The sequence below is a fragment of the Populus trichocarpa genome, chromosome 19 (assembly GCF_000002775.5).
Source record: "Populus trichocarpa isolate Nisqually-1 chromosome 19, P.trichocarpa_v4.1, whole genome shotgun sequence".
NCBI lineage: Eukaryota > Viridiplantae > Streptophyta > Magnoliopsida > Malpighiales > Salicaceae > Populus > Populus trichocarpa.
This window is the reverse complement of record NC_037303.2, coordinates 2,984,268-3,221,074: the sequence shown is the minus strand read 5'-3', so window position 1 is coordinate 3,221,074 and position 236,807 is coordinate 2,984,268. Positions and strand designations below refer to the sequence as shown.

At 32.8% G+C, this 236,807-nt stretch overlaps 19 protein-coding genes and 1 non-coding gene across 48 annotated transcripts; 7 read left to right on the top strand and 13 right to left on the bottom strand.

The window, feature by feature from the left end:
- Positions 1–10,533: 10,533 nt before the first annotated feature.
- LOC18108179 (probable disease resistance protein At4g27220) lies at positions 10,534–14,691 on the bottom strand. The gene is made up of 2 exons (XM_024591313.2): positions 10,993–14,691; positions 10,534–10,832 (listed from the first exon to the last, which is right to left on the bottom strand). The coding sequence occupies exon 1, from the start codon at positions 14,689–14,691 to the stop codon at positions 11,032–11,034; it is 3,660 nt and encodes a 1,219-aa protein (XP_024447081.2). The 3' UTR covers positions 10,534–10,832; positions 10,993–11,031.
- Positions 14,692–18,693: 4,002 nt separating this feature from the next.
- LOC7465945 (uncharacterized) lies at positions 18,694–23,111 on the bottom strand. Its single transcript, XM_024591087.2, has 4 exons — positions 21,914–23,111; positions 21,522–21,650; positions 19,884–20,966; positions 18,694–19,750 (listed from the first exon to the last, which is right to left on the bottom strand). Exons 1-4 carry the CDS (start codon positions 23,036–23,038, stop codon positions 19,577–19,579), a joined length of 2,511 nt encoding a protein of 836 aa, XP_024446855.1. The 5' UTR covers positions 23,039–23,111; the 3' UTR covers positions 18,694–19,576.
- A 3,067-nt stretch (positions 23,112–26,178) lies between these two features.
- On the top strand, positions 26,179–31,201 carry LOC7465944 (peroxisome biogenesis protein 12). Of its 4 annotated transcripts, none has more exons than XM_024591024.2 (10): positions 26,180–26,404; positions 26,733–26,838; positions 27,647–27,795; positions 27,998–28,232; positions 28,855–28,964; positions 29,151–29,225; positions 29,369–29,455; positions 30,029–30,154; positions 30,529–30,666; positions 30,798–31,201. In XM_024591024.2, exons 1-10 carry the CDS (start codon positions 26,297–26,299, stop codon positions 30,867–30,869), a joined length of 1,206 nt encoding a protein of 401 aa, XP_024446792.2. In that variant the 5' UTR covers positions 26,180–26,296; the 3' UTR covers positions 30,870–31,201. The 4 variants fall into 4 exon arrangements, with proteins under 4 accessions (XP_052305482.1, XP_024446792.2, XP_052305483.1 ...); XM_002325738.4 differs by having other exon boundaries at positions 26,182–26,404; positions 30,029–30,115; XM_052449522.1 differs by lacking the exon at positions 29,369–29,455 and having other exon boundaries at positions 26,179–26,404.
- Positions 31,202–36,991: 5,790 nt separating this feature from the next.
- LOC18109149 (uncharacterized) lies at positions 36,992–42,148 on the top strand. Of its 5 annotated transcripts, XM_024590991.2 has the most exons (10): positions 36,992–37,403; positions 37,505–37,564; positions 37,837–38,397; positions 39,030–39,427; positions 39,842–40,091; positions 40,367–40,532; positions 40,623–40,725; positions 41,158–41,286; positions 41,398–41,610; positions 41,721–42,148. In XM_024590991.2, the coding sequence occupies exons 3-10, from the start codon at positions 38,157–38,159 to the stop codon at positions 41,997–41,999; spliced, it is 1,779 nt and encodes a 592-aa protein (XP_024446759.2). In that variant the 5' UTR covers positions 36,992–37,403; positions 37,505–37,564; positions 37,837–38,156; the 3' UTR covers positions 42,000–42,148. The 5 variants fall into 5 exon arrangements, with proteins under 5 accessions (XP_024446759.2, XP_024446764.2, XP_024446762.2 ...); XM_024590996.2 differs by lacking the exon at positions 37,505–37,564 and having other exon boundaries at positions 36,992–37,256; XM_024590994.2 differs by lacking the exon at positions 37,505–37,564 and having other exon boundaries at positions 36,992–37,282.
- Positions 42,149–47,077: 4,929 nt separating this feature from the next.
- Positions 47,078–52,154, bottom strand: LOC7487188 (uncharacterized). Its single transcript, XM_002325305.4, has 3 exons — positions 51,671–52,154; positions 49,365–51,270; positions 47,078–47,870 (listed from the first exon to the last, which is right to left on the bottom strand). The coding sequence occupies exons 2-3, from the start codon at positions 50,955–50,957 to the stop codon at positions 47,469–47,471; spliced, it is 1,995 nt and encodes a 664-aa protein (XP_002325341.4). The 5' UTR covers positions 50,958–51,270; positions 51,671–52,154; the 3' UTR covers positions 47,078–47,468.
- A 7,902-nt stretch (positions 52,155–60,056) lies between these two features.
- On the bottom strand, positions 60,057–66,038 carry LOC7487187 (diphthine--ammonia ligase). 2 transcript variants are annotated; one of them, XM_024590882.2, is made up of 12 exons: positions 65,780–66,038; positions 65,578–65,649; positions 65,167–65,246; positions 64,625–64,850; positions 64,504–64,536; positions 64,338–64,420; positions 64,161–64,233; positions 63,248–63,593; positions 62,780–63,111; positions 61,905–62,242; positions 60,728–61,085; positions 60,057–60,418 (listed from the first exon to the last, which is right to left on the bottom strand). In XM_024590882.2, exons 1-12 carry the CDS (start codon positions 65,855–65,857, stop codon positions 60,203–60,205), a joined length of 2,235 nt encoding a protein of 744 aa, XP_024446650.1. In that variant the 5' UTR covers positions 65,858–66,038; the 3' UTR covers positions 60,057–60,202. The 2 variants fall into 2 exon arrangements, with proteins under 2 accessions (XP_024446650.1, XP_052305325.1); XM_052449365.1 differs by having other exon boundaries at positions 65,139–65,246; positions 65,780–65,856.
- Positions 66,039–68,957: 2,919 nt separating this feature from the next.
- Positions 68,958–77,436, bottom strand: LOC7487186 (serine/threonine protein phosphatase 2A regulatory subunit B''beta). Of its 2 annotated transcripts, XM_002325303.4 has the most exons (13): positions 77,009–77,436; positions 75,830–76,072; positions 75,473–75,578; positions 75,298–75,397; positions 73,328–73,433; positions 73,105–73,195; positions 71,708–71,849; positions 71,361–71,508; positions 71,125–71,234; positions 70,359–70,515; positions 69,966–70,091; positions 69,719–69,869; positions 68,958–69,510 (listed from the first exon to the last, which is right to left on the bottom strand). In XM_002325303.4, exons 1-12 carry the CDS (start codon positions 77,153–77,155, stop codon positions 69,729–69,731), a joined length of 1,617 nt encoding a protein of 538 aa, XP_002325339.1. In that variant the 5' UTR covers positions 77,156–77,436; the 3' UTR covers positions 68,958–69,510; positions 69,719–69,728. The 2 variants fall into 2 exon arrangements, with proteins under 2 accessions (XP_002325339.1, XP_024446651.1); XM_024590883.2 differs by lacking the exons at positions 68,958–69,510; positions 69,719–69,869 and having other exon boundaries at positions 70,328–70,515.
- Positions 77,437–81,747: 4,311 nt separating this feature from the next.
- Positions 81,748–84,414, top strand: LOC18108177 (pentatricopeptide repeat-containing protein At3g04760, chloroplastic). The gene has a single exon (XM_006371032.3). The coding sequence runs from the start codon at positions 82,072–82,074 to the stop codon at positions 83,830–83,832; it is 1,761 nt and encodes a 586-aa protein (XP_006371094.1). The 5' UTR covers positions 81,748–82,071; the 3' UTR covers positions 83,833–84,414.
- A 736-nt stretch (positions 84,415–85,150) lies between these two features.
- LOC7465943 (pentatricopeptide repeat-containing protein At1g08610) lies at positions 85,151–88,351 on the bottom strand. Its single transcript, XM_002325302.4, has 2 exons — positions 88,217–88,351; positions 85,151–87,522 (listed from the first exon to the last, which is right to left on the bottom strand). Exon 2 carries the CDS (start codon positions 87,330–87,332, stop codon positions 85,551–85,553), a length of 1,782 nt encoding a protein of 593 aa, XP_002325338.4. The 5' UTR covers positions 87,333–87,522; positions 88,217–88,351; the 3' UTR covers positions 85,151–85,550.
- Positions 88,352–88,714: 363 nt separating this feature from the next.
- On the top strand, positions 88,715–106,477 carry LOC7487185 (uncharacterized). 3 transcript variants are annotated; one of them, XM_052449421.1, is made up of 32 exons: positions 88,715–89,009; positions 89,361–89,448; positions 89,588–89,696; positions 89,950–90,048; positions 91,384–91,426; positions 92,231–92,302; positions 92,417–92,512; positions 92,669–92,902; positions 93,076–93,259; positions 94,177–94,288; positions 94,369–94,455; positions 94,616–94,754; positions 95,012–95,102; positions 95,205–95,273; positions 95,415–95,524; positions 96,015–96,119; positions 96,770–96,843; positions 97,098–97,173; positions 99,617–99,838; positions 100,710–100,781; positions 101,127–101,198; positions 101,277–101,341; positions 101,435–101,537; positions 101,613–101,744; positions 102,095–102,238; positions 103,342–103,449; positions 103,532–103,582; positions 103,649–103,726; positions 103,803–103,916; positions 104,672–104,868; positions 105,039–105,108; positions 106,091–106,477. In XM_052449421.1, exons 1-32 carry the CDS (start codon positions 88,911–88,913, stop codon positions 106,277–106,279), a joined length of 3,504 nt encoding a protein of 1,167 aa, XP_052305381.1. In that variant the 5' UTR covers positions 88,715–88,910; the 3' UTR covers positions 106,280–106,477. The 3 variants fall into 3 exon arrangements, with proteins under 3 accessions (XP_052305381.1, XP_024447422.2, XP_024447421.2); XM_024591654.2 differs by lacking the exons at positions 88,715–89,009; positions 89,361–89,448; positions 89,588–89,696; positions 89,950–90,048 and adding an exon at positions 90,451–90,482; XM_024591653.2 differs by lacking the exons at positions 88,715–89,009; positions 89,361–89,448; positions 89,588–89,696; positions 89,950–90,048 and adding an exon at positions 91,264–91,283.
- Positions 106,478–107,730: 1,253 nt separating this feature from the next.
- On the bottom strand, positions 107,731–111,409 carry LOC7487184 (uncharacterized). Of its 2 annotated transcripts, none has more exons than XM_002325301.4 (6): positions 111,016–111,409; positions 110,149–110,326; positions 109,897–109,994; positions 108,900–108,996; positions 108,258–108,343; positions 107,731–108,173 (listed from the first exon to the last, which is right to left on the bottom strand). In XM_002325301.4, the coding sequence occupies exons 1-6, from the start codon at positions 111,232–111,234 to the stop codon at positions 108,120–108,122; spliced, it is 732 nt and encodes a 243-aa protein (XP_002325337.4). In that variant the 5' UTR covers positions 111,235–111,409; the 3' UTR covers positions 107,731–108,119. The 2 variants fall into 2 exon arrangements, 1 of the variants encoding a protein (XP_002325337.4); XR_002979384.2 differs by lacking the exon at positions 107,731–108,173 and adding an exon at positions 109,763–109,807 and having other exon boundaries at positions 108,291–108,343.
- A 1,811-nt stretch (positions 111,410–113,220) lies between these two features.
- On the bottom strand, positions 113,221–118,468 carry LOC18108173 (disease resistance protein RUN1). Of its 4 annotated transcripts, none has more exons than XM_024590814.2 (6): positions 118,308–118,468; positions 117,330–117,873; positions 115,396–116,500; positions 114,995–115,285; positions 114,042–114,911; positions 113,221–113,793 (listed from the first exon to the last, which is right to left on the bottom strand). In XM_024590814.2, exons 2-6 carry the CDS (start codon positions 117,818–117,820, stop codon positions 113,338–113,340), a joined length of 3,213 nt encoding a protein of 1,070 aa, XP_024446582.2. In that variant the 5' UTR covers positions 117,821–117,873; positions 118,308–118,468; the 3' UTR covers positions 113,221–113,337. The 4 variants fall into 4 exon arrangements, with proteins under 4 accessions (XP_024446582.2, XP_024446581.2, XP_024446580.2 ...); XM_024590813.2 differs by having other exon boundaries at positions 118,304–118,462; XM_024590812.2 differs by having other exon boundaries at positions 117,330–118,054; positions 118,304–118,448.
- A 19,939-nt stretch (positions 118,469–138,407) lies between these two features.
- Positions 138,408–150,004, top strand: LOC7487182 (putative lysine-specific demethylase JMJ16). Of its 7 annotated transcripts, none has more exons than XM_024591012.2 (13): positions 138,409–138,563; positions 139,102–139,166; positions 139,766–140,076; positions 140,221–140,292; positions 140,664–140,741; positions 140,881–141,408; positions 141,571–141,795; positions 142,316–142,477; positions 144,024–144,392; positions 144,968–146,393; positions 146,500–146,603; positions 147,471–147,668; positions 148,956–150,004. In XM_024591012.2, exons 3-13 carry the CDS (start codon positions 139,768–139,770, stop codon positions 149,286–149,288), a joined length of 3,804 nt encoding a protein of 1,267 aa, XP_024446780.2. In that variant the 5' UTR covers positions 138,409–138,563; positions 139,102–139,166; positions 139,766–139,767; the 3' UTR covers positions 149,289–150,004. The 7 variants fall into 7 exon arrangements, with proteins under 7 accessions (XP_006371089.3, XP_024446780.2, XP_024446779.2 ...); XM_024591011.2 differs by lacking the exon at positions 138,409–138,563 and adding an exon at positions 138,590–138,849; XM_024591013.2 differs by lacking the exon at positions 138,409–138,563 and adding an exon at positions 138,590–138,862.
- A 9,750-nt stretch (positions 150,005–159,754) lies between these two features.
- Positions 159,755–161,526, bottom strand: LOC7487181 (protein LIGHT-DEPENDENT SHORT HYPOCOTYLS 1). Its single transcript, XM_002325299.4, has one exon. The coding sequence runs from the start codon at positions 160,750–160,752 to the stop codon at positions 160,159–160,161; it is 594 nt and encodes a 197-aa protein (XP_002325335.2). The 5' UTR covers positions 160,753–161,526; the 3' UTR covers positions 159,755–160,158.
- Positions 161,527–172,611: 11,085 nt separating this feature from the next.
- Positions 172,612–177,230, bottom strand: LOC7487180 (low-specificity L-threonine aldolase 1). Of its 7 annotated transcripts, none has more exons than XM_002325298.4 (11): positions 177,067–177,230; positions 176,274–176,379; positions 175,316–175,763; positions 174,400–174,511; positions 174,163–174,213; positions 173,991–174,062; positions 173,770–173,902; positions 173,583–173,641; positions 173,215–173,315; positions 172,870–172,936; positions 172,612–172,771 (listed from the first exon to the last, which is right to left on the bottom strand). In XM_002325298.4, the coding sequence occupies exons 3-11, from the start codon at positions 175,756–175,758 to the stop codon at positions 172,730–172,732; spliced, it is 1,080 nt and encodes a 359-aa protein (XP_002325334.2). In that variant the 5' UTR covers positions 175,759–175,763; positions 176,274–176,379; positions 177,067–177,230; the 3' UTR covers positions 172,612–172,729. The 7 variants fall into 7 exon arrangements, with proteins under 7 accessions (XP_002325334.2, XP_024446679.1, XP_024446678.1 ...); XM_024590911.2 differs by having other exon boundaries at positions 177,058–177,208; XM_024590910.2 differs by lacking the exon at positions 177,067–177,230 and adding an exon at positions 176,861–177,027.
- A 5,738-nt stretch (positions 177,231–182,968) lies between these two features.
- On the bottom strand, positions 182,969–190,155 carry LOC7469837 (cell division cycle 5-like protein). Its single transcript, XM_002325770.4, has 4 exons — positions 189,827–190,155; positions 187,751–189,469; positions 185,692–185,973; positions 182,969–184,280 (listed from the first exon to the last, which is right to left on the bottom strand). Exons 1-4 carry the CDS (start codon positions 190,001–190,003, stop codon positions 183,399–183,401), a joined length of 3,060 nt encoding a protein of 1,019 aa, XP_002325806.2. The 5' UTR covers positions 190,004–190,155; the 3' UTR covers positions 182,969–183,398.
- A 1,397-nt stretch (positions 190,156–191,552) lies between these two features.
- LOC7487178 (protein CHLOROPLAST J-LIKE DOMAIN 1, chloroplastic) lies at positions 191,553–197,071 on the bottom strand. Of its 2 annotated transcripts, XR_002979274.2 has the most exons (11): positions 196,791–197,071; positions 196,334–196,430; positions 196,116–196,220; positions 195,882–195,959; positions 195,230–195,285; positions 194,702–194,759; positions 193,637–193,762; positions 193,408–193,503; positions 192,569–192,640; positions 191,944–192,023; positions 191,553–191,865 (listed from the first exon to the last, which is right to left on the bottom strand). XR_002979274.2 is itself a non-coding variant. In XM_002325297.4 (10 exons), the coding sequence occupies exons 1-10, from the start codon at positions 196,895–196,897 to the stop codon at positions 191,803–191,805; spliced, it is 858 nt and encodes a 285-aa protein (XP_002325333.1). In that variant the 5' UTR covers positions 196,898–197,070; the 3' UTR covers positions 191,553–191,802. The 2 variants fall into 2 exon arrangements, 1 of the variants encoding a protein (XP_002325333.1); XM_002325297.4 differs by lacking the exon at positions 191,944–192,023 and having other exon boundaries at positions 196,791–197,070.
- Positions 197,072–199,686: 2,615 nt separating this feature from the next.
- LOC7465941 (transcription factor MYB4) lies at positions 199,687–201,558 on the bottom strand. Its single transcript, XM_024591345.2, has 3 exons — positions 201,290–201,558; positions 200,771–200,900; positions 199,687–200,216 (listed from the first exon to the last, which is right to left on the bottom strand). Exons 1-3 carry the CDS (start codon positions 201,420–201,422, stop codon positions 199,820–199,822), a joined length of 660 nt encoding a protein of 219 aa, XP_024447113.1. The 5' UTR covers positions 201,423–201,558; the 3' UTR covers positions 199,687–199,819.
- A 14,471-nt stretch (positions 201,559–216,029) lies between these two features.
- On the top strand, positions 216,030–216,101 carry TRNAK-CUU (transfer RNA lysine (anticodon CUU)). Its single transcript has one exon. It is a non-coding gene; the product is annotated as a tRNA-Lys (tRNA).
- A 10,390-nt stretch (positions 216,102–226,491) lies between these two features.
- On the top strand, positions 226,492–228,387 carry LOC7487177 (phosphoenolpyruvate carboxylase kinase 2). The gene is made up of 2 exons (XM_002325735.4): positions 226,492–227,331; positions 227,862–228,387. Exons 1-2 carry the CDS (start codon positions 226,548–226,550, stop codon positions 227,906–227,908), a joined length of 831 nt encoding a protein of 276 aa, XP_002325771.2. The 5' UTR covers positions 226,492–226,547; the 3' UTR covers positions 227,909–228,387.
- Positions 228,388–236,807: the final 8,420 nt, after the last annotated feature.

Here is a 236,807-nt window from a genome sequence, read left to right as displayed (position 1 = left end):
ACCTCTGATATGCATGTTATCGGGTCCAAATGGGTACTTAAGACAAAGCTTAAACCTGATGGTTCCCTAGATCGTTTAAAAGCCAGGGTTGTTGCCAAAGGATTTCATCAAATTGATGGCATTGACTTCACCGAAACCTTCTCCCCTGTGGTAAAACCAAGCACCATTCACATGGTCATAACAGTAGCACTTGTTCAACAGTGGTCCATTCGACAACTTGATGTCAAAAATGCATTCCTATATGGCTTCCTCTCCGAAGATTTATTTATGGAACAACCGCCTGAAATGTCAGATTCCCAATATCCAACGCATGTCTGCAAGCTCCAACGAGCTCTATATGGCCTTAAACAAGCACCCCGTGCCTGGTTTGATCGGTTCAGCACCTTTTTACTTAAATATGGTTTCTTTTGTAGTTTAGCAGATCCTTCATTATTTATCTCTGATGCAGATCATGGCTCATTAATTCTTCTTCTCTATGTTGATGACATACTACTCACAGGTTCAAATGCAACCCTTGTTACAGAATTTATACAACTCCTCAGTGGTGAATTTGCAATGAAAGACCTCGGCCATGTTCATCACTTTCTTGGGATTGAAATATCTCACACATCAGATGGTCTTTACCTCTCTCAATCTCATTATGCCCTTGTTGTAACCCAATTTTGGATTCACCAAGATTTTCTCGAATGTTATTTTATTTCTATTATTATTTATAAAAATCCAAAAAAATTAAGAAAAAGTTTAAAATTCAAAAATATATTTTTCTCGAGTCAACCGCATCTTTCCATCAAAACCGAGTCCACCGGGTCAATACGAGTCAAACCATGTCGACCAGGGTAAAAAATGAGTTTCGGGCCGTTTCGGGTCAAAACCGTCATTTTCAACCAAAACCGAGTCCACCGGGTCAATACGGGTCAAACCATGTCGACCAGGATAAAAAATGAGTTTCATGCCGTTTCGGGTCAAAACCATCATTTTCGACCAAAACCGAGTTCACTAGGTCAATACGGGTCAAACCATGCCGACCAGGGTAAAAAATGAGTTTCATGCCGTTTCGGGTCAAAACCGTCATTTTCGGCCAGAACCGAGTCCACCGGGTCAATACGGGTCTAACCATGTCGACTGGGATGAAAAATGAGTTTCAGGCCAGTTTTTGGTCAAAACTGTTATTTTTTGTCAAAACTCAGTCCACCGGGTTGATACCCATTGAAAGTTTTTTTTTTTAGTGTCTCAACATAATTTTCGGTCATTAAAATTGATTTTTAGCGGTTGATCGGGCTTTTTTAATACTAATTTGAGTTTTTAATTTTACCTATATAAATATTTATTATTATATATAATAAAACAAAATTAATAATACAAAATTTGTCATATTAGGCGAGGCAGTTGCGCCGATAGTAGGCGGAGTAGCTGTGACCATGAAATTTTTCTTTAAAGCAGATTCATGCCAACTGTATTAGATTTATTTCCCCTATCATTGGCTATAAATAGCCAGTTACATATCATTGGTTGGGGAGAGCCAGTGACAATTCGTCAGAGGAAAAAAAAAAAGAGAGAAAAGAAAAGAGAGAGTAGAGGTTGATACTATTCAGGTTTTTTTTAGTTTTTCTTCGCGAGATTAAGATATTGATTTTTATTAAAAATAATTTGAAAAATATCAAAAATATCCTAACCGTTAGATCTAATAGTATTTAGTTCTGGATCTTTGATTTAATAGGATACAATAGAGCTTACCACACTAGATTAAAACTCAAATTCATCTCAGTCTTTAAAACAATTTTCTCTTAGATCCTGTTACGCCACGTCACCCGGTGTACCAAGCTCTCGGTACACCGCGCCACACCCGATCAAAACTCAGCCCATCCGGACCGTCCGATCAGCTTGCAGGTCCAGCCAATCACAGCCGCAGGAGCAGTTCGACCTCAATCCAACGGTTCACAGCCTTCAGCTGCACAGGTATACCATGCGCTCGTTCACACCGTAGCAAATCTCAGAGTCTCTCTCTCCTCTCGCCGGCGATTCTCTCTCTCTCATCCGATCTCCCATTTCCGGTCGTGTGAAGCTTCCGAACCACCACAGAAAGCTTGCTAGCCTCCTATAAAGCAAAACCCCGGCCGTTGTCAGCGTTTTTGCCTCCCCATCTGGCCGGAAAAAGGGCGCGATTTTCGTCGGCCACCAAAGCTTCAGACCGACGATTCTCCCTCGTCAACCATCAACGGCCGTCGAGACCACCTCCATCAGAATCCTCGCCCTCATATCTACCAGAATCAACCATTTTTTGCCCGGAAATCTCGCCAGAAAATTTCACCGCTCCAACAGTAACCGCGCGTGGGCCACACGCGCCGCCAGTGGCATTTTCGTAAATTTCGGAGAAATTCGAGGGTATTTCAGTATTTTGCCTATACAGTGGCACTCAGGTAATTTTTTGGGGTTCCTGATGGTATTTTTGATATTTTTGTATATATAAATGCTTGTAAATTTTCTCGCATGCTAAAAAACTACAAAAAATAAAAAAAAATAAATATAAACGGAATAACGACGCGGGTCCAACACCCATCTTATCATGTCATTATTTGTGGGTCCAAAGCCCGATTCTCAAGTATGGTTATACCTATTTCTCAACAATATCAAAATAATTTTATTTTATAAATAAATATTGTTTGTCGACACGTCTATTTTTTAGAAAAGGACCGATGTCAAAAATTTAAAATACCAAATATGGATTATGTCCATTATTATTTCTTTTAGTAACTCAGACGTAACTCTCCTTTTTTGGGACAAACGTCAATATTTTAGACGAGTCTTCTAATTTTTAGGGACTGATGTCATTTTTAACGTGTCTCCTATTTTTAGGGACCGACGTTAACCATTTTTAAAGAAAAACATATTGCAAATAAGCCCAAAATATAATAGCATTTGAATCAAATAAAAAACACACAAGTAAGGGTAACTTTTCTCTTGAAAGGATGTTTTAAGGGTGATGTCTACCTTCCCTTAATCATAACTAACCCCGTACCCGAATCTCTGGGACCAGTGTCTAATTTGGGATTTCTAGTTCCCTCAAATTACTAGATGGCGACTCCAATAAAATCTTTATTTCCCCCAATCGAGAAAAAACCCTTTTTGTTAAATAAACAAAAAAGTAGGAGCCGTCGCCCGACGTCGTGTATCGATAGCCCTCACCATCCTTGAACGTGCGAACATGATAGATTGCAAACCGATGAGTACACCACTTGAAGCAAAGACAAAGACCTCCTCCGCTGACACCCCTTTGGATGACCCGAGTTATTTTCGGGGTCTTGTTGGCTCTTTACAATACCTTACTCTCACACGTCCTGACCTTTCATATAGTGTTAATTTTGTGTCCCAATTCATGCATGCCCCAAATACTACACATTTAAAAATGGTCAATCGTATCCTACGTTTTGTGAAAGGAACTCTCCATACCAGGTTATTTTTAACTTCACAAACTACACTTGATCTCTCTGCTTTTTCAGATGCAGATTGGGCAGGATGTTCTATTACAAGACGCTCTACTACTGGCTACTGCATCTTTCTCGAAAAAAATATAATCTCTTGGTGTTCAAAGAAACAACATACAATCTCCCGCTCAAGCACTGAAGCTGAGTAACGGTCCATGGCTAACACTACAGCCGAAATTACTTGGCTGACCTTTCTTCTCAAAGATCTGAACATCCCACTCAAATCTACTCCAGTACTTTATTGTGACAACCTCAGTGCACTTCACTTGACAATTAATCCAGTATTCCATGCCCGCAGTAAACATATTGAGTTGGACTATCATTTTGTACGAGAACGAGTTGCACTTGGACATCTTATCACCCGACATATAAACTCCAGTAATCAGATTGCTGATATATTTACCAAACCCGTGTCAAAAGCTGCCCTCATTTACTTCCAAACCAAACTTTGCCTCCAGCCCCGGCCAAGTTTGCGGGAGGGTGTTAGCACAACACAATCTGACAACAAGCTTTGTGAGAGTTCAGTGGAGAGATAAGGGTGTCCATGCTAGTGGAGTAATAAGGCAGAATTCTCTCACAATGCCCCCTACGATGCTGCCCACATTGTTCTACAAAACTGCCGAGTTTAATGGAGAAAAGTCAGGAGATAAAGATGCCTTCAAGGGTAACAAATTCAAGTCAGAATGATAGTCTAACAAGATAAGGAGACTGCTGTGATTCATCCGAAAGTAAAAGGGACTCTGTGATTCCAAGTCAGAACTGACAATGCATGGAAGCCGCCTCATGTCCTTGTTCATGCTTATCAAGATAAACACTCAAGATAATCCTTAGTTGGCTAGCTCTTTCAATCCTTGTATATGTCATCTTCAGTAAACTTTAAATACTCTGCTTATGGTAATGTAATGTATTGAACAACATTGTATGTTCACGTTTCAGTAAACAAACCATTAGAACACATTGTTCTACTCACGTCTTCAGTTTTTCTTTAAGGACGAGTCTCGCATGAAGTTCAGAGCATTATATGTCTGATTAAGAGATAGAAAGGCAAATCAAAGTTGCATGGTTTAGGGTTTAGGGTTTAGGGTTTATGATAGTAGTTGAAAATTAGACAATAATGCAAACATGGTTTTCACTTTTTTCCTCCATGAGGGCTTAAATTTGGCCTGACCTCCAACATCAGGCGTTCAATATGAGCGAGATATGGATTGCGATCAGGGCATTGATCACAGTAGTAAACAGGATACGTTGGATCCCTTTCTTTCTCACAAAGCTCACAGTAATACTGGCCCGAGTCGTCTTCAACAAAGCAATCCTTCAGGGTGAGGAAATGGGAATGGTCGCGGGAGTGGCAATCATTCTCAACTACACGCGGTAAAGGAATGCAGTCCCTTTTATAAATTAGATTTTATAATTTCGATCTTTCCCAAGCATGTTTCACTTTTATTCTGTTTGTTCCATTTTATAAATAATATTAATTTTTGTAATTTTATCTTTTAATATTTATTTTTTTGAGATTGCATTTTATAAGTTTTTGTTGTTTGTTTTTTTGTATTGTCTCAATTTTATTAACTATATCACATGTTTGACGTACGGGTTAATTTAATTGATTTAATTTTTTTAATTTTTATTTTATTTTTAGTTTTATCATTCAATATCTTTAATATTCAATTGATTATAAATTAGATATTGTCATTTATTTTAATTTATTTCCTATAAAGTTATCTCAGTCTCATGTCATTAACTGGTTTTGTGAATTCATTAGGGTAGAATTAAGTTGTTTTATTGTGTTTTTTTATATTGAATTTTTTTCAATTTCATCATTAACAATGAGTTTATTAAGATTTAAGTTTTATAATTTGTTTTAATTTTATTTGTTTAAAATTATAATAATCTCATAATCTAAATCACAGATTTAAAAAATTAATCCAGTCAACCTAAATCAACCCAATTCTCACCTCAGTATACATAAATCTATGAACACCATACAGAAACTTATTATACGGTTTTTTTTATAAAAAAAAACAGAGAGCACAGGTCAGAGAAGTTGAGGAGGAAAAGGAAAATAGGGAATGGTATAATGAGATGAGACGAGGAAGAAAATGTTAAAGTATTACGTCTAATTGCTATTTAAAAAATTTTGAAATATTTTTAGTTTTAAATTAATATTTTTAAATTATTTTTATATATTAATATTAAAAATTAATTTTACAAAAATATTATATTATTTTAATAAAATTCTAAACAAAATATACTTTAAAAAATAATATCTACCGCATTTCTAAAATTACCGTAATATTAATCATCTAGGTGGTGGCCCAGTGGTAAGAACTTGGGATCAAGAGGTTTGCTCCCTCTGTGGTCTCAAGTTCGAGCCATGTGATTGCTCATATGATGGCAACTAGAGGCTTACATGGTCGTTAACTTTAGGGCCCGTGGGATTAGTCGAGGTGCATGCAAGCTGGCCCGGACACCCACGTTAAACTAAAAAAAAAAAACTACCGTAATATCACTAATGGTCAGCTCAATCATAACAATTAATTAATGTATTGTTTGAGAAGAAACAAGTTGCTAGGAAGTAACCAATTGCTTTTACCTACCATATTATTAACAACTTTAACAAAAATAAATAAATTCAGAAACTACAAGAATTTGAAAGTGAATAGTATAATTTTGTTTGTTTTAAGTAAAATATTTTATATTTTTTTGTGTTTATTTCCCTAAAGTATTTTTTTAAAAAATATTTTTTTGTATTTATTTCTTGTAAAATATTTTATAGAAAAACTAGCAAATAAAATATATTTTATAGTTAACCTTCAAACTTAATTTATTTGCTAGAAAATATTTTCAGCTCTTAAAATTCAATAAATTATTTTATAAATAATAATTTGCTTACAATATTATCCAACTATATATCTCAATAATTACTTTTATCTAACTACCATCACCACCATTTCTTCCACAAATATCATTTTCTCATCATCATCATCACTATTATTATTATTTTAAAAAAAATTAATTAAAAGAAATTACATTTTGCACAAAATAAATAGACTCTACTCACCTATCTTGCTAGCCTATCCTAAGTTCCTAGGATTGCCTTCTCAACAACGATTCTAAAAATCATAGATTTCAAACCTAGTCGTACCCATAAGGGTGATTTGGTAATCAGTCAACCTGAAACATGGCTGGATTTAAATTTGATAAATATTAATTTAAAATAAAAAAATAAAAATATTATAATTTTTTTTAAATGTAAAAACAAATAAAACTCTAGTCACCAGCCCCTGAAGACATGTTTGGAGTCAAGTTTGATTTTGAATTAATTATTTGGAGACTCTTCATCTCAGTGGATAGCTGTTGTGAGACGTCTATACCGAGAAGAAAGAAAATTTCCTTTTCTCATGAATACAATTAAAATTAAAAAGAAGAAGTGCATCTTGTATATTTGTCTTGCTATACTTCTTTAAAAAATGTTTTTTAATTAAAAATATATATATAAAACAATGTTTTTTATATTTTTTTAATTTTTAATATCAACAAATCAATCATAATTTAATTACCTATTTAGGGGACTTAATTATGATTTATCCCACTTAACTTGTTTCGGAAATTAAAATAGGAAACTTGTTCTGAAAATATATAATCATTTTAGAGCCAAAAAACAAAGAAACTGCTTCGTTATTGACGTCGGAAAATTCCAAAGGCAATGCAGAAAAGTCCTATATATATATATATATATATATATATATATATATAAAGGAGTTTTTGTTATTGTTTCTATAAGACTGAAAACTAGCATCTAGTCGTAATAGAAAGTCCAGCACATGAGGTGGGATTTATCATACACAGAGACTTCATCACGAACACTCCGATAGTTTAATTTCTGAACTCCGAAACGGCTCTATATAGCTAACTAATATTTGTTGCCCATGCTTCTTCGCCGCCGGCCGGGAAAAAAAATATTAGAATAAAAAAATTTAAGACCCGTCGTAGGTTTAATTGGTAATTCAACAATATAAACAAAAAAATCAACAATATTAACAATTAAGCTGACAAAAATATAAAAATGAAAAAAATATAAAAACAGCGTATCCATATTGTTAAACAATCTAATATTAAAAAGTGAAACTGTAAAAAAAAATTAATTAAAAAAACACAACGAAAAAAGCCCTGTTAAACTGGGTGAAATCATAAACTTCATAACCATGGATATAAGATTAGGATAATCTCATAGAAAGAAAAACAAGAAAAAAAATTGAAAGATGAAATTGAAATAAATAAATAAAAGATTAAAAAAAACCTTTGAAATTTATGATTATAGTCATGAACCTGAGATTAACTACATAAAAGGCAAACCGTAAAAAATAATAAAGCAAAACTCTAAAAAAAGAATAAGAAATAAGAAAACATCAACTTAAAAAAAAGAGAAAAAAAAACAAGCAAACTTGTGCGAACTTCCTAAACCTTATTTAATCTCTAAAACTCATAACCCATAAAATCTTGCACTCATGTTCAATTAAGAAGCTTAATTTTCAACCAATTTAGTTTTGGATGATTAAATCATGAAAAAAATATTAATAAAAAAAATTGCCAAAGCAAAAAAGGCAACAACAAAAAGAATGAGAGTAAAATTTGGTAGAAAAAAAAACTAAGAGAAGATGAAATTGTAGAAAAAAAACAATTTAACAAATGATCCTAAATAAAACAAATAGCAATAAAAAAAAAGAGGATTAAATTTGAAAGACTAAAAAATAGTAAGGGTGAAATAAAAACAATATTTGTAATTTGATAGATTATTTATAGATTAAAAAATGATATGGTGAAATTGCAAAACATTTATAATTTTATAACTTATTAAAAATAAAAAAATAGTAATAAAAAGGATAAGGATCAAATGTGAAGGCAAAATAAATTGAAGGGGTGGTCTTAATTTTTGAAGGGATTGACACTGAGTTCGTTCGAGGAGGGAAGAGAGAGAGAGAGAAGAAGAAAAGGAGGGGATATGGTTGCTCATACCAAACCAAAGATGTGTCTGGTCAACATGCCACCACATCATGTAGGGGGTTAGACCTTCTAAACACTGCCCTAAAAGGCAGTTTTTGGTGGTTGAACAACCTCGCATACGCCGCCTTTACAAAACGAGGGCTATCCACATGTCGATGCATGCACGGATTTTTCTTAATAATATTTAATTGATGTCAAATATAGTATTGCCCCCAAGTAACCTTTAAATTTATAATAAAACCAATGTGAAATGACAAAAAAAAAGCTATGTGAGAGAGTTATGTTGATTTTGTTTTTAAGAATATCAAAGTAATTACAATATTTTGAAAAAGTTGAAAAGACCAACTTTTGATATTTTAAAGAAAATTTATTATAATAATAAGTGTCCATTAAAGGCTTTTCTAGAGGTGCTCATAAATATAGTTGGGTCCAGTTTGGATCCATAATTATATTTAACTCAACTTTTGATATTTTACAAAATTATAGACTTGACTCATTCAAAAATTTTAGACCTGAGTGGGTTTGTTATATCAAGTTGGAATAATTTTTTCATGGTTATTGCAAATATCCACAAGTTGGACTATTAGAAATAAGATTTGGACTTTATAAACTAGCCTAAAGCATATTATAAGTTTTAACAAATAATTTAGGCTTAATACACCTGAATAAGTTGACTAAAATGGAGTAATTAATTGTCAAAGGAGGACCAAGCATATAAAAAAAAATTATGTTTGCTATTATAGGACATGCGGGTTGGGTCAGGTTGTCCGGATTTTAAAAATTATGACCCATCACCTAACCCATGATATCAATTTGTTAAGTTTTTTTATTTACTGTCATTTATGATATCTATATTATCTGACTTTGATGAATTGAGTCAGGTCAAATAATATCAATATTATAGATTAGTCAATTTTTTTCAACATCACTTTCTAATTGAAAATATATTAAAATATTATTTTTTATATTTTATATTTTTGATATTATCACATCAAAACTATAAAAACAAACACTTGAAATATATCATGTTTTTTCATACAAAAAGTAGTTTAAAAGGCACTGCAATATTGGTATCATGAAATGCATAAAGCTTCTGTGGCGAAGATATGTTTCTCGAGAACCCATTTGGAAAAGCAGTAGTTTTTTATTTTAGATATTTTTTAAGAGTATTTTTATTTTAAAAAATATTAAATTTAAAATTTTTTTAATTTTTTCAATGATTCTAATAAGTTGATGTTAAAAATAAAAAATTATTTTAATATATTTTGAAACAAAAAATATTATACATCATAATACTAAACATGCACTTGATAATTAAAATAAATAGGAAATTGTTGTTCTTGTAAAGAATTGGTTTTCAAGTGTGGTAGCAATTGATTTATAAGGTGTTTTTTGTTTGAAAATATATTAAAATAATATTTTTTTATTTAAAAAAATTATTTTTAATATTAGCATATTAAAATGATTGAAATTATTTTTTTCTTCACACATTTGACCATCTTTTTATTATTCTAATTCCTTTGATCTTCTGAATTTGTTCAACGAATACATGGCGTTCTGATCACTTTTTTTCCTTGCCTCGGCAGATTAATTCTCTCTGACGTCTGGTGTCAGATTGTTCTTCTTCAATGCAAGTATTTGTAGCGAATCATCATATATCTCCCTGAAAAATTAAAATTACATCTTATATGATAAAAATATATATACTGCTATCAGATTAATATTTCTCTATATCGTGTAATTGAAGACAGACATTTTGAATAAATCTCAATCTCACCTCCTTGAGAACACGTCCACCATGAGCAATGAAGGGGCACTCATATATTGAGCCCAGGATGGGCAAATTGCATGCCCTGCACAGGTCTGTGTTAACTCATGGTATCAATTCTGAACAGACACTCACCGCATTCATAACCACTCTGACACCATTCGAAATATTCAAAAATCTCAATTTGAAGATTCCATTTTCAAACCTCACTTTCACTCACAACCCTACGAAGATCAAAGGGTATTCAGAGAACTTAGCTTAATCAAAGAACAAAGAACCAGGAGCAGAACAAGAACTTGGAGGTTACTGCCATCCCTCCAATTTTATTTATAGATAAAATCAAAGATTACAAGATCTTTATCATAAAGAAAAATAATCATAATAGCTTAATCCTGACAGGGCTATAAATCCTGATCTCAGAAGAATGAGAAGCAACCAAGCTCTTTGCAGAAAAACATTGCTCGACAGTAAAATGAAGAACTATGGATCAATATTTGATGGCAGCGAATCCGGAAGAGGCAACACGCCTTCTTTTCAATCCTTGTTGAATAAGAGGCTTGCCTTCCTTCACCATTTGCCTATAAAAAAGATCACCAAATATTTAAAAGCCATGAAAAGATGAAGAGCCATCCCATTCCACATTAAATAAATAATAAATGAACAGAGGAATCAGTGAGAAAAACAAGTTTTAAGATTAAGAGAGGGAGGGAGAGAGAGGAATTAAAACACGATGGTTACCTGTAATTCAATGTTATATTTATATTAAGAGAAGAATCGTCATACAGCTCGAAAACGTACAAAAGGTAGAAGGACGTCCTTGGCGTTAGGATGCTCCCACTCCACTACTGTCTCCCACCATTCTTCTGGATATGCAACGATATTTTGAAGAGAAGCGGGAGGAGATGGCTGGCCATTTTCAAGCAACGGAAGACAAATTGGAATCCTCTTCAGCTTCTCACATGTGTCTACTTCAATATATTCAAGAGAATCGCAAATCACCTTTACACCACATATGCTTTTCAATTCTGGTAAATATTTCAATCTCAGAATTCTTAACTTTGGGAGTATGGATTTTGTGATCGGATTGGAGCTGCTGCTGCTGATTTCTTCATCTGTTGTTCCTATTATCTCCTCCATTTTCTCACATTCTTGAACTACAAGCTTTTCCAGGTTTGGCAGCAAGACAAGAGGCAGCAGCTTCTTCATACTCTTACAATTACGGCAATAAAACTCTTTAAGACCAGAAAATATACTGTTAGAAGATGGCAATGGAGGAGGAGCAGAGCAGAACCAAGAAGATAAAACCAAGCTCTCCATGTTTTTGCACTCCCAAATGTTGAGGATCTCTAGTTTAGTTGCATACTTTATCAAGGATGAAATGTCGCATAAAGTTGTTCCATCATTACAATTAAAAATTTCCAGTTTTTGAGTATCATTTGGGAACATGACCTGAAAAACTCCATCTCCGTTGATGCTCAAGTTACACAAAACAATTGTTTTCCTTCTGCTGGGAGTTCCCAAAAACATTCCATAATAATCTTCATCATCCAAAGGCCCTACAAAAATTCTGTATGTGCTTAGTGATTTGGTTTGATTTTGTGGAGACCTGAGAAACTCCACAAAATCAGAGTGACCTTCAAAATGGCATTTCAAAGTTTCCAACTTCCTTAAGCATCCTAGTTCCTTTCCTTTAACATTTAACACACCACTAGATACAAAGAATTGCAAGTGAGAGAGTTGAGGTAATATCCCACTGGGAAACACCTTTTTTCCAATTGAACCGAGTCTAAGATACCAGAGGTTGGATAGACATTCCATTCCTTGAGGCATCTTTCTAAGTTCAGTTTTAAAGAGATCTAACCTCTTTAGTGCCCTGAGCTTTCTTAATGATGGTACACCCCTTAAGTACTTACACTCACAGAGCAATAATACAGTGAGACTCACCAAATCAGAGATACCATCAGGCAATATTTTAATACTTGTGGTAGATAGATTGAGTACCTTGAGCCCATGTAATTGCATGAAAAATGAATCTGAAATAAATCGCAACCTTGTATTCTCACAAAGAAATAGAGTTGACAGATTGGGACACCTTGGTGAATGGCTTGAGGGAATTTTTTTAATTTGAGTACACATTAGCGAAACTGTCACAAGATTCTCTGTCCACTCCTCTGCATCCGGCAATTCTTTTAATTGCTCACCTGCTTTAACCATGATTTGAGAGTTCTCTTGCTGTATTTGGATGGCCATGTCCCTAACCAAATCATGCATCTTGAAAAATTTACCGCCACCAAGGTGCCTTTCCAATAGGCAGACATTTTCAAGTTTATTAAGCATTGTGTGGCCCTCGTCAAATGCTGCTTGACTGCTCCTCATTCCTTTCATTATTCCCTCATCGATCAAATAATTTATGAGGACATCCCTTTCAATTATATAATCTTCAGGAAATAATGCACAGTATAAGAGACAATGTTGTAGTGCTAAATCATCTAACTGATCATAACTAAACCTCAATAACCGGAATACCTCATTTTCCATGTCCTTAAATTTTGATTCTCTCAATTTCTTCAATGTATTCCTCCACTCATGTAGGTCATCCACTCCCCTTAAACTTCTTGCAACTGTAATAATTCCCAATGGCAAACCAGCACATTCCCTTGCAACATCTACTGCAATTTGCTCCACTTCTAGAGAAAGTGCTTTGTCATCTCCAAGTTTTTCCATGAACAAAGTCCAAGCTTCCCTCTCACAAAGTGGCTTCAATTTGATTTTGTGTTGGCTATCCATCCGTTTACAAACCTCTTCTGATCGAGTTGTTATAATTAACTTGCATCCTTTCAAATTGACAGGAATTCCCACTACGTGTAGTTCAAAAGAGTTCCACAAATCATCTAAGAAGAGAATCCATTTTTGTTTCTTCACTAGTTCTTTTGACAATTTGACAGCTCTATGCAAATCATCATCTTCGCTTGAAAGATCTAAATCAAGACGTTTAGCAATAAGATTTTGCAATCTATTAATGTTGAAATCTCGAGACACAGTCACCCAGTATACACGATGAGAAATGTCTCTTCTTTTTAGAAGCTTATTATAGATATGTTGTATCATTGCCGTTTTACCAACTCCCCCCATTCCATAAATGCCAATGGTTGAGAATTTACCATCCATTAGCAGAGACCATATCACATTCTTATTCTCTTCAAATGCTCGACCCACTAACTTTGTAGAGCTAGAAGGAATTGGATCTCCTCTAGTCTCACTTGTGTTGTATTTAAGGCCTCTAGAAGAGCTAGTTCCTGCGCCAGGCTGCACTAACCTTCCTCTATTGTCCTCCGCATCCTCCTCCTCCTCCTCCATTGAAAAACCAGCTGATTGATTCACTAGATCAATTCTTTGTGTTGCTTCTCCTCTATTCTCATGTGCATCAACTGGGCGTCTCCCAAGAGAGAAACTTCTGTCAACATGCTGAATAGATCCTTCACAAGTGTTTCCCATGCCATTTTCCGCTTCTAAATGTGAACAATTTCCGTCTTCCCCCGCTCCTTGTTCCGTGCCCTGAACTCCCACTAGTATCCTTCCAGCATCCCCTGCCAAACAGTGATGTACTGCATTGCTTTGTTCCAACAGTTGTAACACTGGTGCTGTCCTCACAGTAACCATGTTCTGCACTTCATTCATCATGACATCATTGCTTACTGTTGAACAGAGTTGATCATAACATCTTCCAAGGCCAAGACACAATACATCTGTTGGTTCGGATGAATCTCCTTGAGACTCATCAGGCTGATTAATTGATGGCACTTCATGCATCATGCCATCATTGTTTACTGGTGGAGAACAGAGTTGATCATAACATCTTCCAAGGCCACGACACAATAGATCCGATGGTTCGGATGAATCTCCTTGATGCTTATCAGCTTGATTAATTGATGTCCTCTCATGAGAGCTACCTCTCTCCAGATGCTGCACCATTTCTGTTCTCGGTACAGTCTCCAATGCATCATGCAGAAGCTCTTCAGGAGAACTACGTCCCAACATAGACTCGATCTCTTGATCAGTGATGCTATCCATCCAACGTTCGAGCGCTCCAGGGGAAAAGGCTTCTTCTTGTTGTGCCATGTCTAAATGCATCACTTCATTGTTCTGTTCTTTTGCAGGAGCTGAAATTGCATTAGTGACGACATTATTGCTCGATCCAGCTTCATTTTTATTTCTTTTTTCTGGAGGGCCATCAATAGCTGCAAGGGCTGCATCTTTAACTTCTTCAGGAACGTTCTCACATATTTTTACACCATGCCTTGGCACTCCTGACAAATGCCATTTGATCCTCGAAATGGAAGTATTCTGGGAAAATAAATGCCCACAAAATTTACACTTCATGCGACCATTACTCATATCTTCAACATCATTCCAAAATGGATCGTTTGATCGAACCATTTTTTCCTATAGAAAAAAAAAGTCACAGTATTGAATAAAAATTAATGGAAGTTACATTAATTGGAAAAAAAAGGTTAAAACAGAAAATAATTACATATATATTTATATATATAAAAAGCTCAAGGTTAAGGGTCAATTTAGTGTGAACTCCGTAAGACATGTACTATAAAAACCGAGAAAGATCAATTGATTTATTTTTGGAAACTACTGGTGATACTTGTCCTTTACTTAAAAAGATTCAAACAATAGTTGCATGTGAAAAACAAAAACACCGACAAGATGAAGTATAAATACTTTACGTGGATTCAAGATGTTCTGCAAGAGCTGCTTTGCCTGAGCAGTATTCAGACAAAAGAGAGGAGAAATTAAGCACAGGCAAGAGAAGAGTATATGGTTTTAAGAAATGATTTACTGGGAGCAGAGAATGGTGTAAAGAGATTGTTACAGTAATTGCGCAGAGAGAAGAGTATAAGGATCAAGCAACTCCAAATAAATTTGACAGACCTCAATAATGTTAAAGCTAGCTAGCATTCATGAGTCTGGTTTGGTATTAAGGTATAATTGCTTTTTAAAAAAAATTGAAATTTTTTTAGTTTTAAATTAATTTTTTAATTTTTTTAAATTGTTTTGATATATTAATATTAAAAATTAGTTTTTTAAAAAATAAATATATTATTTTAATAAATTTTTAAATAAAATATACTTTAAAAAATAACACCTACTTTATTTGAAAAACAGTACCGTAGTATTAATAATGGTCAGGTCAATCATACTTATGAACTCACTCCAGTTTTGAAACTTCCAAAAAAGCGCATAAATATTTTTAACTCATAAAATTCAATAAATTATTTTACAAATAATAATTTATTTATAATACGATCCAATTATCTCTATCATTATTTCTATTTCACCATCATTGTTGTTATTATCTCCTTAATCATTATCATTTTATTATTTTTATCACCATCACAATCACAACTATCACTATCATTATTAAAAAATATTTTTCAATCATATACTAAAAAAATATAAAATATTTTATATTTTATATTCATGGCTAGAATGACTTTTTATTGACCTGCTTATATTCATGGCTAGCATGACTCTTCAGCAGTGTTTGATATTGTATTTTAAAAATGTTTTTGAAAAAAAATTTAAAAATTTTTATTTTATTTTTTACTTCAAATCATTATTTTGGTGTGCTTACGGAGTAGTTACTCTTAAAAGAGATCCCCAAAGACGTCCAATGAGCATGTACACTTTCTCCAGGGCAAAATAATCAGTTGTTTTATCAATTCCAATCCCACGCCGAAAGATAATCAACTAAAACAAGTGATTATGAAGATTAGATTCCTTGAATGGCATATAATAAGAAAAGAAAACAACTATTTTGTGTTGTAGTTATCACTTTAAAACCTATCTGCATGCCTTCCATTTAATACATGCCAATTCAGTACTGAAGAGCATTCAACCACGATAATATGCGACAGAGTCTGATACATTGTGGAATTTATCGCATCACATAGGCTTAACCTGCACCATTCATCAAGGTTCCCTAACCTATGTCACCCAGTAAAGCCATCACCCTCATAAAGACACGAACAAGTTGAAATGAACTATTTGACAATAAGCAGAAAATAAAGTTAAGGAGCATAGATCCCTGCATCCAAGGTTTTACCAAAATACATAAATAGATAAACAAAAGGTATCCTTGAAACTGAAATTGCTTTGGATATTTGTTTTCGTTACAGTATGATCACTCCCTGTTGCCGGACTAGCATTGCAGAAAGAAGATGATTCATTTCACAAAAGAGGAAGCGTTCACGGGAGTTAAACTGAGCCTGTCACTTCATCATCTGAGGATCTTAAAAGCTAATATTTCCATCTGATCCGACATTATGCAAGGCCAGGAAACAGGTTCTGGTACCAGAAGCAGTGACTTTATTTCTCATATAGAAAAGAAAATAGTGCAAAATGGCAGAAGCAGAGAGAAGATATTTGGACACTTACAACTGAAACTGTTTAAGAATTATCTTTTATTTCACAACCCAAGACAACAACAAAGTCAATCACAAAATTATGCTCCATGTAGATAATGGTATTAGAATTTATGAAGTTGCTGCAACATGTCATTGCTGGAATGTAAATTCAATTGGTTTAGGCAATGTTCCAGGACGATAGTTATCAAAACTTGAGCAAAGTGGAGCATTATTTTAACGCGTTTTGAAATAAAAAACACTTTAGAAAACACCCGATATCACACTTTCAAACACGTTCTTCATCTCAGTGGACAGCTATTGTTAGGCGTCTATACGGAGAAGAAAGAAAATTTTCTTTTTTCATGAATACAATTGAAATTAAAAAGAAGAAGTGCATCTTGTATATTTGTCTTGCTATAGTTCTTAAAAATATTTTTTTATTAGAAATATATAAAAAAACAATGTTTCTTAACATTTTTTTATTTTTAATATCAACAAATCAATCATAGTTTAATTACCTATTTATGGGGCTTAATTATGATGTATCCTTGTTTCAGAAATCAAAATAGGAAATTTGTTCTGAAAAATATATAATCATTTTAGAGCAAAAAAAAAAAAAAAACTGCTTCGTTATTGACATCGGAAAATTCCAAAGGCAATGTCGAAAAGTCGTAAAGGAGAAGGAGCAATGTCGAAAAGTCGTGAACTTTCCTTTTAGAGCCCCAAAAAAAAAGAAACTTCTTCGTTATTGACTTCGGAAAAAGGAGAAGGAGCAATGTCGAAAAGTCGTAAAGGAGAAGGAGCAAGGTCGAAAAGTCGTAAACTTTCCTGGGCCGCGTGCTGATCAATATTGAGCAGGAATCTTGAGTGGTAACTGTGATGACTCGAGGACTCAGCAAAGCAAAGCAGTAACGTTAAAAGCATGCTTTCTCGATACTTGGTAATTAAAATAAATAGGAAATTGTTGTTCTTGATATGGTAAAGAATTGTCTGAATTGGTGCATAGGTGAAGTCAACAGTATGCTTTCTAGGCATGCTTTCTCGATCAGATTAATTAGAATTAGTTTTTTATTTAGTTTAAATGTTTAATTGTCTAGGATTTTATATTTATAAATAAACTTGTGATTAAAAATATATAAAAAGGAATATAAACAAGAGAAAAACTTGCTTTCCTCTCAAATCTTCTTCTAACATATCAGAACATAAATGTAATCTCTCAAGGATTCAATGCATATACTGGGGGTAAGCAAAAATACCAAAAGACCAATTAAACCAAGAAAATTGAAAAATAAATAATTGAAAAAACCGACCGTGAAAAAAAACCGATTAAACCGATTAAAATTTTGAAAAAACCAACCGGTTCGGTTCGGTTTTATAAGCCTGAAACTGAAAAAACCGAACCAAACCCAAACCGAAAAAAACCGAGCCAAACTGGAAAAAAACTGAGCCAAACCAAAAAAATTGATTTAAAAAAAAAAAACCGAAATGGGTCGTTTTGAACCGGTTTCGGTTCGGTTTCGGATTTTTTAAAAAAAATTTGATTTGGTTACTTTTTTTGATAAAAACCGAACCGAACCGAAAATAATCACCCCTAGAATACACAATAAACAAAAATGTGATTTGAAGTAATAGAATAATAAAGACAGTAAAATGTTCATCTTGTCAAAGAAGAACTAATTCTTTTTCATTTTGATTAATATCCATTAACTTTAATTTTTCTTAGTTTAGAATTGCCATTAAGAAGACATACCCTAACTTTGAAAATCATACTATATATATATATATATATATATATATATATATATATATATGTTCTTTAAAATCAAATACACCAAGTTAAATTTTTTTAATTTTATGAATTTTTCAAATAAAATTTAAATTCTTATGAGTTAATTCTAAATGTACAAGCCTCTGCATATCTCCCAGGTTGAATCTATGCTTAGCCTCTGTCAACCTCTTCTAAATATTTATGTTAGTATTCCTACCTTTATGTGTATAGTTATCCTGAAGGAAATACATAGAATTTCTGGTACAGGAAGGACTAATCTCGATGAGTATCAGATCTTGACATTGTTTCTCAATTGCTACATGAACTGGACTGAAAGGGTACAGCTGAAGCAAACCTAACAACAAAATGAATATTGAATAAGAGTGTTGCAGCAGCAAAAAAATTCTCTATTAACTAGAGATTTTCACTTGACAGTGGGGTGCCTGAACTTGGGAAACTTGCTGATGAGCTTTGAGTCTGGAGATGAACCTGTTTGCTTTAATCTCCAGATGAAGTTACCTTGGCTCTTCATCCAGTTCAACAATTGCAGAGTGCTTTCCATTGCAATCTTTCATCTCGAGATTTTGCTTTCCTGGATCACTCTCAAGAACGGTTCCACAGTCCTCCTTGCCAGAAGTCTCTCCAATGTCTGATCTCGAATCATCACTCCATGATGAATGTACCTCTAGCGAAGTATATCTCATCCCAGATTAGAATTTAGCTTCCATGTTAATTCTGCATTTTAACTAAATTTCAACCTCCTTCCTCATCCTTGCAGGAGATGAACTCCATCAGTACTTGCCTTGAACTGCATTTAATACTTTCTATAGGAGATGTGGAGGCACAATATAACATCTTATAACTATGATTCAAACCAAAAGCATATGAGATTTCTAATTACTTAGAACAAATGCTCCTTCGCCACTTTCGATAAGATAAATTTTGTAACAATGTTCTTAGTAATTTGCAATGTACAGATTGTTTTATGTGCATTCACCAATATACCGAGCGTTACAAGCTAGCTGAAGATGTTTCAACATACCAATCACTGGTCTATTGCAGGCAAGAAAACATCGCAAGGATCCCTGCAGGCACATTTCTCTCATTGCCTTATTTCCTTTGCATTACCCTCGATGTTTTAATCAAGTTCAGTAATTCCAGAGACTTCCGTATTATGCTCTCCCATTGCATAACTCTCTAGATCAGAATGACTGGCAAGGGAAGTCCCATCATCCTCCTTGCTAGAGGTCTCCTCATAGTCTGATCCGAAATCTTTATTCCACCATTCCAGTATTTCTAATAAAGTGTCTCCCTGATAAATCAAACATTTTAAATGATCAACATAAGAAAATGTAGCAGGTACTAAAGATATAGGCTTGCAGATGATTTGTTACAGAAGTTTTTTAAAGAATAATCAAAGCAATTTATGGAATAACATGTTTCACCTCTTTAATCACGCATCCAATATGAGCAATGAACCAGTTATCCTTACACATCTTGCAGCAATAAACAGGATGATTTGGGTTCCTTTTATCCCGGCAAATCTCACAGTAATATTCTCCATAATCATCTTCGACTACATTTTCCATGAGAGTAAGAGGATCCGAATGGTCTTCATGCTGAACTTTAAATGGCAATGGAATGCACTCAAGATGTCGATTAATGTTGCATTCAACACAACGATAGAAGGAATCAGTGCAATCATTTCCACAGGTCTCGCAACAAAAATTGCCTTTTGAAGGTTGTGGTTCTAGCGACTGGATAAAGCCCTGATCCCCTAGATCCCATGCTACGAAGGAAAAGAGTGTGTGCTCATGGTGGAACTCATGTTTGAGAGTGGAAGTTAAGTAAGTAGCACATGTAAAATGGAGAGCAAATTCGCAGATATCACAGTAATAGGCAATATCCCAAATTTGCAGATTGCAGGCTCTGCAGTTTTTTGGATTTCCATCAAAGTCCCGACCAAGAAGGGGGTGCTGCAGGTGATACTGGTGTTGTATTTCTTGTGGTGTTTCGAGGCAGGATTCATGAAGGAAGAAGTTGCAGTTAATGCAGCAATATGTTGCACCGGAGATACGGACCTGACAGACCTTGCATTTCTCTTTAATTCCTTTTGCACAGTTGGCTCTTGTTAATTTATGCTTGTGGCAAAAATATATAGTTTTGCTTTCTGTCTTCTTCAATTGCTCGCACTGATCATCAGGTAGAGAAGCACATTTCATATCAAGGAAGAAGCGGCACTCATAGCAATGATAACCAGCAACATCATGGCAAAATTCTCTACAGCCATCGCATATAAAGTACTTAAAATAATGAGGATAAAGCATGGTTAGGGTGTGCTGTGAGTGAAGAAAGTGTGTCTTTTTAGGGGGCGATTTAGCGCATGATATATGCCAGTTTCCCGAACATTCTTGACAGATATAGCCTGGACCAAAAATCTTGCCATCGCACCAAGAACAGTAAGTTCTCCTTGCATCTGATTCCTCATTGTCAGGGACCAGGATATGCTCATGCCTGAAACCTTTAAGCTGCATCTTAGAAAAAGAAGAGAATTAACAAACAAAACTTACACGACTATTCAATATAATTGGAGGGTAAAACATTGTGAGCAGCTTTGAATGCATCAGTGCCTTCTCTTTCTATGTTGATTCAAGTAAATTGCTGTAGTATTCAAGTAAACGCTACAAAAATAGACTTCATAAATTTAGAGTAAGCATGTCACTCAGCTAATGGCTGTTGAAATAACCATTAGAGAATAATATAAATCATATCTTGTGATCTTATATAATACCTTAAGCTTTTGGGTTAAATTGGTTCTTTGACATAGTATCAGAGTCTCGATGACCAAGCAGAGATGAGTTCAAATATCACCATCCTTATTTATTTGATAAAAATTAAACACAAGATAATGTGGACTTATACAAGAGAATAGTATAAATCATATCTTAAAATCTCGTCTAATAACTTAAGCTTTTGAACTGAATTGATTCTTTCACAATAAATGTAGAAAATGACATTTTCAAGAGAACAGAAACAGAAGTTGAAATAACAAAAACAAACTAAGATCACTCAAATGGCCTAACCTTAATTTGATTCTCAGGTGGGATAGTTGTGTACTTGACGAGAGCAAGGCACTTCGTATCACCCTTTACATCTCCATCATCAACCATCTTGGCAGAGGTCCTCGCAGAGTTGAGCTCTGCTTCCATTAACTGTAAAACAACCCACACGAAGAAAGTTCACCATGTCCACCAAATAAAACATGAGAATCATTACACCACAAACAAATGCAACTCAAAGCATGTAAGGACGAGTCCCGCATGAAGTTCAGAGCATTATATGTCTGATTAAGAGAATTTGAATATGTATATATAGCAAAGCAAATTGAAGTTGCATGATACTAGTTGAAAATTAGACAATAATGCAAGCATGGTTTTCACTTTTTTCCTCCATAAGGGCTTAAATTTGGCCTTACCTCCGACATCAGGCATTCAATATGAGCGAGATATGGATGGCGATCAGGGCATTGATCACAGTAGTAAACAGGATACGTTGGATCCCTTTTTTTCTCACAAAACTCACAGTAATACTGGCCCGAGTCGTCTTCAACAAAGCAATCCTTGAGGGTGAGGTAATGGGAATGGTAGCGGGAGTGGCAATCATTCTCAACAACACGCGGTAAAGGAATGCAGTCCAGATGAACATAATATTTGCATTCTAGACAGAGATAGTAGGAGCCCTTGCAAACCTTGCGGCAAGTGTTGCATACAGAATACTCGTTGAAATAGCTCGCCACAAAATAATAGAGATTGTGCTCATGGCCCTTGTGTTTTAAGGAAGATGCTACCTGTAGAGACTTGTTAGCACATAGAATATGCAGATTGAAGTCGCATTCAGAACATCGATAAAAAACCTTCCTAATTGGCATGTGACAGGCATCACATTCTGAGCCATATTCAGCAACTTGAGCACGGAGAGGGTGCGGAGGGTGGTATGGATGTTGTATTTCCGATGGCATATCTTTACATGATTCATGGAGGTAGAATTCACAGTCCAAGCAACCGTAGGCAGGACCTGAAAGGAGCAGTTGGCATCCAGTACAAGTTTTTTCAACTTCCTGCTTGGCATTGAAGGAAACTAGCAGGTGCTCATCACCGAAGTAGGGAATCTCGGTATTTTTCACACCTTTTCTTGATCTCAGATCCTCGCCGTCAGTTGAAATCGCACATTTGACATCAAGATTGAACCGGCATGCTTTGCAGTGGAAGGCAAAGCCAGGAGACATATCTCTACATCCATCACAGACAAAGAACCCAGCTAAGCTAGGAGGTCTAACAATGAGGGTGAGAGGATGAATTGAGTGAAGAGAATGCTTCGGTAGCTCAGAGGGCAATTCAAAGCATGATTTGTGCAGCCAAAAGTCACCACAAATTTCACAAAAATAGGCTGGACCATGAATGGTTTCAAAGCAACCATAGCATAAGGGAGATCCAATCTCCTCCCCGGATAGCTTGGCAATCTTCTTAAGCTTCTCCTCACTCTCCTCATAAAAAGTCAACGCATGGCCATGGGACTCATGGCTGAACTGTCCAACCTCCATCTTAGAAAGAGAGAGAAATGCAAGTGATTTATCAAGACAGTATATTACAGAACATCACAGCATTACAACTGTTAAAGCAAAATTTGAGACCTCGAAGACTAAAATAATGAAACGAACAATTAAAAAAAAAGGAAACTGGAAAGCGATAGATAAGCATTAAAAAACATTGTATTTAAGCAAGACAGGTAGATACCGATAAACAATCCAAAGAAATACAAAAATAAAAAAAATGAGGAACCTAGAGTTTTATTGATAGTACATAATACAATTAAAATAATTAAAAATAATAAATTTAATCTAAATACAAAGAGATTGTATATAGGTTAAACAAAGAAAATATAATGACTATTCTATTCTTAATAAACAATAAAACAAAATAATTTTATATTTTTTAGCATCTCTCTTTAAACTCACGATGCGGTAGCTACAAGCATCGAAAGTTTGTCAACTAAAAAATAAAAGCAGGACATAGAATTCGACTTGGTAAAGAAATCTACAAAGAAAAAGGAATAAGGGGCAAAGTAATGGTGTCATGCTTGAAAAAGTAACAAGTAAGATGACAATCAATTTTGATGTGCTTAGTTTGTTCAATAAAAAAACCGAGTTATGAGCAATTTGAATAAAGCTCTAATTGTCACAACACATAGAAGTGGAATGAGAAAGAGAAATTCACATATCTACAAGTAACCAATGTAACCAAACAATTTCTTTAGTAGTAGATGTTATAGCATTATATTCTACTTCAGTTGAAGATTGAAAAACAATAGATTGTTTTTTGTTCTTCCAAGAAATAAGAGAATTACTCAAAAAAAATACAGAAACCAGTAATAGACTTGTGATCTGTGGGATCATTGTCATGATCATCATTAGAGTATGCACGCAACTCCAAGAAAGAGATGGATGGAAGTAAAAGGCTCTAAAAAACTAAACCCCAAAGATATGGCAAAATACAAAGAATAGCTTCTCAATTAACAGTAGTAAGAGAAGCAATAAACTGACTAACAATATAAATAATATACACAATATATGGATGAGTAATAGTAAGATGTACCAAGCTTCCAATAATAGTACAGTATAAAATAGGATCTGACAAAAGCAAACCATCAGAAGAAGAATACTTTGAGTTAACTTCAATGGGAGTTATCAACAAGTCTAGTCCACTCAAGAATTCTGCAACATATTTCAACTGAGAAAGAAGATAACCTCCGGGTGATTAGGCTATCTTAATACCCAAGAAATATCGTACAGAACCTAAATCCTTCATTTCAAACTATCTAGCTAACTCTGTCTTCAAAACTGAAATATTATCAATATTATCACCAGTAATAATCATGTCATCAACATATAAAGATAGAATGACACGACCTACATCAGTGCACTTAACAAAAAGAACAGAATCATGACTACTAGAAAAAAATCTAAAGGAAGAGATTACAACATAAAATTTCTCAAACCAAGCATGAGGTGCTTGTTTGAGACCATATAATGTTTTTTTAAGCTTTCAAACATACCCAAAATCATGTGAAACACTAGGAAGAGGCGTCATATAAACTTATTCTTGAAGATCTTCATTCAATAAGGCATTTTTAACTTCAAGTTGAGAGATATGTCACTAACAAACCGAAACGACTGCAATGAGAGTATAAATAGTAGTCATTTTTGCAATAGGAGCAAATGTCTCCTCATAATCCATACGATACTGTTGAGAGTATCATTTTACAATCAACCTAGCTTTGTATCGCTCAATAGATCCATCAGAATTAGTCTTGATCTTATACACCCTGACAACCACTAACACTCTTACTAGAAGGTAGGGGAACCAAATCCCAAGTATTTATCTTATGCAAAACTGAAAATTCCTCATTCACAGCTTGCTGCCAAAGAGGATCAAGAATTGTCTTTTTATAGAAAGAGAACTTAGAAAGACAATGAATAGAAGCTAAAAAGAAACTAAAAGATGAAGAATAACAAGAATATACAAAATATAGTAACTTTGTGGACTTACAAATATGTACGGATTGATATAGAAATGGATCCACAATCTCAAATGGAGTTTGGAGGACAAGAGAAGAAAATAGAGCTTCAAGTGTATCGAACAGTAAAGTGTCATTGCCTACATAATAATCCGTATAAATTGGTCAAATAGAATGTTAAGGTAATGGGGTAAGAACATGTCAACACTATTCTATTTTTAACAAACAATAAAATAAAATATCTCTATATTTCTTAATAGATACATACCTCCATGAATATCAGTCTTTTACAACAAGAAGCTTTTTGACCTTCTATTTTTCTCTTTTGGAAGTAGAGAAATCAAAAGGAAAGATAAAGAGTTCCATACAAGAGAGAAGCAGTGACAACATACTGTATAGATACAATAATGGATACCCATTTGTGTATATTTAGTAAAGATGTTGTTTTATGAGTTTATGAAATACCTACCTACCTGAGTAATTTTCAGGGATGGTTTTTTAAATTTTCATTGCCAGAATTAATGGTGGTGTGGGTTTTGTTATGGTTTCTCCTGCGGGGTAAATGTGTCTTTTGATGTAGTTTCAAAAAATGTTGTTGAAATGTATAGAAAATTGCTTAAAATACTTTAAGAAGTAAAAAATCTCAAAAGTATTTAATCATTACAATTATAAAAAATAAAAATTACATTTTTGTATAAATTAAGGGATTTTTTGAAATATATAAATATAATTATTTTAAATTTGGATGTAAGAACTTGAAGAAAGTAATTATTGAAAAAGAGGATATTATACAAAAATATTATTAAAAACATAGTGACATTTAAAGATTTTTTTAATTATATAAAAATAAATTAAGTAATTTATAGTAGTTAATTTCTACTAAAATCAAGTTTCTCATCTTTTTAAAATTGATTAATGCTATATATATATATATATATATATATGAATAATATGACGTGAAAGGAAATCACCTGATTTTGAGTTAGTATTTAGGAGTGTGATAATTGTTTTTAAATAAATTTTTAAAATATATTTCATTTAGAAAATATGTTTTAATAGTTTTAAATATTTAATATTAAAAATTAAAAATTAAAAATTAAAAAATTTATATTTTAACATATTTTTAAACTAAAAATCATTTTAAAAATAACCTTGCACAACAATCATATGCTAGGCCAAAGTGGAGGATAAGAACTGCAGAGACCAAAAGACTTCTTGTTATAAAACCTCAGGAAACCCGAACTGAGAAATTTGAAAAGCAAGCAAGAAAGAAAGGAAGAAGAAGATGTTGTTTCAAGTAGGAGGACAAGGGACACGACCCACCTTCTTCGAGATGGCTGCTGCTCAACAACTCCCTGCCAGTCTCCGTGCTGCCCTTACCTACTCCATCGGTGTAATTGTTTGCCCATACTTATACATACCTGCATGTCCACATCTCTCGTTTTGCATATAATTGTTTGCCCACCCACTTAATTTTTCAAGTTTTTAAGGGATGGGAAGCTGATATTTTTGTGACCCACTTGAGATTTTCATCTGGGTTTCTCTTAATTCTCTCATTTTTGTTTGAGTTTGTCAATTTCATGTGTTAATCAAGTCTCTTTTTTTAAATGTTTTTTTTTTTATGTTCTTGGTAAGATGCAATTACTTGACTTACTTTTATTCAAAAGGTTGGCTTGTGCTTATGTTTCCTTATTGAATATTGTGGATTTGTCGTCTTGAAGGTATTGGCATTAAGAAGACCATTCCTGCATAAGGTGTTGGACCATGAAGATGAATTCTTTTCATTGCTTATGTTGGTCCTTGAGACTCATAGCTTGCGGACTACAGGTTTAATTTCGTCTTTCTATGGCCTTGCTGTTTCTTTGATAATTCCATTTGCATTTTTTTATATAAATAAATTTAACTGCATACTCACATTAACTTTGGCTTATGTTGTTGCCATTGCTACTACCAAGTGAGTGGGTGATCGATTGTGTTTTCTCTTGTTTCTTATTTGATTGGAGATTCTATCCTTCTAGTTTATATGCTCATGTTTTGTGTCATTAACTGATTCCTTTTTTATTCTTATCTATTTGATTTTTTGTCATACATTTAATATTGAACCCCTGCAACACACGATGACGATTTGTCTTTTGTGTCCCCATGCATCAAGAACTAAACTTATTTCCTTCCCCTTGACATGTTATGTGCTCTGTGAGTCAGGTAACTTGCTTAATCCCATTGTTTGTCCCTCCCTGAATTAGTTGGAGTTTATAACCTCTCTTGGTGATATAGAAAGTAAATATTAGAGATATTCATTTTTTTTTTCAAGAATAGATGATGAGGTTAATCCTCATTTGGTTAGAAAATGGGATCGGGGATGTTTCCAAATTGATGTTGGAGGATTGGTTGTGTGAAAGCTGTTAATAAGGCTTTGTTGGGTACATGGTGGTGGTGATGGTTGGTTGGTTGTGTGAGAGCTGTTAATAAGGCTTTGCTGGGTACGGTTGTGGTGATGGTTTGATTTAATTTTGTTTCTTAAATTGCTGCGCTGTGTCTCTAAATTTGAGCATGCTGTTTGTTTAAGTTGGGCTACTAAGGTTGTTCCTTACTTGTTGCATAGGGCTCATTAATTTGTATGTATATTCCTCTTCAGATGCTTCTTTTTCTGAATCCCTATATGGATTGCGAAGAAGGACGGTGAAGATAAGAGTAAAGAAGGAAGATGTGCGTCCAAACTCAGGGGATGGAATTCAGCACTCAGGGTTAGAAAAGCACCAAAGAATTCTTTCAGTTGTATTTTTGGTACCATCCCCTCCTTCCTTTAGCTGATATATTTTTCTTCCCTGAAGTTGTTTTCCTCATAACATTGTGAAGGGTAGTTAAAACAAGTTTATAAACAGTAACTGTTACCTAGTTTCACTCTATATAAATGGTATCATAATAAGTTAATTACTTTCAAACCATTATGATGTAAGTTAATGACTTTTTTTATGCATCTTGCTAGGTTGTGTTGCCTTATTTTAAGTCAAAATTGTATTCAATATATAACAAAGAAAGGGAAGCCAGGCTTCAAGCAAGTTTGTGGGGAAATGGTGATGAAACAGTTGAAGATGCTGAATATTTTAGTGGAGGGGAGGCTTCTCTTGTTTCTAGAGAAACAACAATTAGAGCACGTTTGATGAAGAAAATTCAGAAAATTTTGTTTGTTTGCTACCCTTGGCTGCATGCTAGTAATGAAGGTAAAGTTTTCATTTTGTCCTCATTCGAATAGTACTTGTTAATCTAGTCTTTCAAGTCAAATGTAAGAGCTTGCAATTGAGGAAAGTTGGGATGAGTTAATTCATAACATGATGATGTAAAGTTTACATGTCTGTATTCTTCATGGAACATAAACGTCAATCATGAAGAAGTTGTATTCAAGTTTCATCTATTGCAATAACATTCAACATATTTCCTTATGCTCCTTTATGTATAGATACTAAATAATTTTAGAAGCACGAATGCCGTTGTAACTTTTTGTGTATTGTGAGGGAATTCTAATGTTCAGCAATCCAATTAGGGTATCTTCTGACAAATTTGTGACATGTTTCCAGTATTGGGTACTGAAGTTGTTCTATATTTTACTGGTCAATTAGAAAATCATTTCCCTTAGCTACTTACTGAACCCCAAGCAACGCTCTGGACCAACAATACAGCCTTTTTTAATCTAATCTAGAATATTACAATGCAGTATCCTGATCATTATTCTGAAACTTTTTTAGCATGCTGTTGTGTGCCAAACTGGTTTCTGTCTTCATGTTTGGTTGGAAATAGTTTGTGTTTGTCAAAATGTCCAATCTGATCTGAAGTGTTGCAATGCAGGAATGTCATTTGCTTATCAGCTCTTATATTTGCTGGATGCTACTGGGTTCTATTCGTTAGGACTACATGCACTTGGGATTCATGTTTGTCGAGCTACAGGGCAAGAGCTGGTACTAGATTTGAATAGAATAGAGAATTTACACTTGTATTTTTAACAATAAGTATTCAGAAATACATAAATTCAAAAATACAAATATTCAAATATAGTGCTTGCTGCTATTTTATTGTCCTTTGAGAAACCTTAACAAATGATACATATCTTAGTGCTCTGTCCAATTGTTTTGATGTCAAGGTAGATGGACACTACTTCTAGAATTTCAAAGATACGAAGCAATGAACGCGAGAGACTTCATGGCCCCCCATGGTTGAAGGTATAATAATTAAAATTATTTAGTTGCTTGAGTAACTTGATGTGGAACCTTTTGCTATTCAGTATTTGTTTGCAGAAATTGACAATATAGTTGTATAGCTGTTTTCCAATGTAGAATATTGACATACCATCATTTATGTGCAGGCGTTACAAGGAGCATTGCTAAGCTGCGGATATACAATGCTTGACTATGCACAAACTGGCTTGATTGCAGCAGTGTTCATCTTTAAAGTGAGTGTGGTTTACCTGCATGGGGAGTTGTCCATTATCAAGTAATATTGTCTGCAAAAACTGTAGCTACTCATAGATGTCATGTTGTTCGTGTTGTCATTGTTTCTAATGCCAGCAATGCTCAATTCTCTTCCCCTTCCCAGTCAACATTACCAGTGATCCTTTACAGTTGCAGGTTTTTACAATCCTTGCTGAACAGTGCTTTCTGTTTCAAAAAAGTTTTACCTTTATAACCAAATTTGAACTGATTTCTTTTTACAAAATAATGGTAAAATGTTTTTGGCATCTAACCTATTTCAGCTGGACAGTATCAAATCTGACAGTCCCTAAAGTTCGACTGTACTCATTTCCATGCCTTTTCTTGTCTTGAGACCCTAACCTCTCAGAACTAAGCTTATATCTTGTTATATCATGTTCATTTTAACGTCGAGATAGTAGACTTCTTGCAATAGCAATGATTTGATGGTCCTATTTATGTTTTTCATGCATTAATTTTCATTTTTCTTTTTACATCTTTGCTCTTTACAATAAGTATAGACTGGCATTAACTTTTTGTTAGTGTGAACCATGCAGATGATGGAGTGGTGGTACCAATCTGCTGAGGAGAGAATGTCAGCTCCAACAGTGTATCCCCCACCCCCACCACCTCCAGCCCCGAAGGTGAGAAAGGAGCTTTTCAGTCTTGGATTTCATAGCGGGGTACCCCCCCACTCTCTCATCCTCGTGCAAACAAACTCACACATACTCGTGTTATAGTAATGGTTTCCTTTTCCTATGTAAATCCATGGAAGCATCTACTTTAAATAATAGAAAATTATGCATGAGCACCTATATTTTTTATTTGGTCAGTAAAGCTATGGTGTTTTAATGATAGAGATGATGGAAAAATATATCATGTCATGCTGTTGATAATGAAGTTTAATCATTACTTTTCATGTAACTGTCTCTTGCATGTCAAATTTCAACAATTATCAAATATTTTTCAGCTCTTCATGACCTTAGTATTAGGTTCTGTCAGACGTGAAAATCCAAAAGGTTCAAAGATACATAATGGTCTCCTTATTATTAAACAGGTTGCCAAAGAGGGGATTCCACTGCCACCCGATAGAACAATCTGCCCGTTGTGCTCCCAAAAGCGTGCAAACCCTTCGGTTGTTACAATCTCAGGATTTGTTTTCTGTTATGCTTGCATATTCAAATATCTATCTCAGGTAAGGAATCTAGTTCCATTCTCTATCAATATCCATATTTCTGCTTCAAGCTTGGTTTTCCTCCCAATTCTCCTGCCCTACTTGGCCAAAATATACTTATTCCATGATGCCATTTTATTTCATTGCTGCAGTATAACCGCTGCCCAGTCACATTGATGCCAGCAAACGTTGATCAGATAAGGAGGTTGTTCCATGATATGTAGAGACGTGGAGATACTGTAGGAGATAAATCCACATAGTTTTATACAAAAGGTTCAGTGACGCAGGCAAAGCCATTGCAAGCTAAGCAAAATAATGTACAATTTGCAGTCGTTCTAAACCCCCATTTATTTCAGCAGCAATCCATGTGACATAGTCCTACCAGGACCGTACTCGACCCTTCTATTTCTGCAGGCAAATAATAGAAGTCACCTATTTACAATTGTAAATTATCAAGGTCTTTTTCCCATTCTCTCTTTTTTTTTTCCTTTTTTTTTTCACACTGGACATGTATCTCAGCAACTCAGTGCTAAATAAAGCTTGATTTAATGCCCTATATATTTCTTTTATATAGAAAACTATAGCTATTTCTTTTATATAAGCTATTTATTTCTTTTATACAAGCTATTTATTTCTTTTATATAGAAAACTATAGCTTTATTTTTTAATGCCCTAAAAGTGAACATCTCATCCACTTTTTTATGGTAAGTGTACAATTTTCTATCTTTTTTTTCACATGTATGATTTTTAGATGTAATTTAAAAAACTAGTGCTATAATTATGATATATGGTTTACCTATATGTTAATATAATTAAATTTTAATCAATAAGAATTTAAGCAATAAATCCATCTTTTATGGCAGATCAATGAATATCAAAGTCTTTTAAATTATTTAAAAGTATATGATTGTATAAGAGTTCATTTATATATATTTTAATTCTTTATTATATCTCAATTGGACATTTTTCATAGACATAGGACTAGGAACCACCTCGTAAAATATATATGTCATGTCTGTGCTCTCCAATCACCTAACTGTTTTGTTTTTATCAACTTTATCAAATATAGAACCTGTCATTGTTGATGGATAGCAGTTCTAACTGATAATTATTGCATTAAATCGATATGATGGCATGTAAGAACCTCCTCCAATTCCTTACTGTGCCTTGCATAAAAAAGTTACGACCTTGGCCACCTTCAATGGTAAATGGCTCCTCCGAGAAAACCCAAGGCCTCGAGGGGTAAAAATTGGTTCTTCGAATGACATCTCATCGCCACATTTTGTTTACCTCGGGTTTTAACATCTCAAGAATGCATTATTTGGCTTGAAGCCTTCGAGATAACAGAGGACAACACTTCGAAGAGAACCAAGTTGATATTGTTTTGTAGGTTCTTTCCCGCTCCAGCTGCTCTCTCCAGAAACATCCCAAGAAGGTCGAGATCGTGCATCTGAGCTGATGGGTAGTGAAGAAGCATTGGAAAGGGGAATTATAGCTATGAAAGATGATCCGACAACAACAACAAAAATAAAAAATTATGAATTAGAGAATAATATAAATTATAGATTTTATCTAACAGCTTAAACTGTTGAGTTAAATTGGTTCTTTGACATGATCAAGCAGTTATGAGTTTGAATTTCATCATTTCTATTTATTTGATAAAAATTAAGCATAATGTAATATAAGCATGTACAAGTTTGAAACCCAAAGAGCTTTCATTTAAGAGAATATATTAAAAAATAATATAAATTATATCTTGAAACTTTACCTGATCGTTTAAGCTATTGAATTGAATTGATTCTAACCAGACGACCTCCTAGGCAAGTGATCATTGCAGGTGCCATCAGAATTAGCCCTTGGAGATAGATAATCAAGGTATGGGGTGAGCCTGGAAGGTTTTTGCTACCAACAACAGAAATTAATGGGAGTTTGAACGCTTTTCATCGTAAAAGTGAGTGAGCCCTCACTTTCGTGCTAGCTCTTCCGAGGGCAGTGAACAAACTTCCTGTACGTGGTGTCTTGCTTGATCATCATCAACATTCAAGGATATGAGCCAAGAACAAGTGGCATGATCTTGTGTTGAGATTTTGAAATAAATGATAGGAAATTCACAACCAACACGCACAATCTAATATAAAAATCATAAAAATATGTATTTTTCAATCTAAATACTCGATTGATTATCAACATCTAATGATAAGTGATTATCTCTTAATCCTGGATTGGTTTCTCAAAGTAAATGAAAGCTTACACACACTAAACACAATCAATTCTAAACAATAATGTTCCTTGATTCTAATTCACATCTTTAAACTCTCTATACATGGCATTTTGGATAAATAAAATTCTGTTCACTTCTATAATATTTTATATTTTTGATATTAGAACATCAAAATTATTAAAAAACACATAAAAAATATCAATTTAATATTTTTCATGTGAAAAGTAATTTGAAAAGCGTTTTAAAACACTGTTTCTATTTTTTACATTGAACCCCACATATAATTGTATTTTAAATCTTAGTTTTATAAAAGCTAAAATAACGTATTTTTTATTTATTTGGACCGGTATTTTTTTATGCTCTCCTCATATTAACTTAACACATATTTTTTAAAAACTATAAATAAAAATATTTTTTAAAACACCAACAGCAAAATTAAATATTCTCTAAAAGTGCGCTTTTTAAGATGCAATGCTTAGAAACTACGATATTCTCCCAAGTATGCCATCTCTCAATAACTTTTATATATATATCAGCCGACGGCCGACCACCTCGGAAAGGCCTGTGAATCACTCTGGAAATTGCTAGAATCTCATCCCTAACCACCATCCTTGCGGGCCCCTATTGTTTTGCCTGATCAAAACAATCAACAGTCCAGATTAAAGAGGGAACACGGCTCTAAAATGCACATCACCACAGCTGTGCTTTGCTACAATGATGGCGACTTGCTTTGCTTTTCCAACAATTAAAATCCAAACAAATCTTTGTTGGCTTTCACTTAATAAAGTATCCTTTGCTTGTCAGGCACTTTAGTCTACAGTCTACACTTGATTTATGCTTTGGATTGCTCATTATACTTTACTCTTAATTACCCAAATATTAAAAAAAATAATTAATTTAGATCCAAATATTAACGTGTCTAAATTCAAGATCATGAGGCTTTCTTGCAAATGGATGTAGATTTTGACTTAATAATTGAGGAAAATAATTTAGAAAATGTAATGAGGAGAAATTATAGAAGTAACAATACTTATTCAATTGCTTTTTGATATTTGACTTGGAAGGGAAGGTAAGTAATGGATTCCAATCTAAAAAAGTATAGAAATTTAGAAGTTAATAATATGTTATAAAGGGAATAAATTAAAAATATGTGTCGAAAGTGTGGTGGATGTTTTTCATCGTTTAAAAATACATCAAAATAATATTTTTTTATTTTTAAAATTTATTTTTTATATTAGCACATCAGAACGATTCAAAAATATATAAAAAATAATTTGAAGATTAAGAAAATCAGAATTTTTTAAAATTATAATCCAATCGCAATTCCAAATACTGAATATTAAATTTCAATCCTTACAAAAATGGTAAATGTTAAAGATAAAAGATAAATATCTCATTGTTTTATTTCGAGAATTATTAAGTGTATCAATTAAGAGAAAAAAAAAAGAAGTAACAATACTTACTCAATTGCTTTTTGATATTTGACTTGGAAGGGAAGGTAAGGAATGGATTCCAATCTAAAAAAGTATAGAAATTTAGAAGTGAATAATATGTTATAAAAATATATATTTAAAAGTGGATGTTTAAGAGTGTGGTAGGAATTGTTTTTCATTGTTTAGAAATACATCAAAACAATATTTTTTATTTTTTAAAATTTATTTTTTATATCAGCACATCAGAACGATTCAAAAATATATAAAAAATTAATTTGAAGCTTAAAAAAATCAGAATTTTTCAAAAATATAATCTAACCGCAATTTCAAACACCGGATATTATTTTATTCTAATGATTAAGATTTATAATTTTTATTAGATCTCAAATTTCAATCCTTAAAAAAATAGTAAATATTAAAAATAAAAGATAACTATCTCATTGTTTTATTTCGAGACTCATTAAGTGTATCAATTAAGGAAAAAAAAAGAAAAAAATAGAGCTAAAAATACAAACAACAATGGGTACATAATTAATTCACCAAACATAAAATCTGTTGATCTCTCGCCTGTCATATGTGATAAATGCATATAATTTTTATTTTATTTTGTCAATAAAGCTCCCAATAAATTAATAGATAGCAACAAAAAGAGAGACAGATAGAGTTTTCATGAATATCTGCATCTTGGAATAAAGGGAGTGCAGCCGCCCTTGGGTAGTGTTTTGTTCGAGGTAAAAGTTTTAGATGGATGGGGTGTGTGTTAAAAAAATAATAAAATTTTGAGTTTGGTGAGGTGATCATCTCGACTTATAATTTGAACTTTATCTAGGATCTGCCATCAAAGTTAAATTTTAATATTATGATAATAATTATTTTTAATTGTATATTTTTATTTTTATATTGACCTTTTTAATTCGTGATTGAGACCTTATCTTAGGTTGATCCTTGAATCAAATTTTAAAACTATTATAATAATCACTTTTATTTTATGTTGAACCGAGTCAACTCAATTTGATTCTTCTAAAACCTGACCTAGATCTTACCCTGGGTTGACCCTCGAGTCGGGTTTTAAATATATGATAATAATTATTTTTGTTCTTATATTGACCCGGGTCAATAGTTAACCTCACTCATGACTCGGGCCTTATCCCGAATCAACCTTCAAATTGAGTTTTAAAATTATGATAATAATCATTTTTATTCTTAGGTTGACCCAAGTCAACCTGACTCGTGACCCGAGCCTCGATCAGTGACCCAAGATTTGTCCTGAATCGTCTCCCGAGTTGAGTTTTAAAATTAAAATAATAATCATTTTTATTCTTACATGTTTTTGTTGTGCAATTTTGGAATTGAGAGATTTTAACAAGGATATTTTAGGAATAAAAATAATAAATATTGTCTCTTGAAATATGTTCCATTTGTATCTCTTATTTTGAAAGTACATAAATTTATTCTAAAATTATTTCAAAAACAGATTTATTTTTATATTTTTATCTTTAACTCTTCAACTAAATACATTATTATTTTTATTGTCTCCATCTTTTCTATTCTAAAAGAGTAATCAAACGTTATTTTAAAGTGGCTAAAACACCAAAATTAAATTATTTCATCTTTAGAATATGAATATACGACGAATTGAATTTTTAGATAAAAAAAAAAGTTTAAAGTTGAATTGTGTGTTGATTTTTGTTTATCAATGATATTTTATTTTGATTAAAAAAAACTAGAAAATTAAGTTTTTGAACAATCTCACAACCAGCATATTCTCGCCCACCAAATTTTATTTACTTTTCTTTCACTTATCATTTCTAATTATTTTTATAATAATTTTCTATATTAAGTTTGTATTTTTTATTATTATTTATGTTACAAAAATAACACAATAAATATATACTTTTGTGTTTTATATTTGAATTATTTAAGAGTTAATTCATTATTTTTTAATAATATTTTAATTTATATTTATATACTATCATATTATTAAATTAATATTGAAGTAAATTATTTAATAAAAATAAAGTATAAACTTATTATGTATTTTTTTATAATTGAATTTTATGAAAACAAATAGAACAAGTAAGAAAATATAAACACAAGTAAAAAATAAAAAATATGTATAATATAATAAAAATTAAAAAACAATTCATATCCTAAGCATATAATACATAAGAGTATGCATAAAGGTAAATTAAATATTTTCTATATGTTTTTTCCTGTCTCATTTTATAAAACTAAACAAAGATGAAGATTAGAATTTATGTCCAAATCAAACACAAATTGATATTGCTATTTTCATTTGTTTTTTTTATTATCACTTCCACATATGTTTTTTTTTATTATTATTATTATGTAAAGTATTTTTTAATTAAAAATATATTAAAATAATATTTTTTAAGATTTTTTTATTATCATTTCCGCATGTGGTTTTTTTTATTATGATACAAAATAATTTTTAAAAGTATTTTTTGATCGAAAATATATTAAAATAATATTTTTTATATTAATATATTAAAATTATAAAAAAAATATTAATTTAATATTTAAAAAGAAAACAATTTTAAAAATTAGTTATAACGCAAAAGCAAACATTGACAGCATCTACAACCTTTACCTCATGCTTCTCTCCCAAACACTACCTAGTACACTCCATCACTATCACCCAGCTCACCAACCACTAATCCACTAAATAATCATGCTTTAATCTTGCTCAACTCAACAACCCTGGATGATTAGTCCAAACTCCATATACTATATATTCTGTAATTCTTTGCATTTTAGATATTGACAGTTGTTGATGATCCATAATGATGATAATGGGAGCTTTAAAACCCTGGTCCCACCATTCTATATATTCTACCTCACCAAATAATCCATGATGAGATACTTCTCTACTACTACTGGACTTGACAGTGGCAGAAACTGGACCAAAGGAAGACACCACAATCACTTAAGTCAGCGTGAGTGAAAGGATGATGCCATGCCTGTATGTTTCTACAGAAACTGAAAAATGAGATTTTAGTGGTTGGCTTCCCAACGTACTTTCTGATCACATACTGACAATTCTGGCACTTTCTTTTCTCTTTCGGCTTTGATTGACAAAAAGGGTATATTCTTTGATATTGTTTTTATTGGTAACAGATTAAATTGTGTGTTTTTGTCAACTCCTTGTAAAGATTTAACGTTTTGGGATTTCTGGTGGGTACAGTTTATCTGGTGGAAAACTGTCATGCTTCGTAGTGGGAAGCCAGTGTTTTGTGTCAGCATGGTATGTGTCTATGTGCATGGCATTTCTAATGGGGTTAGCCCAGCTGTTTGTGACTTTGTTCTGTTTTTCCTTTATTATACACACTGGCACTCTGTTTTTCCATCAGAATTTTCAACAAAATGATGATTTCTTAATGGTTTCTGAGTTTTCCATGTTGGGTTTTGATTGTTTAATATTTATGTAAACTGTCTATTTCTCTGCCCAAATTTATGTTTTTTTTTTTTCATATGTTTTTGTGTGAATTCTAATCAGATTTCTTATTTATTTTGCAGTTGGAGGGACATTGAAGTGGACCACAAAATTTAGAAGAAATTATGGAACTGTAAAAAAGAGTGGTTGTGGCTTGAGAGGGACAGTTCTTTGAACTTTGTTCTTTCTTTCCGTACTTTCAGATAAGCCATACTCAAGTTTTCTTGTACACGGAAAAAATCGAAGGAAAAGGAAACTTGGTATTTACACGAGCAGGAAAAGTTCGGTTTGGTAGTACACTTTCATGTGAGTCATTGCTGGAAGTGGTTGGTTGTCATGCCACAAACATAGAGCAAAGGTTTCAAGTATTCTTTAGGGCTTTCTAGTTTTGGATTAAAAAAACATGAATACGGAGCCATTGAACCAGAAATCTCTTGAGAGAGTAGTGTCACAGAAAGCTTTGCAAATTGGTAGTTCATTTCCATGTCAAATTTGTGTGGTGGGTTTTCTTAGTGGAGTTTGCCTTACCTCTTTGTTTTTGGCTCTTCTTACTTCTCTGGGGACTTTTGAGTTTGGTGGCATTTCATTCTTTGCCATCTCTCAGGGAAATTCTCCTTTGAATTCTTCAAGTTCTGGGTTTATCAGTGAGTATAAGCTACCAATGTTTGTTCTTCGCTTGCTGTTTGTCTTTGGTACCTGTCCTGCAAGTTTTAACTGGTTTTGGGTTGATGAACAGGGAATTTAGTCTAGACAAGTTTTGCTATTAAATTCATAAGTCTTAACTGCTAGTTGAGGTTGATCGGAGTAATTTTAAATTGGTTTTTGGTGAAGATAAGGCACAACCTCATGCAAAGTAAGGCCAGGAATGATCAAAGGGTGCACTCGAAGCAACATAAACTTCAAGTGACTTGTTAGATACATTTGTTGGTTACTTCTCCAGAACTTCTAGATCACTGTTTACTAGTGTTTTACATAATCAGTCTATCTAAATTTTCTCTAATATACTTAGAATTAAAGCAGCCTATAACCCTGCTGTTTTTGAGGTAGTAATTGATAAGATGATGCTTCAGAAAGAATTGTGGTCTTCAAAAATTAGCCTTCATGAAGAAAAGAAGTATCTAACTCAATTCTGTTGTAGTCAGTCTTTTAAGTAATCGCTGTCAAGTGCATCCCTGAGCTTTAGCTGCTGTTGATTAGTTGTTGATGGATTGTTGATCACATGTAACTTAGTGCTTTAATTCTATACCTAAAAGCCCTTCGATGAATTTAATTACAGATACAGTTGCAAATGCGGATTGCAAATTTAAAAGAAACGAAGTTGTTGCAGAGAGGTGGGTTGATTCAAAGAGAAGTAAAGATGGGAGTGATGATGAGAGAGTTTTGTTATTGCATTCTGCTTGGAGTGCCTTGTTATCCGAATCAGTTGATGGAAAGAGTGCTTTCTGGCACAGTGCTGGACTTGACAAATCCACCGTGCCAAATGCCCCTCATTTGGAGAACTGCAAATTGAGTGAACGAACAAATGAACGTCTTGATAAGCGCGCTGAAAATGAGAGGTTACCTCCTTGGACAACTTGGAAGGGATTATTAGACACACACCCTGCATCCATGGCCAATGAGCAGCTTAAGTACTTTAGGCACCAAGCATTATCTGAAGGTGCTTATCCTCCCTGGGTATGTTTCTGGTGTACTTAAACGGAAAGTAATTATAGTTGTAGTTCCATTTTCGCATTTGGCACACACTTAATCTTGGAATTAGTTACTTAACACCATTTGGATTGAGAGAGATGGAGCTAGGTGGAGTGGAGAGAATTTAAAGCCTCCTTTTGTTGAAATAATTTGATGAGAGGAGAGGAGAAGAGAATTTCAAGTTGCAACATGATTGTTTATACTAATTCCATTTAACCTTTCAAAATGTCAAACAAACTGGGCCGTGATCATACTAAATATTGTCAAACATTGCTTTCTTCTCACTTGGGTCATGATTTGTGATCTGTCATGTTGCATCTTGTTAGCATGATTTGTGATATGTAATATTGCATTTTGTTTCTACTTTTTAGCTTCCTTACTTATTGTTAAGGTTCCCAGATTACTGGATCGGATGAAGAAAACTATCCTCTTACTAGGAAAGTGCAGCGTGACATATGGCTCCATCAGCATCCTGAGAACTGCAGGGATCCTAATGTAAGATTTCTGGTTGCTGACTGGGAGAGGTTACCTGGTTTTGGTATTGGAGCCCAGCTAGCTGGAATGTGCGGGCTTCTTGCGATTGCAATCAACGAGAAAAGAGTCCTTGTTACCAGCTACTACAATAGAGCTGACCATGATGGTTGTAAAGGTATGATTGAAGAATGTTTCTTCGTACTGTTTACCTATTAATGGATAGCAGTTCTAATTGATTATTGTATTAAATGGATATGATGGCATGTGTAAACCTCATCCGATGTGTTCCTTGCATCAAAAGTTATGAACTTCTCATCGCCACATTTTGTGTACCGTGTGTTTTAACATCTCAAGAATGCGTTCGTTGGTTTGAAGCCTTGGAGATAACTGCAGACAACACTTCGAAGAAAACCATGTTGTTATTGATAAACAACCATCGACTTTCTGCAGGTTCTTACAACTCCAGTTGGTCTTGCTACTTCTTTCCAGAAACATCCCAAGAATGTCGAGATCGTGCATTTGAGCTATTGGGTAATAAAGAAGCGTTGGAAAGGGGAATTATAACTACAAAAGACAGTTATAAATCAAAAGAAATATGGACTGGAAGGACTCTAAGGCAAGTGATCATTGCATGTGTAATCAGAATTAGCCCTTGGAGATAATTGTTGTCCTTGTTCCCAAATGATTGACACTATTTGTTAAACAGGGTATGGGGAGAACCCTGGAGTTTTTTGCAACCAACAACAGAAATAAATGGGAGTTTGGTCGCCTTTCATCGTAAAATGGATCGAAGATGGTGGAGAGCACAGGTAAAACTTAAACTTAATCTAGAAAGGAGTGAGACTCACTTTCGTGCTGTTCCTTGGTATTGTTAACCTTCTCAGACTTTACTTTCTTGCCAGCATTCCATCTCACAAACATGGAGTTGCAAATTGCCAGCATCTCTCTTTATCATATAGTTTGTTTTAGTTTGCGTCTAGAGGAAATAGCTAGTTTATGATTTTAATCCAGATACAACCAAGATTAGTGAGAGATTATTAGCCATAGCCATATAGAAAAAGGAGTGCGAGCGTGATGGAGGCTGAGGGCAGTGAACAAACTTCCTGTGTGTGGTGTCTTGCTTGTTTATTACAATGATATCGCTGTGGAATTAAAGCCTGTTGGCGTCCATGTTCTGCCATCCTAAACAACATGAGATTTGTTCCTTTTTTGCGATTGAGGTATTGTTTATCTGTCATCAGGCAATACGATACTTGATGAGATTCCAAACTCAGTATATGTGTGGCTTGATGAATATTGCCCGAAATGCTGCTTTTGGGAAGGAAGCCGCGAAGATGGTTCTTACAAGTCTCGGAACAGAATGGCCAAAGGTTCTGTTAATCCTTGATCTCAAGTGAACCCCAATTTGCTACATTGGTAGATATTCACTATAACATCTGAAGTGATAGGATTCTTACAATGACACCACCCTCTTCTAACAGGATTTTCAGAAGCACAGATCAGATATTGCAGAATTCGTATGGTCCAGTCACAGACCATGGATTCCTAGGCCATTGTTGAGCATGCATGTAAGAATGGGAGACAAGGCATGTGAAATGAAGGTTGTTGAGTTTGAAGGTTACATGCATCTTGCTGACCGGATCAGACAGCATTTTCCTCACCTCAAGACTGTTTGGCTGTCAACTGAAATGCAGGTTAGAGCTTCATACTCCATGCTTTCTTCGTAGTTCTTCGCGTTCTTATTCATTTACTTCCACCCATCTCTCCTCTCGTCACTGCCAACGATCTAATGATATATTTTCAGGAAGTTGTCGACAAGTCAAAGCAATACACGAAATGGGATTTCTACTACACGAATGTAAGACGCCAAGTTGGGAACATGACAATGGCCACATATGAGGCAAGTCTGGGCAGGCAAACCAGTACAAACTATCCCCTTGTTAATTTCTTGATGGCAACAGAGGCCGACTTTTTCGTCGGAGCATTGGGTTCGACATGGTGCTATCTCATAGATGGTATGAGGAACACTGGAGGGAAAGTAATGGCTGGTTACCTGAGCGTTAACAAAGATCGGTTCTGGTAGGATAATATATATGCCCTAAGAAGAAGATTTGTAAGTAAACAATAGAGTGATGGTCAGGGATTTCTCATCTGTAAATTAGTTTTAATTTTTGCACCATAATGTTCCACTTGTGCATTCTCTGTATAAATAGTAATAAATTTGATTCAATTGCCCTTGAATTAAAAAAAAATTGTTTTCTATAATATAATAATATAACGAAGTGAAATGATATATTTGTTTAGGATTTAAATTTCTGCATTCCAATCAACTCGAGCACAAACATTGACTTGAAGAACGATGGGAAAGAGACAATTCTATCTTAAACAATTGTTGAACGACAAGTAATTCAAGTTCCTAAGTGAGACAAACACTTGATGACTCTGAATTACGAGTCATTTAGGGCATTAACAAGTCACTTAAAAAGTTAAAACCCAGAATCCTGCATGGATTACTTGAGCAAAATCAAATTCCTCCAGGCTGCTGCCTTCCTGGGACATGCATGTTACCACTGTTGTCTGGCAGCAATGGCAATGGAATCCACAACGATAGCGAAAGGTGCTGACTTTGAGGCATGGAAGTGACTCTGGAGATGCAGAAAGCTCGGCTCAAAACTGCCTTTTTTCACACCATCCCCTCTCCAGTGGCCCTGAAATGATGATGATGATGACTGGAATTTCTTCGCATTATCAAGCTGTAGACCAATAATTCATGTCCGAAAGTAGTATCTTTTGCATTGGTCGATTGGATTTGATCATATATTCAGCAAGTATGATATCCAAAATGCCTTCACCCCATGAAAATTTATGAAAGCATGAATTTGGATAAATTGTTTATGGATGTATCGATTTGTTACTGAGAAATTACGAGAAATTTAAATATCCTTGCAGGAATGTCACCAAGCCACGATCAGTAATGTAGAAGTTGATGGGGATATTAGATCCACACCCAAATTACACAAATATATAGACAAAGATGATGTAGAATGGCAAAACCTATCACTTTTTGGTTGGAAACTAAACCCATATAAGCCTATTTCATTGTTTTATTTTATTTATTTAAGTTATTTATGTTTAATAGATTTAATTGATGGGTTAAGTCCAATAATTTGATGTTTTAGGATTATACTATTTATATGTTTCTCTTTTAATTTATGAGACAATTTTTTATGATTAAATAAAAATGACAAACTTTTCCCTTCCTGAATTCATTTTTCTTAGCTTTTCCCTTTCTTTACTTTTAATTCTTAACTTATTTCTTTAAAGCTTCTCTCTCTTGCTTTAATTTTTTTTGTTCATTGTTCTGCATCAATTTTGGTATCAGAGCTTTGAATTTTTAATTGTCAATTAATCGATATAAACTACCTGATGTTTTTTCCCTTTAAACTACCTAATGTTTTACCCCATATACTTGACATTCAACATGCCATATATTTTAATCCTGATGCCACATTACCTAACTTGTCTCACTATAAGATGAAACCTAGTGAACATGTTGAATTGCAAAGGCAAATAAGTGAATTGTTACAAAAATGATTTATATAAGGGAGTTTGAGCTCTTGTACAGTACATGTCCTATTAACATCAAAGAAAAATGGATCATAAAGAATGTGTAGATAGCTGAGCCATTAATAGGATTACAATCAAATATCATTTTATCATTTCTCGATTGGATGACATACTAGATATGATGACAGTAGCTCAAATCTTCTCTAAGATTGATATGAAAAGTGGGTATCATCATATAAGAATTCATCTAGGAGATGAATGGAAAATTACATTTAAGACTAATGATAGATTATATAAGTGGCAAGTCATACCTTTTAACCTTTCCAATGCACCAAGCACTTTTATGAGATTAATGACACAGGTGCTTAGGCCATTTATGAGAAAATTCTTGGTAATGTATTTTAATGATATCCTTATTTATAGCAAAACAAAGGAAGAGCATTTAGATCACCTTATACAAGTTTGCATCATCATATTCATTTGTTTTGAAACATAAATCTGGAATGGGGAATAAGACGGCAGATGTCTTAAGTTGTCGGGTAATGTTGTTATCTATAATGAGTGTTGAAGTTACTGGATTTGAGAGACTCAAAGAGGAGTATGAATCTTACCTAGAATTTGAAGAAATATACATGGCTTTAAGAGATGAGAATAATTGTATTGTAGATGGTTATTACCTCCAAAAAGGGTATTTGTTTCGAGATAATAAACTTTGTATCCTAAAGACATCAGTGCGTGAATTTTTGATATGGGAGATTCATGTTGGAGGTCTTTTGGGACACTTTGAAAGAAATAAAACCATTGAAGAGGTGGAACGATCTTTTTTTTTCTAGTTTGAAAAGAGAAGTAGCTCAGTTAGTAGATCTATGTCTAACATGTCAAATAGCTAAGCATAGAAAATAGAATATTGGTCTTTACACCCTGTTGCAAGTTCCCACTTGCCCTTGGCAAGATGTAAATATAAATTTTATGCTTGGGCTTCCACATACTATAAAGAAGCATGATTCTATTTTTGTGGTTATCGACCCTTCTTTAAGATGACCCATTTTATCCCTTGTACTAAGACCATAGATGCTTCTAGAGTTGTGGAACTCTATTTTGACAAGATTGTCAAGTTGTATGGTATTTTCCAAACCATAGCCTCAGATAGGGATGTTATATTTATGAGTTATTTCTTGAAAACCCTTTGGGCATATGATGGGAACTAAGTTGAAGTTTTCTAGTGTCTACCACCCCCAAACTGATGATCAAACTGAGATGGTTAATAGGAGTTTAGGTAACCTTTTGAGATGTTTCGTGAGTGATCATAATAGGAATTGGATTTGGTTCTTCCTACGGCTTAGTTTGCCTATAATAGTTATGTCAATAGGTCAATAGGCATGAGAACTTTTGAAGTTGTTTATGATTACAAGCCTAGGAAACCTTTAAACCTTCTTTCCATGCCTCTTCATGCTAGGATGTCTGAGTCAGTCGAGACTTTTGCATGTAGAATTCAGAATTTACATGTTAAGATCACTAAGCAAATTCAAGTAAGTAATGCGCAATATAAACTTCAAGCTGATTTACATAGGCGACATAATGAATTTAATATGGAAGATTATGTTATGATACAGATTAGATCCAAGCGATTTCCTTCAGAAACTAATCGAAAATTACATGCACATAGTGCAAGACCATTCAAAGTGCTACAACGGGTTGGTCCAAATGCTTATGTTCTTGATTTACCCCTTGATTTAGGCATTAGCTCTGTCACGACCCGAATCCCGGATCCATGACCGGCACATAGGCAAGGTTCCCCTCCAAGGTTCCATACCTATGCGAACCCAAACTTACACACAAACTTATCATAACTCAATCAGAGTTCAACGCAGCATTAATAACAAAATCAACTTTATAATATAACTGAATTGTCTTAATACAAGAGTTAATATAATTCATAGTTTTATCAACCTTATAACATTCAATTTAATTCATCAATTAAACCCAAAACACAAATTTTCAAAACCATAACATTTATCAAAACCAAAATTAAAAGCTCAATAATACAAATTTATACACTTAACAACCTAAATCTTACCTTTTTACTTATTTCCTCCAACTCCTTTCTATCTCCTTTCTAATTTCCCTCTTTTCTCTTCTTCTTCTTCTTTCTCCCTTCTCCCTTCTCTCTCACGGTTTTTCACTCAAAATATTCAGATCTCTTCTTCTTCTTTTTCTTTCTATTTATATTTCTTATGTTTATCTAATTACTACAATACCCTTATTTATTTATACTCCAACTTTTAAGCCTCCAAGGACTTTATTGTATTTTCCTACTCATTTATTCAAAACATCACAAGCTCTACATTTAACATTAAGGATCTAGTTGCATACTAAAAACCACTTCATATTTCAAATAATCCCTTTGAGATGCCACCTAACTCCTCTTCTAATGATCCTATTGAAACCTCTACTCCTTTCACCTTAACCTCAACACAAAAAGATAATATTGAAACTATTCTAGATGATCCCTTTGAGATGCCACCTAACTCCTCTTCTAATGATCCTATTGAAACCTCTACTCCTTTCACCTTAACCTCAACACAAAAAGATAATATTGAAACTATTCTAGATGAACAAATTGTTTTTATCAAGAATGGTGACATTCAACGGTTTCTAGTTTATTGGGTAGCCCAACCTGATTCAAATTGCAATTGGATCACTAGAGATACTTTGCAATAGACTGATCTATATCTTTAGGAGTACTATTAGAATTGTCCAGAGCTACACTCGACAGGATCAAGTTTCTCCAACCTCAGGAGAGTTAGTGGGGACACCAGACCCACACTATAGATTACACGAGTATATAAACGGAAACGACATAGAATGGCTTAACCTGTCACTATTTGATTAAGAGACTTAGCTCATTTAAACCTATTTGTTGTTTTATTTTATTTATTTGAGTTTTTTATATTAGACTATTTTAATTGATAAATTGAGTCTAATAGTTGAATGTCTAAAAATTACGTTATTTATATGTTTCTTTTTCAATTTGTAAAACAGTTTTTCATGATTAAATAAATAAATAAAAATATCCTTTCTAAATTCTCTTTTCTTCCTGGCTTTTTCATTTTTTTACTTTTAATTCTTAGCTTCTTTCTTTAAAACTTATTTCTTTCTTGCTTTAATTCTTTCTGTTTTTTGGTTGTTCCGCAACAAACAAGATAAAAATGAGCTCTTGAACTATACAGTATATTCAACAGAAAAAAGGAAGACAGGTTATAGAAAGATATAATGGCAGCAACGGCTTACATACTTGTTTCTTTTATTCTTTAGCTCCCTCCAAAGTCCGACCTGTAAATAAGAAGATGCGCTGTCTAGAAACCCCAAGTTGCTTTAAACTATTCCTGACTAAAAAATCTCCACCGAGTCAGTTCATAACCACATGCTAGATACAAATAATTTGCTTTGACACTTCAAGCCTTTAAAGGTTTGTGAATCAACTAACTGTAAAAGTTTGCTTCAAAATTCTGGATACAGAGCAGTTCAGTTGATGATCAAAGTTCAAATCACATGCAACCGCTAGTTATTCTCACAAGCAATGCAAGTCAAACATTTTATAAAAGTCAAAATCATTATAGCTTTAAGAAACTGTCAATTTAACCAGGAGGGAAAGAATGACAATCACAAAAATGTAAACTTGATAAGCGATAGCTTAGATACAAGGATTGATGTCTGGGGGGGAAGGGAAAGAAAGTGAGCTATTAAAGGGGGGAAAGGAGATCTTGTGCCTCCCCATTTTGACATCACACAAAAATAGACAGAAGAAGCAGCAGTCTTCCTAATGAAGTAAATCGCCTAACAGATATCCTGTAAATCATCCACAGCTTCATTCCACGAAGATCCATCACAAGTCACAAGTGTATGTGCCAGCAAAGCCTTACCTCCCTTTCCTATTATGCAAAGGATTTTGAAGTGGCCAAGTACCTCGGACTGCTTGTTTCAATTATTCTTCCGCATCTTCACTCAAATGATGCGCCTGCCCATCCTCACCTCTGGCTGCAGCCTGTGATGCAGGATAACCTCTCCTATGTTTCTTGTTCCTGGCTTTCTTGGCTTTCATGCGGCGTTTCTTCGCATTGGCATCAACCCAAGTATAGTCTGATGGTATGAGGAAAGGGTCAATTTCATCCTTGTACCGGTGACTATCACTGTCACTTGATTGCCCACCTCGACTCCCTCTCATCCATGAAATCCATGATGAAGCCCCCTCAGATTCCTTGGACTTTGCATCTTGGAAATGCGCTGGGCTGGAGAGAGGTGTTGAGAATTCTTCTGAAGGCTGTAGCTCCTCAAATTTTGTAAAAGTAATAAGCACCCGGACAGTTGGGACAATAGGGATGGCGACCTGTAGCGGTATCAAAGTACAGTGAATATCAGCTAACATATGGAAGGCACCATTATACTACCACAAGCTTAAGTCCGAACTTCTTCCTTCTACACATGGCTTGTGGTTTTTGGATGACAGTAAAAAATCATGAGAAAAACAGACACTTTGATCAATGCTATGTGCAGCACGAATGATAAATGAGGCGACTTGAATGGCCAAATCAGAAATAGAAATGCATAAAGTGATTTCTGAAATGTCAAAGGCAGCATGATAACCATCTTTGACCAAAGTTCTTCACTTTCATACTGTTTGGAAACTTTCTGAATGAAAGCACCTAAGAGGAAATTTTATAACACACTAAAAAGACATGCAATACGCATACAATGAGAATAACATAATTGTTGATCATTATTAATTCTAATGGCCATACCACCAACAAGTAGAAACTAAGATGCACTAAAAAATGGAGGCATGACAAGTCTAACTGGTAGAATTTCTCACTCATTTTAATGAGAAATCAATGGAAACAATATAATACTTGACAATTAACATAAACTTCCGACAAAATGTATGATGCAGTAGAGGTATCATTGAAAGGCAAACCCCAACTAGGTAAGACCACTAGATGCATTCATGAATGAAGGAGATAAGAAAAGTGATGAAAAAGACAGTCATATAAAGGCCAAACAATGCAAAATGATTATTGGATTACTTCAATAACAAAACCATTCTCTTTTTCTGATTTCATAATCTGAATTAATTCATTCATCAATTCAAGGTTTGATCTCTCACAGTGGTCAGCTAGTTCTAACTTCCCCTGTACTACCTAAAAGTCATATTATCTCCAGTGTATTAAAAAAATCTTCGTGATAATGATAACTCATTAGAACTATCTCAACCTCGAGCCACTTTTTCCAGTTCAAAAAACAAAAAACACATGCAGTGGCTTCCCTGAAAGATGCCCGTAGCCCATATTGTTTAATCACTCTGGCCCTATGAACAAACATGATTGAGCTCAGTGAAAAAGTAAACCACATGTGCCACTAAGGAGAGGTTAAAACATGGAGAATAGTCCAAGATGCTTGAAGGAAAACCATTGGAGATTTTTCTGTGAGTCAAATGCGACTATCCACTAAGATTTCCACAAAAGAATGCCAAGCCCAATTAAAAGTTCCAACAATTGAGTCAATGAACAATGCTTTGGTGATATTCCTGTTAAACCCCAGAACAGAAGGCATCCAAGAACCTTAAAAACCTATAGCTCAAAAATTTTAACTAATTATCTCCTCCTTCCCAGGAAAAAAAGGGGGGGGGGTTGTTGAAGAAAGAAAGCACCAAAGATAAAAGAAAACCTCTTACTGTCTAAAACAAGAGCTGATTGCTTAGTATCACGACAGAAGCAGAAAATAACATAAGCAAATACTGGAGGAGAAACTGTAAATTGACCAAACTAAGATATAAAAAACAGTGCAGGCAATTAAATAATGCAAGAGATCTGAGGATCTGGTTTACCTTGACAGGAAATGTTCCAAGAGGAAGCTTTGTTGTCAAAAGCTCTCTGAGTCTCCTAATAGCCTTGACTTTATTGGCTAATATGTCAAGTAAAGGCAGGAGCTCCTCGGTTTTCAAAGGAAAATCTGGTGTGAGCCACAAGACAGGTCTCAAACCCTTCTTGTACTCACTCTCATGCTTAGATTCACTACTGGGCCCTTTCTTCTTTTTCTTCTTGCTGCTTTTATCTTTTCCTTTCCTGGCATCCCCCGTATCCTCCCTGGCAGATTCTGATGATTTTTGGTGATCGTCAGATTTCTGGGCGCCACCTTCTGGGGCCAAATTTGAAAATTTTTTCAAGATCTTCGAATCTTCAGGATCATCATTAGTGTTCTTAGAACCTTTATTCTTCCAACCAAACCAACTCTTCTTCTCCTTAACAGCACCATTAGATTCACCATTTTCATATACACCTCCTGAGCCATTTTCTTGGCTATCAACAACACCAGGTTCCTCATCATCACCAAGACCATCAGAGTTCCCCATACGAAGTGCAGATTCTAACTGTTTCCTCTCCTCAGCAGTCAACACGTCATCAAACTCATCATTTTCAGCAGCATTTCCTAATCTCTCTTCCTCATCCACTGCAAAAAGCTCCTCATCAGTCATAGCACCAGGAACCCGTCTTGACTTTACACTGACCATCACATGAAGCATGTCATAGACTTTGGCCTTCCAATTTCCAACCATTTCAGTCCTCTCTTGCCGTCTCCAATTCAAGTTTGGAATAAGCTCTGCCTGAGTGACGTCAATGCCTGGCCTATACATATTAGTTTTAGACATCAAAGCCACTTCATGTGCAACTTCCGCTTCAGTTGGTTGGGCGCCAGCCCCCTCCAAAGCATTTGTCACCTCTTTTTCTTTATGAGCAAGAACAACCAAAGAACCTGGTGCCAAAGATATGTTGCCATCCTCTGAGGAGTATCCCTCCCCAAGAAAAAGAAATGTTTGATCTGACCTCTGAATGCGAAAACCATCAAAGCCGGCGAGAGTCATATCAGCGCGGAGGTTAGAACCACGCTTCCAAATGCGGTAAGTATCTGATGGGGCAATGCGTCCAATAAATGGGATGACAGAACTCTCAAAATGAAACGTGATCTCCATGTAAAAATCACGAATACGAGCTGCTGAAGCAACAATTCGCGGAAGCCTACGACACCATTTTGCCCAAGCAAGAGGTTGGTAGTGCCGAGCAATTACAATGGCAATTGACTCCTCTCTCGTGCAAACCGCTTCTTGAAGTGCACTCCAGCCATTCTCATTCTGCAGACTCCAATCAGCACCAGCCGCCATTAAAATCTCGGCTGCGATTGGATCCCGCAACCTGACAGCCAGATGCAAAGGAGTCTCTCTGCCAGGAACATCCCTGCGGTCAATGACAGCCGAGACAGCATCAGCCTGTTGCTCAGCAGCAAGAGACTCTTCTTCGGTACTAACTTCACCAGCCTTGGCAAGCCGTGGGAGAGTTGAGATAATTCCCTTAAGAGTAGCATAATCTCGGCATGCAACTGCCAAATGAGCAGGGCTATGGGCATACTTGGAAAAATCTTCCATTGATTTTCTCTCCAGCAATATTTCTATTCCAATCTCTAGGCTACAAACTTTGTTCCATTTCTCTAGGCACAGTTAGGGTTTTACACAGTTCAATCCTCTTCTTCTCCCTCAATAAACTTGTAACTCTATGAGGGAGAACCAAAATAAACCCAATCCAAAGAGATCAACAAATTATCAAAATCTAGTACAAAAAAAAATAACCCTGGCTCATTTTTCTTGCCCAAATGTCCTCCGTTATCTCAACCTTCAAAACACTAATCCCGCTTCAATAAAGCTCCATTATACTCTAATCAAGCTTTCACAGAGCTCAAATCTGAAATAAATTAGAACAAAACAATTAGACCCCATAATTAATTCCCAGAAAAAAAAAATTTCTAGGTTACCAGCAAAAAAAACTAAAAATTTTACTAAACATAAAAAAGATCACTATCCTATGTGTTTGGCTACCAACTACTTACCAAAAAAATATCCTTCCTTTTTTACTTTTTTTTTTTTTTCTTTTGCTTACTTAAAAACTAAAAGCCTAACAAACCCAATCAAATATATAACTGTTTTTATCTAACTCAATTTTCTTTTCACTTTTCAACAGTAATACTATAAAAAATTAATAAAATTCCAAAACCCAAAAAAAAAGTCTTTTTGACTTTTCCTTCATTTTCTCAGCAGCCAAACAGTAAAACTACCATCTCTTCACAACCAAACAATATAATTACCAGAAAATCCCGAAACCACAACACAAGAATAACCGCAAAACCCGACCAGACCAGGCCCGACCGCTCCTTTGGACTATCCGCTTCAAATTATTTCCAATACGAACGGGGGGGAGAGAGAGAGAGCGAGAGAGGAGGAAACGAAGAAGAACCGGACGATTGATATCGGCACGATCTAACGGTCAGGATCGACTCTAACAAACAGTGTTAACTCAGTACATTGACGTGACCCTGACTCGGTCGCGGACTCAATTGGATCTCTCTCTCTGTTTCCTTTCTCTGTTGCTTTGGCTCTTTTAACTGTCTCTTTTCTCTATCCGCAAAATTTTTTCTTCAGAAAGTGAGAGAATACGAAGATGCCCTTGGCTATTGCAATATTACAAGCATGCCATTATCCCCTTTTCTCCACATGGCTAAACTGGTCCTTACTGACTTGTAGCAGTGGGTGGCGCGTGGCGCGCGGCCCCCTGGGTATCTTCAATAGTTTGGAATTTACTTATTTCTACGGTCAGGATCGACCGGATGTATTTATTTTTACGGTTTTTTTTTTTTAAAATGAGATTTAGGATTTACTTGAGAGTTGGTAAAAATTATTTTTTTAATAATTTTTACTTGAAATTATATTAAAATAATTTATTTTATTTTTTTAAATTTATTTTTAACATCAATATATCAAAATAATCAAAAAACATTTAAAACAAATAATTTGAAGCTAAAACAAAATTCAAAAGTTTAAAAAACATGGTTGGACCGTAATGCCAAACAAGATATTAAACTTTTTTTACTTGAAAAAATATCAAATTTATATATTTTAGGTATTTTTTTATAATTTTGATTGTTAATATCAAAAATAAAAAAAAATAAAAAAAATATCATTTTAATATATTTTTAATTGAAAATTATCTGCATTACTAAACACATACTATCAATTTGTGTTAATATTGATTGGTGAAAACCGTTCAACTTAATTTGGTTTTCAATGATAGAGTTCACAAAAATAAAATAAAAAAAATATTATTTTAATATAAAAAAAATTGACATGAATTATTCTGATTACCTAGAAGATGACTTAATAATCTACAAGCTAACCTTGTGATCCAATGATACAAGTATTTATTAAGTTTTCGGATCAAATTTAATAACTATGATTTATATTTTTTTAGAGTAAGAGTATGAATCTAAGTTTGAAGTTTTGACTATTTATAATTTTTTACTAGTAGCCTAAATTGGACTGAGATTCCATTTGGTATTGAGGTATGATTTTGTTTTTTAAAATAATTAATTTTTTATATTTTTTATTGTTTTGATATGATAATATTAAAATAAATATTAAAAAAATAAAAAATATATATTATCTTCATATATTTTTAAATAAAAAACATTTTAAAAAAAAAATCATTGCAAATATTTTTGTTCAGGAGATCCAATGATGCTTGATTCTGCCACTGCATTCTGAAGCAAATGCTGCCAGTGAAAATGAGATTAATTTTAATAGACTTTATAAGACTACAAAAAGTATAAGTTTCGGCACACATGTTTAGTTGAAATCTAAAAAGAAAAATATAGTAATTCACCAAGTGGGATGAATAATTTTCTTAAAATTTAATAGACTTTATAAGAATATATTAACTATTAAAACTTACAAAATCAAAAATCAAGCCTTGAGCATTAGTTGATAAAAAAAAAATCATATGAGATGGAAATGCAATTATCATTTAATTATTTTTTGTGTTTTAAAAAATTGCATAATCAAAGTTCAAAGTGCAAGATTCTTGATGAGTAGAGATGGTAATTTCATCTTAACCTGATGAATATCAATCCAAATTAACATGAATATATAGAAAAAGTTTTAGTCGAATAGAAATAGTGAAAAACTCAATAATAAATATCTAGTGTGTTTAAGAATTCTAATACAATTTCATAAATTTTTTGAAAAAGTAATATATGTTAGAAAAATATTAGAAAAATAACATAGTTTGAACACAATCATTATTAAATCCAAAAATCATGTCCCTCTCAATTTAATTGACATGTATGAAAAGTCAACCCTAAATTTTATGAAAATCCAAAAGCTAATAAATGAGATTTAAGATCCAATAGTTAAGAAATAATGGGTTATCGGGGACACATTGAAACTCTGTTTTTTATACACCCACTACCATTATAAAGATTTTGACGAGACAATTATAATTACACCTTGAAATACCATCAAATATGATCGTAATTTGTTAGGGGTTTTGTTCGGGGTTAATTTATGGTTAATTATGACTTTATTTCATGCTTTTTCAATGTGCGGTTAGAATTTTCTCATCGACATCTTTCTAATGGTACTGGGTGTGTCAGAAACAAAATCTCGATGTGTTCCCAATAACTCATTATTTTTTTCTTTTCTTTTCTTCTCTTCTCTAATTTCTCTCTCTTGTCATATCACCTTATCTTCTTCTTTTTTCTTAACTATTGGATCTTGAATTTTATTTTTTTACCATTGAATTTTCATAAAAAATTTGATTAATTTTTGTTTAAATTAATTAATTTGTAAATAAATAAAATTTAAAACATTCATTAAACAACTGCTATTTAAGATATTACTTATGCAAAAACAATACATATCATAAGAATTGACCACTATTCCAAATAGTGATTGTATACAAAAATTATATTGTAAAATATAGTTATGTTCAAACCAAGCTGCTTTCTAAATATTTTTTTAATTTATTTTAATGTCCTAAACTTTTGGCAAACCATGCTATTTTTTTAAAAAAGAAATCTGAAAATCTATTAGTATCTCTATAGGTGAATCATAGCCAGCCGCCACCGCCAGCCACTCATATGGCCCTCAAAAATTCAAGTGGCTAGGCCTGGCAGGGGGAGAGGGAGAGAGAGAGAGAGAGAGAGAGGAGGAGGTGGAGGCAGGAGGGGAGGGGAAGACAGCATCATCAGCCTATTAGCTGCCACCTTAACCTCACGTGAATTCTGATTGGCTTTTGTACTTAAAAAAAAAAAAATATATTCAAATAGGCATGTGAGGACAGAGTATATACTTCCATTTATTTATTTAGATATTTGTTCTGGATATAAATAAATAAAAGACATGAATGAGTTGTTGTCTCCGAGAGATTTTCTTTTGTCTATCACTCACTCCCTTGTTTCTTGATCTTTGAAAAATAAAACAAAAAATTAAATTCCATAGAGATGCTTGTTTTGCATTATTTATTTATATATTTATACCCTTTTCCATAAATAATTAAATAAAAACAAAAGGCAAATGTGATTTACTTTCTCTTGTCATATTTGTTTTCTTAATAACATCATTTAATTAACAAAAACTATTCGTATTGGATAATTGACTGATGTAATTGTTGTTGTATAATATTTAATGTAGATTTGTATAATGTATTTTTTTTTTTAGATTTTTCCTCCACTTTACTTCTTTTTTCATTTGATTCTTTTGAGTTGGTTTGTTTCGCAATTGATCTTGGTATTTTTCTTTTATTTTCTTTTTGAGACCTTCTCACTATTGGGTTTTAGTTTGATCATGCAGAAAATTTAATAGGTTTTCTATTTTCAAAGAGGTTTGAACTAGATGAACTGGAATTAATACAAAGAAATAATAAAGATGTAAAGAAAAAAAAATTCATGAAATCCATTTGAAGAAGAGAGAGAGAGAAAAAAAAAAGTTATCAATACCATGTCATGGAGAGTTAACTTACACGTGCCACCTTGGCATGAAGGGGATGTCGAGATGGTGCGATTGTATGTGAAAATAAATAAATAATTAACTTGAGAGGATTGTATAAAAATACTCACAGTTAAAAAGTAATATATATATATATTCGCGGTGATATATAATTATTCATAAAGTAACAACTAATAATACCATAAAAACTTATAATCTTATTTGAAAAATATGTTATCATTTTATGATTTTTAAGTTGTTATTATAATTATTTTATTTAAAAATAATTTTATTTTATACCATTAAGAAAATAAGATAATTAAATTAAAAAAAAAGGAAGGGCCAAGACACACTACCACAATCTTTAGATTTACCGACAGAATTTTCCGTCGGTATTTGTACTATCATTCTGTTGGTAATTAATTTACCAATGAAATCACCGACGGAAATGCTCCGTCGGTGAATTTTTTATCAGTAAGTTTTTGTCCGTCGGTAATAAAAAATATTATTACCGATGGATTTACTGATGGAAAAGGGGCGAAAAAACAATTATCTGCTTCTTTTCGTCGGCATTTCTCTCGAAAAAATATCGTATGTAATTCCATTGGTAATTATTTAAAAATATTTTTTAAAAAATCCATTATAAAAAACTATAAAATAATTAAATTAATATAAATCAACACTCTATAATACTCAAAATGCTTGGAAAAAGAGAAGAAAATCATATGAAAAAAAATCCTACAACAATATTCATATAATTATTAAGAACAAAAACAATTAAAAAAAACAAATATAGTGAAAAAAAACACGAAAAAAGAAGAAGAAAAAATATCTTACCTTAATATGGTTGCAAGTGAAGCTAAGAAGAGAAAAAAAAAATAAATTCATAAAGTCTATCAATTAAAAAAAATTGAGAAGAAAAAAAAAGTAAAAGAATACATACCTGAGCATGGAAGAGAAGAGAAGGAGTTGAGGAGAGAAGAGAAAGAAATGGATATTGATGTTTTTTACATATGAGAAAGAAGAAGAAAAAGAAGAAGAAAGGAGCCCTGTTTGTTGTGAAATTAAGGATTCTAGGTTTTATATGGGGCGTTTTACTGACGAATAATTAAATATTAATATTTTAATAATTCCGTCAGTGATTCTGTCTGTAATATTTAATTTAATCAAAAATTTTCAGAAACCGCCACATTTTCAATCCGTCGGTGATTTTGTTTGTAAAGAACAGTAATTAATAGTACAATTGGAAAGTGAACAGTTCCAGAACTCTCTGGAAAATATCGACAGAATTTTTCGTTGACGATTCCCTTTGTAATTGACATGATGAACAGTGTTCACAGTTTACTGACGGAATTTATTCCGTTGGTAATTCCGTTGGTAAAATTGACATGTCATCTTTTTTTTTGCTTTGTTTTAATTATTTTTTCCCACTGTAATTCCCTCGGTAAATACCAAGGGAATATTTTCATCGGAAATTTACTGACGAAAATATTCTCTCGACATTTCTATTTGTATTTATTGATTTTCTAGTAGTGACATAGGTTAGCAATGTACATCATTAATAAAAACCCGAAGAAGATTAGAATAAATATTTAGAAGACTTGGAACTTTCCAAAATAGGAATAAAAGGAATTACTTTAATTAACACCTCTTTATCATATTAATATGATTTTTTTTATAATTCTTTATCCAAATATTTATTCATTGAATCAAAAAATTATCAGAATCATAAAAGAAATTTCAAAGAAGTGCTTTCATTATTATGCACTAGACTTTTATTAAGCCATATAAAAAATTGATTAATTTTTTTAAAAATTAAATCTTATTTAAATTAAATTAAATTAAATCTCCATATATATATATATATATTTTGTTTTTGTATTCAAATTTGTGAAAACCAATTAATCCCATCTTGAAAAAAAGAATTTATTGTTTTTAAATTGAACTTTTGAAATCAGGAAGAAAAGAAAAGGGGTAGCTTTTATATTTTGTGTCTTTAAAACCGGTTCACGTGAGCAAGCGATAACCTGCACCAATAAGAACCAAACAACTGGCATCTTTTAGTAGCTTCGTAGTATTTTAATAGAGACCTTCAGTTGACCACAGACCCACACATGCTTTGCTCTCAAAACTAATGTCTATGGTCCCCTCCCCCGCCCATGTGGCCATGTCTCACCGAAGTCACGACCTTTTTTGCTTGATGAATGCCCTGAGCGATAATCATCGGACGAGTCAACTTGAAATTGGTTAATCTAGTTTATATTAAATTTTTAAAAAATTAATTTGAAGGTAATTTGGTATGATATAGTCAACTTGATAAGTCAATTTATAACCCAATTGATTCAATTAAAAGTTAAAAATGATATAGTTTAACACGATTAACTTGACAAGTCAATCTACAACCAGTCAATTTAATCAAAATTAGATTTGATATTTTTAAAACGGTGTTATTTTAATATTTTTAATTGATCCGTGTCAATCCTGGTAAATCCATTTGAGTTTATAAACTAGTTTATATTAAATTTTAAAAAAATCAATTCAAAAGTAATTTAATATGATATAGTCAATTTGATGAGTCAATTTAAAACCCAATTGATTCAATTAAAACTTAGAAATAATCTAGTTTATCACAGTCAACTTTACAAGTCAATTTACAACTAATCAATTTAATTAAAATTGGATTAACTTCATCAGTCAACCTCCAAACCAATAACTTTGCTTTCTATGTATGTAATATGAATGGTTGTTCAAATCTTTTTGAAATCTCATGTTCTACAAAGTCACTATCAAATTTTGTGGCCAATGGGACTGACTGAGGTAGATTGAGGTACAATTTTGGCAACTTTCACCATTGATAACGAGTATGCGTACATGGAGAACGACATGATTGTAGCAAGAACAACCCTTGTACGTGAGGCAACAAGCCATGATTGCAACAGTTTCTTGAATTCTTGGAAAACGGGAACTCTTTTCTGATGAATCTGTTCTTGCGTTCGTAATGTTAATGATATATGGTAGTTTATAGCCATAATGGAAAACATGTTCTTGTCTTGACTCCAAAGAGTACTTGAGAGGAATAATGGTGGAAGATACATTGGAAGAAGCATGATAACTATATGATCATCTTCTTTCTCTATTTCATTATATTACTTTTATTGAAATCTCGCCGAACATTATCTTGTATTCATGTAGATATTGATCACTAAGATATTGAGATGTTGGATGAGATTCTGAATTCAATTTATAGTTTAGACTATGTAAATTACTGTGATTAAACCGGATTTAATAGGTTAATTTGTGTGACTTAGCTTTGATTGAGTTAAAAAAAAAGAAGAAGAGAAATTGATCTAATGTTACCTCGTCAAAATGATAGGTTAAACCATGTTTTGATAAAAACTTGAGCTAACTTTTTAAAATAAAATTTTTAACATGATGTTATTTTAATTAATTTGGACTAATCTAGTTAACACATGATCTAAGCCTTGTACAAAGCCACGAGTTAATCTTGTGTTCTTATTTATCGAACATGAAATGCTATTAATCTAATAAATCGGTTATCCTATAAATCTCAAAGCCCTTACAAATACAAACACAAACCTTAAATACTAAATTTAAAAGCCTTATCCTTAAAAACAAGCTAAAAGTACATTTATGAGATGAAATATTTAGATATTTTTTTAATACAAGTTTGGTAACTGATACAAGTTATTTTTTAATTGAAAATATATTAAAATAATTTTGTTTAGTTTTTTTTTTAAAATTTTAACCTTTAATATATTAAAATCATTGAGAAACACCTTAAAAAACATTATATAAAAAAAAAACAAATTAAAAAGAATTTAAAAATAAAAACTAGTTGTAAAGCAGGACATCACATTAGAAAAGGAAGACAAAATGAGTATCTCTAATAGTTTTTGTTTTTGTTTTTTTTAAAAAAAGCCGGTTGGTCTCTGTACATGAAAAGAACTATTTTAAAATCTTTAAACTAAAAATTGTTGAAAAATAAAGAATATTTGAGAAATTATTCAACATATCTAATCATTTTTTCTCAACTTTCCAAGCAACGGGACATCCTTATAGGTGAACCCAAAAGAGTTTTTCCATGTGTTCTGGATGAGTGGACAGATTTTCCCGTGTCAACAAGGTGCTGGAGAATCGTTTCAAGTTTCAAAGCTCTTAAGAGCTATGATTCTCTTTGCTGTGAGTGTTCTGTCAGTCATGCTTGTAGAATTCCATGAAGGACTGGCTAATCCATCGTCATCAAGTGTTGAAAGTGCAAATGGCGGCTCCTGCAAGCAAGAAATTATTCCATGGACCTAACTAATCATACCATCCAGACTCACAGCACTGACCAAAACGTTCAACCTCTACTCTTATGCTCATCTTCCATTCCAAATCTCATTTTCAAATGGGGAGCAGAGGAAAAAGAAAAGACCAGAAAAATACTGCATGGTGCGAGCTGCTTCTATAAAAATAATGACTACATGCTGCATTGAATTGTATTCCCAAAAATTTAATGGCCGTTCTTTGAGATGTCATGTGTTATGACTACAGTCTAAGAAATGTCTGCATCTGCATCTCTGGGATTTTCACCTAATCCAAGTATGTCTCGCAAGAGAGACTCAGAAGCCAGGGAGGAAGCAACAGAGAGTAAAATCCAGGAGCAAATATGATTCCATCCAGCAGAGAAATGAGTGTGAATCCACTAACATATGCATCAAAAGATAGAGATCAATTGCATTGACAAAATAAAATGATTGTATTACATCTTGGTACAAAAAATTCAGACGAGCTTTTGCCTTTGAGCGATTATATCCCAGTTAATCAATAGAAGTCAATAATCCACATGATTGATGAATTCAAAATTTCCGAGCAAATAGTTCACATGTGATTATATTATTCATTGATGCAGCAGAGCTCCCAGAACCTAATACTGGAACGATGTTAAATATGGGTTCTTTCCCAATTTGAACCCTCCGGTCAATCTCAACAAGTTCGTTCATTGCATTTTTGAATAAGAGTGACAACGTCTCCAGTTGAATGCTGCTGTTCGTTGGGAAGTAGATCCTTAAATTCTATAAAAGAAAACGACAGGGTAAGGCTATTAAAGCAAAAGGACAAGAAAAACATAAAGGAAAATGAAAACAGCTCTGGTGTACGTGTGTGAAAGCATTTTGCGTTTTCTGCTAAGTAGTCGCGTGTATTTGCACAAGCATTCCCTGGTCATGATTCCAGGGAGCTTCAAAAAGTTTAAAATGTACAGCATCATTGCAACATCAACAAGGTTTTGCAGCATATGATTGGATATAGTCAAGGGCCAAATATCAGAAGTGATCTGAATTTAAAAAAACAACTATAGTTAAAAAGAGATCAAGGAAACTCACCATTGTGTCTTCCCAAGAAAAACCATTTTCCACAATCCCTTTATCAAGAAGATAAACACAAAATCTTGATACTCTTTCCATATCCCCTTTTGAGACAGAATTATGATAATCCACATCTTTCTCTTTGACACCAAGGGACTCAGAACAGATCTTAGCAACATGATCTTCTGTGATAGATAAAATAACTGCACATATCTTCCCACTAACAACACAACTTTGAATGCAAGAATCATGCCACTGCACATGCTGAAATCCCCAACAATTAGCCACTGTAAAAGAGGTTGGGTTTTGAACACTTGTAACTGCTGTTTCTGTGTCCTCTGGGACAAAAAGGATGGGCTTAACTTCTACAAATGCCCTAAAAGTAACCAGAGAGGCAATGAAAAGCATGTCAAGAGAGAAGCATTTCCAAGTAAATTTCAGCATGTATAATCTAATCTACATATTTATATGTACAAGTCAAATCTGCATGATATAGTATTGACATGAGTCCAATAACTGATGTTAGAGTAAATGCTCCAAGTGTCACCTATGACATTCTTTCAAATACTTTGTAAGATGCTAAGATATTCTATATATAACTATGCTAAGATATCATACAAGCACCATTGCTTACTCAAATACACAATTGAATCCTATACAAGTTATGTTAATTTATGTTTATAAAAAGTATACATGCAGTAGATGATATGCTCTTTTATTTAAACTCTTCAGAGTGCTCTATTTTTCTCTGACTGTTTCAACGACCAAATTACTTAAATTCGAGTTGATAGCTCAGATCCTAATCACTGTTTTTTTTTTTTTGTTTTACCAATTCCAATAGGTGGTCTCACAAATTTATACATTTCTCTCAAATAACATTATTCAAGTTGATAATTGTTTGTTTCACCAATCTCATTAGGTACACTTTTGTATTTACTATTATCCGTTACTAAAAGTTCTTTTATTTATGATTCTAATATTTTATAAAACTACTTTTAATTTATGTTGAGTTGGTAAACATAGTTGGCAAACAAATATAAACAAGGGAAACATGTGCCTAAAGGCTAATATATTTGGTCAGGTTTCCAAATTCAAAGATATGAAATAACATAACTATGAGATGGTGGATAGAGTCATAGAGATTCCTGCTTGGAAGGTCATAGAGGAATATCATTGAGATGCACAGAAGAAGTACCTTTTTGGCAGATCAGGCACAAGAACATATAGAAATATTGGATAAAGAATTTTGCACTTGCTTCCTTTTTCTAGTTGCAGCAGTCTCATTTGCTTTAGAAAAGAGTCCTGCTTCTCCTGAATCCTAAGTCTTTCAGGCAGTGGAATATTTGTAGAGCAGTAAATGGTAAAAACAATAGCAGAGGTAGATATTGAGCAGTTAAAGACATTTGCCACTGCTTCACTATTTTCTAGTGCTTGTTCCAGCTCAGCAGAGGGGCCTTCATTGCATAGAGTCATAGTGGCCGGGTCAAGCCCCAACTGTCCAGCCATGTGCAGTATCTCCTTATGCAAAGTTGCCTGAGAGCAAACAGTAAAATAAAATAAAAACATTCAAATCTCCATGTGATTATGCAAATATTTCAAGCAGGGTAATCGCAAAGGTACTCAAATATAATCATAGATGTCCAGGGAAATGATAGACAAATACAGTCATCTTGTTCAAGACTAAGCAGAGCAATATCACCAGTGCAATCATTTCCTAATCAGGAATTTTCAAGATCCTGGAGCAGAACAAACACAAGCAACCTCAAAACCTTAGTGTCAATATTGTCATGTAATCATAAAATCCAATTCCCTGCAACTGGCAATATCTGTCTTGTATAATTGTTGGCTTGACATGAGGTCATCCAACATAGTCTTGGTAACTAAATAAATCTTACTAACAGAAACTGGAATCCTGTTTTTTAAAAAAGATAAAATTTCCTTCTATATATTATTCAAACTTCTTTCACCACCATTTGGGAAAGAAAAACCAAATCAATGAGCAGGAAGCATAACACCACCAACAGAACCAGATAATTAATAAATGGATTCAAAACAAGCAACTTACAATACCTGGCTATATGGTCCAATGCAACTGGGTGCCCATGAGGAAATACTTTGCACATGCAACACATTTTTGCTGTTATCATTTGCCACAAGAACTTCAACATAAGCTCTACCCAAACTCGCTTGCAACATAGGCAGTTCTATTGTACTGCGTGATGGAACACCAAAAGGGCACTTGTCCTGGGTAATGAATCTCACATATGTCTCATTTACCGTAGCAAACTCATTCATATCAGCAATATAAAGATGAATATACAGGACATGCTCCCAACCAAAACCACATCCTGTAAGCTGTGATTCAATGTGCTTCAGAACAATTGCTAGATCTTCATGTGAACCTGCCAATAAAAACCAGTACACGAACCTTGAAAATTGTAGAGTAAAAAGGAAAAGTGAAAGGTGCTTTGGGCATAGGTGAAGATATATACTTCTGGGGAATGATTAGGGAAAATGCATCATTCTTCTAATGTTTACCTGCTGAATTTTTGCACGAATCTTGCAACCAGCAACAAATGGAAAATATATTATCCTTCTTCGTTCTAGAGATGTAAATTCTATCATCACTAACTTCAACTAAATTAGTCCTTTCAGCATTAGACTGGCATGTAGCCTCATTTCTTTGTGGGCAGTCTCCTTGAACTTCAAACACAGAACCATTTTTTCCCAGAGAGGAATAGTTGGCTTTATCATTATTACTTAATGAAATGGCTGTCTCCTTATTTTCCAAATGAAATGTCAAAGGATGAATGACCCCAACTGAAGCTATGGAGCCTGGAGAGTGTAGTACAGTTTGAAATTCATCGAGCACAATTCTGGCATTCTGACAATTGGAAACAGTTATATGGATGACAGAACTTAGAAAAAATAAATAAATGAATGAACAATTCTGTTAAAAGTTAAAACACAAGCTATCTCAACCTTTAAGATAAAATGTAATAAAAATACGATACATTGTACTATCAGGAATAACTTTTCCCATCGTATACAGAGATCATAAACCAGAAACTTTTATCTCCAGGGAGAAAGGATGAACAATGAGTAAAGTATAACCAGAAGCACTCTGCAAAGGGATGGAACTACGGTATGCTTTGGGGGGAGCATGGCGCCCTCAAAGTTTTAAAATATTTTACTTTTGGTCCTTCAATTTTCAAAATTTTCATTATAGTTATGCATTTGGCCCCTCCAAAAATACAATATTTGCTCTCCAACCTTGTAGTTTTTATGATGGCACCCCATTTAAAATTTTCTAGTTCCACCCCTGACTCCACACCTCAATCTTCTTCATGACATACCATAAGATTACCAGGCAAGATGATGAAGACAAAAAGGATGGAGAGAATGAAATTAGGAATCAAGATTACAACTCAAAAATATAAGGTACACTTACTACAAAAAGTGGACAGTCAAGTGTCAGTGTTTCATATTCTCCTCCTTCACCACATACATTTATCCCATACAGCCTACCAAAAGAAAGTCAAAATGAGAAAAGTATGCAGTTGTGCTTAAACAATGTAAAACAATTACACAATAAAGGAAGAAGAAGAAAGAAAAAACAGACACATACTCTTTCAACTTATGCAGATGGGTGTTCAAGAATGCTATTTCTTTGCCCAAGTGCTTTGAAGGTTCTAAACCAATGGCTGCTACCTATGGCATTAGAAGACTATTACCCTTCATATTTTAGTCCACAGTCCATCAATGTAACCTTGAAAAGATGTCTCACTTCTTACCTTTACAGTGATAGCCAAAATCCCATTTGTTATCTGGTTGGACAGGAAACAAAATTATCCCACAAGAAGCTCAATTCAGATCTTGATTGGCTACAACTCATATTGAGAAAATACAATTTACCATTTCTTGAAGGAGCAACGACTGATCTTGTTTCCACAAATATGCTAGAGAAACAAGCCCTAACCTTGAACAAACACTTTCCACTCGTAACCTCTGATAATCAGATGCAATAGCGCCGGAAGATACAGCTGTGATAGAGGGAATCTGTCTTTTGACTTCATTCAGTAACATGAACATGTCTTCCACTTCATCACCTGGGGTTGTCTTGTAGTTAAGTGATTGATGCCTATAATCCACAGGACAGTAAGATAATTTTCACATCTCTCTTTTTACCCCCAAAACATGATATGGCATAAATGTCATCAAATTTTTATTTCACGTTTTAGTTTGGAAATTGTTTATCAATATAGGATAACAATAGAATTTTCATATAACAACTTCTTTGACTTTACCAAGACCCCCCAAAGCCTTCATGGAGTTAATATATAGTAATGGATTTCACATTGCCCAGAAGACATTAAATACAAGCCTAGTTCTAAACAAACATTGCCCTAAATAAGACACTTGCTTTTACCAATAACATCCTCGAAAAAAGGGCTTGCCTTGTGGATCCTTGTATTCGCCTTCTGAATAACGGCAATCCCATGCATTCTGCATAGCTGACAATTATTTGGTGCCCAACCTGCAAAAAATTCAAGAATTTCAATCATAGACGAGAATAAATAACACAACTTGCAAAAAAAATGGAGGCAAATCAGCAAATAAACACAAGAAACCTTTCACTGAAAGACAAAGATTGTTAACAGAAAAACTTTAAAGTGCAAAAAGACTTCATTTTTTCCATAAAGTTTAGATCTTCAACAACCCAAAAAAAAAAAGCATCAACAATGCTTCAGCCTCATTACAAATAAAACCTTAAAATTCCATTAAAAAATCATCAAACCCAAAACCTTAAACCTTTAAACTATTATGTAACACACAAAAAAATTCTAAATCAAAATACATATACTTACAGTTTGATACATGAAGCTATCTAGCTCATCAACTGAATCATCAGCAGGCATCAAATTTGCCAATGCAACAATCTATCAAAATTAGCAATTCAAAAAACGAAAACGCATTACAAAGACCAAAAAATAAATAAAGGGTTGTGTTTTGTGGGTGATAAAGTGTAGTTTTTTTCTCAGGAAACAAACAAAAGAAAGACAGAGAGACCTCATGGCCATATTGGATGCACTTCATCATAGCATAACAACTATCCTTGCCGCCGCTTACTAGAGCCACCACCTTCATCTTCGTTTTCACTGCTAGGGCTTTAGAGGATGGTTGGTGGCCAGTCTTCCTTCTTTGACTAGTGTTCTTAGTGAATAAACTCTAACCAGTTGGAGTCGCTTCTCTTTCTTTCGGGGTGTTCGGCTCTTCTTCTGTCTTAAGAACCCGTTTCCTTTTCTGTAGAAAAAAAGAGAGAAAATATTCCCTTCAATTATTATTATTATTATTATATAAATACATAAATGTCATCAAATATCTCATAATTTAATATCACCTAAGGGAATAAGTTTCCTTTGAATGAAACTAAAAAACAATAAAAAGATAGGAAATTGAGGATGGATGGTCTATATATATATATATTATCTTATTAAAATAAAATTAAAAAAACGATGAAAATACAAAAAATGGATGAAAATACACTTTTCATTTCAAGAAAAATATACAAGAAGGTTTTTCTCAAAAATGATTGAATAAAACCTGAACATTTAAAAATTAAATAATTGAGGTTAGTTAATTTTAAAATATTTAAAGTTATTAAATATATAATTAAATATTATTATATTAATATGTATATAAAAAAATATGTTTAAAGCTAATTAATTTTTAAATATTTAAGGTTATTTTCGTTTTTTAAAATAAAATAAACAGTTTTTCATCTAAAAAAGCTTCACTTTCATTAGGGATGGAAAATGGTATTATAATCTAATGGGTATCTGTCAAATTCGACGTGAATGGGTAGATTATTTTGATAAAAATTAATTTTGATTATTATTTGGATAAAATCTGAAAAAATATTGGTCGTTATGATTAGGCTATGATTTTCGTGGCAATCAAACCAAAATCTAAGCCATATATATCATTATATTTATAAAGTATATTTAATTGCAAAATTATAATTATAAAATAATTAATATATTGTAATTATAATTTTACCATTACATATAATTTCTTGCACTCTAATTTGTTCTTAACATGATGTTGAAGCAATTTTTTTTTTTGGTTATATTTGTTAGCTTTATGGCTACCTAGAACAACAATAGTATGAATGGATATGTTTTAAAAATATATTTTTGTCTGCATATGGTTAACAAAACTTATTAAAATTATTTATTATAAAAAGATTTAAGATTATTTATTAGATAAAAAGAAATGGATAATGAATATTCAAAATCCTATGGTTTGAATGTTGTTATTCATAATTCGAATTTGATGTGTAGTGGATATATTATGGTATTTGATGTGTAGTGGATACATCTCCAAGAGTATAGCTTGTAGATTTTGAATCCTGCACATTTTACCCTCAAACACACGATCCAGTAGTTTGGAAATGTTTTTTAAATATTTTTTTATGTTAAAATGTATTAAAATAATATATTTTTTATTTTTTAAATATTATTTTTAAAATCAACGTATCAAAACCATCTAAAATATATAAAAATAAATTAATTTTTAATAAAAATAAATAAATTTATTTATTTATTTAAAACACGGATGAAATGCTCGTCACATGATTAGAACATCCTTTTAAACTATTTGGAAGTTCTTATAACGTAAACCATTATCCTGCATTGGTCTTTGTTTTTTCAGGTCTACCTCGGGACTAAAGCCTAAGAGTGTGTTTGGTATTGAGGTTGCTGTTGTGGTTGTAGTTTTAAAAAAGTTGTTTTATAAAAAGTACTTTTAGTTGAAGTTGGTTTGAAAAAATATATGTTTGGTTAAAACTATGGTTGAAATTGAGGTTGAACAAAAAGTAGTTTAATGTGTTTGGTTAAAAAAATGATTTTCAAATTGAGGTTATAAAATAATTAAATATATATATATATATATATATTAATATTAATGATTTTTAATTTAAATATTATAGATTTAACTATTGTTATTACATCATGAAATAAATAATATTGATATCAAATATTTTTTATTATTCTATTAAACTATGTGCAATGTCATCACATACGAAATTTAATAACAAAAAATTTAGTTTCGATATATATATATAAACTGATTTAAAGTTATTTTTCACTATTGTTAATGAAGAAAAATTTGACAAAAAAAATGTTTTGTAACATTTATAAAAACTTGGTTGAACAGAATAGGATTGTGGTAAAACTTGGTTGAACAGAATAGGATTGTGGTTAAAAAAAATGATAAAATGAGTCTAATTTCGGGCATTCCTCTTATATATATTAATCACAAAATTACAATTTGCAATACTATATTTTTTTGACAGTGGATGAGGCCGTTTGAATTGATTTGCTGGGAGAGGAGTAATTAATTATCCAACGGTTTTTTTTTTAGGAGTTTAAAATTTGTTGACAGTGTTGGTGAATGACAAAAGTTGAGGTTGCTGCAAGTTAGAAGCAGGTATTGCTAGCTTTTTGCTAACCACAGGTTCAGCCATTATAATAATGGGTCCTACCAATTTCAACCTACGTTTTAAACATAACCAAACAGATATATATTGTGGTTTGACTGCACCTCAGTTCCTGCCGCATTACCAAACGGCCTCTAAAACTAAGAGCACACAGCTTTTTTCAGTGAGATCAAGTTAATATTTTATCTAATTTAACTAGGGTTAACCCAACCAACCCGGGTTATTCTGCCGAGCTAAGTTCAACAGCTATGCTTTTATGAGTTTTTATAGTAGCAAATCAAATTTCCATGACCTCATGTTTCAGTCCGTAATACTTCTGATCGACCAACCCAGCTCAGATCTGCGAAGAAGAATCCTAGTTGATTTCAGGATCAAGAATCTGATAGGCAGTTATATTCATCGTCAGATTTGTAGTTTTACCGACTTTGATGCTGATAATCAGGCCTTCGCTATACTTCACACATCTTAACCAACATACTTCCTAGAGATAAGAATTCTAAAAACCCAATGAATCTGCACAAGCACTCGAAGTCCTAGCATGGAGTTTATCAAAGATGAATAATCTGGAAATTAGTAGTCATCAGTCATCACATCAATCGAGAACGACGAGCCTGAAAAAAGAGGATTGAGGGGATGGATAGATGGTGTGTGAGTTATCCACACGGACAGCTTTCCATGTGCTGTGAAATGCCAGGGAAACTACAAGGTACATTTGCGGGTTCAAAGTTCTCGATCTAAGAAATCCAATTGAGATAATTAAGTTTTTCATAAGACAAACACAAAGCTACATTTTGTGTACACGAAGTGGAAAAACTAGGAATATAGTCACAGATAAATGACAATCCAAAAATTTATAAGACAAAGGAAGCCTACCCAGCACCCAATAGATTACCGTACAGAAAACATATCAAAAGAACCGACTGCTAAATTAGAAGACCTCGACATAGATTATATCTTACAGATTGATAAATAAAAAATGCAGTAAATGTTCTGAGCTACTCAACCTGGACTTGATTAATCAACTCTTGGATACTACCTCTCCTTTACAGGAAGTTCAACTTCATGAACCACTGCTCTAGTGTAATGCTCCTTGGTTTTCGTCAAATTATGCACACAAAAGCTTGAATATGTCCCCTGCTGGCACATGAAAAAAATGCATTCCATCCTGCCAAGCCTGGACTGTCTCTTTAGAAAGGTAAAAACTGTTGCACACCCCTTAAAATAATGATCCTTTGAGTTTACTGTTTTCATGTCTCATGGCCTCTGTAGAAGAAGAAGCTGGAGCTTTTTGTGCGAGCACCTTCAGCAAAAGCAAACTCGTAAATATCAAGTAGAAATTCAAACACAAAACTAGACCCTGAAAAAAAATATGAGAAAGAAAAATGCTTCATTTATTGAGGTCCTTGTTAAATCTCCACACTCCACAGCACAAGTGCAGGGGCCAGAACAAGAATCAAAAGCACAACACAACAAACATAACCAGCAACACAAAAACTGAAGTGACTTACCTAATTAAACTCAGAAAGGAGCCTCTAGTGATTCATCCCAAACTTCTGCACTGCCATTAGAAGCATCTTCAACATCTTCTTCCATTGAAAGCCTAATATATTCTCTATGCGCAAAGCGATCCCAGTCTGTCAGTGTTGGATTCTCACGCTCCTGTTTCATTGCAATGCCATCAAGGCTTTTTTTTATTAGCAATGCTAGGTTCAATTTTCATATTGAGCATTGAACATAAATTAGGAGTTACATTACCTGACGAATAAGAAATGGATCACGGGTTTCAAATGCCATAAATTTATTAAGGTTGAAAAGGATGTTGAAAACACTTCCTGAAAGTTTACAACCTTTGAGGTCCCGAAGGGTGATATAGCTCTCATCCTGCAGCAAGAAAAGTTGAACAGTAAAAAACCCAAAACATCTCTAGATGGTGGTGTGCAGGGAGTAACAGATAAGTAACTGGTCATGTTTTCTTAAGCTATCCCATTGGGAGTAGCTAATTTGTTAGAGACAGGTACTGAAGAAGGTGGCAAAAATTTCAGAGGATCTTAAAATGTAGTTTTCCTTGAACATGCTTCCATGTGCACTTCAAATAGATTTAAGGAGAGAGGAACTACCAGTAAGATTACAGAAGAGCAAAGGGCAAACCTCTGGTCCAATCATATCAATTATCTGGCATAATATATCTTCAAAAAGCACAGGCTCTTGAGCCATGCACTCCATCCTATGCAACTGCTCCTCATAAAAGAACTGCATCTCATTCCGTGTCAGGATTCCATTTCCATCCAAATCTATGCATTTGAACCTAAGAAAGAAATTGAACATCACAACTCACAGGCAGTTGATTAATAAAACCAAAACACTGCATCCCCATCACTGCTTGAAAAACGAGTGTTTGTAGGTCTGTACGATGTAAACTCCCTAGAGAAGCACTCAAGAATCATTATATGATATATTCTACAACAATGAAATGAAAACAAGTTTTATTTTTATCTGCTTTACTAGCATAGCCAACATGGAATAATGGCCAGTAATTGACTGGAAATTTCTCCAACATTCAGGGCCCACATATCACTCTCCCTTATCAATCATGTTCTAGAAGTTTCACCATTTTAGAAAAAATTTCCCTGGTGATTTTAAGTCTTTCCAGTTCCAGTTAGGCTACGTGTTCTGTTCATGCACTAGTTAGTCTTTTCAGCTTGAACAAAAGCACACCACCTATGTAACTTATTGAACAAGGAATATATTCAAAAAACTTAACAACGCTTTGTTATTCATGGTTACACTAGCGTAACTTGTGGAGGAAGCATCTAACAAATGAAACAAATATAAAATGAATATTTCCATAATATTTCATAAGTGCACAATTGTAGTTCAACTCCTTCACTCTACAGGATGATAAATGTACACATACCAATACTCAAGACTTGGCTCAGATGACTTGTCTTCCTCTGACAAAATGAAATACACAAAATCTTCATATCCCATCTTTCCTTCAGCCTTGCTAGTAAATTTTCTAGCAACCTGCAGGGTATTTACATCATAAAAGCATGACAGTTCAGGTCTTTGACTAGCAAAGAAAAATTTCTTGCTGTAAAATTGGAGGTAAATTGACCCAAAACACAAAAGCATCATTCAACAGCCACAAACCTGGGAGAATACTCTATCAACAATCCGGTAGGTAAGCGCATGGTTCCCATATCTAATAAGGTTCTCTTTGTCGATAAGAAAATCATGATCTGTGTCCAGCTCCCAAAACTTGCAGTATATCACATAAAAGTGCTCATAAGAGAAGTACCTGCACATGAAATCATAAGCAAAATAATTAGGATCATTAAAAATTTGATACAAAACGTTACAAGCCTAAATTTCATTCCAATTACATAAAACTAATTCTGATTACCTGAAATATTAATGTTTCATATTTTTACAAGTTTATGATAGGCACAATGTTCCTTCGAGGAAAATTCATGTTGCATCTTCACAACAATACTTACCTCAAAACTTTATTTATGTCCTCTTCTTCATCTGCATGTTGCATTGCATCAATTAAGTTCCCACGCTTCAGCTCCCTGAGGGTAAGATTACCATTCCCTGATCTATTTATGTAGTAAAAAATTCTGTATATTACAGTTTCAGCTGCCAATTGCAAAGGAAAATTCATGTTAGGAAATCACACGACATTAAATGCATAGCAACTATCACAAAGCAAGAGCAGCCTCTTATGGCTTATTCAGGCTGTCAGCCTCCAGCTATACTCCTCACCCAGACAGTATAAACAACCAATCAAACAGGCAAAAGAAATTATGGCTAAACACACTGAATTAACCAGAAAAAAACCAATTCAATTGAACTGTCCATCAATTAAAAGCCACTCTCGAATGAACACCACACCAATCAACCAAAGGAAAAAATCTGGCAGAGTTTACACATCACAACATTGCAAAAGTTTCCATCTTTTCTGTATTCATAAGGTCATGCTTTCCACACAACGAGAAACCAGTTGAGAGTTTATAAGAATATAAAGAGCAGAACTTTACTTCTTACTCATATGACATAGCTTTTAATAACTCTGTGCCTTCCTATAAGAATGGACAAAATGTGCAAAGGGTGCCCAAATCCATAAGGGCTGGTCAGATGTCTGCATGACTCAATACATTGTAGGAGCTATTCTCACACCAGATAATTTCACCACTAAAAAGCCCATGCATCGTGCATGAACTTTTCTGTTAGTTTTACTTTCAAAAACACATTTTTCTTTTTGCAATAAACCAAATGTCACTAATTTTAGGGTGCCTTTTAGGCCCATACATACTGAACTGTACCATCTGATCTTATTAGAACTCATCATTCAAATGGAGCCATCTATAGTTTGGCAATTTTGAAACACGTTGCTCCAGGAAAAAAGAATACCAGCATTCTTGAAACTACAAAGATTAGCTTTAGAAATGCTTGGCGTCAGGTTCATGAGAGAAGCTTGATAATTGCTCCATTCGACAACATAATCCAAAAATCCTCTATAAATTTTTAATGATAGATTCCATTTTCAAGGGAGGGACAATCACACCATAAATGGATCTCTTCAAAGTACCCCCAAATTCAAGTTTAGATGCTTTGCTATAGCTTGTTAACCAGCAAAAAGCACCTCATTCATTTGAGGAATAATAAAGCTATACATGTAGTTCTCATCAAAATGAAACACGTTTACGAATATTTAAAGAAAAGAATGAATTCAGATGATTTCAATACCATCAGTAATAAGTGATAAATTTTACCAATAATCGAGCATGCATTATAATGGACAATGCATCTCGCAAAGTTAAGGAATCAGAAATATGAATAATTGCTTTGAATTAGAAACAACCAAAAGTTGATTAACAGGCTGATAACGAACCATATCTTTCCTGAAACTCGGGTGTGCTCTGTAAGAACTCCAATCCTGGATGAGTTGCCAGTAGTTCTTGAAGCACAGGTTTAAAGTCTTCCTGTTATCAATATGAAAATCATTTTAGAAATGAGTGAAACAATAATTTCACTAATGAATCATACATGAAAAAGCAGCAATCCATTGATAACAAGACCCAGAAATGATTATCCTGATACACAAACACCCCTACCTGGGTGAGGTATTTGAGATCTGGTTGTTTCAAAATTGTGAAAATTTGGGTAGCTATATCCAATGTCAACATGTTGCCATTTATCCAATAATCAAGAAAAGCATCCCTGCACATAGATTAGGAAGAAGTTATGCAACCAAATAACGCAAACATTTTTTGTGCGGGCAACAGCAACTAAATTGCAACATCATGTATCCTTGAACTACTCTATCAAACTTAAAATGTTGATTTGTTTCTTAAAATGTAGCTTATTTTTATTTTCTTTCATAATTTCAAATAACAGCAGCAAGCTGCCAGAAATGTCCCTTGTCCTAAGCTAAACGGTGTACTATTTTCATATCTGTAGAGGCCTGTATAAACCAATATCCATAGCAGCCATTAAAGCAGTTACAGACAATCCACCCCTTCTTAGTTCCCCCACTGGAAGAGTGGAATGCAATCTTCATCATCTCCTTTTGCTTTTCCACCAACACTGAATCTCCTCATTTCCGCTTCTAAAACAAAATGCACTACACCGAATTTAAGCGACAATTGCTATTTTCATACCCCAAAACAGCTACATCAAGAGAAAAGAACCTTGAATTCTAGAGATCCATTCCAAACAACATATAGCATAGCACCTGTCCTCAGAATCTTATAACCCTCCTCCAAAAATCCACAAAATGCATCAAGAACAAGTCCACCCTACTTGGTGAATTCCACTGTTACCACATATAGCAAAAAACACATGTTCCACCTATCCTAGAGCCCCACTCTATCTCCAAACACCATAAAAGATAGCACCTCTCCTCAAAATCTTATAATCCTTCCTCGCTAAATCTACCAAATGCATCAAGAAGCAGTCCATCCTAATTGGCAATATCCACTGTATGCCACAAACAGGAAAAAGCATGGTCCACTAATGTAACAAAAAGCATCAAGAGTTAAAAGTAAATATTCTCAAAGTTGAGAAATTATCAATTACTGAATATAAAAAATCCTCCCCTTTTGATTGATTTTTCTAAACTGTTCACCAAGACAAATTCCTTAAAGACTAGAAAATTTCATCCATGCCATGACTGCAACTGCAATTTAAAAACCATATTTGTTTTACAAATAGCAATCCACCTTAAACAAACCAGTTTCTAACAGTCAAAGCCTAACGCTCTTGAAGAGAGAGAGAGAGAGAGAGAACTGCAAATGAATTTTGACTTTGAAGCCACAATCCCAAAAGGTTTAAGCTAAAAAAAAGCTACAGAAATTCACATACTAAAAATCCAAATAACAAATTCTTGGTTACCAGTCCAATTGGCGGTGTACAAAATGTATGGCAGTCATTCTTGTTAACTGGCATATAAATGTTAAACTGGTTCATAACTACATTGTTGTTGTTAGTGTGTGTGTGTGTGGGGGGGGGGGGTTGCAAATCAAGGGAGGAACACTACACAACACACTCCAGAATTCCTTGCATAGCAACTTTGTAAATCAAAGCGATACAGAGCAAGAGCAAGGCCTTGATCTGTGAAAATCAAGGAGCTTAATTCTAGGTTTACTGTAAAACTAGAAACAATGAAAGTTAGTAGAGTAGGGCACTTTATTTCTATAGCTGTCTCTGATCCTAGAAATAGGAAAGTGTGATAGAAAACCCAAAGTCTGTTTCTTCAAGTTTCTACCATAAACTCTCAAATCACCACTCAAACTGAAAACCACTCTCCCATCATTCTATTTGCCCGAGCATTCATAACAATCCAGACAACCATCTTTTAAGTCCTAAAATTATTGCTCCAAAGTTAATGAAAATTGAAAATAGTTAAAAAAATAAAGACGTGAGAGAAATTTCCAGATGTGGTAGAGAGTCATCGGGTATCGAAGAGAAATCTTGAAATAATGATAACCAAATCAGGTAAACAATTTTAAAGTATTTACAGCTCGAACAACAGGAGAATCATTTTCATAGGTCCAATAAACCACCTAAGACAAGAAGTGCATACCTTGTCACGAAATCGGTGCTATTAACATCAATCCTTCTAAATAGAACCGTGGAGAAGAATGATGGCAGCTTGCATACTTCCTTTGTGACCGATTTGAACTCTAAAAACAAAATAAATAACAAACAGATTAGTTCATCAAATATCACAGAATTCGATATATAATCATTGACCTCACCATGTATTTGCAATCCATCCAAGCGGCCATAGAAAAAGTGATTGATCCGAATCAAGCATTGTTCTTTTAGTTCATTTGGTGTGGGGCGGCCATTTTGAAAATAAAACTACAGGCATCACAAGTATACATATTAAAAAATATATAATCCATGTCACTCAACAAAAATTTCGTAGATAAAAACATGAAGAAAAGAGTAGAAGAAAAAAATGGTGGATCAGAGAAATTTCTTGTTTCAGTTATGCTTTAGTTTCGTTATCTCTTTTCAGAGAAAATGAAAGGAAATAGTGGCCACTGCAACATAAATTTCATCCTTTTGTTTTGTGTGTAACAAGAAAAAACATTGGGGTTTTTTTAAACCTGTGGTATCAACTCCTTTACTGGCTCACTGACTACTTTCAAAGGAGAGCCTAAATTAGATGGGCCAGGCCTTTGCTTTGTCACACGAGGGGAACCGGTTGAACTTCTGGGAGAAAGAGGTGGTGTGCTTCCCGCAGGAAACATGGAAGGTAAGGAATTAACAGTGGCAGCATTTGCACTAGAAGAGTTTCCAGAGACATTCAATGGAGCACCTGTCTTGGCATCATTAACCAGGGATGTCACCTGGACAAATATGAAGAGAGAAGAGAAATAAGCAATCATATTATATAAACAATTTTACTCAAAGGAACATCACCTATAAGAACTTACAAAAGAACTGATCGGCAAAATAAAAATCATGAAAGCAAGAATTTTAAAACTTCTCTTCTATAACCACATAAAAGAAAAGGTCTCTATAAAAATAAATCATCAGTTGTGTTTCCTTTCAGAACAGAAAGTACACAAAAAATGTTACGATGACTTTGTCATCCAAGCCATGGAACAAAGTTCAGACACAAGTATTACAAAAAAGCAATACTGGCAATGAAATGCATTGTGGGCAATGAACATAAATTCAAAGAGAAGAAGGGGGATTAAAAAAGAAAACAAAAAACTAAATTAATTCCCTGTTCAAATTTACACATGCAGACTAACAATTCTACAAGACTCGGACTTCTGCGTTGATGACAAACCCATAGGTATCAAGCATCACCGTTGAACTGCTCTCCTTAACCTTAAACAGGAAAAAATCTCTTTCTAAAAATACAACGTATACACAAACATTTATATGACCATAACAACAAAGCAAAGCAACTCTATCAGCATCGAAATGTTAATAAAAATGAACCAATCCATGATTTTTCAACCTAGCACAGCACTAATTCGAAGCATTAGCATGTTAATTAATTAAATAAATAATTATATTGTTTTAAGAGTTATTTGGGTATCAAAAACCCATTTTTTCCGTAGCACTAAAAAAGAAAAAGCATCAAGTTAACCCATAATTACTTCATCAAATACCAAATCAACAACAAGTGTGTTTCCATATCTATCACACGCACTCCACAATTCAAAATAAAAATAATTGTGATAATAATTTATTAAACTAAAAAGTAAAAAAATGAATCGAAATGAACACAAAACTGCAAAAGAAATAGGAAGAGATATCGAAAACGGCACCAGCTTATTGGGATCGGGAAGAGAGAGCCACTGATCGAAGAGTGTTTGGGGAAAGTGAGGGTAAGATTTGAAAGCTAAAGGCGAAATCTCTGGTAGCTGAAGCAACTCCGCATCTAACATGACAACATCGCTCGTCGTTGTTTCCATAATTACTAAAATCAAACCAAAACATAGATCGCCAAACCCTAGATTCTAATTATTGCTATTGAATCGAACCACGCCTTCTTCAATTCAATTTATTTCTGAATCTTTCGATTCGTCCAATTATCAAGCAAACATAGATCTTTTGAGGAGAAAAGAAAATTTTTTTTCTTTTTGAGTGAGGAAAATGGATGCGGTTCAAGGGGGGGTGAAAAATTTTTGCAGAGAGAGAGAGAAATAGAGAGAGGGAGAGAGATTTTTTTGGGAGAAAGTTGGAAAAGGAGAGTTGCAGATTATTTTTAAATAAACTTTTGAAAAAAATAAATATAATAAAACAAAGAAATATAATATCAACCTTGACTTTAGTTGTCAAACCGGTTCGGGTCTGACTCGGTTTAGAGCTTCAATCGTGATTTTCATAACAAATATTGAATCACCGGGTGAACGTCGTTTTGTTTTTTTCTCAAAATACAATTCTTAGTTTTGACTGATGGTTGGAAATAATTTTTATTGAATAAAAATATGTTAGAATAATTATTTTATTTTTTAAAATTTATTTTGATCTTAACACATCAAAATATATAAAAACATAACAAAATTTAATTTAAAAAATAAGAATTGATATCAATTAATAAATATTATTTTTTATTTTTCTACAACTTCTATATTTAAAGAAACATGGCCTTAGAATCCGTCGGATGCATATTGGGACGAGAATAATCTTGAAGGTGAGGTCATGAAGCAAGTCTCTTTGTATTGCTAGGCTGTGATTTTGGGACTGCATGCAATATTCCAGGTATTTCTAGCTTTCTCTGCTCCCTCAATTTTATACAGATATATTTGTGCATGTGTTGTGTTTCCATTCATTTAAATCATTTTCAATCTGTTGCTTAGTTTTACCATGAACCCATGATCGCGATACTTGTTCCTTGTATTTGCATGCAGGGAGTTCATTGCGTCAAAGAAGCAGCATATGACTATGCTGTTAGATGAACTTCTGTCGTCAGCCCTTCTCCTTCCTTGCTCTCCCAAAAGCGAACGAGCATGGTGCCACAGGTCAGATTTATAAGCTATTCTTTCCTGTTATGCTGATGCTTTGAATGTCCACCGAGATATATATATATATACACACACTTCAAAACCCAATTCTTATGGATATATGAACAAATTGGCAGGTGGCGGGTGATCAAGATGATTGCTGGAAAAGGTTCAGCTTTACGAGACATCGTGGGGAAAGAATCTGAGCTATTGGAGAAGATATATAGCTGAGGTTTAAATCACAGTAAAATTCGTGAAGCATATATATATCTTCCCATGATGACACTTGATAGGGCTTGAGAACCATATTTGCCGCTCTCTGTTTGTTTGTATCTCTACTAGTGATCAAACTAATGATTTTTGGAACACAACCTTTGATGAGATAACCCCTAAACTGTACATGTGACGAGGAAAGCACAAGCCTGGGTGTGGTGCTCTTAACATGGTTTCCTGCTCACTTGTTTTGCAGAGATGAAAAATGAATTATCGTGCACGGAATCACTGCTGCTGGTTAGTTTCGTACATGACAAGAGAGCACTCAAGTTGTATCAATGCTTTTAGAATTTTTGAGCCAACCTCACCCTGTTAAACGTGCATTGTAATATTGTATATATGCTAGCCTTCATGCGTTAGATTATCACTAGAGTAAACTATCTTGGTTTTTTTCTGCCTTTTGATCAGTTTCCTTGAGATGCTAGATTTGGAAACTATCAATTTTAGTCATTTTACGTGTTTTTTCTTAGCTATATATGAATCCTCTTTGCCTGCAGGTGCTGCATGAGTTGAAGAAATCCAGAACTTGGCTGACAATTCTTGCTTTCATTATCGCACTGTGAGTTTTGATGTCATACTTTTGAGCTTGATTAATTGAAGAGGTCAGAAGAAAGAAAAACCACTGAGAAGGCGAAGAAACAAAATGGGAAAGGAGGGGGTGAGGGATGAAGAACAGCCGTCATAGCTCTTCCAATGAAATCCAATACCTATTTGAAAAAAAAAATGTAGACATTTCTTGATGAGTTCAGCAGCTGATGCTCATGATCAGGGAGGAGTACTGCCATAAACAAGAAGATGAAACGTCTGATAACAATGATGAAATTTGTCGAATCTGGCAGGTACAACGTTTCTGCACACTATTCATCAGCCAATGCTAGCTCTTCATTTTCTGAAGGCTTGCCTGCTCTGTTTTAGTGTATCTGGTGCATTTATGATCAGATACTGCTAATTCCTGGTATCTTTCCAAATACTGCAGCTCATCACTAACACAACATTGGGCCACATGCTTAAGATATTCATTACTGATGCGTCTGTTCTAGTTGTTTTATCCTTTCTTAATCCCCAGCAGTGAAACAAGATTTCCAGTTTCTGCAACAATCTTTCACGGTTCCTAACACCAGTGGTCAACTTTCTGCCGCCCTTCACTTGTACCTGCTTATACTTTATTCTATCTTTTACAGGCTCTGTAGCTTCATCGATCGTCTCCTTGTGTTGGATAAGGCATTTCACAACTAATCTCAGTGATACATCCAACCATGCTGTATGTAAATCCAGCTTAAATGCTGACCTTGTTATCTTTATGGATAATGAGTTACATCTCATGAATTCCTACACAGCAATACCTTGTGATGAGGACATTCAAGCACAGGCAATATATATCCTGAAGACCATGCTGAATATATATGGCATGTCCTCAAAGATCCTCTCTTTGGAACATGTTAACGTGATAACCAGGAAGCTTCAATGGGGTTTGAAGGAGAATAACTTGATAGATAAATCTCTTATTATTGCCAAAAACAACCCTAAAATTTAAAACAAGTATATCTTCTAACCCTAAAATGTTATGATTTTAGGTTTTTATATATAGACGATGTACATGTGTTTTTTTTTATTTTCTCAAGACACAATTTAAAACAATCCCAACTCTTCTGGAATGTTTCTACCATATTATATATGTTGCCTTGATGGTATACTTTTAGCTTTTTATGGAGAAATACCTTGAGAACAAGAAAAAAGAATGGAGATGTACCATGAAGCAATCACACAAGTGGGGACGTGAATCCAAGTTCTAGCCCTTTTTGCTTTACAAGTCTACTGGGATGTAGCATGTGAATCCTCAGGGCTCAAAGCGTAGTGTCTGTCCTGTCCTGCCGACCTAGCAACTTCAGGGGAAAACTGAACTATGATAGGCCGGTGCATGACGGGTTATTTAAGAATACAGTTGTTATTTTTTAAATTGTTTTTTATTTAAAAATTATTAAAATAATTTTTTTTTATTTTTTAAAATTTATTTTTAATATCAAAACAATCTAAAAATATTAAAAAATAATAATTTAAAAAAATAATAATTTTTCATATAATATAAAACAAGTTGAATTACAGCCCAAACAGGTTAGAAAATTAAACCATATAAGGGTTGATTTAATGGAATCCAGTTGATTTGATAGGTTTAAAGACAACTCAGACAATAAGTAAAAACATAGATTGACTAAAAAAAAATTCAATACGACATCATTTTATTTAAATATTGAGACTATAACATATTGAATCGATCTGGGTCAACTTAGGTTAACCTATTAAATTTGTAACTTTAGATTGTAAGACTATGATAACCTTCTTATAAAGCAAATAAAAAAAAATTATGAAGATCAATACTCAACCAACCTAATGTTGAAAGATGAAATTGAAAAAAAAAACCCGACCTAAGTTAATCTGTCAAATTTATAACATGAGTCATGAGACTAGAATAACCCCATAAAAAGTAAATCGAAATAAATTACAAAAATCAATTCTCAATCAATCTAATGTTAAAATATAAAATTAAAAAAAGAACAAAAAAATAATATGAATTAACTCGGGTTATCCCACCAAACCTGTGATTCTGATAATGATACTGGAATAACCTCGTAGAAAGAAAACAAAAAAATAATCTGGATCAACTCGGGTTACTTTACCAAACCTAAGACTCAAGTCATAAGTCACGAGACTTGTATAATCCTATGTAAAGTAAATTGAAACAAATTATGAGGTACAGTTCTCAATCAACCCATTGTTGAAGAATAAAATTGAAAAAAAAAATCAATCTATAAAAAGACAATAAAACAACCCTAGTTAACCAGAGTTAATCTGCAAAACTCGTGATTCGAGTCATGAGACTGTAATAACCTAATAGAAAGTAAATCAAAACAAATAATGAAGATTGATTCCTAATCAATTTAATGTTAAAAAGATTAAAAGGGTAGAATTTTAAAACAAAATACTAATTAAAAAAGAATCAAGTTAAATTAGTTAATCCGTTATTATATATATAAAAAGTAAACCGTAAAAAATTATAAAACTAAACATTCAATAAATTAAATATTTAAAAATAAAATAAAATAAAAAATTAAAAGTGAAAAAAACAAAAATATTATTATAATAAATAATGTAGGGTGAGGTGGTGCATCTCTTTTTTCTATTTTTTTAATGCGTACAGCACTCAAGCGACATGTCACGTGCAGCAAACTTTAAACGACATGCATCTTCCATTTCTCTTAACACCATGACCATCACTTAAACCAGCATGAAACCAGCCATCTGTGGGGCTTTGTGATGTCCAAGACCAATTATCCTAAAGACCCTGTGTACCCATGCTGTGTCCCTTATCCATAACGCATGCACTGTAATCCGATTGGCTGACTACAAACACTTGCCTTTTTCCTTTGAAATTGCTCCACAAGACTCAATATGTTGAAAAACAATCTCTAAAACACTACAAACAATTCCCAAATTTTCAAGTTTCTCTCCTTTTCCTTGCAAATTTACAGGTACTCTCTTTACTTCTTCGGCTATGGCTGGTTCTTTTGTAAAATGATAATCCATGAACATTGAACGATAACAAAGCCATCAACATGACAATGTTTTCCACTGAGTTTATCTCTCATAGTTGTAGCTTTCCCTTCACTAGCAAACATTTTAAACTCTCTTTACATTCACTTCAAAGCAATGTAGTTAGCTGCATAAACCCTACTCATAATGACACTAACAGTAACCTTGGAAACCCACCAAAATTAAGGAGGGTTTTACCTGAAACAAAACCAACCCATGTTTTATCTTATGATTTCAAAGAAACCCATTTGATGAAACTGCTTAATAGGTCTTGTAAAGCAGGCAAGTGTAATGAGTCACTCTACTTTCTTGAGTGTATGGTTGCAAAAGGTTATCAGCCTGATGTTATTATGTGTACTAAGCTCATTAAAGGGTTTTTTAATTCAAGAAATATAGAGAAGGCTACTAGGGTGATGGAGATTTTGGAGAAGCATGGTGAACCTGATGTTTTTGCTTATAATGCAGTGATCAGTGGGTTTTGTAAGGCTAATCGGATTGAAAGTGCAAAAAAAGTGCTTGATAGGATGAAAAGAAAGGGATTTTCGCAGGATGTTGTTACTTACAATATAATGATTGGGACTTTTTGTAGCAAGGGAAAGATTGATTTGGCTTTAAAGGTTTTTGAAGAGTTGTTGAAAGATAATAATTGTAAGCCAACTCTTATTACCTACACGATTTTGATAGAGGCACACATTCTTGAAGGTGGGATTGATGAAGGTTTGAAGCTTTTGGATGAGATGTTGTCAAGAGGGCTTGAACCAGATACATTTACTTATAATGTAATTGTTAGGGGGTTGGGCAAAGAGGGGAAGGTTAATCAAGCTTTTGAGCTTGTTAGGACCTTGAATTCTAGGGGTTGTAAACCAGATGTGATTACATATAATATATTGTTACGAGCGTTGTTGGATCAAGGGAAATGGTATGAAGGGGAGAAACTGATGGATGAGATGTTTTCAAGAGGTTGCGAGCCTAATGTGGTTACATATAGCATTTTGATTAGCTCACTGTGTCGTGATGGGAAAATTGAGGAATCAGTGAACTTAGTGAAGGTTATGAAGGAAAAGGGTTTGACTCCGGATGCTTACTGTTATGATCCATTGATTGCTGCTTTTTGTAGAGAGGGAAAACTGGATATGGCAATCAAGTTTTTGGATTACATGATCTCTGATGGTTTTTTGCCAGATATAGTCAACTACAATACAATAATGGCCGCTCTTTGTAAGAATGGAAATAGTGATCATGCTGTGGAAATATTTGGAAAGCTAGAGGAAGTGGGTTGTCCCCCAAATGTCAGTTCTTATAACACAATGTTAAGTGCATTGTGGGGTTCTGGAGACAGATATAGAGCCTTAGGAATGATATCGCAGATGCTTAGCACAGGAATTGATCCAGATGGAATTACTTATAATTCACTTATTTCATGTTTGTGCAGAGATGGAATGGTGGATGAAGCTATTGGGCTATTGGCAGACATGCTAAGTGGTAGGTTCCAGCCAAACATAGTCAGCTATAATATCGTTCTTCTTGGTTTATGCAAAGTACATAGAATTGATGATGCTATTGAAGTGCTGACAGCAATGATTGAAAATGGTTGCCAGCCAAATGAAACTACTTATACGCTGTTGATTGAAGGTATTGGTTTCTCGGGATCAAGAGCTCAAGCTATGGAGTTGGCTAATTCTCTTTATAGTATGAACGCCATTTCTGAAGGTTCATACAAACGTTTGAACAAGGTCTTCCCTTTGCTTGATGTTTACAAAGACCTCACTGTCTTTGGACACTAAGAACTAGTTTTTGCTGTTCTTGGATGTGTAATGACCATATCAGATGCTCTGATCTGGGCTGTCTGTTCTCTGTATGGCCTTAAAACTTACAAGAAACAAAAGGCAGCAAGGAATTATCTGCCCGAGACTCCTGATATGTAGTCTATTTCATGGTATTTTGAGTAAAAAGCATTTCACTCGGTTTTTGAGAGCATAACATCAGAGCCCACAATCGAAGAAGCAACCTATCAGGCACAGCCTAAGAGCTTGAGCCTTGAGGTGATTTTCTATGTCCTTTGGACTAACCTGCCACATTCTATCTTTAATGTCAGTAATATGGAGAGGAGATTCATGTCTTGAGTCTTGACGAAAGAGTACAAGAGAGCAACATCACAGTTCTGTAAATAGCAATGTGTAGATCCATCTTTCTGTACTAACCGGGGATTTTTACAGAATGAGATGGTAACAAGCTTTTGCGTTTGAGCTTTGAACATGTGCCCAAGTTTTCTTTCATTCGGCTGTTTCTTATTTGGAGAAGAATACCTGAATTTTCTTATTATCTTATCAGGATGAAACTCAATAGAATCCAAGTCTTTGTTTCTATTTTTTATCCAGTCAAATAACTTATTACCTTCACGTTGGTTTAGTTTATTTATTTGGACTAGAACTGCATGGATTAAAATGGTTCTGCTGATCACTGATGGAGAACAACTTATTTAAAGGAATTGCATTGTCAATAAAGGCTAGATTTCATGAGATCCGAAGCCTAAAATTCCTGGCCCTTGCTTGATAAAAATGAACTCTCAACAAAGCACAGACATTCAAATGGATTGATAGGGCAATAGCAAACCAGTGGCATACAGTAAATGTTAGAAGATGATTGTTCCTTCTCCTCCGTTGGCCGTTCGTTTGCTAAATAGAAGATCGATCACTCATGGTAAAATGGACAGATCTTCAGAATATACGGCTGCTTGCTCATTGGATTTTGGCCCCTTTTTTTTTCCCAGTATTGTTCTTCTGGCAGCTGTTAAATCTTGAATTTGAATAGAAGCTAGGAAAGACTTCGGAAATGTATATTATGGTACGCTGACAACTTCGCATCATCAATTTGAGAGTTTAAAGTGATTTTATTTCATAAATATATTAAAATAATATTTTTTTATTTTTTAAAAATTATTTTAATATCTTACATCAAAATAATTTAAAAATAAAAAAAATTAAATTTTAAAAAACGGTTAAAACGTGTTCCCAATTACTATCCAAATAATGCCTTTACTCCATTAGGCCTTGCATTGGAAATATTGATTACTTTCAGAACCATTAATCTGACAGCAAAAAATGCAGGAGGAAATATAAACTAGCTAGTAAAGAAAGGTTCAGTTTGAACTACACAAACAAGTTTCAACACATCTAAATCCACAAAAAACAAGCAGCATAAGTTGACTTCAGAAAAAAGTACAACAAAGCCACCTAATTTGATAAATCTACTACTTGCCCTACAAGGGAAACCTATGCAACATAAAACCTTATCCCATTTCAGCCACCAATGTTTCCAAGTGATCATACATCATCACTCCTGAAAGAGTCTGTGCCATGAGAAAACTGATCGAAAAACCAACTCAATATGACATTAAGGCACCGAGCTTCCATTATGTGTCTTCTGTATACTCTGCCGTGAAATAGCTGGCTATCTCATTTTGCCAGAAAGAACTAGCATGAGTTTTAAATCTTCCATGCAATCATGGTTTGTCCAATATGGTTCTAAGAACCTTTCTTTCTATCAACTTTTGATGCAATTCATCCGCCTCTTCAACCATACCAGCATCAGCAACACTTTTAATTAAAGTAGAATAAATCTCTTCATCTGGCTTGTATCGACCCGAGATCATCATTTCCAGAACTTGTATTGCAATATCTACCCTCTTATTTCTACATAATCCATTGATTACCAATCTGTAAGCACTACTATTGATCCTGTGGTCTCTCTTTCCCATCTCCCTCAATATCTCCACAGCATCCTCAACTTGATCTATCCAGCAAAACCCCCAAACCAAAGAACGATGGGTGATACCATCAGGAGCTATCCCTTTTTCTATCATTTGATTGTATAATTTCAATGCTTCATCCATATAGCCCCTTCTAGTCAATCCATCAATCACAGTGTTGTAAGTTATTAACCCAGGAGAACAGTTGCTATCACTCAAGAGGACAAATACTTGAAGGGCCTCATCCACCATTCCCTCTTTGCATAGAGCGGTGAGGAGAGTATTGTAAGTTATAATGTCAGGAGAACAATTTTCAGAAACCATTTGAACGAAAAAGTTAATTGCCCGCTCCACAAGTCCACATTTGCACAACCCATTAATCAGAATGTTGTATGTAACCACAGTTGGAGGATGGGAAGTTTTTTTCATGATTGCAAGGATCTCATCTACTTCATCCCATAATCCACAGCTACAAAGAGAATGGAGAAGACTGTTATAAGTTATGGCATTGGGCTCCATCCCATGAGACAGAATGTTGTATATAATCAAAGCTGCATCCTCGTACTTTCCCTCTTTACTAGCAAAATTAACCAATGAATTGTAGGTAACGAGATCTGGATAACAGCCCTCGATAGCCATATCTTCCAATACTTCCAAGGCCCGCACAGTTCCACAATGCTTCCAGACTAGCTCGATGAGTATCGTGTAAGGTATTAGATAAGGAAGACAACCCCTCCTTAATTGCCCCCTCCAGAATTCCACAGCCTGATCAAATTTTCCGTTATCAAACAGGCTGCGGATTATTGTATTGTAAGTGATCACATCTGGGGGACAACCACTCAAGCTCATGTCTTCCAGCAGATCAATGGCAGATCTTAATTGTCTTCTCTTACAGAAACCTCCTACCATCATGTTGTATGTAATAACATCCGGAACCAAACCAGACATGACCATAGTTTTAAGAACCCTTGAAGCTCTTTCTATCCGACCAATTCTGACAAGGCCCCTTATTAAGTTTGTGGAACAAGTCGAGTTGGGAATTTGGTTTACACGTGACATAATATCTATCAGCTTTGTTGCTTCCATCAAGCTCCCCTTTTTGCACAAATTGTGAAGAATTTCATTGTTGGTTTCCTCATCATTTTCAACAAGGGGTCCATCAGCAAACAAAATTGAAGATCCATGATTCCTTGTGGTCATTTCCACTCTAAAATCCCTCCCAGAACCTGATACATGACTTCCTACGTTCCAGTCATCTTGATCATTTTCATCAACTCTATCAATGCTGACACTTTGCACTCCTCTACACTGTAAAGAAAACAAAGTTCTTCCAGACCTGAGAAATTCTTTCCCATGCCAATACAACTGATTTCTGTAACTGCAATTTATTGTACAATTTAGATAAAAAGTTGACCCCTTCAATGCTGAGCAACTAACAACACCGAAACTCGACCCAGCTTGATTAGAGCACCTTTGCAAGCCTTGCAAACAATGAACCTCAACTATAGAGTTCTGCGGGGAAACTGTAAAACCCATCTTGTTCAACCCGCTTAATAAAATTATCTTCGTGATTTTGCAAGGACATACAAAATAAGCATCCAGTAACTAGCACCTTCTTTTTAATAGTTCATCAAAGAGAAGGGGCTTGGTTTCTCGCAAGAAAAGGACAGTTGATCAGTTGCTTTACACATTCATCAACAGGGGACTTTCTCCAAGATTTTCTTGCCTGCATTAGTTCAGCAGTAAAAGTTAGCATTACTAGCAACAAATCAAGAATCTCAAAAATAATACAAGAATACAAGGAAGGTAAACCAAAAATCCAAGAATAAATAAATAAATACAAGAAAATGAAGTATGATCAGAATGAAAATTCATCATACACTTGAAAGAAACAAAAAGCTTAAAAATCCATTTACTAGATCAAAATCACAACCATATCTGTTTTCATAAAAGATTATATTAAACACTAAGCTAAGTCGAAACCAACTTCAATCATAGAGCAGAGTCATTAAACATCAAGCCCGTTAAGGCCTAGAAAAGCATGTCTTGCCTCATGAACATATCGAATTCTTAACCTTCACATTAGAAAAAAGATATAAATGGATTATTTCCACCATAAACAAGAATTAATAAGCAGCCCCAGAACATGAAATCCCCCAAGCTCCTTGAACTCTGATAATTCTAAAAACCAGTTCACAAAATGTCAAACCAGAATCATAATCATTTCGAGTTCAGTGCCAATACAACTTAACTACACATCAAAACTGAAACAAAAAGCCATAACACACAAGCATACTGAGAGAGAGAGCCTTAACCACTAAAACCCCACAAAATGTAAGAACCCACTTACAGAACAGTAGCTTATAAACCATTAAAGCTTGAAACTTTGATTGAATTTATCACATAAATCACAAACAAACCTTAAAAAACTTAATTTTGTGGTCTCCTTGTTGTAAGCTGTGACAGAAAGAGGCTTTCTTGTTCAGTTCAGTTTTGTGATGATGTAGTTAGAACAAAAATAACGTTACTCCCTAGGGTTTAGTAGTAATTGAAATTACAACTCGGTACTTGTTGTAGATAACATTTTCATGTTAGTCCCTCGAATGAGTGGAAATTGCAAAATGACTGGTTATTTGCTTTTCTTTGTTGCCCTTGTCGACATATTTTAATATTAGATTTAACTAATAGTTTTATTAAGTACGATAACTATAGATTTGGGTTTCTGAGTTTATTTTCATATTAATATCTTGATTCTTGAGTTTATTTCTGTCCTGAATGGGAGAAAAATGAAAACAGAGAGCTATTTTCTAAAAGAGATTGAAGGATAAAATTGTAATTCTGATTACATGCGAAAAAAATCGGTGTGGAGATAATAATTTCTAGCGTGCTCGTAACATTTTCCGGTATACATAACAGACAAACAACACACCTCACTCCCTTCAAATTTCCACATCTCTGCCTCTGCCACCGCCACCTCCTCCTCCTCCTCCTCCTCCTGCATTGTTAACGGAAAGCAGAAAACAGCGCAAAAAACCTCAATTATTCTAAATAATCAAACTCCCAAACCACTGTTAATCCAATCTTCTCTTGTTAAATCTGTTACTGACTTCTTAAATGATGCAGCAGCAACAGCAGACAGGGGACGGCATCGCCGATCTGGCGCAACTCCAGTCCACCATGCACGCCATTGAGCTCGCCTGCTCTTCTATCCAGGTCCTCTCCTTTTTTCATTCTCCTGTTCACTGAGAATCTGCAAGAAAATAGCACCTCAAATCAAAACAACGCTGTCGTTTCAAAAACTTAACACAAGGATTTTTTTAAGAAGAAATAGAAATAGGTATAATCAGGTTTTTGTTTAATATCTGACTGAACGCCGTCGTTTTTAGTAATATGTATCAACAACTTAACCGGCGATTAACACTAGTTGTTGTTGATGTCAATCAGTGATTTCAATCTAATAGTAACGGTTTCTGTTTGAATCATTTGTTGTTAGGCATTTGCATAAACACGTGAATCGTGTGGATGGCGTTTGTTAACTATTTACCTTGTATGTATGTATGGCAGATGCATATAAATCCAGCGGCAGCTGAGGCGACCATTCTGTCGCTAAATCAGTCGCCTCAGCCTTACAAGGCATGTCAATTTATTCTTGGTAAGTGTGCTGCAGTAGTTGTTGATTTTTATCTTGTTGATGGTTTTGGAAGGTATATGAATGGATGATTGGTATTATTAGAGTTTCTATACGAAAATCAGATGTGATGTTCTTGATGATTTTAACTTCTATGTATCAGGGAATTCTCAAATGGGAATGGCAAAGTTTCAAGCGGCAGCTGCGATTCGCGATGCAGCTATTAGGGAATGGAGTCTCCTTACGAGTGATGATAAGAGAAGCTTGATAAGGTAATTCTGCGATATTGAAAAGTTATGCGACTTGGTTGAATTTTCTTTCTGCGATATTACCAAGTTATGTGGTATTGGTTGTATTTTCTTTTAGATATTAAGTCTGTGGATGCATGTGTTAGTACGTGATTGTAATTTTTCTGGTGCACACTACACTTTTTATGTGGAAATTTTGATATATCTTGGCTTGCTTACATGAGTATTTTATCTTTGGTCGTTGATCATGGTTTTGATGAGCGTGTTTTGCTTGCAGTTTCTGTTTGTGCTATGTTATGCAACATGCTGGTTCGCCAGAGGGCTATGTCCTAGCAAAGGTTTCTTCTGTGGCTGCTCAATTGATGAAAAGGGGCTGGTAAAGTTGCATGTTTTCATCTTTAAATGCTGAATAGAAATATGTAACGTGTGCAGATGGACACTTAAGTGGCAACAAGTGTATTTTACTTGTGATATTGATGCTCCATGTTTCATAATCATAGACCACGAGACTTGTCATGGAAAGTTCATGTGCCATGGAATGCTATGCATTAACAGTGTGGTTTGGGCGTTAGTTTTATGGTTTGTAGGGCAATCTGCTCTATCTTGCCTGTGATATTACTGCCTCACATTTCATTGACGTGGGCAATAACCTGGACAGATATTGAAGATGGCATGGATTGTTCGTGAGTGATGTGGTGCATGAAATATAAAGTTTGTGATTTTCAAGACGTTGCCAACCAGTCTCAGTAACATAGCAGAGCAATATAAAATTATCTATGGTTGTCTTGAATGAATGCAGATCCAATCAATGTGAGTGGATAATTAGCCTTTGGCAGAGTAATGGCACATATGTCCATTTGCCAATTATTTTTGAAAAATAAAACAAAGATGGTGGAGGAATCCACTGTCTGGGAGTAGTATTTGGTTTTGGAGAATAGTGAAGCATTCCTATTATCTTAATGACTGGTGATGTGGTGGATGTGTTAGCAGAAATCATGGTTAAGGTGATAGTGAAAGTAATGATGTTAAATTGTACTTACTGATGACTCCGGTGATGTGGTGGATGTGGCAGCAGCAATTATGGTTAAGGTGATAGTGAAAGTAATGGTGTTAATTTGTACTTACTGAAGAAGGATGGATGATATGTCAAAGCAGAATTCAAATTTTACTTCCATAAAGAGTGTGTTTTTGAAGATGCTTAAAATTTGAGGCTGAGAAATATTGAAAAGATGGCATCTGTTAGTTCCATACTACTCATTTCTAGGACAAGTGTTGTGGTCAGTCATTATGGTTTGGTGTTGGTAGCTTTCATTTCTAGTTTTACTGAGATTTTAGGTCCTTTGAAATTTTATTTCTAGTGTTGTACTTCAGTGATTTTGTGATTTATAAATGAATTTCTTACAAGTTTTGATGTATTAATATTATCTATTCTTATGTTACTAGATCACTTGTGTAACTTATTGCAAACTTTTACTTGGGTTGTAACTGTTCTTTTCCTTGTTAGTGCTTGGTGCTAGTTTGATGTGGATTTGAAGAAACTTTTGTGAAGCTTAGGTTTAAGAGGTCCCTAATATAGTGAAGCACATGTCAAGAATTTTGCCAATTTATGTTGTGAGGAATTGATGGTCTTTATTAATTTATCATTATTTTCTTTTTGATTGTGGACAAGTTAATATCTTGGGAGTAATGATGGAAAATAATTTGTATACAGGATCGATTTTACAGCTGCTGAGAAGGAGACCTTTTTTTATCAGGTATTGCAGCTGTTTAATATTCATCTCTTGAAAACTTGTTTAGTATTACATGCTTCATTTTGGTCAGCCTTGCCCGACTATTTTTTCCTTGCTGGTTTGAGGAAATACTCATTGTTTCTTTGCGCCTCTCTTTGTGCCAACAAGATTTTTCCTTTTTTCACAGAAATAACCTGCTCTTCGTATATGTGCTCTTCGTATTGAACATCATCTCGAAATGTTAGGTGCATTCGTACAGATGAGAAATTTTATATTCCGAAGGCATCTAATTTTTCATATTTGTCATTGAACTGTAACATTACTGAAATTCATCTCCTACAGTGTAATATTATACTAGATTGTTCTGCTATTAATTAACAATAAGATAAGTAAGGGTTGTCTCTATGGGTTTATGAGAATGACGAGTTCCCGTTGGTGACTGTCAAATTTGCAATGGGTTAATTAATTAGCAACTGAACTCAACAGAAGAGGAAATGCATGTTCATGGACACATTAAATCTGTTATTCATAACATATTAAAATTAAAGGAGGATACCTTTTCTGACCATTTCCATTGCCCATATACCAGCATAAGCCATTCATTGATTCACCCTAGATATTAGCAAAACCAATGTTTTCTTTTGCTGTTATCTTTATGCTTAATTACTTTTGAACTGTGAACAGTATTACTTTTTGTGATGTCGAAATTTTCTTATGTGGCATACCAGTTGTTGCAAGCACACCCACTCCAGCATGCAGATACTCATGTAAATTGAGTGCATGCTCGTAGATATTCCTCATGCTTGTCTAACGATTTTTCACCTGCAGATAAACCAGGCTATTCTTGGCATTCATGGTGTAGATGTGCAGTTCTCTGGAGTCAATTTTCTAGAATCTTTGGTATATACTTTTCTCAAGTTATTTCATTTTATGAGCATGTTCTTTCTGACTGGAATCTACTTTATTTTATTAACATGTTGCTAAAATCTGGGACTAATAATTCCACCATTGCAGGTATCAGAATTCTCACCTTCTACTTCAACTGCCATGGGCCTTCCCAGGGAATTTCATGAGCAATGCCGTATGTTGTTAGAAAAAGACTATGTCAAGGTTCTCCCTATCCTGCTTAATTCTATGATATTCTTCTATCTATTAACTGTGGAGTTTTCCCTGATACAATGATATTTGTGCATAGGATTCTTTCTTCTTATTATCTTCCTCGTTCAGACATATTTAATTGTTGTTTTGCTACCTTTTGAATCATAGACATTCTATTGCTGGGCACAAAATGCTGCTGCAAGTGTCACAAGGAGAATAACTGACTCCAATACTGAAGTACCCGAGGTTAAGGTTTGTACTGCCGCACTGCGTCTCATGCTTCAAATCCTGAACTGGGATTTCCGGTACAACACAACTGGCACAAAAGGTGGAAGAAATGCCTTTTTACCTGGAGTTAGAGGCCACAGTTCACCCAAGAAGTCTGACTGCACCATAGTGCAGGTAACAAATTTATTATCTTAAAGTTTCCATGGTTAGTGATGTTTTGTTTTGTTCTTGTTTATATTATAGAAAAACTTGGGTGCAAAACTCACGCTTTGAATCTACCATTAGGGTCATATCTATTAAGATCACATTTAATTGATTCATTGATTGTCAATCTATACTTCTTGTAGCCAGGTCCTGCATGGCGTGATGTTCTGATTTCAAGTGGCCATGTTGGGTGGCTCCTGGGTTTATATGCAACTCTAAGGGAGAAGTTTTCTCGTGGTGGCTACTGGCTTGATTGTCCTCTTGCAGTCTCTGCTCGAAAACTTATCATACAGTTCTGCTCCTTGACAGGAACTATATTCCTCTCTGGTTAGTATTATTTCTCTTAACTTTACCTTTTTTATTAGATGATTTCATTCTATGATGCTATTAATCTCTTGATGTTTGCTTTGGTTTAATTAGTAACTATGAGGTTCCTATGCTAAAAATGGTAAGCATATTGCTAATTGTTGAGTTTTTTCTTTAGTTACTGTTCTTACCGAAGAACTTGTTAACAAGAGGTTTAAGATGGAAATTTTGATGCATGCCATTTCCCCTTACTCCTCCAAATAAAGCTAATCCCTCTGGTCTGTCCAGATAACTACCTCTATTCAACATTCACCATACTTCTTGAGCCAATGACCACAGGGAAATTTTCAATTAAAATGTAGCTCCAGCCCCATAAGCGACCTCTATCCCAAAATTGTACTACCCTGAACTTTAAATAGATTCTCCCTCTTTGTTGACACAGAAGCAGATTGCCATGCCCGTAGCTGCTCTAACATTGCATGTAAATCCAAAGTTTAAATGGATTTCTAAAACTTTTAGATGGTCTACTAGTGTGATCTTTAGTTTTGGAAATGAAACAGTAGATTGGTGATTATGATAATTGTTTCTGTAGTTGGGTTATTTCAACAATGAAAGTTGGACTTAGTTGGAAAGTTTTTCAATGATGGTAACGGGAATTATTATTAGAAAAGTATTGAAATTAGATTGAGAAAAAAATTGGAGTTTATTCATGAGATTGGATGGGGTAAAAGCTGCAAACATTTTCACAGTTGCATATGTGTGCAATACCAGCATTGACTACTGGACTGTCAGAACAAATAAAATTGCTTGCACATTCAATTTTTTTTATTTTGCAACACCTTGAAATTTTTGATCGGAGAGCAACTCTTTGTTCTTTCCTACTGAGGAATGGACCGATCCATTAATAGACATGCTAAGTATTCTGTTCAATAGTGCAGATGATGGACAAATGCAAGAGCATCATTTGCTACAACTGCTTTCTGGGATAATTCAGTGGATTGATCCTCCTGATGCTGTTTCACAAGCAATTGAAGATGGGAAAAGTGAAAGGTCATATTCCTAAATATTATACACTTTCAATCACCTGTTTTGCTTCCTGCAAAATGTCATATTTATTCTGATTGTTTCAGTGAGTTGCTTGATGGATGCCGTGCACTTTTATCTATTGCAACTGTCACAAACCCTATTGTGTTAGACAATCTGTTAAAATCCATAAGGTCAGTGGGAGAGTTATATCCTGTATTAGCACTTCCACTTTTTAGATCTCTTTTGAATTGGAGATATGCTATTTCTGCTTTGTGTTTTGTATATTTGGCAAGCATTGCATCATGCCATATAGTCTTTAAATAATTGATTTTTTTTTGGCTCGATGTTCAGGCCCTTTGGCACTCTTGCCTTTTTATCCACCTTGATGTGTCAAGTTATCAAAGTCCTTTTGACTAAAAACTGTGAGGAGGGGACATGGAGCTGGGAGGCACGTGATATCCTGCTAGATACCTGGACCACCTTACTTGTGGTATATACGTGTTAGTTTGTTCTTGAGAAATTATGTGTGTGATTAAAGGATCACCTTTGTCATTCATTAATTCATTCATCATTGCTTTATTGATAATTGCATGTTTATGTTTGTTATGGTTCCAAATTTTATGTATAGTTTGCTTTTGCTCGCTGTGGTTACTTCTATTTTTTAGCATAAGGTATTTTTTATCTTTGTAAAATTGTTTGTACTTGCCATCAGATTTAGCATCAGTCTTGTCTTGTTATTCTTCTTAGGATAGTACTGGTGGGACAGAGTTGCTTCCACCTGAAGGGATCAATGCTGCAGCCAACCTTTTTGCCTTGATTGTAGACTCTGAGCTAAGAGGTAAGAATGGAGCTTTTTAATGATTGTCTTACTGATTTATTGACTTTTTGATTCATTCATCTTTTTTAGAACTGGTTTAAATAACTATCTTTGCTTGCACAGTGGCTTCTACATCAGCGATGAGTGGTGATGATGACGATGACCTGTACTACCTTCAAGCATCTATTACTGGTATGGGAAAAGGTTTCTAAATTTTAAGTGTGGATTCACTTTAAATTATCCATCATTTTGATTACTATTGAAATGCTTGTTTTATATTTTTCATTTTTGCCCTTGATTGATGCCCCCCTGTCTTTGTTACATGTCATACAGCCATGGATGAGAGGTTAAATTCTTATGCGTTTATTGCAAGAGCAGCAATTGATGTTGCAATTCCTTTGCTCACGAGGCTGTTTTCGGAGCGCTTTGCCGCATTGCATCAGGTACTCTTGATTATTTTCTTTGAAGAATATTTTTGATGGAACCTGTTTTTTGTGTGCATCATTGGGAGGAATGATGAGTTTCTTTTGAACTTACAATATATCATTTTACATTAGCCATCACTTATTTGCATTGCACTCAACTGGTCCACTTACGGATTGAATGTTTCTGATAGATCACCAGGACTTGGACTTGTAAAACATTGGAATCGTTAACCCAGGCTTATACTGACTGACTTTTGTTCTTTCAAAGCTTGTCAAGATTTGATAAAATGAAACTGCATCAATTTATTTGTCAATACAATGTATTTTTCTTCATCAAGTTATAATTGGTTGATTTCTTTGATTTGAGATTTAGAAATGAAAATTGAAACTTTTTTAGCATTAGCACTGAAAAATATTTTCAGAGGCCGGCCATACAGAAAAAAGAGCAATAATTTCTTCTTTAGTTATTAATGATGTTTGCTTACATCTCATGTTCTTTATTTTGTAGGGCAGGGGTATTGTTGATCCAACTCCAACTTTGGAGGAACTTTACTCGTTGTTGTTAATAACTGGGCATGTACTTGCAGATGAAGGAGAGGGAGAAACACCCCTGGTACTTGGTTACTTGTGCTTAGTTCTAGGCTTTGTTTAGCATATATGAGTAATATGATGCTTCACATGTAGCATGTTTTTTCCCCTTAAATACTCTGAAGTTTACATAAAGGTGCTTGCATTGCCAACAGGGATCTCATTTTGCATTATCTTCTTACTTCCTTGTCTTGATTGCTTATTTTAAGAGATGAGAGATTGCTATACTATGTCTAATCTGTAATCTTTGAACAAGTAAACTTTTGATGAGAAAATAAATACATGAATTAACATAATAAGCTAGTATGAATTTTCCAATGTGAGCTTCATTCTTCCGAAGCTAAAATATGGGATGAGGCTCCTTGGGTCCCAATCAAAAGATATTCAATCATTTAAGTGTGCCTTTGTCTATTTTGATACAGAAAGATATCACTGTTTACTTGTTTAAGAGAGAAGTGCCATTGGATATCTCTTTTCTTATCCTCTTTATTTACAAGGATATTTGTGCTAGTATCACGACTTTTTAAGTAAAATAGTTTCCAGGCCGCTTTTGAAATATTGTTTCAGTGTGTGTCTGTTAGTTGGTATGCTAGACTTGTTAAAGTTGCTTGTATTACAAACCAATCTTGTGACTTAACATGCTAATTATGGGGCATATTGTTTTGTGTTAATTAGGTGCCTAACACAATACAGACTCATTTTCTGGACACGGTGGAAGCAGATAAGCATCCTGTTGTGGTACTCTCCATGTAAGTTTTTTACTTTGCATTCATGAAAAAGTACTGGATATGTCAAATCTAAGTAGAATATGAGTTCAAAACTGTTCCTTAAAAAACTTCTGCAATTTTGGTTTGCAAGAAGGAAACTAAGGGAAGAAGAGGAAGAGGAACTGCTTACTGTTGCCTGAATGCATGCGCTGTAGCTTATTTTACAAATTTCTTACTAAATCTTTTCCTCTCTGCAATTGAATCATGCAACACATTCACTGTTTTGCTTAATGCAGTTCAATAATAAATTTTGCCCAGCAAAGTTTAGATCCAGAAATGAGAGCTTCGGTTTTCAGTCCCCGGCTCATGGAGGTAGTGAGATTCATTTTGTCCGAAGTTACTTTCAGCTTTCTGTTTTTTGGACTTTAGTTCCTTTATGCATTATTGTTATAGGTATGAATACATTGTACTGCTTTCTGAATGTTATAGTTAGTTGTAGTCAAGATCTGTCTGTAATGATGTATGAATTGTAGTCATGAGAACTTAAAGAGTGGTATTTTTAAGGTGCAAGATGCATGTACTCCCTGAGTTATTTTTGGCCAACTATGTCCGTTTCTAGCTTTGTCAAGTTGGGCATGTTCCTAGTATCTGGTCAGCATACATTTTTAACCATAGGCATTTAGTTGGCCTATGCCATCTGTGCCTTTTTTGTTTATAACAAAGATCAGATTGTTGTGCTTCACTGCTTCGATACTCTGGTTTCTTTATTGACGCAGAGTATGGCAAAGATAAAACTAGGGTTCTCAAGCCCTAAGGTTACAAGCTAAACTATAGAGAAATCTAGAGAAAATTCTCTGGTATCTTTATTGAATATGAATAATAGTCTTGATCTCCATAAAATAAACTAGACATCTCTATTTATTTTAGTACTAAAATCCTTTATAGGAAATGATTCCTAATTAAAACTTACTTAACTAATATAATCCATCTAGCATTAGGATTTCTAAATAATAAAATACTAGTTAAATTAGAAGTCCTAAGCTAAGTAGGAAATAAATAATTAAAATCCAAAATTAATTAAGAAAATAATTAAAATAGGAAAACATTAACTTTAGGCTTTATATCAGCTGTTTTCGGGTTTCTTTGTGGACTTGGTCATGTCAATATAGTCCATAAACTCCTGAGATAATTGTTTTGCGTCAGTCTTCCCTACTTGAGAAAAACTCGTCCTCGAGTTATCTGTCAGAAATTGAACTTTTCCACTCCAAATGAACAAATACTTCAAATATATTATTGTAGCTAGCTTACTTGCAAAGTAGCATGTTTTTGACATGTGAACTTCAAAATTTAATTTATAGTGCGTGTATAACAAGGAAAAGTCAATATTTGATATTATACTTTCTATTCCTATGAAGTCCACTTGTAGATTCTTCCCACATTTTTCTACTTCAAACTTGAGCTCATCATCATCTATGTCCAATACTTAAACTGTTGTATTTAAAGGAATCCCAAAATAATCTTTCATAATATCTCCATAAGACTTGTCAGAAATTATCGATCCTCTATGTCCTTGTTTGGATGATCATCATCATATAAACCTTCTTCATCATCTCCATCAAGTATGCATAAAACATCCTCACCATCGTAAGATTCTTGCTCTTACTGACCTTTAATCACGTTAATCAATTTATGTCTTTTGGGTTGTGGTTGTTTGTCTTGATTTGACAAGGTCACGTGGTCTTCATTAAGTTTATCTTCACCAACACCCTTCACATAGACAAGTGGTTGTGTAGATAGAATTTTAGGAATAGGTCTAAAGTAAGGTTGGCCTCGAGTTAAGTCTCCGAACGCATTCCTCTCCTCTTTGAAATTCTTGTTTATGCTTCCTATAAGCCAAAATAGATATTCTTCATCATATGAATACCCGTAGTCATATTGACCACGAGGATTTGCATGGACTCGTTCAATGACAAGTTGGCAACAAGCGTCATCCCCAATACGTGCCTCTCTTCTTCCTCGGTTCATGTTTGCGTGCAACCCTAGTGCCTCAAGCTTAGTTGTAAGGTCATCAACTCTAGTATTAATGTCCTCAAACCTAGTTTGCTTTTGCCCCTCTAAAGCTGCTATCACTATTGAATGGTGATATAGTTGATTCTAAACAACTTGCATCCCTTGATCACCGTAACGGAGATGTTTGCCACAAGCTGCTCCACGATTCTCTTCACGATTCGCTATTGATCTGGATGTTGACCCTCTTTAATACCACCTGAAGCGGCGTATAGTAAAGATAAAATTAGGGTTTTCAAGCCCTAAGGTTACAGATCAAATTGAAGAGAAATCTAGAGAAAATTCTTTGATATCTTTATTGAATATGAATAATAGTCTTGATTTTATAAAATAAACTAGACATCTCTATTTATATTAGTACTAAAATCCTTTATAGAAAAGGATTTCTAATTAAAACTTATTTAATTAATAAAATCCATCTAGTATTAGGATTTCTAAATAGTAAAATACTAGTTAAATTAAAAGTCCTAAAAGTTAAGTAGGGAACAAATAATTAAAATTCAAAATTAACTAGGAAAATAATTAAAATAGAAAAACAATAACTTCAAGCTCTATATCAGATGTTATCAAGTTTTTTTGTGGACTTCTTCTCAGGCTTGGTCATATCTTGTTCCACGTCACTTATTATCCTAAGAGTTTTTTGATTGTGCGTCTTATAATGAGTAGATGCGAGCGAACTTTTACTTTCTGTAATTGTCTCCCCCCATCATGATCTAGGATTAACTATTTTATCTGATATTTTGTGTAGGCTGTTATATGGTTTCTTGCAAGATGGTCTCGTACATATCTTTTGTCAGAAGAAATTAGAGACAGCACCCTCAATTCAGGGTATCAGCAGCAGCAGCAACACTCCAGAAAAGCTTTGCTCAGCTTTTTTGGAGAAACTTATCAGGGAAAATTTGTGCTTGACATTATTGTTCGTATCTCAGTGACAACTCTCTTGTCTTATCCTGGGGAGAAGGATTTGCAGGTACAAGTTATGGGAATTTTATGGTTTGACATTTATGTGGTTTGACATTTGTGCTTGTTCTACATTCCTTGATCTTAACTCCCTTGCATTTATTTATTTTTTCTCAACTTCCACGTTCTACAATCTAACAGCGTAGCCATTTTTCCATCTCCTACGCTTGAGTAGTTGCCAAGCCAAGCTTCATCTTTGGATACTTGTTTCCAAGTTATTACAAATTGGACATAGTGTATTGTCTGTTGTTTATTTGGTACTTTTTATTACTAGAAATACAATTTTGTATCCAAATCATAGATTGAACTTCTTATTGGTGATTGTATTCAAATTATGATTTGCTCCATGAAGACATTGTTGACTTTTTCTTAGTGTACTTGTCAAACTGATCTGTATATCGCTTCTGATTCTGCGAGCAAAATCCTACATCCACAACTTAGGGCGCACTCATATGCACTCAGATTCTTGTAAATTGTTATATTTTATCTAATAACAATTCAAATAGTGATTATATAATTTGAGATATTCTTAGTTGATTTCTGCTTAAGAGTTCTTGAATTCATTGTCTTTTTATAACTACATATTGGGATTAGGTAAGAGCATAGAAGGCCGTTGAGTTATATTTTCTCATAATCTTCTTAGAATAAAACTGGCAATATTTGTAAAGGTTTTGAACTCTGGATGAATTCATCCTAGCTAATGTAAACTTATCTAGTAGAAATCCTTATTTCCATTTCCATCCCTTTTGGTTACCTGAAGAATCACATTGACATATTAATAGCATTAGGAACCTCCCCCCTGTATTTTCAGCCCTTTGATAATCCATGGGCCATGTTAGTTGTGCTGTTCCTTAATAATGCTCTTTGTTCACATGTAACAGGAGTTAACTTGTTCCAAACTACTCCATGCTCTTGTTCGGCGAAAAAATATTTGTGGTCAACTTGTTCAACTGGTAAGTGACATGCGTTTACAATATTTTGACTAGCTTAAATATCAATATCGATCATAGTGGTCTCTTTTAATGATATTCAGCCTTGTAACTATAGGCTGGCTACCTTCATACATTTTTCTGGCTGCATTTTTTCTTTTATTAGTATTATCAATGAATCATGATAAATGATCAGAAAGGTACTTATATCGTTAATATGACATTCTTTTGGAAATCTTGAAGTAAATTTCTGAATAACTTTATGGTAGAATAGGATGCAATGTATTGGAAGTTTTTTTTTTTTAAATTTCTAACAGCATTTAATTACTGTTATTTGATCCGTTTCATTTTAAAAAAATAATTTTATAGGGCTCATGGCGTGAACTAGCAAATGCATTTGCAAATGAACAAACTTTTTTCGTGTTAAATTCTTCTAATCAGGTGAGTTTCAAATGTTGTCATCTGCTATTATATTCTTGTTGTCTCCAGTTTTAACTATAAGTTATTTTTCTCGTTTAGCGTTCACTGGCTCAAACACTGGTTCTTTCTGCTTCTGGAATGGGTAATTCAGGAGCTTCAAATCAGTGAGTCTTCTGCATATATATATATATATATATATATATATTTTTATTATTATTATTATTATTTTCTGATGTCTGCGTATCCTTGTATTAAAGATACGTAAGGAACCTTATGGGTCATATGACAAAGTATCTGGTGGAACTATCTAACAAGAGGGACCTCAAAAATGTTGCTCAACAACCAGATGTCATCCTACAAGTAAACATTGAGTCTTTCTGTTCACTATTTTTTTTTTTTTTAACTAGAAGGATAATCATTTTCTGATAACATTAGGTGAGTTGCTTGTTGGAGCGACTACGTGGAGCTGCCAGTGCCTCTGAACCTCGAACACAGAGAGCTCTTTATGAGATGGGACTCTCTGTGATGAACCCGATTTTGGTTCTTCTTGAAGTGTACAAACATGAGGTACCATAACATATCAGTCTAATGACTGCGTATTCTCTTCCAAAAGTTCAAATTGAAAACACATTTTTATATATCCTAGTATCCAATTCCTAGTTTCACCTCCTTAACTACCTTAAACTTTATTTTCTTAAAGTGCATAATTTTTAGGGAAAGACGTTGATTGATTGACTGACTGTTCTGTGCATCCCATCCTCAGTGGGTCACTAACTTTGTTTGATGAATATAGCACATTGTGTTCATATTGGATTTACTTTTAAGGAACATGCTGCTTATTCTGTTTTGGTTTTCTAACATGATGTTCATCGTTACCTGTTGTAATTTCTTGGCACTAATCTCAGTTTATTTTTTAGTCTGCAGTTGTTTATCTGCTACTTAAATTTGTTGTTGATTTGGTGGATGGCCAAATTTCCTACCTGGAATCCCAAGAAACTGCTGTTGTTGTTGATTTCTGCATGCGTTTGCTTCAGCTTTACTCATCTCACAATATTGGCAAGGTACTTTTCGTGACTGCCTGGTGTCTGATTAAGGTTATTCATGCTAATCCAGAAAAAATAATGGTGGAAGAATCTCTTCCCCTTCCATCTTCATAGAAATGATTGTTTTCTCATAAAACTGCCATCAGCTTGTCTCTTGACATCCAAGGCTGTGGTAGAACATTACTTTCATAGGATGCTTTTGGTTGGATTCTTGTATGAAAGATGTTCTCTGGCTTTGGCTGAAAGCTTTAGACCATGTTCATCTACATAAACAAATGGAACAACAATTCATTCTCTTGCTCCTTTTCCTTTTCTTTTTGGTTGGCTCTTTTCTGGCTTGGGCATGGCCCTTGTGTTGTTCCCATTAAATACTTAACATCTATGCTTTTATAAATCAAAGTTGAAGACAGAGTCAACTCATCCCTAACGCAGACTTTTTTGCCATGTGTGCTTGGCCTATGGATCCACTCCAAGTCCAACAATACTTATATTCGTGGACCTAACTTAGATAGCAATTTACCTACTCCAGGGCTAGGACATGTAATGGTTAAGTGTAAATCTTTGTGCTTTCATGATAATTTGCTAATTAGTTAATAAAGGTGTTAGTGCTGTGCTATTTAATGATATTGTTGAAAATCTGCAATGTAGAATAAGAGGTCCACCTTTCATGACTTGCTACCATAATGACAAAATTGTTCTTGATACTGCAACTGCAATTCAAACTATGGAATGGATTTGATTCTTGGCAACAAAATTGAATTGCCACTGTATGCTTTATTTTGTTGCTCACGTAAGAGAGGTTGAACTTAGACTGTGTGCACACCATGTCTCATAAAATCATTCATGTAGCTGAACTCTCCTATTTTCAAATTTAAAAGTAAACCATCTAGAGGTTGTAGGCATGTTTTTTTGTTAATGCTTAACTGTGTTTTATGGGGTTTTTGAACTCTCTGATCTACTGATATAATTTGTTCTGAATTCTTGTACCCATCCATCGGTATATAATTCTGCCGCATGCTTTTTCTTATTCTTCTTTTTTTAATATCACATTCGTAATTCATTATGGATAAGATGCAATTTTTCTTTTCGATTACCCCCCGACTCCCTTCACTGTTTTGCAGATATCATTGAGTCTTTCAAGTAGTTTGCTTAGTGAGGCAAAAACTGAGCAGTATAAAGATTTACGTGCTCTTCTTCAGCTTCTTTCAAGTCTTTGTTCAAAAGATCTGGTACCTTTTCTTCTTCATTTTTTCGATTGGGATGAAAATTTTGACCATTTCATAGCTTATTAAGAATTTATGAATATTTCAGGTTGACTTTTCATCAGATTCAGTTGAGACACCGGGGACAAATATATCTGAGGTAAGCTTGTCCTGCAGTTTGAGTATAAATATCATGTAATTAGTTTCTCATGCATTGGTCTTGCAGGTGGTCTACTTCGGACTTCACATAGTTACCCCTCTGATCTCTTTGGAGTTGCTGAAGTACCCTAAGCTTTGCCATGATGTAAGCGTTTTATAGATATGAGATATAAAGCTCCATTTAGATCATTGGTAACTTAAGATGGTCCATGACTGTGCAGTACTTCTCGCTACTGTCGCATTTGTTGGAGGTGTATCCCGAAACAGTTGCCCAACTGAACAATGAAGCTTTTGGCCATGTGCTTGGGACCCTTGATTTTGGTCTTCGCCATCAGGTAACTAATGATCCTCTTTTTCTTTTTCTTTTTTGTGCTCTTGATGTAGAACTAGGATGGAATAGAAAAGGGATAGAAAACATAGGACCCACTAGGCTAGACCCTTGAAATCCATAAGGGATACTTCTTGAAAACATAAGAAACTACCCTGTTGAATCTACAAGAACAACAGATTCTGAAACTCAACTTTATTCTGTCAGAGAATGTGTGCTTACATAGGCACACCAAAGCCATAAATGTACTGAACTAAAAGTGGGAATAAAATGATAGTAAACACAAGTCCTTGTAGTGAAAAAAATACATGATTGCAATATTATGAATTACAAACAGAAAGCTTCCAAAAAAAATTGACAACAATGCGCTGTTGATGAATCTACAAATAACTTGAAAATAGCAATGCCTCTCATCGGGCCCAGTTCTCCATTTGGGATAACAAGTGCTTGTTTTTGTTGCATATTGTGTCCATATGTTGTCAAGTCCTTTACTTTAAATAGTTTGGTGCATCTTGTTGGAATATGACACAAATTGTATTGGCAGAGAACCTGAATGTAAGATAGACTTCATTACTCCTTAGTTTTGCTCTACAATTGTGTTTGTGTGAATTTGCACAATATATCTTGTATGCATAGCCAACAAGTTTCTTACTAACTGATGACAAGGTATAGCCTTCACAGCCTCCACCCACCCACCTACTTTTTGTACCAGGAAATTCTTCCTAAATCTTCAAAGCCATAACTTTTCCATTGGTGGTACAGGACACGGAAGTAGTTAATATGTGCCTGAGCGCTCTGAAAGCTCTTGCTTGCTACCACTATAAGGAGACAGGTGCTGGCAAAACAGGCTTGGGCTCACATGCCAGTGGTGTGGAAGATTCAAGTGGGAATACGCAGGAAGGCATTTTGAGTAGATTCCTTCAGTTGTTAATGCAATTACTCCTTTTTGAGGATTACAGGTAATTGGCTTGCTTAATGTACAATGTTGAGGGGAAAAAATAGTTTGTGTTGCATTTAATAAAAGAAATAGGTCAGAATCGTCAACACTTGCTAAACATGTTTGACAATCATTTTACTTCCTTGCAATGCTTGATATCATAGTCTGAAGTTCTTCTGTTTGTGTTTCCAGTCCGGATCTGGTTGGTCCTGCAGCGGATGCTCTGTTTCCGTTGATTCTTTGTGAACAAGTTCTTTACCAGGTATTTTTCCCTAAGCTTGTATATAATTTGGACACTATGTTAATGCTCCATTTCATTATGACACAAACCGGTATCACATTCCAGCAAGCATTACCACAATTATGTCTTTCAGTATTGAGTGCGTGGCATTTTCATTTCTTAGTCTCCTCCTTATACTTGCTACAAATGAGTCTCTTATCTCGATAATACTTGAACTATTTTCTCTTTAGTGGATGGAAAGATTAGAAGGCCATTTACTTGCTTATAATTAGGAAATACTGGATCAAATAGTCTTGACTTGTGATATTACAGCAATAGTACTTTGTGGTTGACTGCATCGGTAACTTTTGGGAAATAGCAGCTCATCTCTCAGAGGAGAGTGAATGTTGCAAAATGATCTCCACTCAAGATTCTCCTTCACGTGAACAATTTAATGGAAGGAAAAATTATAATCTCATCACTCCAAAATCTTTTAGATCCTCCTTTCCACCCTGTAACACTTGCAGACAAACACAGATTTATGTCTGGGGATGTCTGTGGTTGCAAGGAGAAGGGGAGAGACTACAACGAGTGTGCACATTTGCTTAAATGTTATTGGAATGTCTGTCTAAAAAATTAAGAGTCGTTAACACCTTTTCCTTAATGGTGGTTAAACTCGCAATGCATGCACATGAACTTTTCATGAAATGTTAGTCAGACAACTCTTTATCTGTTAGTTAATATGGGGCATGTAATGACTGAAAGAGCTGGATAAGTAGCTTCACATGGTAAATATTGCTTCTTTCAGATCGAAGGACATATTTGCAGGGGGCGTGTTTAGTTTGAGGGATTGTTTGTAGAAGTCAAGTTCGCTAGTGTTTAAAATATTAAGTTCATTAATTATTTCACAGAATGGTAATAGAACAATGATTAATTGCATCCTTTGCACCCCTTCCCCCAAAGAACAAACAAGTTTTGAATCGGTGTATTTGATTAATGCGTTATGAGGCATTTTTGGTTGCAGAAATTAGCCAAGGAGCTTATAGAGAGGCAAACAAATCCAACATTGAGATCAAGGATGGCAAGCGCATTGCAGTCCCTCACAAGTGCCAATCAGCTTTCATCCACTCTAGATCGCATGAATTACCAAAGATTCAGGAAGAACGTGAACAACTTTTTGATTGAAGTTCGAGGATTCCTGCGGACAATCTGATTTGTGGCCCCGCTCTGTAAATGTAAGCAAAATATTTTGGTTTTTCTTATTCTTTGCATTGTTTTCACATGAACTAGATTTTGGAATCGAAAGGAAAATCCCAGTTCCAACTCACGGTATAGTCAGTTTCTGGTTGTTAGCAGAGTGAAGTTAAAACTGTTTGTGATGAATGAAATTGAAGTCGAAACTTTGGTACAAGCACAAGGGAGTGAAAACGATGGGTTCTGAGTGAAAAGGCGCCTAGGCAGTTACATTTCCAGTTTTCTTTCAGTTTCCTGCTGTTCCAAGATAATCCCCGATTGCATGAACAACTCAAAACTTGTCACTTTGTGCTAACACCAAGCTAGGAGTGCTACCTTGCATATCCATCCTAGTTACAAGCACTAGGGCATGTGCTACCTTGCATATCCATCCTAGTTACAAGCACTAGGGCATATGCATATGCAAGAAAATCAAAGTGCCCTTTGTCAATGCATGCATGCTAATGTAAGCGTGTTAGAATGAGCATTGCTTCTATATGCATTAACAAGTATCCGTTACATGATGAATAAGCAATGCCTTTTCCATACAAGGTTCCATCTTTTGTGCTTTCAAAATCTATTTCATTTAGGGTAAGTTGCTTTTCTAATTGTTTTTCACCTGAAAAGCATCTAATCGATGTTTTTTTAGGTGATTTTGATAGTTTTAATATGAAAATATTAAAATAAAAAAAGAATATTTTAATGTATTTTTAATTGAATAATATTGTTCAAAAAACACCTTCCACCTACACTACCAATTACCAAACACACACTTTAACCTTACAGAGGTGTTTCCATCCCTTTACTTTGATTGTCAAGCCATCGGATCCTTTCATCGTGTTAGCCTCCGTCATGCAATCTTTATTCTCCTCTGAGGTAAAAAGAAAACATATGATTGTCATGAAGCATGCACCGCAACTCTTATGGTAAAGCTAGTTACAAAGAGTTTTAGGAAAATACTTTCCTGTAAATCACGTGCTTTCACTTTTTAATGTTTGGCAACTTCGAGGAAAGTTGGTTAAGCAGCAAAGCATTTCCAGTCAGAAAAATTATCCTCATAAAGACTTTTAACGAAAAACACTTTTTTAAACTTAAAAAAAAAATGTCTAGTTAATTTTTTATTATATCAAATTCTTAATCTTCTAATTATCATCCATGCTTTACTGACGTGATAGACCGCTGCTGCATGACATACACACAAGTGGTCAGGCATGTTAACTAAACTTGAATTGGGTTCTAGTGAAACTTTAAAACAGTGACCCGACAAAATCTTTTCGCCAGCTGTACAACCGGAATTTAAAAAAAATTTAATTTTTTTTATCTTCTTAGAACTGACATGGTGTATTAAAAATATTTTTAAAAAAATAAAATAAATTATTTTAATATATTTCCAAACAAAATAAAATATTACCCCTACTACTATCTCAAATATACCCCACCTTAAATATTGCCAATTTAATAATAAAAAGAAAGGTTGATCCAATAACAAACAAACATGGTGGATTCGTTCTGGCAAGCCTGCTTTCGAGGCCTCGTTCTGCACTTTCATTACAAACAAATAAAAGGATTAAGAGAAAAAAATGACGGCGAGGGGCTGGCTCAAAACACCTGAGAAGCTAGAGAAATTCCCATTATGCGATTTAATTGTTTAGAATATAGCATAAATGAATCACATAATTTTACGACTGCTAGGTTTTGTCCCCAGCACAAAGGAGGGGCTAAAAGAAGCAAATTAGCAGCACACCCATCTGAAGGTGGCATGGCAGGCTGTTTCGGGCATCTCACCTAGATGTCATCACAAGGCTGGCACATTCTTACGCTTACTTGTGCAATACACTCTTCTTTGGAAGCTTCGGTTTCCTTTGACTCTGGTTCTGAAAGGTCATGGAAACAGATTTTCAGCTTGAGAGAATGGAAGAAGAAGATGATTTGATTCGGGCAACAACAAGTAGATGTACCTTTTGTCTTTCTAAAGCTCCGTAATCTGTCCTCTCCCTCCAGTTGCTCTTCCGTAATTTGATAGGCCGGTTTCCGACATATTTACCTGAAATCAAGGTTAAGGAAAAGAATTAACACACTAAAACAGCTCAGAACAGGGGTAAGTTCTGAATGAAGGTATGAAAAAGATTTAATTAAATTCATCACTGGGTAAAGGGAATTAAAATATCAACCAAAGATCCAATCAAGATCTACAAGTTCAACAGCCAAGAGTGGACAATGCCCAGTGCCCTTTAATTAAAATATTAACTACTTTCTCCTCTTCTAATTATCATCCATGTGCACAAGAGCCAAAGCTGGCTTATAAAATTATGAAATACATGCAAGACGCAACGTCTTCTCTTCATAAATATCTTGTTCAGTAGCTGAAAGCCGATCACGTACCCATAGCAAAGTTAAAAGGCAACAAACAGCCATTCAGCCACCTTGTTATATTAAAAGAGAAATGATACAGCCACAGAGGTCAGAGTCTCAAAAACAGGGCCCAAACATTTGTTCCCACCCTTCTCTCCCTCGTAACAGAAACAGTCAACAGCTGCTCATAACAGAACAGCACAACAAAAAAAGAGGAAAAAAAAGCAGAGAGATTAGATCTGACTCACCATTCATCTCCTTAAGTGCAGCAGCAAGGTCAGTAGGGTTGGCAAAGCTAACAAATCCATAGCCCTTGGTCTTTCCAGTTCGCTTATCCCTGACAACCTATTATGTGAGGAAGTACAGCATAAGCATATACAGTAACCATTGAAGCTTCCAATAAAAATAAAAAACACCAGGAAAGGGAAAGAAATACAAACAAGAAATACATATTAGCAAATGCATTCCGTGTGCCGATGAACAGGCACAATAGAACAAACATGCGTTATCAACATGATCACAGCCCACTCTCCCAGCCACCCACACACATTGAATATGAGGTACCAAGGACCAAACTCAAACTACCAGAGACGGAGCATCATGGTCAAATCCCCAAAAACATGATTAAAATTTGTACATTATTTCAACAATTAATCTTCGATGAAAAAAACTCCCTTTTAGATTCACATACCACAAGGCAATTTCAGAAAACGTAAGGTGAAAAAACTCTTATGGAGATTATTCCAACCAAATACAAAAAATCTACATTGAATTAACAGGCCTAGTTTAACCCAGATAATGCTCATTCAAGGTGAATCTTTAAAGGATTTATTAGATTACTCCATCATACTAATAAAACAAAATAAATTCATCACATGCCTGTCCAAGAAAAAATATTGAAGATTATAAATGTTGCTCGGTCCACAAACTGAACCAATACCATCAAACCCAAGCATTATGGAGGGCCTAATATATTGACTCTCAAATTTTATAATGATAAAAAAAAAAAAAAAAAGAGCAGTGAATTAGATTATTACATCAATTTGCAATTTGAAAGTTATTCACATGATCAAGATGTCCAGGCAATATGTAGATTGTAGACAAAGCCTACCTTAGTACACAGAAAAACACTGCTCTGTGCGCTTCAAAGAAAAATCTGAACAGGAAATGTAGAAGTTTCACAGACTAGGCAAACAATTATTCATACAAAAGAAATCAAGAGATGCGAGTGAAACATCAACTTACTCTGGCCAAGTTAAAAGAAGGAAACCTTGAAAATGCTTTTGAAAGAACATCATCATTCACCTCGTTACCAAGATCACCACAAAATACACGGTAGTCATCTGCAACAGCACAATGTGAACACCTTAGATGAGAAATACAGTGATGAATGACCAAAATCAATATCAACAAAAGAACCGTTTCCATGGTCAATCCAACATTATTATATAGAAAAGCTCAAAAGAAAAACAAAATTGCATCAGAGAAGCAACATACTTTCAGGCCATTCTGCAAGAACTGGATCCTCCCATGTCTGGCCAGCAGCTTTACGAGGAATTGCTTTCCTTTTAGTCTCTGCTTTATGTTCAACCTCACTATTTGCAAGGGCTGCTTTCACACTCTCAAGTGCTTCAGGCGTGATCGTTTGTGCATCCCTCTGAAACAACTGGTGCGCCTGTTCAAACACTCCACAAAATCATTCACCCCATAAAGAAATAAGATTAAATGAAAAATAAAACAAAAAACATAGTGGAAACATAAAAAGACCCATCAAATTATCATTATCAAATAAAGTAGAACTAAAAACAATCCAAATCAAAGTAGCCAAATTTCACAACCAAGTTAGATTGACTATCCAATTTATGCCCATTACATTTACTTCAAAAAAAAATTCCAATATTAACCAGACCCATTCTGAAACATTTTAAAAAAAATCTATCTCATAATCACAAATTCACAATCAATTTTCACATCACCACAAAAAAAAATAAGCCAATCAAAAACCCTAAAATTAACCATTTTCCCCATAACCCAAATAAACCACCACAAAAACAAAATGAGCAAACTAACTAACAATCTCACAATTTTCATTTTCCTAATATTAATCAATTTTGAATCAATAAAAATAATTCATCTCATAATTACAAATTTACAACTCGATTTTCACATCACCACAAAAACACTCAATTAAACCGTAAAATCAACCCGTTTCCCCAAAACCCACTTCACAAAACACAAAAAGGACCAAACTTCACATAAAGTTTTCGCAATTATAACAAAATCATTCAAAAAAATAAGCCCTAACAAACAAAATTTAAAAAAAAAAAAAACTGAAATTCAGCAGACAAATGTAGAATTGCTGACCTGTTGGTACTGTGGAAGGGAGTAAACGGGTCCAATCGGGGCAGGCGGATAAACGGGCGCCATGACGGTAGGAGGTGGAGCGACATAGGGTTTGGGGTAAGTTTCCGATTGCTGGAGGTGAAATGGGGTAGGGAAATACGCGCCGTTTGCTACTGTTGCTGACGTCGATGCTGCGTAAGTGAATTGCTGCGATGTTGAAGAAGATGGAGGGATCGACATGGGTTTTAGGGTTTGATTGAACGACTAGTCGTTCGTGTGTATTGGTGAGAATTGCAGGCTGGATTGGATTTGAAGGAAAGAGAGTCGAATGTTCTGGAGGTTTCGTGGGATATATTGTTGTATTTATTAGGATGATATGTTCTTTCCAATTTTAACTTCTAGACGACTGCTAATTTTTTTCTTATGAAGTGTCTTTATTTATTTTAATTTTCTTAAACTTCTAGTTCATGGCTCGGTTTTAAAAGGTTATTTAATCTGTTTTTTAAAGTATGTTATAGTTTTTTTGTTGTATGTTAAATATTATAGTGTAAAGAGTTCTTAAGAATAAATTTTATTTAAAAATATATTAAAATAAATTTTTTAATTTTTAATATCAATACATTAAAATTATTAAAAAAAATCAGTGAAAACACTTTTAAAATACATTCAAAAACTTATCATTCTTTTAAATATTGTTTCAATTATTTTTTTAATAATTTTAATATATTAATATTAAAAATTAATTAAAAAAAATAAAACATGGCATGACCAAAAAAATAAATAGGCTCTTTTGAAAATTTTGTGCTTGTACTTTTTTTTTTTTTTGTAATTAATGTCATGATACAGAGAGTGTTTGGAAACATGGTTGTACTCGTGTTTCTAAAAATTTTAATTTTTTTTATTAAAAATTAATATTTTTGCATGTTTTGGATCGTTTTGATACGTTAATATCAAAAATAATTTTTAAAAATAAAAAATATCATTTTAATATATTTCAGCACGAAAAACATTCTGAAAAGTAACTGCAACCACACTCTCAAACAGACTTATGAAGCAAGTTCATGCATGAGATTATAAAACTAAAGAAAAATACTCAGTTTGATTAAAATTACATCTGTCTATTAAATTTTTAAAAATTATAGTTTACATACCTAACTAGTATAAAATAGAATAAACTATAGAATGACTTATAACATAAACTAATATGTATATAGTAAAATTCAGATTACAAAGTTTAATTTTTCAAAATTTAATAAATAAGTTTAATTTTGATTAAACTATAGAATAAGAGGGTAATTTTTTAAAAAAGTAAATTAAAAATCAAAATTAGCTAAGAAAATTCAAAATTGTTCAAAGGTTTGAAACAATGGATTGAGCATCCATGGCATGCAAATTAAATGCATAATGGAAATGATATATATGTCCATTGAGAATGGAAAAATTAGCACAATTTACAAGCCATATGCCCAAAAGGCAGATTGATTTTTGTTATATTCTCTCCTTTTTTATTAATATTCCATGAGAGAGAGAAAAAACTTAGTATGACAGTTTGTTTGTTTTTTTTTAATTAACATGGGTGTTTGGGTTAGCTTGCGCGTATCTCAATTAATTCCACGAGTTTTGAAATTAACGACCATGTGAATTTCAAGTGGTCATCATATTAGCAACCACAGTGCTCGAATCTAAGATCACAGAGAAAATAAATTTTTTAGTCTCAATTTCTTATCACTGGACCACCTACTAGATGATTGTGATAGCTTGTTCGTTAATTTGTATATCTACATATTTTACACTTTAATGTAACATCATTTTATTACACGAGTAGAAGAAAGAATATCCACTATGTCATAAAAAAATCTTGGGCAGCTAGGTCTAATGGTAAAGAATTATGCTCTAGTTGTTAATTTTCTATATTCAAACTTTGTGACAAGTATCCAGAGAAATTTATTCATTTGAACGCACCATTTTGATGGAAAAGTGAGTTTTTTTTTTTATTTACATTAACATATTAAAATCATTAAAATAATATTTATAAAAATCAATTTAATATTTTTTAAATAAAATACATCCAAAAATAAAAATGATTACACTTCTAATTTCTAAACACTCACTGACTATCCGTTTGGAAATGTGAGGTAATTACAGTGCAACCTGTGTTTTCAAATGAATCTTAGAATCCGTTTGATATTATAATAACAGTTATTTTTCAAAAAATATACTTTAAAATTGATTGAAAACAAAACTAGAGCCTCAATTAACATAGAAAAAATGTCTCTTACAAGCAGATAGAAAAGGAATATATCAACTGTCTTCAAAACTTGTGCAGAGAATGTTTGTGTGAAATTATGCCAAAGGGAGGTATTGTATGCTATAACCTTCCTTGTCTGCTGAATTCTGATGCGGAGAAACTAGGTGGATACCAAACTTCTTCACTTGAAAACAAGCAGGCAAAATTATGGAACATGCCACTGAATCACCAGCTTCTAACTTGTAACTAAGCGTCCAATGGCTTAACCACAACATATTCTCATTGGCTTCAGGAACTCCAAAGATTTCTGGGCTATACTCCAAAATTTGACCTTTGGCTTCGATTCTTATTTTGGGACTGCTAGAACTTTCAAAATTACCCTTCAGGTCAGAGCATGTATACACAACACATATGTTGAAACCAAAGATATCAAAACTAGAACTTGAAGGTACGCAATAACATGCATGGCATGTCCCTGTCGCGTGACAGAACCAATCTGGAATCTCATGCACTGGCAGATATATGTTACTTATGCCACCATCTTGAAATACCTGTTGCAGCATAGTCATAATTCACAAAATGCACTAGAATAAATACGCCACAAGCTTGGTATATATCAGTATAAAGACTACTAATGGATAGAATGACAGGAACTGCCAAGGGACCTGCATTTAGAGATTCCTTTCTTGAATGTCAAATTTAAAAACTATGTAAAGCATTTAAGAAAATGTCAGTTTAGGACCGTTAGAATGCACATGTGACAATGAACACACGAAATAAGAAAAAGGTAAGAGTGGACCTGGATGGTAGTCTTTCCTTGTGTTGTCATTGCATCAAAATTAGTGTTGTCTTGAGTGATTCTCATGGATTCTGATATCTGCAAACCAACATTATAAATCATCTCCAAGTCAAAGTTCAGCAAGTGTTCTAACTTGAACAGGCATTGAAGCTTGTCTGGTTCTTGGCGACCAAACATGTAGATATCCAGTGGTCCCAGTAGGGGTCCAAAATTGCTTATAAGTAATCTCTCTAAACTACTTGGTAGGCTTGGAAGTGATTGGAGACTGGTGCATCCTTGTAACATAAGAGTATCAAGCCTTTTCAGGCCACCAATGCTTTCAGGTAGATGCTCAAATGGATTTCCACTTAGATCCAAATGTTCCAAACAAGGCAAGGAACTAAGATTATTAGGCATCATATCATCCCTTATATTGCAGTTTGCAAGACTTAAATTTACCAAAGAAGATGGTAAGCAATCGAATGAACGCTTGGTTGATAATGTGCGGTTTCTCATTAACCAGGACCACATTCTTGAAGCCCACTTTTGAAATTGACTCATGAGAGGTCCATCTGCACGAATCACCCCCAAGAATTTCATTTTTTCCAAGTGATTCGGTATCTCACTATCAAGTTTAGAGCAACCAGACAATATTAGAGTTTGAAGTGATGTCAACTTGCACATTTCATCTGGAAGTCTCTTGAGATTTATGCAGCCCTTAAAACTTGAAAAGGAAAGATTTTGTAGGTTTCCAATGGACTTGTGAACCTCAGCCAAATTCGTGCATTCTTCAAGCATCAATATTTCAAGACAAAGGAGTTCTGAGAAGTCTGGAGTTCTAACTAGACCATGACAACGACTGAGATTAAGGATCTTCAACCCTGGAAAACACTATTTGAAATTACAAGAAAATAATTAGTAGTTTTCACCAATTGATGAGAGAAATCAGAGAAAGATATAGATTATTAACGTACCCGGATTCCATGCCAAACATGTCTTAGACTGCTGTTGCATAGGTCAAGAACAATAAGATCCTCGAGATAAAAATCAACTGGTATATGATCCCAGGGGACGTGATGCCAACACAGCCACACTAATCCTTTTGGAAAATTTTCATAACCTCCTTTAAGCCTCAAATTATTGAGGTGGATTAGTTTTAGATTGCTCATGCTTTCAAAAGCATCAGTGTTTAAGTCCACCAAACATTTTGAGGCTATGTTTACTTGTTCCCAGTCAAGGATGAAGCTCTTAATAGACCTGGAGCCCTGCTATGAAGCAATTATATATATATATATATATATATATAGAATACAGAAATCACAAAAGACGCATGCAAACTGGTAATTCAAGTAAATGCAAAAGGTAAGCTTCTCACATTTTTTTTTCTCAAAATCTTAAATGAATCACCATGACGCCAAATTCTGCTACGCTCTCCATGATTCTCAGGTGATTCTCGACGGACAATTTCCCATCCCATTTCCCTAAGCAATTGATGCATTGCCAGTTTATTGTCCTTATCAATGGATATCAGATATCTGTCGATAAGTTCTTGAATTCCAACATTCCGATAGAAATCACAGCTTTCTACAATTCTCTCCACAAAGGTTATGTCTTCTCCAATGAAGAAACAAGCTATATCAAGAAACAAATTCTTGTCACGATCATCTTGAAGAGAGTCATAACTTACTCGAAGAATCTCGTGAATTTTACCACCATCAAGGGCTTCTGGTTCTCTTATTGCTCTTTTCCATGAATCCCCAGTTCGAACAGACAAAGAAAAGCCAATTACTTCGAGAGCAAGTGGTAGCCCTCCACAATAACGCACTATATTCTTAGAGTCTTGCAAGTAATATTCAGAAGGCTGTGATTGTCTAAATGCATGCCAAGTAAAGAGTTGAAGGGATTCACTTTCATGAAGAGGCATAATTCTAAACTCTTTACAAGGTTGATCATGAAAACTTTGCAAGCGACCATTTCTGGTTGTTATGATGATTCTACTTCCCTTGTAAAGCCATTTCCCCATTTCAAGAATTGATTTGAGTTGGCCAACATCATCTACATCATCGAGAACAATAAGTACTTTCTTGAACCGTGTGGCATATCTTATTTGGATAGTTCCGTCATCTACATTGTTTATCTTGTGGAATCCCCCCTTTGACAAATCAGAAAGAAGTTGCATCTGTAATTGAACTAAACCATTGTATTGCTTTGATGTTTCTCTGACATCCTTCAGAAAGCTCCAACAATCAAATTGTTCGAAATTGAGGTTGAAAACAGTCTTGGCAATTGTTGTCTTACCAACACCACCAATTCCACATATTACTGCTATATTAACATCTTCAGGCCTGTCTTGTATCCAGCTGTTAATGCCTTTCACCTGAGCATCAACTCCAACTAAATAAGAGGGCACATGCAGTATTGTGCGTTTCAACATTTCTCCAACCTTTTTGACAATATCTTGTATGAATTTTGCCTCAGGTCTGCACATAGAAAAAATAAAAATAAAAATAGAAAACCCTTGTTTAAAAAGAAATGGTTTGTCACTGCCTCGTTGCTCTTCTTTTTCTCTTTTGCCAATACCTCATTTCTTATCCCAGTTGCCTAACAGTTTTCCATTTCTCTTTCCATATTGAAGACATTAATTTTCCCTAGATAGGCCACACTGAAAGTCAAATCTTCAGAAACCTAGTTGTAGTACTTTAAGTCCTGAAAGCAAAAGATCAATCCCTTCGCTTCAGGGCCTATACTGGTCCAGTCTCCATATGGATTTGAGGCATCAAGACTAGTTTCAAAGGCCTTAATCATATCCTCGCTTTCCTAAACAGGCTGGAAAGTAGAAACATCTACTTATCCTAACTGACAAGTTTATGAATTCCGTTAGGAAACTATTATATTCAATTGATTGTAATTAAACTCCTCATTTTAGAGCCAATTATTAATTAACTCATGGAATTTGTTAGATTCAGGGCATTATGAAAACATTTCTTTAATCACCAAAGAGTATTCCAATCGAGACATTTGCTCAATGGGATATTCACATTTTCTATTTTCTCTATATATACTTCATCAGCTCAGTTTTCTTTCCCTTAAGTTATAGTTCCACAACAATGGAGTTTTGGCAACCACTGATGTGTTGATTTGATAACTACTAAAAGGTTTTTAGCAACCCTGTTCTGCAATTTCCTTAATCTGAACTAATGTAGGATTAACGATTTATAACAAAAGTAGCTAAATGATGACCAAGTAACATTCACTACGTACTAATCAATGGAGTTTTCAATTTTAACATTAAGTATAGAAACTAATTACCTGTTGTGTAAAACCATTCCTGCCAGATTAATGACCTTGCAAAGAGCTTTCCTCCATCTCTTAATCTTCTCATCCTTGAAGCGTTTTCCATGTCCAGAAAATGCTTCTGCCAAATCACCTGTTTGCTTTTGGACTTCTGATGGATCGACGTCGTAAAATACAGGAAGAACAATGTGCCCAGCATGATGCTTTTTATGTTCCATAATCATTGCAACCTCATCTAGGCACCAGCTTGAAGAAGCAAAATTACTCGAGAAGACAATCAATGACATTTTTGACTGTCGTATTGCCTTTTCAACATCACATTCTATGTCTGCACCTCTCTCAATTGCATCGTCATCTCTAAATACATGAATTCCTGCCCGCTCCAAAGCTGTATACAGATGGTCGGTGAAATTCTTGCGGGTGTCCGCGCCCCTAAAGCTTAAAAACACATGATAAGAAAATTCACACATTGAGGAGCTTGATTTCTTGTTATTAACAGCAGCCATCAAGTTGGATGGAGGATATCTACCCGCAGTAACAATCAGAAGATGTCAGCAATCTGAAAAAACAGAAAGTACTATTTAAAATGATGGGACAATAAAAAATACCCATGTTACTAAAAATCAATTCCAAAAAGAAAACATGAAGTTATTTTGCAAATCCTTTGATATTAGTAGCAGTCATCATGGTGGATGAAGGAGTATATCTACCACCAGTAACACTCAGAAGATATCACTAATCTGGAAAAAACAACAATAACTGCATAAAATGATGGGAAAATAAAATTAACCCTCTAATTAAACATCTTGTGAGTGTCTCACAAATCCTTTGATATTTTAATTGCTCATTTAAAACATATCAATCATGAAGTAGTTCAATTGACGTTCGTGCTCTAACTTCTATCTATTAAACAAGAAAATACTACCACCATGCAAAATAATATTCCATGTCGTGAAAACAAAAGCAAGAGAGAGGATATAAATGCCTACTGGCCTTCGCTTTCCTGTGTTCTGCTGTGATTGAGAACCTGCATTATGGTACTCACTGTCTGCCTTTGGTTGATAGATAGATCAAAAAGTCAACAGTGTTTAAGTCAAGGCAGGGGTAGGTAAGGTGTCTTGAGTTGCCTAACCCAACCTTCTCTCTCTCTCTCTATCTCTCTCTCTCTCTATATATATATATATATTTGCCTTCTTAAGCTAAAGATCGAGGATCGACCCGAAATTTGTATCGAAAAACAGTAAAGGACGCAGTAGAAAACAGTTTGGTGAAGACATGTGCAAGTTGATTTTGAGAGGGGATAAAACGAATTTGAATCTCTTTTTTTCACAGCCCGGTCGTGGACAAAGTGATAATCTACCTTAACATGCTTAGTATGAGCATGGAAAAATAGGATTTGTTGAGAGATAGGTGGCGCCAAGGTTATCACACCAAATTATAGGAGCAGAGACGGAGAGAACCTGCAGATCTGTTAACAAATATTGAAGCCAAATGATCTCAGCAGTACTATCTGCTAAGGCTTTATACTCAGCTTCAGTAGAGGAGCGAGCAATTGTGTGTTGCTTGCCGAATTTCTATGAAATCAGCGTCTGACCAAAGAAGACAAGGTATATACCCGTAGACTTGCGATCATCAATACTACCAACCCAATCTGCATCTATAAAACCATGTAGAGAAAAAAAAAAAAAAAAAAAGAAACCTCGAGTGATAAGGAAACCATAAGATATTGTACCTTTAATGTAGCGTAGAATACGCTTGACGACGACCCAATAAGAATTTGTAGGAGCATGCATAAACTGACAGACTTCGTTAACAACAAAACAGATATCTAGGCGGGTGAAGGTAAGATATTGAAGAGCATCCACGATTTGATAAAATCGTGTAGGATCAGAGAATGAATTATCCGGCAGTTTAGTAACTTCGAATGAGAGAATGAAGTATCAATGGGTTTGCGGGAAGTCATACCTGTGAAAACCCGATAAATTATAATTTGAGTAAAATAAATACAATACCGAATAGATTAAATAAAAGGATTTCAAGTATAGTAAATGGATACAATAGAGTAAAAGATAATATGTTATGGTGTAAATTAAGTAAAAAAAAAGAGTTGAGTGACAAAAATAGAATTAAAAAGTAATGAGGGTTAGTGTGTAAATAGTTAAAAGCTATAATATAAATGCTTTATATTTTTTCTCTTTTGGCCGTGAGTTTGAAACAAAAAGAGGGGGAGGAGTTGTGTGATTTTTCTACTCAAATTCTTGTTGGTTTCACCAATTAAAGTGAGTAATTAGGGTGATTAACTTAGTTAAACATCAAGAGGGGGTGATTTTAAAGTGGTGAGTGCTTTGAAGGAAGAATTTCAAGCTAGGGTTTGAAGAGGGAGGAGAAGAAAACTTGATTTTTTCTTGCATTCTTTCCTTGAATCCTTATCAAAGTGAGGTAAATAACATGCTTCAATTGATTAATTCCTCTAATTTTATGTTTGATGAAGGATTATGCAAAATTATGATTATGTGAAGTTGTGGATGTATATTATAAATTATGGGAATAATGCAAATTATGATTTAGCCATGTTAGAAAGCATAAATTATGGTTGGGTAAGTGTTTAATTCTAAATAAAAGAAACAAAAATTTTCCCCCCATTTTAATTGAATTTTCGGCCAAAAGTGTTATTAAATGAAAGGAGTAAGAATTTTTCAAAGAGAAAAGAAAAATCTTCACTTTCTTCCCTAGGTTATTTTCGGCTAAAAGGAGAAGAAAATTAAAAAATAAAGTTTAATAATATTATTGAGAAATCTTGCCAAATTAAAGATAATTGATGTTGATATGTTAAATTGAATAAGGATTTTTATGAAAAATAAATATGTAATTGGTATTAGAATTTTACCAGTTCAAATGAATGAACAATGACAAACAAAATTGTGTTGGTGCAGAGGAGGCCGCAAGACCTAATCAGCAATAAAGGACCTCTCCACGCGCACAGACACCAAGTAGGTGTTCGACACCTTGGAGTAGTTAAATAGTTTAATTTTTATTATTGTAGAAGAATTTTTTTTGTAGATTGTAATTTTAGTGTAAAGTTCAAAAAAAGAAAGAGAAGAATGGGAGAAAAAAATAATGCCCTGTTGAATAGGCAAGTCGTGAAAATTATTTCCTGGTTACTGGAAATAAGGCCCTGTTGAATGGGCGGTTACTGGAAATAAGGCCCTGTTGAATGGGCAAGCCATGAGAAAATTATTTCCTGGTCACTGGAAATGATGCCCTGTTGAATGGGTGAGCCGAGAAGATTATCTCTTGGCTACTGGAAATAATGCCTGGTTGAATGGCCATGTTAAGAAAATTAACTTACGAGTTAATGGGATAACCACTTGGTGTAATATAGATTAATTGTAAAACTTTAATTTGAGGTTAAATATGTAGGTTTGTGGGAAACATTCTTGTTATTTTTCAATAGATTTATTCTGTGTCTAGAAAAGAATATATGAAATTATAAATTACAAAAAAAATAAGACAATTTATTCAATGATGTGAAAATTACCTTATGTACATGAATAGTTAGTCCTTATTCAATTACTTGTTGAAATGTATAATTTTAATCATGTTTAATGTGATTATGTTTTTAGGTACATCGCATCCTCGAACTGGAAAGTAAATGCTTGGATAATTAATTTTGCTATGTGATTAATGTAATTGGAAGAACAAATATTTTGTTGCAATACGCTTTTATAACTAAGAATTGTAATGTTTAACTTATTATCTTGTGTATGATGTAATTTATGATGTCGATATTATTAAGTTGAATTATGGTTAGTTGTATATATATATATTGAGCACAAATATTTTTTTTAAAAAAAACGATGCATGTTATGATTTATTAGCTTTTAACAAATTGTTTTATAGAAAATAGAAATGAGATATTGATATATGCTTGAGTTTTGAAAGTCTAAATGATGGACGGATATTGTGATTGACGTTACAGGTTGAGAAATGATTGAGTCGATAACTTGGTATTGAAAGAATACAAAGAGAACTCCGCCGAAATTTCAGTAAAACATATAAGTATATATAAAAAAATTTGGTAACCACGAATATGTGTCATATATTTTGAGTTTACAAGATTAAGGTTGTTACAATACCAGCCTGAGTAAGGATGAAAAGAATATATTTGTGCTTACGCAGCATCAAACCCATACCTGTAGACTAAACTTCAATACCTAGAAAGTAGTGAACTGCGCCTAAGTCACGAAGCTTAAATTCAGAGCTTAGTAACTGTATTAGGCGATGGAGCACAGTAGAGTTGTTACCCATAAGCAGGATATCATCAATATACACCAGAAGATAAAAGATATTAGTTCCATCAGACAATATAAATAAAGAGGTGTCAACCTTGGAGGCAAGAAAACTAAGTAAGAGCAAAAAATCACTCAAACAAGTGTACCATGCCCTCGGTGCTTGTTTTAAACCATACAACAACTTGTGCAATCTGCTCACATGAGATGGAAGAGTAGAGTTAACAAAATCTAGAGGTTGTTTAATATAGACCTCTTCAGTAAGAACATCATTGAGAAAGGCATTATGAATATCAAGTTGATGAATCTTCCAATTGCACGAAACAACAATGGAGAAAACTAATTGGATGGTGGCCTGCTTAATAACTAGACTGAAAGTTTCAGAATAATCAATGCATTCTCGATAGGTAAAGCCTCTAGCAAATAGGCGTTCTTTATAACGCTCAATGTTGTCATCAACACGACGTTTGATTCGATACACCCATCTACTGCTAACAACGTTCATCGAAGGATGAAAGGGAATTAAAGACCAAGTGTGATTAGAACGCAAAGTCTTGATCTCATCATATATAGCATCATGTCAAACGGCATACCTGTCAGCATCAAATAATGCGAGGGGTTCAGAAGAGGGAGAGTGCAGTACCCGGAAGGAGGCAGTAACAGCGGAAGCAACCGGATTTGTTATCTTCAGTTGCCACGGTCGAAGGACCATAGGATGTCTGCTGATCAAGGGCGGCGACGCAGGAGAAAATGGTGGAAATGAGGTGTTCTGCTGCAGCGGATAAAAAGAGAAATAAACCACAAGATTTAGGCTGGCCGAAAGGGCTAAGGGAGAATCTGCTGCAAGTAGAGGGCTATCAGCATAAATGAGACTGATAGTAGAGGCAGAATCTACAGTAGCGTTGTCACTGGCCAAATAAGGCAAAACAGAGAAGGAACCAGAGATTGTCCCGACACTAGTAGAGGTGGTGTGCTGGTGGCTAGGTGAGACCGATTTACAAGCTAAACCTGCAGCAGAATGGTTAGATAAACATGTATGTGATGAGAGGCAATAGAGGAGTGAAGGTTGTGGTGGGGTGGCTAATTGGGGTGGCAGAGCTGTATAGGTGGGGAATAACAGGGAATGGAGCAGATTTAAGAGGAGAGTAGTGGCAGGTTGGGTGGAGGGAGGAGCTGAAACCTTTGCAATCTATTTAGAATAATCAAATAGAAACACATGTTCATGAAAATGAACATGACGAGAGATGTAAATACGTTGAGATGCAATGTCAAAACATCGATAACCAAGGTGCGATGAGCTGTAACCAAAAAACACACATGGAAAGGAACGAAAATCCAATTTATGATTTGTTAGAGGGATGTAAAAAAGAAAAGCAGAGACACCCAAAAGTACGCAAAAAATGATAATCAGGAGACTGTTGAAACAAACAATCAAACGAAGATCTAGGTGCAAGAACAAAAATAGGCATGCAATTTATAAGATAAACTAAGGTTTCAAAAGCATAATTCCAAAACCAGAATAGTGATTTACATTACCCTAGAAGAGTAAGTCATGTTTCCACAATATGTATATGACGACGTTCAACTGTGCCATTTTGTTCATGAGTGTGAGGACAAATCAAACGATGATGAATACCAATGGTCTGAAAGAAAGTGAACAGTTTGCGGTAACCGCCCTAATCAGTTTGAACAGATTTAATTTTTAATAAAAATTGACGCTCAACGAGAGTCTGAAATTGCTGAAAAACAGAGTAAACATCAGACTTGGCAACGAAAAGATAATACTATATATATTTTGTATACGCATCAACAAAGATAATAAAATAACGATAGTCATCCGAAGAAAAAAAGGGAGCAGGACCTCATACATCACTAAAAATTAATTCAAGTGGCGCAGAAGTTTTGTGACTCGTAGGTCCTAAAGACAGACGCGATGATTTTCCTAAAGGACAACTTTGGCATTGAAAATTAAGACGTTTATTGTTACAAATAATCTTATTTTTCGAGACTAACAATTAAAAGATACAATATGTAGGATGACCTAGTCGACGATGCCATAAATTGGCAGAAGCAGAAATGCAAGGAGACCAATAGGCTTGAGGAACTGACATGACGGAAGACCTAGACAAAGCATAGAGACCATCTATACTCTGACCTGAGAGAAGGACTTCATTGGTGTTGAGATCCTTGACATAAAACACAAAAGGATGAAATTCAAAATAAACATTGTTATCGAGATAAAAATTTTGAACAGAAAGCAAACATTTCGTGATTGTAGGAACATGAAGAACATTAGACAAAGTAAAAGAACGATGAGGTGTAAATATTTTTATATGACCGATATGAGATATGGGAAGTCCATTACTATCACCAACATGCAAATTATCATTACCGAGATATGGTTTTGAAGCAGCCAAGGTTGTAAGGTCAGGTGTAACGTGTTGATTTGCACTGGTGTCCAAAAACCAATCAGCAGTACCTGTTGATGAGAGATTACGCAGCGCCAGATTTGCACTAGGTTATTGTCCATAGCCCGGGTACTGGAGTTGAAGGCAGTAAGGATTTGTATGGCTGAATGTTTGACACAATTAGTAGCGTGGATTCTGCCCCTTACTGTGTTGCCAATTACCTTGTCTGCTATCACTAGTGGAGGAGCTGTAGAGGCTGCAGAAATCTGGTCTAGACGCTACAGATCGGTTGCCTCTACTACTGAACTGGTTGGGATGCCAAACTCCATGGAAACGACCCTATTTCGACCAAAGTTCCCAAAAGAATGGTGTTGAGAAACAAAGTAGAAGAAGATGTGTTAGGCGTGGGCAACAGAGAAGCATTGATGGCAGCAGACCCAATGGATGGATGGGACGATTTGTGAATAAATCCATGCATGAGAAGATGACTATGAAGATTTGCATACGAGAGAGGTTCTACGTTGATCACAAAGCTTGTTATTAAGTCCTTAAACTCTCCCCGAAGGCCACGAAACACATATAAGTTGAAATCTTTCAATGAAATAGGTCGATCAGCAGCAACTAACTCATCAAATAAGGCCTTATCTTTTTGCATAAATTGAGTTACTGATTCATCACCTTGTCAAAGATCTTGAAGGGAGCTATGAAGTTGCATAATACAAGAGTTTGACGTGGAAGCTAGAGCTTGCTTAAGTGTGCGTCAGGCAGAACATGATGTTTGGTAGCCAACAACAAGATATAAAACTTTCATGGATAGTGAGGAAAGTAGAGCACTCAGAATGAGTTAGTCTTGTTGTTTCCAACGAAGAAAGAATTGATTTACCTAAAGAGAGGTACCATCAACAACAAGAACATATAGAGAGGGGCAGGAGTTGGAGCCATCAACAAAGTCGAAAACTCCTTGGCCTAGGAGATACGGCTGCATTCTCCAATAGAGATAATTGGTGTTTGTTAACTTGAGAGAGATGACTTGGTGAGTGTGGGAGAGGGAGACAATAATAGCGACAGAGGTGGCAGAAACTGCATCAGAAAAGGGCTGCAATAGAGGAGTATTGTTGGGATTGATGAGGGTGTGACCACCAGCTGTGGGTTGTGGTCATGGTAGAATAGAGGCAGAGGAAGACAGTGGTGTTGCGGTAGGGGAGGGAGTCGGCATCGCCGGTGCTGTAGAAGAAGACGTAGCAGGTGGCTGTGATGAGGAGTCATTGAGTTTCACCCATCGTTAGTTTAATTTTTAATTTTCTTATTTTTTATGTTTTTACTAAATTTTTTAAAGATGTCAATAAGATAAAAATAGTCAAAATTACAAAATAGACATGTGAATGGCTGAGATGGGGCTAAAAAAATTGGATTATAACAATAGATTTGGTTTAGATGATCCTATAAAGTCAATTGTTAACTTGAAAAAAGAACTACCACAATGGAGAATTACAAACCCCAATTTGAACTGGGCCTTATAGAGTTCAAAGGTTATATGATACTCATAGGCTTAGCTTTTTTATAGGAGGGCTAAAAAAAAAATTAAACTTGGAGTTCAGATGCTCGATCCTCAACTTATGGGTTGGCCCGTATATATGAAGAAAATTTAGTGATATTACATATAAGTTGGAAACCTAGTGTATAGGGTCACAAGGAAAATATTGTTTTCCCAATCCAAAGTAAGAGAGACTTTTGGGCTAATCTATTAGTCTAAAACATGACTCTGACCCATATAAAGAAAACAAGAGAAGGGCTTATACTTCATGTATAATGAAAAATAAAATCTTGATCATAAGTGTAGAGATCCAAAACTATTCATAATTTAAGAATTGGAATAGTAGGATAAAGGGGTGGGGGTCTATGCTATGATGAGAGATTTAATTGACCTATAAAAGCCTAAAGTGACCAAGGAAAAACTTGGAATCTCCTTAAATGCCATGATCGAGAGTCGCAATCCTAGAACCATGCGGGTTAAAGTCATAATTAACAATGAGTTAATTATAACTTTGGAGGACACTGGCAGTACATATAATTTTATTTGCCCAAGGGTTGCTAGAAAGGTGAAAATAAATTTTAAGAAACACGGACCTATTGAAGCTAAGATCATAGACGAGACCAAAATCTAAAGCATAAAGAGTTGCTCCAGTTTCAATTTAGTACTCAAGGAGTTTAGTTGTAAGGTTGTGATGTGGTTTTATGAGTCTAATGGTTAAAGGGCTTAGGGCCTATTTTATAGGGTTTCTCTGAACTAACCACAAAGTTCCAATATAATGAACTCAAAGTCTAGCTAAAGGGTTTGAAAGTTTGAAAGTTGGTAATAGATTGTGGGTTAGGGAAGCTTAGGAGAAATGAAAGGGCTAGTCTTGCAAATATAGGCTTTAAAGGTCAAAACCGAAAACATCATGGAACTACTAGCTTTATTACAGGAGTTAGGAGTTCAGAAAAGTATTTAAGGAGACCATCAAGAAATCATGATCTCTCTATAATCCTAAAGGAATGTGCCATTTTTTTTAGTGCCATTTTTGTTAGTGTAAGGACTTAACGTGATCCCTACTATCCGAAGTAAAAAAAAAAAGATCATTGAGGATTATTGGAGTTGGTAACTAACCAACCTAGTTAAAATTCATTTTCCTAACTAGTTTTATTGGTACGGAAAATAGGTGGTTCATAGAGGATAAATGTAGATTATTGGGCATTGAATAAGGAAACTATTAAGGACAAATTCCCTATACTCATAATGAAGTAATTATTGGATGAACTACATAGGTCATAATTCTTTTCTAAGCTAGAATTGAGGTTTGGTTATCATCAAATTTTGATTTAAATTGAAGATATTCCTAAGACTATTTTCTGCACTCACGATGGGCTCTATGAATTTTTAGTCATGCCTTATAAGCTGACTAATGCTCCTTCCACTTTCTAAGACCTAATTAACGAGGTTCAAACCCTTTCCTAGAAAGTTTGCATTGGTATTTTTTTATGATATCCTAGTCTATAGTAAAACTAAGAAAGAGCATCTAGAACATTTAAAGGTTGCACTAGGAATATTAGCCTAAGCTCTATGCTAAAATATCCAAATGTAGATTTTATAGTTGGGATGTTGAGTATTTATGCCATATAGTGATAGAGGAAGGGGCAAGGGGTAATTCAAATAATATGAAGGTCATGGTCAATTGGCCTAGGCTAAAAAATATTAAGGTTCTGAGAAGGTTGGAATTGTTCATCTATAAAAAAAGAATTATTATTGATGCTCTTTCTAGGAAACTGAGGAAACAACCATTATAGAATTATAGAAAGTTACAACTCCCTTAGTAGGTTTGGTAAAAAGTATGAAGAAAAGCTACACTGCATACCCTAAAATCCAAAACATCGTATAATAATTAAAAAGGGATGTCATAGAGGCCTTGAGGAATCAATTAAAAGGTGCCTATTATTGTATAAACATGTCCCCTCAAGATTGTCATCATGCGTTCCTATTATTGTATAAACATGTCCCCTCAAGATTGTCATCATGCGTTACATACATAACAACTTGTAGTAGGTCATTCAGGGTATGAAAAGACACCAAGAAAAGCCAGGGGAGGGTTTTTTGAGATATGCATGAAATTTGAAGTAAAGAAGTATATTAGACAGTATGAAGTGTGTCAAAAGGTCAAACTTGAGAACACTAAACTTCGGGGTAATTAGAGCCCCTTCTTATCTTAAAAAAATCATGGTCATTCATTTTTATAAAATTCATTGAAGGACTGCCCCTTTCTTAAATGTACTATATGATCTTAGTAATAGTGGATAGGTTCTCCAAATATGCCCACTTCATGGCATTAGCTCATCTATATACAGTTTCTACTATGGCCTAGACTTATTCTCAACAGGTTATAAACTCACATGGGATGCCTGAAAATATAATGATTGATAGATTCTATTTTCATCAGTAAGTCCTCACATGTCCATTACCTATCGTCCATAGACAGACGACAAACAGAAATCACTAACAAAATCCTAGATTTTTTTTTACAGGTGATAACCCTAAAAGCTGGTATAAATGACTAACAATAGTCGAATGGTGGTATAACACCAGTTACCACTCATCCCTACAAACTAACTCTATTCCGAGCACTATATGGGTGCAGTGCACCTAGCCTAATTAGTTACATTCCAAGGTTATCTCTTAATCAAGCAGTAAAAGAACATCAAATGATAGATCCATTATATTACAAAATATTAAATCTAATCTATTAAGAACACAAAGCATGCAAAAATCATAGCCAATAAGAAAAGAAAATAGCAAGAATTTAAAGAAAAAGACTGTGTCTACCTTAAACTCTAGTCATACTACTAGGTAAGCATGAGATGGAGGGGAAACTAAAGTCAACCTATTATTATTACAGTCTATTTCAAGATATGATAGGGAAGGTGGCTTACCATTTAAACCTTATAAAATGATAACAGGTGCATCCCACCTTTCATGCATCTCAATTGAATAGAAAAATTGGGAAAACAAAGCAATTGGTTCTAGAATTATCTCATTTTTAGGAAGGGTTACCTAATTCTGAGCTAGAGAAAATCATGAAGTATAGAGAACGAGTCACCGCATGAGGATGTAAGAAGGAACACCTTCGATGATTGTAGGGTCAACCAAACAAAGAAGCTATATGGGTTATAAAATAATGGTTTGAAAAGACCTATCCTCACTTCAAGGACAATGTTTTTTATATAGAGGGGAAAAGATGTAACATAGCTACTTTTATGGTTAATTTTAGGTTATGATCATAGATTTGGCTGAGAAAATGAAAAGGAGTAGAAGAAAATAGAGAGAGAAGGAGAGAGACTTTAGGAAAGTAAGAAGTCTTAGGTTGTGTTTGTTTTCCGGAAAGTGGTTTCTGGGAAACCACTTTCCAAACTTTCATGTGTTTGTTTGTCATTAGAAAAGTTGGTCAACGGAAAACACTTTCAAGTCAAAGGAAAATTTAACTTGGTTTTCAAGAAAGTGTTTTCCTTTTATTTTGGGCGGAAAACACTTTCCGGAAGTTGTGAAAAATTTAAAAATATCATATTATTTGCTAATTATATCAAATTTGGTCCTCAAACTTTTGATTGTTATATATATTTTGTTTTGAATATTTGTTTTTCAATTTCATCCCTTAAAATTTAATTTTTATATTAACTTTGGTCCTCATTTTTATAATTGTTATTTGTTTTTCCCTTATCATTTTTTAATTGAAATTTTTTATCTATCAAATTTGGTCCTCGTTCTTTTGATTGTTACTTATTTTATTTGAAATAATTTATGAAATGTTAATTATTATTATTTTAATTTCTTCATCTTTCAATTTTTTTTTTAGATTTGATCTCTATTATTTTGATTATTATTTATTTTATTTGAGATAATTTATGAAATTATATTTTTTTTCAATTTCATTCTCATTCAACTTTTTAATTTGTAAGATTTGTTCCTCATTATTTTGATAAATTTGAGAAAAATAAAATATTAATAAGTTATTTTCCAGCTCATTTTCCATGACATAACCAAACATTGGAAAATGTTTTCCAACTTATTTTCCATTACACTATCAAACATCGAAAAATAATTCACTTTCTCGGAGTTCACTTTCCAAAAAGAAACTACTTTTCAGCAAACAAACGAGGTCTTATATGAGATATCTAGTTTTTTATCAAACAATGTACAAGCTTTGAAGACAGGATGCAAGAAACAACAACATATGAAGCATAGGGGAATTGGTCCATAACAACCGAATATGGTCCATCTGTACAATTCCATTCAAATTCAAACTTTTTTTTTATTAACGTGGGTGTCCGGACTAACTTACGCGCACCTCGACTAATCCTACGGACCCTTTCAAACTTTAATTTCAAGAGTGTTAGGCTGAGAGTATTTTAAAGGAACCAAGATTGAGCCAGTGTGAAGAAAGATCTTATCGACTTTAGACTCGGGTCATTGGAAGGCCGGACCACCTTGAATTGGTTCACCAAATTAATTTTTCTTTAACTTAGTTCTTGTTAAAGAAAAAGGGGGTTTTGTTCAATGCATTGACTTTTCACTTTCGTGCACGCTACCAAGACGATTACAAATGGGTCTTCCTTGTGACCAGACAAGAGAAATTCCTTAAAATCATTGGAAGAAAGAAATTAATTTTAATTAATATGTAAATCAAACTATACCCTTTATCATAAAAAAAAAAAAGTGAGGGAGGTTTTCTCAAAAAGGAAATAAGGGATCTTTTAGTTTAATTAAAAAAATTTATTCCTATATTTATTCATTTGCAAAAGAAATCATTGCAAAATTTATATAAAGTATTCTTAAAAAATAAATGGGATGATTTTATTATTAGTATATGAACTTTACATTTTTTTTCTCAAATTACAATCATTGTTTCGACAACTATTTTAACATAAAAAAATTATCTTGCTATAAACAATCTATGTAATATGATTGGTTAAAAGAAATAAGAAATTTATGGTGCCGAGCTTATATATATTGACCTGTTTGGGAGTGTGGTTGCGGTTGCTTTTCACTTATAAATACATCAAGATAATATTTTTATATTTTTTTAAAATTATTTTTGACATCAGCGCATCAAAATGATTTGAAAACACTAAAAACATATTAATTTGAAACAAAGAAAAAAAATAAAAAATTTTAATTTTTTTCAAAAATACTTTTGAAACTCAAAAACAAATAGGATCATATAATTGTAAACATAACCTATACTATGGATTATATATACTCTTGTAGAAAAAAAATATTTTGTAAATGGGATCCATTAAATATTTGTGTTTTTAAAATCTAAAATAAAATCTTCATATGAGAACACTCAAAAGATGTCATGTGAGAGTTAGATAGGTAAGTTTTTTAGTATGAAGAAATTGTTTTGAGATTAGATAAATAAAAAAGTATTTTGATATGCTATTAGGATAGAATATTTCTATACAAAGGGGTTTTGTAATTGTTCCTATAATTAATTAGGATTTATCTCTTTTACATGTTCGATTATCTCTTCATACAAATGATATCCAATTATGGAGGATGAAAAAAAAAAACACTAGGCTTAAATTGCTCCATTTATTTAAATTAAGTCATATATTGTAATTTTCAATCACATATTAAAGATAGGTATTATTTTCATTTTTACTTTTATATATTGTGTATATTTTTATTATACATATAACTAAAGGGTGTGGGGAAATCACCGTTTCCCCACACCCAAATGCACTGTAGATTACAATAATAGTAATCTACAGTGCATTTCTTTTTTTTCATTTATTTTTTTAAATTATTTTTGTTGATTGTACTTTTTAAATATTGAGCTGGTTAAAAATTTTGCTTTGTAATTTTTTTTTTTAAAATACTGTGGATTTCTGCAGTGTTTTCCCACATAGTTTTTCTATTTTATTTTTTTATTTTTCAAAATTATATTTGTCAATTTTTTTTTAATATTGAGCTGATTGAGAATTTAGTTTTGTAATTTTTTTTCTTTAAAACATTGTTGATTGCTACAGTATTTCTCCGGATGATTTTTTTTGTTTTTATCTTTTTATTTTATTTTATTTTTTAATATATAGCTGGTTAAAAATTACAGTTACAATATGTGAGGAAAGCATTGTAACTTTCCTCGCAAATTACTGTGGATTGCTATAGTGTTTTTTCTCACGTGGTTTTTTTCTGTTTGTTATGTTTTTTTTCTAAAATTGTCTTTGTCAATTTTATTTTTTAAATATTAAGCTGGTTAAGAATTGTAATTACAAGTAAAATCAAGTTTTTCCTCACAAAACACTATGGATTGATACAGTTTTTCCTCACACGGTTTTTTTTCAGTTTCTTTTGTGTGTTTTTTTGTAATATTTTTTTCCAAAATTATCTTCATTGATTTTATTTTTTTTAATATTGAGTTAATTAGAATTTAACTTTGTAATAAAGCTTAATCATGTGGGGAAAGCATTGTAGCTTTCCTCACAAAATATTGTGGATTGCTACAGTGTCTCTCCACATGGTTTTTTTTCTTATAATTTTTTCAAAATTATCTTTGTCAATTTATTTTTTTAATATTGAGCTGTTTGAAAATTACAATTACAAGTCATTACAAATAAGGTTAAATCATGTGGGGAAGCATTGTAGCTTTCATCACAAAACATTGTGAATTGCTACAGTGTTTCCAACATGATTTTTTTTCTTTTTTTTTGTTTTTTTGTGATTTTTTTCTAAAATTATCTCTGTCGATTTTTTTTTAATATTGAGCTGATTAAGAATTTAAATTTGTAATTTTTTTCTTTAAAACACTGTGAATTGTTGCAGTGTTTTTCCATATGATTTTTTCCAAAATTATCTTTGTCGATTTTTTTTTAATATTGAGTTGGTTAAGAATTATAATTACAATAAAGCTAAATCATATGGGAAAGCGTTGTAGTTTTTCTCACAAAACACTGTGGATTGCTACAGTATTTCTCTAAATGGTTTTTTATTTTATTTTATTAGGGAAAACACTGTAGTTTTCCTCACAAAACATTGTCAATTGCTACAATATTTTTTCTCATGGGTTTTTTTCCTTCCAAAATTATTTTTGTTGGTTTTTTTTAATATTAAGTTGGTAGAGAATTTAGCTTTGTAATTTATTTTTCTTTTTATTAACAGAAAAGCTAAAGCATGTGGTGAAAATACTGTTTCTTTCCTCACAAAACATTTTGGATTACTACAAATCATTTTGTTCAGTCTCTAAGTTTTTGATCACCAACATAACTTTTTTTTTCCATCATTGAATATTTGCTTCATCATACATTTAGTTTCTCTTACTTATATAACGCTAGTTTATAATTATAATACTATCAAATATATTTATTTTATAAGCCCACGACAATACACAAGCATGCCATCTCGTAAATCATATAAAATAGATCGATTTCATGTAATTGTCAATTAGTACTCGTATTCATGCTTGGAAGGGAACATATCCATCGTATTCATTAAATTTAAATCAATGAGTTCATTGATTTAAAACTGAGAAAAATTAAAACTGTAAATACCTAAAAGCATCATTTGTTGTTTTTCACGTGAAGAGTAAAATTAAAAGCACTTTGAACTTGTTCGAGAGAGCAATAACTTCTGTTTGTATATGTTTTAAAAAGTATATTTACTTTGAAAAAATATTAAATTATTTTTTAATATTTTTCGATGATTTTGTTGTGTTAATATTAAAAATATTTTTTAAATAAAAAATATTTTGTAAACACTATATATCACAATAAAATGATCATATTGATATAGTTTTATAATACTATATATATTCAATCTTCACCCTGGATTGCGGATTCATTAGCAACTAACCCAAGATATAATTTGAAATTTTTTAAAATATTAGTTCAAATTAAAAGCTATTCAAAGTTAGATTTTAAAACTAGTTTGATATCGTAATAGTGGTTATTTTTTAAGATGTTTTTCACGTAGAAATACATTGAAATAATATTTTTTTATTTTTTAAAATATATTTTTGATATTATTATAAAAATATAATTTGAAGTAAAAATATTAAAAATTTATTATTTTTAAATAATTTTAAAACAAAAAACAAACAAATTCTTAGAAGTATTATAATTTATAACTATATAAAAAACAAGAAAAAGAAAGCGCGTGATTTTTCTCCCACTATCCACAGTTATGCATAACCCCATAATTGATATTATTAATTTATAAATAAATTTGTGAGCTGGACTTAAAAAACTTTTCCCTCCCAACGTGTAGGAGTAAATTGGGAGTCATAAGTCATGGCCTTGCTTAAAATAATTAGTACACCTTTTTATTGATTAATTTTTTTTAAAGTTGCCATATTTATCTCATCTAAATCTTTTTAATAGTATCGGTAATATAATAATTATAGTTTTGATATATTTTTAAAATCTTTTTCTATCTGCTCTCTCCTCTCATTTAATATTTTTATTGAATATCATTATCTATAAAAATTATATTATCCAGTCGTATGACATGTACAAACTATACTATTTTGTCAATATTTTTTAACTATGTTATTTTATTAATATTTTTTTAAAAATATGTTAAAAATAAAAAATAGCATGACTAGAAAAGGCTATAACGATACCAATATCTCATATCAATTAGAAGCATAATTGTCAGATCCGACTTGAGATATAACCTAATTAGAAACCAAGTCAATAAATCATTGATTTATTAGGGCCTGTTTGAGAGTGTGATTGCGGTTGCTTTTTAAAGTGTTCTTTATGCCGAAATGCATCAAAAAGATATTTTTTAAATTTTTTAAAAATTATTTTTAAGATCAGCGCATCAAAACGATCCAAAATATACAAAAAAATTATTTTTTAGCAAGAAAAAAATTTAAATTCTGGTGAAACACGGTTTGTACCGTGTTTCCAAACGCTCACTTAATCTAAGAATCATCAAGTTATACTGAGTTAATCTTTTTATTCAAAATAATATCATTTTTGTTTTTTATTTAAAAGAAAACTCCTTGAAGTTTTTCCAACCATCTATCACCAAGGTTTGCCTGATATCAATTTAATCCACAAAGTCACCCAAAGCTAACTAGGTTAGTGTTCGAAACAATTAAAAGTAAACCTAGTCTGGTCTTTAAGTTGACCTCGTCTGGTCTTTGAGTTTCTAAGCAGATTGTAGAGTTGAGTTTCTAGTTACCAAGTCTTTCTAAGAAAACGTCTTTCGGGACTGTAAACTTGAACGGGGAATAATATCTTTAAAAAAATCAACCACTGACGATCCAAAGACTACAAATCAAAACATCTTGACCGTTCATATGAAACTTCCGATAACTTAACGGTGGGATGCCTGTTGATTCTCTTGTCAGCACGCCTCTAGCTAGATCCCCCCCTCCTCCGGCGGTGTGGCCTGCCTTTGTCTTTATTAAGAGGTGTTCCAATCGGTGTTTTATTAAATTTTAATTTTTTTTAAAATAAAAATAATTTTAATATATTTTGAAATAAAAAATAATTAATACCACTTTTAAAACACTACATAATAATAATCATGGACACCGTGGCACGCAATAAAAGTTGAAACCAAACCCACATTGGACCAGGTGGCAACGAGCCACGGGCCAACCCAGATCTTAAAAAATATCGCCAATTTCTCATCCTCTTTCAACTGCTCTTCCCAAACAAAGAATAAACTCTCAACCTCCCACAAATGATAAATCCTAATCGACAACTAAGGACTGTTTGGTGCATTTCACATGGTTTCCAATTGCACTTCAGTTGCAGCTGTGCTTGTTTTAGCAGTTCAGCTATTTTTGAAAATATTTTTTATATTAAAAAAATATTAAATTAATGTTTTCAAATATTGTTTTTATTATTTTAATATGATTATCTCAAAAAAAAAATTCACTCTAATATATTTTTAATTAGAAAAAAACTTTTAAAAAAACATTTTGCACCGCATTATCAAATATGCTTGTAGACATGCAAACTATTTTGGATATAAGGAGAGTGTGTTTGACATTGTGCTAGATGTTGTTTTTTAAAGTATATTTTACTTGGAAATGCAATAAAGAGTATTAGAAGCATAATTGTCAAACCCGACTCGAGATCTAACCTAATTAGAAACTGGGTCAATAAGTTATCGAGTCAATCTATGAGTCACTAAGTCATACCGAGTCAATCATTTTATTCAAAATAATATCATTTTAGTTTTTTTAAAAAAAAAACTCCCTAGAAAGACCCAACTAGCTATCACTAATATTCACGTGAGATCAATCTTTCATTTTTATGTGCTTTTTAAAAATATATTTATTTTAAAAAGATATTAAATTGATTTTTTTAATGTTTTTTAATGATTTTGTTGTATTAGAGTTAAAAATATAAAAAATATTTAAATATATTTTAAAATAAATAATATTTTTATAAAGCAATATATACCACAATAAAATGACTAGATTAATATAGTTTTATAATGCTTCACACCCCTGCAAGCATGCGCGCACACAAGAATCAATTTTCACCCGACCCAAGATTTGGATGGTGGATTCATCTTGAGATTAGTTGAAGATATAATTTGAAATTTTTAGAAATATTAGTTCAAATTAAAAGCTAATCAAAGTTAGATTTTAAAATTTATTTTATATTTTTATTGTAATTGATTTTTAAAATATTTTTCACTAGAAAATACATTGAAATAATATTTTTTTATTTTTTAAAATTTATTTTTGACTTTTTAAATAGATTAACCACTGTATAAACCGAATCCTATAATTTATAACTATATAAAAAACAAGAAAAAGAAAGCGCGTGATTTTTCTCCCACTATCCACAGTAATGCATAACCCCATTGGTGAACTCGATCTAAAAAGATAAAAAAAAGGTGTGTGTGTGTGTGTGTGTGTGTGTGTGTGTAGCATCATGCTTTTACCCCAGGATGGATATCATTAATTTATAAATAAATTTGTGAACTGGACTAAAAAAGTTTTCCCCTCCCAATGTGCGGGAGTAAATTGGGAGTCAGAAGCCATAAACCTTGCTTAAAAAAATTAGTGCACCTTTTTGTTGATTAACTTTTTTAGTGTTGCTTCCCCGTCTCATCTATTTTTTTTAAATAATATCCATCATATTACAATTGAAGTTTTGATATATTTAAATTTTTTTTTTCTCTTTACTTTTTTTTTATTTAATATTTTTTATTGAATATCATTATATATAAATGTCGTGTTTCCAATCATATGACATGTATAAACCGTACTATTTTATTAATATTTTTTTCAACTGTGTTATTTTACTAATATTTTTAAAAAATATATTAAAAGCCAAAAATATCATGACTAGAAGGCTATGACGATACCAATATCTCATATTGGTTATGAGCATAATTATCAGACCCGACTCGAGATCTAACCTAATTAGAAACCGAGTCAATAAATGATGAAGTCAATCTACAAGTTACCAAGCTATACCGAGTCAATCACTTTATTCAAAATAATATCATTTTAGATTTTTAAAAAACCCTCCCTAGAAAGACCCAACCAGATATCACTAAAAAACTAACCAACCAGGTTAATGTTCAAAACAATTGACCTGGTCTAGGTAATATCTATAACTAACAGTCTGAGTTTCTAAGCAGATTGTAAATTCTAGTTACCATACCTTCGTAAGAAAACGTCTCTAGGGACTATAAACTTGAACGGGTAATAATATCTTTTAAAAAATCAACCACCGACGATCCAAAGACTACAAATCAAAACATCTTGACCGTTCATATAAAACTGCCGATAACATGACGGGGGGGGGGGGTGTTGATTCTCTTGTCACCACGCCTCTAGCTAGATCCCCCCCCCCGGGCGGCGTGGCCTGCCTTTGTCTTTATTAAGAGGTGTTCCAATCGGTGTTTTATTAAATTTTGTTTTTTTTTTAAATTATTATTTTTTATTTTTATGTTGGTATTAAAAATATTTTTTTTAAAATAAAAAATAATTTTAATATATATTTAAATAAAAAACACTTTAAAAAATAATTAATACCACTTTCAAAATACTACAACATAATAATAATCATGGGACACCGTGGCACGCAATAAAAGTTGAAACCAAACCCACATTGGACCAGTTGGCAACGAGCCACGGGCCAACCCAGATCTTAAAAAATATCGTCAATTTTTCAATCTCTTTCAACTACTCTTCCCAAACAAAGATTAAACTCTCAACCTCCCATAAATGATAAATCCTAAGTGACAACTAGGGACTGTTTGGTGCATTTCATATGGTTTCCAATTGCACTTCAGTTGCAGTTGTGCTTGTTTTGGTGTGGCTAAACCTATTTTTTAAAATATTTTTATATTAAAAGATATTAAATTAATATTTTTAAATGTTGTTTTTATGATTTTAATGTTATGACGTAAAAAATAAAATAACAAAATAAAAAATCACTCTAATATATTTTTAATTAAATTTTTTTTTTACAAAAATATCTTGCATCGCATTATCAAATATACTTGTAAACATACAAACTATTTTAGATATAAATAAAGCATATTTGACATTGCGCTAGCGGTTGTTTTTTAAAATGTATTTTACTTGAAAATACAATAAAATAATAATGTTATGTTAATTTTTTCGGTTATAATTTTAAAAGATATTTTTAAAAAAAATATAAATTATAATTTTTTCATAATAAAAGTTTTGAAAATAAGTTTTAGGCAGAACGATGTAAAATTATAATATATATTAATTAACTAAAATTTTTCGAAACCACGATTAAAACAAAACACAAAATTTTAATTATTTACACCTCACCGCATTATCAAAGGAACACCCGTAGAGCAGTCCTATCCTATCCAATCTCATCTAAATCTATCTATCTAATTTCATTTGCCCACCAAACACACATTTATTTTTATTGCTAGATCCCTTGTGCTTTTGAGATTTACATTAAAAAAACAAATCTTAAAATTAAACTTAACTAGCCCATGATGAACAACACCCTCTTGATTATCATTAAAGCACATAAAGCTTCAAAACAATAATATAAAAAAGGTACCCAATTTCTTTCTTCCACACGCGTTGAATTCTTGTTCTTGTGTTAGGTTTTATAGAATCTTCAAATGCATGTTTTTATTTATTTTTTTGGAAAGTTTTTTACATAAGCCAGAAAATAGAAAAATTATCTTCCGTATTTACCCTTATCCACACTTGTTACTTCAATTAGTACTTGGTTTTTTTTCTTTTTTTAAAGCATCTTAATTTTGTTTTGATGGGTTGATTGATCTAAGCATTCCTTGAAACTGAAACCTGAAAGAAGGGCCGAAGGCGTGTTTGTGTGGTGGGTCTTGCTTGTAATTTTCTGATCTGCATACCCATTTAATAATTAATAAATTTCTGCTGATTAAAATACGCAAAAATAAAATAAAAACGCGTGACTTGCTTTTATTTCATCGGTTTCTAGGGTTTGGGTTAGGGTTAGATCTGTTGTTACAAATCAGTTTGTGATTTTCTGTTTCTTCTTTTTTCAAGTTTAATTTTTTTTTCTTTTTTTTTAATGATTTTGACTTTCGGTTTCGAAACTCGGCTGTAGTGTGTGTGTGGAGTTTTCAGCTGCTTTGACTGAATTGGGAATTACAGATTCTGGATCAGGAACATGTAAGCCCTGACTTGATTTTTTTTTTATCAACTTATTTATTTTTTGCTTGAATTGAGTATTTCAGGAATATTTTTTTTGTAATTTTTGTGATGGTTATTTAGTTTGAATTTTATTAATGATTTTATGGATTTGGTATTACATATTTTCTTACAGTAAATTGTGATTTAGGGTTTTTTTTTTAATTAAAAAAATTCTAATTTGATCATGTTATGATGGTTTTTGAAGTGGAATTGAGAAGGGGAAATTGAGGGTTCTATGTTTAAGGTATTTAATGCTTAGAGCGAATGATATGATTGTCGAGAAATATGAATTGGATCATGTAGATTAAGTATGAGAGATTATGATTTTGTGATTAAGGCTTTGGATATTGTCTGATACATGCCTTTGAGAATGTAAGTTAGGTGTTTGAATGGAAAGGATCACCGATAACATGAATTGCATGATGTTTTTTAACAAGATACTATAAATGAATCTTTTTCTGGCTAATGGGACAATTTAATGCAATGAAATTAGGCTATTATCAAATTGGACTTTTTGGTTGTTGGCTGTCCATAACATGGTTTGTGATTAATAGTGTTGATTTTATTTTTGTTTACAGTAATGATGGGAACTGAACTCATTAGAGTTCGTGTTAAGGAGGAGAATGATGATATCCCATCAGTTCCACCTGGTTTTGAGTCATTTGCAGCTTTCAACTTGAACAGGGTGCAAGATGGTGAAAAACAAGAAAGTAATATAATCAGTTGTTCAGCCACTGCGAGCGCTTCTGAATCATTGCCGGTCAAGATGGAGACGGGGTTTGAGGATGAAGCAAAAGTTACAAGGTCCCTCCGGCGTAGACCCTGGATAAAGTATGGACATTTGGATGGCTGTTCAGAGGACGAGTCTGATTCTGCGAAGCCTAATCAAGTTAGTTCATAGTATCATTGCCATCATTATCTTTGAATTTGAAATGATGTGCAAAGTTATACAGATCCAGCTTCTGAATCTCAGTTTTCACGTGCAAGTCCTATATGTCAACTGTGGATGCCTTATAATCCATTTATATTGCAGAATCTCTCCTCGAGGTCTCAACTTCCCAAGGGAGTGATCCGTGGATGTCCACAATGCAGTAATTGCCAAAAGGTTATTTATTTCTTCTTCTTCTTCTTCTTCTTCTTCTTTTCCTGCATTCTTGGATTAGCCTTTCATGCAGTCTGGTTCAATTAGCTCCATTCCTCTATAACATTTTTTAACCCATGTTATTGTCTAGACAGCCATAATCACATAGATCCACAGACATTTCATTTTGAATGTAATGATTGGCACTGTACCACGTATTTGGCTCCACTACTAAAGGGTGGGTTCGAACTATGATGTAGCTTCCTGTGTTCGCTGGTTGTAAGTGTCCTAGAGGATTGGAACTGTGTGTCTGGCATTGTATTTTGATATACTCCTTTGTGTCTTTTATCCTCTGTTCCAATGTTATTTGGTTGATAATTGAATGTCTGGTACAGGTCAGTGCAAGATGGCAACCAGAATATGCTCGCAAGCCTGACATTGAGGATGCTCCTGTATTCTACCCAACTGAAGAGGTCTACAATGTTGCTTGTTATATTTTGTTTGTCTGAATTTCAAAAAAAAAAAAAAAAAAATCTCCACATCCTTGTTTGTGATGTGTTAAAGTGTGTTCCATGTAAAGACCTCTGAATGTGTATGTAATCTTTTTTCCAGGAGTTTGAAGATACATTGAAATATATTGCTAGTATACGACCTAAAGCTGAACAATATGGAATCTGTCGCATTGTTCCTCCTCCTTCTTGGAAACCTCCCTGTCCTCTTAAGGAAGAAACTGTTTGGGAGGGCTCTACATTTGCAACTCGTGTCCAGAGGGTTGACAAACTGCAGAACCGGGATTCTATGAGAAAGATGTCAACGATGTCTAACCATACCAGGAAGAAAAGGAGAAGATGCATGAGGATGGCAATAGATTGTGGGGCAGATATTGGAAGTATCTCAAGGTCTAATGATACTGGTGTTTGTGAAGCTGAGAGTTTTGGGTTTGAACCCGGTCCTCTGTTTACTTTGGATAAATTTCAGAAATATGCTGATGATTTCATGGCCCAGTACTTCAAGAAGGATGAGAATACTATTAATAAAGGAGGCAGCATGACAATGCTTCAGGAGAACTGTGAACCAACATTGGATAATATTGAGGGTGAATATTGGCGAATTGTAGAGAAAGCAACTGAAGAAATTGAGGTGTGTTTCGTGAGTAGATGTGCTATATGAATGTTCATTTTCTTTTTGTTAAATAATTTACTTAATCATGTTGCCTTTCTTTACAGTCCCAGTTGTCTCCCTTGTTTGCAACCTGAATTACAGAGTGAACTAGAGTCCTTATATTTGTGTTGGCTTTTGTAGGTCCTATATGGAGCTGATCTGGAAACAGGGGTTTTTGGCAGTGGATTTCCAAAAACATCCAGTGAAGTTGGTTCTGCTACAAATGATCGTTATACAAAATCAGGCTGGAACTTGAATAACTTTCCGAGGCTTCCTGGATCTGTTCTTTCCTTTGAAAGTGGTGATATATCTGGTGTTTTGGTGCCATGGCTGTATATAGGGATGTGCTTCTCCTCCTTCTGTTGGGTAAGACCTCGAGTCTACTATTTTTAGATAGACAAAATGCTTAGCTCCAGTGCAAAATAAACAAATAATCAACAAATATATTGTGCTGTTATGTTTCTTGATGAATTTGTTTGGATTGTACTTTTTATTTGTGACTTGTATTAGTATGTGTTATGTGCTTGTGCATGCATGCACTTTTAATACTAGGTTTGGCGTGGATAGCCTCTTTACTGCTTCTCCTGGAATAAATTAATATGCAATATGATTGAGAGGCGAGTAATTTTAGGATTTTGGATAAACAGAGTTATGAATTTTTTTCTTGCCAAATGATATAAGAAAGCCATAACCAAGCCTTGAACTCTTCATCTCTAATGATGGTTAATGAGTTCAATTTTATGGCTAACAACTTTCATTTTTCATTTTTTTATGAATAGTTCTTAATTTGTCCTATAAGCAGGCGTAGAGCCATAGTCATGCATTTATTTTGGAGCCTAATTACTTATTTTTCTCATTCCTTTTTCTTTCACATAATTGAGAACAGCATGTTGAAGATCATCACCTATATTCACTGAATTACATGCATTGGGGTGCGCAAAAAATATGGTATGGTGTCCCCGGGAAGGATGCCGTTAAATTGGAAGAGGCCATGAGAAAGTATTTACCTGATCTGTTTGAAGAACAACCTGATTTGCTCCACAAGCTGGTGAGTAAAAGTTCCTATACCGTGTTACCATGTTGGATGCGCATAAAATTATGCTCTTTACGCTTTTTTCTGGGCATGCCATTTGTTGACTCACCTGCAAATCCTAGTCTTCATTCACATTTATATCTTATGAAATTCTTCTCCTCCTGGATTCATAAACTTGAACTACAGTGGTTAGCTCAATTTCTCTGAATTTTTCAAGGATTGTGTTGATCTTCCTTTTATGGTTCTTTTATCTGCTAAATGTGATATATGTTGTCATTGTTCTGTGATAATTTGTTTCCAAAAGTGGATAGCTTCTGAAAGAATGAAGTTAAACATAATTCAACTTAGGCCCCGTTTGTTTCATGGAAAGTAGTTTCCTGAAAACCACTTTCCAAACTTTCCTGTGTTTGTTTGCCATTAGAAAAATTGGTCAACAGAAAACACTTTTCAGTTAAAGAAAAATTTGGCTTGGTTTCCAGGAAACAGGAAAGTGTTTTCCTTTTATTTTAGGCTGAAAACACTTTCCAGAAGTTGTGAAAAATTTAGAAATATTATATTATTTGTTGATTATATCAAATTTGGTCCTCAAACTTTTGATTGCTATATATCTTGTTTTGAATCTCTTTTCTTTTCAATTTTATCCCTTAGAATTTGATTTTTATATTAACTCTAGTCCTCATTTTTATGATTGTTATTTGCTTTTCTCTTATTATTTTTTTAATTGAAATTTTTTATCTATCAAATTTGGTCCTCGTTCTTTTGATTGGTACTTATTTTATTTGAAATACTTTATGGAATTATAATTATTATTATTTTAATTTCATCTTTCAATTTTTTTATCTGTCAGATTTGATCTCTGTTATTTTGATTGTTATTTATTTTATTTGAGATAATTTATGAAATTAGATTATTTTTTTCAATTTCATTCTCATTCAACATTTTAATTTGTAAGATTTGTTCCTTGTTATTTTAATAAACTTGAAAAAAAAACATTAATAAGTTATTTTTCAGGTCATTTTCCATGACATAACTAAACACTGGAAAGTGTTTTCCAACTTATTTTCTATGGCACTACCAAACATCGAAAAATAATTCATTTTCTAGGAATTCACTTTCTAAAGAAACCACTTTCTAAAAGGAAACTAATTTCCAACAAACAAACGGGGCCTTAGTAATCCTTATGATACGATTTAAGTTCAAGTGATATAGAACAAAGCACGGGAATTTAAGTACTGAAATGCTCTATTTCTTGGAATGCTGGCCGCCTTTTGTTTTGTTTTGCCATCAATGATCCTCCAATCTGGGCTTCCAGTTGTGTCAGCTACAGAGGCTCTTCTTTGGGTGTTCTTTATCTTTTGATTTCTAGTTGTAACTTCTTTATGGTTTTTTTCTCTTTGATTTTATATTCCTTTTATTTTAAGGTTCTTCGATTTTTCTAATGAGTTTTTTGGACTTAGGATAGCATGGATAAAAATGATTATTAACATATGGTCTTTTACCCTACTGCTTTCTTCTTATATCTACAAGAAAACCGTGCCCTGAACTCGCCTTTTCTTTTCAGGTGACTCAGCTCTCCCCCAACATACTAAAATCTATAGGAGTGCCTGTCTATCGGTGTGTTCAGAATTCTGGAGAGTTTGTGCTAACCTTTCCTCGAGCATATCATTCGGGGTTTAATTGCGGTTTCAATTGTGCGGAGGCAGTGAATGTAGCTCCTGTTGACTGGTTGCCCCATGGACAGACTGCTATAGAGCTATACCGTAAGCAGGGACGGAGGACTTCCATCTCTCATGATAAATTGTTGCTTGGGGCAGCAAGGGAAGCGGTGAGAGCACATTGGGAACTGAATTTACTTAAGAGGAATGAATTGAATAACTTAAGATGGAAAGACATGTGTGGAAAAGATGGGATATTAGCAAAAGCATTCAAGGTAATCTTTGATTTGTTCAATGAGACTATCGGGCTGATTTTCATACTGGAAATCTAGTGTTTGAAATTTATTTTGTCTCATTGCAGTTTTTTCAACTCATTTAAAATTTTGCTTGGCTTGCCATGGATCAAATTAGTAATTCAAATATGCCATTAGAAAATATTGGAGTCCTAGGATGCTGTCATTAGATTGGTATTTGCATAAGTAGATTGTAGATTTTGATGCTTGGACTCAGCCTCAAGATGCCATCTCAACTCTATTGTTGGTAAAACTTTTTTACGTAATTTGGCTGTGTACTGTTTGCAGAACAGGCAGATGATTTTGATTTCCATTTCTTATAATGAATTGGGGAGTACTGTTCTACTTTTCAGTTTTTGCTATTTTTTTTCTTTATGCTTTATGGTTTGTGCTACCGGTATCTTATCATTGAGTTATTAATATTCCCTTCCAGAAATCCTGGATGATAGTTTGAAACTGGAAAGTGTGTCATTATGCTAGCAATGAAAGTTATCACTGGCAGACTTCATTGTTATTCTATTTCCCTCTTGACTTTGGATGTTTTTTTTTTTGTTAAGGAACGTGTGGAGACAGAGCATGTGAGGAGACAATTTCTCTGCAATTCTTCCCCAGCACTGAAGATGGAGAGTGATTTTGATGCCACAAGTGAGAGGGAATGCAGTGTTTGCCTTTTTGATTTGCACCTGTCTGCAGTGGGGTGTCATTGTTCTCCAGACAAGTATGCATGCCTGAATCATGCAAAGCAGCTGTGTTCATGTGTTTCGGGTGCCAAATTTTTCCTGTTTCGCTATGACATCAGTGAATTAAATATCCTTGTGGAGGCTTTGGAAGGAAAATTGAGTGCGGTGTACCGATGGGCAAGACTGGATCTTGGACTTGCCCTGACTTCTTTTGTTTCCAAAGACAATGCTGAAGAAGGTAAATTATCATGTTCTCCAAAAAGAACTGCAACTGAACAGGTGAGATCACATGCGTCAGCAGATCTCCATAAAGTTTCACCGGGGAGAATAATATCTGGTGACTTCAGAATGAATTCAGCTGGGATCTGTTGGCAGATCGCCGCAGAAGAGAAGAAACCACCTGAAGATATACCTCCAAAAGATGCAAGGGCATCATCTGTATCTCATAGTTCTTTTCAAGTAATTGAGAAGGAAAATGACAATTTCAAGCTAAACCAGAAAGGTTCTAGTCTTTTGTCTACAAATTTAAGGACACTAGCTTGCCAGTTGTCTCAAGAAGACCCATCCTATACTGCAGGCCTGGCTTCAGAGAAATGTGAAAGGAAGAAGCCTTCAACTTTGTGTAATGACAATATTATTCTTCTTAGTGATGATGAAGGCGATGAACTGAAGCCAATTTCAGAAAGGGCAAAAGAAAATGTTTCTGTAAACCATTCCTCACTTTCAGAGAAGCTATCAATTTCGCATGATAGGTCATGTAATGACAATAAAGATTCAATCTTAACTTTTGCTGTGATCAACGGAGCAGTAAAGAGTGAAAAGAATGTCAGTTTGTTTCCTGATGAAAACAATTCTCCATCTGGTCCTTTGCAAGTGAAGGATGGCTATAATCAAGATGGTGGAAAGGTTTTGGGATTTAATCAACCGAATGGCTTTTGCCATGCAGGTCCAAGCACTGCAGGTTTTGGTAGGAATATTCAGAACTTCTCATCTAATAGAGACGCCGGCAAGGATAACAGGATGGCAAATGCTGGGAGTCAGCAACCACAGCCATGTGGCAGTGGAAAGCCTAACATTGAGGATGAGATGGGAGCAAATGCCACCTCAACTTCAGTAGACAACTCAAGAACTATGGCTGGTAGCCCATCTTCCTCACAAAATAATTTGGACAGGTACTACCGCCAGAAGGGTCCCCGCATTGCCAAGGTAGTGCGAAGGATCAATTGTAATGTTGAACCTCTGGAATTTGGGGTTGTGCTTTCTGGGAAGTCATGGTGCAACAGCCAAGCAATCTTTCCGAAAGGTACTTTGCACATGTGTTTTATACAATGGCTATAAAGTTCAAGAATAGTCTTGTTAAGGAATAGGAAGAGACCTGTATTTATGCGTATTTGTTCTATTTGATGCAGGGTTTAGAAGCCGAGTTAGGTACTTAAGCGTTTTAGATCCAACCAATATGTGTTACTATGTCTCAGAAATACTGGATGCAGGGCGAAATAGTCCTCTATTTATGGTAATTCCAAATAATCCTTCGGTTAAGATTTCCTACTATAGCAATCTGTCATCCAACATTTTGATTGTTGCAAAATATAATTCTCATTTATCTATCCTTAAATATCCTGTGAGGTCTTCATTACATCTTGTGATCCTTATTGAAATTCTAAGCAAATAAAGAAATATGGATGGTGTTTCTCCTACATAGCTTTCATGAGAACTTTTTGGTGATAGTATACACATATAGTTGAAGACATTAAGAATGGGTTTTAAGATGGCTGCTTGGTACTTGTCAGATGCATCTGATTGCTGCTCTTCGCTAATACAGTATACACTAAATTTTACTGATCATTGTTATGGAATTTTAACCAGTGTTTTCTGATGTAAAATTTCACAATATAGCTAACTTTGGCAGGGGCAATACGTCTTGAGATGAAATTAAATTGCAGTCATAAATCACTAGCCCTCCCTAAAGAGTTGTGATATAACCCTGCAAATTCATGATGATTGGTTTTGTAGCTAGTCTTTTGGTGGAAGTGATATTAATGAAGTATATTGAAGAATCCGATGAGTATTGGTCCAATTGGAAATGACTCCAGGTTGAGGTGCTCAGAGTTGAGTGCCCATACTCAAATTCCTTCATCTCCCAAGCAAAAAATAAAATAAAAAGAGAAGTATAACCTAGTAACTTGTCTTTCAGTTAGGCAATGGATTATTGAATCTCGCGGATGGTTTAGATTTGGACCATTGAAATTTTTTGTGTGCAGTAAGTTTAAACAATGAACTTCTAGCCTGGGTGGTTGAGATTGTGATTGGTTATTGCATTGAGATACGCAAAAATTCTAGCTGATTTCACTTCTAACCTGTTGTGCTATGGTATTTTCAGGTTTCCTTGGAGCATTACCCAAATGAGGTATTTATTCATGTTTCAGCAGCCAGATGCTGGGAAATGGTGAGAGAGAGAGTGAATCAGGAGATCACAAAGCAGCATAAAACTGGAAGAACGAATCTTCCACCTTTACAACCTCCTGGAAGTCTTGATGGCTTCGAAATGTTTGGGTTTTCTTCACCAGCAATTGTCCAGGTATTTTTACAGCAGGCTGATTTCCTTACTCTATCCTTTTTTTTTAATTACAAAAGGCAAATGGTCATCTTATCTTGTGTTTCAAATTTAGTTCATTACTCCTTTTCCATTTTAACTGAAGCTCACTAGATTGATTGATTTCCTTTTTTTCATAGATGCCTTGTTTCAGAATGTATGGTCATTCATTGATAATCTTTCTCTAGTTGCTCCAATTAATAACTGCCATAAATTAGGGTATTTGAAAGGGACCATCTTGCACTTTTCAGAAATGTAGGGGCTGAATTGAACTTTTTCTGAAAAATTCTAGCTGCCTCAAATTTGTTATCTTTTCTGTGCCACCATCAAGGTGATTTGGTGGCTAAAATGGTGGTGAGTTGATGGTGAACTGCATGAATTCATAAAGGGTGAAGTCTTTCAGAAAGGGAAAAAAAAGAAAATTAAATCATGTTCGCAATTTAGTTCTTCCCCAAGGACCTATTTAATGACAGTAATTTATTGGGGCTAGTTGACCAATACTTTATCAATATGGTGTTAATTGACCAAATTTGAAACACCGGGTAAGATGACTATTTGCCATAGACACATGGTGGGATGACTATTTGCCATTGACAAGAGGCGGTTGTATTTTGCCTAGTAAAAACTATAGTTATGAGAGCCGATAGCTCTAGGTCAAGGCCTGGGTTGCATGGTTGACCCAGGTAATCCCAACCTTTTACTTTTTTTTTTTTTTAAAAAAAAACAATGTTATTTTGGTAAAAAAAAAAAAAAAACAATGGGTTTTCCCACTAATCCAGCTCAGGCCAGGTCTTGGGTCACCAGGTTGACCTGCCGGAGCTACACTGGGTCTTGTAACTATGGTAAAAAAACATTTATGGTCCTAGATAACATGGTTCTAAAAATTTGTGAAACTGCAGTTCAAAAACCCTGTATTTAATTTCTGAAAAGAAAAGGAAATGCAACTAATATGTTTGTACAATACAAAACAAATATACCTTAAATTTATAGTTTTTGGTTATCCGAGGCTGAAAAATATATCTCCCATGGTAAGAGCTCTGGTAGCTTTCCAACAACACCAGTAAACCTTGTTACAGACTCGCATTATATTCGGATGTTATATCATATCTGGCCTTAAGCTTCTGTCTTTGGATCTGTAAGAAAACAGTTTACTTCTTAACATCCATACTGTCTACAATTCTGGATTTTGATTTTTTTTCCTCAGCTTCAGTTTTGGCAAATTATTTTACGTTGAATATAATTCAGCTCTCCTTTTCCCCCCCTCATAAACAGGCTGTAGAAGCATTAGATAGAAATCGAGTTTGTACAGATTATTGGGACTCCAGGCCATATTCACGGCCGCAAGGACAGATTCCACAGCATTCTCAATCCAAAGCCAATGCAAGACATTCCCAGGGAACATCTGAGGACCAAAATAACAGAAAAGTTCCTGGGAGCCAATTCTTACCTGTCGAAGTTGATACGACACTTGGGGGTTTATTCAAGAAGGCAAGCCCAGAAGAATTGATCTTGCTGAGTCGTGTTTTAAGTGACAATAAACCAACAGCTGATCCTGGTCTCATAACACAGCTTCTTAATGAAGAGATTCACAATCGTCCTAGATGATTCATTAATTTGGTCTCCCAAGGATTTGAGACTGAATTCCACTGCAATTTTTTGACTCTGTAAATACCAAGTTCTCAGCTCGCATGATGCCCATACGTCTTCATCCAATCTGCTCATTTGTTTAGTGAGAGGAAAAGAAAATGATCTAACAGAAAGGAAATTTCTCCTGCATGTCTTCTTTGTGAGGGTTATATGTAGAGGAGAATCGGGAAATTTGTACAACCATTTCTTTACGTGGCGTCTACGATCTTTTGGGGAAGCTTTCCAGCTCTAGAATTTCTCTCCTTGGTTCTTAACACAGTTCTTTTAGTGTACTGAGATGGCTTACAAAATGCTTATGGAGCTTTTGACAATGATCTACCATTCTTGCAGACTGACAAGGTTGTAGTTTCATCATCGAGAAACTGTCCAGTTGGAACACTTGTAGATTCATGGCCATACTTGTATATTTTGATTCTTTCTTATCATAGCTTTCATGATAGAAGTGAATTATCGTTATTGGGGTGCTTACATAACCTGGAATCAAAACTGGTATGTTTCCCCAAAATCTGTTGTTCCTAGCAGAAACTGGAGTGAGAATAGCTCCTAAAGCTTACTGATTTGAGTAGATTTGCCTCTGGTAGACAAGGGTTTTAAACGAAAAATGTTGCCTAATTGATTTATTGTGATTTTCATAGTTATTTGCTAATCCCATTGGTTCGGTAATTGAAAGCAAATGGGTTTGTGTATATATAGCAAGAGTTCACATCCTCCTCTTGAGTGGACCACAAGTAAGAAAAACTCTATGGTATCAACTTATAATTACTAATATTTACACCATTAAGAGAGATAAATATAAGAAAAAAAATAAAAATCATATATTTTACCATTGAAAATTATAAAAATACATTTATTCTCCTTCATTTTTCTTTTTCATTTTCATGTTTATATTTTCTATGTTATATGTATTGATAATTACATATTAATTGCGTGTTTGATATTGTGGTATATGATGCATTTTAAAAATATATTAAAATATTTTTTTTATAACATCAAAGTATCAAAAAATACTTAAAAAATATCAATTTAATATTTTTTTAAATAAAATATAATTTAAAAAATACTTTAAAAAATAAATTATAATACAAAAAAAAACAATAATATAGATTTTAATTTTTGCGTTGCGCCACATGCATACATTGAATTCATATGATTGTTTAATTATGGGGGGCCTAGCATTGGATTTCATCAAATATCTTTTTCTAACTTTAGTGCATTAAATGTAAATAGGACTTAGGAGAAAAGACACAAGCTACCTGAATTTATTGTTGGATGATGATTTTGACAAATCCATCATGCACGTCATTTAAAAAAAAAATTAATATGTTTTTTTAAATCAGTAAAATAATATATTTTTAAAAAATTAATGAAATAGAATAATTTGTAAACATCAACAATATATATTATTTAAAAATACAAACATGTCATGTAAAAACAGTATTATTTTATTAATTATTTTTTAAATTATGTTATATTATTATTATTATTATTAAAACCCTGCTAATAAGCAAAAATAACATTAATCAAACATGGATTTAAACATGCTATTAAATATATAGGGTTTGAATTTGAGTGCACATGCCCGCTTCTGAGGTTGGGTGTTCCCCATATATGTAATAAAAGAAATAAATATGATAATTTTTTTATTTTAATAATTAAATTATTTTTAATATTTTTTTTTTAAAATAAGTTCATCCTACTCTGCTTTTAAATACATTTATATTTTTAAAAAAACATATTTTTTAAAATTTGAGCCATAATGATGATGGAATTAGTCTAGTTTATCCGTATTTTTTAGATATTAGATCTAGTATTTTAAAATTAATAATTCTATAAATTTAATTAGCTTTAACTTATTCCTATATTTTAGGTCATTCTTTAATCTATCATTTTAACAAATATTTTGATATAAATTGATAAAAAAAAGTCCTCATAAAGAGCACAAATTCCACATAATTTATTAAAAATATATATTAAAAATTAAAAAACTATATGGTTATTTTAAATAATTAACCTTTTCCATTGTTGTTTTTTTAAATAAATTATGTCAGTTTTGAGTTTACAACATGAAGTTTTTGATCAATTCCAGCTAAAAACCAAACAAAAAACTAAATTATAAAATGATATTATATTTAGTATAACAACTATTTATTACTAGTTAAAAAATAAACTTTTAAAAAAAATACCAAGATGATTATTAAAAATTCAACCACACCTTTTCCAAACTTGTTAGGACACGATAGATTTTTTTTAATTAATATAGATATATAGACCAATTTGTATATATATCTCAATTGATATTATAAATTTTAAAATTAATAATTATATAAATTTTCAATTACACTAAAGAAAACTTGAACTCGTGACAAGAGTAAATCCAAGATCCATAAGGATTGAAACGACAGATCTTGGTCACGGAGGAAATCACAGTCAGGGAACAAAAGACACCCTTCCATAGTAGAAAAACAAATTACATCCAACGGACGGAAACAAATCCACGTGTCCAAAAGTTGAAGAGGACGCCCTAGATACGAGGGTGGGTCCCTTTGCGAAACATGTAGTACAGACGTCCACGTGGAGGCGTGTGGGTGGGGACCACGTAGGACAAGACATGTCAACTCTTAAGTGAGCCGCGGATTACGGGATATTTGTGTACGGACATGTATCGGGTTTGATGCAATTAGGACAGCTTTTGAGGTGGCTGTGGGCCCCTTTATTACTATTGTTTTATCCGATTGGCCCCCTGGTTAGTTTATGTCCCCGATATTCACACAGGCAAAAAGTTTTTTTTTTTTTTTTTTAATAATTAATTTAGTTAAAAAAACCATAAATAAAGAATGCAGTTAATTCCCTGTGTTCAAACTCATAATACACTTTTATTAAAATAGTGTTTCGGTTTTTTTATAGTTTTTTTTTTATTCTTCAATAGTTTTTTTAGTTTTTTTTTAATTTAATCATTTAATATATTAGATTATTTAGAAATTAAATATTATATATTTTTTAATTTGTTTCATATAAAATTATTCTGGTGTCATGAACTTACTATTTTTCTCAATTTTAATATTTAATATTGAATCGATGGAATTGAGTTTCATCATTTTTTTTGAATTGTTTTATATGAAGTTGTCATGATCTCATGATCTAAATCGTAGGTTTGACATGTTAGTTCTGGTTGTTTTTTTTTTTTTTTAATTTTACCATTTAATATTGAGTTGGTTGGGAATTAGACTTCATAATTTGTTTATTAATGTGCTTTTTATGAGATTATCTTGATAACATAAATTAAATCACGAGTTTTACAGATTAATCAAAGTTAGACTTGTTATTTTTCTTGTCTATTTTTAATGAAATTTTCTTGTCCTTTTAATTTTTTTTAACATTAGTTAGATATTAAACTTCATAAATAATTTTGATTTATCTTTCATAAAATTATCTAATTCTCATAAATTAGATAGTAAATTAAATAAATTAACCTATTAGATTAATACAATATATCTTTTTTTTTTTTGTTGAATGGTCTCTAGTATTGCTTTTAAAAATTCTTTACATCCCTTCATCAGTCAAAGCCAAAAAGAAGAAAGCTTTCTATTCAATCCGTCCTTGCTCTCGTCCAAGGATTCTTGCCGGTACTTTCATGCCTCTAGCTAGCAACTATTCTAAAAGAGTATTTATTTTGACTTAAATAGCAACAATCATGGAGTAAAAGCAATAAAAAATCATACATTTAATATTGATTCATCATTGATATAAGGTATATGTGTTTGCTAACATGAAATTATAAATAAATTAAAACCTTACTATTCATTTATTAATTCTTGTACATGAACCTAAGATATATATTGTTTAAAAAGATAGAAGGAAGATATTTGTTTTTATAATAGTGGAGATTTTTGTTAAAAGATAATCAGATTACCAATAATTAATGGCAATCCAGTTGATAGGGGGAAAAGAGTTTCAAAGGAAGAGAAAAAAAGAGCAGATTAAAAGAAAGTGAAACAAGAGCAAAAACTAGGCATAAGCCATCCAATTGAAGGTAGATGTTTATGAGTTTGTTTACAAACTATTCATTTGTACCATGCTTTTTTGTTTTTTAATTTATTCTTTAATGAATTTGTTTATCTCGATTTTATGATTCAGATAGTAGATTTTGTGGGTTAAATTAGAATTTTTTGTCTCTTTTTAGTTGATTTTCCCTCGAATTTTATCATTTTATATTTGATTGATTTGAAATTAGACTTTATATATTTTTTTTAAATTGTTTTCTATAAGGTTATCTTAGTCTCATTACCCGAATTACGGATTTGGTAGGTTAACCAGGTAAACCATGGTGTATTTTTCATGTCTTTGATTTAATTGATTTGTTTTTCAATTTTATCTTTCAACATTAGATTTATTGAGGATTGAGTTTCATAATTTGTTTTGACTTACTTTCTATGAAGTTATCTTAGTCACATGAACCAGGCTATGAGTTTGACAGGTTAACCCGAATTGACTCAAGTTATTTGTTTTTTGGTCTTTTCTTTTATTTTTATTTTTATCATTCAACATTTGGTTAATTGAGAATTGAGTTTCATAATTTGTTTCGATTTTTTTCCTTGAGGTTATCCCGGTTTCTTGATCTGGGTCGCGGATTTGACAGGTTAACCCGGTTGACTAGGTCGATCCAATATGTTTCATTCTCAATATTTTTTAAAAAAGATATTTTGAAAATATTTTTAGTCAAACAATATTTTTTATGGTAGTCTTTGAACCCGTCAAGTTGACTGGGTTATATTAGATCAACTTCTACACAATTTAATTTTTTTTTCTACATGAAAACATGTGAGCTAGTCTTGGATATTTTTTAAGCTAAAAAATTAATTTGACCCGTAACGTATAGCCCGAACAATGATCTAGCTTTTATAACTAATCAATCATCAACGTATATCATTTTTCATATGTTTTAATTGATATTATTAAAAAAAAATTAACATGATTTTATTTGAAATACAATAGTGGATATTAATTTTGGAGTCTTGCATGACACTTGTGTGCAATTTTACCTTACAAAAATATTTGATATTAATTAAAGAAAACCTTTTTCTCTCTGCAATTTATGTATGATATATAGGTCAGCAAACTATCGGTATAATGGTACAAGTTGAGATTCCAAAGGATTGCGTGACCTTATAATACTATTAGTGTTTTTTATGCTTCTCTTTCTCTCTATATATAAAATATTATTGTGTGAAATGTAACGGCGATAGCCACAAACCAAAGAAGATTATACATTTTATATATGGATTAAATTAAATATTTATAGAATAAGTTATGAATACCAAATAAAATTGAACATAAAACCTTATAGACTAATTTTGATAAATGATGTATGGTCTAATAACTAAAATCAATCTAAATAAGGTAAGCTATATGATATTCATGTGGGACTTAAATCCATCACTCATCTCTGCCTTGATTTTTTTATTTTTGAATTAATCTTAAAGAATTAAACTTTAAAAAAACTATATCTTTATATATGAATTATAAAATCATAAAATTGAGTCTAAACTTCAAATTCTTGCTTAAAAACATAAAAATCTTTCATGAATAGGTAAACATTTATACATTATATTATAAAATAAAATTATAACTCCATAAAAAATAAAAGGTTAAAAATCCAAATGAACGTATGTTTCTTGTCCCAATGAAACGGGATTGGATCTTACTTGCTTTCTATTTGACTCGGATTAAACAAGATGAAAACATAATTTATAATTTAAATAACTCTAATCATGACATGGTGGTGAAATTGTCATCCTTACTTTTATTAAGATGATAATCAGCAATAAAGCTTTATTTAATGTCAACTCTTTAATTTTAAAATTATCTTTTATTTGATTGAAAGCTCAAATAATGAATCTTCTAATAAGCACTTGAAAATAAATTTAAAAATAGATGATTGACATCCATACAAATAAAAGTAGATAGGACAAACGAATACAAAATCAAAATCAAAACTAAAAGTATAATTATAAGTTATTTACCGTTACTAATTATAATTATGTTCAGTAATATTATAATGATTATTTTTCTAAGTATTTTTCACTTGAAAATACTGTAGTTTGATAAGTATATAATTTCTTCTTTCTTTCTTTTCCTTTTTTTATTTTATTGTAGCACTAAATGTCATTTTAACACTTGAAATGAATTCAAGTAAATTAATCGAGTATAATCTTTGTGCTTGGAAGTAGGGTAAATCTAGAATTTGGTAGCAAATCTGTGACTGCCTTGCCACTGCATTACGAGTGATTTTTTTTTTCTTTAAATGCTAGTTTGTGATCGTTTTTCAACTATGTGCCGTCACGAATCCAAATCTAAAATCTGGCAACCACCCTCTCTTCTCCATTTTGATCCCTCTCTTCCCAAAAATGTCTCTCTTTATAGCACCATTGCCGTCGGAGCCACCCATTCCATTGTCAACCTCTCATCCGTCGCCTTAAGAAGTCACAATCTACCCCTTCTTGTTTCTTCTAATAGCCACGACCCGCCCTCTATGTTGCTGGCAGCTTCTTTCTCTCCATCATGGATGCTCAAATAATTTTTAAAATCTATTTTATTCCTTCTTTTTTTTCTTTTTTCTTTTTTTGTATTTTGTTGTATGGCTAGATAAATTCTAATGTAAAATACATAATCAAATTATTGAATAATATATTTATTTCTATTCTAAATTTCTTCTGTTTCAACGTTCAAACTACTGGACATACTTCCTACAACCCCACCTCCTCGATATTCACCACTAGCATCTCACCATTTGATCGACCTCCTTCCAACTAGATCTATCCATGTATTTTACTTGTTATGTTTTAATTACACTATTTAATCAAATGCTTAACTTTTAATTATTTATTCATGTAGATCATTTCGTACTAGATTATTAATTAGTGTTTATGCAATCTCGTATTTTAAATTAATAAAAAAAAATTATAAATACTTTTAAAATATTTTAATAGTAATTTAGTTGGATAAACAATTTTTTGTAGCTAAATTCTTGCAAGGAAATAAAAATAATTTAGCTAAATTTGGGAGTAGCATGGCATAACAAGGACAAGTAAATACGTGCAGCTCATCGCAAAAATGTAACCTTCAACTTAATTTAATGAAGCTACAAGGACACGTTGTATAATTATGCGTGTGTTTTATAAGTGTTTATATTATGATAATTTTTGGGGTTTTAGTTTTTAAAAAATAAATTTTAAAAAATATTTTTATTTGTTGTTTTAAAAAAAATAAATAGATGCTAACCCGGTGGGCAGTTTAGTTTATACCTTTTCGTTTATAAACTCAAACAAATAGCTCAAACGCATATATTCCTCTAAATTAAAATTTCTATATACACTTCTCATAATTTTTGTAATTTGCAACCATCATTCTTGAACAATATGATGTTACGCAAGTAGTTATATTGATAATTCCACTCTTTTTCTTGGAAAATTTTATGATAATTAGTGATATTCTATAAGTTACTCGATAAGATCTGCTTTAAAAAAAGAAATTGATACAAATAAAAAGAGAGAATAAAAATCATAACCCACTAAAAATAATAATATCTCTAGCTAGTATTTATCTCTTCTACTTGTAACTATCTATTTATGTAAAGTAAATCTCATTTAGTATCAGAAATCTGAATTCTTCATTTTGGTATATAGATGATGATCTGTATAGAAATCACAAATATATTTCGGCTTGGTCCGCTTAAGTTCTGATTTCATTTGGTTTTTGAGTTGTTGCTCTATTAGTAGGGCTGTTTGTTTTCTTATTTCTCTTCTTGTAATTAGGCTGATGCCTAGGCTACAACCTATATAGCTAAAGCTCTGGTCTCTCTGTTTAGGTTTTCTCTTTTTATTTTATATATATTCTCGATTTCACCCAAAAAAAATCTCATTGAGTAAATAATAGGATGCTACTAATTACAACTTGATCACCATGAAATTTTTTCTCTCTCTTTCTCCCTTTTGTTTTCCACTTAGGGTTCTTCTTCAATAATCTCATTCCTCTTTCTTTTTTTTCTTTCTCTCTTCATCTTATAGAGTTCTACCAAAATCTCCATTTACTTTTAGGATTCTATTTTTTTTTATCTTGATATTATGTATCACTATAACACCTATTAAAGTCCTCTTTTACTTGTAGGTTTTTAATTTAAGATGCCCTACTTATTCCTCTTTTGATTAAAGGTTCTATTCATATCTATAATTGCATTCCAAAATTGATGCAAGACACAAAAATAACAAGTCCAAGTCTAAGAAAAAATATGGTTCAATCAACCATGATCTATCATCAATCATAAGCGACCATGATTGTCTAGTAGATGTTGTTTTGAATTTATTCCTAGATTGTTATACAATTTCTTTCTTAGTTAAATTATATAGTCTTAATTTAATTAGAAGAGAGAGTTTTGTTTTCTTTTTTTCTCTAAAGAGGTTGATAGGTTAGTTTTATATTCTTACATAAACAACTTCATGGGCTCTAAGATAAATTATTACAGAGATTTCTTCAGAACTTGAAGTTTGAGATTTCCTCTAAGTTTTGGGCTCTAAGAACTCTAATTCTATCTTTTCAGCTAAACATTGTGTAAGAAAAAACCGCTATAATGTATTATTTAGATTGATGATTTTTTCTTTTATGTTTCGGATTTCACTATGGAACTCTCACCTATTCAAAAGAAAAGAACAAAATTCAAAAATAGAAGAAAGTGTGAAGATCATCATATACATGGGACATAAATCATGCATTTGATTCCATGTTTATCCCACGATCATGGAGCACTACGCAAAGCTCATAGTTCATTACTCACAGAAGAAGTGCAGCTTACCAAAAGAGAAATAAAATTTACAACGAAAAAAGAAAGAGAACTCTTAAAACCTTCTTCACAGAATAAAGCAAAGAATGTGCAATTAAAGTTTGACTTTGATCCAGTTTTATCTGAGTTGAATCAACAAAGATGAGAGTCAAATTATCTGAGACTTCACCTCCTTTATTTTCTTCAAGATTATCACTAAACTAAAAAGGATATATGTTCCCCATTACTTGTTTTAGTCAGCCTCAAGTCCTAATTAAAGTGTATAAAGCTATTCTCGACCTTATATAACTTAAGTCTAAAGTATTTGCGCAATATTAATGACCAAATGGTCACCTCTATTCTAATTAATAAAATTAAGTACAAGATAATATAAGCATGTGCAAGTTTTAAACCCGAAAAGCTTTCATTTGAGAGTGTATTAGAGAGTAATATAAAATTATTCTTTATCTCATTTAATAGTTTAAACTTTTCGATCGAGGTGGTTCTTTGAAAGTATGGACTTAAGCTGAAGCAAGATACTAAGAAAATATCACTAATGTATTCAATATATAAACCCTTTCCACCCAAGAGATATATAGGTATGGTTAAGCAATTGAATGACTCAAGGAAAATACAGAAAGAACGGATCATCTTAAGTTCCATGGTGCCCTAGCTAAAGACTAAATAGCAATCCATCTCACCAAACATTTCTCATAAAAAGCTTACCTATCCTGGTATTAAAATAACTTGATAAAGCTTGTGAGCTTTAATGATATTATCATATAGTTTATGGAGCACTTATTCATGCAGCATGCTACAAAACATTTAACTACTCAAGAAGAAACATGATCTAGAGACGTACGTCGGCCACAAAACACTTGAATACAAAGTACAAACGACCTCCTCTTTAAATTATGAGAACATTGCCTCCCCCTGCATTCAATTTGCAAACTATATAATAAAGAAGCAATCTTGCAAAGCTGTATCCTAAATCCAAGTTCCAAGCTATGTCGGTCCAGGTGGATTATGAAATAGCCACTCGAAAATTTAAATTCTAACATTTCTTCATGTGGGAAGACATGTTCTAAAGTACTAGATTATTGTAGCATGTGTGTTTTTAGCTGGTGCCAGTGCTAGAAAAGATGAATCCAAGGCTTTGTCTTCTTGCCTAAATATAGATCTACTTAGATTTTCTTTAAAGGGCATGCCTAGCTCGCTAGCTAGCTCATCATTCTACTCTTCAGATGCTCCTCAACTGGCTAATACTCCTAGCAACATCTTTAAAATATTTTCTGTCCTGCACGAAGGACATAGCATTTCCTAGCGAAGTTGTTTACAAATATGACGATATCAATTGCTTCAAACAATATCATCTCCTACTTCAAGTTGGCAATAATCCCTCACCTTCAACACAAACTGATCGTACCATCAGAAATGATTAATATTTTAATTTTTTTTATTAATTAAGTTGTTTATTGGGAAAAATCTATGTATATATATGTATATATGATACCTGGGGTACGTATTTCCCCTTGTATATCTTCTATTTTTGGACAGGATGGAAGGAGAAAGACTCCTCATCACACCATGAGAGAGGGATGGAATTGTAAGGTGAAGAAAAGACTCAATTAAGAGTATTTATAATTAACAAGAACTCAGATTTGCTTGTTCAGGTACATATTAATTTCTTACCACAAGTATAGCTGCACTTGCTGCCATGATTTCTGCTGCTAGTCTAGTATCACTGATACGATTAATTATTACTACTACTGCAGCTGCTCCAGCTGGTTCTAGGTCATTACCATGCAGCTGTCCCTTAAAGAGCAAATCCACTGGTACCCACAAATCTCAACATATCATCTTAGAAAGAAATATAAGCAAAGTTCATTATATGACTAACCAGCTTTTCTTTATGCTGAAAGAAAAGTGCGGAAAAATATATATACCCCATATAGCTAAAAGCTGCTGGTGATAGCTTCAGCTTCTCCGTGGCCATTGACTCTTTAATTTTGACCACTAACCTGTGCTGGGATCAGCTGCTGCTGCTGCTGTTACCGCTGCTGCCGCTGCTACTTTTGCCTTGGGCCTTTTTCTCTTCTTATCATAGCTAACTCCCCTTGCTTTAGCTTGAAAATCCCTAACCTCCCTTAAGTAAATCCTCACCGATCTTGCACCAAATGGGTTCCCTTCTGGCCTCCCTCCATGTTCCTCGTAGGCAGCTCTGAGCCTTCCAATGAGAGCATCAAGGCTTCCCCATGCTTGTCGGAGGGGGCACGGGCATGGTGCGGGTGGGTTAGGGAGGCCAAAGAAAGGGCAAGTTTGGTTGTGGACTTTGGTTTTGCCGAATTGGTCTAGGTACCTTAAAAATTCAAGAACATGGGCTCCACTGCACATTGGGAGTGTTAAAGGAGGCCTGTGATTCCTAAGGTACTGGCAGAAAGTGTTCCAGTCCCTTCTCTTTTGGTTCTCATAGCGACTTGGAGTGGAAGGCGGGGATATGCTTGTGGCTAAAGTTGAGGTGGCTGTGGTGTTTGCAGTGGTGGTGTTAGTGGGGCTGGTGATTATAGGGCTTGCATATGTGGGGTTTGTTGATGGGGAAGCTAAATCCATGTAAATGAAGATCTAAGCTGGTATTTGGATTAGGGTTTTCTTGCTTTCTTTATCAGGATCTTGCAAGGAGATTTTGAAGATACTGTAGGCCGTCCTGCTTCTAGCTACCTGTTTTCCTTCCTTCCTTCCTTCCTTCTTTCTCTCTTTGTTTCTTGCTTGCGAGGAAAGGTGAGTGGAGCAAATAACCCTAGAGAAGAGAAGGAGACAGAGAGACAAACTGCTTCCCTTTTTCAGGTGAAAACTGGGAGATACTGTTCCCTCTTCAAGAGCAAAAAGGTGTGAAAGCTCCGGTTTATGCTCTTTGCAGCAATAAGATTAACGGGCCAGTATCTAACTACTCAAGATGTTGATGTGCTGAGAATTAAATGAAGCTCAAAGAGGAATCAGTGCAAGAACTTGCATGGTTTCTGTGAGGGAAGGAGAGGCGAGGCGTGGATGCATTTATGTTATGAACATTTTGAAGGTGTATAGTAAATTTGAAGGGAGAAGAAGGGAGATTTAACTTAATTGTGCTCCAAGAGAGTGATAAATACTGCAGCCAGCAAGTAAGGGTTGAAAGAGACTGCAGTTATTGGGCAGATGATTTCAGAAATATGCTTAAAGAGAAGATCAGATTATCAGATTTTATTTCCAGGAAAAGAGCAAGCAACGTTAACACTGTGGATAAAGTTAGAAAAAGAGGAAAGACAGATAGAGTCAAATAGTTCCATTTGGTTCAGATGAGACTGCCCACAGCTAAAAATTAAGTCAGTAGGTTAGAGAACAGATGATAAGAGAGTGTGTTTTATTTGCACTTGCTTTGCTAAAATGCGACAGGTTTGGGCCTTGGCAGTGAGTGGTTGATGGCGACCCAATAGAGTCGGTACACAAAAATATGCTGGCGTTACTTTCCAAATTATTAATCATATTATTCTAATATATTTTTAAATTAAAAACATTTTAAAAAAAATCATATAATATAATACCAAATAAAATCTTAGACAAGTTAATGTGAATTGTCTCATTTAAATGTGTGTTTGATATTATAATATAGATGAGTGCTTCTTTGAAATGTGTTTCACTTGAAATAAGATAAATACATTAAAAATATCAAAAAATACCAAAAAATTGCATCAATTTGATGTTTTTGAAAGATAAATGAACTTTTAAAATGCACCCAAACGTAACTCCAAATACAAAAACATATATCAATTTGATATTTTTAAAAGATGAATGTATTTTTAAAATGCATCCAAACGCAGCTCCAAACACAAAAACAAGTAGTCTCTAAATCATATCAAAATGATGAAGGTTTATTTATTTTTAAAAATAATATTGTTATAAAAAAAATAAAAAAATTAAATTAGGATTTGAACTAATTGATCGAGTTCGAACAATCAACTTTTATTTGATTCGAGTCAATTTTTCTGATCGAGTCGTTAAAAGACACTAACTACTTCTCCTAACCCTACAAGCGCGTGAACACACATAAACCTCTCCTAAACTAAAGCACAAAAGATTTACTTGATGACAAGCCTTGTTTATGAAGGAAGATGACGAGCCTTCAAAGCAATTGCTTAGCTTCTCACATCCAAATCTTGTACACCACCATTAATTCCTTCCTTCATATCTCCATCAAATGCTTTGAACCCAACATTCTACCTATTTGTTTGTCAATATTTACAAGTGTTGGCAACTTAATTGATATCCTTTATCCAAAAGGGGAAATTAAAAAGAAAAGAGAAGAGAGAAGTGTGTGCATTTTTGCGAGACTGTGGCATCTTGGCATTGATCGTATGGAGTGAAGATCAAGTGTTGTGAGCTCATTATATTGGACGGCTCTAGAATTATTTTCTTTTGTATGTTTGCATGGCTATGTATATTTAATTAGTATATGGATGATAATTGAGTGATTAATGTCCTGTGACATGACTAAAAGATATATATATCATGGTAGCTCATGTAAACTTATTTGGTTAGTGGTTAATTTAAATATTGATTTTATCAAAACTAAAATAACATATTTTTATTTATTTATGTAGACTTATTTTTTTATTTATTTTACATACAAAAATATATCTCACAATAATATTAACTAAAAATATTAAAAAAAAACGTAATTAAAATTATTTTTTAAAAACCACAATCATAATAAATAACAATAACAAACATATACTAAAGTAAGATGGAAGTGATGTCGGCATAAAAATACATAAAAGTAGTGCAGACAAACTTGACTAAAACCACACACACACATGTAATCGAGAATAAATTATAATAATAAATTATAGTTTTTTGTTTAATTTGAGATTTTTTGAGAGAACAAATGTAATTGTACTGGTTGAGCTACAATTAATGGGGATGAAATATAATCGAGAAAGTTTAGTGGAAAATCTTGTTGAGAACTCAAGTGACAAGTACCAGTATGGAGGTGGGGTAAGCTCAATTTGTAGCAACTTGGTAGCCCAGATTTGATCGCATTTTTGTGATGTCTTTCGATGTCTGGCAGAGACCTAATAGATCTTCTTCGTGGGCACTTGTATATATATAATAGTATTAAATTAATTTTTTAATATGATATTAAAATTTTAATAACAAAACAATCACGAATTCGAGTCTCACCATCTTTATTTATTTAATAAAAATTAAACACATGATAATATGAAATTGTACAAGTTTCAAGGTTAAAAGACCTTCATTTAAAAAGATATGTTAAAAAATAATATAAATTATATTTTAAGATCTTATCTACTACCTTATTGATTCGTTGATATATATATATATATATAAAAGGACCAGCTACAGAGCAACATACTATTTTTTTATCATGGGGATCTTGACAAGGATGTGTAAAGATGATGTGCCTTCACACAAAATGTCTTCTTCACTTTGCCTTTAATTTGCAAATTATTGAAGCAACAGCTATCTGTGAGTGAGTAAAATCGCGATGCAAAAGATTCCTACACTGTGATACAGTCGGTGAGATGCTGGGGGGGACGACTATTTGCTCAATCATGACCTTCTCCTTCCCCCACCTAAGCCAAGGTGAAAAACAAGGGAGCTGTAATTGATAAAGAGATTAAACAACCGGCAAGCAATATATGTTGATAAATAAATAAATGGTGCCCACCTTACACCTAAATATTGAATATTGACATGGTTATCAATTCTAAAACCATGTGGTTTTAAAATGATATTGAATAAAAATTTAATAAACAAACATTGTAGTTCACGCAGTTAGGTCTCAGTTAGGTCTTACTCGGATTTGACGAGTTTAATAACAACTCAATTTAAACTAGGTTTTTATTTAGTAGTTCATAAGTAACTTTTTGATTTTTAAATCAGTAGTTAGTAGTTAATATGAAAGAAATAATAAACAAGGAGATTGGGAGGAAAATTGCAAGGAAACATGATATAAGCACTTATACTAGGGCAGCATGAAACTTTATAAGAAAACATGATTTATACATTAATGTGCTAACATGTGGCCTGATAAGATTAGCACCTTCTTTTTGTATTTATAAATTAAATTGAATATTTTTATCAATAAAACTAGATTACACAGCTTACAACATGCCATTTCATCATATTTTAAATAATGAAATAGGAAAATATTAATGCTACTAACATACAAATAAATAACAACAAAATAAACCCTAATCTCAAGGCTAATCTCTAAACTAAATTATATGTATAATTTTCTCAAAATCAAAGTTTACTAAACTTGAAAATCTAGAATTAAAATTATAAAACCAAAACTCATGTACACATCAATGTTCCTATAATAAAATTAACTCTTAATGGTACTTGTTTTTTTAAAAAAGAAAATTAAGAGAAAGGCTATGATCAATGATATTTTTTTTTTAGATTAACGTGGGTATCCGAGTTAACTTGCACGCACCTCGACTAATCTCACGGGCCCTGAAGTTAACGATCATATTGTAAGCTTCTAATGACTCTGAGATTTGTGGGACTCAAACTAGTAATTTTTAAAAAGACGAAGGATAATATTTTATAATTATCATTATTATATATCTTTTATTGCTTTATTTAAAAACATTTTAGCGAAGATAATGGTATATTTTCACCAACACATCACATCCTTGATCTGAAACCACAAATTCATAAATGAACAATGTTTACTAAGGTGTTGATAATTATTATTTGGCAATTACATCATTGACTGGCTTGCTACCTCCAACCCTCAGAAACTTCCCATACATCAATGGGCCAAGATTGCGCAATGTTTACTGGGCGTGGGTCATCATTATCTGGGTAATAATTATTTTTAGCTGTTGTAGATTTATTGTGTGTTTGATAACGTGTGATGCAACGTAATTTTTAAAATATTTTTTATGTAAAAATATATTAAAATTATTTTTTGAATTTTTATATTTGTATATCAAACCATAAAAAAAACACTTAAAAAAATCAATTTAATATTTTTTCAGACGAAAAACATTTTAAAAAGAAAAGGCTAATACGATTGCCAAAATTCAAAATTCTCATATAAAAAAAAAATTCTAATGTCCAAATTGACATGAGATAATGTTCACTAAAGTTGTTCAAAGAAAAAAAAGGTAAAAGATGGGGTTATAGTTAGTTTTCAAGAATTGTTCAACAGTAGTTGACGTCCAGTGGGCAAGTTGAAGAGTTTTAGAAGCTTGGGGACTGATATTGATAGATTTTAGAGTGTGGGGGACTGAAATGGAAAGTTTCTGAATCTAAGAGGGTCAAAGTATAGTTTGGTAACTAGCTTTATGGCACGAAAGTCAAGGAAGACACTGTTGTAAAAGGGAAGGCTATAACCTTCTACTTAGAGAAAGGGCGAGGTTTCCTTCATTGGGATCTAAGACCTAGTTAGCATCAGGTTCCTAGAATATGCTGAGGCCAAGAAATAAGCTTTACTATTAGTTTAGTTTAGTTTTTAAGAATAACACTCTGTTTTTTGGAGAGGAAAATACAAAAGTATTAGCCCAGATAGCTAGCTGGGTTCATCTTGTTTCATTCTCAGGGAACAGAATGATTCTATGGAAATCTGTGTTTTCTGCGCAATTGGTCCCCATTTCAGCTAAATGTACCACAAAATAAAATAAAATAAAATAAAAAAGAGATAATGAGTGTTTATTTTCACGTCACAATTTATTTTTTTTAATATTTTTTATTTGAAAAGATATAAAATTAATTTTTTAAGTATTTTTAAAAGGTATTAATATTAAAAATAAAAAAATATTATTTTAATATATTTTCAATCAAAAACTATTTTTAATAATCATTTTATATTACAATATCAAACCTTCACTAATTTAAAAATATTTAAATTTTTTAACTAGTGGAGTATTTTTTAAGAATAATATTTTTTTAATTTTTTTTAAATAACATCTTTGTAACTTACGTGTTGTTGGTAATATTGTAACTTGTTTTTTTTTTTTTTTTGTTAATCATGAATATCCAGACTAGCTTATGAGCATCTTATCTAATTTTCAGAGGTCCTGAAATTAATAATCATGTAAATCTCCAATGATCATGAAGTTTATGACACTCGAACTGATGATCTTTGAAGAGCAAACCTAAAACTTAATCAATTAAACTATATCTCTATAATTATTACAACTTGTTTTTATTCTATGTGGTTGTGTTGTTTGTAACAAAGGAACCCGTTAAACATTAAATGTGGTATTTTTCATAACAAATTTCAGCTCATCTTTCCAAAGTTTTTTCTTGAGAAAGTGTTATTTGAAGAAGAAAAATTAATTTTTCAAACTTCACTCCTAAAAATTTTAGGGTGATAATTTTCTGTTCGGTTTAGTTTTTTTTAATAAAAACTAACCAAACTGAATTTAAAAAAAAAAACGAAACTGGTTCAAACCGACCGGTTTTGGTTTGTTTTTTTGGACAAAAACCGATTCAAACCGATTTGGCTTGGTTTTTTCAGTTTTTTTTCTGGTTTAGCTCGGGTTTTTTCCCGTTTTTTTCCGGTTAGGGTTCGGTTTTTTTTGTTTCAGGTTTATAAAACCGAAACCGAAATCTAACCGATCAATTTTTTCAAAATTTTAATCGTTTTAATCGGTTTTTTTTCACAATTCAATTTTTTTAATTTTTTCAATTTAATCAGTTTTTTGATTTTTTTACTAACCTCTATTATTTCCGGCCAGATCATGAGAATATAGCTGTTTCTTTATGAGTTGAGATCCTGACAATTATTTTAATGTTTCAATTTCTTTCAACTTTTTATTTATTCCTTAGCTATCGAATCTTATAGTACAAATTTTACAACTCTTTTATTATTATTATTATTATTATTATTATCCCGTAATTTAATTTAACGTCCAAGTGGACCGTCATTTAGGTTTTCATTTCTATAATTCAAAGTTACTTTGGTGTGATGGCTCGAGTAGACAGTTATGATATATCTTTCATTAATGGAACATTTCATTGTTCCCTCTTTGTATTTTTCTTGTGATCCCTAACCAACCGTTCCTACCATTTTGAACTCCTCTTGTCCTTCTTTTTATTGAAGAAAATTGCTATTTGACAAAAAGAAGAAGAAGATGTCCATGAGTTTCTTTGTTTTTTTTTTTTTTGTACTTTTTATCACTAAATGGGTTAAGATTATTTTAATCATTTAGGTTAATTGTGATTGATTTTATTATAATATAACACGAGGGGAACAAATAATTATGCAAAATGTTAAACATTAATAAAAAAAAGAAAAAAACTTCAAAAATACAAATGGATCATTGGATCTTAAAGTGTTATTTCTCAATATTTAGTATTTATCATAATTATGTTAGTTTTTAAAATTGTTCTTTGAAAATTAAGAAGTTAAAAGATTTGGGTTTTAAGGTTTGGATAGGGAAGGAGCGAGATTACCCTTTTATGTAGATGTTAGACCTACTAAGAGGGAAAAAATAATGAGAAATTAATCATTAGAAAATCTCAATTTTTAAATAAACATCTTAATTTAAAAATTTAAAATATTAAATGAGATTCTAATATATAATTTATATTATTTTTTAATATATTTTCTCAAATAAAAACCTTTTGAACTTCAAATTTGCACAATGCTATATTACTTTGTGATTATTTTTTATCAAATAAATAGGATGGTAAGATTAAAACTCGTGACCTCTTAATTGTAGGGTTCTGATATCATATTAAAAAATAATTTCAATCTAAAAATTTAAATTGTTTGATGATATCTTAAGAAATAATTTATAATATTCTCTACCACCAATGAAATGTTATCTTACGCAAGTAGAAGTAGGACTACTTACAAATGCTTATTATCCCGAATCTCACATTTATATGGATTAAAAAACAATAAATTAATAGCACTTAATAATTTCCCGTGCCTTTAATTATTAATTCGACTCGATTTTACGGGTGAAGAAATTTAAAATTCAAAGCCTAACCTATATCAAATAAGATATTGATCTGGTAAAACCTGATTGACCCATCTAAATTTTAGTGTTTGTTCGGGTGAACATTAAGAATTTTTTTTTAAATAAAAAACAAATCATTATAATTTGAATAAAAACAATTCATTCCAATTAACTAATCTTAATCCAATCACTCATGAATTAACTTGATCATATCATAATTTTTTTGATTCAGTTTCTAAGTCGAGTATGACAAGAACGACGCCTACTCCTCTAACTAGAAATCTCAAACCTCCATCCTCCCGGAGGAAAAGGGCAAAGAATGTCAAGGACCATCGTTCATAATCTCTTTAGAAGATAGAAATCGATGGATTAAGCACGAGAAACAAGCTTTGTGCATGTTGAGACAGGCGTAGTAGGGTTCACCTGGGGGAATTTTGCTGTGCACACTTCAATATCTTACTGCTTTCGATTATCATCACTATGATGAAAGTACACAAAGAATACTATATCCCTGCCTAGGTAAAGGAACGAATTAAACTTATAATACAAAAGGGTAAGTCTATAAACTTCCATTTTGAGTAACAAACATATTTCCTGCATTTAGAATCGAAAAGCTGCATAAAGAATTCAATGGCTGCATCCCATGGAGGTGACATGTTATTAGCTCCCTGAGCTAGATGTTGGTATCGAGGACTAGGTTTGCCACTACTCCCTATAAGAGTATGAAAAGAAATATATTCGAAGGGCATGAAAATTGAAATGGATAATGCCCAGTTTTAGCTGCTGAGAGTCTGAGACTACTTGCACGTGCACAAGTCGATGTGTGTTAATAAAATATTGTATGAATGATAAAATGCTGATGATTATAGCTTAATTAATTATATTGTTTGATTTTTTAGAAATTATCAGTTTGATTCTTATAAATATTAGAGTCATTAGAGATTTATATGGTCATTAATTTCAGAACCTGTATAATTAGTTGAGGTATACGTAAACTAATCTGAACACTCACGTTAATAATAAAAAAAATTATATGAATAAACAATGCTATTAAATTTGTTGTGGCCAGATTGATATTTGGTTGATTGTTAATCTAATTTTTATTCTTGGTTAGATTTAAATTAAATTGTATAAAATTAACTCTGGTAATCTATAAGTTAATTAATACCTCGCTAGATTTAATAAAATAATAATTAAAATAAAATAAAATTTTATTGTTTTAATTTTTTTAAATCTTAAAACAATAATATTTTAAATAGATTGGATCAATTCAAATTAATATCCACATTACATAACCCAAGTCAGGACAAGATAGGTAAAAACTTTGAAAATGGATAATGTCCCACATTCATCCATATTAATTAGAACTAACTGAGAGTAAAAAAAATCATTGTTTCTCTTTATAAATTACTATTCACTGGAACAATAATTTATTTATTTTTAGTTTTTTTTATTTATAAATAGTAGAAATTAAATCACTTTATGTTATTCTAAACATACATACATAAAAAGATAACAACACAATTTTACTAAATAAGTGTTGTTGTAAGCCAATAAAAAAAATTAAATAAAAACTATATAGGTAAAAAGTTATTACTTTCTAAAAATAATTTTTTTTCACATATGTAAAAAACAATAACACAGTTTTACAAAATGAAGTTAATACTATTGGGAAGCCATTAAAAATAAATTAAAATAAAATAATGCATGAGCAAAAAGTTTTATATTTCCAAAAATAAATATTTTCAGACGTATAACTATGTAAAAAGGTGATAACATAGTTTTACAAAATTAATCTAACACTAGTACTTTAACCCTAAGAAAATAAAATAAGATTAAAACAAGATAGTGTTGTTTTGGTGAAGGATATTCTTTTTGTTTAAATGAGTCCTCCAAGTTTGCTCTTTTTTTTTAGTCATTGGTTTTTCAATTCTTCTATTTTCACCCAATTGCAACCTTTTTCTCAATATGTTTTTTAATTTCATCCCTAATTAATTAAATAAAGGTCCTGCATGTTGCCACCTTTTACAATTCAATCCTTGTGTCTCTAATTTTCAACTATTTAACTAATTTCAACCATTTTGTAATATGTTTTTACCAATTCCACCCTTGATTACATTTTTTTTATTCCTTTATTTTGAAATATAATTTTTAAAAAACAAATTCTCTCTCTTTTTTCTATTGCAATATTTTCTTAGGATATTTAAGGAGATAAAAAAATCTAGTTACAACAATGATAGAGAATGCTATCATATAATTGCATGAGGGCACAAATAAAACTACTACTACTACTATTAACAGTAAATTAAAAAGGGTGGTGTTTTTACTGTACACTACCTCACAAAATATTATTAATTTTAATAATATTTTTTAAAAATATTTATTTATTTTTCTAATTTTATTTTTCAATATTTGATTTATTAAAGATTGAGTTTCATAATTTATTATGATTTGTTCTATATGTGGTTAACTTAGTCTCATAATCAATGTCATGGATTAACTTGGTTGATTTTATTTTATTTTATTTTTTTTAATTGATATTTTTTTTTAATTTCACCATTTAACAGTAGGTTGATTAGAAATTAAGCTTCATGATTTATTTTAATTTAATTTTTAAGAGATTATCTCAGTTTCATGATATGAGTAAAGAGTTTATTGGGTTAACCTGGTTGACTTGAGATTTTTTTGTCTTTTTTAATTGGTATTTTTTTAATTTCATCATTCAATATTGAGTTGATTAGGAATTAGTTTTGATTTGCTTTTTATAAAATTATCCTGATCTTATGACTCGGGTCATGTTTTTTTCGTGTTAACCCAAATAAACTTAAGTTATTTTATTGTGTCATGTTTTTAGATTGAATTTGTTTTCAATCTCATCATTTCGCAATTGTTTATTAAAAATTGAGTTTTATAATTTATCTTGACTTGCTTTCTATAAGGCTATTATAGTCTCAAGACCTTGATCATGGATTTGGCAGGTAAACCCGAGTTGACTCGGATCATTTTTTCTGTTTATATTTTATAAGGTTATCTCGATTTTATGATTCGAGTTATAGTTTTGATAAGTTAACTCAAGTTAATTTTTTTTTAATTCCATTATTTAATACTAGGTTGATTAAGAATTGAGTTTCATAATTTATTTTGATGTGTGTTATATGGAGTTATCATGGTCTCATGATTTAAGTCGTGAATTTGACAAGTTAACCCGGGTTGACCCAGATCAATCCAATATGTTGTCGTTTTAATATTTTTAAAAAATAGTCTTGAGTTTTTGTGAGTTAAATTACGTTTTTATCGATCTCTCGGTTGCATTTAAAGCCATCAAGTAGATCATGTCATATCAAGTCAACCTTTGTATGATTTAATTTTTTATCTACTAGAAAAACATCAGCAACATTTGAATATTTCTTTTGTATATTTTTTTTAAAAAAATAATATAACCTATACCATAACGCTAACTAACGATCCAGTTAATTTAATAATGCAACATAAATTTATAATACCAGAATTGGTTAAATTCTTCATGCATATTTCCTAAAATTTGAAAAGATAAAAAAAATCCAATGTAATTAAAAAAAATCAATTTTAAATTTAATGCAAATATATTTCTAATTTATAATTCGAAAATTGATTTGGAAAAGGGGTTACGGAGTATTAGATCAACTTATTAGTAATTGAGTGCACTCATGAGTCACTAAATTAATTATTTTTATTAAAATAATATTATTTTATTCTATTTTTTTAATATCAATCAAAATTGAATTCGAGTTGTGTGGCAATTCTTGAAGAGATAAAAGGACTTAGCTCGATATGTGTGTGAGTGTGTGTGCGCAATCGAGAGATATAATAGGATACACAAAGCCTCTTGCACCTCGCCTTTCTCTTAAACTCTTGTACCAAGATTTTTACCCTTGAAAATCTGTGTTGCTACAACAATTATTTTTCCTTTTCCTTTTTTTTTTTAAAAAAATATAGATCTTTTTTTTTTTAATTATTTTGGTCACCTGCTCAATGATGTGTCGTGCTGAGAAAAATTCTCCAGGTTAAAAATTCTTAAAGTGACTGTACAAATTATTAATTTTTTTTTGTTTTTTATTATTTTTAAAAAAAACATAGCTGGACAAATTATAAATTTATCCGATGTATATAATTTATTTGTCTAAAACTAACATCATAATTATGATAAATTTCTCGGGTAGCCCATGTTTATTAATGTAATAACAAGTATTTTTTATTTAAAAATACATTAAAATAATATATATTTTTTTATTTTTTAAAATTTATTTTTGATATAACATACAACCTAAAAATACAAAAACATAATTTAAAAAAAATAAAATCTTCAATATTTTTTAAAAATATAATTTAACCGCAAAAACAAACACCACCTTTCTTAGAACTCGAATGTGACCATGCATTACACAAGCCCAGCAAAAGCAAAGGAAGAGCCCAAGATCATAACACATAAGCTTATAAGCCCAAACAAAGATATAAATTGATACAATATAAGTCTTTTTATATTATATTATTTCATATTTATTAAACCCGACCATGAGTTGACTTGAGAATTGATACAATATCTGATACAACATGAATTGATACAATTTCTTCCACTAGTTGCCATTTTCTTCCTGCACCCTCCCAGTCAAAGCTTGCTGCAATATTAAAATCAGCAGAGATTCAAGTTTCAGTTCTTGAATAGCCATTAGAAATAAGCAAAATATAAATGGAGAGCAGTGTTGCATCGAATTACCTTAAAGCAGGAGAGTGCGTACTGCACATCACTCTCTGAAATCTGGTGGTGAAGGACAACCCTAATCCTGAAAGTGGCAAGAAAGATGAGAAAAGAACTCAGCATTAGCTAGCCATGCAAGTATGTATCTTCAGGCACCATGTTCGAGATTAATATATAGAACCATTCATAGGACCTTAATCAATAACGGTTGAGATGGTTTTTCGACTTGTCGTAGGGCTGTAACCATACATAAAACTAGTATGGTTACCGCAAATTCAAGCAACATAAAACCAAATGAGATGCGATGCCTTTTCTTTTTCTTTTATGCTAGAATTCATGGGAATATTTGGGGTTTCAACGGACCTGACTGGGCTCTCTTGCATTACAAGTATACCATGCTGTTCCAAGTTCTTGCACAGCTTTTCTGCTGTGATTTTTGCTCCCTCTACTACGTCAAAAAATATCTGGTCAAACAAAATTATAAACGAGTGTAAATGTATCATTTGTCCAGGGTCACTAAATAAAGCTTTGAACAGGCACACGTAGAGATGCGCACAAGACAGAGATGTTCTCATATTTGTGCATGAATTTGTTGAATCTACAGAAAAATACTCAATAAAACAGGGAAATATAATAAGACCACAAATACTTATGAAAGAGTTTTGCAATCGAGATGAATTGATGAACTGGGAAATACACATTTTATAACTTCTGGCAACTAAATTACTCACAATATTGGTCTCAACAGCAGCAACGTTCAGCCTTAGTCCTTTAATTTGATTCAGCCCCTCTAAAAAGTTAAAGCAAGTAAAGATTATCGGTTGATTTGCGGCAGGGGGCAAAAAGAGAGTGACTCTGTATTATAGAACGCAAGAAGGAAGGAAAGGGCTAAATTACATAAATAGGGACACCATGTACCTGCTAGCATCTTAGTTTTCTTGTGATCATCCTCAAGCTTTAGAACAGTCTCGTGAAGAGCAACTAAAGCAGCAGCACAAAGGACACCAACTTGTCTCATTCCACCTCCTAAGGTTTTCCTCAGGATTCTAGCCTAAAAGAGAACGTGTGAAAGTACAAGAGTTGGTATCCAGAAAACAAAAAAAGCTGGTGTTCTTCCTTAAAGTAAAATTTCATTCTACCTTGGCAATAAAACTTTTGGAACCAACAATAACAGAGCCAACAGGTGCACCTAAACCTTTTGATAGACACACCTGGTTCAAAAGTTTGAGATACATGAAGGAACATAATTCATTAACTAGCAACATTTTGAGAACGAATGTGACTATTAGATTCCTGGCCACATAATCATACCGAAGCTGAATCTGCAGCTTGTAAAAGCCTGTGAACTGGAACTCCGAGTGCCTGAGAGATTTATTTTTTTCTGGATCAGATACTGGAAAGTGGAAACAGTAGATTGTGCATGCTTTTGCATCACGGAAAACAATGGAGCATATGCGTTATCTCAATCAACACATGCATGGAAGATCAATTTGCTCCCAAACTTATTACATAATCATAAATGAGCACATCGAAAATTATTTCACTCACTATAGATGCATTAAAAATGCGAGCCCCATCCATGTGAAGCTTCAAACCATGCTTTTTAGCTAATTCTCCAACTTTGTCTGTATATTCTACAGACAAGCATCTACCACCGCAGCTGCATTGATTAGAGATCATCCCATAAGACATAACAGTTGAACTAAAAATGTAGAAGATACAGTAAAAGAAAAGATGAATCTCTTTCCAATGGTACCAAAATTTCAGAAAATTAAAAAGAATAAGAAAAACAGAATATCCAGAAATATAATGCAATTATCAATTATTAAATAACAGCCTATTAGTAATATGCTAGTCAGTATTAACTAAGTTCGACAAAAATCCCATATCCAAGTCAATATAGAAGAAGAGCACCTGAAGTTCACTAAAAACATTGATCGATTCCGATGCTCTATTCGGTTTTAAAGCAATATAATTGTTCTTACATGCACTAATAATTCCTTTTTAATCCAATCCTAGATATGCAATTTTCTATTAAATTCCACCCAGTTGAGCTAGAAGAGGTTCCGTCTTTTCGTTCAAAATTTACAGAAGTTACCAACTCCAGTTGCAGATGGCCAACCTACTTATTAGAAGCAGCGCGCCTAGCATAAGACTAAGAAAGCAACAGGAAAGTGAAAAGACAAAAGCAGTGTTAAACCAAATCTACCAACTGTCCCTCACAGAAAATTACAGGGATCAAGGTGAAGCTCCCTAGCATTGATAGACAACCAAGGGAGAAATCAATGTAGTCCTCACATGCAAGTGGAGAGAAAGGAACATGCCAACGTCAAAATATGAGTCACATATATTAGAGTAATAGAATATCCAAGTCTTCTGAAACAAGTGGGATAAACCATTGTGCAACATAAACTAGTTACTCCACCAAAATATTTTAATGTCATGGAAGAATAAAGACACTCACTTGGCTTGTGTATTCTCCAAACAGATGAGCCTAGTAGTTGGATACACAATCTCCCCTCTAGGATCTCTAATTGCAGCTTCAATTAAATCAATATCCATTGTTCCATCATCGTTATTCTTCACAGTCCGAGGATGAACGCCTCCAATTGTTGAGATGCCTCCATTCTCATAAATATGGATATGAGAGTTATTTCCAAGTATTACCTCACTTCCCCTAATGTTGCAATGCACAAGAACACTAACAAGGTTACCCATGGTGCCTGATGGAACAAATAGAGCTGCCTCCTTGCCAGTGACTTTTGCCATTTCAGTTTCTAACCGTAACGCACTGGGATCATAACTCAAGACATCATCATCAACCTCAGCATTTGCCATAGCAGCCCTCATTGCTTCAGTTGGTTTCGTGACAGTGTCAGACCGGAGATCCACTGTTCTAGTCACCATTCTTGCTATAAAAGTACAATATAACAAGAACAAAAAATCAGTCCACTCCTAAATTCATATCTTCACACAGTTATGAAAGTTTCAAAATGTAGAGCAAATTATGATAGAAATAGCCAATTGTGAAGGAAAATTGATTAACGACAAAACTGCTGAGGATTTAAGCCCCTCTTAACCAAAAAAATGACAACCACAGAGTTCACAAGTCATGACTATTTCCTTCTAACACTAATTTTTACAAGAAAGTAAAACAATATAAATCTTTGTTTAATTCATAACCAAAGTTTTAAGATCTGATCAGAAACCAAATTCAACTAAATTGATCCTTAATCGAAGTGGGATATATCTAAGTCACTGATAATATTATTGAGTTGCTCTGTTACTGTGAGGACTAGTACAGCAAGCCCAATGCATCTTGAACTAGTCTTAAGGAAAATAAAGTGATTTTAGCTAAAACCCAGTGAAGAATTTAACTCTGTACATGAAAAGGCAAAGAGAGAAAGACAGAGATGGACTACCTGTGCAAGTTCGTTTTCTTTTCTGTTTTTAACCCTGAAATTTCAACCTCTAAACCTGATACCAAGAAAGTTTCTCAATTGAACTGGCTGCCCACTTCCTTAAATTCTACACGCAAGCAAGAACCATGAGAATTTCTATACAAATTACTTGTAATATACATTAGAATTCAAAACCCACAAAAATTATCAGGAAAAACTAAGCAGGATCATTTCCATACATGAACTCAGAGAAACCAACTCTAACTTGCATGTCACCAAGAACAAAAACAAAAGAAAAACCACTTAATCAACTCAATAATTTTTCAATTATCACACTTGAGCTCAAATTTTCATTCAAGAAAAAGTTTCATTCAGGAAAAAGTTTAGGCTCAAATCAAACTCTTTCATTTAGCCCAAAATCTGCAGAGTTTTATACATTGAGCTCAAGGAAACCATCACAAAGCCATGCAAGTCATCTTTAAATATGTACGTATTTCAACAAAATTTCCAAGAAACTAACCTTATCCGCCAGCCACTCAAAGTCAAAAAATGAAACAAACCCTCTACTTTTCTTAATAAAATTAAAAGAAACCTGGACAATACATCACCTTGAAAGCCTTTTAAAACTTGAAAAAATTCTTGAACAAGAATCCAGAAAACAAAGCTAACCAGAATTATCTATTTCATGTGAGTGAGCGTGGACACGAGCTAGCTAACTTGTCCACTTGGGACAGAAATGCTTTGGCATGGCATGCAGCGGCCAAAACCACATAAATAAGTTAAAAAGTTGAAAGAGAGGAATCACAAGATAAACCTGCACCAGCAGTAGGTGGTGGCATGCAATCCACTAGAAATTACGAAAAAAAACTTCTGTTTCTTTCTCTCTTGCTTTCTTGAAATCTGATAAAGCTTAATCACGGCATGCCCTTATAAAGGGAGAGAGACAAGACAGTACTGTATCAGCACTAGCATACTGTTTTGGAATGCCGACCAGTTAAGAATTTTAAATTTTTTAAGAAATGTTATATATATATATTTTATTGTATTAATGTTAAATATAAATTTTAAAAAATAAAAAAAATATTATTTTTATATATTAAAAAAAATACTTTAAAAATCATCACTGCCAAATAAAAAAAAAAACCCACATAAAAATCGCTATCTACGTGGTGGAAGGAATGCATGAAATCCACTAGGGATAATGACACTTAGGTAGCTTCGTGTATGCTTCTTATAATTTGTTTTCGTTTTTGCTTTTAATAGCTTATATTACATCAAATTCATGATCGATGATGATTTAGCACGTGGTATTTTTCATTTTTTAAAATTATTTTTCATTTAAAAATTATGAAATTATTAAGTATTTTTTTATAATTTTAATAAGTTTATATTAAAAAAATTAAAATTATAAAAAATATTATTTTTATATATTTTTAATTAAAAAAACATCTTACATAACTTCCCTAAATAAACAAGTTTATATACATATTGATTATATAATAAGGTTGATTCCATCCTTATCTCATTATAATTAATAATTTAACATAGTTCTAATGGTTAAGAAAGTATTCGTTAAGGGTGAGAAAAAAACCGAAAAACTGATTAAACTGAAAAAACCAGAAAAAAATAATAAAAAAAACCAAACCGTGAAAAAACCGACCGGTTTGGTTCGATTTCGGTTTTATAAACTTGAAACTGAAAAAAACGAACCGAAACCAAACCAAAAAAAAATCGAGTCAAACCGGTTTTTGTCCTAAAAACCGAACTGAACCGAACCGAACCGAAACCGGTCGGTTTGAACTGATTTCGGTTTTTTTAAAAAAAACTAAGGTATTTTAAAAAAGATCAGTTTGGTTACTTTTTTTATATATAAAAACAGAATCGAACTGAAAATAATCACCCCTAGAAAAAGAAGTTTTCCATAAATCTTATAATTCCCATATAAATGGAAGTTTTTTTTTTCAATGATAAGGTTTTTTAAAATAAATTTTTGCATTAAATAAAATAACAAAGAAAGTATTTAGTATTTAATTCAGTTGATGATTTAAACTAATTAGTTCAAATTAAAAAAAAGCTTGAACTTTACATATTCAGAATATTTTTTAATTTTTACTTTAGCACATTAAAACCATAAAAAAACACCTAACATTAATTTAATTTAATATTTTTTTTATTTGAAAAGCAAAAGGAGATATTTTAAAATAAATTTGTGCGTTAAAGAAAATAATATATAAAGTACTTAATTCAGTTGAAAATATGAACTAATTAGTTGAATTTGTTTAAAACAAATTACCCAGAAAGAAATATAATTGCAGCGGGTAATATAAAAATTAAGGAAGGTGGACAGATTTAATTTGGGTCTTCTTTTTCTTTTTTTTTAGTTTAATATGGGTGTCCGAGCCGGTTTGCACGTATCTCGATTAATCCCACGGGTCTTGAAGTTAACGACCATATAAATCTCTAGTGACCATCATATGAGCAACCACAAGATTCGAACCTGAAATCACAGAGAAAATAAACCTTTTTATTCTAAGTTTTTATCACTAGAACACCTAGATGGTTATCTAGGTCTTTTTTAATAAATGTGTAACTATGGAAAGCAACTCTGCTGGCGCCTGGCGGCTTAACTTTTCCATTGGCTTCCCATTTGGTTTTCTTCCTTAAAAATTGACCATCTTTCTTCGACTAATCCTTTAGAATTTTCTTAGGACGTAGTTTTTACCTCTTGTCAATAGATTTTGAATAATGCATTTTTTAAAAATTACTTTGTGCTGTTGCATGGTTATTAAATTCCATCGTTTTGGTAAAACAGGTTAATCTGGATGGTGATTTTTTTTAAAAAAAAAATTTCAAAATAAATGTTTAAATGACTGTTTAAAAGTGTAGTTTTGGTTGCTTTTGAAAGTAATTTTTGTATTAAAATACATCAAAATGATATATTTTTTATTTTTTTAAAATTATTTTTTAGATTAGTGCATCAAAACATCTAAAACATATAAAAAAAATTATTTTTTAGCAAAAAAAAATAATTCTTTTAAAAACACGAGTATAACCGCATTTCCAAACATAGCCTTAAATAAAGCAACCCCAAACAATAGTTTTTTTTTTCTACTTTCAATTTCTGATAGAAAATAAGGCTAGTAGTCTACGATTATGATTATGATTGAGTTATTTTTATTAAATTTAATTTGATTTGGTGTGTCAATTAAAATTTAATTTGGACTGGGTTTCAAAATAATAAAAAGATTAACTCGGTTGATTTATCATTCAGTTAACCCATTTAAAATTTATATTTATATTTTTTTAAATAATATTATTTTAATTAAAAAAAATAAAAAAAATAGTATTTTAATTGATAGAATACAAATTCAGGATTCATTGCTATACTTTAAGGCTCCGTTTGGAAACGCTGGCCAACGCGCGTTTCTAAAAAATTTAAATTTTATTTTTTGCTAAAAATTAATTTTTTTTATGTTTTTGGATTGTTTTGATGTGCTGATATTAAAATAATTTTTAAAAAATAAAAAATATTATTTTAATGCATTTCTAATAATTTCTTAATATCACTGAAGTAATCAAGATTCATATCATAAAACAAATGGAATATAAATTCAAAGATTATAACGTACGATAACCTTTTAATGAAAAAATAAAAACTAAGAATATTCAAAAAAGAAAGAAAAGAAAGAAAGAAAGAAGGAATCTCATGGCAACTCTTCACACAGAGAAGATAACATCAGGCATTAACCCTGAAAAAGACACAAAAATTGTTTGGATTCTAATACTTTAAAGATCGTACAGGGATCCAGGAATCTAGAAAAGTGAAACCCCACTACCATCATCAATCGCACTCAAGAATATTGTTCATGTAATTGCAATTATGGACCTTCAAAACAAAAAGGGCCACAGAGAGCACCCACTATTTTTACCATGCTTGTATATTTTGCCATTTTAACATTGCCGAACAAGGTTCGAGCCTCGGATCACGAGTTAAATGAATTAATATAGACTAATTTTTTTGGATTACTTTTTTTAAAAAATTAAAATAAAAATGTTTTTTTTTTAAATCAAGCTGGATTTTGATGTGTTTAACCGGATGAACTCCCACATGTTTTTTTTTTAATCCAACCTAGGCTAGGTCTTGGGTTCATCCACTAAGCTAGTTGGGTTTAATAATAATGAAGTGTTGTGTCAAATTACTATGAGAAAACTTTTACAAAGCCTGAGTGTTTGGATAATGATTAATCACATGTACATGTCAATATTTCTTTCTCCAGAGCTTAAAAAATATATGATTGGTGGTACAAATCCTAACACATGCAAAACAGTCTTTTTAAGTAGAGTTTTAGAGATTCTCTAATGATAAAGTCAGTGACTTTAAATAAATGATTGTAATAAATAAAAGAAAGAGTTTTAAATTCTAAAAACAAAAGCGTTTGTTCTTGTTTTGATAGGATAAATGCTCTAGAAATTAAAGTGTGAATGCTTGGAGAAAGAAAATTGTGAACCCCTTATTTGAGTGGTTAATAAGGTATTTATAATCCCTAAACTTTATCGTTTTGAAAAAGTAAAAGGGTTTAAGAGTTATTTTCTTGTGATGACATTAACGAGAGATAAAAAAAATTTCACATCATTAATAATGAACAAATATCTCTTACACATCATTAATGAAATGAAAATATGGTAGGTCATTGAAAGATATTTTATACATATATAGATGTAGGGAGACAATCATTTTTGACATGAATAATTCATTTTAAAAGTCTTAAAAATAAATAAACAAAGTCTTATAACCTTAACATGAGTCTGTAATGACCTTCAGACCAATTAGGTTTGACACACAGCCAACCACGAGGGAGATGGGTCTGACAACTCATCAGACTTATTTGCTTGGACTCAGCATATAGCTGAACCCAAGAATATTAAGTATGACACCTTGCTAGACTCATGTTTATTTAGGCTCAGCACGTGACTAAATTCAAGTATGTTGGATCTGGCAGCTCACCAAACTCATATTTATTTGAGCTCAACATATAGCCGAACTCAAGGATATTGAATCTAGTAGTTTTTCAGAATCACCTATCAATGAGTTACCATCTTATTATTAAGCCTTTTTTAATAGGATTTTAGATTTTTTCTCATTCATCCATAATGGAAGGCTCTTCCAATAATAATGGCTTATAAACATGAAAAACATACATGTATTGCGCCATACATGTATTGTGCACGCAGCTAGTGATTGATAGGCTAATGTAAGAGTACACAACTTCAGAGGTTGAAAGGAGGCTTGAGTAGAGGTTGAAAGGAGGCTTGAGTCTATCCTTCCAGCAGGAAGAAAGGTTCGTTTTGGGTTGTGCTTAGTTGGGATGATAATGTCAAAAAAGTTATCTAAATTTGGTTGGATATGCCACATCTAAAAGTGGATGTGCAGGTAAACTAGTGGTTGTGTTAAAATATATATATTTTTTATTTTTTTTTAATTTTTTATATTAGCACATCAAAATTATAAAAAAACATTAAAAATATCAATTTAATAATTTTTAAATAAAATATATTTTCAAAAATCATCTAAACCCAACATACTTGCAAACAGTTGGCTACTTGCGTTAGATTGTGACCAAAGTATAAAGAAAACAGGGGATGCATGGCATGTGCTAGTGCTTGTGCTTTAGGTTTGTTTATGGAACTAAAGGGGATGCTTCAATTAATTATTTTTGTGAGTGTTGAATAGAAATTTGTTTAATTTATTTCATCAACTTGTATATATCCAGGTTGATTAGCTAGTCTCTAACGTCTCTAAAAAAAAATATTCTTAGATAAAAAATGAGTTTTTTTTACTCGTAATTGTTAGAATGTAGTTAGGCCAAATAGTAAAAATAATACTGAATATAGTTATTAAATTTAGTCTAGAATCTAATCTAGTTTAGAACTTGAATAATCTATTATTTTTGTCTAAATTAATAAAATTTAGATTAAATTTAGTCAAATTAACTATTCAAATTAAAACTCAGCTCAAGTAAGTGAAATTATAGCTGAAGTATCATATTATACACTGACTCATTTGGGGAAAACACGCATCATTTCCCAGTTCGGCAAGCGTGGCTCAAAAGGGACGATGACTTCATCCACGTTATCCATTGAGCTTGTTTACTGCATTCAATTCTCATTCAAATTCTTGATAATAATAATTTATGGCTAAGATGGGTGCATTTGGTGTTTTTCTTGTTTTTCTTTTTCCACCACCAGTCAATCCGAGATTGATATGAAAAAAATAAAAATATATTTACTTGGAAAGATAAACATGAAAATGAAAAATAGTGTCAGCTTATCCTCTCTGTCTTTTCTAGCCAGCTACCTCTTCAAATCTCAAATCACCAGACGTCTTACAATGCATGGAACTAAATACAATGGCTAGGATGCTTCGAGCCATAGCTCACAAGTTGGAGAATTGCAATGGAAGTTGAGTATTCAGAAAAATCCCAAATGGTAAAATTCACACATGACAATCGACTTTCAAAGCAGCTGCCCTAACGTTGAAACTCATCTCTCACCAACTTCTAAACGGTGGCAGAAATATCGAGAAACGATCTCAATCAATGGAACACAAGGACACAGCCAGGATAAGCTCAAGCCGGTATTATAAAACACCACATGTGACAACCGTGAAGAGCCCCGGGGTCCGGCGAGCAGAACCATCATGCCCTCGGCTACTACTATTATTGATTCATTACAAAATTTTCCATTCATTAATTGAATACTCAACAGAGGAGAAGTGAATACAACATTTTTCCTTCATAAATATAAAGATTCCTCAACCTAACAACAGTTACACCGAACAGTACATGCAACCAGATTAGTACTTCACCTGGTTTCTTTTGGGCAAAACAGAACAAAATGTTGGGCATCCATGTCCAGTTCTGGTAGGAACATGAGAGGAAAAGGAAAACTCCCGAAAAAATCTGATTAATCACTACAACAATAACCATATCATTATCAGCCAGGCACATAAGAGATTAACCTTGGAGCCGTGCTTCATTTTGTTCACAGAAATCATCCAAGAATAGAGGAATATTTTCATGGATTCTTCAGCAGTTTCTATCCCTTGTTGAACAATTGGGACACTTTCCCCATCCAATTCTGAATTCCCTAATCAGAGTTAGTAAGATCCACATAAATGACAGGCAATTTTCCCTCATCCTTCTTTTGATTTACTTTATCATCCCCGCCACTGGAAACCTCCATCATATCAGCTTTGTCAAAGTCATCAGCTCTTTCTTGGATACTCTCTCCTTCAACAGAAGCTAAGCCATCCATAATTTCTGTGCTCATAACATCACCAGCATCCCCATCAACAGAAGCATCATTCACCTTAATCTCCACTGCAACACCAACAGTAGATATAATATCTCCTCTGTTTATTGAGTTCTCTGTCAGAACTGGAACTCCATTTTGGTTATTTCCATCTGGACTCGAGGGATTAGCACCAGAAGCTTCATGGCCATTACCTTGTACAAGTGTCATCTGCCCCTCATCAGAAGGCACATTATTGGTTAAGCTTGTATCCGTGGCCAGTGCACTGTGCACCTTCTCTGAATCAACATCCATTTGCTGCTCTAAAACTTTCTTGTCAAATGAACCAACTGGCATAGAATTTCCATGTTCATCTGGAGTCACAGGTTCAAAAGGTTCAGAGTTCAGTATGGCAGCTTGCTTTGTTGCAGCTTCTGCCAACTCAAGTGCACGATTCTTTGCAGCAATTTCTTCTTGTTGTATTGCTAGTGCTCTGTAATTAATGATGAGCTGTTGTATCCTTTCCAGCTCAGCCACAAGATCCCCATATCTCCTTTGCATAGTTTGCTCTAGCTCCTTTTGCTTCTGAACTTCCTCCCAAAGACCATTGATCCTGTGTGATGCTGCTAATTGCTCTTGCCTCTGCAAAGCTTGGAAGCACTCTAGTTCTGTTCCAGAGGTGTCCATCTGCTTTAAGGTCAACTCAATTGGTGGCAAAAGCTGCCTTTCTGCCCGCATCTGTTTATTCAAATATAAGAAATTTAGTGCCCTAAGAATTGTGATCTTGACAAGCTATATGGAGGGTTGAAACAAGCATAAGATCATAGTAGGAATCAGTACTCTAGAGTTCTAAAGATCAGCAAATCTACTGAACTCAGTGCAAAGTTCTCTGGGATTGGCTTTCAGCCTTTCCTTTGCAGCATAGGCGAAAGGTGAAGAAGGCCCCTTCCACCCTTCTCACTGCTTGTATAACATAGCATTAGAGAGCCCTGCTAGTATGGCATTGAATTAGAGAGCCATGACCACATTTTGTGCTCACAGCTATCATACAAATCTCCTACAATAGGTTCCACCAACTAACATTTTATTCCTTGTATTAAAATAAAGGAAAAGTCACCAAAAACCAAGAAAAAACAAGCATGAAACTACAGGAAGTCATATTGCATTAGATATCTTAATATAATGAGCATTAGAGAGCCTGGCCACATTTTGTGCTTACAGCTAACTTACAAATCTCCTTCAATAGGTGCCAATAGCTAACATTTTATTTCTTATATCCGAAAACAGAAAGGGAAAAAATGTGAAAAAGAAAGAAATTGAAAGCATGATATTACAGGAATTTATATTGCATTAGAGATCATAATATATAGAGATTGCTGCTTCAGAATTTTCGGAGTTGATAATGAAACAGCACCAGAGAAATATTTTGAATCCAAGGACCTCACAACAGCAAATAAACTAATCTAATAGCAATTTCTGTGTCGCCATCAAAGGGCTATGGCTATATTCTGCAACAAAGATAATGCCACTCTTTTAGAGTGCTCTTTGAGACCACACATTCCAGTGACCATAAATTCATAAAGCAACATCAATTTGGACATACAGAGTAATAAGATGCAATTATACGGGAAAATAAGCTTTAATATTGTTTAATTTGGTTAGGATTCTTCTCTTAATTACTGATATTGACTTTCCTTCTTTAAAAGAGATAATATTAGGGTTTTGCTGCCTATTTCAGAGCACCTTTTCTATGTTGACTTGTTGAAAATAAATTGAACAGTGATAATCAACTTTTGCTCTCCTCTATTTCTTCTCTGTTTATCCCTCTCCTACAGCGACTTCTTTCTTCTCTGCACTATTTTTCTAATCTTCTATTTAGTCCCTCTCCTACAGGGAATTCTACTTCTCTCTACCTTTGCTACTATCCTGTTCTCAGGTACTGAGAACAGAAAAAAGGGTGGAAACTCAAACAAAAAGTAACAAAAACTAATTAACACAAAGAAAAGGAGATCCTTATAATTTGTTGCAAGAAAGAAAATCAATGACATGTTGCACACCAAAAGGAACGAAAATAACAACCAAAGGAGTGGTGTAATGTACAGTATGTCTAGAGTCACAACGAAGAAATGGTTGATGAACCACAATATACCTGATAACCTTGTGTGAGAACATTAACCTTCTTCTCGAGCCGTAATGCCTTCTCCCTTTCAGCCTCTAACCTTGTTTTCACATTCTCAAATTCATTCTGCAATGCTGTGAGTTTCTCCATATTTCCAGCAACACTGGAGAGACCATAAGCGTTGCGAGTGGGGAAGTACATGAGGTCATTTATACATGTTTTGTGTGCTTCAATAAATTCATCAAGGGATTCATCTTCATGGCCCATAGCTACACGTATGTACTGAGCTTCCACTTTTATCAAATTATCAGCCTGCAAAGAAGAATATAACCATCAGTCAGTGGGCAAACAGGCAATCACTCTTCACCAGACATGCTTGTAAAGTCCTATGACAATACATTTTCCAACATTGCAAATACCGTTAGAATAAAGATCAAAAAGAACATCCAGCAAACTAGCCAATCTGCCAGTATATAATACATTTCCAACACATCTTGTGATTTTTGCCTTGTATGCTTTGTATCCAAAGATGAAAAAAATGACTATACAAAGATACATCAGTGAAAGAGAACATAAATATATGGGTTTGAAGATACACAGCAAATCCGTCCATGTCGACATAAAGGTAAAAATTGCTCATGATTCACCTGTGGTAAATAGGTTGTGGGCAATGCCGGTGTTAACATAACTCATAAAGGTGAATTGTCGATAATTTTTGGAACATCATCTCCAAAGAGTGCTAATGATTTCACAAAAAGTAAAAGTGCAAACTATGATGTACACACTACACAACATAAAGTGAGCGAGTTAAAAAATAACTTGCAAAAACAATTTGATAACGAGTTTTTTACCCTAAATCTTTAAATTGAGAAGAATACGTTCAGAACTTGATGAAACTTTAATAGAATAATTAAGAGGTAGAAGGTGCAAGGCAATGCTTCTATTGCATCATATCTTCCATCAGGCTTCAAAATTATAGGACCCACCATATTGAGGAGTCATGAGAAATGTAAATGTTGAAATAATGGAAGAAGCATTAAAAAGTTTCAATTACAACAGGAGAAACACAGATATTTTCCAAGGAGATAATTTATTGTAAAGGTGAGTCATCATGTAACATGATGGCCAGCTATGATACCCATCACAAATGTGAATAGCAGAGCCGATGACATCACAGGAATTAGTATAACCAGAAGTTGAAATCCTGTTACATTTGCAGATAAAAGGTAATAGCAGGTATTTAGAACCATCTTTGTATCTTCGCACATAATTTCTACTTCGAACACTTTTGGATACAAATCTTTCTCTGACCTCTCTCCTCTTCAATGATCAGACACAAGGTCACTCATTTCCTAATCTTTAGCTTTTTTTTAAGCCTCTATGTCACTCAAAGTCGCATAATAGAAAGTGAGACAAGATCTTTTGAAATTTAGCATGTAGTGAAGGCTTGGCTCCTTGGTGAACAAAGTTTGAAAAAAAAAGGGATAAGGTTTCAGTTAAGAATGGAGTTTAAAATAAGGCTTTCCACAAATGAAAGATAGGAAGAGAAAAAAAACCAAAATAAGAGAAAAAAAACCAAAATAAGGCTTTCCAAAAAAGAGCAAGATAGGAAGAAGAAAAAACCCACCATTGATACTGACTGTGATCTAAACGTTACAAATGCTTATAAGATTAATAAATTAGTCAAAATCAGCAACTGTTAAATTTAACATGTATGCATGCATGCATGCAAAAGTGTAATACTGAGGCGACAGAAAGGGAGAAACTTCCATGGAAAACAAAAGTAATTAGAAAAACTTCCTAAATATAATTATCTTCAAAGAACAAAAGTACAGGAAATTGAATAAGAAGCATTAAAATGTGGATACTTTAGAAGTAATGCAGCTACATTAACGAAAGATACAAAGTGCTGAACAACAGTGAATATTTGACATGGATCTAAGAACATCATCAAAGAAGTTAAGCAAGAGATATATGGTCACACACACACAAACAAAAATAAAGACATACAAAACATATGACCACAGAAGCAATGATAAAATCATGAAAAGGGAGAAGTTATTCAGCAAGGACATTATAAAATGCATACTTGTTTCAGCTCATCTTCTTCAAAGTCCTCTATCACAGGGATAGAAGCAGAAGATCTGTTTGAAGGGTGCTTGGAGCCTTTCTTTTTCTCCTTGCTTGGCTTCTCTTCAAGTGGATACTTTGCATTATCATGTTCTAGTAAGGCTAGAAGCTCCTTCCTTATCATTTCATCAGCCTGTTCAATTGATGTAGGAGGAACAAAGGAACTCTTATCCCCATCAGCTCTCAGCAAAGAATCTCTAATTAATTCCAAAGAAGCAGCAGGAGGCCGAGGGAGTTCCCTCTGCAGTACTTTTGATCTCTTCCGAAGTAATGCCTGCTGCCGAGCTTCTTCCTCAGCTTTTGCCCTGGCTATTCTATCAGACATATCCTCTTCAATCTTCTCTTCTGGTTCTTCATTTTCCTCAGGAGGCGGTTGAATGACTATCTGGTATTCATTCTTCGGCTGTGGAAGATTACCAAGACCAGAAATCAAATTCCTTCTCAGATCAGCCTGTCTTCGTTGCTCAAGTTTTGCACTATCATGCATATCCATATCTTCATTTATATGGAGTTCATCCCTGATGGGAGTTCCTTTTGGGGTCATCCCAAAAGAATCCCTTGACGGTGTCATACCAATTCTGGGCGTAAGAGCAACACCGCCAGGAGTTGCAGAAGGAGTCAGCATTGGGTTTGGTGTTTGAATCTCCCGTTTCTTAGGAGTAACACCAGAAAAATCTGAAGGGTGCAACTCTGGATTCTCTCCCCCTAGCAATGGTGTTTGCGACTCCCTCAACCGTGCTAGGTTTTCAGCTTCCATCATTATAGCATCACCCTTGCCAGCAGGAGTTCTTTGAGGGGTTCGTAGCGGTGTCATTCCTTGGCGTGGTGTTTGGGCATAGTTTGCTAAAAGAGCACGTGTTGCACCGCTCCCTTCTGTGAGTTCCTCACTTCCTGCAAGAAGATCACTAGCATACCCCATCTTTGCAATATCCTCCAATTCATGATCTGAAATCTGTGGTGCAGGAAGCATCAATTTTGACCTCTTCCTTACTGTTTCCGGATCATTCAGCTTGTTTGCTTGCAGTATAGCTGATGGGGCATCTTGCCTTTCAGCAATTTTATTCTTTGCCATGTCTTGCTTTCTTAACTGTGCTTCGATGTCCATCCTTTTTTTCCCCTCAAGTTCTTCAATGGTGGTTGGGAACTTAGGTTGTTCCACAGGTCTATCTTCATCAGCAACGTCATAAAATCCAGGAGGAGGTCTTTTCTCAAAGGGGATTTCAGAATTATAGTCTATACCCTTTCTTTTCCTCTTTCGATGCCTATTATCAATACCAGCAGCCTTCAGTTCCCTCCTTTTCTGCAAGGAAGCAAGCCTCCTAGCTTCTTCAAGCTGTTTCTCCCTAGCCTTTCTTTTAGCCTTTTTACCTTTAGTATTTGCTAACCTAGCTCGTGCTTCCGAGAGCATTTCCTTCTCATCCTCATCCATATCAACAGGATCTGGACGTGCAGGCTTAGATTCCGGATTTGGATCAATCTCACCAGGGCGCAATTTCCGTGGATCATCACCAGGATCATAGTTGTCATCCTTAACACAAGCTGCATCAAGCAGCTTCTCGTAACGCTCAAGGCACTGCGATGGAGTCCGTCCAACAATAGGTGCAATCGTCCTCCACTGAGTGGGCATGAGCTTAGCAAGATGTAGTAATTTCTCATCCTCCTCTCTAGTCCACTCAGTCTGCAAAAATCCCAACTTTCACTGTCTTGCATTCATCATTAAAACCACCACAAAATTCTAAGAACCATTTGTGTTTTTTCCTAATTTCCTAATAAAAACAATCAAAATCCTAAAAACCCACTTAACCATTCATCAACAAAATCACTACATTTCCATTACCCTAAAAAAAAGTCTTCTGCCAAACAATCACCTAGAAAACCCTTAAAAATAAAAACCACTTCAACATTCATCAAAAACCACTCCACTATCAGCATCCATCCAAAAACAAAACAAGAATTTATCTTCAAGAAACCGAACAAAATCTATCAAAATCCAAGAAGGGCATGAAAATAAGAAAAGGAGGGGAAAAGGACGTACCTTTTTAATGGAAGGGTCAAGCCACTCATACCAACGAGCTTTACATTGCTTAGCAGATTTACGAACAAGAAGAGAAGAAATACGAGCCCACTGATTCTTTCCATATTTCATAACCGCCGCTTTTAGTATTTCATCCTCCGTGTTCTTCCACACTCCACCCTTTATCATGATCCTCATCTTGCCTGCCTTTTCTTTCAAATCCCACTAATCTTTAAATCTTGCAAAAAGGAAGGAGAATGAGATTTGTTAGGGTTTTTGTGTTTTTCTGTCTCTTCAGTCGGGCAAGCAAAGCTAGAGTCTAGAGATATGTCTCGCAGAAATCTTAGTTTTTTTTTTGTCTGGTGATGAATGGATCTGGGCTGAAGGAGTCTCTCTTTATTGGGCCGCCCAATTTCTATGATCGTTGGATCGGACGGTGGGCGTTTTCTGTTTTAAATTTGGGCGTACCCGTTAAATAGAATTTAGTTATTTTGTTTAACAACAAGTATTAATTAAACACAATTATTAAATCCGGCCAGACTGGTAGATTTTGAGTGCGTTTTTTAGATAGTTTTTATAGTTGTGATTTAAAAAAAATAAGTTAAAAAAAATATAGTTAAATATTGTTAGTTGGATTTAGAAACGTATTTGGTAAAAATTATGGTTGAGGTTTATGTAGAGCAAAAAAACATATATAAAATATTTGGTTGTAGTTGCATTTCAAAAGTGTTTTTTACTTGGAAATGCATCAAAATATTTTTTTTTTATTTTTTAAAAATTATTTTTTATATCAGCGCATGATTTAAAAATACAAAAAAATTAATTTGAAGTTAATAAAAAAAATAAAAAAAATTTAAATTTTAAAAAAAAAGTGCTTTTGAAATGTAAAAACAAAAAAAAGTTTTACGAAACTCAATTAAAAAAACATGTAAAAACTACGTCACAAAAATTATGTTTTAAACTCAATTTTTGATGGGCCCTACAGTATAAAACACAGTTTGGTATATTACTAAACACCTAACTGTGTTTTTTACACCACAAACACAAAAGGTAAAGATAAACAAACGGACCTAAATTGAGACCTGGCCAAAAATAGATACCTAAAAAATCTAATCTGAAATTAATCCAATTAAAATTTAATTTAATTTTAAAATAAATTTAAATCAAAATCATTTTAATCTTAAGAAAATTAAAATAATATTGGATTGTCTAATTTGTAACTCAGTTTTGTATTAATAACTTTGTAAATAAATAAGATTCAGACTGACATTCTATAATTTATTCTGCTTTAGGAAACAAACAATAGCTTGAGTTATATGATAATAGTAATTACTGTTTAATATTGAGATTTAGATGTTTTTCAAAATGCATTTTGTCTCAATAAATACTAAATTTATATTTTCAAGTGTTTTTTATAGTTTTAAATCACTTTTAAGAAGAAAAAAATACTTTTAAATGATATTTTTCAGATTTTTCTTTATTTTTAATATTAGCACAATAAAATCACCTAAAAACACCTAATACATCAATTTAATATTTTTTAAATAAAAAATAATTTTTAAAAACAAAATAATTTAAAATTTTTAAAAATTATCTTATCGTTTTTTTTAATTGAAGTAGTTGTGAAAATATTACCAATTACAAAGTACAATTTTTTTTAAAAAAAAAACTACCTTCTCTAAGGGGAAAAACCATTTATGGTAAGAAAATTTTATTTTAAAATGATTTGGGAATTAATACAAAAAAATAATAATTAAAAATGATTATGAATTAATAAGTATTTATACTTAATATTTAATCCATTGTATGTTGCCAAAAACAGAACAAGTGCAGAACAAATATACAGCAATGCTATTTTAACCAAAATTTTCTTTTCCTATTACTGTTCCATTTTTACAAAGTTCCTCACTTCATTTCACAACTGAATAAACTGAGAAAAAACAAGAAACAAGATAAAAAGCTTTATGCACTGTTCCTTTGGCCTCTTGACCGATTGATTACCGATAATATGATGCCAGGATGTAGAGAATGGCTGATGTAGCAGTGGTGATTAGCAGTTCCTACATAGGAAAACATGTTATATCACAGCAGGCACCAAACAGGTCAACAACAGATGGAAAATATAGACAAGGAAACACCATCAAATGAAGTATGAGCTGCTCCACAAATTCTGACCATAAGCAGTTGAGTTCGACGAATCCAATAACTAAATAATTGCCTGTTTCACACAAGCTAAATATTTGATGCATAAAGCAGGTATCAAAAGCAATGATGGAGCTCCATCAAACACATTGGCCAAAGAAATACTGCAATGAGACTACTTATACCAATAAGATAGTGATTTTGCAAGAAATTTGTCTATTCTGTCTAAAAAAAAGGGAGAATGCAAATTTGCTTGAAACAGTTTCAAAATAGCTATTTTGCGCCTTTGTGTTCGCATGGAGCCCTTTATTATATTTCGACGAAAGTCCAATTGTTGTGAATAACGTATCAAAGCCACTTCGCCTGTTTGATCAAAATTAGTTGTATCTTTAGTTTTGGATTGCTTTTCTGGCCCATAAGTGCTCATGCGAAAGCTAATTGCCATTCCCAGTTTACAAAGAACCTTATGAATACAGGCAAGCACTCTACTATATGTAAAATCATTTAAACCAATCTCTGAAAAATATTTTTAACCACAAAATCACTAAATTTTAGTTCAAAAGCAACTCTATATCTATACGATGAAGCCCATTATTCAAGACAATGTATCAAGATGGCTACCTGATTATTGTAAAGAAAAGCAGGTATGTAACTGCCAGCCATCTCAATCAAATTCAAAATACCAGTGTATGCCTGCAAGGTATCAGTCAATATCAATGGCAAGGCACATACATGAGAACAATAACTCAAACCAAACTTTGATGCATCAACAGAGAAACCAAAGAGGCAAGTATAATCCTATCCAATGGTTTTGAGAAGTATTTTCCTTCAGTAATTAATGGACCAGGAACAAAAGGAGTACACGCAGCACAAATCAAATGAAAATAGTCTACCTAAGACCATGTGCAGGAACCAATTGACCATAAGCGGAGATTTAGAGAAGGGACAAAGATAAAAGGTCATCTTAGTTTAAATGGTTTTACAGAATTTTTTTCACATACTTTGAAGTATTCCCCCATCCCCTCCCCACGGTGGCCTCCTCATCACAAATCAAATTCATCCCTTTATGAAACCATTAAACATGCAAAAACTTAGATCACTTTCCAATTTGATTAGCCAAGGGTTGCTAGACAAATCTTGTAAATGTAATATGGTCTTCCATTTACCATAAAATTCATAAACCAAATTCCAAAGAAAAGTTATTTAGTAACCATGGAATTTCAAGATCTAGTGTTATTTAGTTTCATTTAGAACCTTACACTAGTGAGAGAATGGAGAAGTTTTGAAACATTTCTATTTTCAATCTAAGAAACTCAGGATTGCCTAATTTAATTGAATGCGTGTTGCATAGCATGCCAATTAGTTTTCCAAAAACATCGGTTGCAGATTAAGCCACTGATGTGTGAGCTTATCAACAATCTTTCCAAAACCACACCAAAAAATTGGAAAAGGTATAATACCAAGGAGGCAAAAGTGATAGAGCCAAAAACTAGTGCAAGAGCACGAAGTATCCGTTTTCCCAACCGCAGTGTTCGCCCCTCATCTTCACCATCTTCCTGCAACCAAAAACATCTCAGGTGTTCATAGCAGATTGAAAAACTTGATCAGGCAAGTCAAGCTTATTGCCGGTGCCACCAAATTTGATTTAACACAAGATGGAAAGAATGCTGTAGCCTAAATTATACTCACTGAATATGTCGGTGATACAGGAGGTTCAAAGGTTTTTAACTTCTCAAAAATTCGATATACAAATGCAAAAGCCAAAAACTGAAGAGGTTTATACTCAGCATTGCGTTTGATAAGAATCCAAGCTGTCTGCAGAAAGACAATCAAAACATGAGAATGGAATCTAACAAAGAACGCAGAAAGCATCACTGTTATTAAAAACCTCGAGAGATGAATATTTAAGTCAAATCATAAAGGCCAAATTATAAGCCTCTAACAAAATAATTATGTCTGATGGATTGATTAGTATTACTAGTGCAACTATTAGCCACTTAACTAGACCCTCTGTTACTGACATTTTTGGCACCCCCAAAACCTTGTATGAGCATGATAAATTTTCATGGACATTTTCTACTTCTATATACAAAAAAAAAAAAGTACATGTCTCTGAGGCCTGCAGAAAAAACCCGAGTATAACAAAGTTCGCTTATACTGCCGAAAGGGTTCAAAGATGCCAATGCGTCTAAAACAGACAAAATAATTCAAATAGTTGAATGGGGGTTATCAAAGTGTTGAACATCCACTATCATGGAAAGCAAAATTCTGTCTATGAGGGTGTCCACATTTAAATCCATAATTATTTTTTGTTGACTCAATGTAAAGTTGAAAGAACTCTTCAGCTCATTGAGGTTTTTTCCCCACTTAAAATTACATGTCCCATTCTTCGGTGTCAACCGATTTGCTACCGTCAAATGTCAACATCTTGCAGGCTGACTGAAATGAATATTTTTGGAAAAGAACTACAATCCCTCAAGATCATGAAAACTTCAACTGACTGAACTAATCAAACCATAAACGAAATGTCCTTATGCGAATTGCAGGTTGATAAAATTAAGCTCAGAGCTAAAACTAAAAATAAAAATGGACAAATAGACAGTAGAAACAACAATCTAGCAGTTACAACACTGCATGCCACCTTCCTAATTGCTGACAGCTACACATGAAACTAAAAGACTTCCTTGCCCTGACATATCACAGACACCCACAAAAACACAGAATTTTCATAAAGAAACATTAATAATTACTTACAAATGCAGCAGATATTGCCAAGTTAATCCGCATGTCATTTTCACTGGACTTGGCAAACCTGAAACATAGTACGAGACTTTACAATACTGCTGAAGGAGCAACTATAACATACATGAATAAGGAAAAAGAACTGTTTTAAGATCTCTAGTTAATTAAAGCAAAGCAAAGCAAAGCAAATCAGACCCCATCCTTGACAGAAATTGCAAAGAAAAACTAAAAGTAAAGGGAAATGTGCATAACTTCTATAAAATGTACTAAATACCATCCTAATAAGTTTATGCGTAATGTTGAGGAAAGAATTTCCCATGATATGACAAAGTAAGTAGCCCTCACATCTTCACTTTAGGAAGATCCAACCCTCTTCATACAGCCATGGTCAGTACAACAACGCTCTAGGCAATTATCAAATTCATGATTTTCTCATTAAGGTTTAATCTATGGTTGATTATAGGATCATAAACTATAAATAAAGGTAATACAGGAGAAAAAAATTTAAAGTGCATAGCACCGCATAAATAAAGTTTGTACCTTGGTCCCCATGGTACAACTGGCTGCTTATCAGCATATTTTATGTCCTTGGCAACCTGCATTTTAAAAATACATAGAAGGATATTAGGATAATCAATAGGAGAATGAAATGGATCCTAAAAATGATCAGAATATCAATAAAACATCTCTGACAAAAAGGCATCTACAAATATCAACAAAATTTTAAAAGTGGCACAGCAGATAGAAGATAGCCCCCAAAGTTGAACAGCAAAATGTTGCATACACAAGATTCTTAATGTATCCCAAGTAACTTAGATACGTGGTTAAGAAGAGATTGCCAAACCATTTCATAGATGAAGAGGTCACTGATAAAGTTTTTACTCTATAAAAGAAAAGCAATCGTGAACTTAATCTAGAAGAGGCCTCTTTTGGGTTTCTTTCAGGCACATCCAGATATAGCTAGAAAATTTTGTGTGCTTATTAGGAGCATATTAAGTTTTTTTGTTGTTTTTTACATGGATATTAAAGCTGATAATTTTCTTCTACTAGTTAACTAAATCTATCTAGACACCTACACATGGATGGAACAATGTGGAGACCACCGCAAATATCATCAGATATTTCATGATTAATTCATCAATTCAAAGGCTCTAATGAAATAAAATAAAATAAAGTGCATCATGAACCATACCTTGAATGAACCATATGTCACACCCTTCTTCCGATTACTTAACTGAGCCATCATCAATTTATCATATGCCTTCTCTAGCTGGAAGTGATATATAGCAAGACCAAAAGACAGGATCCCCAACATAAGACAAATTCCTCATTTAAAAGACATAAGCAAGTAGAGATAAGAAGAAATCAACACAAAACAGTTACCAACAAAATCTTTTTCTTTAAGGAGATAAAAGTAATAGCATACTTGAGCAGCAGCTGCTTCATCACCCTGTTTCTCGGCCTCCTTGCGCTTTTTTTCATAAGCTGCCTTGACCTTATCAAACCCCTCAATGGGATTCACACCAAGAACCTGAATTACACGAACCCAAAAATAATTCGAACAAAAAGCACAACATCCTCATACACATAACAATTCTATAACATCAAAACCTCAGTGCAAAACCTCGAGTTATCCAAGATTACCTCATATGGGTTTAAATCATTATCTGACCCAGAACCTCCTGCCGCTGATGCAGAAGCACAAACAAAACTTTTATGCTCCCTTACCGCTCTAGGAAATCTGATAAAAAAATTAAAACACAACGCTACCATCATTATATGCCCCAAATGCAATTAAACCAATAGCTATATAAAAAAAAATCGGCATAAATACATTCATACATAACTGAATTTATCAATTTTTTTATTAAGAATCTTAAAATACAAAAACCCATTTCAGAAAAATGATGATAGCTCAAAATTCAAACTTTGGCAAAGCTTCTTTCTGAAAAATTCTCAGCAACCAAACAGTTGAAAACCTCTGTGCCCATTAAGAATCACTACATATACTAAGCTCCAAACAAAAAACCTAGCTCCTTTAAGACTCTTTGTGCTGGGATTATGCAAAAGGATTGGGACTTTAACGAGAATTCACAATTACATGATAAAGGAAGTTGGGGATTTCAAGACTGAGCTCTTGAGAGTGTAATTCCTCAGGGAAATTTGGGGTTTAGGGCAGTTAAGGACATTTGAAATCGCTAAAGCCATTGATTTCAACGATTATGGTTCTGTGGGAGGGAATTGTTGAATTTGAGTTTCAGGGTTTTTGATAGTTTTACAGATTCTATCCGTTAGTGCTTGTTTGTTTTTGTTTCCACCATGGCAATTCAATTCCATTTCCGGGAATCCCTCTGCTTCTCTATTCTTTTATGTTATTTATAAAATCAGTCGATACATTGGGTTCTAAAAAAAAAATATATATATATATATATATATATATATATATATATGTGAGAAGTCACCGGGTGACTTGATAAATTAACTTGTAATTTAATTTGATTCATGATGAAATTCTAATTTAATTATTTAAAAAAAATCAAAACAAAGTTTATTTTAATTATAAAAAACTAAAATAATATTTGATTTGATTAATCTAGTTTAATCTGAATAAATTTTAATCTAGACTTTTCAATCTAATCATAAACTAGATCAAATTCAATAATTTGATATTAATTTTTTACATTATGGTGCAGGAGTCTATAAATTTATTCCTACACTTAATGTTTTTTTTAATTAATTTCTTAAATTTTGCTAAAATTATTTATAAATTAACTTTAATTATTAATGTAGTTAATAATGGACTATTGTAGATGTGATTAAAATATAGTCAATTAAAAAATAAATTAAAATAATATTTATTTATTTTTAACATTAACATATTAAAATTACCAAAAAGCATATAAAAAAAATAAATAAAAAATAATTTAAAAAACAAATTAAACAGAAAGAGGTACTTGTTGACAAATATAACTATTTTTATTTTAGATTTTCTAGATTAAATTCATATTATAAGTTCAATTTCTATCTAAATAATTCATGTTTAGGCCATCTCCATGGACTTTCACATTTTTATATATAAAAAATATTTTCATTGGATGAAAATAAGGATAAAAGTAATTAACCATATTTATGATGTTTATTATGGCCACGACCAATGACTGAGTTAAGAATCATTAACTATAATCTAATTATTAACCAATTAAGCATCTATATATTATCAGTAATTCATTCAATTGATCATTGGCCATTCATTTTATTTCTTAAGAAAAACCTAACTAAACAAATAAATTTAACGAATTTAGACAATTTATGTCAACAAAAACATTATTAAAATAAACAAAAAGGAAAAATACTTTCACATCTTTGAATTTGAGCACGGAAACATTTTACATTCTATATTTTTTTAACATAGAATGCAAAAATAATTTATTCTAAAATTATTCTTAAATCACATGATATTCATTTGCTAAATTAGATCATAAATCAGGTTGAGTGTAATTATTATGTATTAAACTTGTATGTGTAAACCTCGATGTTTCTTTTGGATACTTATAATTATTTTTAATAAAGAATAGAAAGAGTTTATTATGGTTATTATCAATATTATTTTTTAAAGCAAGAATTGTAGCCAAGTTTTCGAAATTATAAATAAGGTTGGTTTAAGGTATGATAAACATAGTTATCAAACCAGACTTGGAGGTTGACCCCGTCAAGGGACCGGGTCCTAGATCACTCAGATCAATTTAGATCAACTCGAATCAATTTAGAAAAATTAAAAATATATATTTGAAATTTTAATATTTCACATGAAAAAATTAAAAACAATCAATATGAATATAAGCTATACATATTGTAAATAATGAAGTTTAAAATATTATTTCAAAAAGTTTTTTATCCCACATTGAAAAGATACTATGTTATTATTTTAAGGCTGCGTTTGTTTTTCACCAGCGTTTGTGTTTGCGATGAAACAAACGCAGCAAGATGTTTGGTAACAAACCAAACTGCGTTTTGTATTGTGGAGCCCATTAAAAAATTGAGTTTGAAACGCAGTTTTTATGAAGAAGTTTTTACATGCTTTTTTAACTGAGTTTCGTAAAACCCTGTTTATTTTTGCGTTTCAAAAGCGCTTTTGAAAAAAATTATAAATTTTATTTTTTCTTTGCTTCAAATTGATATATTCTTTGTGTTTTCAAACCATTTTGATGTGTTGATATCAAAAATAATTTTTTAAAAATAAAAAAAATATTATTTTGATGCACTTTAAAAAGCAACCGCAACCACACTTCCACCAAACATTTTATACATGTTTTTTTGCTACACTTAAACTTCAACCATATTTTTTACCAAACACGTATTTAAATCCAACTAGCCACAGCTAACCGTATTTTTTAAAAACTTATTTTTTTAAAACCACAACCACAAAAGCTACCTCAAAAACAAACACACTATGTTAAACAAAAAAAGTTTTAAACCAAAATTTTTTTTATCCCACATTGAAAAAACATAACTTTTTTCTTGTGAACATAGAGTATATATATTAAAGGGCTTCAAATCTCATATTGAAAACATTAAACATTCTTCTAGTATTTATATAGTGAACTTTGAAAATGGTTAATAACCAACTAAAAAATATGAAAAAAAAAGAGTCTTTAGCTAGGAGAAAAAACACATTTGAAAGAAAAAAACGGGTCTCTACCGTGTTTTGCCGGGTCGACCAGGTTTGACCATCTTTTTGCTTTTACCAATCTTTCATCTTATCCAGCTCTGTCCAGCTACCGAGTCAACTAGATCTCGGGCAAACCTGCCAGATTGATTCAGGTTTAATACCTATGTTTTTTTATATATTTTTTTTATATAAAACTCTGATTAGTTTCAAAAGAAAAGGAGTAAAGTAAAATTATAATTCACAGACAAACCTCATGAATTAATTATATAGGTTTGATGTTAAGTATATTTTTTATATTTTTTTAATTTTAAATATTAATATATCAAAATTATCAAAAAGAAAAACACTAAAAACATTAATTTAATATTTTTTTACAAATAAAACACATTTAAAAACATAAACTACTGTACTCTCATACACTCTCTTTAAAATAAGAGAAACGTTACGTTTAGTTAGAGAGACTATCCAAATTGTCCCCAGCTTTCAAACGCTTCTCCTGAGTTTCCTGCTTTCACGAGAAGTTCATACCAAAACTCCTCTATATCATTTTTACCACTGAAACCATTCATGGCTTCCATCGTGGCCATAGAACTAAACATTTCTTGGGACGAAGCTTCCTGGAAAATTGGTGCATTATCCGAGGGGCTTTGCCTTTGACATTTACTTTGATGAACCTTGAAACTCGCAGGCTGCGATGAACTAGTGTTATTAACCATTGCCCTTTCTGGTGTTTTTCTGCAATGTTCAGTTGGGCGTCCCATATTCTGTTGAAATCTCTTTTTTAGATGGCTGTGCCAATAATTCTTTATCTCGTTATCTGTTCTTCCTGCAGGTAATCTTGCTGCTATAGCAGACCATCTGAGGATCAAAACAAAAAAAAAAAGCCATTATGTTTCGGGGCTAATTTCGTGTAAAGTGATATGTACAGAAAAATTCCAATATGGTTTTTGAGCTTATACATGATATGTTTAATCTTCTTTAGACTAAATCTTATGCTCAGGTGTGTTATGAGGCTTGCGAGAGTAGAGTTATCATCCTTGACTACACTCATGCCTGCTTTTAGGGTTGTGACAATTTATTCATTGTAAATTCATGTTAAATTTAAGTTATTGATGGAATGATCGATGTTTACGTCGATGAAATATTTCATGCTGTTTTCCAATTTTCTTGTAATGAAAAAAAATATAGTGTATGAGATCACATAATAGATTAAGTCTCTTTGGTTTTGTATTTTAAAATTTTTTTATTTTAAATTAATATTTTTTTTAATATTTTCATATCGTTATCACAATCAAAATCACAATTAAATTAAAATATTTAAAAAAATCATTATCATAATCACAACAGAAGTCATTAAGTATTAAAGTAAGGATATAATACAAAAGAAAAATGGAGAACTCAAGAACACATACCTATTTCCAAGAATTTGATGTAGCTTAATGATAGTTTCTTCCTCTTCATTGCTGAAATTTCCTCGTTTAATGTCTGGACGTAAGTAATTTATCCACCTAAGCCTACAACTCTTACCACACCTTAATAAACCTGAAGAGAAATTAAAGCAGCATATTATTAAGGGACTAAATACTTTCTCAAATAATGACACAACACTCAACATATTTATATATATAAATCCATGAAATACTGCAGCTAGCTTCAAGAAATATTCAACTTTGGGTTTAAATTTCATCACTGTCCCTAACAATTCATGAACAGATCATATATACATCTTCAGGAAAAGCTTATATATCGAAAATCAAAGTCTTTGACATGCTACTTTGCTTAATATTCTTGTTCTCTAGCCTCCTCCTACATTTCTAGCACTGCATTTTGCCCTCGATTTATCAAGAAATAAAGAAAAATGTACATGGAACTGAGATGAAGAGAGCAAGTTAACAATCTAGAGATAACTAAAGCATGAAGAACATAATTACCAGCTTGTTTCGGGAGTGCTCGCCAATTTCCATGCCCATAACTTCGAATGTAAGATACCAAGATTTGATCTTCTTCGGGAGTCCAAGGCCCCTTCTTTAACCCCATCATTTCACAACAAGGAGCTCTCCCCATTTTTTGTCCACGAATTTGGATACTTCTCTGTGTGTGTGTGTGTCTCTAAGCTATCAACGTTTCAAATGTCTAACCAAGTATCCTTTTATTCCTTTATAGTAGCTTTGTGCCACAAATGGCCCAAGAATTGCATAGTTTTCAAAGGTCTCACCAACTATCCTTTTATTACTTTATAGTTGCTGACGAATGTTTTTTTTTTTTGTTAGCATGGGTGTTTAGACCCGTTCACGTATATTTATACTAATTTCTTGAGATCCTGAAGTTAACAATCATATAAATTTCCGGTGGTTCTGAGATTTATAACACTTAAATTGGTGATATTTGTAAAGCAAATCCAGAATCTGACCTACATTAATGAAGTATATAGTGTTTTTTTTAAAAAAAGTTTAATTATATTTTTTATATTTTTAATATTAACATATTAAAATCATTAAAAAACACTTAAAATTTTATTAAGTGGATAATTTTCAAGTAAAAACGTTCCAATAATTGCATAGTTTTCAAAAGCAAACTCAATGAACCTACCTCCCTTTTTTTTTTCTTGCGATGATCTCTAAGGGAAGGGCCATCGAAGAACTCTTCAACTATCACTTTTTTTTTGCTTGAATGTAAAGCATACGACGTTATGTCTTTGTCCACGTATTTTTGTTCATACGCTCCCACTACAGATATGCTTCTTGGTTACTTCTCTAAAGTTGGTGTCTAATTGTCAAAAATTATGTGCTCCACGGGCGATAATGGGCTCCATCCATGATGTTATAGCCGCCATCATCAACTTCTTTTTAATTCGTAGACATGAATTTGAGTATTTCAGTGAAAATAGAATAAAAAAACATTGATATGACGTCAAGATGATCTTTAGAAAATTAACTGTTACCTCATTTTTTTCATGATTATTACTTTATATTTTGAAAAATCTTTTTCGTATAGTAGAATCTTATTTAATAATTTAAAATTTAAAATTGTGTTTATTCTTATATTAAAAATTTATTAATTAAATAATTATGAATTTAAATCTCATCATTGTCATTCTCACTTCTAATTAAAATTAATTAATAGTATAATATAGTTTAGACAGGTACAAGTTTCAAGTTCAAAATACTTTCATTTGTACTTAAACTTTCAAGTTGAGTTGATTATTTAATAGACATCAATATCACACCAAATTCATTTATTTTATGGTGTAAAACTTTATGAAATATTCTAACACATCCTTTTAAAAAGTTAATTTTGTTAGAAAATAATATAAATCATATCTTGTAATCTCATCTAAAAGCTTAAGTTATATATCGGGTTGAGATGGTTTTTTGACATGGTATTAGAGCCTCAATGATCAAGCGGTCACGAGTTCGAATCTCATCATTCTCATTTATTTGATAAAAATTAAGTACAAGGTAATAGAGTATGTTCAAGTTTCAAGCCCGAAAGGTTTTCACTTAAGAGGATGTGTTATAAAATAATATAAATTATATTTTAGAACCTCATCTACAAACTTAAATTATTAAACTAAGATGGTTCTTTGATGAATTTTTCCTCTTAAGATAGTAAATTAGTAATGTCGGTCAAGATTGATGTAAAATCTAAAAGAAAGTTTGAGAAATGGGGTCCTTTCGAGAGAAAGCTTTGGTCAAAGGCGTAATAACAAAAATGTTGACTAAGGTGTAAAGATCTTCATACTTTCCTCCTCCTTGATAAAGCTTTCCAAGAAAATAATACATATACTTCGAAAGCTACACTTTTTTTTGGGTCAAATATTTCAAAGGAAATCCTTTACTTTTGCCGACATTAGATTTGGTTGGAAAAATAACAATTGAGCATCTCACATGGATAATAGTACCCTTTAGCTCTCGAAAAGCAAGTCGGGATCTTTTCTCCATAATTCGATGATGAGAAGTTTTTTACAATTAATTTGTTTATCAAACAAAATTAAATCTTCTTATTCAACCATCTTAATTATACTTCATTATATATATATTAATATTGATTCTAAATTTAAATTAAAAAAATTAAAAAACAAACATATATTTTAATGTATTTAACATTATGAAAGCTTTTATAGTTTTCATTTTTAAAAAACAAACAGGTTTATAAAAAATAAATTTAGTTGCGTTAAAAAAAATAAAATTATAAAATATAAGTTTGATTAAAACTATTTTGGGATGGATTTTTATATGTAAAATAAATAAATAAAACAAGTCTTTATAAATTTAAAAAAAAACATATTATTTTAACTTCTATAAAATTATAATTTAAAAAATAATTATATATGAAAGTAAAAGATATAAACTATTTAATTTTCAAATATAATTTTTTATAATTAAAAAAATTATCACAAAAACAAACAAACTCAAGCCATCAAATCAACCATGGCACATTATTAAAAATAAAGAAAGTACTTATTATACATTGAAATAGTTGACAATGCCGGTGAATTACATCCTAGCTTGTAGCTTGGGGTCATAGAATGATGCCCTGTGTACTTTTAGTAGTACTGTGGTCTTTTTTGTGGTCTGCAAGTCAAAGAGTGCATATCATGTGCTCCACTCTTTCTTTTCATTTCTCAATTCCAACGTGCGGCATAATATTTTTTTTCTTTGATGGCAGGATAAGAGTGTAATATTTATGTTTTTTTTTTCGTTTTATTTCAACTTTAGCTGAAGAAGACTGATCCCCATGACATGATTACAGTTAGTGATGTTTAAGTTTGTTTGATGTTGCGGTATAATTATATTTTTAAATTTTTTTAATTTTAAATTAATATTTTTTGGTATTATTTAATCGTTTTGATGTGTTAATATCAAAAATAATTTTTAAAAAATATATTATTTTAATATATTTCCAAACTAAAAACATTTTGAAAAATAACTTCTATTATATTCTCAAACAATTATCGACTCTCTTAAACCACTATAAAAAGAGATAAGATAAAAAGATATTAAGAAAGGAAAAATCATAAAGAGAGAAAGAAAATTGAAGTGGTTGTTGGGTTAGGCTCGGGCGACTAGTTGATCGCCTAGAGGATGACCACACGTGGTTGCTCAAGGGGCGACTAGGGAGGCTAGTAGCCTAAGCCAGACATAGGGTCACTAAGGTGCATGGTCGCGACCATAATTTTTTGTGTGTGTAAATCATACCCCTATCATTTGCTTTTAAGTCTTGATACTTTTATTTTTTTCATTATGTGATAGTGAAGAGCTCTATGATGCTCTTTTTGAAAGGAACACTATTTTTAAAGTGAGAGATGAGTTTAGAGTTGAAATCATAAAAGTGGATAATAGAGCCAGGCTCTAGGTTATGTTACTATATACTTTTAGATCCACAATGCATTATTAGAAGAATTTTGCATATAGCATTTGTGTCTTGTATGATAAGCTCTAGAATGCTTCTTATATTTTGTATGTGTTCCTAAGGGTTTATGGCCCCCTCACAGTTATCTAGGTTGGCTTTTGCATAAACACAATCTTTGAAGAATCGAATGCGCATGATTCTACAAAAAAGTTAAGATTTTCCCACTAGGATGTATTTAACAACTCATTGAGTCATGGATCTTGTCTCACGCCTAAATCTTTTTCTGGTGCGTGAGTAAGATTCAAATTGAGATTGATGGCAACCGGATTTTTAAAGTGTGTCATATAAGAACAAGGACTATAACTCCTTTTGAGTTTAGAAGCATGAGCATTACTCACTTACATTTCATATGTTACTTTAAAGAATTAGAGTATCTTTGTGCACTTAATGGTGTATGCATGAGAGCTTGTTGTTATGTTGGTGAAAGAGTGTGAATATTCAATTACATCGCTCCAACGACATCATTAAGCAACTGCACCTGGTTGAAGAGTTATTGGAGACCCGGGGAAGCAATAGTTTTTATTGTGTGGAGATCAGTCACTCTTTTATGTATTGAAGTTTTGCTAGCCATGCAAAATGTTTTAGATGATGAGTAAAGGGAATGAAATGGATTTTTAATCAAGTTCTCACAGATAACACCACTGATAAAGCCATAAAAAAATTGACATGTAAATTTGGTTTTCCACGATTTGTTGTGAAGCTGGGCCATGACATGTGAAATGGGCTAAACATGTGTTTGAGAGTTTCTGAAAAAGTAAGTTCCTCATGTAACGAAGAACTATCTGATGTTTAAGTTAATATTTGTATATGCGGGAAAAGATAATGTATAAAAAAAGAAAGAAAAATAAGAGTACATGATGTGCATATCTAGGTGTAGCTGGCTTTGTGTTGCTTTAGAGGGTTTGTGTGGGTTGAGAGTTTATGACTATTTGTTATAAAGAGTCTGTGTCTGCAAAATGGTCTTTGTTTGTTTGTGATAATGGGTGTATTTATACACTTAGCTTGGAAATGTTTTTCTTAGAGAAGAAATGGTATCATTGGTCAACCAAGACGACTCATCGTTTCTTATGATGTTGCATCATGAGTTTTATTCCTGGCATATTATTGAAGAAGAAGTTGGTGTACCAGATATCTATGATGGAGTGCATTTATTTACATTGATGTTCATGTGGGCTGGTAGGTGTAGCAAAAATGTAGCTATTGTTGATAGAAAATAGTGCATACATGTAAAACATTTATGCATACGAGATAGAAAAATTACGTGTGCTACACATTCAAATTGTTAGTACCCTGAAAAATAAAAGGTGTGAGAAAAATTCAGAGAAAAAAAAAATTATACTAGTCACTAGGCCAGGCCCAGGCTTGTCGCCCAAAAAGGGCGACCAGGATGTATGGTTGCCTTAAAAGATATTATTTTTTTATTTTTAATTTAATGAGGTTTCTCAAAAACTCTACTATATAAAATGGTGTCTTCTAATCTTAATGAAAGATGAAAATATGTGAAATTTTTCTTAGAGCTTCATTACTTGTAAAGTAAGTTTTTTATAGACTTGTATGACTTCCTGATACCTAAATTAGTTTAGGTTAAAAATAAAGACCTTGTAAGGAGATGAAGCTCTTTCTTAAAAAACAAAATCACTTATCTTGAACCTATATTAATGTATCAATGTAAGTGTAAGATGGTCAATATATTTGTTATTTACAGTTCTAGAATTTTTAGAGACAAAAAGTCACGGTGAGAATGAGTCATTGTGTAAAAGCTACTTTTATTTAGGATTTTATAGACTATGTATTGAAAATGAGAAAATTTGAACAACTCTCTAATGTGACATGTAATTAAGAAAGCATGTTCTAATGTTCATTTTATCCCTTAGTTTATAGAGATTGGATTTAGGTTTGATCAAAGACATCATTAATCTACATTGGTTCGAGGAGGAGCATGGGTCCCACCAATTCTCTCAAATTGGGTATGCCAGGAGTAAGAGCTAGGTTACTAGGTTGTGGATGTTGTTATCCAGGGTATGGTTTGTTCTCTAGGACTTAGGCCCATTATTCAAGCAATGAAGCTGCAAACCTGTAGATCAGATGGGTTTTTTGGCTGAGATCCAGTCCTATCATGACTCTTTTTACCTCTTTATTTTCTAGTCATATATGATTTCCTTTCACTGAATAATAAAATTAATGGCTATAAAGTTATTGTTAGAAAAAAGAAAAAATTAAACCTTATTTAAACGTATGTAAAATTTAAAATTTAAACCTTGTTTCAAGCGTATGAACATTACATTAAAATCACATGGTTAAAACTAAAACTCATAAGGTTAAGTGTATATTTAGTATAACCATCTAGGAAGTGGTTCAGTGGTAAGAGTTTGGGACTAAGGGGTTTGCTCCCTCTATGATCTCAGGTTCGAGCCTTGTGGTTGTTCATATGATGGCCACTGGAGGCTTACATGGTTGTTAACTTCAGGACCCGTGGGATTAGTCGAGGTACGCGCAAGCAGGCCCGGACACCCACGTTAATAAAAAAAAGTGTATATTTAGTATTACGGAGTAAAATATTTTTAAAAAATTTATTAAAATATATTAAAATAATTTTATTTTTTTATTTTTAACATTAATACTTCAAAATCATCGAAAAATATTAATTTGATATTTTTTTCAAGTTAAATATATCTAAACATAGTTTTAAACACTAAAACAAATGTTATCCATGTATGTAAAGAGGCATAATATAAGTTTAATATTTTTTCGTGAAAAAATGTTAAGAATTACAAGGAAATATTTTATATTTTTTTTATTATGGGTATAGGATAAATGACATAAAATTCAATTGTTATTAGGTCAAAATATCGAAACATATAGATGAATTTCTAGGAAATATATTATATTGTTTTTTTATAAATTTGAAATGATTAATGGATATAAATTTTCAATTATTATTAGGTCAAAACATCAATATTAATTTATAGGAAATAATCATGTCATTTGGATGAACTGATTGCATGTTTCACCTTTAAATAATTTAAGAGTTAATTATAAAATGTATTAAAGAAATATTTATAATTGATGATTTTCATAATAATGATATCTTGACAGGACATGATATTTTCGTTGCTTCAGTAATTCTTAAAATGTTTAAAAGGTTTTTGGGTGCATGACAAGAGCTTTCGTTCTATTCCTTTAACATGAAAGAATTTAGGTTTTGCTTGATCAACGGTTCTGGTTTATTAGGACAGCTCATGGAAAACCAGATCCACCAGACTCCTAGCCGAGAATCATATATATTAATGCAGAAAGATAATGCAGCAACATTACAGGAAAACAATTGCAAATCATTCTATATTTAACTTACTGTAATTTATCTGTAACTCCTTACATTTAGCATACATTGTGTATAAATCTATGCTCAACAACAGTAATAAAGTGTGGAAAATTTCTGTTGAAGAACTCTGCTATATCTCTCTCTGTTATAATTTGCTTTATGGTATCAGAGCACCATAACTCAAACGAGACTACGATCCCTGCTTCCAACATGTCTCTATCTCAAAATCTGACCACCCAACCCACCTCCCACATAGAGAATCCACTGATTGCTCTCAACATTACAGCTCAAATCAACGAGAAATTAATTCCCTCCACCTTTCCACAATGGCGTGCCCAATTTGAAGCTCTTCTAATAGGGTATGATCTGCTGGACTACGTCACTGGTCTCTCAGTGTGTCCTTCATCTGATGGCACCTCCCAATCTGCGTTGAAAAGAACCCATTGGGTTCGGCAGGACAAATTAATTCTCAGTGCAATCCTTGCTTCCACCTCCACCTCAATCACTCCCCTCATCGCCACCACTAAAACATCTCATGAGGCATGGAAAAAACTAAATCACATGTATGCTAGTCGATCTCGACTGAGAGCTATGCAACTCAAAGTGGATCTTACCTTGATTCAAAAAGGAAATCGATCGATTCAGGAGTATCTCCACGCAGTAAAAGCGTTGGCTGATGAAATTGCTTTAATCGACCATCCCATCTCTGATGATGATCTCACTCTTTATATTCTTCATGGTTTGGGTTCTGATTTCAGGGAAATTGCTGCACCAATTCGTGCGAGGGAGAAATCCTTAAATTTTGAAGAACTTCATGATCTGCTAGTTGGTCATGACAGCTACCTTCGGTGGATGGAATCGGCTACCCATCAACTTGTGGCATCGGCGAATTACACAAATTACAAGAACTCTTTTGGTAATTCTTTCCAGAAGCATCAAAAACCCAATGGTTTCTCACGAAACCAGGGTCCCCACAGAGAAAACCGGTACAATAATAAGCCATTCGGCAGGCCCACTACAACACAAAAAAGGTATCAGCCTAAATGTCAATTTTGTGATCAAATTGGTCACACGGCCAAAACATGCCCCCGCTTGAACTCTCATGCAGTCACAGCAAACTGCACTTCTACCGCTCATGCCACAGATAATAAATGGCTCATGGACTCTGCTGCATCCCATAATATTACTGGTGATCTCAACAACCTATCAATTCACTCAGAATATGATGGCACCGATGAAGTCGTGCTCGGTGATGGTTCAGGTTTGACTGTCTCACATATAGGATCCTTAACCTTAAAATCAACACACAAAAATTTCATTCTCAAAGACACACTTTGTGTTCCAGATATCTCCAAAAACCTTATATCTGTGCACCATTTTACTGCTCAAAATAATGTCTTTATTGAATTTCACCCGTCTCATTTTCTTGTGAAGGACACGAACTCGGGGGCGATCCTGGCAAAAGGTGCATGTGAAAATGGTGTTTACATCTTCCCGAATACACTGGCGGCGCGTCTCCTCCCCATGGTCGCCAATGTGCATGAAAAAACCTCTCTTGACGGGTGGCACAAACGGCTTGGTCATCCTTCCTCCAAAATTGTTCACAATGTTGTTCGTCAGTTTTCACTTCCATTCACGACTACTCAAAAGTCAACTCTATGTCCTTCATGTTCTATTAATAAAGCACATCAACAGCCTTTTCGATCCACTAGTCTATCAAGCACTGCACCTCTTAATCTCATTTATACTGATGTTTGGGGTCCTGCCCACTGTGTTGGTTTAGATGGCTCTCGGTATTACCTCATTTTCATTGATCACTACACCAAATACATGTGGTTTTACTCTATGGAAACAAAATCTGGGGTTGCAAAAATTTTTCCACAATTCAAAAATCTCGTGGAAAACCGATTCCAAAGCAAAATTCAAACCATATACTCAGATAATGGGGGTGAATATATGAGTTTAAAACCTTTTCTCTCCCTTCATGGCATAAGTCATTTCACTACCGCTCCACACACACCACAACAAAATGGTGTTTCCGAGCGTCGTCATCGTCACCTAGTGGAAACTGGTCTCACATTACTTCATGATGCAAATCTTCCTTTAATATATTGGCCATATGCATTCCACACAGCCACGTACCTTATCAACCGTCAACCAACACCCCTGCTTCAAAATATTTCCCCATATCAAGCTCTTTTCGGTCAACAACCCAATTATCTCAAACTGAGAAAATTTGGGTGTGTGTGTTACCCTCTCACCAAACCATACAACAAACACAAGATGGAACCAAAATCCAGATCCTGCATTTTTTTAGGCTATTCCCTTACTCAAAATGCCTATCGGTGTCTTGATCCACGCACTCAACGTGTTTACATTTCACGCCATGTTTTATTTGATGAAGATAAAATACCATTGACAGAATCTGTTTCCTCTTTACTTTCACCCACTACCTCACCTATCTCCACTATTCCTAATTCAGTCCCAGTTACTGTCCTGCCTTCCTCGCCACCGGTGTCTTCGGTTGATGTTCCCGCCATGGTCACTGCACCTCCAGGTAACCCTCCAGTCTCTACTTCCTCCAATTTATCTACTCAATTGGTTTTGTCCTCTACTGGTAACACCCTCACACCTACAAATTCTACCCTTCCACCCTCCATTTCCCGTGTCAATCATACCCCAGGACCTAGACCCGCGACTCAACCTGCAACTGAACCACAAATCCCTTCCCACCACCCACAACCATCAATCTCTCGACCCCATCCGATGACCACTCGGTCTATGAACAAAATTTTTAGACTCAAACAACTGAACAGTACTACCAAACACCCCATGCCCGATACCATTGAACCCACATGTGTCAGTCAAGCCGTTTCTGAACCTCACTGGCGTGAGGCCATGTCTCATGAACTCACCGCTCTCATGCGGCATGGGACATGGGAACTGGTACCTCCTCCAACACACTACAACCCAGTCGGTTGTAAATGGGTGTTTAGAGTTAAACGTAAATCTGATGGGACAGTGGATAGATTTAAAGCCCGTTTAGTGGCTAAAGGGTATCATCAACGTCCGGGAGTGGACTATACGGAGACATTCAGTCCCGTAGTTAAGCCTACAACAATTAGAATCATCCTTTCCATTGCTGTGATGAATGGCTGGGGCTTACGCCAACTGGACATTAATAATGCTTTCTTACATGGGGCGCTCAGTGAAACTGTGTATATGTTGCAACCCCCAGGTTTCAAAGATTTAAGCAAGCCTGGTCATGTCTGCCGACTTCGAAAGGCTATTTATGGTCTTAAACAGGCCCCTCGGGCATGGTATTCTGCCTTGAAAAATGCCATACTTCAGTTTGGTTTTAAGAACTCCCAGGCAGATTCTTCATTATTCATTTTTCAGCATAAGTCAATTATCTGCTATTTTCTAGTATATGTGGATGACTTAGTGATTACTGGAAATAATTCCGACTTTGTGAATTCTATTGTTAAACAACTTGGCTGCAAATTTTCATTGAAGGATATGGGGTCCTTGCATTATTTCTTAGGAATGGAAGTCATACCCACTCCAGGTGGTCTTTTCCTTTCCCAGCACAAGTACATTCGTGATCTGCTCTCCAACACCAACATGCTTGGGGCAAAGGAAGTGTGTAGCCCTCTCTCCACAAGCACACCTTTGAAACTCAATGATGGCACTGCTTCCTTTGACAGCACCGAATATAGAAGAATAATTGGCAACCTCCAGTACTTATCTCTCACCAGACCGGATATCTCATTTGCTGTAAACAAGTTGTCTCAATTCATGCACAAACCTACTCAGACTCACTGGGCAGCAACCAAGCGCCTCCTGCGCTACTTGAAGCAAACCATCTTTCATGGTATTCGACTGATTAGTCATACTCATCCATACCTAACCACTTTTTCCGATGCAGATTGGGCGGGCAACCTTGACGATCGCACATCCACATCCGCATACATCATCTTTCTTGGCTCCAATCCTGTCTCATGGAGCTCGAAGAAACAACGTGCTGTAGCTCGATCTTCCACAGAGGCCGAATACAGGGCTCTTGCAAATGCAGCTTCGGAAACTGTTTGGATACACTCTCTCCTGCATGAACTTGGATTCAACCTCAACACCACTCCATCACTACTATGCGATAATCTTGGAGCCACACATCTTAGTCACAATCCGGTACATCACTCCAGGATGAAACATATCCAAATTGATCTTCACTTTGTTCGTGATTTGGTTCACCGCGGGGCTATTCGCGTCCGACATGTCCACACTCAAGATCAACTTGCAGATTTGTTAACAAAGCCTCTCTCCAAGCAACGCACAGAGCATTTGAGAAGCAAAATTGCTCTTGCTGATGGCAGCTCAATTTTGAGGGGGTGTATTAGGACAGCTCATGGAAAACCAGATCCACCAGACTCCTAGCCGAGAATCATGTATATTAATGCAGAAAGATAATGCAGCAACATTACAGGAAAACAATTGCAAATCATTCTATATTTAACTTACTGTAATTTCTCTGTAACTCCTTACATTTAGCATACATTGTGTATAAATCTATGCTCAACAACAGTAATAAAGTGTGGAAAATTTCTGTTGAAGAACTCTGCTATATCTCTCTCTGTTATAATTTGCTTTATGGTTATCTGGAGGTTCACTTTTTTATCTGGTTTGATTTAGTTAACTTGATATATTAATTTATGACTCAATAAATAAGTGATATTGTCAACTTATTTAAATCTCAGTTAACTTTAAAAAAAATTCAAAACACATATTTTTTACTATAATTTTTTTAATTAATATAAATCAACTTGAATTGATCCACTCAATTCAAGACTTGTAACCTGTGCCGAGTCAATCTTAGGTTAAGTTCAATATATTTGCTTTATATATATTAATCTAAAAATGCTTCCATTTTTGCTTTATGATGTTTATTAAACTTTTTTGAGTATAATAGAGTTGAAGTCATTGAATTAGATAATTTTTGGCACTGTGAAAGTGAATTTTTTAAAAAATATTTTTATTTAAAAATATATTAAAATAATTGTTTTCTAAAAAAATTATATTAAAATATAAAATAATTCAAAAATATTTTAAAATTAAAAAAATTAAAAAAACAACAATAATAAATCCTATGACTACACTCATCCTGCTTGGTTTATGTAACTTTTTTTAGTGCAGATTCTATAGGATTAGAAAGCTTATTCTATCTATTTTCTAAAGCCCTATATGACATGATATTTGTAAAATGAGTTGATTGAAAGGTACGTAGACTGCTGAATAGACTGCTTGGCAGCAACCTTTAGTGGGATTCATTGCAATTTTTGTAAAAGGATCCAGTAGACAAATTATACATGAATGTAAAGGTGATTGAGTGTAGATTCTAACTCAATAAATGGATTATAATTTCGAGATTCCTGCAAAGATTTATGATCAATTAACGGAATAATGTGAAATTAAGCTAATACGGATTCTGCACTAACATGCATGAGAGCAAAGATTTCCAGTCCAGCTTCTTGCAATATGCTTCCTCCTCGAAGCAAGAGGATAGCTAAGATAACCATCACTGGAATCTCCCCATCCGTTCCAAAGCTCCATGACTTTATCCAAGAAATCCCGCAGGGTTGTCATCTTCCTATTAAAATGGATCTTCAAATTCATAGCACATGCCTTTATTTCTATGTATTCCATCGATTTTATCCCCTCATGTTTCTGTAAAATATAATCGGAACCCCTTTTTCCTGAACCCATCTCACATCTGCTGCTGAGATGTTAAATATGTATCAGCTACTGCAATCCCAAACAGTCACTTAATCTGTTTATCTCTTGGGACTAAGAAAAGTGTTTCAAAGTCCTGAACTCATGCTTCAGGACATCAAGATACCCTTTACGGCACATTGAAGATTGCCTCAAAGTACTTTCTCTGAAATCTAAGACTGCTCAAATGTTCACAGGTGAGGGTACACAAGTGAAGCAAAACTAGAAAGTGCACTTCTTCAGATCAGAAAAATTTAGATTCTGAAGTAATCAGCTATTGGAAAGGAAACTATATATACGATACCTCTTAAGCATTGCTGTAGGTGATTTTTGAAAGTGTGAAGGTGAAACCTTTCTCGCCATCCAAGTTGAAGAGTGAAGACACCAAAACTCCTATTTGATCTGAAGTAAATAGAATTCTTCTCGAGATGCCGCTATCTACGAGTAGTGGATAGAGAAAAGGAATCATGGCCACCCAAACACTTGACAGTTTCTCATTTTTTTCAGCTGAAAATTCTTCTTATAGACATGAAAGTGAAAGATCCTGAAGGAAATACGTTTGGTGGATCTTAGTTAGGCTCAAGAAGCGTGCCGACGTGCCGTCATCAGTAGCATGAGGAGCGATGTACCTTGTAACCAACAAGATATTCCCAAAACACTCCACTAAATAATTTATATCATACATAGAGAATATATTGCTCCTTCAACACTTCCCCTCCATTTTGTTTTCTTCTCTTTCTTGAATATTGGCGACTTCCCATGTGTTGTTTGGTTTGTAATTTAAGTCCAAGTGAGAAACAAATTTATCAAACTTAACTTACGAAGAAACCCAAACAATTTTGTTTGGTCATCTAGCCTATGGAGTAGACTTAAGATGCCGAATCATGTAAATCCTTTATGTTTACTAGTTGATTGATCATGGTTGCTGTCATTATTTCCTCTACTTTTCGATTGATTTGAGATTCTGAAGTTGTTTGTGCAACACCATGGTTCCTAGTTATCATGATTCCAAGCTTTAAAAACTAGTTTTCTTCCCTCCATCCATAGATTATACCTCGTTTCAAAGAAACAAAGTTTGAATAACAACCATTCCTCCATTTATTCGTATTAATGCCAATATTATTGCAGAAACGAATAGAATGTTCAGCAATCAAGACTGAGATTATCATGATACTATAGTATGGAGGGAGGCGATTGATGAGTTGACGGGCTGGCAAAAGGTAATAATATAACGTTTTTGCCTATATATTGGGATGTTTATATTGAGGATAACTAAAGCACAAGAAGGATTTGTGAAATAAAGCTAAGGATAGGACACATGATTGCAGGCAAGGTGGTGAAGCCAGCCATGAGAAGCGCCAACCAAAGTTGAGTTCTTGGGCAGTAGGTACTCCGTCAGCAAGAGCAAAGTGATAGTTTCTTGTGGGAGCCAAACACAAAAGTAAAACACTATTCAAATGTTAGTAGCTCTTCGTTTAAACCTGAGAGCACCAGTTACGAGATAAGCTCAGAACCAAAACTCTAATCATGTTCCACAGCATTATTCGGGGTTCTTAAATGGTCTTTGACAGGAGGAAACGATGTACTGGCTCTGTCACCACTGTGTTGTTGAATTTCAGCTATTTATTTGAAATTTAACTCACTGAAACTGCATCATTCAGCATAAGAATCTGGCGGGGAATGATATGACGTGAATAATTTTTTCCTCATTGTTTTGTAGCTGTCTTCCTGATACATTTTCATCATTTCTAACAATCTAATATGAAGCATACATTATCACAATCTGATGGGAAAACTTTGCGAAGATCATGTTTTGTTCCATTTTAGCTTTCAACAGAACAGTTGGGATGTATCAGAGAAAGTAGCTCAAGTTTTTTCTGCATTGATGGTTCCAAATGTTGGTAATTAATCCAGTAATGAATAGCACTGACATTGCCACCACTAACTGTTTGGTGTCTGCCTTGGATTCAAATAGCAGGGAGGAAAAAATACGATGGGACTTGAAAAATAAAACGAGAAATATTAAGGGTTTCTAGATATTAAATGCACCCACCTGCCGATTTTGGTACCAAGTACAGGGCCTTTCATTGAATTGGCATTTTGGTTGTGTTTTCTGACAGCTTAAAACAAAATACTATAAAGTAATTACGCTATATACCTTGAACGCTATAGCCTCTGTAGCACAGTGGTAGTGCATTTGCCTCTTAAGCAAGAAGTCGTGAGTTCGAACCTCACCAGGGGCATTCTATGTTTTTACCATTTCAAATATAGTTAAAATACCCTGCACAGTTTTAAAAATATTTAATTAATTAATATATATTATATTTATACTTTTTATGGGTCTCTATTATGAAAAACTATAATATATATATTTTTTTACAATTTATCTTTTTAAATCATTATCTAAATTCATCTTTTTAAACTGTAATTAAAAAAAATATTATAATGTCAAATATTTAATTAGTCAGCATATATTATATTTTCATATGGTTATCTGGTTATAAAAAAAACTTTAATTTATTTTTTAAATTATAATCTAATTTTATATTTTTAAACTATAATCATAAAAAATATCATAATATCATACGCACAAATCACGGGATGTAGCTCAGCTCAGTACCATACTGCTATAATTAAACCATATAATAAGATTAATGTAAACATCAAAGTGTTGAATCTACCCTGAATATTCTCTTACAAGATTATTAAATTAAAATTCAAAACCTCGGATCACAAATAACAGTGTCTGAAATCTAATGTCCCCATCACGTATGAAGCCACAAGCATAGGTTAATTATTATTATTATATGTTGAATCCATACTTTGGAATAAATCTAAAATAATACAATTTGTGTGATCATAGTTGTTCCACTTACCATGTGATGTCCTAACTTGATACACCAAACCACCAGGTTTCTTGGGATCAGCCCACTGTTTTATTTATTTTAGTGACTTTATTACATATTTAAAATAAATAAAAACACTAAGCACAAAGCGCTTGTTTCAAATTAAACAATGTTCTTTCTCATCATTATAATAATAATAATCAAAGTTATTAAATTTGTTCTAGTTCATGATGTAGATGACGGACTAAATAAGTAAGTTGTCATGTGTCAATAAAAAAAATATTTTTTCAAGATTTTTTTAAAATAAAATCATATTGTTTTGAATTTTTTTTAAATCAAACCAAATTTTAACTTAATCGATTAAGTTACAAACCAACAATATTATTTTTGTTTTTGTTTTTTTTTCATGTTTTTATATCTTGTTTTGGCTATTAGTTTTATGGTATTTTTAATATAATCTCAGTAATTATCCAAAAAACTTAGCGGCGTGTCAAGATTTGACTAAATAAACTCTAACTTGGTTGTTTTCTAACCTAACTTGGATTAAGATCTAATCAGTTTAGATTAACTTATTAAATCTAGCTGGTTAAATAAGAGATGACGATGATAAACATGTCTGGTACGTACTAGGATTGGTATTGAAATAAACAAAATAATACAAGGACGATTGAGCAGACTATATTAAATTAAATTGCCCAGCCAAATGGGGGAATCTACTTCAATCAAAGTGTGTCACATAATTGACATTTTACAATGGTGAATATGATTTATTTATTTTTTAACACTATGTAATATTCATGCAGGATTCGGTCATATTAAAGCATACAGGTTTCTTTTTTTTTTTTTATCCCTGCAACGATAGGTATATATTTTAGCTGTAAATTAAAAAGTCTTGTTGTAAATTAAATTATATATTTAGTTTCTATTACTTATTTAGTGTTGGTTTATAATTATAATAATATTAAGTACATTTGTTTTATAAACCCGCTGTAACGCCCGGGCATGTCATCTCATTGGTAGAAATAAAAAATTAAGATCTAGGAACATTTTAAAAAAATTAGATAAAATACTTTTCTTTGTCTTGTATATAAAAATATATTTTAATTTCTACGTGCGTGTTTGATAATATGATGCAATATATGTTTTAAACGTATGTTTTAATTTAATTATTTTTCACAAGAAAAATAATTTAAAAAACATATTTAACCGCAAAAGCATCCACTCCATTAAACCTTAAGCAACTCATGTAAAATGATTATGATTCCAATATATCAATTATGATTCCATTTTTTAATAAAATAGATAACTTGTAGTCTTTTATGGTCAATATAAATTAGGTTCTAGTTCTTGAATTTAAAAAGTTGTTTTTATCATGTTTTCATCTAAAAACATTATAGTAATCAATATAAATTTATTTTTAATCTTAAAACACTATCTAAACAATTAAAAAAAAAGATTGAATCCAAGATACCTTAATGAGCTTCGATTTACTTTTTCCAACAACATAAAAATTTCAAACCATCTCCATGTAACATCACCCTTCAAGGCAAACTTATTAATATTAAAATTGGTTTTTTTCATTGCCAGAATGTTGCAAACCGACCCTTTACTATCATCTTTTTTTTCTAGCAATTTTCTCTCTCTTCAAACAAATTTAGTGACTGAAATATGATAAAAATAAATTTAAGATCAACATATGAAATCAAGAAACTACATGGACCAAAAATGCACTGCGAATTCAGGGATTAAATTTGAATTTTTCCATGTGTGATTTAGCAGTGGACTCTAGCTTTCTTAATTTATTTTGGTTATTATTCTTTAAATTTTTAACATTCATATATATATTTTAATATATTTTTGATGAAATTAATATCAAATATATATATGTATATGTATGTATGTATGTATGTATGTATGTATATACCTGAATGAAGAAAAACAACATTGTTGGAGGAATAGTGTCGTCTACAATGCCCTCTGCGTCCTCCTCCACTAGTTTAGGTGTGTGTTTAGCAGTGTGGTTGTAGATCATTTTTAAATAATTTTTTGTATCAAAATGCATACTAATAATTTTTTTTTATTTTTTAAAAATTATTTTTGACATTAATATATAAAACAATTTAAAACATATAAATTATATTAAATTTAAATAAAAAAATAAAATTAAATTTTTAAGAAACACAGCCGCAACCACATTCCCAGATGTTCCCACTTTTGCTTGTGATAATAGAAGAAAACATGGTGCAAGCCGGTTGTCCTTACGTAAGCAATTACGTCTGGGTACACGTGGTGCAAGCTGGCTGGCTGGCTGTTCTTATGTAAGCAATTACGTATGTGAACATAGGCATAGGCTTGCGAACCTAGCTAGGTTAGGTGCTTTATATGCTTGCTTTTTTCTTAGCAGATTAGAAAAAACTGCTCAAGGGTTCCACCAATTTGCAACACTGGTCAACCTTTTACGTTTCTTTATATTACAATATAAATTTTACATAATTGTTAAAAAAATTTACTTGAAATAAGAGTATAAGTAAAGAATTAGTAATTAAAATTGTGATAATTATTCCTTAAAAATATATAAGAATAATATATTTTTCAAAAAAATTATATTTAACATCAATGTATCAATACAATTCAAAAACACTGTAAACAGAGTTTTTAAACCCGGCTCAGTCCAAGACACGAGTTTCGACCGGGTCGTCCGGGTCAATTCTATTTTTTTAAAATCAAAATGACGTCGTTTTAGTAAATAAAAATAAAAGTCAATGGATTGCAACCGAGTTTTTGACCGGACCACCCTGGGTTTTGACATTCCCTATTTTTTTTTAAACCTGGCCCGGTTTCAGTCCCAGGTCGGCCAGATCCCAGGTTGACCCGCTAGACCAGGTTTTAAAACTATAACTATAAAAAAATTTAATTTTAATTAAAAAAAAAAACTGCACCATAACCCATCTAAAATATCAGAGCTGTTTCTCCATTATCGGAAGAGAGTATATAAAACTAATTATAATAATTTAGATATGAACTATATGTTTCTAAATAAAATTCTAATTGGATGCTTTTACGGTTGCATATAATTCGATTTAATTCTCTACATTCAAAGAATCCTTTTATATATTGATAAAATCTATATATAGAAACGGTTTTTCTTCAATGCAATAAAGTATTTATCTTTAGCAAAAAAAAAAAATAGCTCTTTATTTTTATAGTGAAGACTTAAAAAATAATTAATAATATCTACTAAGCAATGAGAATAAACAAATAAAATAAGAACATAATAATTAAGATCATATCAAAGTCCATCAAAATAAATTGAATTCTTAATTGGTTGGTATCCCATGTTATTTTTAGTAATTTATTAATACTTTCGACCAACCTTATCAAGAATGAAAAAAAAAACCATTTTATCATGATTCCTAAAAAAAATTATCTTCTACGGCATCGTTTGGTAACGTGTTTCTTAAAAATTTAAATTTTTTTATTAAAAATTAATTTTTATGTGTTTTAGATCGTTTTCTTGCACCAATCTCAAAAATAATTTTTAAAAATAAAAAAATATTATTTTGATGCATTTTAATATCAAAAACACTTTAAAAATCAACTGTAATCACACTTCCAAACAGACAATAAGAATCTCTTACAAGTATTGGAATTTATTTTATTCACATATACCTAATTTTAGCATATTACACTGAAAATTATTTTGTATTGACAATTAAATGCAATTATTCAATCACAAACAATTAATGAACTTTTATTCAGATTTTAAATATGGAAAATTAATTTAAACAAAATCATTCCAAGTTTCAAATATGAAAGAGTTAGGCAGTGTTTGGGAACGCGGTTCAATTTTTGTTCTTAAAAAATTTGAATTTTTTTGTTTTTGCTAAAATTTAATATGGTTTGTACGTTTTAGATTGTTTTGATGTGCTGATGTCAAAAATGATTTTTAAAAAATGAAAAAACATCATTAGCATGCATTTTGACACGAAAAGTTATTTGAAAAACACCTGCAACCACACTGCCAAACACGCTCTTAATTCCATAAACAAATGAATTTATTAATTGAAATATTTTTTAAATAATTTATATGGTGACATTTGTTTATTGTCCTCTGTAAGGGGCTCCAGGCTCTATGCTCGAGTGGGGGCTTGGTGGCCGTACAGATGGAAAGGGACCAATCCTTTTCAAAAGCATTCAATACTTTGCCACGTGTGTGACCCTACTTGGTGTGTCCTTTATCTGTACCTCACACCGTCCGGCAATCACTCACTTGAATCCAACAATAAAGGTGGAATGGCCTGAGTTTTTTAGTTTTTTGTTTTTTTCAAAATAAAAGTTATATATAAAATATTAAAAAATAACATAATTTGTAAAGTTGAAGATGACGTGTCAAAAGTCACATATGACGTGTGATTTCTTTAAAAAACAATATGATAGAGCTATTATTTTATGTTAACATAGATTTGGATAAGAAGAATTATATTTACTTTGAAATGATATGTTGTATTTTAAATTATATTTATAGAAAATTGTTTGATTTTTTTTACAAAAAAAGAAATTTTTTATAAAAATTAAAATAAATCATCAAGTTATTAGATCACGTTTTTAAAATCAAAACTCACTTTGAAAATCTGCTTCCAAACTCCTTTATGATTATAATTAAAATACCATGTCACTTTATATTATTTCTTCAAAATTGACATGTAATATCTATAATTCTATAAATTATATTATTATATTATGGTAACGATTGATTTTTAATTTGTTTTTTGTTTAAATATACACTGAAATAATTTTTTTATTTTTTAAAATTTATTTTTAATATCAATATATCAAAATAATATAAAAAATAAAAAAATAAAAAAATAAAAAAATACTTTTAAAATATAAAAACAAACAAAATATAAATATAAAACGTGTTTTTTTATATTTTATTCATATTAAAACTCCTGAATTTTTGTTTCGAAATCCACTAGCCACAATAATGTATGGACCTATGGACCCACCCCAAATTGTTTTGGGAATAAATTACAATCTAGAAGGTTCACTGGAGAGTATAGTTGTTCCCTGTTTAAGAAAAATGTAGAGAGAAATTCAATCAAGAAAAGCAAAGAGGGACACGTTTTTGTTGATAATGGTGGGGGACATAAATGCTCAACAAGTGGAAAATGCCCCGCCAAGAAAACTTTTATATAGTCAAGCTAGCTTTCCATTGTGTCACCTTTTCTTCTTCTTTTTTAACTTCACTTTTTTTTATTTTTTTAAATTAACATGTTTTTTATAACATGATTTATAAAAAATTTGATGAAATAATACAGTTTACATATAGTGTAATTGAAAAACATGAAATTTTACCTTGTTATTATTTAGAAACATGATATTTTAAAAGAAATTATAAAATAATCTGAACAAATTAATTACGATTAGTAAAGAAAAGAGAGAGAAAATAAAAAAAGAGAACTGAAGTCACGTCAAAATTTTGATTATAACATCATTGAAATCATCTGAAAAATCTCCATAAAACAAATCCAACAATATTAAAAAGAATCACCAACAATGAATACAAAAAGCCACACTTGTTTGAAAAGGCAAATGAACCTTATGCCATCTTTGGAGCAACAAGTATAGCACACCTAGGTTACCATTAATAACTTTTTTCTAGTGTTGCTGGATTTGTCTTGTCAGTATCATTTTAATGATATCGATGATGTTATAATCAAAGTTTATTTATGTATTCAATGTCTTTTTCTCTTTTTTTTCTCTTTCTTCTCATCTTAATTTACATAAAATTATTTTATAATTTTTTTTAAATATCACGTTTCTAAATACCAACAAGTTTAAATTTTATATTTCTCAATATAAACTATACTATTTTTTTTTATATCAAATCATGTTATTTTATCATTAATGCTAGACAAACATGCTAATAAGAAAGAACAAGCACCTGATTTCTTGTAAAGTGAAAGGAAGTGGTGGGCAAGTGACAAAACTAATAGCTATTGATAAATGATAAGGATTAAATCGAAGACAATAAGGATTAAATCGAAGACAATAATTTAATTTAATTAAAAAAAAGAGGCCATTGATGTGATAGCACTGAATGCATTATTGTGCTTGTAATGATGTGCAGAAACAATGAATGGAAAGCAGCAGCTAAAGTAGTGGAGACAGGACATGTACCTCTGCGTACTGCTTAACACCTGATTCCTATAACAAAAGGTGGAGACTGGAGATACGATGATTTTGATTTTGATTTTCACCTGTTGATGCATGTATATCCCTATCACTTTACATACCATTTATTTTTATCTTTTAAAAGTACTTTTTTTAAAAAAAAAATACTTTTAAATTATTATTTTAAGATAATTTTTTAAAAATATATATTTTTTAATAATATATTTTTGAATAAAAATTATTTTGAAAATCCATATTATCACACTTGTAAACACCACCTAAACTTATTATATTTTAGTTATAGAAACGCATGTTAAATATATTATTTATTGAATCAATCATGACTAGAGATATTTTACAATATTCAACAAGTAGATAAAGAAAACTTTGATATTTTTTTCTAGAAAAATTAATTTAATAATATGATAGAAAAATACATTAATTAGCAAAAATTGACATAATCAAAAGAATCTAAAGATAAGTAAGAAAAGTGATTAAAATATGAAATTAACTAAAAAAACAATAAAAATATCATTTTCTATACCTAGCACGATTAAACATGAAGTTATGATTGTTACAAACACTAAAATCCTTGTAATTTTGTAATTGGGCTAGTAGAACTTTTTGATTGATTTTAAACTTGATTAAACAGTTAAATTTAAAGTCATGATTGCTCTTATTATATTTTAGGCTTGGCATGCCTGTGTTTTTTTTTTTTTGGCGACACAAACATATCCACAACACTTTCTACATCAGATATTATATAATAATGCACATTTTCTATCACAAGTTGAATTTTATTTGCAAGTTGTTCCTGATATTCTGTGATGATTTTTGAACGGATAAGTGTTAGAGAATAATATAAATTATATCTTAGAATTTTATCTAACAGTTTAAATTATTGGGATAAAATAGTTCTTTAACATGATATTAGAGTCTTAATGACCAAGTGGTTACGAGTTCGAATCTCACCACCCCTATTTATTTGATAAAAATAAAGCACAAGGTAATATGGATCCGTGGGCTTTCACTTGAGTGAGTATGTTAGAAAATAATATAAATCATATCTTGAAACCTTACCTAATAGTTTAAGTTTTTGAGTTGAGATGATTCTTTGACTGTAAGGGTTTAATATTTAGCTTATAAGAAATGATTCCACTATGTTCTACCTTATTCTTCATCAATCATTCAATTTCAACTTATTATTGGTTATGTGGAGAAGGACGAATTTATAAGTTTTCTTCTTAAAAAAACATGGAGGTAAAGTTTTTACATCTATAACATTAAGCTACATAGGATTAAAAAAAAAAAAAAAATCATAATCCCAGAGTTAGTGGAGTTCAGCTGAAAGTATTTCGCTCATGATTCTTCATTATTATGAGTTGGTGGGGGTGCTGTAAATGGATGATCTCCATGATGGATTCATTAGTATCAGATTTATTAAATTTGATTTAACAAGTTTTTGTTTAAGCTCATGTAATAGTTAGACAAGTTAATTTAACTTGAGTTGAATCGATATATTATGATATCATTTCAAGATGTTTTTTTTTAAATTAAAATAATATTATTTATAAAAAATAAAATAAAATTTAAATTGAATTTTGATTAGGATAATTATATCACAGATTAACGTATCGAGTTATCGTTAGCTTTCATATAACTCTTTTAAACCTATTTCAAATGAGTATCAGATTCATCTGCTAGTTTGAGTTAAGTTTAATAACAAGCGTTAATATAACTAAAATATTTTAAATTTTATGTCCACCAAAATTAAATCACGAATTAGAAAAATAATAATAGTAAAAATAAAATATTTTTTTATCGGTTAATATGTACTTTCTCATGATACATGATAGAAAAACCCAAATATGAAATATTATAATGTCATCGTACGTACATTTTGATTTGGAGTTAGTTACTCAATAATGGCAATGCAAAGATATTTTTTTCAGAAAATAAATAAATTATGTATAAATAAAAATCAAGAAATAGACAAAGGAAACTTCCTAATCCATTTGTTTTTCTCCTCGTAAGAAAAAAAATAAAATTAATTTCCCTACTTTCCAAAACACAAACGACAAACCCCATCAATTTTCTAGCAGGGAAACCATGTTCGTCATTTATTATATTTATTTTGTGTTTATTAATTGCTTCACAAATAAATTTTAATATAAAAAATATTAAATTGATAAATTTTAAGATTATTTTTAATTATTTTGATGTGTTAATATTAAAATAAAAAATAAAAATTATTTTAATATTTTTTTTAAAAAAGTATTCAACACGACCTTGCCAAATATTATTTATATTATATTTATATATGCAAAATAAAAATGTTTGGGAGTGTGGTTGTTTCTTAAAGTGTTTTTCATTCAGAAAAGTATGTTAATAATATTTTTTTATTTTTTAAAAATTATTTTTAAAATTATTTCATCAAAATAATTTAAAAACATAAAAAATATATTAATTCAAAACAAATAAAAAAACAATTTCTTACCGAACACACTAACAAACGAATGTGGCTTCTGCGTATATCCAACAGGTAGTTGGAGAGTAGCCGACACGCCTGTTTGCCATGCACCAAAGGTTTATTCAAATTTCTTATTCGCATAAGGCTAATTTTATTCAAATTTCTTAATTGCAAAAGGCTAAAATTCGTATTTGTGTTTCTGTTTTTTTTTCTTTTAAAATCTATCCTTTGCAAAATAAAATATTCGTATAAAAAAATCACAATGATTATTTTAAAAAATTAGATTACTAGAATTTTAAAGAAATAATATATCAAACTCATTAAATCATAAGTTTGGATATAAAAATAAAATTCTTGAGAAATTCTCTCATAACAATCTTTAACCCACACAAAACAACCTAAAGTTACTAAATCCAAGATCAAAAGTAATATATTTTTCATTATTTTTTTTAAAAATATTTAGATATTAGTCTTTGATTATAATATATTGGCGAGTAAAATCATATTTTTTTCTTGAAAAAAATCATATTATAAAAAATAATTAAAGCTTTTTTTCTTGTTCTTTAGGGTCTCACAAATTGATACGAAAACATATCAAAATTTAAAGCTTTTTTTCTTGTTTTTTATTATAAAAAATAATTAACACATCAATAAAATTATTTGATTTCAAATTTATTAAATCTAAACTCTGCTTAGTACTCCGAAATATGAGTTGGGTAGCTAGCTCGTATTAATTTATATCAATTTAAAATGGTTTTTTTAAGAGTTTTATTTTTTAAATTAAATTAATATTATTCTGATTTAAAAAAACAAAACTAATTTGATTGGAATTTGATGGGAAATGTTTTGATGATTTTATTAAAACATCACTCGTTCATTTTAATCTGAAATTATGAAGAAATTATTTGTTTTTATATTTTAAAAATAAAAAATTTAAAAAATTTATTTTTTAATATTATTTTGGTGATTCAATATTAAAAATAAATTTAATATATATATATTTTAAAAATAATCCTTACAAGTACGTAATAACTGTAACCGGACCCACCAGTTGAATTACAGTTCATAGATTCTATTTTAATTTAAGAATATTCCCAAAACAAATACCCTCACCTCTCTGTCTCTTCCTCTATAAAGTAAGAACATAGCAACAAAAAATTAGTGTAATAAAAAAAAAACCCCAAAGAACCTTCAAGAAAATGTGTGAGACCCTAAAGAACAACTATCAAATTTGTGAAGAGATCGGCCGCGGTAGATTTGGCACAATCTCTCGTTGTTTTTCACCCATCAAGAACGATTTCTTTGCTTGTAAATCCGTAGACAAGAATCTCCTTACGGATCCAACCGACCGAGAGTGTCTTCAAAACGAAGCAAAGATCATGTCCCTCCTGTCTCCTCATCCAAACATTGTCGAAATCTTCGATGTCTACGATACTGAAGACTCTCTTGACATGGTATTAGAGCTTTGCGAGCAGAATACTCTTTATGATCGTTTGATAGAGAGTAATGGAGGATTCAGCGAAGCCATATCTGCGTCTGTAATGAAGCAGTTGTTGACAGCAATAGCGCATTGCCATAGGTTTAGTATCGTGCACAGAGATATAAAGCCGGATAACATATTGTTTGATGAGATGGACCGGGTGAAGTTGGCGGATTTTGGGTCGGCTGTTTGGGTAGCGGAGGAAGGGACGGTGAGTGGGCTGGTGGGTACACCGTATTATGCGGCGCCGGAGGTGGTGATGGGGAGGGATTATAATGAGAAGGTTGATGTGTGGAGTGCTGGGGTGGTTTTGTATGCTATGTTGGCTGGATTTCCTCCGTTTTATGGGGAGACTGTTGAGGAGATTTTTGAGGCTGTTGTTAGAGGGAATTTGAGATTTCCGCCTAAGGTTTTTAGAAATGTTTCCCCGGAAGCTAAGGATCTGTTGAGGAAGATGATCTGTAGAGACGTTTCTAGGAGATTTTCAGCTGAGCAAGCTCTGAGTAAGTTCCTTCGATTTTTTTTGAGATTTTTGGGTTAAGTCTTAGACTTTTGGTGATCTTTTTGAGGACTTGAAGTGGGTTTCTTTTGATTAATGAGTTCATGAGTTAGAATACTGAAATGAATTTTCTTTATTTTCACAATTTTCTTGTTAACCAAACAGGGTTTTAGAACCTTTTTTTTTTTTTTTTTTTTACTTTTGGTGATCTTCTTGAGGATTCGAAGTGGGGTTTCTTTTGATTAATGAGTTCATGAGTTAGGTTTCCAAAATGGGCTTTCTTTATTTTCACAATTTTCTTGTTAACCAAACAGGTTTTTGAACCGTTAGAGCACAATCCTCTGTTTTTGATAATTTAAGATGGGTTTTCTTCCGATCTCAGAATTTACCAGTTAAAATGCTGAAAAGGCTTTTCTTTTTCAACAAATCTCTCATCAACCAAACATAAATTTTATCCTTTCTCTGGCTTTGAATCACTCTTTCGATGCTCCTAAATCAGTAGTCTCACTCTGTTTCGTGCTTTGTGGAATGCAGGGCACCCATGGATCTTGAGTGGAGGAGAGACAGTTTCAATGGTCTAATCTGCCCTTGTAAAATCCAAGAAAATACACTGGAAGCAAGTACTGCTAATAGCTTATCACTCTGCGGTGTGTACATATACAACTACCTATCAAGTCACAAGATCCCGACTTTTCTTTGTGCAGCACAAAACCCTATGGTGAATACTTCCAGAATCTCAGTTTTTTCCATGCCAGAGAGTAGAGAGGATGGGAGAAATGGACAAAGAAACAGTCACATGGCATCTTCTCTCGTGGGAGGCTCTGCTGCAAAGGACTGTGACCTTTTTTTTTTTTGTTTAGTTTTATCTTTTTTGGCCTTGTTTTGTGTGATGAGAGAATCCAAGAGAGGCTGTAGATAGTTAAGAAGAAAATGGTTGAGAATCCCGTCTTTCCCCGCCTTTGCTTGTTTTTTTTTTATGAAGAATTCAAGGAAGTGAGAAAGCTAAAGAAAGTTTGTAATATTACTACTTTAATATGATGTCTCTACTTTTAACTTTTTACCAGCATTGTTGTGAATATATCGTCATGTCTTGGTTAGAGCTTTAGTTGTTTTTATTTTTTCAAAATGTTCTTAAAAAATAAAAAAAGTTATCGTTTTTTTTATTGTGGGTGTTCGGACCTGTTTACGCGCATCTCGACTAATCTACGACTATGAAAGCTTGCTTCTAGTGATCCTGAGGTTTATAGCACTCGAACTAGTTCGAGTTGATAATCTTTGAAAAACAAACTCAGGACTTGACCGGTTAAATTATATATTTTTGGGTTATTTTTAAATTATTTTTATTTATATTTTTACATTATTTTAATATATATGCTAATATTGAAAATAATTTTTTAAAAATAAAAAATACATTAATTTAATATATTTCTAAAAAAATATATTTTTAAAAATAATAATATCTTACCACAAATAACCCCTAAATTTTTGTGGGATCTGAGTGTGCAACTTTTGTTTGATTTTCTGTGTAGCCATGTAGTAAATGCAAGCTGCGTCATCTTGTCACGAAGGCATGTTTCAAGTATATGCCATGGCATATGCTGTTATTAATTTTTTAATATAAAATAAAATTGTTTTTTTTTAACGTTTCTTAATTTTAATTTTTTTGAATTTACCAAATCAACTTTAGATATTTATTATAAATAAGTTATTTTTTAAATCAATTCAAATTAAAACTTGACTTGTAACGTATTTCAAGTTATAAATTTAATATACTAACTCGGGTAATGAGAATAAATTTAATAGGCTGTGAAAAATATGATGCTGTCGGAGCAATGAGATTCAAGAATCAATAATGTTGTCTTAGCTCCCAAGTTTATGCTAGCCGTTGAGTGTCTTGCACGTAGTGAAGTCAAAGGTTTGATGCTTACAGGCGGCTTCCATACATGTGGAAGACCTTTGCATACAGCATATGCTTAGATTATGCCATTTCTTGGCACCATTAATGTAGACCTCTCCTCTTGCCTTAAGATATGGGATTTAAACTGTGCATTTGTCAAAGCTCCCATGCCTTTGGGGTAGGGGGGTAGACTTTGAAAAAAAATAATGATTAAAAATTTATTTGGAAGTATGGTTGCGGTTGTTTTTTATGCTGAAATGTATCAAGATAATTTTTTTTATTTTTTAAAAATTATTTTTAAAATCAGCGCACCAAAACGATCGAAAACATAAAAAAATATTAATTTGTAGTTAATTTTTTTTAAAATTTTTTTTGAAAACATAGGTTGGCCCGCGTTTCCAAACGCTCTCTCAATAACTAAGAAAATTAATAATTATATTTCATTAAAATAATTAAAAAAATATTAATTTAACATTTTCTAAATAAAAAATTAATTAAAAAAACACTTTAACAAATAGATTTAACTATATATATATATATATATATATATATATATATATATATATATGTGATAAATTAAGTTGAGCATTGAGAATGAGTTCTACATAAAAATTGGGAATCGACTTCAAATTAAATCGCCCCCGCTGACAAGATTAGCATCAAGCTAAAAATTAATTTTTCAAATAAATAGTATTTTATTTAAGATATTAAACAGGACATTTGAGTTATCAAAATGTCCTATTTATTTGAAAATTGTGTCAGCAACATTAATTGCTTGACAAGAACTCCTTTTTGTGGTGTGTGATTGATATCAACTAATTATTATTAATCACACCCCCCTACTCCAGATCTAGTGTTAAAAAACATTAATTTATAAATAATTCAATGAATTAACTTTAATTTAGTAAAACTTTTGTTTAGTTTTTTTAAAATCCTAAAATAATATGATATTTTATTATTTAAACAGTTAGATTTATAACTTAATTTTTTTAATTAATATGGGTCTTCGGGTCAGTTTATAATCTTGACTAATTCTATAGGTCCTGAAATTAATAACCATGTAAGCCTCCAGTTGCTATTATATTAGCAACCATATGATTCGAACCTGAATTTACAGGAAGACTAAATCCTTTAATCTCAAGTTTTCATTATTAAACCATATACTAGATAATTTTATAATTCAAATTTTTAATAATTAACTCGTATCAATTTATAACTCAAATCTTACATTAAAAAATCTCGGATTATATTTAATAAATATGATTTAAAGTCACATCAATCGTGAATTAACTCAATAAATAAAAATGAGGCATTATCATGAGTAAGACGATGTTATTAAATGGATTCAACATCCATTATTGAGAAAAAAAAAAAAAAAAAAAAAAAAGCTTAGTCTATCTAGGAGGACAAAAGGATCCCTCTCAAGACAGCAGGTGAATCTTGCATTATTGTACCCTAGAAATGAATTTAAAATCTTGAGGGGAGCCTGCCGAAAGATGAACAAATCCAAAATAAACAATAAAATAGAAATAAAATAGCTGGTGAGGGACTAGCTGGAAGTGATGAATCTTGCTGGATGGGGATCAGGTGTGAAAGCTTCTTTGATAGCTTATCATGGTTCCTAGTTGAGGAATCTTCAGCAGTGGCAGAGGACCAGACAAGTACAGACAGAGGAGAGAGGGAGACTTGTCTTTTTTTTTTTGGAGTCTTTGACCATCTTTTTATGTGTAAAACAAAGTAATCACTTGGGACTCAAGCATGCTTGGTCTCCTGTTAGGTATGATAATAGATCCAGCATCTAATTTGATAAGTTATCTCCATCATCTAGAGTCTTCTTGACCTAATAAAATGGTACCAAGTGTCACTCTGGTTAATTTTAAAATTTATTTTTTAAAAATTATTACTTTAGTCCACCACTGAAAACTTATATAATTATTAATTTTAGAGTCTTGAAAAATTAGTCGAGATATATATAAACTGATTCAGACACCTAAAAAATTTAAAATGATCCCATATATTCATTGAACTTGAAAAAGGATACATGGCCTTCAATTCCCAAACCCTAAACATGCCTCTAAGTTTTTTTTTTTTTTTTTTTTTATGATGGGAAATTTAAACTATGTTTGGACTTCAATTCTAACTTTACCTAATGTATACTTTAGCCTTGGAGATCAAAAGAGTAGAGGAAAATGGCTATTCCTTCTTCAATTCCTTGAAAAATTTCCTTTATAACCATGGGTTGAAACTGTATTTTACCTTAATTATAATTTTAAAAGTATTTAATTAATTAATATTCCATGATTTTGTAAGTTTTCTTGAGAACCAAACATATTATAATATTACATGAAAGTGATTATAATAGTTCCATCCAAAAGTGAAGAAGTACTGAACTTAAATTATAAAAATAAAAATAAAAATAAAAATAAATAAAAATCACCAATCATCCACCAACTAGTGGAAGTTGGAAGTTAGCTAGGACCTACCCATGTGATGGGATGAGAAATTGGTTTGTAGTTTCCTTCTTTCTTTCTCCTCTGAGCAATTCTGTCTTCATGTCACCAATTTCTAAGCCAATCCATCATTTTTTCGCAGAAAAACTTGTGGCCAAAGGAGGTTTACAAATGTCTCTTTCAATCCTAATTAATTTCTTATCTGACCATTTCAGTTTCTTGAACACATAAAAACAAAAATAAAAACAAAAACAAAAACATGGCATTTATTCAAAATTTAAAACTAATTTTAAGTGTCCAAATAAAAAATTGATATAAGCAACATCAAAAGGGAGGTAAATCCCTAAAAAAATTAGAAAAATCTCCAAGGAAAAAAACTAAATACCCGTCCCAAAGCTTATATATAAGGTTAGGATTTAAAACATTTAGGCTGCGTGTTTAAAAATATGATAATGGTTGCGGTTTAAATTATTTTTAGTTTATAAATATATTAAAATAATATTTTTTAATTTTTTAAAAATTATTTTTGATATTAATATACTAAAACGATTGAAAAATATAATTTTTTTTTAAATTTAAATTTTAAGAGAATGATTCCCAAACACGCAATTACATATCCCTAAAAAACTCTTTTGATTTCCTAATGTTATGTTGCGTCTCATAGTGCAAGCTCACATGGGTACTTGCAATCTTGTCAAAGATTGATGGCGAAATTAATGGCCTTGCTATTTAATTCTTTCTAGTTCGTCAATGATGTCATCATATATATGCCATGATTGTGGAACGAAATGCTAACAAATAATTAAAAAAATACACACACACATGAATAAATATGAATCAAACCCTAAATCCTTAAAGAATGAGTCTAGAAATATCGAATGTAAAGTCAAATTAATAGTTTGGTCAGACAGAAGCCTGCAACTTTTCTTTCTTAATGTTCATCAAGACTTCTCTTTTTCTTCCTCTTTTTCATTTTAATTCTAGATTACGTGTATGTTCAGTAATGTGATTCATTTTATTTTTACAAAAATATTTTTTAATTAAAAATTTTAGAGAATAATATAAATCATATCTTGAAACCTCATTTAACAGTTTAAACTTTTCGGTTGAATTGATTTTTTGACATGATATCAGAATCTTAATGACCAAGCGGTCACGAGTTCGAATCTCACCATCCTCATTTATTTTATAAAAACTAAACACAAGGTAATGTGAGCTTGTATAAGTTTCAAGCTCAAAGAGCTTTCACTTGAGAGGGTGTGTTAGAGAATAATATAAATAATATCTTAGAGCCTCACCTAACAACTTTAATTATTGGATTGAGATGATTCTTTGACAAAAATATATAAAAATAAGTTTTTTTATATTTATTTTTGATATTATCACATTAAAACTATAAAAATATCTAAAATATATTAATTTGATATTTTTAAAATAAAAAACAATTTTTGAAATAAATTAAAACGCAAAAATAGACACAGCCGTGTTTGATTCGCAAGGAAAACAAAAGTGAACCCGTGACTGAAGCAATTTATTAAGGGCTCCTCTACTAGTCTAGCTAAGTAGCTAGTCAAGACGACAGATTTCAAAATATATACGTTAAGAATGTACTAAGCATCTTCTTAATTTTTTTATTTTTTATTTTTTATTTTTTTTGTGGTGTTAATATTGTCAGTTTGTCACATGCACTTATCAAGCCATTCTTTTGACTTATTGCTCAGGTGGCCACAGGAAATTTGCCCTAATGATGTTCAGGAAGGAGTGTCGTTCGAGTCAAGCTTCCACACGGAGATGGATATTTCATTTTCTTTGAAGGAAAAATCAGACCTTACCAGTAGAATTATCTATTTAGTCCACGAGAAATATGAGAAAAAAACATCTCCTGTGGGGGCCAAAAGAGAGAAAAAAAAAGAAAAGAAAAGGAAATGTCTCCAATGATAAAGGAATCTTCGAGGAACATTGATAAACAGTTTGTTTTTAAATATTTAATTTTTTTATTTTCTTTAATTCAAATTAACTTTTCATGATGTGTTGAGATTGTTTTGATGGGTTGATATTAAAAATAAATTTTAAAAAATAAAAAAATTATTTCAATATATTTTTAAATAAAATATACTTTAAAAAACAACTATTAATACAATACCAAATGGACTGTTAAGATAGTGTTAATTTATTAAATCAAAGAGGAAAATAAGTCAAGATTTTTTTTTAAAAAAATCAAATAATACCAGATTTGATTGGTTTTAATAATTTTTTTTTTTAAAAAAAACACTCACATTCTCTGTATTTTTTTATAGAAAGGAAGGAAGACATTACCATGACTTGTTATAAAATACAAGAAAAATTAGGAATCATATCAATGAAAATTAATTTCCAACTCAAGTTTAATTACAAATTAGTTTTTTTTTATTCCTACCTTATTTAATATATAATTTATGTATTCGTAATTCTCCTTAGCCTATATATAATTTATTATATTATATTTTAATTTTTTTTTTATATTCTAAGCTTTGTTTCGTAGGTATTTCAGTCTAAATTTTATTCGAAGATAACTGATAATCTTAAATTTAAGAGTTTGTTTCGATATTTTGTCCTAGTTATCTAAGATCTAAGCACTAAAATAAAAATAAATATAAAATTCAAAAATATTCAAAACGTATGCAAAAATAAAGAAAATATATAAATCATATATAGACGCGGATCAAGATTTATAATAAATTTATATTTATTTGCTAGATGTCCCAATTCCTTGAATGGACTGCACGATTATAATAAATTAATATTTCCAAAAAATATATTTTCTTATCTTGATTTTCTTTATATTTTTTTGTTTCGAAAGAATAACTAAATAATAAATAAATAATACATGTGAAACCAGCACGATTATTATATATTAAAAAGAAAGAAATCGTTTCCACTTCACAAGGAAAGCAGATATGTGGAGTAGCATATCGATCGAGAAAAGTAGCAGAAGACTTCGAGGTGTCGTTCATGGCGCAGAAGATAATTTATTCTGGCTTCCTGTCCTTCTCCTCGGATTGCTTTGGAGCACAAATGGCAGTTCATGGAGTGAAGAAAGGTTCCCCTTGACTTGTCTGCCTTCCATGTCGTTTGCCCAGTCGTTTCTTAAAATTCTCAATGTACTCGTTTATAAGCATTTTTTCTACCGAGGACTAGTTTATATTTGATAAAAAAAAAAAAAAAGAATCAAACCGACAAGTCAATTTAAGAAATTTCTTAGAAGCAAAGGCAACATAAACTCTTGAAAATCATCATAAAAATAGCATGGAAGTCAAACCTGATCGAGAATTGACTTAAAAAAAAAGTATAGTTCCAAATTTCCTTGGAGTAAGGAAAGATCATGAGCACGATCTTACTTACCCCTGAAGATCTGCAAAGAATACATATGGCATCGGGAATTTTTCTGCCATGCTACAATTTTCTAGACTATGTTGGAAGTATGTTCTTAAAATGCTTTATAGTTTTCAGTATCCAGTGCCACTTGATTGATATATGATTTCTTGGGAGTGCACAACCTGCATTTTCTGTTTAAAATAAATTTTAAACTAAAGGGTATAATTAAAAAAAGTTATAGTTTCAGGTGCCATGACACTTACAATTTATGCTATAGGTCGACCCCCGTCATGGTTGTCGACCTAGCTAAAGTCTCACTCGAAAAAAAGTTGGATCGTTGAGTCAACTCAATAATTTTTTTAATATAAAAACATCATTTTATTCCTTTTAAAAAGTATTATTTAGGGATGATTATATTAGATTTTTTTAGATTAACCCATCAGATGCATCTTTTTTTTTATTCAAATTAAAATCAAATTGATATTAACCTTGGAATTATAGATTTTTTGAATTAATCGAGTAGGTCAGATAAGATTATTAAGAACCCAATTGGTTTATGCTAGTCAACTCTTCTCCCCTTACTCAAATTTTTCCAAGGACTCACAAAAATCTACCATCAGCAGAGATGATGATAAGAATAGAATTCAGAGAAGAAGAAGAAGAAGAACAGTGATATCAAGTCCACAACGTTATAATATCTCACATCATAATAGAAACTTAACTAGTGAAACTGAATATTTCCTTTATTATAGCTAAAATTAACTATTTTCAATTGCAATTAAATAAAACAAAAAGGAAATGTCTAAGCTCTGCTCTCCACCTCTATTCTTTAACGTGTGCAAGAATCTTATCAGATAAGCTTCTTATCATACTCCCTTCTCTTGTAGAAAATCTACAAAACCGTTGATTCCACAGGACTAGTTCTTAATTTCAATACCATGGCTTCCCGCTCCTAGTTTGCCGTCACCACAGAGAAAAGCTAGCAGGCCTTCAAAATTTGTAATGGAGATTCTTGTCAAAACTGGAGAGCTGGAAGAACTTGAACCACTTTTATAGCCAGGTCACATCAACACGAGCATGCCATGCAGAATAGCGCGCACTTCAATCCCATGGCGAGCCACCATTTCTTTGAACCCATGGCTCCAGCTAGTGGAATTTGGCCACAAGTAAGAAGACAGCAGCCTTCACACGTTAAACATTGAAAAAAATAAACAGTGCCATATTGATTCAGACTTGAGAGCCTTCGGAATGAGGTGAGGCTGGCAAACCAACACTTCTGTTCCATGTTTTTACGCAATGATCCAATGCAATTCCTACCTCGTTCCTCATTCGCATTTCCAAATAACCTCGTAAGTTGCATATAAAGTGTTAGAAATGGCCAACATGTGCTATAACTACTATGGCAGGGGTAGCGAGGTTCAAGATAATATGGGTTTTCGGGGAGCAAATGATCTAGTCCATTTTTGGTTTGAGTTTACAACATGTGGTCTTGTAGGAAATACAATTACAAGAATTACAGTTTTGATGTAGTTCGAAGCTGATGACAGTAAAAACAAAGAAAAAACACGAAAATTTTAATGAGTAAAAGAGGTTGCTAATATGAATCCCAATTTCAGAAGTTTTATTTTTTCTAAAATAAGAACGATAAAATCTATCTTTTTATAAGGTTTACAAAGCTTTAAATAGATCAAAAATTCTACCTCAACTAAGAAACAAAAATAATAATATGAGATTATAAAGGAATGAAGTATAAAATTTAAAAATAACAAGAAAAATCAC

Coding starts and splice junctions, on each gene's coding strand:
- LOC18108179 (XM_024591313.2), bottom strand. CDS start 14,691: ATGGTTCGATCAAACGATCCATTTTGGAATGATGTTGAAGATATGAGT.
- LOC7465945 (XM_024591087.2), bottom strand. CDS start 23,038: ATGGAGGTTGGACAGTTCAGCCATGAGTCCCATGGCCATGCGTTGACT. Junction 21,651..21,913: donor TTGAATGCCTGATGTCGGAG/GTAAGGCCAAAT, acceptor GTTGTTTTACAG/TTAATGGAAGCAGAGCTCAA. Junction 19,751..19,883: donor TTGGATGCGTGATTAAAGAG/GTGAAACATGTT, acceptor TTGATTTATCAG/GGAGACACTTTATTAGAAAT.
- LOC7465944 (XM_024591024.2), top strand. CDS start 26,297: ATGTTGTTTCAAGTAGGAGGACAAGGGACACGACCCACCTTCTTCGAG. Junction 26,839..27,646: donor TCATAGCTTGCGGACTACAG/GTTTAATTTCGT, acceptor ATTCCTCTTCAG/ATGCTTCTTTTTCTGAATCC. Junction 30,155..30,528: donor GTCTTGGATTTCATAGCGGG/GTACCCCCCCAC, acceptor ATTATTAAACAG/GTTGCCAAAGAGGGGATTCC.
- LOC18109149 (XM_024590996.2), top strand. CDS start 38,157: ATGAATACGGAGCCATTGAACCAGAAATCTCTTGAGAGAGTAGTGTCA. Junction 41,287..41,397: donor TCGGAACAGAATGGCCAAAG/GTTCTGTTAATC, acceptor CTCTTCTAACAG/GATTTTCAGAAGCACAGATC. Junction 41,611..41,720: donor GGCTGTCAACTGAAATGCAG/GTTAGAGCTTCA, acceptor ATATATTTTCAG/GAAGTTGTCGACAAGTCAAA.
- LOC7487188 (XM_002325305.4), bottom strand. CDS start 50,957: ATGGAAGATTTTTCCAAGTATGCCCATAGCCCTGCTCATTTGGCAGTT. Junction 47,871..49,364: donor TTGGAACATTTCCTGTCAAG/GTAAACCAGATC, acceptor ATACCGCTACAG/GTCGCCATCCCTATTGTCCC.
- LOC7487187 (XM_024590882.2), bottom strand. CDS start 65,857: ATGAAGGTGGTGGCTCTAGTAAGCGGCGGCAAGGATAGTTGTTATGCT. Junction 64,421..64,503: donor TTTTGGCTATCACTGTAAAG/GTAAGAAGTGAG, acceptor CTAATGCCATAG/GTAGCAGCCATTGGTTTAGA. Junction 64,234..64,337: donor CATCTGCATAAGTTGAAAGA/GTATGTGTCTGT, acceptor TTCTTTTGGTAG/GCTGTATGGGATAAATGTAT.
- LOC7487186 (XM_002325303.4), bottom strand. CDS start 77,155: ATGGAAACAACGACGAGCGATGTTGTCATGTTAGATGCGGAGTTGCTT. Junction 76,073..77,008: donor TTCCCGATCCCAATAAGCTG/GTGCCGTTTTCG, acceptor ATATTTGTCCAG/GTGACATCCCTGGTTAATGA. Junction 75,579..75,829: donor TAAAGGAGTTGATACCACAG/GTTTAAAAAAAC, acceptor TGATGCCTGTAG/TTTTATTTTCAAAATGGCCG.
- LOC18108177 (XM_006371032.3), top strand. CDS start 82,072: ATGACAATGTTTTCCACTGAGTTTATCTCTCATAGTTGTAGCTTTCCC.
- LOC7465943 (XM_002325302.4), bottom strand. CDS start 87,332: ATGGGTTTTACAGTTTCCCCGCAGAACTCTATAGTTGAGGTTCATTGT.
- LOC7487185 (XM_052449421.1), top strand. CDS start 88,911: ATGATGCAGCAGCAACAGCAGACAGGGGACGGCATCGCCGATCTGGCG. Junction 101,199..101,276: donor TGTTAAATTCTTCTAATCAG/GTGAGTTTCAAA, acceptor TTTCTCGTTTAG/CGTTCACTGGCTCAAACACT. Junction 103,583..103,648: donor CGGGGACAAATATATCTGAG/GTAAGCTTGTCC, acceptor TTGGTCTTGCAG/GTGGTCTACTTCGGACTTCA.
- LOC7487184 (XM_002325301.4), bottom strand. CDS start 111,234: ATGTCGATCCCTCCATCTTCTTCAACATCGCAGCAATTCACTTACGCA. Junction 110,327..111,015: donor CCCTTCCACAGTACCAACAG/GTCAGCAATTCT, acceptor GTGTTTGAACAG/GCGCACCAGTTGTTTCAGAG. Junction 109,995..110,148: donor TCTTGCAGAATGGCCTGAAA/GTATGTTGCTTC, acceptor GTGCTGTTGCAG/ATGACTACCGTGTATTTTGT.
- LOC18108173 (XM_024590814.2), bottom strand. CDS start 117,820: ATGGCTGCTGTTAATAACAAGAAATCAAGCTCCTCAATGTGTGAATTT. Junction 115,286..115,395: donor AGATTTTGAGAAAAAAAAAT/GTGAGAAGCTTA, acceptor GCTTCATAGCAG/GGCTCCAGGTCTATTAAGAG. Junction 113,794..114,041: donor AAGGAAAGACTACCATCCAG/GTCCACTCTTAC, acceptor ATGCTGCAACAG/GTATTTCAAGATGGTGGCAT.
- LOC7487182 (XM_006371027.3), top strand. CDS start 139,768: ATGATGGGAACTGAACTCATTAGAGTTCGTGTTAAGGAGGAGAATGAT. Junction 140,077..140,220: donor ATTCTGCGAAGCCTAATCAA/GTTAGTTCATAG, acceptor TTTATATTGCAG/AATCTCTCCTCGAGGTCTCA. Junction 140,293..140,663: donor AATGCAGTAATTGCCAAAAG/GTTATTTATTTC, acceptor TGTCTGGTACAG/GTCAGTGCAAGATGGCAACC.
- LOC7487181 (XM_002325299.4), bottom strand. CDS start 160,752: ATGGATTTAGCTTCCCCATCAACAAACCCCACATATGCAAGCCCTATA.
- LOC7487180 (XM_024590909.2), bottom strand. CDS start 177,091: ATGCCACCACCTACTGCTGGTGCAG. Junction 173,903..173,990: donor CCAAAAGTTTTATTGCCAAG/GTAGAATGAAAT, acceptor GTTCTCTTTTAG/GCTAGAATCCTGAGGAAAAC. Junction 173,642..173,769: donor GAAAACTAAGATGCTAGCAG/GTACATGGTGTC, acceptor TTAACTTTTTAG/AGGGGCTGAATCAAATTAAA.
- LOC7469837 (XM_002325770.4), bottom strand. CDS start 190,003: ATGAGGATCATGATAAAGGGTGGAGTGTGGAAGAACACGGAGGATGAA. Junction 189,470..189,826: donor TTGACCCTTCCATTAAAAAG/GTACGTCCTTTT, acceptor GGATTTTTGCAG/ACTGAGTGGACTAGAGAGGA. Junction 184,281..185,691: donor TTCTCACACAAGGTTATCAG/GTATATTGTGGT, acceptor TTGAATAAACAG/ATGCGGGCAGAAAGGCAGCT.
- LOC7487178 (XM_002325297.4), bottom strand. CDS start 196,897: ATGGCTTTAGCGATTTCAAATGTCCTTAACTGCCCTAAACCCCAAATT. Junction 196,431..196,790: donor TCCCCAACTTCCTTTATCAT/GTAATTGTGAAT, acceptor TTTTTTTATCAG/ATTTCCTAGAGCGGTAAGGG. Junction 192,641..193,407: donor CTATCACTTTTGCCTCCTTG/GTATTATACCTT, acceptor GATACCTTGCAG/GCATACACTGGTATTTTGAA.
- LOC7465941 (XM_024591345.2), bottom strand. CDS start 201,422: ATGGGGAGAGCTCCTTGTTGTGAAATGATGGGGTTAAAGAAGGGGCCT. Junction 200,901..201,289: donor AGCACTCCCGAAACAAGCTG/GTAATTATGTTC, acceptor ATTTCTCTTCAG/GTTTATTAAGGTGTGGTAAG. Junction 200,217..200,770: donor CATCAAATTCTTGGAAATAG/GTATGTGTTCTT, acceptor TTTGATCCTCAG/ATGGTCTGCTATAGCAGCAA.
- LOC7487177 (XM_002325735.4), top strand. CDS start 226,548: ATGTGTGAGACCCTAAAGAACAACTATCAAATTTGTGAAGAGATCGGC. Junction 227,332..227,861: donor TTCAGCTGAGCAAGCTCTGA/GTAAGTTCCTTC, acceptor TGTGGAATGCAG/GGCACCCATGGATCTTGAGT.